The following is a 219847-nucleotide window of genomic DNA, read 5'->3' on the forward strand; positions in this document are numbered from 1 at the left end:
GTGCGAGTCCTGTCAGAGCCGGCCGCCTCGTCTCCTCTCATCTGCACGGATTAGCCTGCGCGGGGATGACAACTCCCGCGGCCCTCCTGCGGCATCACCTACCGGGGCTAAGCTGGCTCTGCCACCGCTAGAAGAGAAGGTGGAGGTGGCACGCAGTCTGGAGCTGCTGCCCTGGCGTGGCACCGTGTGACCTTGGTTCCCCCCGGCTCCCAGCACAGGCACTTGGCTAAGCCTGTGCCTGTGAGTGGCTGCAGGCCTGCTTGTGGGACTGTGTGGGAGGGTGAGTTCAGCTGTGGGGCTGTGCTGCCTCATGGCTGTCACCTGAGGCTGCTCCCATCTGTGATGCCTTCATGAGAGCTGGCAAAGGTGATGCCCTGAATGCCTTGGCCCAGCAGAGTTTTGGAGGCCCAGGAATATCCCTGGAATGGGATTGGCTAAGAGCAGGGTATGGTGGACAGGGAGCATGATCCTCTGCTTTGCAGGGCTGCAGGCTAAGAGGGCTGCCTGCATGGAAAGTTCCTGTGCAAGTGGCTTGTCCTGCTCCAGGTTTCCTGGCTGTCCCCATGGGGCTGGGGCTGGCCACAGCCCTGCCCATGAAGGGGGAGCTGCCCAGGAGAGACTGCCAACAGAGGGGAAGGCTCCTCCCTCAAAGACAGACCTCAGGACTTGGAGAGAACCCCAGGTGCTGGCTCACCCTCAGGGGTTACTATACCCTCTCCTGTCTTCCCTGAGAGTTGGGCTAGTCTTCATGTCCACAGAACACAGCTACAGTGGGTGTGATGCTGGTGGTGGGCAGGTGGGCCCATGGTGTCCCAAGACTTGTGAAAAGGGTAGCTGTGCAAAGCCTGGTCTCGGTCCTCTTCCTAGTGTGCTCCCTGTGTAGCTGCTATCCCAGACAACTGAGGGGGTCCCTTGTCATAGAAGATGTGACCCCACTGCTGCGCTGCCAGCAGCACCTCCTTCCCGTTGCCCTGAGATCACAGAGACTGGAGGTGGCGTGTCCCACTGCTGTGCCTGAATTTAGACTGCTCTCTCCTCTTGGGCTCCCATGAATACTGGCTTTGCCCTGGGGAGTGCTGAGCATAGGCTGGGCTCCACAGGGTGTGAGGGTGCAGGGTAGGGTCTGCATGGGGTCCCACAGGTCTCCAGAAGGATGACCTGCTCCCTGGCTGCTGCTGGTAACATGGTGCATCAACCAGTACTCCTGCACCTCCAGGGCTGGGGTCTTCCTGTGTCCCTTTTCTGATCTGGAATGAGTTCTGCAGGGCCGGGTCCCGCTGTGACATCTGTCCCTGGCTACCCTTGCGTAAGGTAGGATGGGGGTGACATGGTCCACCCAGATAGCAGGACCAAGCATGTGGTTGCTGCTGTTCTTGTGTGAGGTCACAGCTGGGTGTGAGAAAACACCTATGGGAGAGAGCTGTGACACAGGTGGACCAACCATCAGCAGTGATGTGGCTCCTTTGGGGACACCTGCCCCAGAAAGTATGTCCTTTTCTTTGCTGACCTGAACCTCCCACACACTGTCCCTCTGTGCCCCAGTCTCAGGCTCTGCACTCTACTCTTTTACAGCTCCCCCAAGACCAGGACATGGGCCAGCCCTGGGGCTGGCCCAGCCTGATGACAGTGGTGGCTCTGCTCTTGAAGGGCTGGGAACAGAAGATGGCAGGACACAGGGCGTTGAGCAGCTCCAGCATCTCCTTTCTGGGAGCGATTTGGAACTTGCAGCCATACACCAGGGAAGGCTGGACAGTTGCCTCCGTGGTGTCCTACCCGTGCTGGCAGGAAGCCACCCCTTTGCATTAAGGAGCTGGAAGGTCTGGCAGATCACTCAGCTGCCTGGTTCCCCCAGGCAATGGGGCTGTACCAGGACTTGTCCTGTAGCTCTGGAAATCTCACAGCACTGCCAGTTTGCTGCAGGGGTTATATTCCTCCTGTGGGGACCTGGCAGGTGTCAGAGTTGGCTTTCTAAACTGCTTCCTTCCTGGATGCTGTGGTGAGAAGGTCACTTGGCTGGACACCTACTGTTGTCAAGGCTGTATCTAGACCAATTACTGCTGTGACCCTTGTCAGGAAGCTACCACTGTCAAGGAGTCCCTGAGAGAGTAGGCAGAGTTTTAGGCAGCCCGTCCCAAGCAGAACAGCCCTCTGCCCCCTGACATGACATGCACCCAACTCAGAAGTCCCTTTCCCACTGGCCAGGAGGAGCACAACATTCTCTCTGTCGCCACTGCCAGGCCAGTGACCTCGGCTATTTGCAGCTCCTGGCTTCTGCTGCCAGGTTACTGTGCTGGAGGAGTCAGCAGTGAAACCAGGCTGGGGACAGCCCAAGCAGGGGAATCCCTCTGCCTCCCTTTAAAAAGACCAAATGCAGCAGAAGAATGAGGCCAGCCAAGATTGTTTGATAGCTTTATTGCTTCTGTGATATGACTGAACTGATGTGACATAAGCTGGCTTGGAGGAGCCTGCAAGACTCTTACCCTCCCTGCCCAGAGGGGAAATTAAAAAAAAGAATCTCTCAGAAACAAAACCTAACCTAAAAAACTCATTGAGTTCTTGCATCTCAGCTTGGTACAGTACCAGCGAGTACGCCGGCCTTTGGGGAGTCCCCATGCAGGCTGTGTGAGGAGCGGGTGCCTGGAGGGTCTGGGGAGTGGCCTGGGTCACTCACACCAAAGGACACGCCTCTAATACTGCACAGGATGTGCACCTGTACTGACAGCACACAGACCCGGTGCCAATGGAGCTCAGCATGGCAGCTGCCTCCCTGCCAGGCAGTCTGGAAGCCCTTGTCTGTCACTGGTGCTGCCCATACCCAGCCTGCCAGCCTGTTTGACACAGACCGAGAATCCTGTCCTGACATCTTCACACTCCCCCAGCAGTGCCCACAATGAGCAGTAAAGCAGCAGGGACTCCCTGTTGCTCCCTCCCCCAGGAAAAGGAGATGCTGAAAGCCCAGAGATGCTGGGTTAAGGGATGCTGGGCTGCAGAAGATCCTGCTGCTGCCTCATGCTCGCTGGCTTTGGTGCCTCCATTTGGTGTGTGTGGGCCTGAGGCCACAGCATTGCCTAATGGGGTGAGCTAGTGGAGGGAGCCAAATGCCAGGCTGGTGGGCATTGGGGAGGGCTGTATGCCACAAATGCATGAGCAGGCTGTGCTCACAGTGAGGTCAGCAGAGCAGCAGCTCCCTGGCAGCCCCTCTCCCCCAGAGCAGCACATACTGGTTGGCCTGCAGCTCCCCAGACCTGCTCTCTGCACCAGCTGGCACAAAACCCCACTGAGGGAACTGGCTCCCTGACCTGCCTGCACTCTAGGCAGGTTCCCTGCCACCTGAGTGGCCTTTCTGCACAGCAGTGTGTCAGAGGCACCAGGCAACCCGGCTCTATATTTAGGCTGTGGAGAATTCCCCTGGGCTCTCCCTTCCAAGCTGAAAAGGTGAGTCACTGTCAGGGAGAGGCCAAGACTCACATCCGTCCCACTGACCCTGCTCTGACCCGTGCACACCGCTCTGAGCTGGCAGGACTGCAGCGTTTGGGAGGGCGGAAGGTGGCTGCAGGTGCACACAGGGAGACAGCCAAAGGAACAGGCTCCAGGAGCAAAGCCCAGCACTGTGCTGCTCTCAGGACTGGGGTGTGCTCCCCCACTGCCTGGCTGTAGGGCTGTGCCGTGGGTCTGCTTGTCCCACCAATGTCAAATGTGACAGTGAGTCTTTAACCCTCAGACAACCTCCCATCCCATTTTCTTCTACTTGCAGGTGGTCCTGACCCACCACAGTCACCCTGGGACATGCATTCATATATTCAGCCTGGGCACTTACTTCTGGAGATGCCCATCAAGATGGAGCAAAGGGCTTGGAAGCACCTCCCTGGTCTGCAGGGACACCTTCCCTGCCCCTGGCCATGCTGGGGAGTTGGGATGACAGGGCGAGGAGGGCAAGGGCCATGCTCTCTTCTTGGACCTGGAAGCCAGTGAGATGGAAGGTACAGGTACCCTGTAGCTTTGTAGTGCTCAATAGAACAGACAAAATCAGACTAATACCATTACAAGCTTTCATGGGTTTGCCTTCTCTGGGAATTGGAGAGGAGCCCAGCATGGACACCAAAGACTCTTCTCCCTGAGTCCTCCTCCTCCTGCTCCTGGCTGCAGCCACCAGCTGTTTGGCATCTCGGCTCATGGCAGCATATGGATGTGGTCCATCACCCCATCACTGCTCAAGGGCTCCTGCAGCAGCTGATTAAAGACCTAGTTCAAGAACCATGGTGGAAGGTGGGTGCCTATCCCTTCCCAAGCCACAACCTCAACCAGGTCTAGCCCAGGCACCCCTACTGCCACCATGGCAGAGACTCCATGGACAATGGTCCCAGGTCCAGGCCGATATATGTGAACTGCAAAGAGAGCTGTGGAAATCCTGTCCCTTGGGGTCCTTGAGCAGGAAAAACAAACTGGGGGAGACTATTCAAATAAGTATTTGCCACAACATATACTCAAAAACCTGCTGGGAACTCCATCTCTCCATGCCAGAAACCTCACAGAGCATCCTGGAGGAAAGTGTGTAGTGGCTGGAGCAGGGACCACCTGTCTGGGAGGCCAGAGGGCAGGGGAAGGAACATGGGAAAGAGGAAGGGGAGGGAGAGCCTCCAAATATGTCTTTTGTGGCCTGGAAGAAGCAAGATCTTTGAGCTGTTCCTAGGCAGCTCCATGAGGCAAGCAGCAGCCATGACCAGAAGCTAGACAGGACTTGGCTGCAGGTGCACCACTCAGGAGAGGCTCCGAAGGTGCACATCCCATGCTGGTCTGTGAGCAGCACCCAGAACCATGTCATGAGAGCTGTCTCTGCCTGCAGTCTGGTCTCAAACTACTCCATATGGTTTGCTCCTATGCCCCATGCCTGGGTCATTGCCTGCCCCTCTTGTATGTCCCCTCTGGGGTTTAAGACCCAGAGCCACGGCCCCTTAACAAATCCACGGGAGCAGAAGCAGCCCAGGGGAACCATGAGAGCCCTGCTCTGAGCATCCCTTGCCGATGTCAGGGCCATGTTCTCCCCTCAGGTCAGAGCAGGGCTTTGGGTTGCATCATTGCAGTGCCAGCACCGTAAGCCCAGCCAGCATTACCTCTGGGATCCCCCCTCCACTCATCCCAGTCAGTCTGGCAGCACACTGGTGCCTCACCACATGGGGACCTGGCTTGCAGTAGTGCCTGTGGGAGCACTCCTGTCTGCTCTAGGCTAGGAGAGACTGGGAGCCAATTTCTACCTGTAACCATTCCTCAGCACTCCCCTTCTGCCCATGCACTCCAGGTAGATGAGACCACCCTGCTGTCCTCACACTCAGCCACTTTGCTCAGTTTATTCCAGCTCCTCTGAAATATGTATACAAATCAAATGTGCAAATACTGCAACCTGGGACCAAGACAGCAAAGGGAAGGACATGCTCCTGAGAAGAGAAGGAGCAGCAGTGCTGGAGCAGCACAGGAGGAGCTTGGAAATGAAGTGAGCAGGTGCTGAGCAGAGGATGAACATTCCCAGCAGGCCTCCACCTGTGCCAGCAGCAGGCTCCATTGTCACTGAGGTCACAAGTCGCTTAAATAGGGAACGTGATTGAGTCTGGAACACAAACCAAACATCTTTGCTGGCCTGCTCTCAAACTGTAAAGTTTCAGATCTTCGTGCAAGATCTGACCTCCTTCCAAAGAATAAATTACTCCTCTTGTCCACAAAACCCAGCATGATGCTGTCCAGAAACAGTGACACCAGTCTGCATGGACTCCACGGGGGCCCTGCACAGCAGGCACAAACCGAGAGGCTGGCTCCTCAGCGCAGGGACAGGCAGGAAGGTGGGGAGGGTCTGCTGCAAGTAGAGAAACCATCGGCTCCTCGCTCCGCACTGGGGTCAGGACAGAGGCAGAGCAGGGAAATGGCTATGGAAAACACAGCCTAATAAATGGCTGCTGCTGCTGCCTCCATGCAGGAAGCAAGGAAAAGTGCAGAAAAACAAACCCATGCTCATCTCCATCCAGCAGCTCCAAGTGGAGAGCGAAGGAAAGCCATTATTCTGCCTTCGAATTATAGCAGCACTAACAACACCAAAGGTTTGGATGGATTTGTTTTCCTGGGGGAAGGTCTCAGGCCAGTGACAATGCACATGGAGTGTGGAGAGGCTGGGCTTTTTGCAGGGCTGTGCACAAGCAGACTTGGCCTTGCACCTTGGTATCTTGAGTGTGATTCCAGCAGAGGTTCTTTTAAAAAATACTACTTTGTACATTCAGGCACTGCTGCCTCGGAGCAGCGTCACCCTCCCATTTGGCACATATTGTTTTATTCACAAACTCCTCTTCTCTCTCCTGAGTCTTTCCTGCTTAATTCAGGACACAAAAGATCCATCTGTGATGGAGAGTTCAAGAACTGACCCTTCAGCCCCTTGTCCACCTCCTGCCGGTTCCAGGACTGGAGGCGGCAGATCCTGCAACCCTTGCACAGCCTGGCAATGCGAGAGCGTCTTCCCAGAGCACCTGGGCATATCTCTGTGTCTTCAGTGAGGTGGAATTCTTGCAGGGGGCTGCCAGTGCCTGCTCCCAGAGCTGCAGTGTGTGTCTTCATCTCCTCCCTTAGAGGCAGTGGCTGCAGCCACTCAAATCCCACTGGTCAGGTCAGTGATGACTCGAGCTTTCACCAGCTTCCGCAGGAACTCCTTCTCCCGCTGGATGTTGTGCGTCCAGGACTGGAAGGAAATGGGAGAGACAGGAGGTCAGCAGCTATCCTGGCCATGTATGCTCCCATCCCCTATGTTGCAGGAAACTCTAGCTGGGGCAGGGTAGTGGCTTTGGCCAGGGAGACAGACCCCACTGCAGAAGAGCCAGAAGAGCCCTTGCAGACCAAAGGCCTTCTCTTACCCAGTGTTGATACAGCCAGCAGGGTTGGATCTGGGTCCCTGAGTTATGAGGTCTCCCCGTGGGCTGGCTGAATTTTTTCTGTCATGCTAAGATCTGGGCAACCCAGGTGTCTTGGGTCCAGCTGCACAGCATTAACAGTGATGGACACTGGAGAACAGAGCTGGCAGAGAACACAGTGGCAGGACATATTGTACCCACATACCTGCCAAGGGAGGTCTCTGGGAGATGCATAAAGGTGTATGCAGATGAAAAGCCCCAACACCAGCCCCATCTGGGCTGGCTCTTGGCTTTGCTTGCACCATCAGGACCAAATCATGTGCTGAATGTTACAGTAACACAATAGAATAGAATAGAATAGAATAGAATAGAATAGAATAGAATAGAATAGAATAGAATAGAATAAACCAGGTTGAAAAAGACCTTTGAGATCATCAAGTCCAACCTATCACCCAACACTATCTAATCAACTAAACCATGACACCAAGCACCCCATCAAGTCTCTTCCTAAACACCTCCAGGGATGGTGACTCCACCACCTCCCTGGGCAGCACATTCCAATGGGCAATCACTCTTTCTGTGAAGAACTTCTTCCTAACATCCAGCCTAAACCTCCCCTGGCACAGCTTGAGACTGTGTCCTCTTGTTCTGTTGGTGGTTGCCTGGGCGAAGAGCGCAACCCCCACCTGGCTACAACATCCCTTCAGGTAGTTGTAGACAGCAATGTGAAGGGTGAAATGGTCACATCTCCCAGCTAGGCATTTCAGAGCAATGATTGCAATAGCTGGTGTCAGCCCATCCAGATGTGTTCCCTGCAGCAGGCTTTAGGCATGATCACAGTGTCTGGCATCATCCCCCTGTGCTGGTATTATTAAAGCACCTAATGAAAGCAGGTTTGTCCCTCTGAGGAGACCAAAGCAGAGCAGAGAAAAGCAAGTGTTCCCAAAATTTACTAACAGGAGAAGAATCCCAGTAAATGACTCCAGCACAATGCTTGGGTCAGCAGATAATTTGAACTCTTAAGTATGACCTGGACCATGATAAAATTACTCTGCAGGAACCTCTCTAAAATGGCCTTGGCCAACAAAGTGCCAGCCCAAAGAGCCTTCTGAGAGCACTTTGTCATAGGTATCTAAACCCAGTTTACCCACTGAAAAGCCATGAACACCTGCCTGTAAAGCACTGGTTGTGTCCATCACACACAATGTGCAAGTCCTGGTACCTGTCCAGGACAAACAGCTCTCAGTCATGACTGCTGTGTGGCAGTGACAGCCCTGGTCATGGTGTCAAGAAGTCCAAGGGACAGCAGGTCCCTCTCTAGGTCTCCAGCACATTTTGGAAATACCTCTCTTAACTGCCACTGTGCATTTACAAGCCAATCCATTCCCCTCACTGCACAGGAATGACAACAGTTGAAGCTGCTAAGGAAAGTTCAGGCAGGTCTTGTCTTGTAACCTGTGTTCAAAAGAAGTCTTTGACTTTCTCTGATTTCAGTGACACTGTTCCCTGAATGCTGCAAAGGGTGCACCAGCACTGGGAACAACAGAGCCACGTGTGGTAAACTGTGCAGCTGCTCTTAAAATGCAGAAGACCTCGTCTCTAAACTGAGAAGGTGGTGCCCAGAAGCAGCTCAGCATTTGGCCTCTGCTAGCACAAAAGCAGAAACTGAAAACTGGCACTGGAAGAAAGCTGGCTTGTAAGAGGAAAAAAGTGTGAATTTCAGAATGCAGCAGTGGGAGTGATGGTGGTGCTGAGCAGAGGGATTTGGGAGAGCAGGGCTGTGTGTGCCTATCACTTGGAGTCAAGAGAGCCAGGACCCCGCAACGTGCTGGAAACAGTCCCACATGAGGCATGTCAGCTGGGGGGTGCCAGGTTTGGTCTCCAGCATGCAGCAGCACCTCTTTTGACAACACAGCCCCTTGCTAGGAATGCAGGGCAGTGGCAAAGGCAGCTGAGCATGCACATGTGTTCCTGCCAGCAAGCACCCAGCAGCCATCTGCTGGCACTGAGGCCACACTGGAACACCAGGTCTCACTGCATTCACTTACATCTGGCTGGGCTTGTTGTTCAAAGCCTATCTGGAGCATTAAGGAGCCTGATGTGCCTGATGCATCATAGCACAAGCTGATCCTTCATTATGGCCTCAACAAACAGTATGAGAAACCAATTGGTTTCACTCAGGACAACTTACTCACATCCCTTACAGATGGTAACTGAGGAAACAGCCACTTCTAGGCAAACTCAGCATCACCTCAGGCCACAAGCAAGTGCCTTATCTAAGGAAGAGGAAATCTGCTTTGTGAAAGGCACAAGTGGAGCAGGAATTTAAGTATATGAGAGGGACCATAAAATTTTGGGTGATAGAATTGCAGTCTCCTGCATTATGACCAGATGTGGTTCCAGCACTGACTGCAAGGCTGCTGGCAAGACCTATAAACCTCTGGCTGTTCAGCAACCAGGCTGCTCTGCACATGGGGCACTGCCACAAACCCCACTTTCCAAGCAGAAAGCCACATGTAAGAGAGTTCAACTTCCTATTTGATCCATGGATCTCAGTGGTGTCTGTGGCAGAACTCTCAAACATTTTGTGGTTGAATGTAAGGCCGCAGAGGAAGAGAATTCCCTGGTGAGGATGGGCTTTCATCCCTCCCCAAGAGCACTGGCAGGGTGCTCCGTGTGGTGCTGCTCCCTCCACGCCCGGCAGCAAGGCAAGCAGGAGGGATGAGGCATGTCTTCAACACCAGCTCCAATTACTGATTACAGGAGACTCACCACACTGACAGACAGAGTTAATCAGGTGAAGGATGCTACATTCCAGCACCAGCCACGGCACTGGGAAGAAGAGCTGAAGCAGATTTCTCCAAACTGTCAGAGAGAGGCTGGCACTTCAATCCCACAGGGGAAAGTCAATGAAATGAACCCAAGCTCCCACCAGGTTTTAGGGTGTGTGCACCCCAATTTGCACCGTGTAGCACAGCCTGGGTGGCACACATTGCTAAGAGGGCCTGCTAGGCAGGGCTCTGTGAACTGGTTGCAGTGTTTCATGAAAGGCCAGGCATTTGAAGGCTCAGTTTTGCCTTGGGGCCAGGACCACGTTATGGCTCTTGCAGTGGGAAGCTGTCTTTTGGCATCCCTCTCTGGGTAAGCCAAGGTGCTCTGTGTAATCAAGTTGTCCTGGAACTCTCTCAGCTGGCGCAGGTCTTGAGCTGCAGCAGGATGATAAGAGGCAATGCTCTGGCCACTCGGGTCCCCATGGACAGGGTTGTGCTGTCAGAGAGCTCATGCTGACACTTTTAGTCAGGGGACTGTGAGCAGGATCCATGTCTGGAGGGTGATTACATGAAGCAGCTGCAATGCTGGTGGTTTGTTCCTGCCACTACTGCAAAGAAGCCTTTTCCTGCCCTTGGATGCTGTGCTGGCAAGATGCTCCTTGTCCCTTCTCTTTGACCCTCTTTTCCCATGCATACCGAGCCATTACTGCCTCATTTCCTGTTCCTGTATGTGGGACTGTTCACGTTCACAAACCTCCTGCCCAAAGTCTTGAAGCTACATCTTAGCATCACAAGTAGAAAACTCCAGCTCTTCTCTTGTGAATTAGCACGTCCAGACAGTGACAGAACAACTCGGAACATTCACTGCCACCTCCACCTTCTTGTCCCTGCATACCATCACCACCACTGCTCCTGCAATCTGGCAGACTGGCTCTGCCCTCTCCTCCTTCCGCTACTCTCATCAAGCAAGTGTCTGATACAGTTTCCACTTATGCAAACAAATGGGCTGCTTGTTTGAGCCCATGGCTGGAGTAATGAACTTCTGGGAGTTCCAACAGGAAAGTCCCAAGAGGCTCCAGAGCCCTTCTTGTTCTTTGGCAGATCAGGCTGAGTTTTCTTTGCTTTGTACCTCACTCTGACTAGAGTATGTTTGCTCCTTTCAGCAGAGAAAGAAGCAGCAGGAGAGTTGCTCTGCAAGCACACGCACTGTTACGGCTGTCTGTCCCAGTGAAGCGGCAGTGGGTCTGATCATTTGGTCACAGTTGTTAGATCAAAATCTATCATTGGTTAAAGCCACCTTTCAGGGTTATGCAAATGTAGCAGCCCCAAGCCACCTGTCCTTTTTATCTTGTCAGCTCCATGAGGAAGCACAAAACATCCTCTGTCCCTTCAAAAGAAGCCAAGTAGAATATTTTAAGGCTAAGTAAACGTTTTTGGGAACAGCCAAGGAGGAAGGTAAGCTCCCCATCTGTAACCAGTTATAATCAGGGAATGCCTCAGCTCCAGGGCACATTAGTCTTACCAAGTGTATTCCAGTATTTTGAAACACAGGAAGATTAAATCAGAGAGAGTGAAGTCAATGAGGAATGCATTCAAGAAAACCAGCAAGTTGTAAAGCAGAAAGTTTCTCAGGTCTGTTAAATTCTCCTTTGCAAGTCAGCAGCATTTCCTCCTGACAACCTGCACAGAAACCCCAGCAGTGACAACAAGTGCTACTTCACTGGTAACAGCCAGTTTCCAGTCTCCACCAGTGCTAATTTATCTCTGTCTTTAACTTTCACTGCCTTGTACCTAGAACTGGTTAGTTTTCAACATTCTGCCTTGCCCATTCCCTTGCTGTGGTCTCAGCATGGTTACCAGGCACACTAGGTGTTTAATAGTCACTCCTGAGCCGCAGTTTCACCTCCCATGACACCAGCGTCCTGACTCGTTCAGGACCTGTCGTCCCCTCCTTAGTCCACCCACCGGGACAGAGAGCACCACAGACCACCCAGTGCCACCAGCACCCCTCATGAGTCAAAAAAGGCAGGGCTGGGCACCCTCATTTTTTAATGTTTAGAAGATGCACTCACAGCTTCTTTATGCCTAGCCCTTCTCATACCAACTTGAAAGTCTAAACAGCTGTTTGTGCTCCTGCTTATTGTTAATACATACAGAGAGAGCAAATGTGTCTCATCTCAGCTTTCCTTTTCCCAAGCCGTGTCTTCCTTCTGCCAAACAGGCTCTTCACTTCCCCAACGAAATCTGGGAAAATTCCCACAACTGCAGTAGCTCCCTGTGTTCCTGTTTACTCCAACTTTACTTCTTGTGAACCAGAAAAAGGCTCACCACTGCCTCATGAAGAGGCAATTGCTTCTCTCTACCAGAAGTCCTTTCCTCTAAACTTCAAAGTTGTGTTTGCCTTTTTTCCCCCCTTTCTTTTTCCCTTCACAGTAACAGCTGGCATCCTTAATTATCCTGTGACTTATTTGTACCTACCTAAGCACTTCCCTTGTCTGCCATTACCAAATAATGTTATACCTCAACTAGCAACACCAGTCAAAATTCCTGGTATTGCCCCAAACAGCAGGACCTCCCATTCATACTCTTAGGTTTCATGCCACCCATTTCACTCCTGTTCTCAACATGGTCTTCCTGGATGGTATTTTGATCCTCCCTTGCATTGACCACACCTGGTTTTGTCTCATCACAAATTCCACTTGCACACCATTGCCTTCTGTGCCAAAAATCATTAAAGCAAACACTAAACATGACCTCCCGTGGGGGAACTCCCAGCTGCCCATTCAGTGTTGCTCTTTGTGTTCTCCATTAAAGAGACAATTCACACACAGGTGCCGCACCAAACCGTGGCTTCTGAAGCCTAGCTAATAATATCTCACACAGCACAGTACCACGTGCTTCACTCAGCTTCTGACAGACTGAGCTGCTACACTTCCTCTGTTCCCAGAATGATTTCTTTCTTTCTTTTTTTTTTTTTTTTCCCTTTAATCAAACAAAGATAAATTAAATTAAGTTTTTGTAACCTGCCTTTGGTAAACCCATGTTGTGTTTGCTTTCAGGATTTCATTATTCTTTCATTTAAACTCTGCTCTGAAGTTCTGAATAGTACCTTTGAGGGCAGATTAAGAGGTCTGAATTTGACAAGGATTACTTTCTTTGATTCACTCCCAGCCCCCACCCCCAGAAAAAAAGAAAAAGGGAAAAAGAGGTATTACATCCACTGCCATCTAATCCTGTGGAATCATCTGTAACCTGATAGATTTATTTAGGACCTTTTCCTCTGGACTCATAGCTTAATTGGCTCAGCAGCACAGTGGCTGGGAGAGATCTCTCAAGCTCTTACACCTACTTCATTATCTCCAACAGCTTTTGCCTTTTGCAGCTGACCCAGTCCATTTCTGTGTCTATGAACTCCTCACCATAAGCCACCCTTTCTCTGACATTCATCATATCACCCTGAGGGAGGTAATGTATTCATTCATGTGGTTCCCACTTTGTCTCTTTAATCCTAATGCCTTCTGCTTCCTTCACCTCCCTGGATGCCACAGCCTTGGTAATCCTTTCCTTTGATTCCATATTATTTGTTTGGCAGTGGGACTGTCTAATGTTGGTTTATTTTTCATTGCAAGATCTAATTCAACATCACTTTTGGAAGTTTTCACTTTATCTCTGTCCCTTCCAAACATAGTGTGAAGTCTCCTGATGCTCTCCTCCACTCCTCTGTTACTTTTAACACCACTGTGAAGCAGTGGTTTATGAAGCTGCATCTACAGCCTTTGTCTGCCAGTTGTCCCCTTCCTGCAAACATGAATTAATGATGGGTTTTGCACTTGTCAAAAAATATTTCACATCTACAATGACTCCATAAGCTTTTCAGTGCATTTCCTATGGATAGCCCATTCTCCTAGGCTAGGCCTAAATTCAGAGAGGCCTGTCTGCACATATGTCCTGGTTCCACTGAGCACACTTGCAGCACTGCTGAGTGACACCTCACAGTATAATTACAGCCCTGCTTATCAAGCCCTCTCCTTTTGGAAGCAAAATCTGAGTTACAACATCTTTTCTGTTGCCTTTCCATTTAATTTAACCATAAAGGCACTTGACCAAAGGCCATTTCCTAAAATGTCCCCCTGTAAGGTCTTCATGCCTGCTAAAAACAGCTCTGGAAGACCATCAGCTCTTCTTGTTCCCTCATACAATAAGACAAGGCTGTGCTAGCTGTTGCATCTGGGAACACCTAGACTCAGACTGGCTCCTACTGTACGTCTATGACTGTGCAGTTAGTGGTGGCACCTACCACCCCTGTTGAGCTCTGTGTGTTCAATGCTGGGGTCAGCAGCTGGGCTCTAGCATGCCCTGTCTTCTTCTGTCTTTCCCTACAGAGTCCTTGTCCAAATCCTAATTCCATTTTTGTTCCATTTTTGCCTTACCTTCCCTTGCCATTGTTAGTGCACGGTGGTAGCCCAGGAGGTTTGCCATACTCCTATGCTACCAAACAAGGCAATACCTGTGCTCTGGCTGTGGTTGCTATTCCATCAATCTTTTCCACATTTCTGTTCTATGGACACACAGTCCTTATGCACAGGAACAGCATGTGAGACCTTCATTCAGCCAAAACGCTGTCACACAGGTGGCTTTTAAACAAAGAGAAAAACCGTGTAAACCTCATCAGTCATCACTGCTGGCCCCAAGAAAATGCACTGCCCTTTCAGAGGTCCCCCTGCCCCAGCCCCTAACCTTCCCCTCCAAAGCTGACCTCCATTTCAGCCTGCACCATTCCTTGTATTCCAATCGCAATTCATCAGCCGGGCTCGAATAGCTGTGTTTTCAGTCTATAAATCACCAGGCTAGACATCTGCCCAGCTTTCAAAGGAGTTTTGTTCTTCTTGTTGGCTACCACAAACTTTAAGGTACTTGGAGAGCCGAAGCAACCCAATCACCCCCCTCCCAAGCAACTTGTGTTGATTTAAAATGCAAAGTATGGCTTCACAGAGAGCGCCTGGATGATGATAAAGCACTATTGTTTGTGCCCTTATGGATCGAGACTCCAAACTTGATGTTTGTGGATTATTCTGAGAGGTATCTGCTTGATGGGGAGAGACAGAGACAAAGCTGTGTGTCGCTGCGTGCTGCAGGCCACCTCCCCTGGCCCTTGTGACAACCCTTGCACACGCTGAATAAGAAGTGTTACAAGACGGTGTTCTCCAGCATCCCACAGGGAAGCGGAGCCAATGATCAGAAAGAAGCCATCAAAGGCAGTCACACCACCTCCCCCTCGGGTCAGGCAGTGAGTCACCGAAGTGCCAGGCACAGCTGTATCAAAGGAGCTGACACCTCCAACAACATCGGCGCTGGCGCTTGATCTGCTTCTGCAGCGAAAAGAAGCCCAGGCAGCAGCTCCGCCGTGCAACACAAACGCTGCAGATGGGCTCAGGGTAGATAAGGGCAGCCTTTCACCATGCACTCTAAGTGCATGAGGCAGTCTGCAGCCAGCTGCTGAGAAGACAGCTTGGGGTGTTCCCTGCGCAGTGTTCAAGGCAACTTCTTGTTCGCATTCTCGCTCCTATGTGAAATGACTGAAGCTCACCTGTGGATCACCAGGCTGAGGAAGGCTGTGGGGCAGAGCATATGGAGCAGGGATGCCGGGAGCCAGTCTTGTGCTTCGTTCCCATGGTTTAGCACAGCCTCCTGGTCTCTCAGTTTCATCAACTCCAACATTTTTACTATTCTAAACACTGTCACTTTCCCATCTGAAATAACTTCTGCCTGAGAGACTAGCCTGTCTTGCCATTAGCAGTGAAGGTCTGCTATAATCCTTATTGGCAGGTCCATTTTTTTCCTGAAAAAGCCTTCATGCTCTTTTAAATTTATTCTTGTTTTCCTCACATCCATTCCACATTTCCTTTGCTATGTTCTCAGTGGATCTGACACTTCTACATTAATAGAAGACAGTGGCCTGTGATAAAAATGCAGGAGTGCTTGTGGAAGAAGCATTACAGGACCTGAGCAAGAAATGGAACTACAATAAACTATATCCACAGTCAGTTCTGATGGACTCATTGCCATGAAAACACAAACAAGTGAGCAGACACCTTGGCAAAGACTCAGTCATTTTCTACACAGCATTCATGGAAGCAGCCAAGGGTCACAAGTTGTTGAAAGGTTACTTGGCATGGGGAATATAGAAGGGAGATGACACACTTGGACGTTCTGCATTTTGCAAGTTAAAAGAAAGAGACAGAATCAAAGTTGGAAAATCACCTGGGAGAGTTTACACAACAGCACTGGGTCTGCTGGGCAGTGGTGTCCCAGTAACAGACCAGAAATAGCAGGCTGTCTTCATACCACCCAGGAAACCTCTGCTGAAGCCATGATGGGGAGAAGATGAGAGAAGGTGCTGGGCAGAGGAGCTGGGATGGAGGGACAGTTTTGCACTGCAAGCATTGATCTTTCCCCTCACAGCCTGAAACTGAAAGCACCACATCAGCTTCCAGCTTTCTGAAGCACACAGAAGAACGGAAAAGCTGTGGGCTTCTCCACCAAGCCTGCCTCAATGTACCCTATCTGGAGTACACTGAACTACCCAGGACAGGGGGTAAGGAAGCCATCCAGGACTAAACTGGAGAAATTGACTCTCATGAGCATTTACAGTCACAGAAGAACCCCTAAGTGTTTGGGCCCTACTACTGACCAGAGTCCCAAGACCATACAGTTCCCTTTGGTAACACTGATGAAGCTCCAGAGCATATGCCTCCTTGCAGAGCCTTTTCCTCAGGAGCAGGAAATGCCTGCCTGTCCCTCAGGAGTCAGAGATGCTGGAAGATGCAGGGGAGGCAGCTGCCTTCAGTGGTAGCAATAGCTGCACAATCTTGGACCTCGAGGGCTACCCTTGTGGGGAAAGCAAAGATTAAGCAAAAGTATACACTTGAGGCTGCGTGTTTCTCCTCTCGGAAATTCAGCTGCCTGTCCCACAGAGCAACAGGAAAAATCACATTCATTTCCACAGAGATTTTATCACCTCAGTCTTGGCATGGGAGAGGCATCTCCGCCCAGCTGTGAGCAAGCGGACGCATTTTGCTGGCTTTTTTTATATAATCAGAACAAATTCCTCAGAGATGACTCACAGGGTTTCAAGGGTGTCCAGAGAGATGTCAAGCAGGCCTCAAGTGTAACTCAGTGACACACCTTGCTGTGAAGCCTCACGCTTGCCAGCAGGCCCGTTCCCTCTGTGGACGCCAGGTAAGGGGTTTGATGGCTGTTCTTGATGGACGTTCCTAGGGAGGCTCCCACGAGCCACGCACGCATGTTGCACCTCCAGACTCAGGACGCTGCTGGTGTTTACATTTCCTTTGTAAAGACAGTGATGGTTTCAGGGTGGAGCTGGAGTGCTTCCCTGCAGCTGCTCTCCAGGCTTAAACACTGAAGATTTTGGGTCATTCAGGCTAGAGGAGCCCAGCAGACAGGGAAAAGATTTGCTTTAGTGGCTTCTTTAGAGGTTGAAATGTAGAAGACTAGGAAGACCTAGGCTCAGACACAATACCAGAGGTCCAAAGAAACACTGAGGAAAATACTGTGGATGCTCTTGGGTCTTCGAGTGTCACAACAGATGGAACAGACTAATTCTAGTGGAGCTTGGCTCTGGGTCAGTCTTATTTCACAAATGCTAAGGGCAAGGTTTGGCAGAAGGTACCAATGCAGGCCAGCCTCCCAGTTAGCAAACCACATGCAGGTTTCTCTTCAAGCAGGATGTGCTTCCAATCTAGAATGGGGAAAATCTCCATTTGTCTGTTCATTGGGGGTAACTGCAGAAGACACAAACCACCTATTATGCCCTTCACCTTTCAACTTCACCCTCAGGTGACTAACAATTACCAGCTACCATTAATATTAAATGGGAGAGAAAGAAATGCAATCCTCTTGCTGCTCTTCACATTCCACAATATCACAAACAATTTGTCATATTGGGAGGGGCAGAGGCAGGAGAAGCATTAATTATTGATACTTGGGAACAGATGGCTTTTCATGTACCAGGGCAGTGAAATGTAAGAGGAGCCCGTGGGCAAGGATGTGAGGATTAGATGGGTAGACACATATCAGATAACCAGCCTTCAAATGGAACAGGAACCTTCCTCCTAGAACCAGCTCTGCTGGCCTGCAGAGCTCTCAGCAACAGCCCTGGCTGCAGAAACAAATCCACTGACATCTGAATTAGTGAGGCTTCACCAGAGCCTTTCAACGCTCCCTCACCTCTGTACAGAACATCCTGGACATGATGACTGATATGTTCCAGACAGCAGTAGCCTGACACACTGGGCACCAATTGGTCTCTAGGAGACCCTACTGCTTGCGTTTCACGTGTTCATCCTCATCTACTGTCTTGTGCCATGCAAGGTTTATTCCTGAGACCACATACGGTGTCCAAGAGTGACCCCCGCCTTGTCTTCCACTGGCTTCTGCATCCCACTGAGGGTGCTGTCCTCTAGAATCAAAGATCCAAGTGATCTGGACTAGCAACTTCAACCAGACTCTGTCATCCAAGCCATTTTGCTGACTTTTCCCATTGATCCATGAAAGGCTCAAGAGCAGAAGACACCTCAGAGACAAAAGCTTTTCCTGAAACTGTCATGAACAGCCTCTGTACCCTCTGCTGGAGCCAGGCATCTGCATCCATTTTCACAAGCTGTGTCTGTTCTGGAAGACTAAGGAACCAGCTGTGCTGACTCAGACGTGGCCAGGGGCCTGTCTCAGGCAGTGGGTATAAGTAGATGCCCTTGGAGGACTCAGAACTGTGCAAGACAACACTACTACAAAATTATATTCCTCAGTTGTCTTCTGCTCAGGGATTTCACAAGCCAGACACCACCTCTGTACATAATGACTCAATTCACTTTTCCTCTCTGGACATAATCCTTAAATCCTGTACACGTGCACTCACTTTCCCATTCAGGGCTCATTAAATCCACAGTTATTCCATGGAACAAGGCAGACTTTCTTGCCACCTCCACAGGCCCAGAAGGTACCTCAGAATCACAATGTCCAGTCCTTTGGAAGACTGGGCACCTCCTCACAGCCTTTTTTATCAAACTCTGTCCTCTTGGCCTGTGCTGAGAGGTTGTTCCAAAGCCTCATTACTCTGATAATTAGACATGCTCTTCTCATTACACAAGCTGAGTAATCACTGATTACTAACTCCTCTCAGTCTGCCTAGGGTCATGCAGCCTGCAGCCTGTGAGAGTCCTAGGACACATACCATCTTCTGATTTGGAAAGACACAACTTCCCAGCTTCCCTCCTGCTCTGGATCAATGGCAAAGTGCGTGAGGTGAACGAATGCCAAGTGCCAGGAGACAGCTACTGTCCACAAACAATACTTTTCGCAGTGTGGAGTAGGATGGAGAAAGTTTTCCTTCCTAGGAGCTAGCAAAGAGCTGGAGGCAATCTTAGAAAGACTTGGGCCACATCTGTGCTGGGAAAGATTGAGCCCTACCAAAAAAAAGTAGCAAACCTTCCCACTATAGAAGCTTTGACCAGTGTCTGCATTTGGTCTAGTTTGGTACAGGAAATGGACAGACCCGAAAGAACATCTTTATACTACTGCATTATACCAACCTGAGAGCTTTTGTTCCTCCCAAAATGCTGTTCATCTCACTGTGATGGTACCAGAAAGCGTTTCTAATGTGGAACTGGCTGTAAGAGCAGTCTCCACTGAGCTGTGTTGTGTTTACACTAGCTAACTGCTGCTGAACAGTCAGCCTAGAGCTAACATGCACGGGCTAATCTCACCTCCCCCACATTTCACAGGGGCTGAGGAGGGGATCATCCAGCAAAAGAAGCCTATGGATCAGAACGAATTACAATGGAAAAAAAATGCAGGAGGCGGCTACATCTTTTCAATCTCAACGTGGAATTGCTCCCTCTCACCCTACCCGAGTCAACGTTTATGTGAATCCTTTCCCTGCCCCTGGAAGAAGGACTCACATTATGTACACATTCCAGCAGAATTTTCCCATCAGAAATAACCATTTTTAACACACATTGCACTTGGGAGAATGTCTAGAATTTTACAGGCAAATGCATGGGTGGAGCTGTGTTTTGACCCATACAGGGAAGATGTAAGTTGACATCACCATTCCAGTCAGGCACTTGGAGTCAGGGCAGTCGTCAGGCTTGGGATGAAGATGTGCTTGGCAGGAGCTCCCTACCTCTTTGATGGCAGACATCTTGATGTTCTCATAGTAGTGCAGCGGTGCATTGGGTGAACTCATGTCATAGCCGAACCCTGCCACTGCCACCTCATCGCAGTTGTGGAGCGCCATGGTTATTGCTACGCTTCCCAAGGTGGGGATGTTCTGAGAGGAGAGAAAGCAGGAAGGGAAACATTAGCAGGTTGCCATTTCTATAACCAAAGATTTGCTCTTATTGTCTCTGCAATAAAGGGGCACTGCTGCTAAGAATCAGAAAATGGGGAATGGGGTATTTGGCTCTATCTGCCCAATGCCAGCTCGTGTTGTCAATAGCCTCCCAACTTGAAAAGAAAATTGTTGGTTAACCAACTTCCTGCAAAGCATCTAGCACAAAAGCAGCAGCTCATGTTTGAGGCTTCAAGACATGTGTTTCCAGGACAGTTGCAGAGCAGAGGTTAATGCAAACGGTCAGAGTGCCTCAAGTTTGCTATCCTGAAAATGGGGCAACAGACAAGATGGGAGTATGAATAGAATAGAATAGAATAGAACAGAACAGAACAGAATAGGCATGGCATGGCATGGCATGGCTTGGCATGGCATGGCATGGCATGGAATGGAATGGAATAAACTAGGTTGGAAAAGACCTTTGACATCATCAAGTTCAACCTATCACCCAACACTATCTAATCAACTAAACCATGGCACTAAGTGCCTCACCCAGTCTCTTCTTAAACACCTCCAGTGATGGTGACTCCACCACCTCCCTGGGCAGCCCATTCCAATGGCCAATCACTCCTTCTGTGAAGAACCTCTTCTTAACATCCAGTCTAAACCTCCCCTGGTGCAGCCTGAGACTGTGTCCTCTTGTTCTGGTGCTGGCTGCCTGGGAGAAGAGACCAACCCCTACCTGGCTAATTACAGTGGACATATTAGTTTTCTGATATTAAAACAGACTAGATGCTGGATTGTAATTCTTGGCACATTATTGGCTTCCAAGCTAGCCTAAGGAGGAATACTTATCCCAAAAGGGCAACCATGCAGGAGCAGAAGTGAGAAACAACACAAACTATTTTATTGATGGCTAGAGCAGTTTAAAACAGCTCTGGGCAATGGAAGGCAGATCAGTTAGGCACAGTTGGCAGTGTGTGCTGAGACCCCTTCCTGTGCTAAGTGGCACTCCCACAGGCAAAGAGCATTCTGGCCTCAGTCCTTCCCATTTCATCTGGCTTGTGCCAAGGCCCTGTGAGAGCACTGGTTTATGTCTGCAGCTCCTCTTGGGTGTCCAGAGGAACATGAGTGTGGTGATAGACAGAGTGCTTTCAGCTCACAGAATCTTCTAGCTCCCCTTTAGCCAGATGAATCCAGAGGTAGCTTTACCCCAGGGGCTAGGGAGAGGCTGAGAAATACACCCACGTATCTTATCTTCATTTGCAGAGCATCCAGCACCATCCTATCAAAAGTATCACAAATTCAGAGGACATGCTCAGACAGTCACCAAGGGTGACAGCCTCTTAGCTGTGACGTAGAAACCAACTGCACTCTGGTATTTTGCATTTAAAATGGCTTACCCTGTACCAGTGAGCAATGCTATTGCCTTTCACTTGATGTCTGTACCAGACTGGGAACATGCTGTTTTGAGCTTCTGACTCTTGTTCAAAGGAACCGATTTTTGGCAGCACGCTATCTTGCTCACCTCTGCTTGCCTGACCAGTCCCAAGACCAACAGTTTCCAAGCAAAGAATGCCACCCATACCCCTAGCTGAGATGTGCAGAGCTGGGAGCACAACCCATGTGTTATGGAGAATGCCAGGGCATTGCACTGGAATTACACTAGTCTGAAGACAAATGTGCAAACACTGATTGCTAAATCAGTGAGACATTAAACTGAAATGTTTGCAGTGGCACTGTAGCAGTACACATCTGAAACCAAAATGGCCTTACTGCATCCTTCTGTGCCAGCTCTAGGTGACAGGAAGACCCGCAGAGTCATTTTGTTCTCACCGCTTAATTTCAACTGGTACTCACCACAAACAGTTATGGGTTGTTTGGCTACTTTAATTCATTGTTAATTCACTGTGAGCCATAAAATATCAAGGAGGTGTTAAAAAAAAAAAAGGGTAAAAGTTTTTTTAGGCAAGGATAAGAAAAAAAATCACCCCAATTTCAAAGTATGCAAGAACATCCTGTCTTCCCAGGCACAGCAGTTCAGATTCAGATATTCTCAGCTTTATGTTTTACATAGGAGATGACATTTGGATGTCACTGGTATTGCATCAGCTGGGAAGTAGTCTTGCCACAAAACCCTTTCCCTCAGCCGAGCTGTAGTTACAGTGTCCAAAACATAGTGAATAAATGGTTATGTCCTTGGGAATAAGATGGTGTTAACACCACCCACACTTGCACCAGGCCCATTCCCACGGTACAGCTCAAGGGAGACACAGGGTCTTTGCCTGGAGGGAATTTCACTGGCCAAGTTAACATTTAAGAGCTAACTTTCTAATGTGAGTCTTACAAACCACAAAGAATTAATCATACTACCCAACCTTACGGGAGGTCTGCCAAGACACCACAGCTTGCTTTCATGCGTACTCTTATTCCTGTTTGGAGAGTAACAGATTACAGAAATCAAAAGTGAACTTTCCTTTGGTCACCAAATATCTGCCTGACTTGTTTTTTTTTTTCTATGTATAATACTTTGAATGGCCTTTATGAAAAAAATAGGAGGTAATTTTCTCCTCTGCTTCCCTTCTTCGGTAGCTCTTGACATGTCAGTACCTCAGTGCTGCCTGCTCCTCTCAAAAATAATTGAAATGCCAAGGACTACCAAAGACTTCCTGACCTCTCAGGTTGTAGTAGATGTATCTGGTTTGACCCCCCCCCAAGTATCAGAAAATCATATGGTGTCCTCACCAAAATAGTTTTGTGTTGCCCTGAATCACATTCAGAAACTGATGATCTGATGGCAGGTTTTAATTAAACTGTGCCTCATTGATGTTAGCACCGTTCACTGCTGTGGTAGCTACAGCCTAGCATGTGAGCCCACAGCCATTCACACCTTCACTGCTGAGATGCAGCCTGACATCCCACTGCTGCACTCACAACCCTGTGGGCTAGAGAGGACCACCTAGGAAACAGTATTAAAATTATTATCCCTGCTATTCACTGAGGGCAGTCACTATTAAGGCAGCACGGAGGTGCTCGCAGAGCTTACCCTTGGTAAATGGTGTGGGTAACAGAACAAAAGGAAGATGAGTAGAATAGAATAGAATAGAACAGAACAGAACAGAATAGAATAGACCAGGTTGGAAAAGACCTTTGAGATCATCGAGTCCAACCTATCACCCAACACTACCTAATCAACCTAATCATGGCACCAAGCACCCCATCCAGTCTCTTCCTAAACACCTCCAGGGATGGTGACTCCACCACCTCCCTGGGCAGCCCATTCCAATGGCCAATCGCTCCTTCTGTGAAGAACTTCTTGCTAACATCCAGCCTAAACCTCCCGTGGTGCAGCTTGAGACTGTGTCCTCTTGTTCTGGTGCTGGCCACCCAGGAGAAGAGACCAACCCCCACCTGGCTACAACCTCCCTTCAGATAGTTGTAGACAGCAATAAGGTCTCCTCTGAGCCTCCTCTTCTCCACACTGTGCGTGCACCCAGAGGCATCTGGATCAAATACACAGAACTGGGCATTTGCTCCAAACTGTGTATGTTAAAGAAGCAACCACTGAAAAGACTGAGCAGTAACAGAAGAATTAGAGAGACTTAAAAGAAAAAAAAAAAAGGAGCCAGCTTGAACAGAAGTATGAAATGAGTACAGCTGCTGACTAACTAAATGTCATGCCTAAGTCAGTACAGGGCTTTGGTCCTGCTTTTGTTTGAACTACAGAAATCGAGCCCTTTTCTCCCGTGACAGCCTGCTGCTGAGCTCCAGCTACACTTTCTCTCTGCTGAAAATTAAGCATTGTGGCACTGGAAAGAGAAGGCCTTGTAGTATCTAGGGATGGGTCCTGAGGAGTGCTGCTGCAGAGAAGCCCACTCAGAGCGTTCTCCAGGGGAAAGGGCTCTCCTCTCAGCAGACCAGTGGCAAATGGGAGGGCATACGTATCAGAGAGAGAAAACTACTATAGCTATTCTCTGGCTGTATCTACACAGCTCTCCTGATTGTTCACAGGTATAGAAATTAATTTGCTGCTAAGCTCTAATCTGGACCTAATGAACCTTTGGGGCAAACTGGGGGACAGGTCACTCCAAAAGAAGTTAGGCATCACGGACATGGTTGTGCCAAAGCTGGCTCGCTATGCCCTGCACAATGCGTCAGTGCTATCTCACCACACACACCCTTGTGCCGTGCCCCAAAGACATACCAAAGCAACCACCACACCTCCTGCATTGAGTTATGAAAATAAAGCTCTCTCAAACACAACTGAGTGGGCTTCTTGTTAGTCTAGGCCTTTGCTAAGGAGAAAAAAAAACCCAACAAACAAAATCCCAACATCTTTCCTCAGGAATAACAACCTGGGCCGGGAATAGCTCAAAGCCTCTCTCTCTGGTTATGGCCCTCTTTGTGCCTGGGTGTTCCTGTACCAGCAAGCAATATTGCTTTCAACCAAATGGCTGATGAACAGCAGCCTGTGGCCAGTACCTAGCTGAGACTCCTGAGACACTGCCCAGTTGCACGAAGTGTGGGCTAGGCACTCACGGGGCTAAGGATGGAGGACGCCTGGGGTTGCCCAGCAGGACTGCTGTTCCAGATGTGGCCATCATGAGTTTCTGACCTGAACTGGTGCCCATCAGCTGGAGAGAATTGAGAATGGCAAGACCCTAGGAAGCACTGGCAGCCCTCTCCCCTGCCAGGTCCCCGCCAAAAGCATTGAACTTGGTCTTGCAAGCTCTCTACCTGCTGCTGTGTCTCACGCATGTCTTTTCCAGTTGAGGCCCACAGGGAGTCCCAGGTTCAGCATCCCCTCTCCAGCTCTGGTAAACAACTGTAAGGTCAACCTCCCTGGATAACTTGATCAGCTTGAACTGACAGCCCACATCTCCAAGCCTGAACTGGTTATCTAAGCCCAAACATCTGGTCCCCTTTTGCCTGGACCCATTTGAGAGAATGCAGCAGACTGACAGAGGAGCCAGAGATGACATCAAAAGGCCATCTGACAAACAGAAACAGCAAACCAAGAAGTGGTGAGTGACACATCACCTCAGCAGTGCTGGGCAAAGGCTGCCTCTGCATCCAGAGCGTGGCTCCTTCCAGGAGACCCCTGGCACATGTTCCCCCATAGGTGAGTAAATGCATGGTGGATCCTGGGTGAGAAAAGCATTAAGGACAAGAGAGGCAAAGACTCCTTGTCTTGTGCATGATCAGGGATCACTGCAAGCTCTGCATGGTGCAAACATAGCCAGTCTGTAGCACCAGGTCATGGGGCCAGAAATGCTTTTAGAAGTACAAACAGACATAGGACAGATTTTTCCTAACCCCTCCTCCACTATTTTCTGTTGCAAGGGGAAAGACAAAAGGCTTTCTCTCAAGACATTGCTGTTTCATCTTCCACTGATCCCACTGAAGAGGCTTTAAAGACTAACTTCTACTCACAGAAGAAAAGAAGCCAGTCAGCAGAAATGAACATCAGCCCTCCTTTGGACTTAATGGAGGCTGAGCATCACTTTGCAGGCTTGCACTGGAGGTCTGGCACTGGCAACTGAACCAGGGGACTGCAACTGCTCTTGGCGTGGTGCATGTGAAAAGCTCTCGTTGCTTTTCATTCCATGCCCGGGTCATTCCTGTGTCACTGCCTGCTGGACTGGAAGGAAATGACTGCTGTAAATCTGGGTTTGGGAATATTTGACTGCCTTAATATATTAAATGAATTCCAGTTATTTATGGGATTTTACTTAGTTTGGGGTAAGACCTATTGGATTGTTCAGACTACTCCAATTGTTACCCTTTTCACTAAAAGTCTTAAGAGTTGCAGGAGACTAAATTGCCTAAAACCAGCAATACAACTAGATATTCAGATTGGTTTGACTAGTATAATAATTTATTTGAGGGAAAACTTGAAAAATGGCTTGCCTTTGTTTTATCAGTTACAGACCTGATCACCTAATGGCAGTGAAGTCAAAACAGAAGAAATACAGAACAAAACTATAGTAGCCACCACTCAGAACAGTCACTGTGTTTCCTTTTTCTTTATGTTTGCACAGGAGCAACCCCAAACCTACACTTTGTTTCTCTTAGTGGGCAAGTTTGGAGATGTGCTACGAAAGGCAATTTAGCATCACCCATTGTGAGCAGACAAGTGCCTGGCATTCTGCAGAGTGGTCCCTGTCACAGGAGCTTGCAATCTTTGAGTAAGGTCCACCTGTAAGGTGCTCCCTTGGTTACCTCCATCCATGTACTGAATCAGCTGCAATATTTGGCTTCAAAAGACAAAGCAGAGCATCTCCAACAAAATTCCTTCACCTCCCCTAGTTATCCCTTGTAAGTGGGAGAGAGCCTCCAGAACTGGTGGTCTGCAGCAGCGCAAAAGGGAAGGGCCAGGGGCCTGGTGCTGGAGACATGACAAGCTGCCCAGCAGGTTTCCATTCTGCCATTTAGCTGCTGAGCTCCTATATGACTTAACCCAAATCAAATCTCTTTGATGACATCTAACTTGATGCACAAGTTCTGATTCACTGTTTGCCATCAAGCAGATTCCTGTGCAATGCAGGGAGTATTTCTTAAGGACCTAAGGATTTAATGGAGGGCAAGTGAGGGCATGACTTTACTACAAGCTAGCTGCTCTGTGAACCATGTACACACTTCATGCTAAGTGGAAGTTCATGGCCTACTCTTTCATTGAAAAGTAAACTCCCTTCAGTTACTTTGCATCTATTGTGTTGAGAAACATGCAGTTGGGCATGTATCAAGAAGTATCTGGTCTGCATTTACCTGCCAATCTATAATGGCTTGTCTTGAGTGTCCATTCCCCAGCAGTTCATGGACTGGCCACACTGCACTGCTAATGGATTTGAGTTCAACCCATGAAGCAGACATGCTGCCTTGCAAACTCAAAGCTTACAACACCCCTATGTCTTTACATTTAACCACCTGCAGCTGCAGTGGCCCTTTACCTGTCCTTCTACCTGCCTTATATGACGTTAGGAGTGCAAAAAAAGAGAGGAAGCAGGCAACTGAAGGATGGAGTAACAGACGGCCCTACTCACACATCCCCCACCTCTATTCTGTTCCATGACGACCCAACAGGTCACACAGTGACAGGCCAGCAAGAACAGCTCAGGGGACAAAGCTTGTTGGCACCAGGGCAGCACAATCCTAATGAGAGGAAGCATCATGATAATCAGCCAGGGGAGCTAAAAAGCTGCCTAAGGTGCAAAAGGTCTCCACTGGCATCCCCAGAAAGGCTGCCACAATGACATAACAGCAAAGAGAAGCCCTGGAGCAGGATGTGCTAACGGTCCAGCATCAGAGGTTAATCCCTGAGCGATGGAGGGCTGTCAGCACCCTGCAGAGGTGTTAATCCACGGCCTGCTGCCTGATAACACCTCCTGCACGTGGCTCCTCCTTCATCACATCGTTGCTGAGGCTGGATGAAGTTCAGAGGAGGATACTTTATCTCTTTAGTAAGGAATCCACAGATTCATCCATTTCCAACATACAAACAAACCAAAGGTTTTCCGTTTTGGAGAGCAGAGCTTCATCTCGTAAGAATTTACATCATAAGCAGTTTCATGGATGCACAGCACCAGCAGAGTGAAGAGACAAACATCAGTTTGCACTGAGTCCTCAGAGTCCTGACAATTTGTGCCACCTGAAATGTTCTCCTGGCCATCTCACACCATGCTCAGGGCTCCCAGAGGAGTCAGAAAGCTTCTCCTGAAATGGCTATGAGCGCTACTGGGTAGATGAGACTATTCACTACACAGCAAAAAGAATCAAGCAATAGCAATCCCCAATGTTGCACAAGCAACAGGCAATGATGCCTCTAAACTGCTTATCCCCCAGTAAAGCTGTCTGCAGCATTAGGTAGGGAACTGAATGCCCAAATTACAGTGATGACTGGTTTCAAGCCCAAAAGACCTGTACAGACAGAACTTCCACCTAAACATCAATCACATCCATACACTTTTGTCTAGTGGCCTGTGTCAACTCCTTAAGAAGATTCTTTAACTGAGAAGAGGATCTTTACTAGCTTTGATGCTAAACCATCTTCAGGCATTAATATTTAACTGTCCCCAGACATTGCTAGGTTCCTAAAATAAAGTGGTTTTCTCATCACACAAAAAGAGAAGTCCACATGTCGTAGGGAAAGGCTCTTCCTCTTTTTAAGGCTTCAGTAAATGGACTGAGGACACTCCTGAAAAGTTTGACTGGACACTATTCATTGTGGTGAGCATTTTTGCTCCTTACTCAGACTTTTGGCTGCTAATGCCACAAGTACAACCAAAATGCACATCTGAGTTGTACTCCCCTACCATCCTCCAGAACCATATGGCCCAAATTATATTATCAAAGCAGAGGATGTTACTACAGTCACCCGTTATTGAATCCTGGGAAAAACACTTTGAGATCAGCCCCAAACTATTTTGCTAGCTCTCCTCAACCTTGCTGGAAAAGCCCCCAAATTACAAAGTTAATTGGCAGCACATTGTTACCATATGTGGTGTGCAAGAGAAGCACTGAAGTTTATTTAGGCATCAGAACCAAAGAAGAGTGGAATATTACTGCTCTTTATCAGGATTTCATGTTGGCCTTGATTACTAAGGCACCCCCAGCCTTGATCCTTTTGTGTGTAGCCTGCCCAGCATATCACAGCACACTGCAGCAAGGGGGCACCAACTTGCCCTCATCCCAGCTTCCCCCAAGAAACTCAGGAAATAGACTATTCACTGTATTTCTGCTTACTAGACCTCAGCATTTTCCTTTTCCATGTTCATATACTTATTTCTGGAATAAAGTTTTCCACAGTGTCTTGCATCTCTAAAGCATGACCCTGAACCCAACTAGCCATGTTCTGTGGCTGCTGGGTCACACTGTCTCTCATGGAATAATTCTCTTTGCTCTAGCTCCTCACAGAATCACAGAATTGTCAGGGCTGGAAGGGACCTCAAGTGTCATCTAGTTCAACCCCTGTGCCACTTCACACCAGATCAGCTTCCTCAGAGCCACATCCAGCCTGGCCTTAAAAACCTCCAGGAATGTGGCTTCTACTACCTCCCTGGTCTACGTGTTCCAGTGTCTCACCACCCTCATGGTGAAGAACTTCTTCCTAACATCCAGTCTGTACCCACTCATTTCTATTTTTGCTCCATTACCCCTAGTCCTATCACTGTGTGACCTCCTAAAAAGTCCCTCACCAGCTTTCTTGCTGGATCTCTCTCAAATCTTTAGTGAGAATTGGAATCTTGGTCTAGAGGCTCTGATTTTCACCCTTCCCCCTTAAAATCTCAGTCTGTAGCAAATTCTTATGACTGGGATCCTACTCAGACTCTTCTTTCCTCTTCACACTGGCAGCAGCAGCTTCTGTTGAATCATCTGCACTGATGCAGCAGCATTCAGTAAGTGTGAAGGCCCAGCAGCTCCATGACAGCAGTCCATAGTTGATGGCTAGAAATATTCTCTCCCTATTTTTAAAACCTGACAGAATCACTCTATTAAAGAGTCCTTGCACAAAGAGCACAGGGTGTATTAATGCCCCAGCCCCACAGGTGCACCTGCAGACCTCCTGCTGCCCCATCTGAAGGAATGAACTACAATTTACACAATCTAGCTGGGGTCATGGGCAAAGACTGCTTTCCTTAAAGCTCCATAAACTATTTTTAAACGCTCAAATGAACTTTCATGAAGTGAAACATCAGGTTTCAATTAAGATGCCTTCATTTCCCAACCTGATGTGTGTTAAACAACCTATCAAAACCTCATAAACATCAGTTCGCAGCATTTTCATTTCCGGAGTCTCTCTCCTCCTCTCAGCTTAAGTAATATCTTGTGTTTTAAAATAATGTGTTTAAAAATAAAATCAAATCTAGACAAAATCAAGGCAAAAATCTTGGTCATTTCTGTCCTTCATTGGGGCAGCAGTCTTGGTTTTTTTTGGGAGACAGATCAAGACCACATTCTTCCAAGGGTAAGTTCAGAAGACTGCGGAAGGCAAAGTTACTTTTTAGCTGACACCCTCAGTGCAAAGGGTAAAAAACATCCAGAGGTTCCAGAACCTTGAGGCAGCTTCTGTACATACACATGCAGCAATGCATTTCACAAAAGCCCCATTCTGCACTGCTCAATTTGCCTACCCCTCTTTCACACTGCATTTTAAGAAGTTAATTTGTTACCTCCAGCTAGCCACCCATCTGACCTGTACAAACCAAACCTCTCTAGTATTTCTGAAGACTCCTTCATAATATAATTAAGAGCATGGAAAACAGGGCACTCTTCTGTTTAGTCCAAATTCCTGCTGCCACATAGCAAGTGTCCTGTACAACAGAGGGACAGAGTAAGAAGATCTTGTCCTGCAAAAGAGCTTCTCTCTGGGTTTGTCAGCCAGGCTAACGTGCCCAAAAATGTCACGTGTGGTCTCTATCAACAACTATAACGCATGTGAACATGAGTAAGTTCCTCACCCAAGTAATACTTTCTCTAATGGCTGATATATTAGGTAAAGCAAATATAAATAGGTTCTCACAGGGTGTTGCAGTGTGAGACAATCCAGAAAATCCAAGTCACCACCTACTTCACACTAATACTCCAAAAATCTCTGCTGGGGGTGACAGAATGACCATGGAGGTATTCTACGGCCCAAAGCTGTGCTTTACATTGCTTTCTTTTGTAATCTTTGACATCTAGAAATTGTCACTTTAAGATCAGAGTTTGTTACCCAATTCCTCATAAACAAACCTTTAAGCTCTTTTCCTGTAAACCTGGGATCCAGGATGAGATGTGCAGTGTCAGTGATCTTAGGCTGCAGTCTCCATGAGGGCAGTAAACTGTAAACCAACAGCATGACCTTCAGGGAGATCTGCACCATTATCACAGAGTCACAGTATCACTAAGGTTGGAAGAGACCTCAAAGATCATCATTGCTAGATGCACTGAGGGTACAGAGAGCAGAGCTATTTCTTTCTTTTGGGAAGCAGTCCCTTCCACCCACACAAAAAAGTGCCCTTCTGGCAGGCTGTGGATGACAGGAAACTGTCACTGATGCTGGAAGCTGCAGAACTGCCTCCACAGAAGGGTCTCTGTAACAGCTATTGCCTTGGATCAGAAAGGAAGGATTTTGCCTTGGTGTTAAGGAGGCTGAGCACAGAGCCATAGTCCCTTCCTTTCCATGTCCAGTAGTAGAGGCCCAAAGGAAAAGTAAGAAGAGCATAAGCAGCCTACTCTGCTGCTTGGTCTCTAGTCCTTCCCCTGGGTTTCACTTGTTCCACTTTATACCTACCCCTCTGCCCATCAGGCCATTGTTGAAAGGCAGCCCAATGAAGCTGAAAGCTGCCTCCTGGATGAAGTAGGGATTCAGGATACGTATCTCATGAGGTTCTCTTGGGACGCGGGTTGCCACTGACTTCCAAAAGCCATCAGAGGCACTCTGGTAACAAAAAAGGGGGGGAAAAAAGAAGAGAAAGATAAAACAACAAAACACAATTATTTACAAGAGATAGCAGGTTGCTATTATTCTTTAAAATAAAAGTTAAAATGCATTAGTGCTGGTAGCTCCTGCTCTCCCTGCTCACTGCCACAGGGTACTAGTATAAGGCTGTAGTGGAAGGGGGCATCTAGGAGGGGTGACAGCAGCACATGCAGATGCACTTAAGCTAGCCTGGATGATAAGTGTGAGGAAGATACAGATATGGAGGCTTCAACATGAATAACCCCCTCCCTGGTGCCATCTTTTCACTCTTATTGGCACTTCAGTTTGTTTGGTTAATGGCTTTTCATCTAGTTTGGTTAATGGCTTAAGCTTTCCAGCACATGCTGTGATCACTCCCACCTGCCTCCAAGGGGATGTACCTTAGATAGAAAATGCCTTTAAGAATATTCAAAAAGCAAAACATGACCACACAGCTCTGCATCTAGCAGAGCTACATGTTTCCCACTTTATCCTAGAACTTATCCTCTTCTGTTAGGTTGTATGTGAATTTGGCTGTAATCTTATAAAGGTGCCATCTTGTCTTGTGGAGTCATACACGCTCATGGGACAAAGGAGAAAACAACTGAGGGTGCCCTTTATGCTTACCTAATGGATTGTTTCTTAATGAAAGTCTTCACCCTGAAGATATGGGAGATCACTGGCCTTGAATACTGCTGCTGTTAGAAAGCCCTGCCTACAGCAGGGCTCGTGCCCCTCTGCCTCTTATATCACTGCTGGTCCAGATGCTAGCAGGTATACCGTGTTCTGCCCTCAGAGTAACCAGAGGTTCTGTGTTCACAGGACTTACAGAACAATCATGTTCTAGTGCCTCCCTTCTGTTTGGGTTAAAAATTCAGTGCAGGGCACAGGGAGGATCACAGGAATTTTAATCTGCTAACCAGCAGCTTTGGCAGGGTAATCTGATTGAGTATCTCCTTCTCACAGCATGGAGCCATCTTTCTTGTAATCTCCACGAGAAGCAGCAGAGACAGACATTGCACTACATAAAACACACCTGCTTTGGAAGCCTTCACTTACACCAGTTTTGGGTTGCTTGCAGCTTAACAGTGACTTTTGCAGCTGCTTTCAAGGCATTGCTGAAAATGTTGATGACCCCCTGCAAAACCCTCAGGAGCCTCCCCAGCCCAGTAGTGATTAGCCCTGTAATTATCGAGGGTAATTCTGCTTCAGCCTATGCCTGCTGCATTTCAACATGCTGTTTGTACTGCACATGGCTCCTCTGAACTGTCACACCACATGGTGCTTAAGACCTTACACAGGCTTCTTTATGGATCAGTCCCATGGTTATCTTTAGATGCTGAATTTCAGATCCTGAAGAATGAAAGCCTGGTAGATGGCTCTTGCCTTAGGAAAGGCTTTAACACAGGAAACTCCATGAGCATGCATGCTGTTATCCAAACCAGCAGCCTAAGACAGCCAAATGCCATTGCTATCCTGTTGCAGTCCTACAGGCCCAAACATAATACAGTTTTGCTGCCCAGGGTAAGGATCTCTTGAGTTTAAATTTGCATTCTGACAATGGCAAGTGCTTTCAGGACCCTAAATGATCTGGGTCTTAATGATCAATAGTTGGATAAAATGATCAGGGTCAGGGTCAAGACCAAGTGCAGGGTCCTGCATCTGGGTCGAGGCAATCCCAGGCTGGGGAGTGACTGGCTGGAAAGCAGCCCTGAGGAGAGAGACTTGGGGGTGCTGGTGGACGAGAAGCTCAGCATGAGCTCTCAATGTGCACTTGCAGCCCAGAAAGCCAATCAGATCCTGGGCTGCATCAAGAGAAGTGAGGCCAGCAGGTCAAGGGAGGTGATTCTCCCCCTCTACTCAGCTCTGGGGAGACCCCACCTGGAGTACTGCATCCAGTTCTGGAGCCCCTATTACAAGAGGGATATGGAGGTGCTGGAGGGTGTCTAGAGAAGGGCCACGAGGAGGAGCAGAGGGCTGGAGCTCCTCTCCTGTGAGGACAGACTGAAGGAGTTGGGGCTGTTCAGTCTGGAGAAGAGAAGGCTCCGAGGTGACCTAATTGTGGCCTTCCAGTATCTGAAGGGGGCTACAAGAAGGCTGGGGAGGGACTGCTCAGGATCTCAGGTAGTGATAGGACTAGGGGGAATGGAATGAAGCTGGAGGTGGGAAGATTCAGGCTGGATGTGAGGAGGAAGTTCTTCACCATGAGAGTGGTGAAGCCCTGGAATAGGTTGTCCAGGGAGGTGGTTGAGGCCCCATCCCTGGAGGTGTTGAAGCCCAGGCTGGATGAGGCTCTGGCCAGCCTGATCTAGTGTGGGGTGTTCCTGCCCATGGCAGGGGGGTTGGAACTAGATGATCCTTGTGGTCCCTTCCAACCCTGACTGATACTATGATACTATGATCTTAAAAGTTCTTTTCCAATGATTCTAAATGCAAAAAAACCACAAAAATACCCCTAATTAACACTCCTGTTCTTTTATCACACTTGAATTTTGAAACAATGCCTGTAGAAACAATGCCTGGTGTCAAGGCAGTCCAACACTTTCCATGAGAGTATGACATTTTCACCATTTAAAAAATGAAATAAACTTCATAGATGTTAATAAAGTCCAATGACCATTTGAACACAGGATTTGAGAGGTTTTGTATCACAGAATCACCAAGGTTGGAAGAGACCTCAAAGATCATCAAGTCCAACCTGTCACCCAAGAGCTCATGACTAGACCATGGCACCAAGTGCCACGTCCAATCCCTTCTTGAACACCTCCAGGGACGGTGACTCCACCACTTCCCTGGGCAGCACATTCCAATAGCTAACGACTCTCTCAGTGAAGAACTTTCTCCTCACCTCCAGCCTAAACTTCCCCTGGTGCAGCTTGAGATTGTGTCTTCTTGTTCTGGTGCTGGTTGCTTGAGAGAAGAGACCAACTCCCTCATGGCTACAACCACCACAGCAATGAGGTCTCCCCTGTGCCTCCTCTTCTCCAGGCTAAACAATCCCAGCTCCCTCAGCCTCTCCTCGTAAGGGCTTGTGCTCGAGGCCAGCTGAGTTTTGCCTCCTTGTGAAAATGTCACTAAAAACCTGTATAAATATTAAACCTTTGGAACTTCCTAAAGGCCCAGGCAAAGCAGAGGCCTTCCATTTCCAGGGAAGGAGGGGAAAAAAAAATAATAAATCAGAGATTCCACTTGCATTAAGCACGCTTCAGGCCTCACAGAAATGAAGATGATAAACAAAAATCTTGAGCAGCTACTCACTCAGTGAAACCATCTTATCACGGGTTTAAGCAGGCACACCCTGGAAAAAGAGTGTGTGATCCTGGAACTAAAATACATTTATAAGTTCAATTACAATTTCACGTGCAACTCTAAATATAGCCTTGCCTACATTCTGCAGACAACTCAAACCAAGGGCCTGCAAGTGGACAAAACCTGCCCTTTGTGCTGACTCATACTCCAGAGGAGACTCTGCTTAAGTTCTGGAATCTGAGTAGGTTTTACACAGCTGCTACATGACACTCAGAACGTTAAAGAGAAGAGGATAAAGAAGCAAGATGACAAACGCTTGAGACGTTCGTTCTTTGTTGCTTGAGCTGTTCAGAAAGAGGTAACTACACATATCACAGGTGTCCCCCTTCCCATTGTAGAGAGAACCACACATATCACAGTGGTTGTGAGAACTACTGGGACCATGTGAGGGCTCCTTCCATGTGGTTTTCAATGCCAGTGCAAAATAAGCATGGACCCTACCCCTAGGTGGCAATACCACCTGTCCACTTTAGTCCCTTCTGTGTAGCTGCTCCTCCAGACATTCATTCAGGCTACTTCCCTATGCATTTTCCTCAGCTATCACACTGCTCTGAAATTGGTCTGCATTCTCCCTTCTGTCTCATTTATCTTTGCTGTCTGTTTTCCCCTGTACCTTTTCTGGGCAGCTCCCCTGAGATTATTATTGAGAGACACCTGGGGAAATCTTTCATTTGGGTATGCTTTCCCTCTGTAGTTTCTAAAACAATCATAGGGAGAAACACAGAGTCTCAGCAGACCAGCTCTCATACTTCTACCTACACAGCAGGAAAAGTCTCATATAGGGCTAGAGAACAAAAAACTTTGCCTGGCTTATAATTACTGAAAATCTCAGCCTTGTGGTTTGGCTCTACAAACCCTATAGTTTTGAGCTACATCTCCAGCCTTGTGGTTTTGTTCTGCAGCTTGTCACTGGCAAGCTGCAAAACACAGCACCACCACAACTGCAAGCACCAGGAGGCTGCTCTCCTGATGCAAACCCCTCAGGAGCCCAGCTCCTTCCAAGGCTCTGAGCTACTGCTGATGCTTGGCCACTGCTATGCCTAGTGTGGGTGTCTGGTTTGATTGAACACAGATGTTCAGGAAAGCTCCCAAAACAATTACTTCCTGTTGGGAATACTCTCCCTTTTTAGGCTGGTAGGTGACAGACAGCTACCTGAGGAGCAGCAGGCACAAGGAAGGAAGGCACGATTTTCTTGACAGATTTGGGAGCTCAAACTCAGTTTGACATTGGGGGCAGTCCCTGCTCTGCACCACAGTGACAAAGTATGCGGTGCCTAAGGGCGGGCCTCTGAGGATGCAGTATCTCCCTTCTTGACTATCACAGAATGTTTTGGGCTGAAAGGGATCTTCAAATGTCACCTAGTCCCACCCTCCTTTGCAGGCTCAGGTTGCTGAGAGCCCCATCTAACCTATCCTGGAATGTTTCCAGGGATTGAGCATCTATCACCTCTCTGGGCAACCTGTGCTAATACCTCACCACCACCACTGTAAAAAACATCTTCCTCATATCTAGTCTAATTCTCCCCTCCTTAAGTTTAAAACCATCACCCCTTGTCTTGCCACAAGAGACCATGCTAAAAAGACTGTTCCCATCTTTCTTACAGGACCCCTTTTAAGTGCTGAAAGGCTGCAGTAAGGTCTCACTGGAGCCTTCTTGGGCTAAACAACCCTGAGTCCCTCAGCCTTTCTTCATAGGAGAGGTGTTCCAGCCTTCTGCTTATTTTTGTGGCTCTTCTCTGGACTTGCTCCAACAGGTCCCTGCCTTTCCTGTGCTGAGGGCTCTAGAATTGGGCAAACCAAATCCATCTCTATCCAATTTATAGAAAAGAATGTTGTAGAGGACTGTGTCAAAGGTCTTACAGAAGTCCAGATAGCTGCCATCCATCCAGAACTCTTTTGTCAGCTGATGCAGTCACTCCACCATAGATCATAGCATAATGGTAGTAAGTTGGAAAATGAGTCAAAAAACTGGATAGACAACATTCAACAGTACCTGCCACCACTAAAGGCTTTAAAGGAGACTATTTAAAAAGTAGAAAGAATTTAGCTGGGCCAGGGCTTTCAAGCCAATCTCTTGTATAGCTGTCATCCAGGGAGAGAGGGAAAAATACCCCCTGTAGAGACACCACTCCAGGAATACATGGGTATAGACCTGGGCCACAAAAATAACCAAAGGTCTCCTATGAAGGCAGGCTACAAGGAAGGGTTGGACTACATGACCTTTAAAGGTCTCTTCCAGCCCCAAACATTCTATGATAGAGATGACAGGTTATGAGGAAGGGATAAAAAAATGGCAGGGTTCACCTAATTGCTACAGGGACGAGACAATTCAGCTATAATTCCTCATTCTGTCCATTTGCAGAATACTGAAAGGTAATAGGGACAGCCAGTTGTATTTTCATCTCCATTTAGTTTTGTGACTCCTGGTCTCACATTTACCAAAGAGAATCACAAGATATGCTAAAAGAAAATGTGGAAACTTGGAGCCTTAGCCGAAAAGCACAAGCCAATAGGAGATACAAAGAGCTAGAAGCAGGCTGAGTCTCCCAGAAGATTTATAATAGATAGAATACATAGATAGAATAAACCAGGTTGGAAGAGACCTTCAAGATCACCGCGTCCAACCCATCAACCAATCCAACACCACCCAAACAACTAACCCACAGCACCAAGCACCCCATCAAGTCTTCTCCTGAAAACCTCCAGTGATGGCAACTCCACCACCTCCCCAGGCAGCCCATTCCAAGTTCTGTATAGAACTTTTTCCTAACATCTAGCCTGAACCTCCCCTGGCGCAGCCTGAGACTGTGTCCTCTTGTTCTGGTACTGGCTGCCTGGGAGAAGAGACCAACATCTGTCTGTCTACAACCTCCCTTCAGGTAGTTGTAGAGAGTAATAAGGTCACCCCTGAGTCTCCTCTTCTCCAGGCTAAGTAACCCCAGCTCCCTCAGCCTCTCCTCGTAGGGCTTATGTTCCAAACCCCTCACCAACTTTGTTGCTCTTCTCTGGACTCGTTCCAGCAAGTCAACCTCCTTCCTAAACTGAGGGGCCCAGAACTGGACACAGTACTCGAGGTGCGGCCTAATCAGTGCAGTGTACAGGGGCAGAATGACCTCCCTGCTCCTGCTGGCCACACTGTTCCTGATGCAGGCCAGGATGCCACTGGCTCTCTTAGCTGCCTGGGCACACTGCAGGCTCATGTTCAGTCTACCGTCAACCAGCATCCCCAGGTCCCTCTCAGCCTGACTGCTCTCCAGCCACTCTGACCCCAGCTTGTAGCTCTGCATGGGGTTGTTGTGGCCAATATAGGAAGCAAAATGTGAGGCAATACTATTGTGACCTCATGACATGGATGCTCCCTCTTCTGTACCTCCATGAGACTGCTGAATTTGAGAGTACAAAGCAGCACTGCCCTGGAAGGCATCTATGTCTGATGGAAAGGGGACAGGGAGATTGCCAAGGTAAGCACAACACAGAGTTGAACCAAGTCTAGGTATGCAAACTCTGCTGAAAAGCACAGGAAAGATAAAAAGACTGGAGAGAGAACCTGTGGTAAATGAAGATTACTGCTCTTTCAGACTCTGGTAACACCAAAAATGGACAAGGAAAAGGGCACGAGGAAAAGAAAAAGCCAGGAGATGACATACCAGTCACAAGACTTCACTGTGACTGGGATCACATAGTTCACTGGAATCTCTGCCCCCACCTAGGCTGGAATGTGGTTTATTCTATAGCTGTCATCCACAAGCACTCACTGTCACACAAACACAGGGTACAGCAGGACTGCTGCAATCCATCTGCAGAGGCTTTTGGAAGTTTTCTGCTCAGGCACAACCAGATTAGATGTGGAAGATGTGTTTCAGCTAGAAAATAACCACCTTATCAGACAATGCTGCCTTTCTCATTGGTCAAGTAGACATGGAGGCCTAGCAACTGCTCTTCTACGAGTGGTAACATAAATGAAGTTGCATCATTTGCACCGATTATCAAAGCAAAAAGGAGTTTTTAGCAACAAGAGAAGAGGTGCTAAGAGCCTGCAGTTTGGGTTGATGTTCAACTGCCAGCCCCCCCTTCAAATATATTTACCCAGCCTTCTCAAAGGGAGGGAGAACCCCTCACCACCCTCTGTACACAGTTCCGACGGCCAGCACTTGTTGAGTTTCTCTATCTTCACATTCTAAAGCTTAGAAATGCCCTAGAGTCTAGAGCATTTTGTTCCACTCTTACTAGCCCCACTGAAAAGCTCTTATTTTGCCTTAAGCAGGAACATTGTAAGATTGAGCTAAAGCCTCTTCCTCATCTTCTCTTTGTCCCACTGGGAGAAGAGCTGCAGCTCTTGTTCAGTCCAAAAATACGATACTTCTATGTTCCTATATTTTCTGCTTCTGCTCTCCAAACACCCTCCCACTGACCAAGTCAAAAATCAAATGGTTGTAATTTCCCAGGCCATTCCCTTGTCAGTATTCCCAATCTCTCAACAGTCTTACAGCACCCAAGAGAAATCATGACAGGTTGTAAACGCCCCAAATTTAGCTTGTACTAATGTTTCTCAGTGTGAAACCCAGACACATTTTCTACCCAGTGTTTCAGTGGCAAGGAGCAGCAAAGCATGATGGAGACCAAAGCACCTCCTTAGCACATGGTACTACTAAAGTTTTGGGTTTTTTAAAGCAAACATCCTCGTTAGCACAGATGAGCTGACATTCCACCATCCTGGCTTGCAGTGGTTTGAGGCAGATCCTCCCTTGCCTCCCACCGGGGCAGGAAAAAAACGAGACTCAAACAAACGGATTGCAGAAGTGACGGAAAGTTCAAATGGAAAAGCAGTGAAGTGGTTTACAGAAGCTACAAGCACAGTGACAAAAGAGATCCCAAAGCATACAGAGTCCCTCACAGCATACCCCAAAGCCTCCCAGCACTCCCCTTCTCCCTACCTAAGGGTACACCCAAACCCCCCAGGGCTCTTTCTTCCTCCCCTCCACTGTTAGGCTAATCTCAGCTGGCCAGATCTGAGATTGCCCTTCCCTTTTCTCCTCTTGGCATTAGGCCTAGCCAGGCCTAAGAGGCCTTGAGGTAAGTCCCCTTCCATTACCAGATAGGGAGCATCTCCCATGGGAGCAGCAAGGGAAGAAAGAGGAAGTGTGAGACCTTGCAAGATGGATTTATAGGTAGCAGGACGTTATGGGGATGAAATACGCTATTCCTGTGGCCACCCACAGGGCTGGACACCCAGGGCACCAGAGGTGTATCTTGTCTGGTAGCAGCAGAAGGCACCCAGCCTGAACTACCACATGGCTAGAGATTAGTTTCTTTAGGCTTGATAACCAGGCTGAAAACCACAAGAGAAACTTAATTCCAAGTAGGGGTTGCAGCCTTCAAACTTTCTGCTAGACATGTAAGCTTTGTGGCATCCTGGCTACACGTAAAGCTGGAAGCTGCCCCGTTCACAAACAGCATCTCAGAAAGCAGCAACCTCCATGGTGACAAAAGCCAGGCGGGATTTGAGAGTGGCACTGGTGCATCACCCACCAGGTCACTTTGCTGAAATTGATGTGCTCTTTCCCATGGTTCTCAGGAGGAAGTTTCTGCCCTGTTCACTTGCAAGCACATATTACAAATAAGGAGAAAAACACAAACAGGCCTACTGAATTTCTAACTTCTTTTGACTTATATAACTTAAAGTGCTATAGCTAACCTGTAGACAGACATGGGCCTCCTGTGCTGCTGGTCTAACACCAGCTGTTGTCTTCTGATTAACAGGCCTAGGCCAAGATCAGCTCCAAAGAGTCAGGACAGCAAATTCATTTTTATGCTATATTCTAAATGCAGCGAAATTCCTCTTTTTTTTGTTGTTGTAGCTTTAAATGTATTTCTATGGCTTTATCCATGTAACTGAGAACAAAATACAGCTCACAGTTGGAAGATAACAAAACACTGCTGAAAAAGAGATTGTCCTGTGAAAAAAATGAAACTTGGAACGTGTCAGATGAGCTGCAGAGAACCCCTGAAGAGTATTCTGACGAACACAGCGTTTCAGAAATTAAAGCACAAGCGACAGCTCACATACGGTGTGTCAGAAGAAGTGTTTGTACTATGTGCAAACAGGGTGATGGATTGACCCTACCACAGACTCTTGGGCTCAAAATCTAACCTGAACTTTCAGCCAAAGTTTGAAGAGATATTCCTGTTTTGAAATGACTTAGGAAAGATGGAAGTTGTTAGCTAAAGGGATGGATTTAGATAATTTCTGTTTCTGTTCTGGTTTTTTGACCATGAGAAGTATTAATCCTTCCATGAAAAAAGCCCACGAAACCCAACAAACTAAAGCAGTAGAGTTTCAGAAAAATCCCAAAGAAGAACAGGTCCTGCACTGAGGGTTGGATTAGATGACCTTTGGAAGTCCCTTCCTACCCAGACCATTCTATGATTCCATAATCACCATTATTTACAGGGTATTTTATTCCCATGAAGGATCAACCCCTTTATTTTGCTATTATTTTTATGACATAGCTTATAAAATGTCAAACTCTCATGATATCTATTAAACAAATACCATGATTGAAAGGCCAAATCCAGGTACTAAGTGCTGAAGTAGAACAACCTCACAGCTGCAGCTTGAGATTTCTATTGTGAACAGTTACTTTCTCTGTTGTGAGCAGTGACTTTCCAATTTTCCCACAAGATTTTTTTCTTACATTGCCATATATCTAAGTGTGTTACAGTACTTTCATATTTAGAACATTTCTGCAGTGTTTGGCATGCATTACACCATTTTATAGAGGAAAACACAAAGATGAATGCCACTGGCTCCTGATGTTCTAGTACAGACACCTTAAACTCAATTCTCAGGACATTTGTTAAGCTCACAGTCCAACTCTGTTGACTTTGCTGCTTCTGCTGAACACTCACCTCACTAGGATAGGATAGGATAGGATAGGATAGGATAGGATAGGATAGGATAGACTAGAATTAACCAGGTTGGAAGAGACCTTTGAGATCATAAAGTCCAACCTATCATCCAACACTATCTAATCAACTAAACCATGGCATCAAGCACCTCATCCAGTCTCTTCCCAAACATCTCCAGTGATGGTGACTCCACTGGAGAATTAAATGTGTTCAGGAAATTCTGACCTAATTTGTTCAAACTCACGTTGATCAGTCAAAGGCTAAACCATCTTCTCATGAGGAATCCTCAGTGTCTGAAATCAGGAGACCATTTACTCCTCTCTTTTCCTCTCTCCTATCCACAACATGTTCTGCAGCTTCTGCAACTACTTATATCGAGGCTGAACATCTTGCATTACAGAAATTAGCCTAACCCTCAGTCTCCCCACTCCACTAGATAGACAGCTGTGTTCTAAATATCCAGGATGCAATTATGTAATTAAGGATAACATCTGCACAGGAGAACTGAATTAATGTTGAAAATGCAGTGTTACTTTTTCCCCCCCTTTTCCTAATTTTTTGGTCAGTTTGATTTTTATAACTATAAAGCACTCTAAAAAGCCTTAAAGGGTAATTTAATAAGTTTTGAAGAAAATTAAAAAGCAACTTGAGAAAAACACCTTTAAGTGCAACTACAAGCTCCAGTAAGCTATTGTGGTGTGTATTAGCCATCCACAGGAGCAAAAAAATACAGCCTCTTACAGGGCTTCTGTAAGAGGCTATATTCTGTTCACACCTAACAAACCTGCTGATTGTAAACCCTTCTTTTCTCTGCTGTCCCAAGTAACCATCACCCTTCAACCTTCAATACTCCTGATCTTGCTGTGCACCAGACCAGGCTTCTGCTTCTTCATGTTGTTCAGGTAGCTGGCAGCATGCAAGTGGGCTTCTGAGAGTCCAGGAGAGATTGCCTGCTCCCAGGTGTGTTGTCCATGCACCAGCTTCTTTGTGGAGAAGTGACTGAAAGGAAAATCCTGCTTGGTTCTTGCCTCCCTGGAAACGATTCATCCTGACTAACCATACTGAGGAGCCTTGGTAAGACAGACCATGCTCAGCATCTAACAGCCTCTGTGGGGCACCAGATTGAGCCATGGAATTTCACTGAACAGCAGGAGAAACAGCAGGCTGCACGGTAACACACACTCACCAATTCCCAGCCAGGGTCCTGAGGAGCTAGAGACCCTCAGCAAAATAGGGTGGGAGATTATTTCGTTTTAATTGCTACTTTTTAAAAACAAGGATAAACCCATGTATTTTCAGTAGCCTGATCCCAAGTTATTTTAGCTTGACTTTCCAGCTGTGCTAAACAGGTGGCATGGAAAGCATCAGCTCAAAGATGACAGGGTAATAAAATGATAGAGCATTTTCCCTGTTGCTTATGACAGAAACCGTAAGGTGTTCCCCAACTATAAGCACAGCTACCTGCTCCACTTACAACAGTAAGCCTGCACAGAAAAAAAACCCCAACAAACAAACAAAAAACCCCACAAAAGAAAATAAATGAAAAGCTTTGCAGGCTTTGGTGACAAAGCATGAGGGCAGCCCAGGGCGCCTGAGGACACCCATCAGCAAAGTCTTTTTTTAGGGAGCTGAGCTGGTTCTTGAGTTTGAATACAAACAACAACTCATTAAACAACACATATTTAGACTAAACTCTTGGCACATTACAACAACAACAAAAAAGCTAAAGGATCACCACAGGAAGAATTATGGCCTAGAAACCCTCACTGCTTTCTTAAGTTATCTTAAAAGTGAGTCTCTAGGGAAATTTTTACACTGTTTTTACAGCGTGAGTACACAGAGAATCTGTCTTCTCCCCTTTTGGCGTCTCTGCTGAAGTGAGAAGCCAAATAATTTGTATGTTCACTGAATGTTCATATAGAACATATACAAATTATTCAGTATCCTTTAGAAGGAGAAAGCAGAAAGGTCAAAACAAGGAGAGGCTGGGAAAATGCCAGGCAGCTCCTGTCCTACTTTATTTTCTAAACTCGCATTAATAATAGGTGGTTTACAAAAGAGTTTTTAAGTAATGTTACTTAATAGCCTTAAAAGATGAGAATTTAAATGAACTGTAATCCAAACAGAACATTTACATTTAAGAGGGTTTTTTTCCAAATACACAAAGTGCTGCTTGCCTGGGCCAGGCTCAGTATTTCATATGTACTCATCAGCTGCGGACGAAGTGCATTCCACAGAAGATTGCCAGAACACAACTGATTTATCAGCTACGAAAAAACTTCCAGGTGGACCTACCAAAAGCCTTGCACACCCAACAGCAAGGCCATTCTCCTTCAATTTTATTTCTCTGAAGAAAAAAATAAGTAAAATATAAGATACTAACACTTCTACAAACCCCATCTTAACTAAGAGCAGAGGAAACACTCTTAGATACATCCCTTACATTTGGAACTGTAAGAATATAAATACTACCAAAAAAAGAGGTGAGGTCTTCCCCGAATCTCTCTTGCTTACTACCTTCACATGGCCTAGTTTATTTTCACTTCTATTGTCAGGACAAGTGCTTGCATTAAATAACTTTGAGGTAGGAGAGAAGCTGAATCTAGAGTGGGACGAGGTCACCCTGTGCACACAGGAGCAGCCCTCTCTCTAGCGGTTAAGAGGCTGCTGCTTGTCTTGGGAAGAACCAGAAGCACCACACGCAGCTGGAGCACTGAGGGAAGAGACAAATTTAGGAAGATAAAAGCACATGGGGAGTTTAGTTACCTTAGAATTTATTATAGCAAACTGGAGATATAGGTCAACCCCCTGTCCTGGAGCCCTGGGTGCTTCGAGGCAGAGCAAACGTTGCAAGCTGCTCAGAGAGCGCTAACTATGCGAGCAATCCACGGAGCCCGCCAAGGAACACATGTGTTCCAGGCATAAATCCTCCAATCTATTCCTTTCTGAATTAACATCTGTCATCATGACACCATTCAAAATGACTGAAGACTGGATCATATTAACAACCACACATCTTGGATAAATATTTACTGTACAGACCTTCCCCCCCCCCCCCTTTTTTTTTTTCCATTTTAAAATAAAAAATGCAGATAGCAAAATTCCTGCAGCTGTTAAAGGGGAGTCTCTTTGCAGCCACTGATAGAAAGCATGTGATTTTATTTACAAAATAAGGAAAAGCATTTACAAAATCAACCCACTGTTTTTCCCCCCCTCTGTGTGAGTCTCCACGCTGTACATGGGTGAACGCGGAGCATCCCGCGGCGTGGCAATGCTTTCTCTTCTGGGGAATTTTCTTATGCTGGAGGCTGCTCACCTCAGAGACTCCACAAAGCCTTCTCCCTTGGAATTCAGAAACAGATCTGGCTAGTTGTGCCTCAGGAAGAGAAAGCTTTGCCGTGACCTTTGCAGACAACTGGGTAAAGCAAATAACTTAATTTCATGAAAAGCTGTCAAGGCTATTACTTGCTTGCTATCCTGCTTCCAAGTGTCAATAAATGGGTCACAGAGAGTGAGGACAGGGGTTCCCAGAGTCACAGAACAGGATAGTAAGAAGGCAACAGCCCTGTCTTGGGTTCTCCCAGGAAAAAAGAATTTTCCCAGATACTGGATTAAGGCTGTATCTCAGACAAAGGTGTCAGCAGTCAGTGCTCACCTCTGCAGCTATGTAATTCGAGTATTATAAGCACAAATTTCTAGGAAATGTTATCTGTTTAGGGTGATTTTGTCTAGCTGCAGCTCCTAGCCACTATATTCTATTATTTACTATCAGCACTGCTCAAAAGGCCAAGAGAGATCCTGCTGACATCTTCTTGGACGTCTTGCATAGCAGGGAGCAGTGCTACTCCATCAGCAACTTCTCTTTCCAACCCTTTACTCTCACACTGCTTGAGCAGAGCTTTACTGAGATATGCAGTCTTGACTTTAAGACTTCAAGAGCAAATTCATCAAGCCTGTAGGGCAGATGTAGCAAAAATAATTATACTGACATAAATGTGCTGCCTTTTTTGGTCATTTGCCTAGCTTCAGATATATTTCTTCCTACTAAATTAAAAAGTCTTCTGAGAGAAAAAAATGTTCCCTCTAGGCAGATAGAGAGAGGCTACAAGTAAATCTCCCCAAAATCTCATGCATAAGCTAAATAAATTGAACTCAAATCTCTTAGACTAAAGGAGGCTTTGCAGACTCCAAATTATTCTTGTAGTTCTTTACTGAAGTGTTAACATGGAACATCTTTATTCTACTAACACTAGTATAAATAGCTGATACTCTCTGGGCAATGTCTTAGTTTCACTACTGATGATATTATCTGACTTTTTTTCATGTGCTGGATTCCCAAAACTCTGCTCCAGTGGGGAGGAACATCTGCTGCACACGTGGGCAATGCAATATCCTCAGCAGGCATGGGACTGCCATGTACATCTGGATGGAAGAGCCATTCACATCTCTGCATGTGAGGCCAGGTGGAGATGAGGCCATGGGAGCTCAGCACTTCTCTGTTCATTTGGTCTGCCAGGTGCCCAGTCATGTATGTGTGGTCCAGTGAACATGCATACCTTGGCCAGTGTGCAACCACCAGGCAGCAGTGAAAGAAAAAGGGAGCACAGAACATACTGGATATTTATGAGGTGGGAGAAATTCAAGAGGGAGGCATGAGTGAGAGGGACATAAATCCAATCAGGCAATTTTGTTAGTTCTGCTGCTTATGGAATTGTGTGGTTCAGATCTGGAATGAATTTTCTTTATATTGTCTCAGACACTCCAAGCCTATCCTTGATCAATAAAGCTAATCACCCTGTCCTGAATTTCCATGCTCTATGACCTTGAAATTTGCCTATCAGGATTTGGGTAATATTGATGTCTGAGTATTTGCTGAGATGGCAACTGCAACACGAGGACACCCCTGATGCTTTCCCAAGACAGCTACAGTAGCTCTTCAGTTGGCTCTCACTCACACTGGCTTTTCAGAGTTACAGAATGGTAGAAAAGGCCTTGAAGATCATCAAGTCCAACCATTAACCAAACACTGACGTGTCCACCACTAAACCATGTCCCTAAGCACCACATCTACATGTCTTTCAAATATCACCAGGGATGGTGACTCCACTTCTTTCCTGGGCAGCCTGTTCCAGTGCTATAAAACCCCTTCAGTGAAGAAATTTTTCCTAATATCTACACTAAACCTCCCCCTGGTGCAGCTCGAGGCCATCTTCTCTCTTCCTATCACTTGTAACTTAGGGAAGAGAGCAATCCCCACCTTGCTACAACTTCCCTTTAGGTAGTTGTAGAGGGTGATAAGGTTTCCTCTGAGCCTCCTTTTGTGCAGGCTAAACCCAAATTCTCTCAGATGTTTCTCATAAAACCTATTATTTAGATATTTCACCATGTTTGTTGCCCTTCTTTGGACATGCTCCAGCACCTCAATGTCCTTCTCATAGTGAAGACCCCAAAACTGAACCCAGTATTCAAGGTGTGGCCTCACCAGTGCTGAGTACAGGGGGACAATCATTTGCCCTAACAGCTTAGGTGAATGTAGCTACAGGCTTGTTAATATTCATGATGACCCAACCCAGGTGGACAAGTTTTATTGTTCAGTGTGCATCTATGTTTCGATACTAAATGCTCTGAAGGCACATGCTGCACACAGAATCGCAGAATGATCTGGGTTGGAAAGGACCTCTGCAGATTATCTAGTCCAACTCCCCCAGCCAAAGCAGCTTCACCTAGAGCAGACTGCACAGGATGGCATCTAGGCAAGCTTTGAATGACTCCAGAGATGGGAGATGCCACCACCTCTCTGGGCAGGCTGTTCAAGTGCTCCGTCACCCTCAAGGTAAAGAAATTCTTCCACATGTTTAGATGGAACTTCCTATGTTCAAGGTTGTGCACATTACTGAAAAGTGTCTGGCCCCATCCTCCTGACACAACCTTTAAGAATTTATAAGCATTGATAAGATCACAGAATGTTAGGGGCTGGAAGGGACTTGGAAAGATCATCCAGTCCACCCCCCCTGCCAGAGCAGGATCACCTAGAGCAGATCACACAGGAACGCATCCAGGCGGGTTTTGAATATCTCCAGAGAGGGAGACTCCACAACCCCCCTGGGCAGCCTGTTCCACTCAATCTTCTCCAAGCTAAAAATCCCCAAGTCCCTCAATCATAAGAAAGATGTTCTAGGCCCCATATCATCACTAACTCTCTGCTGTACCCTCTCAAACAGTTCCCTGTCTTTCTTGAACTGCAACGGCATCAGAGCAGCCCCTCACCAGCTGATGCTTGACAGTGTACTTAGAGACACTAAGTATACCTGGGTGGGAGCAGCTCTCAGCTATGCAGTGACCTGCCTAATCTTATTATGCTGTTGCATGCAGGTATGTATGAAGGGCAAGCTGCAGCCTGCACTTTCCATACCAACAACCTTCCTTTGGGAATCTGGCCAGGAAGTCTCCCCAAAGGCCCGTGTTGCAAACTGGGTCATTTGTCTCCTGTATGGTCCTTACCACAGTGAGACCTGAAAGCTTGTTAAAAGCTATACAATACAGAGCCAAGGTCTTCTCCCTCTTCTGGTCAGCAGGGTCAAGATTTTATATGGCATACCCATACATTTTCCAGCCTCTGTTCCGGAAAGGAACTGGCTCACCTTCTCTCAAAGGGCACCAGTGTTTACATCTGCTTATGTCTTCTGGAAACGGCTCTGATCTCCTAGGCCAGTCACATAGAAGGATTTATTTTTTCACATGCAAGTCTTCCATGGCTCTCTTGGGCCATTCCCACCAATGCACTGCACTGGGGAAGCAGGTCCTGACTAGACTTCTGCAGTCAGAGAGAGATCAAATGCTGAAAAAAGTTAGCGTTGTCCCAAGAATCATCCCAGAAAGGTAAAGTAACTCCCAGCTACCCTCTGTCAAAGCAATATGCAATGTTCTCTACAGAATGCATCACACAGACTCCCCCACCTCTTCTTTTCAGTTACAGACCTGGTAGGAGTCTGTCTGATGTTTTCACTTCATTACAAGACATTTTTTTCTGCTTCAGCATTTGGTAATGGTTGCTGCCTTGATCAAGGCACTGAACCATCCTGATGATGCACTAAGGTATTCTCTGCTATCAACTTCTCCTAAAATTCCCTCATGCTCTGTGAGTGGAAATGGCCTTTTGCACCACATGCTAGGACCCCAGGACAACCAGCACTGAAAAGGCTTTCTTACTTCTTCCCCAGTGCAAGCCTTATCATGTCCTTGAAGCATGTTGGCTGTCTTACTCACCAGCCATGCCTTTCTATATTATGGAGAAATGGCTGTTTAGGTGAACGCTCCAATTTGTGAAAGAAATGGCACAACCCTTCAACTAACTTCCCAATTCAAAAGCTTCTCTTCATTTATAATGGAGCAGCAATTCCAACTTCTGTCCTCTTCTACCTGAGGCCAAGCAGAGCAGAAAGACACAAGGCAATGCCTATCTCTAAGCAGATGGGCAAGAGCTCTCTCTCAGCTCAGTATCAGGCCTCACAAATCTGTAATCTACCTTTGCTTTCATAATGCATTAAGACAGCTGATAGTGGACTCATAGGTCCACCAAACCCAGGAGGGTTTTCCCTCCCTAGCCCAGACCTAGAGAAATCACCTGCTCAAATTCCAAACAAGCTGGAATACAAGATGAAGTTTTACTTGGGGCTGGGCAGCAAGAACAGACACACAGCCTCACTATTTTCCTAAAGTCAGAAGGAGTGTGGTAGCTTATCAAGATTTTTTTCAGGGATGCAAAACAGCCCACAGGCAAGGCTCATCCAGAATCTGAGGAATCCACAGCATACTACAAGGCTGTGACATTTGCAATCTGCCCTAGCAAACACATAGCATGACGAGGACATTAAGTAATGGAAGAGGAGAGGCTCTAAACAAAAGCTCAGCAGAAAGTGAGGGCTCAGCAGTCAGGCCTTGTCTCTAGCACAGTAATGCAGGTTGATCAAGACAAGAAGTCATGGTAACATACATTTTAGCAGGAATAAAGTAACCTGTTCACTTAAAGCAGAAGTGTAGCTCCCAAATAAAAGGTTGGGGGGAAAAAAAAACTCTCCACTGCTGCCACACTGACAATATCTCCTCCACAAGCAGCAGTCACACCTTGTGGCAAAGGAGAGGGGGTACGCTGTGTCCACTGCTGGAGTCTCAACATCTGCTGGGGGACGATTGCTTTGCAGATGGCATCATTGCCGAGTGCAAGCCGTCAGAGGCATGCCCCTGCAAGGGACGGAAACCCAAACTTGGCCTCGCTGGCAGGCAGGTGCTCACTCGCTCCTATGACTTTCACTATCAAAGAGAGCTTCAAGGTGCCGCAAGCACTTACTGCACAAGTGACTCCTCCTGGCAAAGGCTGCAGAGATTCCTGCTGGAAGCGTCTGCAGGCTCATTACCACATGAGAAGAAAGCTTGTGAGCTGCCAATTGCTAGTGAAACCTTTGCCCTCACTTGGCTGCTTTACTACCGGTTGCCAGATGTTTAGGGAAGTGAGCCCTAGCAAGGAAGACAGCTCCTTCTGATTCACTAATAACAGGTCAAAACCCACCCTGGAATCGGCATCAGGCTGTAATAGCTGCTTTGCAGATCTGGCACTTGTAAATTCCTCTATTTGTTTTAAAAAGCATCTGCTCTCCACATAATAGAGAAGCCTTCAGCTTTTGACCATTACTTTAATAGAGAAGAGCAGGACATGGCCAAACCTCCTTACCACTTACTGGTACTTTGGGTATTCAGAAAGAGCTTCTGTCACTGAGAGACCCACGGTGATGCAGGATGGTACAACAGTGGGAAGCAGGCAGGGTGGATCACAATACATATGGGTAATGTCTCTTAGCAAAAAGAACAGTCCAGGAGAGTGCAAGTGCTCTGAGTGACTGTGAGCAATCCACCTCTAGGGATGCAGTAGCAGCAGCTGTTTCATCAGAGAAGAGGTGCCTGGAAATGCCACAGCAGGCTCTTGCAGCAACGACTGCAAGTCAGAACTGCCACAGCAGTCACAGCAGACGCACAAACAACTCACATCTGTGACCCTTCAGCAATAATCATGGCTTCATGCCACTGTGGGATTCCAGCCCATTTCCTTTTCATTTGTACACTGAAATGTTAGAAGAGCATGGTGCAATACTCCCCTCTGCTAACCATGTCACCTTTCTCCACCATAGCTCTCTCCTTTCTCCCCCATTCCTTTACTTGTAACAAGTGCAATTATTTTCTCCTCCAGTTTATTCTAATCTTGTCAAATGACTGAAATCAGATTAACCAGGGTTTATGTCACTCAGATTCACCCACATTTCCCCTTCTTAAAGACAGGTCTATGCTCTCAAGAGATACAGTACTGTCCTAACTCACTGCAAGGCTTGCCATTTTGAGTGCCAGGTCACCCAGACCTGGTGATAAAGACTGTTTGTTGCTGATGCTGAGTATTTAGCTAAATCTGTCCTTTTTTCCAGATCAGTCTTTTCATTTATGTTTTCATTTGCTTCCAGATATTTCTGCTTCACTGTGAAATAAAAGGAAGCCGAGCTTTTACTTTTTCTTTGGTCCATATTCTACTGCTCCTCTTTCTGCATACTGTGCCTCCCAGGGCACTGAGGCATCCATCATGCAGATCTCCAGAAGGCTGTTGTACCAGACTGTATATAACACATCCAGTTCTCTGCCTCACTGTTCTGCTGTTGCTTCTGCACCACACTGATTATTTTTTCCTTATGATATCCCCTGAAAATCCTCCTCTCTACAAAGCACTTATCCCTTCCTCAGTATGTAAGTGCTGCCAAAAGACTAATATAACATAGAGTAAATCCTTCTCAGCTGCAGGGAGAATAAGCTTATCTGACCACTGACCCCAGCAATAAACAGCCATTTGCCTTTTATTTACTTTTCCACAGATAAACTCCTTTGGTTTCACTTACTTCAGAGAGGACTAAGTAAGGATCCTAATACCTGGGCTAGAATCTCTGGTAAAGCAGGTCCAAGAAGCTCCAGGTGGGGTGTCTGAAGGAATTCAAGAAGTCTCATTCGTCACCTGTGACTGTGCCATGGATGCATGCAGTTGCCATCAACATTCAGGGATAAAGGAAACATCAGCAGGCAGAGTTCAGCCCATTTTTTTGAGGAACGTGTCCATTTCCACAGCAATCATGTTCAGCAGGAAGCTTCCATTTCCTTTATCTCTGCCCTGAGGTCAGACTCCTGACCATAACCACTGGTATGTGGATAAAGTCTTGCAGAGGGACAGGCCTAATGTCACATAAGGAATAAGCAGCAGTGGCATAGAGAGGTCCCAGGCCAAGCAAGTGCTTCTAGATGAATCCAGGAAGGAAAGAAACTCCCTTTTCTTTGGCAAATCAGCTGAGAGACAAACACAAACTCTCCACAGAGAGCACTAGCAGGCATTTGTCATTTTGAACTTACCACACACTGATAAAATACTAACGCTCACTACCAGAACAAACAGACGCCTACATCTCGTTCCCAGAACACTGTTAGCTCTCTCTTGGGTTATTTCTTCTAGCTAAGAGACAGCACTTTTGCATTGGTTTCTACTAGCAATCAGCTGTACTAGCCACCTGCTTGCAGCTAAAGCAAATGACAGCAAGATCTCAGCCTCAAATAGAGAAAGATCAGACTAGAGAGGACAAGGTACATGTTTTCCAGTCACCTGGACTAAAACATTCAAGGAACTGGCTCAGCAGCCTCAAAACCCAGCAATGATTCCCTTTGGGAATCTGTATAGAAGAGTGTCAAAGGACTAGCCCTAGGAAGGCAAAAAAGAAGAGAGTTGGTTTATTATTGATTCTCAGATTAGCAAGATTAATTATGTGTAAGCACCTCAAAGAATAACAAAGACTAACCCAGGTGGATTTGTCAGGGAAGAATCATTGAAAAAACCCAACCCAGTATTTCCTAATAAAGGCAAAAAAAGTATCATAAGAAACTGCAATTCAGTAAGGCCTTCTGACACACCAAAAATGTTATTGATGATACTACTGTGATACAAGTTCAGAAGTGGCCAAAAAACAATCCAGGGGGAGTTCTCAGCAGGCTCACTGTAGAAACTGAAGGATGTTGTTACTTTGGGGTCTGCCTAGGACCTAACTTTGTTTGGTGTTTTCATTGTCAGCCTGGATGATGGAGTAACAAATTTGCTTATTAAACTGCAGCAGAGGACATGAATCTTGAAAGAATGGCAGGTATACTACAAAGCTCTGCCAAAGGAATTTGGCAAACTGGAGAAGTGTTCTGGAAGAGAGAATGGTAGTGACAAGCGCATGGTCCTGCACTTTGGCAGGAAGAGCCAATGGCACAAGCACAGGGTGCAGAGCTGGGGAGGCAGCTGCTTTTCAGTGCTTCCCGAGGCCTGGAGTCTCAAAGAACTGCATGCTCCCCTTCAGTCCCATGCCACTGTGGAGAAGGCAGTCAAAACAGCGGATGTATGAGAACTGCAAGGCTAGCGAGGCAGCTGTTTGCTCTTCTCTGTTTGCTGTACTTTATACAGTTTCGGGAACTGCTCTTTAACAAAAAGATGAAGCAACTGCAGGGATTCATAAGAGCAACTGGAAGTAAAAAATCTGGAAAAGGCCACCTACAAGACCTGAAAAATGTGCTGTTTATTCCAAAGAAATGAGTGATAAGGAGACATCCATTAGAGCACTGAAGTAACATACAATGCAAGAGGTTCTCTGTGCCAAGCTGGGCACTGAAGCACTCAGTTAAGATTACTTTCCCCAGGCTTCTCGCCCATTCTAACAAACTACTTGTTACATCACCAAGGGCAGGGGCTACCACGTTAGACTATAGTTATGACCACGTGACTGTTACGTAGTTAGAGCCACATTAGGTGGAAATTCAATCTGTTTTGAAACAAACCAACCCATCCTTTGAATTTCGTGCTAAACACTAGGAGTCTTTACAGCTGTGTTTAGGTTGCAGGGCACTGACGCTGCCAGGGCTTTCCCTTGCCCAGAATGAAGAACAAGAGCATGACACAGACCAAAGAAAATTACTTTTGACTCAATTATTCATGTTATGAAAGCCCCCTTGTACTTGCCCAGAGGCTGACAGGTATCTTCATCTGTCTGGTACCAGGAGAATAATTGCAAGTCTGTGCCAGTGTGAGACAAGCAAAGTATGAGCCCTTAAGGCCATCTTTGTAATATCTGTATACAACTATATTCACAGACTGCTTGATTCTCTATGTGGTGAGCTGCCAACCTCCTCTCTCTGGCTCTATATACATGATACAGCATCTCATCCTCTGAATAGTAATCTGATTGTCTGGTTATTTGTTGAAAAAGCATAAAAGAACATTTGAAAACAGACATCTAAAATTTGTAAAACAAGAACTACGAGGGCATTTATATTGGATTTCATGACAGCAGATAAAGGTAAATCATCCACTGAATGAGAAGTCATTGACTACAACCTGATTCCATTTAAGACTGGTGAATTACAGAGAACAACTCTCACTAGTGAGGGTTCTGTAGTACTTCAGAAAGGCAGTAATGCAACTGATTGGGACAAAGTATTTACATGGGGAAAGCAGTGCATTCACCATTTCAGTGCTACACTTGATATGATTCTTGTGGGCGATGTTTTAGTCAAACACAAATCACAAGTCCTAGTACAGCAATAACTAGGCAAAATATAATGACTTGTGCTATCCAGGTGGTCACATCAAGTCTGTGGATTGTAGCCTTTTTGACAAGTTGTGCTGCTGCTTTCTCTTCTCCCCCTCCTACGCCATCACATCCCTATCCTCAAATTCCCATTTCTTCCCCTTGCTATTGCTCTTTTCCTTCCTCTGCTCTTAAATCCCAAGAGTCCATAAAATCCATGCAAAATCTGGTCCTTTTGTATACTCTTTAAAATAAATAACAACTCAAGTAATTGATCACAGTACACACTAATCTAGAATAGAAAACCTCATCTGTGATGTAAGGTCAGGTTACAGAGAGAGGTCTCTGCAAAACCTTTAATTAAAGCTGAAGTCCATCAAGTAAAAAACCCTTCATTTAAATACAGCAGGACACACAAAGGAATTCTCCTCAGATCAAAACGTGGCAAATACGCCTGTGACATCATGTCTGCACACCAGTTCTAATTAGGTGACCTTCACAGTGTCAGCTGTCAGTGTTCTTACCACTTTCTCCTTGTAAACAATGTATTTCAGCCACTTGAAATCCTGCCATTTGAATCCCGCCAGAACAAACAGGGAATCCTTCTCATACTGCTCCATTTTCTGGATTGCACCTTCAGGATATGTGATCCGTAGAGTTGTCTTGCCACCCACATCTTTTTCAAAGCCCTTCACTGGAGCTGAGTTCAGCCTGCAGGGCAACCAGAGAAAACCCTGTCATGGATCCCCACTTACACTCCAGCATGTTGATGATACAGCAATCGCTCTGGGCAAGAGCTCCCTCTACACAGCTGTTACAGCAGCAAACGTTAACTCTTGCAGTTCTTCACCACAAGTATTTATGAACCTTTATACCAAGTGACAACAGTTCAACTGGAAGCTGTTCATTTCATTTAATGTAATGCAAACCATTTCTGCACACGCACTCTTAGTGATTTAAATTGTGTTGGAAGCATTGGAAAAGGAAACTGAAGAATATTGTCTATGCAAATGTAGAGTTACAGACTAAGCATTAACTATTCTAACATTCCATTGCTTCTGGGTTATCTTGGATTCTCCAAGACTGCACTGAAACAGTGCATCTCCATGGCAGTTTAAGTGAATGGAAACTGGACTCATACTCCACACCCAGTGCTCATCATACCTGCAGTGAGTTTGTTTAGGGAACACTAAAGCCAGCTAATCACAGAATCATAGAATCAATAAGGTTGGAAGAGACCTCAAAGATCATCAAGTCCAACCTGTCACCACAGACCTCATGACTACTAAACCATGGCACCAAGGGCCACATACAATCCCCTCTTGAACACCTCCAGGGATGGTGATGACTCCACCACCTCCCTGGGCAGCCCATTCCAATGGCTAACAACTCTCTCTGTGAAGAGCTTTCTTCTCACCTCGAGCCTAATCTTCCCTGGCACAGCTTGAGACTGTGTCCTCTTGTTCTGGTGCTGGTTGCCTGGGAGAAGAGACCAACCTCCACCTGGCTACAACCTCCCTTCACGTACTTGTAGACAGCAATAAGGTCTCCCCTGAGCCTCCTCTTCTCCAGGCTAAGCAACCCCAGCTCCCTCAGCCTCTCCTCGCAGGGCTTGTGCTCAAGGCCTCTCCCCAGCCTCATTGCCCTTCTCTGGACACGTTCAAGAGTCTCAGTGTCCTTCTTAAATTGAGGGGCCTGGAACTGGACACAGTACTCAAGGTGTTGCCTGACCAGTGCTGAGCACAGGGGCAGAATGACTTCCCTGCTCCTGCTGGCCACGCTATTCTTGATGCGGGCCAGGATGCCATTGGCCTTCTTGGCCATTTTCACAAAACCAAAGGAACAATCTCCAGTTGGTTCAATTCCCCAAAGAGGCCCATCCAGAAGTTGAGTTACTCTGCAATGCCAATGCAAAGGAAGAGGCTGTGCTGCACAGCTATGGCAAGGCTCAGCAACACTGCAGTCTCACCAGCCAGAAGGAGTTTTGGCCGTGGAAATGCATCCCACTCCGAAAACCCAAGCACACAGAGCTTTCCTCTTGGGCACCTTGATTTCTATAGGAATGCTACTTATTTAGCAGTGCTTTTGTTAAAACATCCCTCAGGGACAACGTTCTGCCCTTTAAGAAACAAAGTGGCATTAACAGCAGTGATGACTTTCATGACATTAATGCTATTCAGAACTTCTATTCAAAATTAGAAACACAAAGCTGAGGAAGTTTCAAGTAACTTGGAATACAAATCTTGCTGACATCAAACAGCAGCCCCCGATGGAACAGCATTGCCTACTTGAATTATTGCAGCCTCCTTGACTTGGGGTAGTTCAATATACTGGAAAGTGCTTATGGAGTGCAAAATTTTGCCATGTAGGAATGTTAATGAGGATCTGGATTTGCCTTTTTCAGCCGGGGTAAGCGTTTTAGGTGGGAAACCTTTTAGCAGAAGAAAATCCTTGAGTACAATCTGAAACTGGATTCAGAATGAAGGAGAATAAATTCCTATAATTACAGTAAAAATACTTACTTCATCATTAGGAAGAAAAAAGAAAAGGGAAAACAACTTAAGAATTGGTACCACCACAATTTATGCAGGAGATTAAGCCTATTTTTGTGGTATATAAACCCTGACTTTGAGGTATCTAAACCTAACTGCAGAAACAGTGGTCCCAGCCAGCCAGATCCCTCCCTTTTTCTTCCTCTGTTGCTGATGGCACATTCACCTTTGCTATGCATCATCCCCTTTGCTATGGTATTATTTAAACTTTGAGCATTCTGTCTCTTTGGGGCAGATGACCCTACATAATGTAACAGCATGGGGCTTTAAGGGCAACAGAGATAAATACAACAAAATATTATGTAAGGAAAAGTTAGTTATCCACATTTTTACCTGTCCTCTTGAGCTGAGGGGAAGGTTAGTGTCTGCAGTGGTTTCAAGTGTCACGTGTAGCTCTTTGGCTGGGTTTTCCCCACCTCCAGCTGCTGGGTTCACCATTTTGCAGCTTATGTTGTTAAAGCTCCCTAAACTTGGGACCTCTACTTTATATCTAGACCGGAAACAAAACAAACCATTTCCCCAAGTAAAACGAACCCAGGTCTCCAGTGAAGGGCCAGAGTGTGAGCTGCTGACAGAGTCACAGAGCTGGAGTTCTGCGCTAAGGAGCCAGCACTGTCAGCTTCATGGTCAGTGCCCCAGGGGTAGCACAAGCAACAGAGCAGAGAAAGTTCTGGCAGCCACAACCTGTGTTCATGAAAGCCTGAACTACACAGCTTGAACTCATTCTCAGGCAGCACATGCTGGTGGTTATAAACACAGCTAAAACTGAGAAAACCTGTCAGGGTGCCAGGCCTCCTCATACTGCCCATGGATAGGCAGGTTTCTCCACAATGAGATTTTTCTTTCTGTATCCACTGATGACATAGGGAGCTTAGAGACACTACCTCCTAACCATTGCACCATGAAGATCCTCTCAAATATCACTAAAGCATCATCAACAAGAGAATTCCTATCTCCTCTTAACCAGGAATTTCTGGTACACACTTGTTTTTCCCATCTGCAATCTATTTTAAGGAGGCATTTCAGAGCACCAATGACTGACTTGCTGCAAAAAGCTCCTGCCAGGTAAACAGTGTGACAGCTGGGAATAACATCTGCACTGAAATCTGCTGATCTCCAGGTAAAGAAGAACAGTAACTAGCTTCCTCCAAGCTGGTTTAGAATTGTAAAGCTGATCTAACTCTCATCACCACAAGATCAAAATTTCTTGCTGCAACAGTGATCCTCATATGGTAACAGATGAAGCATCCAAACCCTCCACATACTGCTGTGTCACTCCTTTGTCAGAAATTTACCACATTTTTTTCCCTCAACATTCAACTCTTAGGTTCCAAATCAGATCCTTCAAGCAAGCTTTGTAATGCATGAAAAAGGATGCTACAACAGAAGGGACTTACTGAGCTTCCATGGGAATAAAGGAAGCAGTTGGGTATATTTAAGAGGTCTGCTCTCCTCTCCTCAGTCCCACATCCAAGCACCTGGCTTCATTTAACCTTTACAGTTGATTTTCCTCTCCTTTATCCATCCCACAAACATCACAGGTGCTTAGTTGCCCTCTTATCCTCTCAGCTTGCAAACTCACTTAGATTTACTGATGTGGAGAGAAGAACTTGAACTTTTCATTTGGAAATTAAATAGAGGACTTTGTGACATAAATCTTAGTGGGTGGCTCAGGCCAGATGAATTGAAACTGCACTCTTGGTACTTTTTTAACAATCTGAGCCCAAGGAAAGGCTGTCACTGAATTTTAATTCAGTTCAAATAATGTCAAGTCACCAGACTATGAGGAGCAGTAAGAACTCTTTGCTAACAACTAACAGTGAGGTGAACTAGGAGAACAGCTGTAAAAGTTTCATCCTGTTCTGAACAGTTATCTCGGTGTCCAGAGCACTGCTGGGGAAATTCACAGAATCAAAGAACTGAAAGGGACCTTCTTGGTCTTTTTGTCCAGAGTTAAAGAGTATTTATTACTCTGTGTATGTTCTTTTCTTACCTCATGTGCCCATTATTTGCACATGAGAGAGAAAGGAGACCATACTAAATGATACCTTCACTGCACCTTAAATTCTTTTACTAATCCCATTCTGTCTTCCACCTTACCTAAGAATTTGCTATTTGCCACCACATCTCATGGTTGACTAAAGTTCAGAGAGATGGTATCAGTTGTATTCCCTATAATATGAAATCAGTTCTCTTACTAACAACAAAAGTTACCAACTTAGACCAAGGTAAATCAGTTTTTATAGACTTAGACTGCAGTTCATCCCACTTTTACCATTTATTATTGTAACATTTTGTTACTCATGATGCAGAACCTGCTATAAAGCTCTGCATTTTTTTTCCAAGTCAGACTAATGGTGTGTAGCTCTCTAGAGCATGTCCCCCCCTCCCTCCTACACACTCTCTGTCTTTCACTCTCCATTAGTACAGGTATTATGTTTGTTAATCTCCAGTCACCCAGACCACCCTGACTTGACAGATTTATTACAAAGAGTTATGACTAGACCTGTGACTTCAAATATCAGCATGTTTTCCAGGCATTCTGAGATGGTGATGACCTGGGTTCCCAGCAAAAGCAAGAAATCCTAACTTTGACTGTGGTCCTTTCTTTCCCCACCCCTATGACACTCTGCTTCTGCTCCCTTCAACATCATCATCTACAGTGAGACAAAGTATTCAGTTTCTAGGGTGCATCTACAGCTGTTTAATAATTACTGGGTCCTCACTCGTGGACACTTTTTGCTTCCTAAGGGTCTATGCTGCTAGGGTTCTTTCCACTAACCATGAAGTCTGTGTCCCAGGGAATGCTACACATGTATGACCAATAATAATTCTCTGAGCTACCTTGGGCAAGTGTCTGGGACAGATCTAACAGTACATTTTATTGCTTCACCAACAAAGGGCATCACAAAAGCAGCAGCTTTTAGAAAGGGGCTATAAAGGGAAGACTCAAGTAGGATCACATGAGATACCACACTCTCCCAAACAGCTATGGAAAATGGAATGCTCAAGGAGTGCCTTCACCTTTTGATGAGATCACCATTTGTAATAAACATCTACATTCTCTTGTTTTGGTGTTTTCCCCCCCCCCCCCTTCTCTACAAATGGATGGTGCCACAAGTGTAGGTTTAATGTTTGCACCCATAGCATGTAAACTGACACAGACACTGAGTATATGACAAGAAAGTTGTGATGGCAAAGACTCACCTGACAACAACATCATAGTCATCAATTTTTAACCCCAATGACTTATTTGCAAGTACTCCACCATTTCCCACAATGATACATCGCCGGCAGCTGAGACTGTGGAAGAAAGAGAGAAAAGAGGTGATTTTTGTAACATAATTTCAAACACCTTGAGCTGTGCATATTTAGTTTTGAGTACTGTGTCCAGTCCTGGGCCCCACAGTTTAGGAAGGATGTTGGCTTGCTGGAACATGTCCAGAGAAGGGCAACAAAGTTGGTGAGGGGTTTGGAACACAAGCCCTATGAGGAGAGACTGAGGGAGCTGGGGTTGCTTAGCCTGGAGAAGAGGAGGCTCAGGGGAGACCTTATTGCTCTCTACAACTACCTGAAGGGGGGTTGTAGCCAAGCGGAGGTTGGTCTCTTCTCCCAGGCAGCCAGCACCAGAACAAGAGGACACAGTCTCAGGCTGCACCAGGGGAGGTTTAGGCTGGATGTTAGGAAGAAGTTCTATACAGAGAGAGTGACTGCCCATTGGAATGGGCTGCCCGAGGAGGTGGTGGAGTCACCATCATTGGAGGTGTTCAGGAGAAGACTTGAAGGGGTGCTTGGTGTCATGGGTTAGTTGTTTAAGGTGGTGTTGGATTGGTTGATGGGTTGGACGCGATGATCTTGAAGGTCTCTTCCAACCTGGTCTATTCTATTCTATTCTACTCTACTCTATCTGGAATATTAAGAATTAAGGGGAGGACAGATATACACTTGATCCCCAGCTCACCCCATCATGCCCAAGCATTACGTGTGATAAACTGCTTTCAACACATCGTGCCACGTGGGACTTAATGAGATGATCTGTCAGGACAAGCAGCTCCTCTCCCCCCACACCCCTAGTATGATGGGCTTGAATCAAATCCATTTGTTTACTTAAATCTTCTCATTATTCATTTTGCACTGAAATAACAATAAACCAAAGGCTTAGTGAGGAAGTACTCTCTCCAAGCAATTTTCCGAGTGCAGGCAGATCTTGCCAGGTCGTTTGGGGTGTGCTCACCTTGTGAAACACAAAATTGCTGGAGCTATCATGAGACTTCGAGAGACAGAAAAACAACCAATGCATAGAAAAAGGATCCTACTCCTACCTAGTAGGAACATAGGAGGAGACACAGTGGGTGAAGAAGGGGAAAGAAAATAAACTTAATTAACAAAAGATCAGGAAAAAGAAGGAAGAGGACAACTTCTTGTGGAACTGCAAGTCACAAGAACTCTCTGCAGCAGATGTTAAAAAGTGATTTTTGTCTTGAAGACAGAAAGAGGACTTCTTTCCAGCCATCTAATCCCAAATGCAGCTGGCTCTTCTGGCAATATGCCTTCATCTCTGGTAGTTCACTGAAGGGATACGTGTCTGCAGAGTCTTTTTTCGGAAAGAGTCCAAGGCAATTGGTTGTTTGAAGCAGATCTCTGGGCTAGATGGCTTTCCAAGTTCCAGGCACAGTTGACTGGTCTCTTCTAGGCTGTCCTTGCTGTGATTAATCTAAAAAGCCATTGTGAGGAAAGCTCTGCTTATGTGAGGTCTTTTTGCAGAGTGAGGCTGGAGTACACTTAAAGACTCGGTTAAACCACTGAGGGTTACCCTGCTGACAGAGCCATAAGCTAGAGATACACATAGAAGAAACAGCACCAAGAGATGCTCCGGAACACCTTCCCCAGCCTAGACAGTTTCACTGAAGGATCCAAGCTTTTCCAAAAGGAAAAACTTCCTCAAGAAGATGGACATATTAGCCCAGTGCTTGTGTCTGTAGAAGTGTAGATATTTGCAATAATCACATCACAATAGAGAACTAACTTTATAGACAATGGCACAGAAAAAAACAACCACCAAAAACCAGTTCTGGTGACAAGGAGAAAGCAGAGACAAGATGTGGTTCAGGCAGTGTACTTTGTCACACAGAGAACAGAGTCAGCCCCAAGCACATGCAACTGAGTGACAAGGAGAGTAGCAGCTTTGTCAAAATCTTTAAGGAAAAGGTGTTGTGGGAGGGGAAAAAATATATACTGCAGTTCTGGCCAGTTAACATTTCAGATGAAAATAAATTCCATAAGGAAATTTGGTCCCCTACACAACAGACTGCTAGATAAAACATGGTCATGTGTCTATTCAGTTGTCTCTGAGCCATGACTCTTCTCAGTTTAACATTTTGAAGAATACTATACTGAAATCTGAAGGCTGTAAGCTTACAGACATTCCCCTCTATACCTTTCCAGCTTACTGTTAGGCTGCTAACTCTTAGCAGTTTTGAATACAAATGTGTGTTTGTTTCAGCCTCAAACCACTTAATTGCATTCTTCCCTTTTCTGTTAAATTAAAGCACCATCTACTGTCAGCAATCCCTTCCACATCTGCATGTGATCCACCTACTGACAAACCACTGCCTGTAAACATCTGCTTCTATGTGGATAATCAGTCACAGGTCAGACTGGTGAGCATGAGGCGCAAGACACGAGACAAGAGAACCAGTTCCACCAGCCAAAGCTGTTCCAGCAGCCTCTCTTCATGGCCCCGTTCCCACACAGCACTTGCAGACTCAAAGCCCATTCTTAATTTTCTCTTGACCATACAAACTGTAGCAGGCTCATCACATCTCTTACGGCCTAACAGCTCTCGTAGATCTTGAGTCACATCTGCAGTTCTTCTCTGAACCATTTTCAACCTCTCCCCAGACCTCTGAAGCACTGACTCTGGAAGGCCAGCATGAGGAGCTAATGCTGCTTAAAGCAGGGTACCTTTTACACAGTGATGTCTTTCTAATATACAATTCCAATGCTCTTTTTATTTGTTCGCAGAATATAATTCTCATCACAATCTGTGCTGTCGCCTCTGAGATGCCTGACTTGATTTGGCTCCTGTGGAAAGGCCTAGACTGACCTGGATCTCTGACTCCTTACTTCCCCAGGCTTTTGCCCTAGCAAATTTTCCTGGTGCAATCCTGCACCTCCTTCAGACTGGTTTTCACCACTATGAACACCTGCCAGTAGAATTATTGTGTTTAGGCTAGATGTTAAGAAGAAATTCCTCACAGAATGAGTGACTGGCCATTGGAATGGGCTGCCCAGGGAGGTGGTGGAGTCAGTCACCATCACTAGAAGTGTGTGTGACATAGCTAGAAGCTGTGTGACATAGTCCAATTCTGAAAAGAATGTCTGCTAAGGCATTGTGTTAAATCAGAATATAATGGACTGAAGCAAAAACCCAATGCTTATATTTAAAGGGTTATCTTAATCAACCATGCTTCCAGTTCACCTAAAAAATATATCCTCTACTTGACAAGATTTCATTTTGACAAAACCCAAGATAACATATATTGATCATGCTGCCTTCTTAGCTCTGTACCAGATTTAACTTTCCAGGATTTTTCCTGCAAAATTGAGCTAAGCAACTTACAGCTCTCTCTTTGTCTTCTCCCTTATTCCTCTAGGAATGGCACAACATTTGTTGTTCTAGCCAACTTTCCAAGAGTGATTACAAAGCAAACAGTAATAACAAAAAGAATTATTTAACACTTCAAATACTGTTCAGTGCTTACTGATTTTAAAAGACATATAATGAGCAATTAACATCCTCACAGTTACTAATAGAAATATACAAAGTATTTTGTTGTTACTGTAACGTGGGACAACATCATTCTATCTTTACTCCAAAAAATGGAACGAATACTTAACTGAATGGTTCTGCCTTTACTCCTCACAAGTGACAGGTTAATCACCTTTGCCTAGCTTCAGGTCTGGATCACTCTTATGCCCCTGTGGTCTTCACATATTTAAATGCATCCTCCATCTTCTAATCTGATCTTCTAGTAGCTTTTCCTCAACTTCTTTCAAAACTTTTCTGCCCACTCTCCTCACAAAGATGGAAGCTTCTGTTGAAAACTCAGAAGTCAGTACTCATGTGCAGATTGCTTTCTTCATAGAGTTGTTTTGTTTGGTAGTGACCTTTAAGATGGTCAGGTCTAATTGTTTAACCCATGACTGCCAGGTCACCACTAAACCATGTCCCTCAGTACCACATCTACATGTCTTTTAAATACCTCCAGGGATGGCAACTCCACCACTTCCCTGGGCAGCCTATTCTGATGCATTACAATCCTTTCTGTGAAGAGATTTTTACTAATATCCAACCTAGACTGGTGCAACTTGAGGCCATTTCCTCTTCACGTGCATGATGAAGATATGGTGATTCCTGGACTTTGCCTGGACTCTTCCCATCAGGTGTGTACATCAAACCTGGGCAGTGAGGACTGTTTTGATCAAGACAGGCAGAAAGTTCAGCTGTCTTGGTTTCACCATCTTTGTCAATCACACTGTGGGACAGTGAGTGGATTGCAGGGCCACCCTGATGGCATTGTGAAAGGGAAGCATTCAGCAGGGATGTCAGGCACTTGACCTCACATCCTGACCACAAGTTTGGACAGTAGGCATCAGTGTAGGTGGGCTCCTTCACAACCAGCATTGACTGATGATGCCTGAGTATGGGAAACCTGTGAAGTCACTGCTGGCTCCAGGCAAGTTTCTGGCTGAAGAAACATATCATGCAAGCAGTGTCAGTTACAGCTCAATTGTTTCTCCACAAAGAAGTGTGCAAATATCTTTTTGTTTGTTTACATAGTATGTCAAAGCTGTATTTCTTTTCCAGAAGAGTTCAAGGTCTGAACATATAGGACACAGCCCAGGTTCCAGTTTGCTACCAGGGTGGTATGGGGAAGGGTCATGGACTTTCCACACCACATAGACTCTCCCTAAAGCCCTAAGCTGGAAACTGCAGCCAGATGTACAGTCTCTTGACACAGATTCTCAGAAGTTGAGAACCAGGATTCACAGAGATCCTCTTGAACAATATAGTACTGTAAACACATGCATGCATTGTAGCAATGACTACTTTCTCTTCCTGTCTTATAAAAGTGTTTTAGGGATTTGTCAGGGGAGAAAAACCACAAAGCCTTCCTTTGCGCAACATTGGAACTAGAGGCTTTGAGGAAAGATATAAAAGAAATGATTAAAAAATACATCTTTATGGTAAGTGGTGCTTAGGGAGGCTTAGCACATTCTGATTTGATGTTTGCTGCTGTTTAAACTGGTGCTATCAGCTTGAGCCAGAGGAACACGCACATACCCTTTCCTGCTCTATCAAATTCCTTTCTCACCTGTTAGTTTACATGCTGCATTACTTAGGACTGTGTTTGTTACAAGCTCACTCAGTTTTACTTCATTATCACCTGGAGGCAATACCAAAGGGTCAGTCAGGTTTGCATGTTTATGTTTTTTCATAGGAAATTTACAGGTCATTATCACAGAGATTTAACCCCAAATCCACTGAAGTCAGCAGAAGAGCCACAGAACTAGAAACTAAGCCCTGATCAATTTGCAGAATGAGGGGCAGGCCACTGGAGGAGCCACTGAAAATGTAAGTGACATAAATGGGCCTGGAAAAGCCAAGAGAGTGCAAGAGAACTCAGAATTGTCAAAGACAAGGCTCACTGACTCCTGTGTTAGGGAGAAAGCCATGCCAGCTCTGACAGAAGAGGACACTGATTCTAGAGCAAGTGCCCTGGATCTCTAATCTGTTCCAGAAAAGCTCAGAGCTGAACTGCAACTACCCTCACAAACACAAATGCAGCTTTACCTACCTCCTGCCCTGGAGCAGGTTACTTTAAGCAGTTCAACACAAAGGTGCCATAGTGAGGAGTCATGAAGAAAACTAAGAAAGCTCAGCATCACTTACGCTATGTTACAGGCATCAAGCATAGCATTTGTTCACATGCCCTCCAGCTCCTGCTAGGTATTAACACAACTCTGCTCACAATAGAGGGATTAGTTGGAGTGAGTTGGCAAAGCTCCTTTGGGATGATGAAAAGCGTATGCAGACCCGGAAGGATCGAGTTTGCCTCATTTCAGCCCATTGTGTCAGGAAAGGTGCATCAGGATGCCCTTCTGGCACAGGGCTAATCAAACAAACATGTTTAAGGCTTATGGGAGGCAAGTGAAGGTAACATCTCAAGGAACAGTTTTGTGAAGGAGGGCAGAGATGGAGAAACTTGGGTGGGGACAAGACCAAAGACTCGTTGTAGATCCCCCACCATAAAACTCTAATCCCCTCTTTCCTTCCTGTGCTCTCACGCACTGCTCTGACCTCACTTCAGCCTCTCCCACCCTTCTCCTGGGAAAACTGCATTCAGCATATGGTTGCATGAACACTTGCCTCAATAGGCTCAGCAGTGCTCACCTTCCCCACCCATCCCCAGCCCTCTGCCTTTCGTGCTGCCGTTGCAGCGCTGTGCCAACACAACACTTCCGTAGGAGGGGAGCTCTGCAAAGGAGGTCACTGGAACAACCCAGGTTAAGAGAAAAAACTTTTAAACTGGAATTGTTTGGGTAACCCACTTTAAAGTCTCTCTTCAAATAACAGCAGCAGCACAAGGAGAAGGTAGGGAGCTACGATCTGAGAGCAGGCATTAGCACCAAATACAGCTTCTTAGACTGGCTTTGTCAACAGAGAAAATGTTGATGTAATTCAACCCTGGAGGGAAGGTGAACCTGGCACCTTTTCTCTACTGCTATAATCAACCCACTGGACTTCTGAGAGCCTACAAGTGGAAGAGATCACAAGATCTCCTAAGTCTGACCCCTTGTACCTCACAGCTCTTTCACAATAAAGCATTTTTTCAGCCCTCAATCACAGAGTAGTTTGGAAGGGACCTTTAAAGGTCCCTTAAGTCAGGCCCTCTCCAGTTACTCCAAGGTGGTAAGCAGATGAGAGAGGTCTGGACTTTCTCCTTGAGCAGTAAGGGAGCAAAACAAACCTCAAGGCCCTGCTCCCAGCACACTGGATCTGCCACAGAGAGGAAGTGCTGGGCTCTGCTTTGAGCTTGAGACAGTAGCTAACCTTCCTTCATCAGTCTGCTCCATCAACTCTTTTGGAAACCAAAATGATACATACCAATTACTGCCAGCACTGTACTGCATTGACAATCACAGCATACCCAAGCCTTCATCTAACCTACTCATTAAGTAGGTTTTCAAGAGCAGCACTGCAGTAGCCCTAACACCTCCTACAGTACCCAAGTTCTCATAACTACCCCTCTGTTGCAACTCCATCTACCAACTGCTTTAGGATCCCACTTTGTGGCTTCTTATCCTAAGCCTTTCTTATCCCCTTCTCCCACATTAGCTTCAATTTTTATCTTTTCTAAGACCTGCTCACTGGGGAGGGCTCTGGGAGCTACTTGACTGTAAGGCATAGACACTACACAACCAGCATCCACCGCTTCGCATTTAGCACAAAAACTCCCAAGGAAACAGCGCTTCCTCAGGACAGCTGTGTGTTTACCAGCACATATATCACCCAACCTTCTTACTGCAATACTACAGAAATCTATTTGTAGCCTGTTCCTTAGGTGTCATTCAGACTTGACATCTCAGGGACTCTGCATATATTTCAGGAAGGCTGAGTGTCAGGTCTTTCCTATTTCTGCACCAAATGCATTATAAAGAACAAAAGCTCAAAGGGAGCAGCTTATGCTAGAGTAGCTGTTTCACAGCCTCCTGAGAAACTACTTTTAAAACCCCTCCTCAAAAAACCAGTTGACCCACAAGGGTCACAATTACATTAACATTCACTGCAAGAATCTTCCACCTGCCCTCTGTCATTAACACTAATTTCCCACGAGCAATCTTCTGAAGGAGTCTATATGTGGATTTTTCAACAGATTTAAATCTTAAGTCTCCAATCAGAGCTGAGATAAACCCCAGATGGGTGCGACTCAGTTGTGTGCAAAATCTCTAAGAAGTCATTTGTAAAATGATTTTGCCTTCTGGACGTCATTGCTGAAATTAATCCAGACTCTGAAGGCTAACCCTATCCAGCATTGCTGGGAGGCAAGGCAAACTTCAAAGCAACCTAAATTAGCACACAGACTGCAAAATGCTAAGAATAAACATTCATACAGAGAGTAACTCCTAACTGTAAGTACAGCAGGCAAGCTCCACAATCAACACAGTACTGTGTTCAGCTCTGGGCCCCTCAATTTAAGAAGGATATTGAGACACTTGAATGTGTCCAGAGAAGGGCAACGAGGCTGGGGAGAGGTCTCAAGCACAAGCCCTATGAGGAGAGGCTGAGGGAGCTGGGGTGGTTTAGCCTGGAGAAGAGGAGGCTCAGGGGAGACCTTATTGCTCTCTATAGCTACCTGAAGGGAGGCTGTAGCCAGGAAGGGGTTGGTCTCTTCTCCCATGAAATCAGCTCCAGAACAAGAGGACACAGTCTCAAGCTGCACCAGGGGAAGTTTAGGCTCACGATGAGGAGAAAGTTCTTCACTGAGAGAGTTGTTAGCCGTTGGAATGTGCTGCCCAGGAAGGTGGTGGAGTCATCATCATCCCTGGAGGTGTTCAAGAGGGGACTGGATGTGGCCCTTGGTGCCATGGTTTAGTAGTCATGAGGTCTTGGGTGACAGGTTGGACTTGATGATCTTTGAGGTCTTTTCCAACCTTATTGATTCTATGACTCTGATTCCATGAACATGAGAGATGCAGGGAGGCACAGAAAGGCTGGAAAAGCTTATGAACTTTGCCATGGAAAAGTGGGCAGGAGAACTGGGCCAGGAAATTAATCTAGTGTGTTTGGAAAGTAGGAACGGTGTTGTGAGCCTGGATTCAAGTGCCACTGCTTGGAAAGAAGTAGTACCAGGACTTTGAAAAGAGATCATGTCCAAGTGAAAACCTCTAAAAGCTTCTGAAAGAAACTACCTCTAATCCAAGAGGTGGCATTAAACCAACACTGCAAAACAAATGACAGAAAAGCAAGGATAGGAAAGACTAAAAGACTATCATTGGGAAGCTGATAGCAAACACGCCAGTGAGTTTCAGAAACGACCTCTACAACAGGATTGAAGAATAAAAGGAGCTTCTTCTAAAGCTATTAATTCAAATACCACAGGATCCAAAAGACTGCTATCACAGCAGGCTTGGCCATCAAATCACACATTCCTGCTTTAAGAGGAAGGTTATTAGAAAACATTGCTAAAAGAAGCCAGTCCCTTCTTTCCCTTGAAGAGTTTCTTGTGACCCTGTTGCTTTGACAGAAAGGTTGAAAAAGAGTAATGTACTTATTGAAACCCCACTACTCACATATTTGGAAAAGGGGCATGAGGGTGTATCCTAACAGCATATGAAACAAAAGATTAGGAAATAGTCAAAAGGTAAGTGCTTTTTTCTGCTCATGTTTAACTTAATAGAGGTCTTAACCAGAGTTTAAAGGTTTACTGGAAAGAGGACTCGGTCTCTGGCTCCTACTCTACCTCCAGAGCAGAGCCAAATGTGCTGGCAATAATTTCTGTCAAAAACATGTAGCAAAATTTGTTCAGGAAATGTGGAAAACAATCACTTCTCTTCTAAAAGGTCTCTTCTTACCTGTCAAGAGCTGGAGTTAGACGGTAATCTTTGGTTGCTGACAGGATGGCTTTGATCAGATTATCTGAGGAGAAAGGAAGAAGAAATTAAGAACAAGTTCTCACTTCTAAAGGAAATGAAAGACAAAGTGATGTAAAGTATCTGAAGCAGTTACTTCGAGGAATTGAAATAAGGTTCACATTAGGAACAAACACTTTAACTTGTATGCTCCTATTTTCTCTGGGCAATGAACTTCACACACTGGCTGCAGAGGCATGTGCCAAATTCTGATGCAGTCTGCAAATGCCTTGCAAAGAAAGAGTGACAGGGAACACACACACAGTAGTTGAAGGCAGTGGTTTCATAGTCACTTCTCTGAGATTGCAGTTTCACAAACACTTCAGACATGACAAAGCCAGTTATCACTGTCAATGCTTGCTTTCAGACAAGCTTGTATGCAACTGAGTGGTGAACTGGATGTAGGAACAGAACCAGGTCAAAACTGATGCTTTTTATTTTCCTGGGCTACTTTTAGGTTAGGTTCATTTCCTCCATCTGGCTTGCTTTATGGCAGAATCCAGTTAAACCATAATAGTTGCTTAAAGAAATGCCCATGGAACCACAACTTACACTGACACCCAGTGAATGCTAGAACAGCCAGATGGTATAAGTTCTGCAAGCATAGACACACACACATATTAAATGTATTAAATTGTAGAAGCATGTTGATTACACATAAACAATTCTATCAGCTTTGGAAATGTTTGAAGCTGCTTCCTTCTGAATTTTGTCCTTTGTTGCTAATTTTCCCTCCTCCCTCCCCCATAAATGTTCAAAATTCTTTTTACCATCATCTGTCCAGGGCCAAGAATACATAGAATAAACCAGACTGGAAGAGACCTTCAAGATCATCGCATCCAACCCATCAACCAATCCAACACCACCTAAACAACTAACCCATGGCACCAAGCACCCAAAGAAGCAGCAATGCTTTGGCTAGTCTGGCTTTGCAAATGTACCAGTAACTTCAGAAAGGCTGTACTGGGTCCAACAAAAAGTCCACCTGTTTCTAAATCCTGATTCTAAGTGTAACTGTAAGCAGGTGCCAAAGAGGAGCATAAGAGCAAAGGAAACAGATACAGTATTTCCCTGAAATTCCCTCCTACCATTTAATTATGTTCAAATCAGGGATTTCCTGTGTCCAGGTACAGCTTCTGTGTATCTGGCAGCCTCCAGTGATTTTCCCTTCCATAAGCCTGGAATTCTCCTTGATGCATATGGACTTTCAATCCTTTCCTGACTGTGCATATGGCTTCTCTGAGCTTCATTTTAAACTTGAAAGGATTATGGACAATTACCCACCCTTCCCTTTTCCTTGGGAGACTGCAAATATCTGTTATGTCTTTCCCTGAAATATATATTAGTCAATCAGTTCAAAAGTTTTCAGGCAACAACCAGTCAAAAGACATAAAGGAGTCTCATTTCTTTACCACAGATTAACAGTTACACAGGAACATTAAGGTGAGTGACATCAAGTGACTGTTTACAGTGAACTTATTTTCCTGATAAACACTACTTATTGCAATAAGCACAGTTATGGAAGCCCCGTTCTAATAAAGAGTTCTGTTCTTATTTACTATATCCTTCTGCAGAAACTACAGGACAAGGGTGTGGGACAAGCTCAAGGTAGCCCACATGCCAAATGGCTTTCAACCTGACAACACACTGGTGAGAACCACAAGGCAGACAAACAAGGGTGACAAATAGAAAACTCTGATGGTCACTTTTAGATCTGGGGAAGGTTTTAACCAGCTACTACTGATGATCCCTGCTAACCCTTACATGATGGGAACTGTGATTACTTTCAGAAGATCTTATTTTGGAGTGGAGTAAGGAAAGAGGCAATTTGTAGGGTAAAAGTAACTTACTTTGCTTAATGAAATAGTTGTTTTGCTTAATTTTCCTTCATCTGAAGAATTTCTTTTGATGCCTTGGCAGCAGGCTCCCTCTCCAACAGGAATGCTATTTCACTACGTCTGCTGCAACAGCAGTAGGTTGTTGTGACCTCTAATGGCACCATGCCATAGTCCTCTCCTTGGCCTCTCTCATACACTGACATTTACTGGACAGTGTATGTTACTGTGATTTTTTTTCCTACACTCTCAGAAAACAGATCAAAGGATTGCATGTCAAGGGCTGCAACCTCCCATCTACCAAGCTTTTCTGATGCCAGGTTTGCTCTACCACCCAGAAATTAACACTCTGCACTACTTGGGAGGCCATCCTATATACTATAGTAAAAAGCACATTAAATAGAGTTGACTAATGCACTCAAATGTAATTTTGGTTTTCTCATCTTGCCAGTCCTCCATAGTGAATGCTCAGGAATGAAATGTGAGTACTTCAGGACTGGATATGGCAGCCTTTAGGATGGAGATGCTTCCCTTTCCTGTCAGAGAGAAAACACAGGGGAAAACAAACAGCAGTGTAGGACATTTAGTACAAAGGGCCAAATGGGAGATACCTCTTCAGCAGCTCCCACAGTCAAGCACACAGCATTCAAGATTGGATGGTGCACAAATCATGGTGTTATCATTCAAAAGTGCTGAACAAAGCTCAATAAAAGACAAAACACTTCACTGCCAAGTGTTGACTCACAGTAGGAATGAAGGTGGCACAGATGCCCTCTATGCCAGTTTGTTTAGTCTGGCATCCTCACTGGAAGCCCAGAGCAGGAGCTACAAGCGCTAACAGGAAAAGCGGGTGAGAGGCACTAGATCTTTTTGATTGAGCTCTACTAGATGACGGCCACTATGCTGCTGCTCAGGTGGGCACTTGCATTTGGCACTTGCTCACTGTCATCAGGATGGAAGGACAAGATCTCCTTCTCAGGACAAGGTTGCAGATGCTGCTGTGGCTGGTCTGCAGCCTTCCACAAGCCAATGACGATACCTACCATAGAGAAGCAGTGGCAGGATCTTTCACTACAGCTGAGTGATGGTAGAGGGTCATTTGAAATCACCACTGCTAAGACTACTATCACAGATAGTAGGCTACAGAAAGTTAGGCACCAGGACATCATGTGTCTTATATAAAATTAATTGATGGAGCATGCTTTCTTCAGGGTAAGTGAGAAACTGCAAGGGGGATGACTGTGGTCTGCCTTATACACCTATGTACTGAGTGGTAATAATAGATGCAAACACATGTTAGAAAAGCTACAAAGAAAAAGTCTTTCATGTTTCAAGTAACAGGTCTTGTGCACAGCAACTGGCTGAATACTGGTCTGTTGAGGACTGACAGTTTTTGCAAGGACAAAAGAGTGGCCAAATCTTCAAGACTTAAGCCAGTGTACACACAGCATGATCGGTATTCCCATGATCTATGCAATAACCAACATGTTCTATCTTCATGCGGTGGCTTCTGGGCAGATTAAAAAGACCTATTCTACACAACAGCGGCATCTTTACTGATGATCTGGAGGAGGGGATTGAGTCCATCATCAGTAAGTTTGCAGATGACACCAAGTTGGGGGCAGCTGTTGATCTGTTAGAGGGTAGGAGAGCTCTGCAGAGGGACCTTGACAGGCTGGACAGATGGGCAGAGTCCAAGGGCATGAGACTGAACACATCTAAGTGCTGGGTTCTACACATTGGCCACAGCAACCCCATGCAGTATTACAGGCTGGGGTCAGAGTGGCTGGAGCGTGGCCAGGCAGAAAGGGACCAGGGGATACTGGTTGATAGTAGGCTGAATATGAGCCAGCAGTGTGCCCAGGTGGCCAAGAAGGCCAATGGCATCCTGGCCTGCATCAGGAATAGCAGGAGCAGGGAAGTCATTCTGCCCCTGTACTCAGCACTGGTCAGGCAACACCTTGAGTCCAACTTGTCCAGTTCTGGACCCCTCATTTTATGAAAGATATTAAGCTGGGAACATGTCCAGAGAAAGGCAACAAAGCTGTAGAGGGGTTTGGAGCACAGCCCTGTGAGGAGAGGCTGAGGGAGCTGGGGTTGCTTAGCTTAGAGAAGAGGAGGCTCAGAGGAGACCTCATTGCTGTCTACAACTACCTGAAGGGAGGTTGTAGCTAGGTGGGGGTTGGTCTCTTCTCCCAGGCAACCAGCACCAGAACAAGAGGACACAGTCTCAAGCAGTGCCAGGGGAGGTTTAGGCTGGATGTTGAGAAGAACTTCACAGAAAGAGTGACTGGCCATTGGAATGGGCTGCCCAGAGCGGTGGTTGGATCACCATCACTGGAGGTGTTTAAGAAGAGAATGGATGTGGCACTTGGTGCCATGGTTTAGTTTATTAGATGGTGTTGGGTGATGGGGTGGACTTGATGATTTCAAAGGTCTTTTCCAATCTATTCTATTCTATTCACTACCAAACTAGTTCTGATGTTGGATACATTGGTGTTAAACTTCTAATAATTTATACTAAATCCTTACCTAATTTAGTAACAAATGTGATTAGCAGCAGACTTGGATATGCTGCACCTCAGACAGAACTCCACCACTGGGGTGGGACAGCAGTGTGAACAGCTGGCACACAGAACAGCAGGTTTCTCTGGGGTAGATAGGCATATTCTTAAAGGAGAGGGACAGAGCTCATGATTGGTACCTACTTGTATCAAACACAGCAAAGAACAAAGAACAGAGCAAGCCAAGAACAGTGTTTCAGGGAAGCATATTGTGTTCTTGGTAACTGTCAGCTTTTCTCTATTCATCCATTGATTTCATTTTCTGATTTTTATTTTTTTCAAAGGACCCAGTGGCACACAATCCTTGCTTTAACAGGGACCCATGCTTAAAAGAAAGATTGTTTTACTCAACAATTTGTTTTGATTTTTACTTTTTTTTTTCCAGATGGTTTACCCAGTGTGGATGCAGACACAATGCTAGCCCAGGCACACCTTCCCTCTTGCCTGGCATGTGAGAACAGACATAGTGGTGGGTGTGCTCTGCCTTGTATACCTGTGCAGCAAGGAGAGGCCAAGAGGGGCTTGAGTATACATGTTCTGAGCACTACAAAGGAAAAAAAAGTCCTTCCTGTTATAAGCAACAGGTATGTGTGCACTCCCCTCATTTCCAGGGCCAAGGCACACAGCCAGCTCAGGTGTGACAGAATTCATCCTATTCAAACAGGTCTCTAATTCTTTTGAGGGCCTTTTCCTAAATTAAAATGTTTCAGGTACTTTTGTTCAATGCAGAACCCCAGCAAATCAGCCCAGCTGGTATGTCTCAGCACCATATGCCCAGAAACATGAATCATGGAGAGTGTAGCACAGACACCTGCAGGCCTCCATGGATGGTCAGCTCACAGCAAGCAGAACTTATTGCCTGTCATTCATTGCTGGCACAGAATTTACTCCTGCAGATCCAGCAGGTTTACATCATGTTTAGCCCAGATAAGGTGAGTTAGCATGTCTGCACTGTGGCTACCTTGCACTCTCCATGGAATCCTTCAGACATACTGAGCAGGCAGGAACAGAACAGCTCGGGCCAACCCATGCATTTCTTCCCCGTTACTCTCCTCCCCTAACCAGTATGGATAAATGGTGAATTCATCTTTGAAAAGCATTTAATCTTTGGCCTCCTCCCAGTTGCCAAACCAGCACAGCAGGTGCTAATTAACTGTGAAATACAAACTTCCCACTGGAAACTGAATTCCATCACCGACCTCATTTCACGCAGATCATCCAACGGCCATGCAGCGGCCACAGTTTTGGTAACTGCTTGAAGGCTGAGTAAACCCAACGGCAGTATCACTTCCTCTGCACTGTTCCTCCCAGTCATCCTCACAAGATTCAAGGCAGATGTTATCAATACTGAGTCCTTCCTCCAGTCTGTAGAGAAACCTGATGTTTCAATGGCAATGGCAGTGCCACCATTCTTAGGGCGTTTAGCTGTCCTGGGAGTGGCACGCATCTCAGCAGCATCTCACTGGCAGCCCACTTTGTGTTAGCCCCAACAGTTCACATCAGAAAGAGCAAGTAATGCAGTGGTTCTCATTACCTGAAACCATCCAAATGGTAGGCATAAGAACATGGTGTACATAAATATGTTCTATAAAGGGAGGAATGTTTGTGCTGTTTAACTCCAGTTGCAGTATTATGAAAGTAAACTTACTCCAAACACATGTGGCTTCCATACAGCTCCTTCAAGTCAAAGGCTCTAAGGTGATACATACACAGAGGTTCCTCAATTCACTCTCTCAGGTCCTTCACCTATTCTCATTTCTAAAAGCAGTAAATGTCTTCATACTCTGAGAGAAGTAAATATATTGAAGATCACAAAGCAAGGTAGTGACATAACTAGGAACAGAATAAGGCCTTTGACTCCTAGATAAGAAGTCCTCTGCAAAAGCTTTCATCTTCAGATAGCCCTCTGGCTTATATATTCTTCACATGGGTCCACTACCATCCTTTAATGATAAATTAATGGAAATTAACACCAATATTCTGCATTTTCACCCTCACTTTCCACCCTTATTAAATAACAAACACATTACCACGGCAAGCAGCCTTCTGCAGCCATACCTTATTGTATTTTATTCCTGTCATGGAGAATTTAGATTACTGGGGAGAGCTGGGGATTATTTAACCCATTCATCTATCAACCACTATGCACGCACTATTACTATACAAACAAAGCAAGAAGTCTGCACATTTTCCTCCCATCTAGAGAAGCAGTTGACTGCATTTATCCTGAGTTATCATGACATATTCTATCAGCTTTGCCTTGTAACATCAGATGATTCAAAGGCTGCTCAGGACGGCAGGATTTCTCTGAACGCAACGACGTCTTGACTTCAGGTTGACCCTGAAATTTTCAGACACTGGGAAAAACTAAAAGTAAATAGAAATTAGGCAGGCAGTGACCACACAGTGAGACCTATTCTAAGTCTCAATGCTAGCCTTTTTCTCTGTTATTTATGTGGAGTGGAGACCTTCACCGTGAATGTCAACAACACTTAACATTCTCGTTTCTAATGCATAAGCTTCTCGCTTGTATCACTCAAAAAAGGATGTGAGACCATCCCACTCCACAGGGCTTACTGCAGGCATCTCACAGGGTCTACCTTCTGCCTGCCTTAAAAGTAGGCAAACTGGGCTGCTCATGCACTTTCAAGTGGCCAAGAGAAGAGGCTGCAATTTTTGCGGTTGTCCACACCAGCCATCTTCCCCTAAAATCAGAAAGTCTACAGATCCTTACTGCCAGCAGTAAATATTTGAATACCATGCACTAGGGTGAGGGAACAGTGTGCTGCTGCGGTTCTTTGTGTTTGCCCAGAGAGCTGTGGTCAGCTTCCATTTTCACAACTGCTCTCCCAGCTGTAACACCTTTAGCCAGCAATTCTGCAAGGCACTGGGCACCAGCTTCAGCTTTTGAGAGTACATTTACTAGAGTGAGATTAATAGACATCCCTGAAGTATGCCAGCCTCCTCTGCATATGGATCCCTGTCCCTCAACAACAAAATGCTATGTGTGTGTCAGCTTAGTGGGGAGAGTAAGCCAAACTCAATGCTATGGATTAAAGAAATCACAATATTTACAAACAAACTGCAAGTACCAACCCAGTGCATGAGCTTTCTTTCTTTTTTCTTTTTTTTAAACTACCCAAAAGTTGAGCTTTGTATAAAGGTCCTTTTTCATAAGTGTTTTCCTTATGATCTCACTCCATACAGGAGCTGAGGAGTCATCATTTGTAGAAGGATTTGACACCATAGTGCCAAGCACAAGGCCACGGACCCAAGTCCCACCACTTACTCTGTCCTCCAGTTCTCTCCTAGAACCACAATGTGCAGCTGTAGACACATATTATTATTTGTGTTACACTGAAGCTGTGAATTCAGTAAGTACAATGGTATTAAAATGAATCTGAAATTCCCTGCATGAGGGTTTTTCAAGACAAAGCATCACAGAATCACCAAGGTTGGAAGAGACCTCAAAGATCATCGAGTCCAACCTGTCTCCACAGACCTCACCACTAGACCATGGCACCAAGTGCCACATCCAATCCCCTCTTGAACACCTCCAGGGATGGTGACTCCACCACCTACCTGGGCAGCACATTCCAACGGCTAACAACTCTCTCAGTGAAGAACTTTCTCCTCACCTCGAGCCCAAACTTCCCCTGGCACAGCTTGAGACTGTGTCTTCTTGTTCTGTTGATGGTTGCCTGGGAGAAGAGACCAACCCCTTCCTGGCTACAACCTCCCTTCAGGTAGTTGTAGACAGCAATAAGGTCTCCTCTGAGTCTCCTCTTCTCCAGGCTAAACAATCCCAGCTCCCTCAGCCTCTCCTCATAGGGCTTGTGCTCGAGGCCTCTCCCCAGCCTTGTTGCCCTTCTCTGGACATGCTGAAGTGTCTCAATGTCCTTCTTAAACTGAGGGGCCCAGAGCTGGACACGGTACTCAAGGTGTGGCCTAACCAGTAGCTACACAGACTTCCAGAACATAGAAGCAAATTGCAAACGTGAACTGGCTTTCAGACACTGAAATACAAACTGCAAGAATCCATCCCCAAATCATACCTTGTGTTTAGATACAACAGAATTATTTCTTGAGGTTATTAGATGTACCAGAAACTTGATTTTCTTGAGATACACCTTACCAACTTACCACTGGCACTATTTCCAACACCTCCAGTGCTTCCACTGATGATTTTTAGTGGTATTAAGACAAAAGGCATGTGGTGTGGCACAGATACAAAACACAAAAGAAAAGGAAAGAAAAGGAGACTGAATATGGATAGTACCTCCCTAACAATGTTAGGAAAACCTAGCATGTATTAAATGAAAGCTTCAGAAAGCCCTTAAGGTCTGTTTTTATACCAAGATATAAATAAAAGACATAACATTTGGACTCTTCATTTACTTCGTAGTTTTGGAGCCTTCAGGGATTATTTTTTTTTCGAGCAAGAGTTTCTTCACAAACAACAGTTTGTTTTTGCACACACAAGCTTAGTTCCCAACATAATCCCAGATCCTGGAATGTTGGAACATTAAGTTTAAAAACAATTATGCCAAGAAATGGGCAACATTTTGCAACAACCGTGCATTAACCATTTTGATCCGAACTCAAAGCTTGATACACAGGAAGCAATAAAGCACGTAGAAACAGGCCAATTCACGTCCAATGAAAAGTGTCCTTGGAAAGGTTCACAATGTACTGCTCACAAAGAATCAGGAAAATAAAAACAGTTACTAGAGAGGGCTGTTCTTCCCTTTGTTGCTTCATTTTGATGCCCCTTCACAGATGGCCAGGCAATGAATGTCTTCAAGGTACAAAAATCAGTAACCACTAGAGTGACTTGTAATACTCCTGACCCTTGTGGGTGTGTTAAGACGTGGTACTTCAAAACACAAAAGCCAGAGAAGACCTGCTCTTCCCCCTAGGAGGTCAAAGACAGGAATAACATCCATGTCTCCAATTGCATTCAAAACTTCTGTGAAGAATTCCAATATGGAGTCACACAATTAACTGCAAACTTGGGAGTTTGAGGTCTTTCTGGGGCACCTTTTCCTTCTCAGTGGGTTGGGAGAAAGACTGTTCGTTGAGCACATTCATTCAGTTTTGATTGAAATGAGGAACTGTACCGGAGGGCTGTACTTTCATCCAGAGAGCTCAAGAGTGAGAGAGTGGATTTAACTTGAAAATTCACAATATAACCTCCCTTTAAAGGCTTTATTCAGAAATGAAAAGCTGATCCCCTACCTCTTCTGAAACTTTTTTCTTCTCGTCAAACCTCTTACTTAATTTCTCGAGGCTCGATTCCCTGGGGAAACACCGACGTTTTTATAGCTATATTCCCACGTGATACTGGCAACTATTGCCAATTCTGGTCAAATGCAAAATTCTAGCATAAGCTAGCTCAGAAATCTCCCTCAAACTCAAGATGAAACAACAATCTTGTGTTGATATCTACTCTGAACAGAACTAACAGCTCTACGTGCTTGTGCTTCTTGCTTATTTGTTAAAGTAAGAACCCATGAAGATCAACAGCCACAACAAATGCTCACAGCAGGAAAATCATCAGTTCAACAGAGTACAGCTAACAAAATAAGGACAAGGCTGGAGAATTAAAGCAAAAAACAGAGAAAGCAGAAATGCAGACCCAGTCAGATGTAGGGAAGGTGTCTGCACGTGGTACTCCAGCCTCTATAAAGAGCTGAAAGAAGGTTGGAGAAGACTTCCTTTTCTGATAGTTTTTCTTTGGGTCAGCTGCAAATGTCCATTGTGATATCCAAGGGAGTATGTTTTCTCAGAGATAAAGAACTGCTCGTGCCAAGAAACTTGATGTGGAAGAAAAAACTATGCAAGAAAAGAGCAGGCATGAAAAGAGAAGAGATTCTTCTGCCCTGATAACATTTTGATATGCCAACGTTTGCATGCCTGAAAACTCAACATTTTCACTGAAGATGAATGACCTCTGCCCCATGAGACTAATAAAATCACTGCTGAAGCACTGTTCTTCCCAAAAGCACAAACACAAAAGAAAACATCCAAGTAAAACCAAGCCCAAGAACAATGATCCATTGCACAACACATCTATTAAGTGGTGGTGCTCTGGGCAGAGATGGGAGTTCTTCAGCACCGATTCCAGATGCCCCTCTGGTATCAGATGAAAATATGAGGTCTCCTAGCCAGTAGTCCACACTGCATTTGATAAAACTGTAGTATTCCAAACATGTTCTCTGTGTTCTCCTGTCACCATGGGGGAGAAATGGCTTCCTAGATTCCTGGTGGGAGGCAATTTCTGAGATAGTCACAAGACAGTAACTCCCTCAGAAATAACAATCACCTTCAAACACAAACTGATTCAGGGCAAACAAAGCAGTCACCCTGCTTAAAACAACCTTGCAGGAACAAAGGTAGAAGGCCTATAATTACAGCTAAGCAATGACACAATTACTGACTAAATGCACGGAGGAGATACTAGACGGATCACGTCTGTTTATTTTTTCAGTGTATGCCGTGCCATATGTTTTCACTTAAGCCAAGAAAAAAATCTGCAGCAGCTCTCCCATCCTCATTAGACAGAGGAGATGCCAGATACTAGCTACTCTTTCTTATGAAAGCCCTTTATATTCTTTTAAGCCACATGCACCAAGAAATACTATTAATAGTCAGGTATTTCTCCAGTCTTGTTTGTTGCCCTTCTCCAAATAATTCTTTCCTTTTGCCATAGCTACAGAGGTAAATTTGGGGAGGAGCCCTCTGGGAATAATAATCTCACTAACACTATAAACAGTTTTTCCATTGCTTTTTCATTGACGAGTTTAACCCTGAAAGGAGTGCACATGCTAGAGGGTCTCTGCACTGGTTAGACCACACCTTGAGTACTGTGTCCAGTTCTGGGCCCCTCAGTTTAAGAAAGATGTTGAATAGCTGGAACGTGTCCAGAGAAGGGCAACAAAGCTGGTGAGGGGTTTGGAACATAAGCCCTATGAGGAGAGGCTGAGGGAGCTGGGGTTGTTTAGCCTGGAGAAGAGAAGGCTCAGGGGAGACCTTATTGCTGTCTACAGCTACCTGAAGTGTGGTTGTAGCCAGGTGGGGGTTGATCTCTTCCCTCAGCAACCAGCACCAGAACAAGAGGACACAGTCTCAAGCTGCACCAGGGGAGGTTTAGGCTGGATGTTAGGAAAAAATTCCTCACAGAAGGAGTGACTGGCCATTGGAAAGGGCTGCCCAGGGAGGTGGTGGAGTCACCATCACTGGAAGTGTTTAAAAACAGACTGGATGAGACACTTAATACCATGGTTTAGTTGATTAGATGATGTTGGGTGATAGGTTGGACTCGATGATCTCAAAGGTCTTTTCCAACCTGGTTGATTCTGTATTCTGTAACAATATGGACAGCATGTACATACTCAATCTCCCTAAGTCACACTGATGAAAGCACTGCTAGAAAAGGGTGTGAACACTAAAGAAGAAATTTCAATTTCAAAGATATCTCCATTAAACTCACTTAAGAGCCTGTGATTGCTGGAGTCCCTTTCCTCTTCACTGAAAAAGCTGCAAGAGCAGATCTGGTGAGTTGTGGGAAAGAAGAATTTCTACAAGTAAATTAGATCCTCACTAATAGTGAAATATGGGAGGCACTCCAACACCCTGGTCAATGCTGAAACAATAGCCTAGGACACCAGAGGGTACTTGGCTGCCTATGATGTTCCCCACAGGACATCTTGACATTTGTAGCTTTTAGAGTTCCAACTTCTTGTTAGGCTTTGGTCTCGACAACTCTTAAAGTGACTAATTCCATTGTGTTCCTGAATGACATCCGTTGCTTTGGCTATATACACACTAATAAACAAACCATAGCAAAGGCACAGACCCACACTGTCCCACACAAGTCCACGCTAAATGCTAGCACAGTTCCTGACGGTTTTCGCCAGGGCTAACACATATCCTTCTCAAGGATTCTCACGCACTCCGAGGGTCACAGGCTAATACAGGTAAGTGACCTTTCTTGACAGGAAGCCTGGACAGAGTCACCGTCCTTGGGTGGCAGGGAGGGCCAGGAAATTAACCTGTTTGAACAATGAGCTCAACTGCCTTCAGGACCAGAGGACAACCGCTTTATATATTAATAGAGATGGAGTCATCATTTCCAAGCACTCACAGTGGCACATACCATTTCTAGATTCTGTGGAGTCACACAGCAGGAGACAACAAGCTCTCATTTTTTTAATGTGCAGTCAAATATGGCACCGGCCTGTTTAACAGCATGGTCACTCTTCATCACTCACTAAAATCTTGGTTCAGATTCTGGAAGACAGCCTCATATGTTCACAGCCAGTTGTAGAAGCTACTGGGTGAAACCTAGAGCCACTGTTACACAAAAGGCTCAATTACATACTTGTAGTAACCCTCTGTGGTGTCAAAACCTGATACACTCATGCCTCTTTAGGAACATGACAAATCTAGTAGTTTTCCCATTCTCTGCATACAGAGGAAGCAAGGGCTCCCACAAGGGGCCACACACATCTGCGAGGAGTGCAACTGCACCTTCAATCTGCTGTATCAGCTCCAAAATTCCTGACAGTTTGCAGCTCTGTTTTTGTCCCAGGTCACTGTGGATTGGGATCAAGTGATTAGGATCAATCCTCGGCCCAGATCTTTGGTGATCAGAAGCAGAGTCAATAGGCACAGCATGTTCTAAAACTCTCTGTGCATTTACAGGACACAGTCTCAGGCTGCACCAGGAGAGGTTTAGGCTGGATGTTAGGAAGAAGTTCTTCATAGAAAGAGTGATTGGCCATTGGGAATGGGCTGCCCAGGGAGGTGGTGGAGTCACCATCACTGAAGGTAGAATCATTCCAGTTGGAAAAGACCTTTAAGATCATTGAGACCAACCATTATCTAACTTTACAAGTCTGGTGATAAACCATGTCCCTTAGCACCGTATGTTCAAAAACATCCTGGGAAGGGAATTCAAACACCTCCCAGGAGAGCCCACTCCAGGGTTTAATAACCCTTTCAGTGAAGATATTTCTTCTATTATCCAATGTGAATCTTCCCAGGTGCCACTTGAGGCCACTTCCTCAAGATGGGAATTTCCTAATAGATGGGTCTTTAAAGACAGATCTATTAGGGCTGTTCCCAGTCAGACTAAGCCATTTGGATCTCAGAATACTATTACTTCTGTTATCAAAAGTCAACATCTGCATTTCAATGCAACTTGTAAATAATATGAAATTCAGATTATCATGTCTTGTAGCCTCTACAGCCCTGTCAGACAAGATGCATCTGTTTCTCCCTTGATTCCCTGGTATACTCTCACTTGATGGGGTGCTTGGTGCCATGGTTTAGTTGATTAGACAGTGTTGGAGGATAGGTTGGACTCGATGATCTCAAAGGTCTTTTCCAACCTGGTCTATTCTTTTCTTTTCTGTTCTATTCTATTCAAGACTGATTAAGAAAAATGCAAACCCATTCTTTATAAAATCCTCTTCATCTAGTCCTTTTATCTTGTAGAGGACACTCATAGGCCACTGCTCAAAAAGAGTTTTCACAACACTTCTTACTGCATGCCTCATCTCAGAAAGTCCTGTTCATACATATTAGTAGGGTCATCATCTGCTTATTCCTGTGCTTCCTTCATTCAGCAGACAAGTAACTACCAAGGTGGTTAACTAAAAATAGCAGTTTCCAATCTGATATGAGATGTGCATTATTCCCACTGCAACAGCCTGTTTCAGGAGCAGCATAATTCAGGGCAATGTCTGAAAAACTTTCATATTCAGAACCATATTCACCTTGAGAGCTTCTACACACAAAAGCTCTTGGAGAGAGTAGAGCATGCAACTTGCATGGGCTAATGGTCAAATCAGAAAATGACCAAGTGAGAGAAGGGAACAAGCATTCTTTCACAGAGAACCATTGTTAAGCTTTCTGTGTTGTACTGAGTACTTCTCAGGATCTGGAGATGGAAGAATTGTCTTTCCAATCAGATTCTTTCTAAAGAAGATGAAGATCCCTGATGAACAGTGTCAAAACAATTGGCACACTGCTGCCTTCTTTATACGATCGCCTTCGAAGAGCAGCAGCCCTGCTATGAAAACTTCCAAGCTATTTCTACTCTTTGCATGTAATTCATACAGATGTGTTACTCAAAATTAGCACAGCTCAGTAGACAATGCTCCTCAAAAGCTGTTTTCCCCTGAAGATTGCAAGATTTGTTCTTGCAATCTTGGAATTGTTCTTTCTTGGACCAGTAAGCACCAAGCAATGGATAAAAAAAGAGATTTCTTGCTTTCTTTTTTTTTTTTTTCTAAGAGTGAAAGCAACTAAAAACTGAGCTAAAAGTCTGAGGAATAGAGAAAAACTTTAACAAGATAAAGCAGAAATGGTAGATTAGCCTCCAAAGTGCTAAGAATCTCTTGATTTCAAAACTTTAGTACTTTCAAGCTACCACAAATCAGAGTCAAAAAGTTTCTTGGAATCATGCAGCATTACTGAAACTGATCTCATTCTGTAGCTGTATTTCACAGCAAAAAAAGGCCAGTTTGCACTTGGACTAAGACCACAGTGACTTGAAAACACTGGCTGATATTCACCAAAGCCCTCAGCAAAATCTTCCCGTTATCAACCGATCTACAGTCAGTGTCTATAAACACTGACTGCCTTTCCCAGCGTGATGCATGTCAGCAGTCCCAGCTGACAGTGTCGGAGGGCTTCCTAACGCACAGAGCAAAAGTCCTGCCCCATCTGTTTCAACACAAGCACATCACTCTGCACTTTCTCAGCCACCCTGACTACTCTCTTTCCCATGCACATCCCAGCTTTGATAGTCTTCATCTTGCACCAGCACATGACTGAGCTCCACGCTGCTCGCTTGGGTAAGTTGTTTGGATATCATTAGACTGTCCTGACTGAAAGCTCTAATGAGGTGCTGATCCCATCATCCAATCACTCAGCTGGGGCAGAATGCATCCCAGGGGACAGCCAGAAAAGACTGATGCAAGATTTCCAAGTGATGTGTAACATGAAAGAGCGCCATTCGCATCACTAGGACTCACAGCCTGTCAGCACAGCCATTAGGAACCTTGGGCTACGGAGATTTATAATTCAACCCTCCCACACACAGAACTTGCTCCAGACTGAATCTTGGCACAAAATTCAGTCCCAGGAGGGCATTAAAAAAATAACCCATTCAACGGTTTCTGTCCCATGGCTTGAGCTCACAGCCATTTAAATAATGGCAATTTCTCATTTCTCTTTTCAAATGAGGAAATCCAACACAAAACACCAGATTTACATAACATTGCAGTGGTGACACAAGCTGGCAACAAACCTAGGGAGAAAGCTGCCAGAGCCATTCCGTCATCCCCTTTTGGTGAATTTCTCCATTTGGATGCAGTTTAACGGAATGATTTTTATTAGGTCTAGCTGACATCATGTGTAATCTACAACTCCCACCTCCACGTTGGTCAGGCAGCTTGCCCTAGCTTTGTACACCTTGTATGCCTGTTAGAAGGGGACAAGCAGCCTTCTACTTGTGCTGCCACTGTTATTTCTTTGCTGCAAACTCTGCTGGCTGATTTAGAGAACAGTAATTAGTTGCCTATTGAGCTGCAAAAAGATCGACTGGACAAGTAATAGCCATATACAAAACAAAGAAGGGAATTGATGCAAGCCAAAAGAAATTTGTCAGTAGAGCCTTTGATTTGATCAGAGATTGTTCTGACAACTACCACACCTGCTTCCAGGGAGAGAGACAGGCCCAAGCTTATTGTGGCTGCAGTCCTTTCTCCACCAGGTATATCAATTCCTGCAGGGGCCATCTGCAATCTTGAGTTTGCCAGTGGGGAAAAAAAAAATATCTTAGAAGTTGATGCAATGCCACAAACACTTCTTAACAGGTACATCAGGCTTCAGGAAGTATGCAGCAAATCACTGTGATGAGCATCAGCCGCCTGCTCCACTACCACTCACCCAGAGGGGCCTTTGGTGGCACATGTCTGGTAGCAAGCACCTTATGCCACTTGCAAAATGTGTCATCTGCTGGGGGGGCTACTGGCTTCCATCTGATCTCCACCAGTACGACTCCTGCTCTCCCATAGCATACCTGAGAGGCAGCCCCTGCTGCAACACTCCAGCTGGAGGACCGGGCATATTACAAACCATCAGCAAAGCATCCAAGGAGATTTGTTCTGTTTGCTATATAAGTGGAACAACTATAAAATAATTTTATCACCAAATGCTACAAGAAGAAAATGGAAGATTTGTATCAGTGGTCAACCCCGAGGCTCCAAAACTTGAAAAGAGGAATCTTTCCTGTTCTTTAGCGAATTCCTGACTTGAAGGTTCTTAGAAATCAGTTTGGACTCTGTTGCTGTCAGCAAAGATGCTACAAGATGCTATGGGTCAATGACAAAATTCTTCTTCCAGAATGTGGTGGTAGGTCTTAATTGCCATTGTTGAACTGACTCTCCCTGTGTACTTAACCATCCTCCCTATGACCTGCTTCTGAGGTCCATGTTCCAGTTGTGAACACCCTTCTGGGACTCTGAGAGCTACGCATACAGTATTTTTCTTGAACAGGGGAAAAACAGGCCCAAGGAACCACCTCAGTTCTCAAAATGGAAAGCCAAGATGGGGCAAGCATCTGCAGAACCACCTTCTTCTCCAACAGCTGCACAGGTTACTCATACCTTGTCCTTTAATTCCAAAGGGGGGTACAAAGTCCCTGATACGTGCCCACTTCCTGAAGGAATCATCCAAGAACATTGGTGCCGGCTTCGAGAACCTGAGAAAATCAAAATGAGAGAGCAATTAACCTTGGAACTAGGAAGAACAAATTTATGTATAGTTTCTCCCAGCTTCCCTACAGAAGTTCTGACTCTACATTCTTACTGCCAATAGACTAATCTGGAAGATTTTGCTTTTACCCAAAGCTGCCTGCAGTGGAATAAATCTGTCAGAATTTGCACCATGAGCCTGACAATTGCTTCCACTCAACAATACAGAACTTCTCCCCTATTGTTTGGCAATTAATTTAGCTACAATAAGTTGCCAATTACAACCAGACAATTTTGCTTCCAGTTTCGTAAGCACAGGTCAATTCATGTGCTGCCTTCAAGAGCGTGTGAGGAATGGGTGTAAGGAATGGCCATGGAGCTGCCTTCATGTTTACTAGATCGTTATTACTAGATGTGTGCTGCTCTGTGCAGGTGTGAACACACTGGGCAAATCACAGTATCACTAAGGTTGGAAGAAACCCCAAGTATCATCGAGTCCAACCTGTCTCCACAGACCTCATGACTAGACCATGGCACCAAGTGCCACGTCCAATCTCCTCTTGAACACCTCCAGGGATGGTGACTCCACCACCTCCCTGGGCAGCACATTCCAATGATGAACGACTCGCTCAGTGAAGAACTTTCTCCTCACCTCAAGTCTAAACCTCCCCTGGCACAGCTTGAGACTGTGTCCCCTTGTTCTGGTGCTGCTTGCCTGGGAGAAGAGACCAACCCCTTCCTGGCCACAACCACCTTTCAGGTAGTTGTAGAGGGCAATGAGGTCACCCCTGAGCCTTCTCTTCTCCAGGCTAAACAATCCCAGCTCCCTCAGCCTCTCCTCATAGGGCTTGTGCTCAAGGCCTCTCCCCAGCCTTGTTGCCCTTCTCTGGACACATTCGAGTGTTTCGATGTCCTTCTTAAACGTGTGTGAAGAGCAAAGCTGGGGTTATCTGCTCTCATGGGTGCCTCTGCCTCCTCACTCATATGCACATACACAGCAGCTATTGTGACACAGGCAAGAAAGGAAATGGTTCAGGCGCTCACAAGCAGTACTCAGTTTACAGAGAAAGGAAATTCAGCATAGATGTAGGTGTTTTCTGCTGCATTTATCAACACAAATGATTCCAGAGGGGTCCTTGCCAAACCAAACAGCTGTGATCTATCCAAAACCACTTACAAAAGAGAGAACTAGTCCTTGTTAACCATGTCACTATGAGAACACATTGTACTAATTACACCCTCAAACACAGCATCTACTAAAAACGTGTCTCTTCCAGAAACAGTTAGTACAGTGGCCAGATAGAGGGAAACATTTAGCAAAAGAAATGACAGAAATACTAACTTTCATATGGGACCATTTCTGAGTGTGTAAAGATAGCTGCTAGAAAACATGCTAATGCTACTAGAAATCTGTTCATTCGGTCATATCAAAACAGTAGCAGAGATGTTGTGCTACTGTTAAATTACACTGTACTGCAGAACTGAAGAATGGAGCATGCTGTGTGTTCAGTCAGAGAGCACATCTCCACTACAGCCATACTGCAAGGGTCATGTATGTGTATCTGAAATAGAGAGTCTGGCTAACCCAGGTACTGGTAGCAGGATAGACCTAATGCACCAGTTCTGCACTCAGCATGCACCTCCATGTTACTGCAAACAGGTAACTCTTGGACTTGAGCTACCTCATTTAAGATACTACACTATGCCAGACAGATGCAGAGTAACAATTTCAGAGGGCAGCACAGTGAGGAAAGGATGGACAGAATTCCACATTCCAAACTGCTCCAAGTACACTCCTACCACAAATGCCCAGTGAAACAGAGCTTTCAGACATCTCTGGGGAGGGAGAAGAGAGACCAAGAGCAAGACTCAGACTCACCCATGCATACTGCTTCACATCTACTCATGTAAACTTTAATAAGATCATCTGCAATCATAAAAAGCTGGATTCACTGATTACATGGCTGATCTAAAAGGAAAGGAATGTTTTCTAGAGCTGAGGATACAGGAGGATCTATATAGCTACCTGGGAAAAGGTAGGAAAGGTCTGTTAGATGTATCAGAGCTTCTGAAGATCTTAAGTAAGAAACCCCAAACCATAAGCCTATTTAAAACTAAATAAAAAGAACAGGATAAAAGAGGAAATAGCCTCAAATTGCACCAGCAGAGCAGGACAGTAGGAAAAATGTCTTCACTGAAAAGTCTGTCAGGTAGTGGAACAGGCTGCCCAGGGAAGTGGTAGACTCGCACTGGAAATATTTAAAAGACATGTAGATGTGGTGCTTAGGGACACACTTTAGTGGTGGACTTGGCAGTGCTGGGTTAATGGTTGAACTTGATGATGTTAAAGGTATTTTCCCATTAAAATGATTCTATGCAAATACCCTAAAAACTTCAATCATCTGACAAATTACTTATATTTTTTTAAGCATCTTGGTGCATTGTGTTACACTGGTGAGTCTCCAAGGAGTTAGTTTACCTCCTTCTACCACCAATAGAAGGGATCTTTACAAGATTCTTCTACAACACAAGAGCTTCTATAATGCATATGGCTACAGCACAGATGTTCACAGGCCCTCCTTTGCAGCTACCACTTCAAATAATAGCAGAAGCCAAGTCTCACAGAATGGTCCCCTCTTCCCCAAGCAGTAGTTGCAGTGAAGGGTGATGGCACTGCCTGGAGCTCAACAGTATCTCTGGGCTGATCTCTTATGTCATTGAGCTATTCTGGATGCTGTTGGGACAAGCATTCTTCAGGAAAAACCTGGATGGCCTATTTTCAAGTCATACACCAGGAAAAGACAGTTTACTCCAGTCTGACACAGAGTGTGGAGTCTCTCTCTTTTAATTTAGATTCCCCCTTAGAAGGTATCTGGTAAACCAGGAGGGAGATCAGATCCTCCTGAGACCCCCTGGGTTCTGAGGGGAGTCCTCAAAGTCAGCTGTAGCACTAGCAGGATTGATCTGATGCTCTGTGGTGTCCCCTCTGCATGTGATGAAAAGGGCACCCAAGAGTGAGGTGAGGTGACCACTGGCCTTTCTTTGATGTTCTCTACAAGCAAACTTGGGGATTTTTTCCAGCAAGGAACACAATAGCCTTAGACCACCTACTATAACTTGCCAAAATTCAACAGTCCTGTACACAGAGCTGGAGAGAGTGACTTTTAATTCATGTATGACTTTTAATTCATACTTCTGCTTCATTTAAGAGGGGGGAAGAGCAGTTTTGGAGGAAATATTATATTCCTATGGGGAAAAAAATGGAGTAAATTAGAGGATATTAGCTCCCATAAATCTTGAAGGTAATTCTGTTTTGGAAGTATTAAGAAATTGTGAATGCTGTAAGCTCATGATCTATGAAAAGCACTTTGCCACCTCAATAAATCAGAGCAGGCCAGAACCGGTGTCCAGCAGTGATGGGGAAATGCTGTCTGCCAGCCCTCTCCAGGAGCATGGCTGTTCTGTCTCTGCTCTGAAGCTCATCTGGCATAATCCAGGACCCTTCAGGAAATATCAGGATATGCCTCAAACAGGCCATGGGAATGATCTCTGAGGAGCACCTAAAATACATTCCAAGGAATGTGTGGGAGTCTGTCAAAGAGAAAAAGGAAAATGTTTCCAAGCGATGTTAAACTGTCTCTGCTGAGCAGCTTGTGTAGGGGATGCTGCTTTTTACCCAAGTCATCTCTCACAGCTACCTAAAGGCAGGTTAGCTTCACCACCACAGCTCCAGAACTGACACAGGCTTGTGCTCTATGGGCAAGAAGTATGGAAAGGAAGCTTCCATTGTTCACAATGAAATTCTAACCACTTACTCTGCACCTCACCCCAAATTCCAGATATAAGGCAACCTCACCACTCATGACAGACAGGAAAAGATGAGAAGTTTGGATGCTTGTGGCACACACTTATGACCTGCATGATTTGAGAGAGAAATGCCAAGCATCTAAATCTCTATTTTGAATGGCCTACCCCAATAAAATAGGAAGTGACATCCAAGCACACTAAATGCTGGATATGGTAATTATGCAGTAGAGTTCAAATCCCATCCAGCTCTCAAGTTTTCTTTCCTTATACAAAGGCATTTGTAAAATCTCTAACACAATTTGTCACTGCATGCAGTGAAAGGAAGTGTGCTGACAGTAAACTATTCTTAAAGGGGAATTTATAAGCAGAAGAAAATGTGATATATATTTGTGACTAGAATAGTCCAGCTGATGTAACAAAAAAAATTCTAGTTACTTTCTTCCTGACAAGTAACAAGAGTTATAACACCGAAATGTTTCTACCTGGAAGGCTGTACTAACTTGCTAGAAGCTCCCCAGCCAAGTTTTCTGTCCATTTCCATTCTGACCTCCACACACAGATCCATTCACAGCTACTTCTGTTGGATGTGTGCTGAGATAGTCAACATCAGCAGCACTAACTTCCCAAAGTATCTCTCAAATCCTGAACTAGCACAGCTGCTACTCAAGGTAGATATTGAACAATTTCAGACATCTAACTTGCACTGCAATCTGCTGCTTACTGCTACCTGCTGCCCTCAATGAGTGAATATGCAGAAGAGAATAAGTTACACCAAAGAGAAAGTAAAATAAATAAACTGATTTATAGTCTCTGGCTCTAACAAGGCCAAGTCCCTGAAAGAATGGAGGAGAAGATGGCATCATGCTTCCATAAATCATGACACTGAGGAAAGGCTGATTGGCAGTCACCAAGTGCCACTGTGGGCTTCTCTCTCAGACATTTCTTTCCATATTTCCCCCCCCTCCTCCTTTAAGTTGCACTGCCCTTTTAGTTTCCTCTTTAGTTTGGGAGAACCAGCAGCAAAGGAAAACTGGAAGCTGAAGGGGAAAAAAAAGTGGCACAAGAACCTAATGTTGCACATAACCTGAACGGTGCATTTGTGAAAAGGCTTGAACAGCCTTTTGTTTTTAAACACAAAAGAATTACTTACTTGCTTTGGCATGACTTCTATGATTTGTTTGCTCAAAACACACACAAAAAAGCTCAAAAACCATCCCCTGTTAGACAAAGGCACAAAATACACTGATTTTATTAATAAAATGGTCATAATATAATCCAAAGCACTCTCAGTACTTACTAATTATCTCTGATAGTTGCACTTAGAGAAGGATGGAGAGAAAATCTAAACCAACCTTTCTTTTCCCTAGTGAGACCTAGACGGATGTTCTTCCCTTTGCCCCCCTTCATTGTGGAGAGGCATGGTGTAGTAGCATAGGGAATGAGGAGGCTTGTGACGTCCTGATTTCACACTTCTTATTGACATTAATCCTCTGTCAAAAGTCCAAGCAGCTCAAAGATTCCTCAAGCAGTTGAAAAATTTAAGAAACTGCACTAATAAGGATTAACCCCATCCTTCAACCAACACACTTCTTTGCCTAACTCAGCAAATGAGCCATAAATCAGATGGCTGCAAGTAGAAAACCTTTAACAGTACGGAACAGGCCCAAAAATAAGTTGATCTTAGCAAATTGCAGAGATGGACTAAAATGAAATCACACAATACAGTAAAGACAACTTTGCACTGAAGAATAGTTGGTCAGTGCACTTTACCACTAGGAGCCACTGACCCCTTCTTCCATGCTATGTGTGTCTACAGACCCTGAGTACACCTACAGGTGGCCCTTTCAGGCTGAAAAGTCCTCAACTGTTTGGCCCTTCTCTGTACAGCTGCCATTGAATTATGCAGCAGTACAACATTGCTTTGCTTTGTACTCAGCCCTTACCAAGTACTGCCCATTACTGAGCTGCTGTAATCACTCATTCCTTCAAAGCTCTGCTAGAAGGACCATGAGGTGTGAAACATAGTCCTTGGTTCTGACAGGTAGTAAATGCTGATGAGCTTTGTAGCATCGGCAGCTTCCTTTGTTCTTCATCACCTGTAGCAGGTTATTTAAACTCACTGCTCTTTTTAGAGCCAAATTAGCTGCTCTAACATATCTTAAAGGGCCTTCATACTCTGCACTGTGGTTCATGCAAAGAACATTGCCATACTATTGCAGAGAAGATAAACATCCTATCATGACTGAAAAATGCAACTATCATAGTTGTAAAACTTGGTAAGTACATTACTTTATTCAAGATCAGAAAGCATCAGCTCAAGGACCATGCCCAGGTCTGGGCCTTCTGTAAGAAAAGATGAACAAATTGGTGTAGGAGAGCTGTGAAAAAAAATATCTAAGGTCTAGAAAATATGATCTCTGAGGAAAGCTAGAAAGAAATTAGTTTGTTTAGTCTGGAAAAGAAAAGAATTGAAATAGGATGTGATAAGCTGTTAAATATTACAAGGCTGCTGCAAAACAGATAGTATCTCTATATCCCTAGTGAATAAAAGTATTAGCCCTGGACCTAAAATGCAGCAAAGGCAACTGAAATGAAAAAGGGATGTTATGCTTGGGATTACTGCACATTAAAATCTGTTTCCTGGACCTGGGTTACCGAACTTGCATCAGCTGCTTTGGTTTCTGATCTTATTGCATTGTTTTAAAGAATAAATTTACATTAAGCATGGGTTAGACATAGCTGTGCCTATGGAAAACTAAATAGGTCATACTTGAAGCTCTGCATAGGTCTATTTCTTTTAAAACTATTTTCACACTGGGCTGACATTTCTAGGAGGTGACCAGTTTGCTGTCATTGGGTATCAAGAGCTACCCTTCAGGCTCCTTGTGCTTCTTAAGTATTTACCTTCATATATGGTAATCACATTTCAGTACAAACACAACTGTAGATAAGCAGCACATGGATTTTGCAAGTCTGTTGCCTGCCAAGAGTGCTTTCTGTTTGTACCCTGTACCTTTGTGATAAACAGGAAGACACGTGAAGTTTAACCTTTCTGCAGTCATTAATATCTTGGGCTTATGCACCACCAAAGCACAAAAATCAAAGACTAAATTAATATCAGCTCAGTCCCTTCTGCTAACTGACTGCATTCTGACATGCATGAAGCCCCAAAAGTGCCCTGAACAGCTTACAGATATAATGCAAGTAATCATTATGGTGGCCGGAAAGCTCGGAAAGAAACTGTAAATAATTAAGGCAAAAAGAAACCAGTTTGCCTGCTCTAGACAAGTCCTCAGAATTCCCTAGCAATTCTCCAAACATTCTAGACACAAAACACACGTGTGCACACACAAAAAAATAACCAGAAGCTTGGTTTAAAGGTTGCCTTCCTTTAGGGGAAGTCAAAAAACAACCACCAAAAGGTATAAAATTCAGAGAAGGCAGAAACTTTGTCCTGACCTGCCTCGCGGTGCAGCATGCAAGACAACATGCAAAATTTGTTCACTGAACCCTCTAATATCAACACACAACTATGCAAGGGTGAAAAAGAAAAGCTGACTTCTAGGCAGTGCAGAGCAATGTCAGCTTTAAAAGCACTCTCCTAACAGAACCTCGGTACCATAGTTCGTTTTTCGTGTGTTATTGTCAAAGATGCAATATTGAATTACAGGTAGTTTTTCCTACCAAAGCCAGCTGGGGTGTTCAAGGCCTCTGAGGGAGCACTGAGCCAAGCAGATGAGATTACTTGGTATTTGGAAACATGATGAAGGTGAGCAAAAGCAGACTGTAATTACTGCATGAGTTTTCAAAGTCTGCTGTGCAAATAAAAAAAGGAGATGAAGAGGGAAGGAGAAAAGGTCCAATGCTTCTCCACAGCAAAAAGAGTTAGCTCACATGGCAGATGCCAGCCAGCCACTGCCAGTTGGACAGAGTTTAGCACAATTATGTTCCTGCTCCCATTTCTGTGGGAGAGGAAGGAGATTGTTGCTCCTAATGAAAAAGAACAGGAGAGCAGCTATCTAGGCTAATTGCTACTTTGCAACATTGCATTCCCCAAAGGAAGGGCATATGATTTTTTCTGGTGAAGATCTAACACACATTCCAGAAGACTGCAGATGATAGGCATAGATCCTATCACTGACCTGTTGTCTTTCATCATAAATACTAATTAACCAGTGTGTCTAAATGCAGTGACAGCACTTTGCTTTTGTTAAGCTACCTTACTGGTCTTTTTCTTCTACTTGCAGACAAAAGTTAATCCATAGCCATGCCACTGCCAGCAACTCTCCCCCTGCCACTGCTCATTCCTGCCTCCACTGGCACGTTTGAGTCCCCAGCTGCCAGCAGTCTTATAGCAGAGGCACATCAAACTGTATTTCACTGTTTCAAAAGGCTCTTGTTTTCTCCTACCACATTATTTAATCTATATATCTATCTTGAGATTATCCTATGTAGATCATTTTTCAGATTTCAAAGCACGTAAGGGAACAGTAAAATTCTTAGTGGCCTTCATAACAAGTAATAACACCACTGGAGAAGGAGTCTGCAATACTGAATTCCTCCATCAAGAACAAAGAGCACATCCAATTTTTGTGCATGTATGTCAAGACAGATGAAACTAAATTGGTACATATATGGGGAAGAGGACAATGATATCAGAAAAAAAATCTTTTCACCATCAGCTAGACCAAAAATGCCTGTATTGTTTGGGACAGCCTAATGTAAGCACAGGACAGATGGGACTGCTCTGTGGACATACAGCACAGGAGAGCCAGCATGTAAGGGAAAGGGCTATTGAAGCTAGTGAACAAAAAGGTAAAAAAGACAAATGAGTGTGACCTTATCAGGGTACAGCCAGCTGAAGATGAAACTAAGGTCACTGACATTTAAAATGGTTTAAGCTCCACAACAGCCCTGCTATAGAAGACAGGGAAGAGAGGAAAGCACGAAATGAATGACTTGAGGTGAATGTTGGTCAGTTTATGAAAGGGGTTTTGGAGTCTCCCTCTCCCCTGCCCAAGGGGGTTGTGGAGTCTCCCTTTCTGGAGACCTTCAAGACCCGCCTGGATGCGTTCCTGTGTGAGCTAGTATAGGTGATCCTGCTTTGGCAAGGGGGTTGGACTAGATATCTCTTGAGGTCCCTTCCAGCCCCTGACATTCTGTGATTCAGTGTTTGTATAAGAAGGGCATTTGACGGCATAATTCATTCATTTCCTGAGTGCCTGATGTGCCTTCACCGCTAGCATATTGCTCTTATTCGGACCAAAAATCTGCTTGCAGCCAAAACTTTCTGCATCAGTCTCACTGGAGTGAGGATGCTGGCACAAGAGATGTCAATGTTTCAAGTACTGTTACTGAAACAGGTCAGTTGTTCTGAGAGAAAATAGTCTGAAGTTTGTCAAGGCTCATGCACTTCCAGAATGATCAATGCATTTTCCCACCCTAAACAAAACAAAACAAAACAAGTCCTTGTAAGATGATATGCAAAGCACACACCATGGCCTGGAGAGAGGTATTATCAGCTCTTCTGATTTTCTTACTTGTAGTGCAATACTCTAAAAGGTTCTACAGGACATAGTTCCACATATCACACTCCTGGGAGAATCTCATGTTAAAAAAAACACCCAAAGTAAATGAAAAATGTTTTGCCAGCCTTATAGTTGGAAATGAACTCTCAATAACCAATAAAGGCTCAGAAACCTCAAGAAAAAAGAGAAAGAAACCATTCTTTTCAAACTGCATGCACCTTCTGACTGATTCATTGTTAGTGAATACCTGCAGGTTGCAACTCTCGGGACTGCAGCTCCCTAGAGTGATTTTCAGGTGTTCCAGAGAAAGCCTCCCCAGTGAAAAGGCAGGCAAAGCCAAGCTGCTTTCAGACACAAACAGGAAATGAAAGTAAAACTGTAGTCTGGAGAAGCTATTGCACCAATGGTTGCCTACAGCAGACAAGACAGGCAGATAACTGAATGCAAAGAAACAAAGACAAGTAAATTGTTCAGCTTCTTTCTATACTATATGAATTGATGCACATAGATGATCATACAGACAGTCCATTGTGGTGTCTCCTAGAAATTTTTGTTATTTTCAAAAGATTGTTTTAAGTAATCACAATCTGGGTTTGACATAAAGACAGGCATAGCAATGACAATATCAAATCAAGCCTGAAGTTTTGTCTAGGAAACAGGAAAATATGAGCTAGAAATGAGAATGCAATCTGCAGCAAAAACAAGAAAGGAAGGGGCTGAAAGCATGGGAGATGCTGGGCAAGCACAGTTCTCTCCAGACATTTTAGAATAGAATAGAATAGAATAGAATAGAATAGAATAGAATAGAATAGAATAGAATAGACCAGACCAGACCAGACCAGACCAGACCAGACCAGGTTGGAAGAGACCTTCAAGATCATCGTGTCCAACCTACAATCCAACACCACCTAATCAACTAAACCATGCAACCAAGCACCCTAACCCAATGCAGTGTACTCCCATCCAAGCCATGGGCTGACAGCTTGGCCAGGAGTTTGCTGTGGGGGACAGTGTCAAAGGCCTTGCTGAGGTCCAGGTAGACTACATCCACAGGCCTCCCCACATCCACCAGGCGGGTCACCTGATCATAGAAGATCAGGTTGGCCAGGCAAGACCTGCCATTCCTAAATCCATGCTGGCTGGGCCTGATCCCTTGGCCATCCTGATGCTGTGTGACTGCACTCAAGATGACCTGTTCCATAATCTTGCCTGGCACTGAGGTCAGGCTGACAGGTCTGTAATTCCCTGACTCTTCCAACCAGCCCTTCCTGTAGATGGGTACCACACTGGCCAGCTTCTAGTCTTCTGGGACCTGTCCAGTGAGCCAGGACTGCTGTAAAATTTTAGAACTGGACGTGACTTTTTGCTTGGAATCCACACTAATAATTTGCCCTCTTCAGAAGATGGACATCCAAACTGAAAAACTACCAAAAAAAGTGAGGGTGGAAATATTCTCCATTGTACAAATTCCTAATGCCTAAAAAATTTACCTTGGCATGCTCCTTCTTGTAGGAAGCTGTTCAAGAAACAGTTGTATGATTTTCAAGCCTGCCTTGTAGTCAAAGCAGTGGAATTCACCAGACCAGAGAACAAGTTTTTTCTTCTATGAAGTGAAACAGGATAATGAAGCTTTAGGTGCCATCCCCCAGGTACAGCCATCTGATGCACATTTGTACAATGTATACAGAAAAAAATAATCCTATCACTTATCACTTAATTAATATCACTCACTGAAAAACTTTTACAGACAGATTACAAAGTTTCTATTAATTATATCCATAGCAATCTCAATAGGAAAAAAAAATCAGATGTGTTTTTTCACTCTGCTGCACAATAGACTTCACATTGTGGTGCAGGATGAACTGGAGGCAGCCAGTTGTTACTAGTTAAGGCTCAGACAGAGGCTTTTTCTTCCTTTAACAGATGCAAAAATGCAGCTCACAGGTTTTGGCTGGGAACCTAGATAAAATACCAGCCCAAACATGTACCCCAAGAGGAGTGTTTGCAGAAGGGTCTATTTCCCCCCAGTGCCAATAGGTCCTTCTGTAACTGAAGAGAATATATGATATTCTCTCACATGGAACCCATACAGTGCTACAGGTTGGGGACAGAGTGGCTGGAGAGCAGCCAGGCAGAAAGGGACCTGGGGGTACTGGTTGACAGCTGTCTGAATATGAGCCAGCAGTGTGCACAGGTGGCAAGAAGGCCAATGGCATCCTGGCCTGTATCAGAAATAGTGCGGCCTGCAGGAACAGGGAGGTCATTCTGTCCCTGTATTCAGCACTGGTTAGGCCACACCTCGAGTCCTGTGCCCAGTTCTGGGCCCCTCAGTTTAAAAAGGATATTGAGACACTTGAACGTGTCCAGAGAAGGGCAACGAGGTTGGGGGGAGGTATCAAGCACAAACCCTATGAGGAGAGGCTGAGGGAGCTGGGATTGTTTAGCCTGGAGAAGAGGAGACTCAGAGGAGACCTTATTGCTCTCTACAACTACATGAAGGGAGGTTGTAGCCAGAAGGGGGTTGGTCTCTTCTCCCAGGCAAGCAGCACCAGAACAAGAGGACACAGTCTCAAGCTGTGCCAGGGGAAGTTTAGGCTTGAGGTGAGGAGAAAGTTCTTCACAGAGAGAGTTGTTAGCTGTTGGAATGTGCTGCCCAGGGAGGTGGTGGAGTCACCATCCCTGGAGGTGTTCAGGAAGAGATTGGATGGGGCACTTGGTGCCATGGTTTAGTTGATTTGATAGTGTTGGATGATAGGTTGGACTTGACGATCTCTGAGGTATTTTCCAACCTTATTGATTCTAGGATTCTATGATAAAGGAGACATGGATTCTGTACCCAGTTTCATGTAATTCTCTGTCTCCTTTATCACCTCAATTCCGGCCCTTAGTCTAAGAGCAATCTGTAAAGCAACACACATTAAAATCTTCCAGATAGCATCAGCACTGTTTAATATAAACCTCTCTCCTTTGGTCCCATGGTTTTAAAAATAAACAAGTATCTTAACAAAAGAGGGGTAAGACACTGAGCTTGTAAAACCTCTTTCTCATTACTGCTTCCAGAGATACGGCGTACAGACTGGACACTCAAGAAAGTTTCCATTTAAGAGGTCACTTGAGAAAAGCAAAAGGATTTACAGGCTCAAGGAACAAATAATTGCAGTGAAGAGAACCACAAACAGTATGACAGGACAGACAGCTATATCCTTTCTTCATCATCCCACAAAGAAAGTGTCTGGTTTGAGTTAGAGATTAGGCAGGGAAGAAGAGGTGTGACTTGATTACTCTGACAAAGAAAAGATCCATGAACCACGATGACCTCTCTTGTCCTACTTGTAAAACAGGTGCAAAAAATAAGGCCTGTGTTTCCAGTCAGCATTTACTGGCCTCCTCTGACCAGGGTCCTATATTCTATTGTGTCCCCAAGTCAAAGTTCAACATACATCTGGGTAAGAGACTGTGCAGCAATAACAGCACAAAGAGGCTCTGAGGCTTGATGGATACCTGAAGCACAAGGTAAGTTCTTAAAAGCCTGCTCTCCATAACCCTATAAATCTTCTGGAGGAAATCATATCCTCCCTGATTTACTAAGCAAAGCAGAGAGACTCTCCCAATTATTGCTTTTGCACCACCTGAAGAATGCTACAGCAGTCCTCCTCACTCCAGGAATGGAGCTTTTCAATGAGATAGTTCATTTCAACAAGTTCCCACAAGAAAAGCCAGTAGAAAAAAAGGATGCTGCTGGCTTATGCATTTGAGATTTATGTAAGTCACTGAAATAAACACTGAATATAATTAGCTACTAAAGCAAATGGTTATGGTGAGGATGAGTGGAATAAACCCCCCACAACAACCCACAAACATGCCTTGGCTTTCAGTAGCCTTGATAAAGAAAGCCCTTTTCCTACAGCTGTGGGAAAGAAAACAAGGCATAACGGTGAAAGTTAAAATGACACATCTTTTGGCTGTTATCAAAGGGAGCTATAGCACATGGGCAAAGTGCAGTTTGAGTGGTCCCAATTTCCAAACCAAAGAAGTGCTGCAGGCATATTCATCATCGGCATTTGTATTTGCTCCTGAACATTACAAAGAGCAGAGAACACTGCTGATCCACTACTTTTGTCCCAGTAGCAACGCTTGATTGCATGAACTGCCTTCAGTCTTTATAGAAAGCATCAATAAGTTGACTCCTACCACTGACATTCTCCCAGTGACCCCCTCAGGCAACCCAATATTAAGTAGTTTCAGTGACTAGCACTGCTAGTTGACGCAGAAATCCTGCCACACCCGGGAGTTTTCCATACCCTCCGTGTGTGGGTGGAACAAAGCACAGAGTGACCTTGTAACCCAGCATCTTCACGGCCCCATCAGGGAGCCACAAAAGAAGTAACTTACTCTCCACCTCAGCCTGGAATTCAGTCTATTCACTGGATTTTCTTTGCATCATCCGGTTTGGGTTTATTTTCTCATTCTTTTGTTTGCCCACCTATGTTTGTCTAACCACTTAGATGGCCTACGCAACCTATACAGCATTCAAGCGCTCCACAAACAATTACTTGCAGTTTCCATCTGTCATTGAAACAGTCTTTGTGTTTTCACTTAACATCTTGAAAGTTTTAACACTTATTCCATAAAGGTATTAAAACTTTTCACTCCAGACACTCTGGAAGTAGGCATGCTTGGTGCGACAGTGCAAGAAACCTCTCCGCTACAAGGACAAATTGCAGTCACTTATTTCTTGTTTAATCTTACTTCTAACAAAACAAATCACCTGGGTAAAATAAACTGGAATGTGATGAAAGCACACAGCCTAAAAAGTGAAAGCTTTGGAATGCACTGGCAAAAAACCCTGAATCACAGATTCACCAAGGTTGGAAGAGACCTCAAAGATCATCAAGTCCAACCTGTCACCACAGACCTCACGACTAAACCATGGCACCAAGTGCCACATCCAATCCCCTCTTGAACACCTCCAGGGATGGTGACTCCACCACCTCCCTGGGCAGCACATTCCAGTGGCTAACAACTCTCTCAGTGAAGAACTTTCTCCTCACCTCCAGCCTAAACTTCCCCTGTCACAGCTTGAGACCACAATATAATGAGTAATCTTCATCAACAGCTATTTCTAGTATCTTAAAACCTTTACTAATTCCCTCCAATAAATCAGCAAATATAAAGTCAATTCTTTGAACCTGCTGAACTATGATAGAAGAAACAGGAGGATATGGTTGAAGCTACCAAATGAAGTTTCATTATTTGGTAGAAGAAATAGGAGGATATGGTTGAAGTACTGGGCCCCATCCTCTTTAACATCTTCATTGATGATCTGGATGAGGGGATTGAGTCAGTCATCAGCAAATTTGCAGATGACACCAAGTTAGGAGCAGATGTTGGTCAGTTAGAGGGTAGAAAGGCTCTGCAGAGGGACTTCGACCAACTGGACAGATGGGCAGAGTCCAATGGGATGGCATTCAACAAGTCCAAGTGCCAGGTGCTGCACTTTGGCCACAGCAACCCCATGCAGAGCTACAGGCTGGAGTCGGAGTGGCTGGAGAGCTCCCAAACAGAGAGGGACCTGAGGGTGCTGATTGACAGCTGCCTAAACATGAGCCAGCAGTGTGCCCAGGTGGCCAAGAAGGCCAATGGCATCCTGGCCTGCATTAGGATGTGGCCAGCAGGAGCAGGGAGGTCATTGTGCCCCTGTACTCTGCATTGGTTAGGCCACACCTTGAGTACTGTGTCCAGTTCTGGGCCCCTCAGTTTAAGAAGGACATTGAGACACTTGAATGTGTCCAGAGAAGGGCAATGAGGCTGGGGAGAGGCCTTGAGCACAAGCCCTATGAGGAGAGGCTGAGGGAGCTGGGATTGTTTAGCCTGGAGAAGAGAAGGATCAGAGGTGACCTCATTGCCCTCTACAACTACCTGAAAGGTGGTTGCAGCCAGGAAGGGGTTGGTCTCTTCTCCCAGGCAAGCAGCACCAGAACAAGGGGACACAGTCTCAAGCTGTGCCAGGGGAAGTTTAGGCTCGAGGTGAGGAGAAAGTTCTTCACTGAGCGAGTCATTCCTCATTGGAATGGGCTGCCCAGGGAGGTGGTGGAGTCATCATCATCCCTGGAGGTGTTCAGGAAGAGATTGGATGTGGCACTTGGTGCCATGGTCTAGTCATGAGGTCTGTGGTGACAGGTTGGACTCGATGATCCTCGAGGTCTCTTCCAACCTTAGTGATACTGTGATGCTACCAAATAAAGTTTCATTATTTGGTAGAAGAAATAGGAGGATATGGTTGAAGCTACCAAATAAAGTTTCTTTTAAAAAATAATTTAAAAAAAAATATTATTCAAAGCTGTGCTAAAATCTCAGAAAACATGTTAACTACCCTTCCAAATTTTCCCCAAATAATTATTTTTCTAAACCAAATTTCCTGGTTCAAGCTTAGGGTAGTTTAAAAAAAAACCTTAAACCCCACAATCCCATCTAATTCAGGATCCTCTTACATTTTCTTGTCTAAATAGAAAAGCTGAAGGGCTACTTAAGTTGAGTATCCCTTGATCCCAAAGACAAGAGAAGAAGCAGATTTTCATTATCCAACAAAAAAATAGCAATGCTGTTAGCCAAAAGGAGAACTTCCCACATGTATTTATGGGTGCTCTTTGGGCAAGCATTCAAACAGACTCCAGACAACCAGAGAGTGAGAAAACAGCACAATATCATCCCATGCTATCCCAACTCTGTAATGCTCGTGGATCAGCCCTCCTGAATCATACCTTTCCTTCCTGTTGGACATTTTTCTTGTCCTGAGTTGCAGACTAAGTGCACTTGGCAATGAAGCTCACAAGCAATGCAACTGCAAAACCTGCACATTCTCACATCAATGCTGTGTAAACATCACTGTCTAGACTTAAGCCTCTGAACAAGTGAAGAAAAGATTTTCAAAGATAGTACAGTTAGAATACATAGAATATATAGAATAAACCAGGCTGGAAGAGACCTTCAAGATCATCGCGTCCAACCCATCAACCAATCAAACACCGCCCAAACAACTAACCCACGGCACCAAGCACCCCATCAAGTCTCCTCCTGAAAACCTCCAGTGATGGCGACTCCACCACCTCCCCAGGCAGCCCATTCCAATGTGCAATCACTCTTTCTGTATAGAACTTTTTCCTAACATCTAGCCTGAACCTCCCCTGGTGCAGCCTGAGACTGTGTCCTCTTGTTCTGGAACTGGCTGCCTGGGAGAAGAGACCAACATCCGTCTGTCTACAACCTCCCTTCAGGTAGTTGTAGAGAGTAATAAGGTCACCCCTGAGTCTCCTCTTCTCCAGGCTAAGCAACCCCAGCTCCCTCAGCCTCTCCTCGTAGGGCTTGTGTTCCAAACCCCTCACCAACTTTGTTGCTCTTCTCTGGACTCGTTCCAGCAAGTCAACCTCCTTCCTAAACTGAGGGGCCCAGAACTGGACACAGTACTCGAGGTGCGGCCTAACCAGTGCAGTGTACAGGGGCAGAATGACCTCCCTGCTCCTGCTGGCCACACTGTTCCTGATGCAGGCCAGGATGCCATTGGCCCTCTTAGCTGCCTGGGCACACTGCAGGCTCATGTTCAGTCTACCGTCAACCAGCACCCCTAGGTCCCTCTCAGCCTGACTGCTCTCCAGCCACTCTGACCCCAGCTTGTAACTCTGCATGGGGTTGTTGTGGCCAATGTGCAGAACCCGGCACTTGGATGTGTTAAATCTCATGCCGTTGGACTCTGCCCATCTGCCCAGCCTGTCGAGGCACAGCACACTGATCATCAGCACACTGCTGAATTCAACAGAAACTGTATAGTAACCCATCTTAGGAACAAATCAGGTCACCCATGTTACCATACTTACTTTCCAGAAATTACTTCTGAACATTCTCAACGCACATTTCCCCACAGCAACAGCCTGATACGTGCCCTGCAGCAGTGGGTTTCATTCTAGCACCTTGGCCAGTCGTGAAGTGAATCCAGTTGACAGCCCCTTTGATGATACCAAGCTTTAGAGGCAACAAACAAGGTCTACTCCCATCAACTTTTATTAGCTAATCTTTGAAAAATGGCATCCCTAGGGATGCCCTATAGGGATCAGAAACTTCCATACCAAGGATAGGAATTAAGGAGTAAAAATACAAGAGCAGCTCTAGTAGAAACACAAAGACTGATACGCAGCAATATTAACAAACCTGCCTGTGGCCAGCTCAGCTTTGGAGAATCTATTGGTTAGTGTGAGCTTTCATCACATGGCTACTTACTACTTCTTTTGATATCAACAGTGTGCTTAATGATGCAAAGCACAGATCAGAGCAAATTTTGCCTGCTTTGCTTACTGTTATCACCCCCCACCAAGCTATCATGGGCGTTTCTTGAAAGGCACGTGAAGAGCCCGGACTCTGAGGGAGTGGTCCAAGGTGTTGAGCTGTGCAAATATTAACCATCAACATTAAACCCAGAACAGAGTCATGGGGATCAGAGATGCATCAGTATTTGTTGTCTCTGAGGGAGGAGAAGAAAGTGTTGCTTGAAATTTTAGCTTGGGATTATGTTTTTTTTTAAAGAATTCATTGGCTTGTCTGCCCAGCAGTAAGGGAAATCCTACCTAAGGATATGAGTGAGACTCTGCTGGGACACATCAGAGCTCAAACCCTCTTTGCCAAAAATGGCAATAAATGGATGCCTAAGGTAAAGCAAGAACAGGGCAAAGAGATTAAATATTCCTCCCTAACATTCACACAGCTTTCAAACACTTTCAGCTGCGTGGATTTCCTGAGCTTGACAGGGTTTGTCTAATCAGCAATCCCCCTTTCCTTCCCAGCAATGGATCTCTCCTCCAAATACTTGTCCAGACTGCCCTGGAATTCACACATTCTGCAGCCATCACATGCTTTGGCAAGAAGCTGCCCAGGTACACGGCCTTATGGATAAGAACTGAATCTGTTTTTTTGTAATGTTGCATGGAAGTAGAAACACACTGTGAAGAAAGACTCTATCAGTGTTTTTCCCCCCCTCTACTTCTCTTCCCTGTAGTAGAAGCCAAAGCAAAGTTCAATGCAGCTCAGCCAGAAGACCAGATCTCTTTCTGCTCTCTTGCTTCCGTCTAATCAGACATTAGCAAGGACACATGCTTTTATCCCATGGTACATAGCCAGCTGCCTCAGCAATCACATTGCCTCCTACCTCTCAATCCTCCTTTGCCCTCAAGGTCTTCCCTTACTCTGTCTTTGGGATTTGATTGTTACCAAGCTTCAAGAAGTTTTGGTTCATGGATCTCTCATCTGGGAAGCACTCTCTTCTCTTTGTGCAGTGGAAGCCTTTAAAACCATTTCTTATGTTCTTTATGTGTTCCTGGGACTGTACCTTCCAAAGCTCTCAAGTGGCTGCTGTCTACCTCAAGCCTCCTGTTCTCACCTTCTAGGTGAGTAACTACCCCTTTACTGCCTGGTTAACCAGTTAGAAACTTTTAAGATCAGTCTCCTCCCATGTTCACAGAAATGTTTGGTAGCTTTAGTTGTCTGGGAAGTTTCAGATTTATTAGATATGACTGAAAAATATCTCTCTTACGATGTAGTTCCCAACAGGAGCATGAGGAAAGAAGCATCTGTAAAGGACTGAAGGACAATACACATACAAGCCCCAGATGATTTCTGGGAAACTGCATGGGCACACAAAATGTGGCATGCTTGGGAAGCAGAGTGGGCTTACAGTTGATGAAGAACATCCACAGACTGCACTGAACAAGAAGCAGCAGTTATCAGATGCTTCAAAGAGATCCCCTCTTGCTGTTTTGAGCTGGCCAATGTTCTTCATCAGCTGCACACAAGGAGTAAAACACTAGCTTTCAAAACTACATATTTCATAAGGACATGAAGTTTGTCAAGACACAAATGACAAACAGCTACATTACTCCTCTTTACCCACTAGATAGCGTGGGAAAAAAGCTCAGACACAGGACAACTGCCTCTGTAGCAATGTCCTGCAGCTGTCAAAGAGTTGGCATGTGAACAACTCAGTCAGAGGAAGAAGAAAAGTGCTGCTGCAACCCTGGCCAACTGAGTAATGTCAGAGTCTCAGCGTGACAGCACAGAAGTAGGTGTCCACAGAGACATTCTGCCATTCCACTTTCTGTGCAGCTTTATTAGGACATTCACGTGTTGTCTCTACCAACCTGCAGGGAGTAGCTAATATGTACACTTTGATCCAGCAATATTGACTCTAGACCCAGGCTTGTGTGGGAAGTGTTGACAAATTACCTCTGGTAGAAAGGGAAATAATTCAACCAATTAACTGAGATTAGATTAGGTTTGGGAAAATGCTGTGAGGAAGTTGTGTGCAACCACACATGTTTTTACTCAGTTACATGGCAGTAGGACATGTGTTACTTCAAGCATGAAGGCTACACCAAATCAGATAAGCAATCCCACCTAAAACAAAAGCCAGTAACATACTTCCCACAAAAGTGAAGTAACTTTGTACCAAGCCACAGTGGAATAAACTGACTGATCAGCTTCAAAATTAATACCTTAAAGAGCAAGAATTCACCAACTTACTTAAAAAAACACACTCTACTGTTCTGTTTTTACTAAGTGTATTGGTAGATGACAATGTGCCTCTTATTCAGATGCTGTCTCAGTAATGTCTGTAAAGTTAGACCCCTGGTCTATTGTCATTAAATTCAGAGCCAAGAAGGGCTAACAGTAATGCAATTTACAACTTTACTGTCACTCACTGAGTTGCACACATCCATGGTATCTTTTTCTGCAAATTAACTGCATCACATTTTTGCTCATACAGAGCCCACCCTTTCTGGAGAGACAGGCTACAGTATTTTGGAGTAGGTCTGAAGTAGGTGTGCAGGCACGCAGTCCTTCACTACCACTACCTCTTCTTAGCAAGGGGCAAAAGTAGGAGCAGCAGGGGACCAAGGCCTGAGCTCTGTGGGTCTCCTTCTAGAGGAAGCTTGATAGAGCTAATTGTGAAAGAGCTTCTGAAGGACCTGTGAAGGAGTGCTGCAGCGAGAGCAAGAGAAGACACACATAAGTAACAGAAAACCAGTTCTTTGAGAAGAGCCAGCCTGCAGGTGGTGAAGGCTGGTGGCTGGAACAACCTAGAAGACTACCAGTTTCAAGCAATCATTTGATACATGTTGTCTTCTGCCTCCTCCTGTAAAGTTACACACAAATATCTCCCAATGTCATTGAAGTATTTATGTATTTCAATGGCATCCTGACCTGCATCAGGAATAGCGTGGCCAGCAAGGAGCAGGGAAGTCATTCTGCCCTGTACTCAGCACTGGTTAGGCCACACCTTGAGTCCTGTGACCAGTTCTGGGTCTCTCAATTTAAGGACAACATTGAGACACTTGAACGTGTCCAGAGAAGGGCAACAACGCTGGGAAGGGGTTTGGAGCACAAACCCTGTGAGGAGAGGCTGAGGGAGCTGGGGTTGCTTAGCCTGGAGAAGAGGAGGCTCAGGGGAGACCTTGTTCTCCACAACTTCCTGAAGGGAGGTTGTAGCCAGGTGGGGGTTGGTCTCTTCTCCCAGGCAACCAGCACCAGAACAAGAAGACAGAGTCTGAAGTTGCACCAGGGGAAGTTTAGGCTGGAGGTGAGGAGAAAGTTCTTCCCAGAAAGAGAGATTGGCCATTGGAATGTGCTGTCCAGGGAGGCGGTGGAGTCACTGTCCCTGGAGGTGTTCAAGGGGGCCTTGCATGTGGCACTTGGTGCCATGGTTTAGTAGTCATGAGGTGTTGGGTGGCAGGTTGGACTTGATGATCTTTCAGGTCTTTTCCAACCTTATTGAGTCTATGAGTCTCATCACACAAGCTCACGTCCAGGAACTCCCTACACACTGCATATTCACCAGATTTCTACTGCATCAAGGCATTTCCTGACGTCCCACACCCCAGCAGCACTGAACATCATGACAGAATTTGCTCTGGCAGGTACCAAAAAGGCAAGAGAAGTCTAGGATATGGGGAATGAGGGCTACAGCTGGTAAAAGTGGAAAGTGCAATTAGGAAAATGTGCTGATGATGTTAAAGGATGTGGGATTAGGATGCAGGTTTGTGCAGGTCATGGTATACAATGGGGGAGAAGACAGAGTTGTCAGAGTATGGTATAGTGATGAGGGAGGGTGGACAATGGTTTGTGATTTGAAGAACTAAGAAGATAAAACAAGGCAAGTGTTAAATGCACATATATCACAGGACAGTTTCTCTGGTGACTAGGAGAATTTCCTTCAGAGCAGCAACTCTAAATTCTACTTGGAACTCATCTGAGACCAGCCTTGGCAGCTTACTAGTGAAGAATGCAAGGATTCTGCCTATAAAGAAGCCACCAGAACCTCTGTCCAGAATTTTCCAGGGGCCTTCAAAATGTGTAAGGTGTACTGGAATAAATTTAGAATGGAATGTTGTCCTTAAGCATAGTGATGAAGGGTCGAGGGCAGTCTCCAGTGCAATGATAAAAAGACGAGTATTCTCTAAGGTGGAGAGGTAAACTCCTCAGATCCTAAAGGGAACAAGCAAACAAGAAGAACAGAAATTTCAGGAAGAGACTTGATAAGGAATGAAAAAAAAATGCAAAGGGGAAAAGAAAGCAAGCTAGGAAAAAAGGCAAATATCTGTGCAGGGTATTAGGATTCTCTCATTTGATTGGAGCACGGAGCAGTGAGACTACAGCAACAAATACTGAAGAGAGCTTGAGGGCAAGTCATAAACAAGAGTTCATCTCTGTGGTCACAGCAAGTTGTTAGAATAGTTTCACTAGAAAGAGTACAAAATAGAAGGAAGGGAAAATCCATTTGTAACACAGAAGAGGTCAGACTGGTCCCAGATTTCTGGCAGGGTGAGAACAGCAGCACCCTGGGGGAGCCAGGGTATACCTGGTGGAAGACAAGAGAGGTGAAGGAGTAAGCAAGAAGTAAAAAGAGGACAAGGAGAACAAAACCACTGTCGATGGAAGCAAAGAAGCAGATATAAGGTAATATAAGCAAAGCACATTAGTTGTCATAAATGATGCAAGAGGTCACAGGAAACTACAATGGCACTGTACTGTAAGATTTGAGCCACCATGTACAGAGTAAAGCTTCAAATAGTTCCACACTACATGATATTCAAATAGAGGAGTTATGCTGGTGTGTGTCATACCATGGTTATCTAAATGTTTACAAGTCTATTTTTAATACTCCTTTCAAAGAGCTTTCCTGGTAAGCAAGTTTATTGTGTTGTGGTTTCTCAAGTGCCCTTGCATGTTTAGGTAATATATTTCCTCCTTCCATTCCTGCAGCTGAAAGTCTTGAGTTTAACAAAAGATTGCACATTTTGGTTAGCAGCTCAACTGCTACATTCCTAAGCCTCTTTAAAATTCCTAGATGTATACAGGCCAGGAAGGGTGATTTAGCACTCATTAATTTAGTAGTGAGAGAGACCAGAGACATTGCTTCAGAGAGATTTTACTGCTCTGAAGTTTGTTCCTAAGTGTATGGAGCTTGAAAGCAAAAAGATAGGAGGGCAGATTTACAAACCCACAACATATAGGAAATCTGATGCTTGAATCAGAGTCTGTGCTCCATCTCCTTCCTGTCTGCACAAAGGAAAACAAAATGCCTCTATTAACGTTCAAAAAATACTTACTGCTAGTATGGGCAGAAGCATGAAGAAGAACAAGCCTTCCAACTAGTTTTAGTGACAGCTTCCATGGTGCTCTACCTCTTGATCAGTGAGGTGCTTTTAAAATCATTAGCAAAGGTCTAATTAAGGAAACTGAAGGAAGAAAGATAAATAAAAAAAATGAATAAGGTCTTTACTCAAGGTATCTCTGGGTAGGAGCAGAGACTGTAAGACATGCAAGGATGAGGGTCCTGATGGACAAGCTGAACACAAGCCATCATTGTGCACTTGCAGCAAAGGCAGCCAATAGCACTCCAGGATCCTCTTCTCTGCTCACCACTGGTGAGGCACTGCTGAAGGGCTGGGCCCAGTGTTGGGCTCCGCACTACAAGTGAGACATGGACATGATGGAGCAAGTCCAACAAGCTTGTACTCAGCACTGGTTAGGCCACACCTGGAGTCCTGTGTCCAGTTCTGGGCCCCTCAGTTTAGGAAAGATGTTGAGCTGCTGGAATCTGTTCAGTGAAGGGCAGCAAAGCTGGGGAGGGTTTGGGAGCACAAGCCCTATGAGGAGAGGCTGAGGGAGATGGGGTTGCTTAGCCTGGAGAAGAGCAGGCTCAGAGGAGATCTTATTGCTGTCTACAACTACCTGAAGGGAGGTTGTAGCCAGGTGGGGGTTGGTCTCTTCTCCCAGGCAACCAGCACCAGAACAAGAGGACACAGTCTCAAGCTGTGCCAGGGGAAGGTTAGGCTGGATGTTAGGAAGAAGTTCTTCACAGAGGGAGTGATTGGCCATTGGAATGGGCTGCCTGGGGACGGGGTAGAGTCACCTTCACTGGAGGTGTTTAAGATGAGATTGGATGGGGCGCTTGGTGCCATGGTTTAATTCATTGGATAGTGTTGGGTGATAGGTTGGACTCGATGATCTTGGAGGTCTTTTCCAACCTGGTCTATTCTATTCTATTCTATTCTTAGCACATTTTTGCCACAGCAGTACAAAGCATCACACACACAGTAACAAATTCCTGAGTTATGGCCTCATTGGGCAGATTTTTCTCTCGCTCGCGGTTAGAAACTGATGTTAATATTACACTGCAATGGTGGATCCATGCCCACAAATGTCCCCTTTCTGAAGCATAATCCACAATGGATGCACTTTTAATAAGCTCCTTAGACACTGTGGAAATGTCACCAAAGAACTAATGGACTATTAAATGTCTACTATGAAACATACTGACTGCTTCCACACAGCTGTGCTAATGCTTCTTTTCATGCGTACCTCCTAGTGCCTGCAGGAGTGTGACACACTTTGAATATTGCTCTGGTACCTCAGCTGGCTCTCTTCCTTCTATAACTACTTTTTACAGCACTTGCAGGAGGTGTGCTCCTTTAGAAAGAAATTAAAAGGCATTATGCTTTCCCGTGGCACAGGTTTTAGCAGGCAGTGCTTTTATGTTGCAACTGAATTCTTCTATCTTCTCCTTCAGTCTTCCAGATACCAAGCTACAGACATAACCACTGGGCTTTTTTGTCATGGTTCTTTTTGATTACTCCATCACTGTAAGAAAACCAAGACAGTAACCTCAGAGTTGCTTCAACTAAACTCAAATGGTACCAACAAGCACTGCTGAAAACACTGACAAACCACACTAAGTTAGCACCTTACAAGAATTCCCGTTATTAGTCTTTTCATTTTCTGCCTAGTTTTAAACTAGATAACTAAATCACTATGCTTAATCAACACAGGCAAGAAGGAAACTTCTTTCCTTTCTGTGTCCAAAGTGCTTTGTCAGTTGTCTGCAAATTGAAACTCAACAAAGAGCGAGCTTCTCTTCCCTCCTCATCAGCATAATTCAGAGATTCTGTAAATGAAAACTATAAGAAGAAATGGCAAAGGCAGTAATGTATTCAACATTTAAACATTTCCAATGAGGTTGATCCTTAACATTTATAGCCTCTGTTATATTAGCAACATGGTCACTTTTCATCATTGTTGTGCATGTCTATTATTTGTGAGTAAAATGTGGACCTACTCTTCTGTAATGCACGGAGTTGTCTTTCAAGGTGGTCACAATTGCATTAGACAGACTCCACCTCCCACCCATTAATGAACACTACTGAGAAATACAACATAAAAAATGATGAATGCTCTAATCCACCTTAAGGTCAGAGACCTTACAGAACATCCACATTATGTAACACAATGTTGTGCAAGGACCTCAAGCTTGCTGCTGAGACAACCTGGCACCCACGCACAGCAGCATGTCACGTTGAGGTAAGAGCTTGGTCCCAAAAGCAGTGGTGCCATGTCAGAGAGAATAAAGCTACCCACAAGGCCTACAAGCTCACACACAAGAGCCACAGATGAGCTCTCCCTCCTTCCAAAGGCAGGTTCACCTCCACTGTTTCATGTCTACTGTAGGCACTACATAACATGGTGCTCAAACTTAACCACATTCACACTCGCAGGGTAGTTGGTGGCAACATTTGACAGACAAAGTATGCAATTCAAATAGAGTTTCTTTTCCTTCTGCCAGACAGATGAGCTCTCTTATGTCTCATCTTGCTTTTCTCCTTAGTCTGAAGCACCCAGATGCAAGGGCTAAATAATTCTGGTTATTTCACAGGAAAGTATAATGTAATAATTTGTCTTTGCAATTAAACCTACTATAGGCCTGCAAACAGCTTGGGTGAGCTGTCAGAATGTTCCCAGATTTGCTTGGATTCTACATTTGACTCAGCTAACAGTTAAGTGGTTGGCCACAGTAACTGTCCACAGAGTCCTGCAGAGGCCAGTAAGGCTAAATTTAATAGAGTGGAAAACAGAGAGCTAGTGAAAGGAGGCAGATCTTGTCACTGAAAGTATGATAAATGAGGAGGATGAACTTAACAGCAGTTTTACAAGAGACTAAAAGGAGCATCACAAGTGTAAACAAGAGGAGAAAGAAACACATTACTGTAACAACGCTAAAAGGAGAAAGTCCCAGCTCAGGGCTCAGCTATGTGAAGAGAAGGCAGTTTGATGTTTTTTGTAGATCAGTTTTGGAGCAGAATCCCATGGGTTATGCCTCTACATGGGTATACTATTTGGGTTACATTTAGCAATCAGGTTTTGTTATTTAGCAACACAGATGCAGGACTTGCTGATTCACATAAGCCAAGCCAGAATACGAACTGTTTGGGTTCTCTTTTCCTGTTAAAGTCTTTGTTATTTACTGCCTACAAGATTGCACTGAAGCTCCGGCCAAAGCTCATTTCTGCTGTTTTCAATGTGCATTCCAAACACAAAAAACATGGCAACACATCAGATGTTAAAGTAAGATCACTATCATCCAGCTGCTAAAAAGCTCCTACAGGTTCAGAGGCAGACAGTAACAAAAATAATGAACAGTCATTCACCAGGATGAGCTGACAAGTGTTTTCACACTTGTAGTATCATACTTGCTATCACAGCACGGCCAGAGACATGGTGGTCTACAGGACAAATAGAAGATTTTACCATGAAAGGAAAAGGACAGATAAGGCAGTGGCTCGTAACCCCAGCACTGCCCAGAGAGAAGAGCATGCAGAACTGCGAAACAGGCAGAAAGGCCCTGCACAGAAAGAGTAAAATAATCTTTTGCAGCAGAATAATCCAGTAGCCTCCAGAAATGTTACTCACAATGCTAATCAGGGCAGATCACAAGGACTAAAGCTGAGGTCCTATTGTGCTATGCAGTATAAAACCACTGACCTGCCCATACAAAAACATCTGTCATTCATTTAGACAGATAAGGGAAAGGCAATGCAAATATCACAAACAGGGGGAACTACACAATGGCAGCAGTTATTTTAGCTTCAGAATTTGAGAAGCTGGTTTAGGCCAGAATGACAGGACACAGTATGAAGAAACTAAGGCAATACTACAAGGATATGGAATGCTGTAATTTAAGAAAACCTGGAAAGTTCTAGGGCAGCTGCAGGCAATGAAGCCAGGAAGGCCTTAGAATACAGATGTAAATGAGTCAGTTCAGTCATTTGGCAAATTTAAGGAAGTTCAGACTGAAAAGCTGAAAAGAATTCCACAGACTAACCACCTTCAGGATTTGTTTGAATTTCTTGTATCTATTTAGCTATTGCAGCTCTTTAAACTTTCCTAAACCCAAGGTGACCTTTAAAAAAACCACCCCAACAACAACAGCAACAAAAAAACCCTCCAACCTTGAAAAATTTGCCAGCACATACAAACATATTCTAAAACATGCTGTCCGGAACAAACAGTCTTCAGAACAGGGCACCAAATAGTCTCTATAATAAACCATGAGCAATTAGTCTGCTGGGAAATAAATTAGCTCATTTCATCTCAGCAGAGTAAAGGTAGCTGTCATGCACCAGGGGTGACAAGAACTGTGGGGTCTTTTCCTGAGCAATCTTATTCGAAGCCCACAGGTTTGTACCTGCAAGAGTTTCCAGGGCCTGGAAGATAAAGCTTTGCACTGGCCTGCTACAAATCAAAGTGCTCCCTCCCTATTCCTCGTGCTCACTTAAAATACAGCAGAGAACCAGAACCCCCTGGTCCACCAGCTTTTAGTCTTACCTGCTGCCTCTGAGTCTGCCTGTTCCATTCTGGATATTCATGTTTAACAAAACCAGAGCATTTGTAAAGTGAACATAATTAACAAATGTGAAAGGCAGCTCTGATTTACCTCTCACAACATAATCCTCTCCTGGCTCTTTTCACCACCACTCCTCTAAAATGCCTATACTCAAATTTAAAAGTGAAAGCCATATATCCACAATTCAGTTACTTCACCTTCTAAGACACTTAGTCCTGTCATTTCTGTGTGAGTTCAAGACTGGAAGTAACTTTCATCTTTTTAAGAGCTCTGGCACTGTTTTTGAGGTTTGGGTAGGCACATGCTATCTAGAACCACCTGATTCAAAGTGGGATAGTTGGAGATCCAAACTCCCCAATAAAGTTGAGAAGAGAGACCTATCTCAGGCTCTCAGCTGTATCAAAAGCCCTGTGAGGAGCAGCTGAGGGAGATGGGGTTGTTTAGCCTGAAGAAGAGGCTCAGAGAAGACCTTATTGACATCTACAACTACCTGAAGGCTGGTTGTAGCCAGGTGGAGGTTGGTCTCTTCTCCCAGGCAACCTGTGACAGAATGAGAGGACACAGTCTCAAGCAGTGCCAGTGGAGGTTTAGGTTGTATGTTAGGAAGAAGTTCTTCACAGAAAGAGAGATTGGCCATTGGAATGGGCTGCCCAGGGAGGTGGTGAAGTCACCATCACTGGAAGTGTTTAAAAAGGGACTGGATGAGGCACTAAGCACCATGGTTTAGTTGAGTAGATGGTGTTGGGTGATAGGTTGGACTCAATGATCTCGAAAGTCTTTTCCAACCTGGTTAATTCTGTAATAATATCATTACTACAGACAGTTAAGCTCAGCTAGGAAGCAGTATGACTAAGACACATGCACAATAAACATGTTTCCCAATACAGGATTTATGAAGTGCTGTAGAAGACTTAAAATGCTGTGAGTAACAAAGGTGTGGTGGTTTTAGGCTATGCCTTTAAAAACTCAGTTACAGATTTTGAGCAGAAAAGTGGAAGAATGTAAATAGGCTACTATTTTATTTATAAAGAAAAAAGTAAACAGAGATGTAGCCCAAGAGGGATAAAGGGATACATCCTACACAATCTCTGTGCTGCATCCACATGAAAAGGTAGACAGAGCCAAGAGGAGAGCTCTAAGGACAAACAGGGGTGAGCGAGGGAAGTGATTGTCTTGCATAAGAGAGAAACCAGCCCAGGGCTGCAGCATGTTGCAGATCCTAGGAGGTGGAGACAGAGGACAAGCATCTTCCTAGAACTGCTGTGAAAAGCAGTATTATGGAGCCAGAGGATTGTAGAGTTGACATTTGGCTTCCACAGTCAAGACAAACCTCCAAAGTCTTATAGCAGCTTATGAAATGAAGACGTCAATGCCAAGTATTGCACTTGGCTAATTTTATGCTTTTGTTTGGTAGCTATTTCCCAGTTACTGATCAAGAATTTAAACTGTCATTTTCTAGAGAAATCAAGTCATTTGTTGTTTCTGATTGGGTTTTTAATGTTGTGCAAAGGTCTGACGAGCACAAGGGGCATTGTAATCTACAAAAAAACCCCACCCAAACAAAACCCAACCAACAAAACCACACACACCACCAAATTGACATAAACACCACCAAATTGAAATAAAATGTAACAGATCCTTCTCAACACCTGCAGACTGGGACAGCTTTGGAAATCTCTGCTCTTGCATGTCATTTTAGATGAGCTGAAATGCCTGCTCTTAGGAAAAACCTCAGAATCAGCTGAAAGTCAGTGACATGCTGAAAAAATAACTTACAGAAGCAAGACATTCCCATCTAGACAAACCTTAAATGCCCTGGTACTTAATAATGATTCTCCCACTTGATTTTTTCCACTCCTTAACAGCCATAGAGTCATCATTGCAAACAAGCTGTTGAGGGCTCTTCCTAGGCCAGATGTCTTGGATACTTTAAAGGCCACCTCCCCTACCCAGGCAGGAGGTCTCATGAGCAATGGCTGCTTCACACTCTCTGGATGTGGGCAACTTGGATCACTACTCAGTTTGTCAACTGCAGGCAGCAATGTCTTGTGCACTTCTAGATATGCCAGAGAACGTGTTTAACTAAAGTTAGATCTAGTAATAAATTATTTTGTTTGTAGGAAGCTTTTCCTCTTTGGTTTCCTCTCATGCTTCCTGCCTCTCTGCTTTTTATTGGGGTTCTTGCCTCTTCAGAGAGCACAATTTCTTTAGATTATCTGAAGATGGGATTATGTCAAAATAAACTCTCTCCTGGTATCACTTCACTGGAATTAGTGGATCTTCTAGCTGTTTATCATAAACCAACATTTAAATATTTTGAGATTTTTAACTGAATAAAGACAGTTCTGTCAGTGAAAATATTTATGGTAGTCTCACTAACTGAGACTGATTGCAGATTCCTGAATCTCATTTTGACGAGCTGGGCACTGCTGCAAAAGGAAAACAAATAGGAGCTGAATGAAAACAAACATCTAGAAACACAAACAACTGATGAGAGTGACATTAATCATTACAAAACAGTGTCAAAAACATCCCTCTGACTGGCATTTGTCAAAACATCTCAGTAGTTCATCATCACACAGCCACTGCTCAGATGAAGACAGAACGTGCAACAGCCAGCACTGCACATCTCAAAGTAGCTCTGAATTTCTAAGTGAATTCTTCTGTATCTTAGAGCTTGTTCCACAGAATTTCTCTCCTGTTCCTCCTGGGCAGCCTGAAACTGTCACTGTTCCCTCCTCCTCGAGGGTGTAATGTCTGGCAGCTAATTATGCAGAATGAGGCGCTGCTTCCCCTTTTTATTTTCTGTCCAGTAACCCACAAGAGATGATAAACCACTGGAAATCAAATCCTATTAATATGAAAAGAAAAACCTCACCCAAACTATTAGCCTTATTTCCTCTCTCTCCCTGCCTAGGCATGGTTTAGGAGCTACCCAGCTATAGAAAATTCTAATAGTGCAGTACTGAAGAACGAAGAATCTGCAGAAGCACCACAGGTGGCAGACCTGAGAGGAGTGAAGCAGAACAGTTCTTCCTTTCCTCTTAGAAAATATGAGATGACTACTTTCATGCTAAAATACCATTCTTACTGTGCACAGGTGGAAAATGTTGTGGGCTGAGCAGGACAGATCTTTTTGCCCAGACACCATGGCAAGGCAATGCCAATGACTTCTTTACAGATGTGTCTACTCAGCCAAGTTTCTTTACCCTTGACAGATGAGGAAACCCCATATGTGCAATGAGCAGCCACAGAGCAGAAGTAAACAAGTCTAGCATTTATAAACTGTTCAGTATCCTGTTGTTCCATAAATAGTTCTTATTACCCAGGAAATCAGATCTGTCTAGAGGAGAAGAAATGCCTGGTACATGTGCTGACTAAAATCCCCAACAAGAGTGCGAGAGAGAGTTTGTGGTTTTCTTATTTTAGCTTTTTTTTTTTCTGCTTAGATCAGGACCTATAAGCATACTTTGCCTCCTTCAAATTCTGGACATCCTTTCTCAACCATTCCAAGAGCAGCAGAAACAAGTCCAGCATCAAGGGACTGCATGCTGGACTGTTTAATCAGAGCCTTGAGACCAGCGCCTTCCCCTGCAAATGCCTGAACTCCACAGACGCTGTTTAAGAACCAAACCAAAAGCAAAGAGAGCTGGCTATCACTGGCTCTAAGGAGTGGCCTGTTTTGCCACAGGTTACATTAAGACTGCCTAGAGCTGCAAGCTCTAGCTTTAAATACCTACCCACCCATCAGGTTACACATTTGCAAACAAACTTATAATATAAACAAAACTTGCAGAGCAGATCTCTGCTGTGCTACTTATCGCTGACTCACTGCCTGGTGAAGCATCTGGTGTGGCTTTGGACATCTCTGAGATCATTGCAGAGTCGGTGTTTTCCCTCCAAAGTGGAGCTGGAAGCTCTTCCACCATAACAGCTGCTGTCCTATGAACTTGCTTATGCTCCAGGTTCAGGGTCAGCAGTGCCCAGCCAGCCCAGGACAGCACACCAGAGCCCAGTGGTGGCTGCAGGGACAGGGAAAACCATCACGTCCCAAATAGCTTTCCATTTGTAGGTGACTTAACATTATTCCACCTTTCCTGAAGCATTCATGCAAAGTGTTTCAATTTGGAACAGCTCATCCATGGGAGTCTCTGCTCCCAGAATAAACCTTCTGCAGTAAAAAGATCCAAGCCCAAAACCAAACACTTCTGGTAGCTCATATGACATTAAAACCAGCAGAGATTCCATAACAGAGGCAGGCCCAAAGTAAAAGCAGATGCACACACTGTGATTTAGGAGGCCAATAGATAAAGCACTGTGGTTTTGTCCACTGTCTTATTTACATACTCTTATGGCTTCAAGGCTTTCTGATGCCCCACAGAAGGTCACAGATAATTCAGTCTGTTTCATTCCCAGATAACTGATTTCTCAGGAATCTCTTTACCACACTGACATCACTATGAACAGTGCAATTCTACATCAAGTCCTAGGTATGCCCTGGTGTAAATGTAAACCTAGGCTGGCACAGCTGATAAACAGATTAAAAAGCTGCTTAAAATTGGTGTGGTACAAATATCAATTTAGAAAGGGAAGACCATACAAACCTCTACATCTTTTTTCCTTTATCTTCCCCCCACAAGAACAGTGCCAGATGTGCTACTTGAAATGTACACAATTCTGAAGCTTATGTGAGCTGTTTAAGATTAGGAGCATAACATTAGCATGGCAGATGGAATGATTTTCAGGAAAAATATCAATTTAACACTTCTCTTAAGGGCAATGGACATAGTTCTTCTGGGTCACAAGCTGGAAACTGGAGTAAGCTGCAGCCCTGACTTGCACACAAAGCTCCCTTGCAGGTAAATCAGTGACTCAAAGGAGACAACCACAGAACCACAGAATGTTAAAGGCTTGAAGTGACCTCGAAAGATCATCTAGACCAACCCCCCAAAGAAGATGTGAACATTCTTAAAGGTATGGCAGATTACACAAAAAGGAAAATACTTTTTCTCTGAGTGCAGAAATCTTCAGAATGCAGCAAATTTGAAGCAGAATTAAGAAACACAGTAAGTAATGCTCAGGAAGCATGCCATCCCATTGCAGGCAGCTTCACTATGTGGTAATGCTCCTGCCTTGCTTTCCAGCATTACAAGTGATTTGGGTTGGATCACAGAGCAAGAATCCTTGGGAAACTACAGAAACTCACCAAGCTACTGTGATCCCTGACACTGTCACAACTTTTACAGTACTGCTTCTGTAGGATTTAGCAAGTAATGTATGGATTTTATTTTGCTGCACAGTTAGCTCAGAATTACACTAAAAGGTAACAAGAAAGTAATTGACAAAGGAGCTTACACTGTTCACGCTGCAGTGAAGTCAGTGTGTCCACAGTGTTATCTGAACAACACTCTTCAGTGACTTTTCATGTTGCTATAAAGAGAGTTTTTAATCTTTCCAGTTTTCACCTTCATTTGCCTAATGGTGGAAGATTCCCCAGACTGCTGCTAATTTGCCTTAGTAATCTTGCATAAGTTATCAGACTTGCTATTCATTCACATTCTCAGCCAAGGCACACCGGCTCAGGGACAGCGCTTGCACGCACTGACATTCCAGGAATGTTTCAATCCTAGAACAAAGTGGGATGGTAAGAGAGGAGGAAGGAAAGGTAGAGGAGGAAAATAAATGGTCTTGAAATGTACCCAGAGACAGGATACCCTGTCCTGTTCCCACTCTGACATAAGATGCAGTGTACTGATATTCAAGCAAGAGCACTACGTGCTGCACCGTTTTTTGAGGCCGGAAAGGCACATGCTCAGCAAGGACCATGTGCCCATATTCCAGCTTCCATCTAACAGTTTCACTTAATTCAGAAGGTGGTGGGGATTGGTCTCTTCTCCAAGGCAACCACCAACAGAACAGGAGGACACAATCTCAAGATGTGCCAGGGGAGGTTTAGAATGGATGTTAGGAAGAAATTCTTCACAGAAAGAGAGGTTGGCCATTGGAATGGGCTGCCCAGGGAGGTGGTGAAGTCACATCACTGGAAGTGTTTAAAAAGAGACTGGATGAGGCACTAAGTACCATGGTTTAGTTTATCAGATGGTGTTGGGTGATAGGTTGGACTCAATGATCTTAAAGGTCTTTTCTGACCTGGTTAATTCTGTAAGGGATTTGAAAATAAACCTCTCAGGCTCAAAGCCTGTACATCACACCGATTCACATGCTTTTTCTTTTCAAACTCAGGAGAGGTTAAGCATGAAAGATTTCGGCTCTGATGTAGAATCTACTGTCATGATCTGCATGTACTATTTTGCCCATTTTTTAAAAAGGTTAAAAAGTCAACATGGGATGGAAAGAACAACTTGCATGAACTGAAGGTGAAAGCAGATCCCTCTCTCCTGAGCTCGCCATACCTCTGTCCTGGTGCTCAGGCTGGCTTCACACAGCTTTTGCAGTCCCAGCACCACAGCTATTCATTCCCAAGCTGTACCTTCGGTGGGGTTTGTATAATGATTTGGTAATTCCATAAACTGGATCAGTGAACTGATCTGGATTAAAAATAATCTTGCACAAAATGAGTAGAGGGATGGGGGAGGGAACGCTCGTGTTCAGACAAAGGGATTATCTCGCTTTACCCAGTGTATTCACTGCCCACAGGCATCTGTGGAGCTCAGGCAATGGAGCAGCACTGAACCCAAGCCTTGTTTTTTGATTATTTGTTTTTAAATCTACTCTTACATTATGCCATATCTACTTCAGTCTGACTGCAGCAGTATGCACATCTTCAGAGGCTGTCAGAAGTGAAGAAATGCACTGCTGTAAATTGAAGTTTGCTTTGAAGTATGACCTCCAGCTGGTTAATCAGCGCTCTAATGAACGAGCTAGCCGTGAAGTTCTGCATGCAGTTTCATCTGCTCATCTTGGAAATGACATTGCCAGTCACTGCTCTACACACACACACACACAAAAGGAACAACACAGAGCATCTGTTGTGGAGAAATTAGTTCTCTGACCGTGCTCAGATGGTATTTAAACAGCGTTTTGGTTACCATCACTTTGGTACCAGAGGTTTGCAACACTCCAAACATGAGTTATCGAACGTTGCCGTTTAATCTCAGCTTCCTCCTGCAGACAATGTAGGTGGAAGGGACTGAAGCAGTCAGGGTGCTGTGAAGGGCAATCCAATTGCACCAGTTATAAATAGCAACAACAGCTCAGCAACAAGCCTAGTCTGAGCATTAAAAGCAAACATTTCCTAATGGACTGTGCTGTATGTTCACTGAAGTACAGCCAGGTATGGCAAAATATTTTGTGAGATAACATACTTTGCACTTGTACCCAGAAGTGTGAGAGATTTAAGTCTCTCAAATGAGCACATGACAATAAAACAAACACAGGAATTATACCTGTTGGATACTCTTAACCCAATTCTGCCACTCAAAATCTACATTAATGCATATGTTTTAAAAGTTGTCCTTTCCATGCCTCCAAATTGTCTATAATCCCCAACACACTAACTGCAGAGGAGGAAAAGCAAGAAAAATCTTCACTCCAGAATTACCATACAAGGGACAAAAAAAAGTCACTACACTTCATACAAATCACAAGGAAAGAAAGGTAGAGCAGTGCAAAATGCTCCCTTTGCCAGCAGTGACAGCGAGCCAGTAGCTGACTGCATGGAAAGATGTATGACTGGACAAGCCACCAAACTCTGGGTGGGGAGATGCTGCTCAGATATCAGAAGTGATTTGAGGAGTGTTACAGTGTGCATGTTTTGGCTTGCATGTTTATTTAGCCTGCATTTCACAAAACAGTGTAAGGAGGTACAGGGAGGTAAACGTGAGCAGCAGCATGCCCTCGTGGCTCTGGCACACACCAGGCACTGAACAGCTTGGATGCTGGAGAAGCAGGAAACACACACGGACACCCATCAATTCCTCTTTCATCCCTCCTTTCCCCTCCTGCTAGCCCTGAACTTCTTTAGCCAGAGTTAACCAAGGAACTGAGGGAAGCCAAGGACCTTCAGCACTGCCCAGGAGAAAATACACCTGCATCAGTTTGTCCCTGCAAATTCAAATCTCAGTAATGCCACAACAACGTGGTGAGAACAACACACAACAACGTGAGGAGAAAGTTCTTCCCAGAAAAAGAGATTGGCCATTGGGATGTGCTGCCCAGGGAGGTGGTGGAGTCTCCATCCCTGGGGGTGTTCAAGAGGGGATTGGATGTGGCACTTGGAGCCATTTTAGTCATGAGGTGTTGGGTGATAGGTTGGACTTGATGACCTCTGAAGTCTTTTCCAACCTTAGTGATTCTATGAGTCTTCTATGAGTCTTTTTGGATAAGCAAGATACAGGATCTGGGGACAGTTGTGCTAAAGACTCCAGGTCAATGTTCTGGTATCCCCAAACACCCTTTTGAGCACTGGCACACACAAATTTCCTTACAGAGCTGTGGTTACAGCAGTTACTGGGACCCCAAATGTAACTTTGCGCTCTGGAACGATCTTTGCTATGGTCATCATACACTGTTCAATCCACTGAGCAAGAGACTTGAAGAAGGGACAGCGGGTTGTGTACTCCCTGTTCCTAGAACAAGAATGATCTCATTTTGAAGGAAAGCAGGAAGTCTTTCTCACAGTAGTACCTGGGACACAGGAACCCTGACTTCAGTGGAAGCCTCAAGAAGTGTCCATTCTTGCATTGGATACAAGCCACTTTCACAGTTCAAATTAACACAATTAACTACCTTAGTGTATTTTAAAATGAAGTGTACATTATACATATATTTAGAAGACAATAAAACCCTACTGTGAATAACTCATTTAACTAATACATACTATTTTATGTATTTTTTTTTAACCTGAGATACTACCTATTGCACCTGAAGACACCACAAAATACACAGCAGATGGATCACACTACAGGCAGGGAGTAGATTCAAATTCTCATAGCAATCCTCAGTGGCAAACTAACTATCCAGCCTGCTGCTTCAGTGGGCTTTCATGAACCACATGAGACTACCATCCTTTGGCTTTCTCTGCTCTCCTTAAATAGTTAATCACAAAGGAAGCAGCCGTCACCAGCCATGAGAGTCTCTAAGCACTGAGCTCATGCCCTGTCACTTCAGTACAAGCCCATGCTGGGTATAAGCAGTAATTCATGAGGCACCATGACAGCCAAACATGAATAAAGTCAGTTCTAAGCAGAGGGTTAAAAATTCTCTTTTAAAAACACTTTTTATGAATATCTAAGTAACAAAGAGTGGAATGGAAGGATGCCCTTGTGTGATTATTATCCCCTGGAACCGGGGATATGGAATGGGATGCACCTGAGTGAGGGGACCACATGTTAAAATATCCTCAGCACTGCTAAAGCCCTTGCTAAAGCTCCACTTCCACCTGAAGCCTCTATCACCCATTTACAGATAAGAATGTCTTTTTTTCCCCTAAAGCTGCATGAACTATAGAAAGCCCAAACCAGAAATTGTTGCCAAGCTCTGGTATCAAGGAGACATGAGTCTACCCTGTACTCTTTAGAGAAAGGCCATCTGGAGCTGTCCCAGTTATACACAACTGACCTGTGGAAGGGGAGAGACACACAGAAGTCTGTGACAGGCAATATTGAGGGGGAATTAAAGATCCAGAAAAATCCACAAAATTACTTGAGAGAAAGCCATGGAAATTTCTATGGCTGGCATAAATCCCTGCCATGCATTCTCTGCTGATATGAAAGCTTTAAAAATTGTGAACTTTATGTACAAAGAAACAATTCAGCATGAAAATATAAACCCATAAGAGTTTACAGGAAAGCTATTTCTCCTCAGGGTGGAGAGCAAGCTGTAGGATTGAAAAGTAAGGGGGGGAAAAATAAAGACTGTGAATAAAGTGCCAGTTGCAAACTGACAGAAAGTTTGCACCAGAATAATTAAACAAACCAAACTGACTTTGTTTCTGAAATGACTTTAAGAGGTTTGTGATTCATGTAAGATTATTTTGTAGCACCAACTGACTAGAAAGAGCTGTTTATAGTCATGTCCTTCCTGCCAGTAGTCTTATGCATCCAAGTCACAAATGCTTAATTCACTATTTTGGTCCCAACGCCTATAGATCTGTTGATACTGAACTTTCCCTCTCCCCTTTATTCTGAAATCTTTTTGGATACTCAAATACTTCTTATCCATGCTCTCTTACCAAACAAAGATACACAATTCTGCAGCCTGCAGGCATTCCCTCTCTATTTACCACCTCCTCTAATTTCTAGTATTAGCTGCCAACTTACATGAGCTTGTGGTTGGAAAACTGTCAGTAGCTGAACTGTTTTGGGCTGGCATGTCAGCTGCAAACCATGGGCAGAGGTCTCCTTTCTCATTTGATAAAGAATAGGGCTGTAGAGATGTAGAACAGAAAGAACTGTACGCATGCAGCATGATTTCCACAGTAAAGCCAGACATGCAGGAGACTGCAGTGCTACCACTCCAAACACAAGTTAGTGCCTTCTACAAAAAGGTCAAAGCATCAGCTCCAGACTTGTAGGTGACCTCAGACCTACTAAAAATAGTCTAATTCACTGAACATAGTACTGCAATTCACTGACCTACTGATGCCCTTTTACCAAAGATGCTTACCACTTTCTTTGTATCATTCCAAAAACAGTAACTTCTCTCCCTTTGAGGTCTCTTCCAACCTTATTGATTCTATGATTCTATGAACACTTTGAGTCTTTATCTGGGAGATTCACAAGAGGAAAAGTGGATTTGTTCTGAGAAGTGAAAAATTAGGTAACTCCTTTATTTACAGTGAGCTGCAGATGCAGCCCAGCTAGCCAGCTTCTACTTGGAGAAGCAGCACTGAGATCAAGCATCTATTTCTCTTGGTGGGGAGCTACAGTCATGATTTAGATGACAGCATGTTCTTCTGAAGCTATGCCAGTCTGCCTTCAAGGCATAACAATTAGAAAACCCAGAACTGAACAAAACAAAACCAGAGGCAGGGGCACAATGGATTACTCCAAATATCCATTTTTTTCCAGTAATTGGTGTCTGGGTCCACTTGCCAATACTTCAGTAACTTAGATATTTCTGTGCCTGTTTGAATCCTTACAATCAACAGAACCTGACTGTCAATCTCTGTAATTTTTTGTTGTCAATCTTTTGCCCACAGTAGAACTCATTTTCCGAAGCATGTAACTGGAAATAGCATGAAATAGCACTTCCCTCTGTTTATTTTAAACCTGGTGCACAATATTTACATTTAATAGCTCCAAATCTTGTACTGAGGGAAGCAATCACATACATCATCTTCGCCGTGACATTCACTATATTACACATACTTGTGAACATTCTCTGTTTGCTCTATGTCAAACTGGAAAGTCTAAGTCAATTTGATCTTTTGTGGTCTTGTCTTCATTACCACTATGTATATCTAATTCTTCTAGATCTGATTCAAAATTAATTGCAGAGAATCAGATGTGTTATTGAAGACACAAGGGGCACATGGGGTATTTATGCAGTGTCGTAACAAATGGGTTTTCTCCATTTATCTCCTAAGACATCTGCAGTCTTTTAACCATCACTGGTAAGTCACAGAACAATCCATAGTAATTCCAAGACCTCTTTCCTGATTTTCAAGGCATACCTTGGCCCATCATTAGGTATATGCTGCCAGGTCAGCCTTTTCAACAAACACTACCTTACAACTGAATTTGGAGTGCTATTTTGTTGACTCAGTGCTGTGAGATCCCTCTGACATTCCTCACAGTCAGTTTTTGGTCTTGCTACCTGGAAAAATGTGTCAGTGCTTCTATTTATCCTCCATTCCAGACAGTTTATGAACACTGGGACAGCAGAGATCCTAGCAAACACTCCCCAGAGGACTCCAGGGGTAACACCCAGATCTTTTATTTCCATACAGTTTCTTTACCTAGTCACGAGTCAGCACTAGAATCATAGAATCAAAAAGGTTGGAAGAGACCTCAAAGATCACCAAGTCCAACCTGAAGACTACACCAGTTAAATTTCCCAAAAGTCTTGGAAACAAAGTGCTACATTGCTTGTTTGTTTTTAAAGCTATCCAGAGAGAGTGTTAGTTAAATCATATTAATCAAATGCTCATCCAGTCACCCAGCAGATCACAGTATCACCAAGGTTGGAAGACGCCACAAAGATCACCAAGTCCAACCTGTCACCACAGACCTCATGACTAGACCATGGCATCAAGTGCTATGTCCAGGGACAGACTTCCTGCTGGAGAAGACAACTTGACTCCTCTTCATCATCACCTTTATTCCTGTGAACAAACACTAATTCTATTCGTTTTATAGTTTCTACCAAGTTGTCTATTACAGAAACCAGGCTCACTATTAGTTTCCAGTTCCCCAAGTGCTCCACAAGGCCCCTCTTGAAAAGCCTGACACCTTTACTGCTTTTCATTCTTCCACTCTAAGGCCAATTTAAGCATTGATTATACACAACTGTGTGTAACTCGGACACTTCACCACCGAGTTCGTCACAAAGTGAGAACTTTTCCTAGCAATTCGTTGTGCCAGTTCACTCCAAAACATCAACCCTTTGTCAGCTTCCCCCAGCCTGTACCCCAGAAAGGAAAGCTCCATGTGGGAACTGTTCTGCAGAGAGTAACAATGCAAATAATTCCTCTGCTATGCCTTTACCTTCCCTTAACTCACACGTAATACCACGATCATCTATCAGCACATCAGGATCTCTGGCAAGAGTTCTGCTTTTGACAGTTAGACAAAAAGCTTTTTTTATTTTTATTTTTTTTTAAAAAATACCTTTATAAACTTGCTCCTCAACATTTTTTTGGCCTACCTCATTAAGGTTTATATTTAACTTGCCAAAGGTAATGCTCTTTCCTAGTCTCCTCATTTGGATACAACTCCCGCTTCAGAAAGATGACTTATTTCTGGGAGTCTTGTTTACTTTAGTGTTGAAGCCAGTCCTTGTTCCTTTTTGTGGCTTTCCTTCAATGTCTTATTTCCCCTCCCTTCTTGGACTGTCACCATCAAAACTGGACATAGTATTCTGAAAGCCTTGGCTTGTGAGATTTTGGGGGGAGTTGGGCTTTACAGTTTTAAAACAGTGCTGCACACAAAATTCCCCAACCTATCTGTGCACTTATGAACCCCAAACAGCATTTCAGCTGATTATTTTGCTGAGATTACATGAAGCTTTCTCTGTATCTGTTTCCAAGACAGTTTTCCTATCTTGAAGGTATAATTTGCATTTGTTCCACCCAGATGTCTTATTTCATATTAGATGTATTAACAGATCTTCTGTTGGACTGGGGCCATTTAAATCAGGCAATCCAAATTGTTCTCTGAATGTAACTAATCCTTTATTTAGTACTCTCCAATAAGCGTACCATCTGCACACTCACACTTAACCTAGGATTTTCCCCAGCTAGGATTATTGATGAAGACATCAAGCATTGCTAGAATGAGAACTGATTTGAGTGAGGAGCTTGTGGAAAAAAAAAAAAGGGGGGGAAAAAAAGTTCAAACAAAATTTAGTCTTTCTTTACCAGCAACCATATTTTGAGGGCACTGCTCTTTGATTCATCTAGCCTGGTAAAGTCTGAACTCACATTGTTACCATCAGAGAAGCACTAACTAAGAAGAGTTACATTCTCAGGAAAGTATGTATTCTATCCCAACTATTTCCATCGTATTTTGACTATTTACATTTACAATTGCACTAAAAAGTCATGAACCTTTAGAAGGAGAAAACATTTATTCATTTTATTCCTGTCTGAAAACAGCCAAACCAACTTTATCCAAATAATTTTACAATAACCAACCAAACCACAAGTTTTATGGCAAAGACCAAGCCTGAAAACTGTCAGCAACAGAGATGATGTTTTCCTAATGATACAAGCAACTGAAAAATGAAAGCTAGAACATAAGAAATCATGCAGCTCAAATTGTTAAATCAGCAGGGAAACTAATTTGGTTTTCAGAGTTCCAAATACTAAATTATGATACTTGTCCTGCTAATATTAACTTTGCATAACCTTTCAGTACAAGAGAAGTTGTAGGAAATAAAGAATCTTAAGTGTAGCAAGGAATTCTTTGCAGCCATCCTTACATGAGTCCTAGGTAAAACAATGAAATGTTCAACACTGAATTAAATTAATAAAGAATTAAAGGATATCCTGGGGAAAAAAAAATATCAAGCTTAGTGAGGTTTAGGGTTCCTGTTAGAGAAGCAACTGAAAATAAATTCCCAGTGATGGTGTCTTTAGAATTATGAATATGATTTTTCAGTATCTGAACATGACAACAGCCACCTGGATAGACTAGAGACAAGTGACTGCCTCTCTGCATGGTTTTAGTTCAAGAAGGTGACTGAAAACTGCAAATGGTTACTGAGAGAGAAAAAAAAAGTAACATTTTGGATTCTAGCAGAAAATGTCCTTCTGGAAGCCAAAGTCTTAAATAAACTTTAAATAAAAAAAAAAAGAGAGAGAGACTAATGTCTTTGCAACAATGAGTTCATCCATGGGAATAATGTAGCACACATGATCAAATTCTCCATCAGCTGATATCTTTAAATCACACTAACTAATCTGTGAACAAGAGGACACAGTCTCAAGCTGCACCAGGGGAAGTTTAGGCTGGAGGTGAGGAGAAAGTTCTTCACTGAGAGAGTTGTTAGCTATTGGAATGGGCTGCCCAGGGAGGTGGTGGAGTCACCATCCCTGGAGGTGTTCAAGAGGGGATTGGACGTGGCACTTGGTGCCATGGTTTAGTCATGAGGTCTGTGGTGACAGGTTGGACTTGTTGATCTTTGAGGTCTCTTCCAACATTGGTGATTCTGTGATATGGCTCAGAATAAGGGACTATTAATGGCATTTTTCTGGCCTTACCAACTGTGCTAAGCAGTCTTCCTTCTTTAGTGTATATCATTTTATCTCTGCAGAACCAGTATGTAACAACAGCCATGCCATGGAAAGGGCAATTAGGTTTCAGTTGTATAAAGAAAAGAAGGCTTCAGCTTCAGACATCTCACCACAGTTAAAATACCTTCTATGCCTCTTCTATGGTATTTACATTGAATATGTACACAAACACAGATCTGAAAGCACTCAGAAAGTTCTTACAAGATGATGATGATAATGTATCTTCCTTCCCTTCCAGCATTTATTTATGTTCTAACCAGAGTTGCAAAATTCACACAGAAGATCATACTGATAATTGTTTGGTTTATGCTGGTGTCTCAACAGCACAGTCTCAGCACTCAGTGTTTTGGTTTGGGTTTAAGGTCTGGCTGCAGCATGTGCTGCTTACAAGGCAACATCAAATTTTTTGCCTTTAAGAATTTGAAGTTTGCAGATACCATGTTTGCCAACAAAACCAGATGGAATATACCACCAGTTTTCAGGCTTGGTCTGAAGGCCATGCTCACACATCTTAATCTCTCCATGTGCAAGTCATGGAATACCTCCTCAAAGGAAAGAAAACATCTTTTAGAAGAGTACTACTTGTGTTAAAAAGTCTATGATCAGTTTGCCATCTTTCCCACATGCATTAGAAGCTTGTACAAAGGTCAAATAACCACTCAAATCTTCCATTTGATGAAGCAAACTGAGATACTTGAGCCTCAACAGCATAATGTTCCTGCTAATCTATCTTCTGAACTGCCTGAACTGTCTTCCAGCAATTCTACAAACTCCCTGAAATGCAGAAGCCACCTGGTGCATAAGAGAAAGCCAGAAGCTAAATTTAAAAGCAAGTATTGGTCACTGTGTTATGATTACATTCTTTACTTCTGTGAGCTGTTGAACAGTACTGCAACTTCCCACTTGTGCAGAGGGAAACTAATTCTGAAGAAGCCAGTAACACTTAAGCTAACAATACCTACTCAACACAGTAAGATGCAGAACTTGCTACTAACATGTCTTACACTCTTTAGAATATGCTACTGCAAAGTCTGCTGGTACGTGAGGGATGCTTTACCCTGTTCTTCAAAGTGAAAAGACCAACCAACCAAAGACCACACTTTACTACTTGAGACAACTTAAGCTGTCACTTCATGGCTGATGCTTCCTAAGGATTTATCATCCGGTACCAGCAGTGAGCTCGACCACATCCTGCGCTGAGGATGTAATTTGCTTCATTATTAAAGACACAGAATTCTCTACTCTTCGAGCAAGCAAGTCAGACTGAAATCAACTCAGTGCTACTGATCACTCAAATAGCCCAGAATTTCAACATTGGTCTCCCTTGAACCAACCAAATGAGAGAGCAATGACACTTTTCAAGACACTTTGCAGATCACTTACCTTGAAGGATGAGAAGTCATCAAAGGAAGAGGGAAAACAACAACCAGGAATTACTTACTTAGGGAAGATGACAGTCATGAGCGCTGATGCATAACCAGGCTTGCACACTCCCTCAGAGAAATTTGCATACTTTGATGCCAGTTCTGGAGGCCTGTGAAAAAAACAGAGAGAATCAGGTCTCCCCTAGCTATGACTTTCACATTTATCCAAGTTGTATTTTTCCTCACAGCTTGTCTGAAAAACAGCTGTGAGGAACAACAGCAAACACAGATGAGTATTTATTTCTTGCAGTATAGCATCACAGGATAACAACAAAAAAAGGACAGGGTTAAAGTGAAAGACCACTAAACCCACTAGTTTTGCTACAAGCTTTTCATATTTAGGAAGTAAAGCTTATGGAAGTAAAAACAAAAAAAAAATCAAAGTAGCATTTTTAGACTTCAACCTTTCAAGAGGAAGAAAACACAAGCATAATTTTGGCTGTTTTTCTACAGAATGAACAAAGTTGAAATTATAGAATATTAATTTGAAGATACCTTTAGAGCATTTGAAACAAACTGCTGAGCAGTTCTGACAGGCTACCATCAAGGGATGCATGCTTCCTGTATTTGGAACAGATAACATGGTTGCCATACTGTCGAGATGTGTCTTAATCCATCTTGCCCAGTGATTTTTAAGGCCAAATTAAGATTATTTAGGGCATTTTCCTATTTTTTTTACAGAAACAAGATCAAGAAGAAAAGATATTGAAATCCTGTAAATACTTTTACCACAGATCTACTGAATGACCTGGAAAAAGCATTTTATTTGTGTCCCTGCTCACCACAAATGAAATTTTTACATTCATCCTTTCCCTGAAAACATTATAAGGGTTGACTCATTTGTGCTTTCATAGTAAGATTAAGATACCTTAGTGTCAGTTACAGTATGAGAATTATTAACATTCCTTCAACAACAACAACAAAAGAGTTTACATGCTCAAAATTCAGTGGAAGTTGTAAGTATTAACTACTGCAAAGAGTTGACTGATGATATTGTGTTTGTTCTACCATTTCATTTAGCAGTAGGCAAGCAGTGAAAGTTTTTTTTCCTGCAGGTCAATCAACAGTAGGAGTCAAATGAAGAAACAATGCACATCTATACTGCAGATCCACAAAAATAGTTCTGAAGACTCCATTATTATCACAATCATGATTTCTTTTGCACATGTCACCAACATGTACATCACCAGTGTCCAGTTACTGCTAAATGCAACGAGCATGGATTCAAAGAATTTCAAGTGAGTGGACCCTTGAGCTGAAGACAAAGGCCTGGAGGAACTGTGAGCAGTGATGCAAACAGAATCCTGGCAGGCAAAATTATGTATCTGAATCATAGAATCAATAAGATTGGAAAAGACCTCAGAGATCATCAAGTCCAACCTGTCACCCAAGACCTCATAACTACTAAACCATGGCACCAAGTGCCACGTCCAATCCCCTCTTGAACACCTCCAGGGACAGTGACTCCACCACCTCCCTGGGCACCCCATTCCAATGGCTAACAACTCTCTCTGTGAAGAACTTTCTCCTCACCTTGTGCCTAAACTTCCCCTGGTGCAGCTTGAGACTGTATCCTCTTGTTCTGGTGCTGGTTGCCTGGGAGAAGAGACCAACCCCTACCTGGTTACAACCTCCCTTCAGGTAGTTGTAGACAACAATAAGGTCTCCCCTGAGTCTCCTCTTCTCCAGGCTAAATGACCCCAGCTCCCCCAGCCTCTCCTCATAGGGATTGTGCTCCAGACCTCTCACCAGCTTTGTTGCCCTTCTCTGGACATGTTCCAGCAACCCAACATCTTTCCTAAACTGAGGGGCCCAGACCTGGACACAGTGCTGAGCACGGGGGCAGAATGACCTCCCTGCTCTTGCTGGCCACACTATTCCTGACACAGGCCAGGATGCCATTGGCCTTCTTGGCCACCTGGGCACACTGCTGGCTCATGTTCAGCCTACTATCAACCAGTACCCCCAGGTCACTTTCTGCCTGGCCGCTCTCCAGCCACTCTGACCCCAGCCTGTAGCACCGCCTGGCGTTGTTGTGGCCATCGTGTAGAACCCAGCACAGAGATATGTTAAATCTCATGATACATACATACAGGTGTAACAACCCAAATCCACAAGTTTGGTTTCTGTAGGTGATATTATATTACACATCCCTAAATGACAGAGATGAAAAAGCATCTAAAGATGTGAGAATCCACAAGTTGGAATCCTGAAGACTTGTACTGAATGATTTGTGTTCTGACTCTGGTCAGGATCTCTTTAAAAATAGGCAGAGGAAGGATAGGGCACTGCTGATGGAACAGAAGGCTTTAATAGTGCTAAAATATATCCCCTCCTGATACAGTCAAGAGGGACAGCAAACTGTACAGATCACAGCTCATTGCAGCATTTTAGAGATGAAGACATGTGGGAAATCACAGTCTTTATCAAGCAAGCCTAAGTGTTGCCAGACTTTTACTGTTCAAGCAATACACAGAAATGTCTAATACCAAATCTTGAAAAGTAAGTACAAAGCAACTGGAATTTATCTGCAGCCACCATGGCAGTGAGTCATTGCTGGCAAACTTTGCCAGCTATTTCAACAGGAGGCCTTTCTCCAAAGACCTCAGTGGTCAGAAAATATCTTGTGCCACAAACACAGACATTTTTCTCTTTCCTGATTTAATGGCTCTCTCATTATCAAATTTAAATGTCACTCAAGATACCCACCATGGTATTTCTGCAACAGAATAGCAGGCTGAAACCTCTGTGCATTTGAGTGGCACAGAATGACAATCAGAGCCATATACTGATGGTGGAGCTGTCAATTACAAAACCACAATGATAGTCAGAGCTGCTACAGCCTCAGGCCCTGAGCTGTTAAGATTTCTTGGATGTGATGAAGTTCATGATCCAGAGTGCCAGAGGCAGAACAATTCTCATAAACCAGTTGTTGCTGACATCTCCTATCATTCACCACTTGCTCATCCCCTTTCTTCCAGCCACACTGAGTCAGCAGGCTACATCAAACTAAAAATGGGCACCTTACATTTTAAATCTACCTAAGGACACATTTCACTTGTTTGGTTTCTTCAGATTACACAGGACACACTGTCACAGCCAGCATGCTCACCACCACATGCCTGTATTAGGTGTAACTCAAAGCAAAATACTTAAGAGTAAGGCTGGATACAGCCTTGCTGTTCACTAATCTGTTATCACATGAAGACATGCAAACTAACATAGCTTGAGAGATCTACATTTGCTTTGTGTTTTTCTTTCCCTGCTAGAGTCACAGATCTCACAGAGAATGCTTTCCCATAAATCAGATGGCAAAACACCCTGCATGAAGTGTCCCATAGAGAACTTCCCATTTTTCAAATTCAGCTGTGTAAAACCATGCTAGTTGGTAGTACAGCAGGCACACAGTTGTGTAATAAAGGCACCAAACAAAAGCATATGGGTAAGCATCACCATACTTGATGACAACATACCTACTACACTGCTGCATATATTACAGCTTCTTTGATTGTGCTTCTTCTTTCCAAATGGAAGAAGCAGTATTACTGAAAATACATCCTACCTGACAAATAGAAGCTGCCTGACAAACCAGCAAAACATGGTGCACAGCATCATAAGAGCTTTTATTTGGTTTTTGCTCTACAATCCTGAACATTACTTACAACAGATGAGTAAAGAACTATGCACCAAACCAAGCAATACTGCTTTCTTAGCTCTTGACTAGTACATAGCTAGCTCACTAGCTGCATTACTGAGCCTAGGAATAGAATAGAATAGACCAGACCAGACCAGACCAGAAAAGACCTCCGAGATCATCAAGTCCAACCTGCCATCCAACGCTATCTAATCAACTAAACCATGGCACCAAGCACCCCATCCAATGGCCAATCACTCTTTCTATGAAGAACTTCTTCCTATCATCCAGCCTAAACCTCCCCTGGCACAGCTTGAGACTGTGTCCTCTTGTTCTGGTGCTGGTTGCCTGGGAGAAGAGACCAACCCCCACCTAGCTACAACTTCCCTTCAAGTAGTTGGAGACAGCAATAAGATCTCCTTTGCGCCTCCTCCTCTCCAAGCTAAGTAACCCCAGCTCCCTCAGCCTCTCCTCACAGGGCTTGTGCTCCAAACCCCTCCCCAGCTTTGTTGCCCTTCTCTGGACACTTTCCAGCACCTCAATATCTTTCCTAAAATGAGGGGCCCAGAACTGGACACAGAACTCAAGGTGTGGCCTAACCAGTGCTGAGTACAGGGCAGAATGACCTCCCTGCTCCTGCTGGCCACACTGTTCCTGATGCAGGCCAGGATGCCATTGGGCTTCTTGGCCACCTGGGCACACTGCGGTCTCATGTTCAGCCTACTATCAACCAGTACCCCCAGGTCCCTCTCTGCCTGCCTGCTCTCCAGCCACTCTGACCCCAGCCTGTAGCACTGCATGGGGTTGTTGTGGCCAATGTGTAGAACCCGGCACTTGGATGTGTTAAATCTTATGCCGTTGGACTCGGCCCATCAGTCACACACTGATGACACAGAAAACTCTTGCAGTAAGCCAGTAAGGGCTATAGTAGCTGTTCTGGCATGAAAGTGCAAATCTCCTCTATATCTTCTGGTTCCAAACTTTATTACAGCTCCTGATTCTTATGTGCCTTAGTTACAGCGAAAGCATTAGCTGGGTGGAGGTAAAGAGCTAGCAGAGACAGCAGAAAGGATATCACAGAATGTCAGGGGCTGGAAGGGACTTGAAAGGTCATGCAGTCCAACCCCGCTGCCAGAGCAGGATCACCTAGAGCAGGCCACACAGGAACGCATCCAGAGAGGTCTTGGATATCTCCAGAGAGGGAGACTCCACAACCCTCTGGGGCAGCCTGTTCCAGTGTTCCACCACCCTCACAATGTCACACTGCCCCTTGTCCTGTCATTGGGTGTCACCAAGAAGAGCCTGACTCCATCCTCTTGGCACTCACCCTCTATCTATTTATAATTAATGAGGTCACCTCTCAGTCTCCACTTCTCCAAACTAAAGAGCCCCAGCTCCCTCAGTCTCTCATTGCTCTCTACAACTACCTGAAAGGTGGTTGTAGAGAGCAATGAGACCAACCCCAGGAAGGGGTTGGTCTCTTCTCCCAGGCAACCAGCACCAGAACAAGAGGACACAGTCTCAAGCTGTACCAGGGGAAGTTTAGGCTCGAGGTGAGGAGAAAGTTCTTCACAGGGAGAGTCATTCACCATTGGAATGTGCTGCCCAGGGAGGTGGTGGAGTCACCATCCCTGGAGGTGTTCAAGAGGGAATTGGACATGGCACTTGGTGCCATGGTCTAGTCATGAGGTCTGTGGTGACAGGTTGGCCTCGATGATCTTTGAGGTCTCTTCCAACCTTGGTGATACTGTGATCCTGTCTCTCCTCGTAAGGAAGATGTTCCACTCCCTTAATCATTTTTGTGGCTCTGTGCTGGACTCTGTCAAGCAGTTCCCTGTCCTTGAACTGAGTGGCCCAGAACTGGCCACAATATTCCAGACGCAGCCTCACCTGGGCAGAGTAGAGGGGGAGAAGAACCTCTCTTGACCTACTGACCACACCCCTTCTAATCCAACCCAGAACGAGATTGGCCTTCCTGGCCACAAGAGCACACTGCTCTTAGACAACTCTCTGAACCCTTAAATTTTGCTCAGATTTTGTGCAGGAAAAAACCCCCAGTGAGATAATAACTTTATCCAGATTAAATAAGAGAAGCAATTCATAGTCAGTAACCGTAAACACATGCAGTTTTTAAACAAGTGCCTGCATGAGTGGGAAGCTGAAGGGAAGCAATTATCTTATTCCACTGAAACTAAAATCTGGCTATTTTCTTATGAGACTGGCACACATCCTGAATTCTTAAGAAATTCTGTGCCTCCCTACCCTGTTGTGTAGATAACAATCTGAACAAAATTTCACAGTTTGGATAAGTTAAAAATCCAGCTGCTTTCAGAGGATTTACAAAAAGTAACAAGATGCTTTTTTCCCCCCCTCCTGCTTGCACTTGGCAGAGCTGTGCCTTCTTTGACTCTCAACTATGAAAACGTCACTGGGGTTAATTCCTTCATCATGTCATCCTCACAGGACTGGAATCTAAAATCCATTAAAAAACAAACCCCACCACCCTAAATTAGCAACACAAACTTGGTGTTTGGACCTCTGAGGAAAAAAAAAAAGTAGTAATAAACTGCCTGCAACTAAGCTCATGTAATTGAATATTACAAAACATACTTCCAGAGACAGATTTTGCTGCTTCACCTTCCACGTGGAATTTAAATTGGGGGCTCCAAAAACTCAAAAAACTTCACCTGCCTGAGGTCATCTTATTTGATGACAGATTTCTCTTGCTGTTACTTTTGCACACAAAATATAAGTGTTTTTACATTCTGAAAACAAGGAAAAGGAGTCCTTTAACAACGTGCTCCCTAGGTTGACCCTTCACCTTAGAACACAGAATAAACCAGGTTGGAAGAGACCTTCAAGATCATCGCGTCCAACCTATCAACCAATCCAACCCACCTAAACAACTAACCCATGGCACCAAGCACCCCATCAAGTCTCCCCCTGAACACCTCCAATGATGGTGACTCCACCACCTCCCTGGGCAGCCCATTCCAAAGGGCAATCAATCTCTCTGTATGGAACTTCTTCCTAACCTCCAGCCTAAACCTCCCCTGGCGCAGCCTGAGGCTTCTTTTCCTCTGGTCCAAAATAACCCAAGTTAAATATCTGCAGAGCATCTCTATAAAGTGTATGTCATCGTACCTGAAGGATGAACAGAAGATGTGATGAGAATATGAAATCAGAGGCACATAAAGCATTGTTATTTTATAATAGTAGTATCATAGTACCAGTCAGGGTTGGAAGGGACCACAAGGATCATCTAGTTCCAACCCCCCTGCCACGGGCAGGGACACCCCACACTAGATCAGGCTGGCCAGAGCCTCATCCAGCCTGGGCTTAAACACCTCCAGGGACGCCACCCCAACCACCTCCCTGGACAACCCGTTCCAGGGCTTCACCACTCTCATGGTGAAGAACTGCCTCCTCACATCCAGCCTGAATGTCCCCACCTCCAGCTTCATTCCATTCCCCCTAGTCCTATCACTACCTGATACCCTGATAATAAGTGCTATGAAATAATATTAGCAAGTTATTAGGCAGATCAAAAAAGGGCAGGTGACTAAATCAAAGATGTTAGTGCTGAGACCCCTTATTCACAGTACATGAGATTCTGGGCATTTTGTTTTAGATAAAGCTCCAGTCAGATTCCTTGGACCAGATGTATTCATTACATAAATTCATGCACTCAGTGTTGACCAAAAGGCCAAGATTTAGTTTGGAAACTTATGTGCCCTAGTAAATATTGCTGCATTTCATAGACCCCAGGAATAAAGCTTTCAGTTTATTTTCCCCCCAAATACACCCAGGGTAACATTTCGATTAGCACACAGTTGAAAAGATTGCTTCAAAAGTGCAGGACTGCTCTAAGACAGACACTAATGAAGGCACAACCAGAGTGGCTGGGGTGTACAATATCTGATTTATATTTCAATTAATATCAAAGGGTCACAGATCTTTGAATCTTGTTTTATACATCACTTATGGCCTAACACTGCTTCCAGTCCTCAATATGCTTTTTTGTAATATATCATAAGCTTGCAAAGAAAAAAACCCACCTTCATTACAGACTGTTATACTCACAGCAAACATGGGAAGACACCTTTAGCAGGCCTTTAGCAGGCCTGGTGATGCAGCTCTTTTAGTCTTTTAGTTACTGCTCTTCAGCCAGAGCAAGAGAAGTCCAGGCCAGGCAGAGAGGGACCTGGGGGCGCTGGTTGATGGTAGGCTGAACATGAGCCTGCAGTGTGCCCAGGAAGCCAAGAGGGCCAAGGGCATCCTGGCCTGCATCAGGAACAGTGTGGCCAGCAGGAGCAGGGAGGTCATTCTGCCCCTGTACACTGCACAGGTTAGGATGCACCTCAAGTACTGTGTCCAGGTCTGGGCCCCTCAGTTTAGGAAGGATGTTGACTTGCTGGAGAGTGTCCAGAGAAGGGCAACAAAGTTGGTGAGGGGCTTGGACACAAGCCCTATGAGGAGAGGCTGAGGGAGCTGGGGTTGCTTAGCCTGGAGAAGAGGAGACTCAGGGCAGACCTTATTGCTCTCTACAACTACCTGAAGGGAGGTTGTAGACAGGCAGAGGTTGGTCTCTTCTCCGAGGCAACCAGCACCAGAACAAGAGGACACAGTCTCAAGCTGCACCAGGGGAGGTTTAGGCTGGAGGTTAGGAGGAAGCTTCACAGAGAGAGAGTGATTGCCCATTGGAATGGGCTGCCCAAAGAGGTGGTGGAGTCACCATCATTGGAGGTGTTCAGGAGGAGACTTGATAGGGTGCTTGGTTGCATGGTTTAGTTGATTAGGTGGTGTTGGATGATAGGTTGGACACGATGATCTTGAAGGTCTCTTCCAACCTGGTTTGTTCTATACAATTCTATTAACAGCAGCAGCAGGCTTCACACGTATGGTAGTCATTTCCCAAGAAGGGACTGAAAAACTTATTTGCACATCTCATTTTGTAAGGAGAGTCATAATTATCACATCATTTTGACAGCTGGAATCTTCTTGAGTGCAAGACACCATGGAAACAAGATGAACTGATGAACCCTCCTCTTGATACGTGGCTGGAGCTTCACGTTCAGCAGAAGCACTGAGAAGTTTCAGGAACTGTGATTACAGCTCTGTCAGAAGTGTACAAAGGTGGGTTCAAAGAATTGCACGGCCTGATCACCTGATACTTGCTAGTTTTCTAGTTCCAACTGAGGGGAAAAAATCCCAAACAAAATAAAGAGAGGAGATAGAAAGGAGAAGAAAAGCAGAGTGCTTACACTGAAGGAGACAGGAAGTGCATCTATCACACTATATCCAGCTAAACAGATGTAAATATTTTCAAATGTTACTTCACTATGTAAGCAGATTTCTCAAGGAGGTCGGATGACTGAATAGGAGAGATGGCCCAAATCCCTCTTCCTAAGAATGCTAAATGCATGTTAAAAAAAAGAAGTCCTGTTCTGCTTCTCCACTAAGAATTATGGCTTCTTAGGAAATGAATTTCTTAGCAGCAAAGACAATCAACACATTTTTATTTATTTATTTGGACTCCTGAAGAACACCAGCTGAAGAAGATTAAGTTGCATTCAAGTGGCTCAGGAAAACAAAGTTTTAAAGAGATCCACTGAAACCCATGACTCACTTTCACAGCCCTGAATGAAGACTTAACCCAAAGCTTCTTTAAGAAGTACATGCTGAGCAGAGGGGTGCTGAGAGCCATGAGCACTGGCAATGCCATTCACCCTTGGTGAAAGGGTAGCTTTGCACAAGCACACTGAAGAGGTTTCCATCCACAGAAAAGGCAGAAAACCCTCTTCCTTACTAAATTCTGCTGGAGTACTGTGTTCAGTTCTGGAGCCCCTATTACAAGAGGGATATGGAGATGCTGGAAGGTGTCCAGAGAAGGGCCACGAGGAGGAGCAGAGGGCTGGAGCACCTCTCCTATGAGGACAGACTGAAGGAGTTGGGGCTGTTCAGTTTGGAGAAGAGAAGGCTCTGAGGTGACCTAATTGTGGCCTTCCAGTATCTGAAGGGGGCTGACAAGAAGGCTGGGGAGGGAATTCTCAGGATATCAGGTAGTGATAGGACTAGGGGGAATGGAATGAAGCTGGAGGTGAGGAGATTCAGGCTGGATGTGTGGAGGAAGTTCTTCACCATGAGAGTGGTGAAGCCCTGGAATGGGTTGTCCAGGGAGGTGGTTGGGGCCCCATCCCTGGAGGTGTTTAAGCCCAGGCTGGATGAGGCTCTGGCCAGCCTGATCTAGTGTGGGGTGTCCCTGCCCATGGCAGGAGGGTTGGAACTAGATGATCCTTGTGGTCCCTTCCAACCCTGACTGATACTATGATACTAAGAATCAGATCACTAGGCAAAAGTAGTAACTTCAGATTAGCCTCTGCAGTGCTAAATACATAAACATCTTAAGAAATACAGCTGTAAGTGATTTCTCTATCAGAAAGGACTATAGCATTGTACCATCTCTTGGAGTTTACAGAATTGAACAATTCTGCCTGGAGCTGCTCGATTAATAACCTTTTATCAGATCCTAAGACATTCCCAGGCTCCTCGAGAACAAAAGAATCAGGATGTTTTCAAGCTAGAAAGTTCTTCTCTGCTTGCTTTAAATAAACAAATAAAGAAACCCAATGAGGAGTTTATAAAACTAGATTCAAGGGATGCAGATGAAAAAAAAACAACCACAAATCCACGAGAATTCCATGGCACATTTTGTACGTGACCTCATGCTGCGTGCTCCTCCAAGCATTGAGTAACATCCCTCATCTCCTGATCTCCTTTAGCTTTTATAAACTTTCCCCTTCTAAAAAAAACATAAAATCAAAAAATAAAAAATTCTGCTGCTGTTACATCTTACCTCTTAAGACTAGCAGCACAGAGAAAAAGCAGAGCTGTGTTCGAGTGGAGGCAGATAAGGAGTAAAGAAAACACTTCAGCTGAAGGTTAGTTTGTGTTTCTAAAGACACGTGGAAAGGAGAACACGACCGGCTGAAACACCAATTGTTAGACTAAACAAAAAAAAAAAGACACAAAAGAGAGACCTTTTGTTTTCACAGAAGGCAGCAGTTTACCAAAGAAAGAAAGAAAAAGGTTAAAAAAAAAATAAAATCAAAGATGACTGCTCCCTTAGTTTGAGTATTCATTAATCTTTGGATTCATAACCTTTGGACAAAGAAACTTATGATGATAAAGTAACTTGTTGATAATCAACATAATTCCTGAATGGATATTATTGATTTCTTTAAACATTTATTCTTGTTTCCACAGATCAGTTATTATGTGTTCCCATCCTCAGTAATACCTATCAACATTCTGGGTTTACAGATAAGCAACAAGGGTGATGCAATGAAGGACAGTTGCCATTTGGGAGGCTGGATGTGTTAGGACTCATCAGGCAATGAAAACTCCCTTAGCAGTCAATTGGGATTCCTACCTGAACTGCTTGCTGAAAGAAATGTCTAAAGTATGTCTAAATAAACTCCATTTCCCCACAGTCACAAGTGCTGATGCTCCCTACTATTTGAACACATAAATCTCAAAACCTGCTAAATGTACACGCTGCAGTTCTCTATTTAAATACCTCTTGAGCCCCACTGCCAGTACAGTGGCCATAAAAAGTGAAGCAATTAAAAGCCTGGAGGGAAATAAAACGCTCACCTACCACATCCATTTTCAGCCAAATGAAGGAATGCAAAAAGATAAATTGAAATGTCATAATTTTGTTGCTGTAACCCCTAAGTCTTCACCACCAGCCCTCATCTGTTACATCTACAAATGGACAATGCTTTCTTTGGATCAGGAACAGTGTTTTTCTACTTGTAGTGCAATGAATCCAGCAGTGTAGGTCCAGGAGAGAGAATCAAGTTCTGAAGAGATGAGAATAAGTAATTCAACCCAATGAGAATCCAGGAATCCCCTGTTCAGACTAGTAGGAATTGGTATATCTGAAAGCAAAACCACTCCCTCAGAGTCTGTACTGGGAGGGGGGAGGGAAGATCAGCTATGAATTCATGAAACATCATGGCCAAAATCAGTTTTACATCTATGGATACTACAGTTTGGCAGATTTGAATGCCAAAATCCAGTGCTTGGCAGTTTTAAATGCCAAATGAGATAATCAGGTTTTAACCACCACATCTTCTTCTGAAAAAAAAAATGCTGTTCATTTCATTGCAGAACACAGCCAGGCCACAGAACACATCATTTCAGAGGCATGCACAGTGTTTAGCTCGCTGTAAGAGCATACCAGCACAGCACAATGCTATGGAAAATAATCAGCAGCAATTTATTGTTCGCTATTTCCCACATCACTGGAACATCAACCAAAACTATCTTAAAGACAATAGAACAGCTTTCAGGTAATGTGCAGTTAATCAGTAGACTTCTTTCCATCAGCATGTTACAGAAGCCAGGTGTATAGGTGGGATCAAAAGCTATTAAGATGTCTAACAGCATCTCAAACTTTGGAACACCAAAGCTTCCTCTCTTTGGAAGCTGGAGAGCAACACTGGAGCAAGGATTGCCTCACGTTGGTGTATATTTCTCTTTCCCTAAACAATTCTAGAGAGCACTTTGAAACAAGACATTAAGGCAGGTGACTCTTTGGTCTGACAATTTTTGTTTTCCCACAAAGGAAGCTCAACCCTTTCTGTGCAGTAGCAGAGATACTGCAAAAGCAACTGAGATTGTGGTGACAGGTTGGACTTGATGATCTTTGAGGTCTCTTCCAACCTTGGTGATTCGGTGATTCTGTGAGAGAGACCAATCCTCAGGGGAATAAAACCTACTTGGAAAAATCTCTCAGAGCTGGCTGATAGCAAATCTTCAACAAGCACAGTTCACACCACCTTCATTTTTCAGTTTCTTTGGTCACTTTGCAGGGATAAGGATGATAAACATTGCCCTCAAAGTTTTCTTTGGAGGATCTGGACAGCTTGGGAGGGAATAACAACTTAACTCCTCCTAGCCAAAGGAAAAGAAGACTCTGGCAAGGGCTTTGAATATTTTCTTTTTTCCTTTTTCCACCCCCCTGGGCTAGACTGAAATTGAGACAAAACATCCACTGGTCAGTGAAGAAATTGCTTTAGATGCTATGTAGAGGTGACCTCACAGCTGGGAAATGTGGTTTAACAGTGGTTTTAGCAAACATTGTATATAGTCAAGAGGCTTTTAAATTCTCTCACTCTTATTTCCAAAGTATTAAGTCCAAAAAAAGCTGTCTTCACCAGCTTGTATTAGAGGCAGATGTCATGAATTCAAACTTACATCAATTAATCCACTAAGTATCACGGTGAAGTCTTAAGACGAGGAAGAGTACATGTTGGGTGGAAAATGTTTCCTCCAGAAACTTTGCTGTAAATGCAGAACATAACCTTGCAGGAACCCTTGCAGATACTGTGACTATATGTACCCTTAAAAAACCTAACAAAAACCCAGTAACAGTGAAGAATAGCCAGAAGCCTTAACAGTAACAACAGCTACAGAGCCACCCAGATCAAAAAAGCTCTCCTGTTGACTTCATACATTGTTCCAGTGAATGCTCTCCTGCTAAAATAACTTTTCTTTTTTCCACTTCAAAGAGCAGCTGCTTGTCGGAAAAGGCCATCTAACCAACATCCAAACTGCCATATGCAGCCACTGTGAGTCAGAGAATGGAATGAAGTTTGTCTCAAAGAACCACGAACAGCCCAATTAATCAGCCCTCTCTTCATCTTCTGTCACCCCTGACTTCACTGAACACCAGCCCTACATCAGAAGGAAGTTATTGCGGCTCTCCAAAATGAGAATGGAGTGGCTTTCTAAGATGTTTGGCATACTAGCTAAAGGAGAGTTCCAAGCTGAGAACTGAAACAGGTTTCACTCTTCAACAGGACAAATCCTACGCTCTCCTTGTTAATTCATCAAAATAGCAACACTTCACAAAATTCCTTGAGCCTGAGTTCCATGATGATAAAATACAGCTTTGAATTCTTTACAGATCAGAGTCTCTATCTCTAACAGGCAACTGACACAACCACCTTTGGGGATTTCTGCCTCCAGTGATGTGAAAAAGGGTCACGAAGAGAGAATGAAAAAGAGCAGGAGGAGGACACTGGAGACATTGCAGCTGTATAGGACATTGTTTACATTTTCCAGGTCTTCAAGATTAATTCTTTTAAAGAACCAGGGGGAAGATACTTCTAAGTAGGAATTAAAAGGTCTGAAATCAGACACAGGTATCCAAACACATTCAATATGCAAATCAAAACATCAAAACCAATTTTTTTTTGTTGCCTTTTGTTTTGCTTATCCTTAAAGAGCTGGCAGACTGCATGGCAGAAACAGCATGTTCATGCTCTGTCAGTTTTCTGTCCCTCCCTTTGCGGTCCTGATTCTCACTGCTGAAAGCTGAACTGGGGCTGCAGCTAGCATAGGATCACAGAATTGTTAGGGTTGGAAGGGACCTCAAGGATCAGGGACCCCTGCATCTGGAGTAGCACTTCTGTGCGCAGTAGGATTTTACTCAAAATGGAATTAAAGATATGATCAAACAGTTTCCACTAAAATCTGAGGAGGACACCCATTAACATGAAAACAGCTCATTGAATATGGTAACATGTTGATAATCTGAACTGTGAATAATGTTAACAAAGTGGATATGTTACTATCAGACTGAAATGTGTTAGCTTGAGTTAATAATTCCCAGATAGCACCCAACAGGATCGAGGATGCAAATCTTTGCAGTAGTAATAATTCATAAACAAATAATGTCATCCGTGTGTTAAATGTGTGGTTCTTACCAGGAAGATAAGAACTGCTTAAGCTCGAGGTGAGGAGAAAGTTCCTCACTGAGAGAGTCATTCGCCATTGGAATGTGCTGCCCAGGGAGGTGGTGGAGTCACCATCCCTGGAGGGGTTCAAGAGGGGATTGGATGTGGCACTTGGTGCCATGGTTTAGTCATGAGGTCTGTGGTGACAGGTTGGACTTGATGATCTTTGAGGTCTCTTCCAACCTTGGTGATTCTGTGATTCTGTCTTGTGAGAAGGAAGGAGAGCACAGCCCCTCAACCATCCTCATCTCTTCTCCGTTCAGTCTTTGCTGGTTTATTTGTTGCAGTTCTCTTTTTCCTGCATTCTGCTCTATCTCTATTTTCTATGTGATGTTTGCAGTCTTTTATGTTTTATTTCTTGCACATCTGTTTGGCATGACTTAAGGATTGAGTAGCATGGGGGTGTAAAATTTGACATTTGTTTTGCAGTTAATTAGGCAAAGGTCTTTACTCAGACACTACAGCCTGCAAAATCTATTTTGAAAGTTTGTTGCTTCACCAACTTATTTTTTCATAAATTGTTGTAAACTATTAACAATGTCTAACTAATATAACCATGAATACAACTGTTGTAAACTATTGACAGTGTCTAACTAGTATAACTGACGCAACCATCTTGAACATAGATGCTGATCAAACTCCATGATCCTACAGAACATCTTGTCCTTGCAGCAAACTGTATAACCAATTACAGTGAGACTAATTCAGTTAATAGAATAAACCAGGTGGGAAGAGACCTTCAAGATCATCGCATCCAACCCATCAACCAATCCAACCCACCTAAACAACTAAACCAAGGCACCAAGCACCCTATCAAGTCTCCTCTTGAACACCTCCAATGATGATGACTCCACCATCTCCCCGGGCAGCCCATTCCAATGGGCAATCACTCTCTCTGTATAGAACTTCTTCCTAACATCCATTCTAAACCTCCCCTGGTGCAGCCTGAGACTGTGTCCTCTTGTTCTGGTACTGGCCGCCTGGGAGAAGAGACCAACATCCGCCTGTCTACAATCTCCCTTCAGGTAGTTGTAGAGAGCAATAAGGTCACCCCTGAGTCTCCTCTTCTCCAGGCTAAGCAACCCCAGCTCCCTCAGTCTCTCCTCATAGGGATTGTGTTCCAAGCCCCTCACCAACTTTGTTGCCCTTCTCTGGACACATTCCAGCAAGTCAACAGCCTTCCTAAACTGAGGAGCCCAGAACTGGACACAGTACTCAAGGTGCGGCCTAACCAGTGCAGTGTACAGGGGCAGAATGACCTCCCTGCTCCTGCTGGCTACACTGTTCTTGATGCAGGCCAGGATGCCCTTGGCCCTCTTGGCTTCCTGGGCACACTGCAGGCTACCATCGACCAGTACCCCCAGGTCCCTCTCTACCTGGCCACTCTCCAGCCACTCTAACCCCAGCCTGTAACTCTGCATGGGGTTGTTGTGGCCAATGTGTAGAACCTGGCACTTGGATGTGTTCAGTCTCATGCCGTTGGACTCTGCCCATCTGTCCAGCCTGTTGAGGTCCCTCTGCAGATCAGCAGATCAACTCCTGCCCCCAGCTTGGTGTCGTCAGCAAATTTACTGATGATGGACTCAATGCCTTCATCCAGATCATCAATAAAGATGTTAAAGAGCACAGGGCCCAGCACTGATCCCTGGGGCACACCACTAGTGACTGGCCGCCAGCTGGATGTGGCACCATTCACCACCACTCTCTGGGCTCGGCCCTCCAGCCAGTTCCTAACCCAACGCAGTGTGCCCATCCAAGCCATGGGCTGATAGCTTGGCCAGGAGTTTGCTGTGGGGGACATGATCTTGATGCAGTATTTCTAACCTCTTTAACTGAAGTTTTTGGAATGATCAATGTTTGGATAGTCTAACTTATTCCATTTTCATAAGTTACGTGTAGAGCAAGAAGGTTTTTATGGGAGGACACTCAGTTCACTACAAACTTAACAAGGTTAAGTCTGCAGAAGCTGGCCAAAACAAAAATGATTTATCTCTGCATTTTAGAACAGTTTTTTGAAGAAAGAACATGAAGCGTGGCTTTTTATATGCTCTTCTCCCAAGAGGTTAAAGCAACAGGAGGGCCCCATGTCATTTATGAGCTTATAGATAATCCCTGAATTGGATTTTACAACTAAAGCAAATTTAGCCTTCTGTGAATGCAACAACTGTGAAAATTCTTGCTCAAACAATGGCTAATAGACACTTGTAAAGTTAACTAGCTGTTACTATATCCACCCCAGGAAAACAGACAAACACACACACACTTTTAATGAGGTTAATGCTGCTGTGGTTAAGAACTACAAACAAAGTAAGTGTTTCATCACACAGATACAGAGGGGAGAAAAAGAACCGAGCCCTCTCTTTATAGTCTCCTCACTTTTTATCTAACTAGTCTGGTTGATTAAAAGGACACAAATGTGCAAATTCAGTCCTATGAGGAACATAAGAAAGAAATCTCACTTGAATTAGGAGCCTTCGTGGACATTCACTTGAAAAACAAATCCATCTAACAAAAACCATTTCCTATTTAATAGGCACACTAATTGGAACTATGTGTATTAGATTTTTTTTCTCTGTGAACCCTTATTGGCTATTGTGTTACTGTGCTTAGAATGAAAAACAGGTTGAAAAGCTTATGAGTCACTCCTTTTTGCCTTTAAAATACTTGTACATCAACTTTCTGCCAAGAGTATGAAGAACTTGTAGCATCTAAAGATTTATGAACAATGTCCTGCAGTCCCAAAAGTCCTCAGCTACTTCTATAGAAATTCTTGCAAGAATGTTGTCCAGACATACCAGTTCTAAAGCACATAAACCTTGCTTGAATTTTTGTTGTTGATATCAAGGAAGACACTTTCCCATTCCCTCATCATCCAAACAGAACAAACCTCATTGTATCTACTGCAAACTCCTTTCTTTTCTATAAATACATTATCAGTGGTTTCCTTCATACTCTCAGTGAAACTGTTTTTCCATGCACAATTCTCTTTCATACAACTGAACTTGTTGGGGCAAACATATAAAACTGCTCTAAACAATGCCCAAGCATTCATAATTTTTACTTTACATTCTTTCCCCACATGATTTAGTTCATAATTACTTCCAGCTTCAGGAAACTGGCCCTTTTAAAAGTACCAAACATAAGTTTTTCCACTTTGTTTACACTTAAATCAAATAATGAATCCCCTCTAAGCAGCCAGGGATTCTGAGTTATCTTCTTCATCAACTGAGGCTGTGTCTAACACGGGAATCCCAAAGTCAGATAACAGAGACTCATCTTTATGGGAATTCCAAAGGATCAAAACTGGAAAAAGAATAAAAATATGAAATGTCCTAAAAAGAGTAAAACAAACAAAAAAAAGGAGATGGCAGTTACTCAAACTGGGAGGTTTGGTGGATGAAGCACTGTGAATCACTAAGGTTCTTTTTCTTAAATATTTGCAGTGCACAAACAATTGCTACAGACTGGAAGAGATTCAGTAGAAGGTGATTAATTAAGTCAAGGAAAAATCTGAAATGAAAGAGAAATAAATAACCAACTGCCAGGAAAGTACCAGTGTCATAGGGCATGCTAAGCCCTGAAATAGTCTTTCAGAAGCATCATCAGGATGCTTTTGCTTGCCATGGTCAGACTCTCTCCATTTAGCCTGTGAGACACTCTCTTTCCTCTGCCCAGGCAGGGCAAGAGACCACTAAGACTTCTCACTTCTTTCTTCCCACTCAGGATTACGGGAATGCAAACAGACAAATGGGAAGGAAAATAGGGCAGAAAGAAATCCCATAGCAGCAGGCATGGGGAAAGTCCAGCATTCCAACACATTTATTGCTTATTTTTACAGTGCTTAATGGCGAAGTACCACACATAGACACAAACTGTTTCAAAGCAACCTCCCGCCCGAGAAACACAATGAGTGGAAAGGGCTCTGTTTCAGTTCTTCACTACTGAAGTTCTGAAGTAAAGAAACTTCAACAAACAGAAGTAACTCAATCTGTGTGTTTCCCTAGCCCAAACTCCCTCCATTTTTACAGTCTTTTTAAAGTCTAGATCAAGTTACGTTTGCGTTTGCAGGGCGAGGGTTATTATTTCTGGCTCCTTTTTTCTTCCACCCCACAGACTCAGTTTCTTCACCTTCTCTTTTGTAAAGCAAAGTGTGAAATTATCATGGATATTTAAAAACAAAAGAATTGTTGCACCTCCCAAATCTACCCTGTAACACCAGTCAAGCGTGTAGACACACAGTAACACAAAATGTCTAGCAAAGCACAGACCCCGCCAGAAACAAATATTCCCCCTTTTAACTAAGTACTACTTCAAAATTCCCAGAGTACATAATATAAAATATAAACCATATAGATTGTATAAATGCACTAAACTAACTGTATTAGTATTATTATCTTACTTATTATTATCTTACTGTGCTGACCTCACTGTAATTTTTCTGAGAAGGGTACCAATTTTAAGGCATTATACCAACTACTATATTTTTAAGTGAAGAATGTTTCCAGTAAGCTCAAACTCGTCTTCTAACTCTTGCAAAACTTTCAGGGAGTGGTTCTTCCCCAAAGTCAAATCCTGTGATGCTTCCCTCATCATTTACTACCTGACTGTGGCTGCAGCTGAATAGACCCACCATCACCCAAAGGGAACTGTTTGCTGGCTGCTGTTTAAAAGCATCAAATCACCAACCTGGCTGCTGAAGTACCTTTGAAAATAGCTTTTGAAGGACGAGTTTGAAACAAGGACAGAAGTAGCAGTCAATAGCTTCCTCCTCACCAGGCAAATGGCATGCCTGCAGAATAACCAAAGCTGGTATAGAAGCATGAGGCCAGCAAGGCAAGGGAAAAGCCTCAAATCACATTTTATTACAAATTATTACCAAAAAGGGAGCTTTTCACGTGTGCAAGACAGGTGAGTCTACAGTCATAACATGCCAAGGCATACTCAGAGTAATTGTTAACGGTTCCTAAATGAAGCATTCAAACACTAAGTGGCAGAATAAAGAATGCCTGTGCAACCTTCAGCTGGGCCCACTAAATACACATTAAGATACAGCCTATAATTAACTGTATGATCATATGCTGATCCCCCTACAGAAACCTCGTGTAAGTCAATGCAAACATGCCTTCTGCTCGGAGAATGATTCAGAATTTGTAGTGAATGAGACTTTTGTTTCCAGGACCTGGCCAGCCTCAAAGAACTACTACAATATAAACAGTCAACGATAATAAAAGCATGCAACCCTTTGCCAAGAACAGATGTTACAAAGCAACTGCAGATCTTGGCATTTCGTGACACCTGGTAATCTACTGAGTCACTGATGTGATCAATGGCCTTAAGTTGTTCAGGAACTATTGGCCCCTCCCTTAAAAAAAGCCTTTAAGAAATGAAGACCTGGAAACTGTATCAATTTTTTCTGTAAGTATTTTTCTCTAGGCACCCAATACGAACTAGATTTAATTCCTAAAGGTTTTTAAATGATATGTGGCTCTGCTGCTTGAGAAACCTCTTTACCTGGGAGAAACTGACACAAATGGCCTCTTTCTGTGCTGTGTGCATATTTGGTTTTGGTATTCTAATTTTGGCAGTGATGTTATGGTTGGTACAAGGTCTTGTACCAACGCTTCAGGTCTTGTTTTGACTAAGAAAACAACTGATTCATAACTATGTTGCCCTCAGCTTTCCTGTATTTTCTCATCCTGTATTTCATGAAAAATGCCCACCTGGATGTCATCCTGCTTTTTAAAAGCTAATAGACTTTCCAAGGAAGAGTTAGCCCAAATACAGGCAGTATCCTCCTTTTTGATGAGCTCAAGGCAATGAGACTTAATGTCAGAACCTGACATTTCCATGAAGCATCTGTACACTATCTTTAAAACTGGCCATCCCCTTCCAGGTGAGTTTCTTGGCCATATCAGCCCCCCTAATGTTATAAGCAAGACATTCCTCAGACATGCAGTTCCCACAGAAAACACTTCTCCCATACCTCTGACAGATTTTTCTTCTCACAGTGAACAAATCTGGTTTCCTTTCCATTTCCATGAACTCAAAGAGAAAGAGTGAACAGAATCACCTACACTGCTGTAACCACAACAGAATGATTCATACCTAAATAACCTGCCCTGAATATCTACAGGGCAGAGGACACTGAAATACTAGTACATGAACAAATTAAAGATGGACATATCACTATTTATTCATGGCAAACACTCTTCTCTGTGTAATTTGAAATGCAAGTCAGGGCATTCAAGCTTTAATGCAGATCTACCTTTGTAGAAAATGTTGGTCCTCCAGGTCATTAGTTTAAACAAAGTCAACTAACAGCCAGAAAGAGATTTTGAACAAATAAAAGATTAAGGGGGGGGGGGAGGGGGAAGAAAAAGATAACTATTTGTGGCCCCATGTGCTTCAAGTCACATAACACTCACATGCTGTCAATTAAGTGAATCCTATAAAGTTATGATCTACGGCAAAATTCCACCAGAATGATTGGATCACAACAGACATAATTACATTATTTCTGCCAATAAAGTCACCAGTGCAGAACATATTATCCCCTTCAACTCTAATTTTTTTTTTTTTTAACCAGAAAGTGCTTGTACAATGGTATGATCTTCACTGAAAGCCTTTTTAATCACTAAGTTCCACTGAATCCAGCATGGACTTTAAAAAATGCATTTGGTACCCCAACCACATATGGTATCACAGTATCACCAAGGTTGGAAGAGACCTCAAAGATCATCGAGGCCAACCTGTCACCACAGACCTCATGACTAGACCATGGAACCAAGTGCCACATCCAATCCCTGCTTGAACCCCTCCAGGGACGGTGACTCCACCACCTCCCTGGGCAGCACATTCCAATGACAAACGACTCTCTCCATAAAGAACTTTCTCCTCACCTTGAGCCTAAACTTCCCCTGGCACAGCTTGAGACTGTGTCCTCTTGTTCTGGTGCTGGTTGCTTGAGAGAAGAGACCAACCCCTTCCTGGCTACTACCCCCCTTCAGGTAGTTGTAGAGAGCAACTCCTCCAGGCTAAACAATCCCAGCTTCCTCAGCCTCTCCCCGTAGGGCTTGTGCTCAAGGCCTCTCCCCAGCTTCATTGCCCTTCTCTGGACACACTCAACTGTCTCGATGTCCTTTTTAAACTGAGGGGCCCAGAACTAGATACAGAACTCCAGGTGTGGCCTAACCAGTGCTGAGTACAGGGCAGAATGACTTCCCTGCTCCTGCTGGCCACAGTGCTCCAGATACAGGCCAGGATGCCATTGGCCTTCTTGGCCACCTCGGCGCACTGCTGGCTCAAACTGGTGAACTATGCAACAGCAGCAATTTCCTCTAGGCTGTCCACCACTTCTCTTTCAAATTTTATTTATTGTTTTATGATATTTTCAAGTTTTCTTTTGGCTCCCTTGCTATTGAAAAAAAAAGGAAATGCTCAAAACCAAGTTGGATGGGGCCTTGACCAACCTGGTCTAACAGCAGGTGTCCCTGCCCGTGGCAGGGGGGTTGGAACTAGATGACTTTTAAGGTCCCTTCCAACCCAAACCATTCTATGATCATAAAATATTTCAGGTTGGAAATGAACTCTTCAGGTTATCATGTCCATTCTCAAAGCAGGGACAACTTTACTTCCACAGAAGAAACAAACACACAACAAAAAACAAGGAAAAAAAACCCCACCCAACCTAAACCCAACAAAGGACAATTATAGCTGGGGGGGGAGGGGAGTTATTTCATTTAGGACACTAAATAAGTACTTTTTGTTTAAAGTTGTCAACAGTTCTTTTCTTTAAGAAAAAATACTGGAGAGTTTTCATCATGGGGAGGTTAAAAAAAAATAAATTACAGGGTTTTAGAAGCACTCCAACAGGTAGAAACTTCACTTGGCCTCATCCTAAGGTATAAGAAGGAGTGGCCATGCCTCAGAGAGCTGCAATTGAAGTAGATAAGTCAGCAAGCATGAGACAAAGTAGGATGTAACAGAGGTTTGAAGAGAAGGAAGACTCAGTGGGACTTGCTAAAAGTATTGGAGTAAAGGACAGTGAACACAAAAGGAGGAACAGGAAGAGCAAGACTGAAACAGTGGTTTGGACATAGCACAGGCTGATGTCCAAAGCCAGTAAGACAAAAGTGTTTGGACAGTCAATGGGTGTGTTCAAGAAATCAGACATTACAAAACATATAATGCAGTCTGGGAAAAAAAACCAACAACAAAACCCCCCAAATCAGACTGCTTAGAAACTATTTGCTCTTTACAAACACCAAGACATTAATTCAAAGGTTACTTCACAATTCTGGACTACTCTCTCTGCTTTGACATCTAGATGTATGAATTGAAGATAATGTATCATCTCATCCCACTGTTCTCTCTAAATCACAAGGATGACCCAACACAGACAATTTGATAAACAAAATTGGTAACTGTGCAACCAGGATGGGTTCCAGACAGTATGAACCAAAAATCACACAGAACATGACATTAAATGAGTCCAGAAAGAAATCTCGACCAGCTACTCATACAGCAAAGGCTTCCTGCACACTGAATGAGACAGAGCCTTCAGAAAAGAAAGAAACAAACAAGCAAACAAATAAAGAAACATTCCTTCTTTCTTAAATGTGTTCCTCCATAGCACCTTTTGGCAAGTTAGGTTACCATAGTTGAGTTTATGTACCCAGCTGCTTCTGTAAAAGAAGCTCCTGCCCAGAGATCTCATTTCCTGCAAACAGCCTTTCCAAGGTACTTAATGAGGTTTTTATTTCGTTATGGAAGCTCCCAAGCTGCTCATCAAGACTGAACCCAAAACTTTACAGATACACCTTGTAAGTATAATGAAAGTTTCTAAACACTATGAACACAGTATTAACACAACGCATTGTACAGGAGATGCATCCTCGAGGCGTTCAAAGCCGCTAGATTGCTTCAGTGCCATTTTAGGTAAAAGAGCCAGGTGGGTTTTAGCAGTCCTCTTGTGCCCCACGCCAGAATTTCTGCAAGGCTGTTGACCTCAGAAACACAGTCGGTAGTGACCCCTAGTGTTAAGAAGTTCAGCCTCAGTTTAATTGATTTATGAGCATCATCCTTTGGTGCTTTGCTTCTGGCATGGCAAACGGTCACTGCCTTGCACTGCGGTTTTATCCGCCCCAGTTGACAAACAAAAATAGCAGTATCCATTTTTAAAGAAACAATGGGAAAGGAAATATAAACTTCTCAGCCTCCCAGTAAAATGCAGACTGACACTACCCCTGCTTTCAAATGCTTAATACATTTTTCCCCCTCATCTGGAAGATTAACAATAGGTATCTAGAGCAGACAGACAGTCATGTCAACAGGTAGACATTTTTAGCCTCTTGGTCAGTCATGAAGGAATTAATGACAGTGAACCACAATCCAAGACAGGCAGCAAAGCCTAGTATAAGGAAAGAAGTTGTAATTGCCAAGTTGCTTCAGCACTTGGCTGTTCCAGGTAGAAGTAAAACCAATGAGTCAACTGTCCAGGTGAGACAGAAGATGCATACAACAAAAATCTGTAACTACAAAGAAGAGTCCTACTGTTCTACTTACAATTTGGAGTCCAGGTTCAGGAGAAAGCCCAGTTTGTCATATTCTGAAAAACAAAAGCAAGGGACACAGTATCATGAAAACTGCAAGTGTCTCCTCTGCTAAAGGCACCAAAACCACAAATCAGTAAGTCCTCATGGAAAGGAAACAGTATCTGTATCATAATTTCCAGTTGCTAGCAGCTGTTACCACAGATCATTGTCACTTCAAGGAACTCCCAAATTCACATTTCTGAATCTCCAGGAAATACTAATGCAAGATACTGTGTGGGTAATAATTAATATAGAAATCACTAGAATTAACCAAGATATCTGGAGTCATAAAAACAAAGCATTACTGAAACCACACGTGCAGTCATATACAAAGCTTTCCTGCTTGCAGTAGAAATCACTTGGCCAGTAATTTGTATGACAAACACTCCTCCAAGGTCCTGGCATGGTAGAGCTTTGAAATTTTTCTTCATTCCTCATCTATTCCAGTGCATAATTTCTTAATCAAGCAGCCCTCCAGCCCTCCTTCAAGAGAAAGCTATGCCAAAATACTTCAAATTCAGGTGCTGGTGCCATGGTTCAGTTGATTAGATGGTGTTGGGTGATAGGTTGGACTTGATGATCTCGAAGGTCTTTTCCAACATGGTCAATTCTATTCTATTAGGAAAGCCCCCATTTATGCCACAAACAGGGAACAGCTACAGAAAGTTACCACTCAGAACATCTGTAACCCCTGTATAAAGTAAGCTTTGCACTCAGCACGTTTGAATACGTTGTGATCTCGTAAATCAAACATTTCATACCAAAGTTATAACTATCAGAATTCATATGAGATACATAAGAAAAGCTAAAAAGTATAATGCCCTTCTTCTGTTGGGTTAAGCTCAGGGGCCTCCCCACACTGAGAACCACTGGGTCTCACTAGCATGTAATAAGGAAAAAAATAAATCAATAGAGAGAAGTAAAAGATAATCCCTCCAGAGCATAACAATCAGGAAGTATCAAATGAAACAAGAAAAAAAAAATAAATTCAAAGAACACAACTCATAACCTTTTGGAGCTTAGTAGGAGCAGAGAAGTTTGCTTTCCTTATGAAACACCACCAGAATTTCTACTGCAGTAGTTTAACCTAGTAAGATCACAAACTCTTCAGGCTGTTACTTGCCGGCAGAGCAGGAAAGTCTAAACATGTACCCAAAACAGAATGATTGCACCAGATAGGACAGTGTAAACTGTGTCATTGACTTCAGTCCCATTAAGATTTAATTCCTGAGCCAAGGGAAGAGTTATGTTTGACATAACTTAAGCAACAGAAGTTGCAGACCATGCATGCACTTGGCATTGGCACACAGTATCCATTCTCTGCCAGCATCCCCATGCGTACCACCCACCATCCTTGTTGTACTTGATAACAGAAATGCACCTCTGCATCTCTTCTCCACCTGATAGCTGTTTCCCCATGTGCTGCTTTCCTTATAACTTCCTCCTGCAATAAATTATTTCCTGTCCAACATTACCTCCTCTGCACATAGGATCATGCGTAGGAAGATACCCATTCCAGGAACACAAAAACAAAACAAAACTTAACTTTCAGTTTTTGTTAACCCTTTCTTCCTTCCAAAACCAACATCCATACTGAGTAAGCAGCATACATATATATATATGTGTGTGTGGGTGTATTTATATATATTTAATTATTTAAAACAAACAAAAAAACCATCTCCAGCCACTGACCAAAATGTCACCAGTCTTATTCCACTGAAGCTAAAATTCCATTCTTCCCAAAAGGAAATGCAAGGAAAGCAGTAAGAGATATATCACCTCATAACTGCAACATCTTGGGCTTTCCACTAACTCAGCACTTCATGAGTTTTGCAAGCAAAGCACCAGAAAACACACACATCTTAAAACACTAAGTGCCACAGCTGACATACCTCCGGTGCAGTGTTTTGTATCACTTACCTCCTGTTTGTCACACGCATTTCACCTCCCCTAGGTTTAAAGTGGTACTTTTGATGTTTCTTGCTTTGATGATTACTAACAGAGGTATAAAGTGATCTTACAAAGCTATATATGTCAACTCTCTTTCCAACAGGCACTTTGCAAAAAAATAAATAGATGCATGAACCACAAAAAATCCATTGCTAGTTTCAAACCAGGAACTCAGGTGAGGTCTTGATTTTCAGTAGGGTGTAAATTACCCTTTCAGGCTGCAACACCAAACTTGGTGAAATGTGTAAACTACTGCAGGCAGAGAAATTTTGCCCTCACCATGGGCTGTATCACACTTGCTGGAACTTTGGGAAATCACAGTGTTACTATTGGCTTGGAAATGAATCTCTCTCACGTGCTGCTCCCTCCAGAAGGACACTAGGAGCCTCTAAATTACAGACTAAAGATCACCTTCCTTTTTAGCAAAAATCAGAGTCCTGTTACAGACTTCCAATGTCATTTTAACTGTATCATAACTGGGACTGTTTAGTCTAGGGAAGAGAAGGCTGAGAGGGGATCTTATCAATGTCTATAAATACCTGATGGGTGAGTGTCAAGAGGAAGGGGTTAGGCTCTTTTCAGTGGCACCCATTAATAGGACAAGGAATAATGGATGTAAGTTAGAACACAGAGTTCCACTTCAACACGAGGAGAAGCCTCTTTACTGTGAAGGTGATGGAGCACTGGAAGAGGTTGCCCAGAGAGGTTGTGGAGTCTCCTTCTCTGGACACTTTCAAAGCCAACCTGGACATGTTTCTTTGTGGCCTGCCCTAGATGACTCTGCTTTGTCAGGGGCGTGGGACCCAATGTTCTCTTGAGGTCCCTCCCAACCCCTAACATTGTGTGATTAGTGATTACAGAGGGCAAAAAGTAACTGTGACACACAGCTAAGCAGGCCACATGCTGGCTGGATTCACAAAAGATGGATAAAAGCCCAAATACCTGGAGGACTCCAAAGACACATAACCCAGCTTCAGGAAAAGGCAATCTTGGTCTGGAGTTATGTATTAAAATTAAAATAACATAAACTACAGAGCCACTAAATCAATGACAAGTGCAACTGGATCTGAAAACCAGAGTGGTCAGGGTGTGACAATTACAGGAGATGGACTGAGCTGATCACAGAGCTCACTGCTAGAAAAAGAAGCAATCCCACTCCTACCTTAAAAATACTGGCTGCAAGATCCTGCCTTGGTACCTATGTAACCTCTCTGTGTCCTAGTCAAGTTTGCTTTCATAGAATCAATAAGTTTGGAAAAGACCTCAAGGATCATCAAGTCCAACCTGTCACCCAACACCTCATGACTACTAAACCATGGCACCAAGTGCCATGTCAAATCCCCTCTTGAACACCTCCAAGGATGGTGACTCCACCACCTCCCTGGGCAGCACATTCCAACGGCTAACAACTCTTTCTGTGAAGAACTTTCTCCTCACCTCCACCCTAAACCTTCCCTGGTGCAGTTTGAGACTGTGTCCTCTTCTCCTGGTGCTGAGTGCCATCACCTTAGGTTAGAGCCTTACCAAGACAACCAGCTGATAGAGGAGAAATGCTTTTTGTGTTTTTCATGCAGTGGAGTGCAGAAGCGCTAGAATATCAGACAAAACAGATCAGAATAGCTAGAGAACTATTTCATTTCTACCAATAACTAGGCTTGGACCAGCTGGATGTGTTAACTGTGGTTTGATAACCTCTGCCAACGTCATTTTGACCCCTCCCCCCCCTTAGGGGGTCTCTGCACTAAAGCACAATGCAGAGCTATCAATGGGTGTGGTTCTGGAGAACTCCCTTCAGACCCAACCAAGTTGGTAGGTCTGATCCAGCTCAGGTCATGTCCTATCCACCAGCTTCCATACAAAACATTTATATGGCTGTGTGAAATACTTTTGTTTGTTTCTGTGTTTTTAACCCCCCAAACCAGCAAAAGGTAATGAAGAACTTATTTTGTATCCAATAGAAGAACATCATGCAAGAATCTGAATAAAGCTTTGTCTTCTCAGCCCAGAAGAGACTGAAAGTCCCAGAGAGATTAAAAAAAAAACAAACACAAACCAGTATTACATAGAATACATAGAATACATAGAATAAACCAGGTTGGAAGAGACCTTCAAGATCATCGCGTCCAACCCATCAACCAATCCAACACCGCCCAAGCAACTAACCCACGGCACCAAAAAGAAAGCAAGAAAGCTAAGGACTACACTCACTTGTGCTAGGAAGTCAGGAGATCTCAGCTAAGAATGTGGCACAGTAGCACTGAAATGAACCAATACACTAAATCAAGTTTCATCATGCCCTATAAGAACAAGAGGTCTTCTTAGGCCAGAAGTAAAACACATTCTTACATTTCCAGGAAGATCAGAATTGAGTAAGGACCTAATAACTGACAACAATTTCATAATAAAGCATGTAATTGGGATTACATGAACAGAAGTACAGCCAAGCATAGCATTTTCTATAAATGATGCAAACCCTGTGCCAAATTCAATGCTGGCACTAGAATGGAAATGTCTCACAAGTATCCAACAAAAATCCAGCTACCAGGCAGCAGGCGAGAAATGCATTGTCTGGTGCCTGCAAACTCCATACAGACCCCCCCAAAAAGCCATAAAGCACAGTCTACAACAGCTATCAAGTCTTCAAACTGCATTTTGGTTTATTCTATTCTATTTCTATTTTGCATTTGTAGCAAATATAGCTAAATACAGGCAAAAGGGACAACATTTTCCCTGTATGCTACTAATCTGAAACCAACAATCCAGGAATTACCTTGGCTCACTGGTTTTATCCTTCCAAACTGCCCATAACCAATTTCACTCACAACCTGAGCACTATTCCTTTAGCAGCTAGCTCCCTGGAAGCACTGTACAACTAAAACTTTGCCCACAGGGATAGAAACTGAATGTAAACCTTTTTTAACAGTTGGGCTATATGCAATTCTAGTTCTCTCTCTGTTTAACTGCTAACAGCAAGTAGAGAAAGGAAGGCAGAAGGTTCAATTTTAGCCACTTTATTAAAAATATTTGTGCTGGTCAGAGAAATCAGTATGACACTCAAGAGACACAAGTCCTATCAAGAACAGCACAGACAACCCTGATACATTTCATTCTATGCAGTGCGCTTTGTCCTCTGTGGAACTGAGGCTCCAGCTGAGCTAAGCCTCACTGTCCCCATGCACACCCTACACGTGTGGCAAAGGCCAGGCAAAATGACTTATCCTACAATAAAAAAGCTCAAATGTCTCACATTCACCTTGGACAAAGAAAACACAGATGGACAGTGATAAACGTTTAGATGTTGTAAAACAATTCTGCTACAACACATGAGACAATAAAGATCTAGTGAAAAACAAATCATAATGCTATGGATCAAGTGAAAAGGACAACACAAAGGCTTTCTACCAGGGTTAAAAAACTACCACTCAGAATTACTGAGCAACAATGAAGATGCTGGACAAACATTGTCCAGTTGTATTCTTTCCTTAGGATTCTCACTTTAACCTTTTCTGTGACAAAACTTGCTGCTGAAAGCATTCTTTTCTGAAGCTGTTTCAATAACTGGGGTGGGAGGGGTGGGGGGAGGAAATTGCAAAGCTAGGTTCAGAAAGTGTGGAGTTGAGGCTGCCTGGGCTCCTTGGCACTGTACTGCATAGACTGCATTCAACAAGCAATGCAGCAACAAGTGGCAAGTGTAGAACACAGGAGGTTTCACTTGAACTTAAGGAGAAAATTCCTTACTTTGAGGAACAGGCTGCCCATAGAGAGAGAAGTTGTGGAGTCTCCCACTCCAGAGATTTTCAAAACACACCTGGAAATGTTTCTCTGCAACCTGATCTAGGTGAATCTTCATTACCAGGGAAGTTGGATAGAGTAGAGTAGAGTAGAGTAGAGTAGAGTAGAGTAGAGTAGAGTAGAGTAGAGTAGAGTAGAGTAGAGTAGAATAAACCAGGCTGGAAAAGACCTTTGAGATCATCATGTCCAACCTATCCTCCAACACTATCTAATCAACTAAACCATGGCACCAAGCACCCCATCCAGTCTCTTCCTAAACACCTCCAGTGATGGTGACTCCACCCCCTCCCTAGGCAGCCCATTCCAATGGCCAACCACTCTTTCTATGAAGAACTTCTTTCTAACATCCAGCCTAAGATGATCTCCAGAGGTCCCTTCCAACCCTGGCAATCTATGGTTCTACCCATATCTATGTCCCAGTTTCCTTCTCCCCTCCCATTTACCATTTTGCACACAAGTTTATCAGCTTTTTCTCCAGGTTGTCCAAATGGTATCAGGGAGACCCCCAACTACACTGGTAAGACAAAGCCCAGGTGCCTTTTCCTGCCCTATAAAATACACAAGAGGTAGCAGAACTGTGAGGAAAACTGCTTAGCCCTTTCAGCCCAAGACTAGAAGTATGCCTCACCAAGCTACATCTGCACAGAACTATCTCTCATTTGACATTTCTACCATGCCTGTAAAAGAAAGATTCCTCAATAGCTTTTAATATAGCTTCACTTAGGCTCCTTTATTTCCTGAGGAGCAAAAGAACATCCTTAACAATACTACTTGTCCAGCAAAACTTGGAATTTCACATCTAATAAAAATGTTCAGAGGCTCTGCAACTGATCTAAAGCCCTGCTGCACCAGGCTCAGCATTCATTTTCCAGACACTGTACCTGATGAAAACAGTTGTATTTGAATGAAATGGATACACCAAGTGCTATCAGCACAGCTGAAATACAAACCTGGGAGTTTAAAGTGCAGAAAGAAGAAATCCATCCCCAGTCACAAAACCCTGCAACCCCTGGTGACACCTAAAATCATGAGGATACTACTTATTGTTTCAGATTTAGCAGCAACAGGAAGCAATTTCCAGCTCTATACCTTCAGGGTGGGGTTTTTTGTTCCTGACTAGGGCCTCAAAGACATCTGGCCCAGCTTTACAGCCTGAGGAAAGCAATACACCAGAGGGGTCTCCTTCATTAGACACTCCAACTACATTATTCATCCCTCAGGCAGAGAAAGAACAAATAAGCAATCACTTGCTGATAGTGCTGCATGGGCCATCCATCAGAAGGTCTTTTGCCTCCCTGTCTTACCTCCAAAAACAGATCTAGTAAGACCGAAAAAAAAGAGGTCATTTGAGCATATCACATTTTAAAAGACTGTAGTTACCTTGACACGGACTACAAAGCTCTGTACTTTTTCCCTAATAAAATTATAGCAACCTCCAAAGGCAGAAAAGCTGCCAACTGCTTTAAGCTGGCTTTATCAGAGACTTCAATAGGGAGATGAAAAATGCCCTCTTATGAACTGCATATGCCCTTTTTCTTTTCCCAGAGTCTCATCTGTTTAAAGCCAAGACTGCAAACTTTGCTAAATAAACAGTTGTTTCATTTACTACCGTGTATCCACTTGGCTAATGGGAGTTAATGCTGCCCTACTGTATCTTCTGACATATTCTTTATTTTAGAAATTGTATCAGATTTCCTAATAAAAGTCAAGAACAGTATTAACAAGACAGGGATCTCTTACTGGCTTTCAGTGACTTAAAAGATGTACTGACTAGATGTAGAGAGATGCCACGTAGACAGATAGAGAAAAAGCCCATTAACATATTTTATTCCAAGGTATTCTTTAAGCCACTTCTAGGCATTTGCACTTCAACTCATTCACAACTGTATTTTCAGTTGCAGGAACAGAACATTACTAAGAAGACAGATGATGATACAGAACATGCAGCCAGAGTCACGTAAGGACTATGCAACCGATACGTGACAGTCGTTGGCAATGGTTCAAGCAGCTCCCACAGTCTACAGCTCAAAGAAAAGAAGAATGAAGTAGAACTTCATTAATCAAAAATGAAAAGGAAAAAGCATTTTTTTGTAGAATAAAGCCACTAAAAGCAGCAGGAAAAAAAAAACCACCTAAAATTTAATCTTTCCCATTTATTTTCCACTTTACAGGAATGCAGGAAAATGCTGCACAGGAAGTTCACCTCTCCTTTCCCATAACCACCATGCATCCAGAGAAGGGCAACAAAGCTGGGGAGGGCTTTGGAGCACAAGCCCTGTGAGGAGAGGCTGAGGGAGCTGGGGTTGTTTAGCCTAGAGAAGACTCAGAGGAGACCTTATTGCTCTCTACAACTACCTGAAGGGAGGTTGTAGCCAGGTGGGGGTTGGTCTCTTCTCCCAGGCAAGCAGCACCAGAACAAGAGGACACAGTCTCAAGCTGCACCAGGGGAGGTTTAAGCTGGATGTTAGGAAGAAGTTTTTCATAGAAAGAGTGATTGGCCATTGGAATGGGCTGCCCAGGGAGGTGGTGGAATCACCATCACTGGAGGTGTTTAGGAAGAGACTGGATGGGGTGCTTGGTGCCATGGCTTAGTTGATTAGATAGTGTTGGATGATAGGTTGGACTCGGTGATCTCAAAGGTCTTTTCCAACCTGGTTAATTCTATTCTGTTCTGCTCTATTCTATTCATGCAGTGTGTTAAGAGAGATAAAAATGCAGCCTGAAGGGGTGAAGAAAACACCAAAACAAAAAACCCCCAACACACTAGAACCACAGTAGCTCCAAATGTAAAGTATATTTGTTTTCCTCAAACCAAGAACATCTGCAGAATTCTCACAAATTCTATTAACATAATATCTACATTAATTATCACTAACCTAGAGATCTGGGAAAGATAATTTGTAATCATAGAAAACTATACTACCATATTGTCATTGAGAGAGCCAAAGAACAGCAAGGAATCTTCTGCCAAGTCACCAATGTTTTTATTTTGGGCTAGGAATCTGCCACTACTCTACCAATTTGATACCTGCTGATTTTAGTTGTATTCCTATTCCTGGCCTCCATCCAAAACATAGGAAAGTAGTCATCAAATTCACTCTAGATTTGTTTTTAGGACAGAGGGATATTGTAGTTCATCACAAAATGGTTATCTGAGCATCTTCAGCAGCTGAAGAAATCAGAGAAAGTTTCCTTCATCGTTCTCACAGCTCCTCTTTGGCATAGGGAATCACTAGCAGCAAACTTCTAAATAATCACAGATGCAAAATCTCAGATCACAGAATCACCAAGGTTGGAAGAGACCTCAAAGATCATCAAGTGCAACCTGTCACCACAGACCTCATGACTAAACCATGGCACCAAGTGCCACGTCCAGTCCCCTCTTGAACACCTCCAGGGATGACTGCTCCACTATCACCATGAACTCAGGATCTGGAAGCATGGTGGGCATTCTTTCACAAGCATGAGCTGCAGCAGATACTCAACCATAAAGCTCTGTCATATTTGCATAGATCAAGCCAAACTTTGGGTCAGTGTTAAAAATTAAACTGAAAAGAAAAAAGCAACAACAAAAAAAAGTTAAAATGCACATACAGTGTGAGCAAGATCTAGGTAACACATGGTTGCTTGAAATATTAGAACAATTGTTTCAAGTCTGCAGAGAGAACAACTGGTGGCCTGTGCTGCAGTGAAACACATCTCACAGCGTAAGCCTACAGCCATGAGGTACTCAGAACTTCAAAAACTCCAGCAAGCACATTAAACACACTCATATCCTAACAAGACTTGAAGAAGACAAATATAACTTGCTTGCTCTCAGACAGAGGAGGTAGAAAAAGTCCTGAACAAAAATAGCAGGGGTATAAATCTGACTTTCAAGGTCCAGTGTTTGATTTGCTAGCAACGAAGTAAAACAAAGCAACTAGAGAGGGAGGAGAGGGGGGAAAAAAGAGAAAAGGAATATTGGCTGTCTAGTGCAAGCAAACGAAATCTAGGTCTCCTCAAACACCCAGTGTCCTGCTTAACATTTCCCAAGTTCAGAGCATGACAGTCTCCTTTCTGGAATGGTTTCAGCTGAAACACTGGCCTAGACATCACATCAAACATTTATCTTTGCTGCTCAAACTTTATCTTTCAAAAGGAAGAGGCAGTCATGGAAAGAATCACAAAAACATCTGGACTCATGAAAGCTAAACCACAGTGTGAACCTCACACAGTTCAGTCTCACTCCAAGCATATTGGAATCTCATGGCCTCTAGGCTAATATCTTCCGTGAGGCAATGCTTCAAGGCTCCACAGTCAGAAGTCTGTTCAGAAAGTTTATCCAGAATAACCTAGAGAGTGCCACTAATATGAGATGCATAAAGGTAGGTTTCCAGCCTCTCTGAAAAGAGATTTGCAGGTTGGACAGAGTTAATGGGAAAACCAAGACAAGGACAAACAATCAGTTCAAACAAAACACAAATCTGCAGAAAGACATTGCCCTTCACGCTGTATGATTAACAATTACCAAAGAGCAGTTTTAAGAAGCTGTTTAATATGCAGATATAAGTCCATGAGTACTGATTTTAAGCACCATGAAATCTTCACAGGGTGACTACTATTCATAGCTGTTTAATTCTGACTTAGAAAGAAAAAGGTATATGTATTTTTATGTTTCAAAGCATGTAACTTCAGTCCCTTCTTACCCCAACCTGAAACATCACCTACTAGGAATGGCTGGGCCTGGAGCTGCCATTGTTTCTTTGGATTCTTTCTGGGCTCTCTCTTTTCCTGGGTCTGCAGCAAGGTGAGATGTGATGGGCAGTGGAAGCACAATAGCCACAGTTTTTCTCTCTCTCCTTCCTGTTCAACAAGGAAAGCTGTCCCTCAGTTGGGTGCACATCACATCTTGACATCTTATTACACATATCAGTTCACAGCAAGTTAAAGTTTGCAGTACAGTGAATGCAAAGTACTAGATGTGAAAGCAACAAACATACAGGTCTCCTGGACATTTCTGAGCCTCCTTTCCCAAATAAGAGTTTTCTTCATATTTCTTCAATAAAGAAATTCAGGCTTATTGTAGTAAAATTGTTTACAGAAGGTCAAATTTTATTGTCTTACTCCTAGCCGATCCAAGCTTGAGTTGCAATATACAAGCAGAGAACAAAGACCAGTGCTTTAAAATCAGGCTTACATCAGCTTGTCTTCAACCCTCCACATTAACAGAACTCCAGAAGCCATGGAGTAGTTGAACTGCTTTTCATAACTCAGTTTACCACCCTCTTGGCAGTATCGTAACACAACATTTATGATTAACTCCACAAATACCCTGCACTGGAAGCTATCCACATGGTTAACTATTTTCACAGCACCTTGATGCCAAAACAGTATTAGAAAAACAAAATAAAAAAAAATAAAGTTTATGTGTATACATATATATAAAAAAGTTACTTCAGGACAAATTCTGCTCTTAGCTGTACCAACATTAATCCAGCATAACTCCACTGTAGGTATCCTGATTCGGACATACTCAGCTGTAAGCAAAATATTGCACTGAGTTTTACTCACAAATTTCATCATCTCAGATCTCTGTAACTTCCCTCCTACTTCTGCAAACTAAAACCATCCCGCAGTACAGGAGGCAGGCAGCAACACACCTGAGTTTTGACTGATACTAATTAGTAGAAAGTAGTGAAAACAAGGTCTCTTCCTCCCATAAACACAACAATATATCCACTCTGCATTCAGTACCCTAAAGATACTTCCACATCAGACCATGCACCTACAAGAGATCCATCTCCAGATACAAGCTTTACAGAAGATGCAGGGAGAGCAGAAAGCATTTAGAGCATTATAAACACAGCAAGTTACTACCACTTGCTTAGGGGTTAGTAAATCAGAAATCTGTGTTCAAGCTTTGCTGTTAGATTCAGGCAGCAAGCTCTCTTTCAGACTGTGCAGGCAGAGGACAAGTGCTATGTTGGAAGGCAGCATGTTCCCCCTGTCAGCCTAAGAGGAAATGCTAGTAAACAAGACAAAATACAAAACCTTCACTGGGGTTGTTTTTTCTGTTCTGCAAAACAGTAAGTAACCCTATCTGCTAAGTATTAAGGGGTTTTAAGAGTAATTCTTAGCCTTTCCCTTACACTTCATACATATACTGTAAACTGAATTTCACCAAGCACTGTGCTCACTATGGTGAACTTTGCCTACAGCTCAGGTATTCCACAGAGCCAAATGGATAGTGACTGGTTTCATGAAGTGATCCCAGCACAAAAGAATTTTTGATTTCTGGTTCAGTTTAATTGAAGGTCATGCTCAGGTTCCAAAAGAAATTAGGTTGGACAGAATTTGCTCTGGGGTTTGGTAATACTGGTCAATCTCCACCCAAAAAACCCCAAGTTTCCAGCCCTATTTGTTTAGCTACAGCTCTTTTGCCTTCTCCTTCCTGGAAGCATTCCTGATGTCTTTCCCCAAATAATTCAACTGTTTATTTAGCTGAGAAACCCTCCTAGTAGCATGGAACAGTTTTTCCTCAGCTGGTGGCTGACATCATCTCAATGCCTTTCACATGAGAAAAGAAGTACAAACCGCATCACTAACGCATGCAATGTGTCCAGGTCATCTGCCTTGCTGGGTAATGTCAGTCCTCACATCACACTAAGACAACTTCCACTCCACTTAAGAAAGGACCTTTTTACCCACTTTGGCTAGATGGTTGGTTCCCTGCAAGTCTGATTCAGTGATCTGCCTCCCAACATGGCTACCATGTCCAATTAAGTAGAAGCCTTGTCATGAGGTGGGAGATAGAGAAGAAGGCAATGTTGTACCTGAGCCTATCGTATGTCCAACGGAGTCAAAGGAAAGAACCACTGAATCTGTAACACAAGAGTACAAGTTCATTTTCCCCTTTTTCTTGGCACCATTACTTTACTTTGCTCAGATAACTCCTTATGCTCCCTTCTGCCAGGAAGCAGAATGTCCTCTTCACCAGTCAGACAAGACAGCAGGCATCCAGCAAAGGCAGAACACTAGAATATGCAATCATGATGTCGTCATTACCCAACAAGGTAGCCACAATTTATTGACAGCAATTTCATTTTATATCCAATAGCCTTGGTTGTTACAAAAAATTAATCATAATATGCTTTTGACTGCTAGACTGAAGAGCTTTCTCTTATCAAATGTATTATCGATATTTAGGCTCCAATTAAGGGACTTGCTTGTTACAAACAGCTCTCCCCTGACACTGTTTGCTACGCCAAGCATTTGTGCTCCTTGCATTTCTCACCATGTTTTCCACATCTTTAGTCGCTAGTGGCTTCCTAGTTCAATGAGTTCCCATTTATCAATATCCTTCACCTTTGTACTGTAAGCAGCACACATGACAAGTATCAAGAAAATCTGACCTGTTTGATACTCTCTCACTTTGCAACCCAGGATCACAGCAGGTATTTTTATCCATCACTGCAGTGACAGCTCCTGCTCACCTGTTAATGCCTGATACCTTCAATCACTTTCATACACTGGGGCACACTTCATTTTGATTGTGATTTACACTTCCTATTTTTACACATACAACTTTACTTTTGGCCCTTCCTGCCTGCCTGCATTAGCTCACCCCACAATCCAGACCTCTTTATTAGCCATTAATTTCCACATATACCACTCTCCCAATCTATAAAGTGTTTGCAAAATTCATTAGCAATAATTCAATAATCTGTTCCAAGTAGAGCTGCAATGTGGTGCCAGGGTAGAGGGTTTTCCCCAGCTTTAATCTTACTTGAAAGAAACCAACATTTATTTTAGAAGTAAACGTCATAGTTTGCCATCCATTTTGATGCCAATCCCAACTAAAGCAGAGAGTCTACTCAGTTTTACCAATGGTGGAGCAGAATTTGGCCCACAACTCACAGGCAGCTTGTCAAGGGGTGAAACTCAGCAAAGAACAAACCACCAGGATAGGATGAATAATTTTATGGAACAAGAAGCTTTATGCTGACACAGCAATAGCAGAACCATCTTTCAACTTCAGCTAAATGAACAGATTGAAACCCTTAAAGTTTCTCTTTGTAACTTTAAACTTCTCTTTGTTGGCCTCAGATGTGATCAGCTGATATGCATCTTTCGTATCATCACAGCAGCTGCCTCGGTGCAAGTCCACAGCAGGAGGCAAAAAGCCCAAGCACAACTGGATTTAGCGTGTTGAAAAGAAGTTAAGATCCTGCTGCATCACCTTACATTTGGGCAGGCTGCAGCCACAGACACTGACAGTTACCATGACTGGTGGTGAATGGTGCCACATCCAGCTGGCGGCCAGTCACTAGTGGTGTGCCCCAAGGATCAGTGCTGGGCTCCTTGCTCTTTAACATCTTTATTGATGATCTGGATGAGGGCATTGAGTCCATCATCAGTAAATTTGCAGATGACACCAAGCTGGGGGCAGGAGTTGATCTACTGGAGGGTAGAGAGGCTCTGCAGAGGGACCTCGACAGGCTGGACAGATGGGCAGAGTCCAACGGCATGAGATTGAACACATCCAAGTGCCGGGTTCTGCACATTGGCCACAGCAACCCCATGCAGAGCTACAGGCTGGGGTCAGAGTGGCTGGAGAGCGGCCAGGCAGAGAGGAACCTGGGGGTACTGCTTGATGGTAGGCTGAACATGAGTCTGCAGTGTGCCCAGGCAGCCAAGAAGGCCAGAGGCATCCTGGCCTGCATCAAGAACAGTGTGGCCAGCAGGAGCAGGGAGGTCATTCTGCCCCTCTACACTGCACTGGTTAGGCTGCACCTCGAGTACTGTGTCCAGGTCTGGGCTCCTCAGTTTAGGAAGGATGTTGACTTGCTGGAATGTGTCCAGAGAAGGGCAACAAAGCTGGGGAGGGGCTTGGAACACAAGCCCTATGAGGAGAGGCTGAGGGAGCTGGGGTTGCTTAGCCTGGAGAAGAGGAGACTCAGGGCAGACCTTATTGCTCTCTGCAACTACCTGAAGGGAGGTTGTAGACAGGCGGAGGTTGGTCTCTTCTCCCAGGCAACCAGCACCAGAACAAGAGGACACAGTCTCAAGCTGCACCAGGGGAGGTTTAGGCTGGATGTTAGGAAGAAGTTCTACACGGAGATAGTGATTGCCCATTGGAATGGGCTGCCCGGGGAGGTGGTGGAGTCACCATCATTGGAGGTGTTCAGGAGGAGACTTGATGGGGTGCTTGGTGCCATGGGTTAGTTGTTTGGGTGGGTTGGATTGGTTGATAGGTTGGACACGATGATCTTGAAGGTCTCTTCCACCCTGGTTTATTCTATTCTATTCTAATAACTTGACATGGGATCGAGCCCTTGGCTTTTCTTTACTGTACCTCATCCTTATGCTTATTTTCCAGTTCTTACAAATTCACTAAGAAAATGCTCATTTTTGAAACAAACACAGCAAAACTGCTCATCTAACTGGATTTAAAGCAGGTCTATGCTGTAGCAGATGCAACACCATGGTGGTAACATAAAAAAACAAACAAACAAACAAAAACCCACCAAAAAAAAACCAAAACACCAAAAATAACCATACTAGACTCAAAATTTATTCCAATAAAAACAAAAATCCATCTGGACTTCACAACTTTGTTTCCTCTCTGGGGAATAAAATTCAGACATCTCTGTGTTATTCTAAAGAGTAAGGGGTTTAATTCATTTTAACTGTGTTAAATTCACCTGCCAGCAATTAATTCTGGGGCATCTCTGGGGGGGTTCTACTTTTAAAGACCTGTTGAGATTTTTATCAACATAAAGTATTGCTTTCCAGCTAATGCCAAATTCAAATGTTGTTTGTTTTTCCTGCACTATATTTTGCATTTAAACACCACCCATGAAATGGCTGAAACGTATTGTAAGCAACAAATTAGCACCACTATTGCAGCCCACAAAAATAGTGTAATGTTTCATTCCCTTAAATGAGAACATTATCTTCCTCCTATAAATAAAAGGATAACAAGCAGAGTAAGCATGTGAGCTCCCTTTTTCAATCCAGTCCTCCATGTGGCTGTAAGTCTCACAGTTTCCACATCAAATTAACTGTGAATAACCTGTATCACAGCCAGTTCCCCTTCTGCTCCTACAAGTAATTTCTCAAACCATGGATTTTATTAAAACACTGTGTTCATTCCTGGCATTAACACTTCAAAAGGGACAAAGCTATGAACTTGGGAATTGCTGAGAAAGATAATAATGTGTGACCTTTTTTCCACCTAGGCAGCTATTTGCATTCAGCCAAACTCTGAGGTACAGGGTTGTTTTGTCAGAAGTTGATGGAGATAAGCATTTCTTTGAGGCAAGTCACAAACTCAGCAGTACACCAAGTCCTGCTTCCATGAATGTCACAACAAAATTTTCTTTGCTTCTAGCTTTAAATCTCTTCCAGCCATCATCACTCAGTTCAGAATCTTCCCAGCTCTCTAGACTGTTTTCTCCAGAGACAAAGTGGCTGCTCAGTCTGTGTCCAGTGCCTAAGCCCAAGCCCTCGAGCCTGCTCTGTCTTTCAGATGCAATCTTCAAAGGCTCCATCTTTCAAAACTTAATAGAACACAATGTAAAACATACCCACTTACAGGCACCCTTGCTTTAGGGGCCAAGAAGTGTTTATGTCTGAAGAAGCAGTCCCTAACCTTTTAGCTGTGTACTTCCACAAAGTAGCTTAAATGGTTTTGTTTTTTTTCTCCTGCCTTCTTAGCTGAAGAGCAAGACTTATGCTCAAATCATGAAATCTGACACCAAATAACTTGCCAATATGCACAGTGTAAGGCTGCCCACACCACAACGCCAGCCTTTTACATCTGTTTTCATGTTGGGTACAATTGCTTCTTCAGTGGCTACAGCAGTTTGGAGGGGAAAAAAAAAATAAAAGAAAAAAAGAAACAAACCCAAGATAGAGCAAAATTCAAATGCTGTTCTGGTCTGATCCAATTGATCAGCAGAAGCAAAGGCTGGAGAAACACTCACCTGCTCAGCAAGGCACTCAGTGACAGGAATAACAAGGGATGAGATGACAGCAGCCAGACTACAAAATTGCTTGTGGTCATTTTGTATTAATTCTGGATTAAAATTGCATTGAGACCTATGCTCTGGGCCCTTTTCCTCTCACCCACCACCCAGCTACAGCATCAAACATTGGATCATTACCCCAAAAGCAGCGCTGTGCAGGGCTATCTGAATGTATTCCTCCACAGTCCTTTTTAGAGTGTGGTGTGTCTTCCAGACCTGCCTGCCAGGAGAGCTCATCACCACAGAACACACACATGGATGCTGTTGATTCAGGAACCAGGAGCTGCCAGACAAACTGTGCAGAAAGACTCAACACTGCTCTGGGAACAAACCCAAACTCTGTTCCAACAATGCTCCAAACTGGACGTGGAGCTGGACTTGCCTTTGAAGGAACACAACTGAACTTTCACAGTTCTGTCCTGAAGTTAAAACAATCCAGCAAATCTGAGGTGGCTATGTTTGTTGTTGCACTTACAGACACAGTTACTATGCAGTGCACATAAATCACCTGGGCAAGGATTATATGAGACACACTTCAAAAGTAATTGACCTCTCATCACACACCCCTCTCCCCTTTCCACTCCACTGTCCCACATCTTAGTCTCCTGCAAATCCTCTCTCTTGCTTGTTTTGCTAAGCACAAGCTTTTTCATGGCCTGGATAACTCTATACCACACTCCCTTATTCCCAACTCAAGCAAACCAAGTTACTCATCTCACTGCACCTTAGGTCTAGGAATTTCTGGACAACAACCAACCATTTAACTGTTATTTCTTACAGGTTGCTGTATCTTTTCCACTACTCCAGGCTCTGAATAGGAAAATAAATGAAGATTTGGGTCTTCATAAAGGAATGATGATGCTGGCCAACAAAATGCAAATTGGTAGAAGACAGAGAGCAACAAGGCCATGTTGGTATGTACCTTACATTTCACGCTCCAATGAGGAATAGAATAAACCATGTTGGAAGAGACCTTCAAGATCATTGTGTCCAACCTATCATCCAATACCACCTAATCAACTAAACCATGCAACCAAGCACCCCATTAAGTCTCCTCCTGAACACCTCCAGTGATGGTGTCTCCACCACCTCCCCGGGCAGCCCATTCCAATGGGCAATCACTATCTCCGTGTAGAACTTCTTCCTAACATCCAGCCTAAACCTCCCCTGGTGCAGCTTGAGACTGTGTCCTCTTGTTCTGGTGCTGGTTGCCTGGGAGAAGAGACCAACCTCCGCCTGTCTACAACCTCCCTTCAGGTAGTTGTAGAGAGCAGTAAGATCACCCCTGAGTCTCCTCCTCTCCAGGGGGAGATACGGACCCCACAGGATAAATATCATGCAAAGGTGCTGCACTTGAGACATGTGTGGAAACAGCTCTTAAAGCCCAGCTGCATCAAGTTCCTCAGATTACAGAAGGGAAAATACAAAGATCAACTTCCAATGCAAATACTGCCCTTGCTTTGATGTCATCATTGGTGAAAATGTAATATACAAACTGAGAACAAGCAGAGGCACCACAGAATGAGAACAGCAAACATAATCCCCATTTAATCAAGAGCTGTGTATTACCTGCATGCTTACTTAAGTTCTATTTCAGAACTTCAGTTAAGACTTCTACAGTAAGTCCCTCTGGGAAGCCACTAACTTTTTTACTTTTCACAGATTCTCCCTGCAAGAATTTGTAGGTATTTGTCTCATCCCACTGGAACCAAGGAAGTTGAATCAGTAACTTCTCTTTAAAAAAAACCCCAACAAACAACCAAAAACCCCAAACCAACACAAGAAAACCCAACCAGCCAACCGACATAAACCAAACCAAACAGAGCTACCAGGATGCACCAGGATGATTAAGGGACTGGAGCACATGCCCTGTGAGGAGGGGCAGAAAGACCTGGGGCTTTTTAGACTGGAGAAGAGAAGACTGAGAGGGGATTTAATAAAGGTTTATAAATGTCTTAGGGCTGGGAGTCAAGAGGGAAGGGACAGGCTCTTCTCTGTTGCACTCTGTGATAGGACAAGGGGTAATGAGTATAAACTACACCACAGAAGTTCCACCTCAACATGAGGAAGAAATTCACTGTGAGGGTCACAGAGCCCTGGTACAGGCTCCCCAGGGGGGTTGTGGAGTCTCCTTCTCTGGAGGCTTTCAAGATCCATCAATATGGATTCCCGTGTGACCTGTGTTAGATTCTATTCTAGATTCTCTGGCAGGGGGATTGGACTCCATCTCCAGAGGTCCCTTCCAGCCCCTAACATCCTGTGATGCTGTAATACCAACAAAACAAAACAACCAACCAACCAAAATACCCAACCAAAGCAAAAAAACCCCAAACCAACCAACCAAAAAACAAAAACAAAAAAACCCCACCACCCACCAAAAATCCCCAAACCAGACTTCAGCTATAAACCAACTTCCCTGGGAGGGGGGGGGAAAAGAGTAATAATAGAGAGAGTAAAAATATCAGCAAAAACCCTCTGTGTTTGGAAGTGGTCCTGAGAAACCACAAACCATCAGTCCCACAGGAGTTATAAGAGTTTAATAATAAAGGCTTAACTACCACATACCATTCCAGCAATACGCTCCACAGACCAAGCCAAGCAGGGAATACAACAATATATCACAACATAAGGCTGCAATTTGGCACACCCTCGTACACAGACTCAGGCTCTCGGGTCTGCATTGCTTTCTCGTATGCCTGATCGCCGTTAAGTTTCTTGGTCCATAACTCCTCTCTCCAGATACCCAGATGGACTCCCACAGAATTGCAAACCTATATTTAATAACATTTCATGCAAGGTCTCCAGAGCTTGAGCAGAAACCAGATATCCTGCAGAGCTCCATCAACTGGACTGGGGATGGCAACTGCAGTAACAACATAAAAGAATGAAGGTTTGCTTCAGAGTCAGAAGGGAAAGAAATATTTTGGATGCGGTTATTTTATCATGGAGTTAGCACACCATCCACACAGAAATTGCCTGCCATTCAGCTGGCTCCATTTTTCAGCTGAGTACTGAAAAGGACAGGATGGAACATCCTCTTAGCCACCAAAATTTACTTTCTATTTGAGGGTATTTCATGAATTATTTTCTTGTTGTTACATTACTGCAGTATTCCCTGCCTGCACTTACAGGTTACATGATCAGGTATCCTTTATTTTGTAATGCTTTTTTTAACTTGCTGATGACATATTTGTTCAGTGTCAAGATAAATGACAAATGCCATCTTACTAATTCATTAAGTATCCTCCTGAATTATCCTTGTGTTCCCTACCACTGCTTGGTTTATTCTGCTTTAACAAGACCTTTCTTCTATAGCATGAAGCCTTTCTACCTTTATCTGAACACAGTAAGATGGCTCAGTGTTAAGACCACTAGTGACTACAAATCATCTTCTGTAACATGGCCTCAAGGATGCTCCAAGTTACTCATGTTCTTTATTCAAAACTCAAGGCACTCATTATGCCATCCTTGATGCATCACTTCACACAGCATCAGTGCAAGTCAAAGGAAACACATGTAAGAGCACTTTTACCAGTAAGCTCAGCTCCTTGTGAAAAACAACCAATAGTACATGGCTTAGTTAGTCCTGAGGTGTTGGGTGACAGGTTGGACTTGATGATCCCTGAGGTCTTTTCCAACCTTATTGATTCTATGATTCTACAGGAGTTACAATCTCAAGTGTACTGTTTGAGCAGCATTATTCCTGAGTTTCCAGTATCTAAGATGAGGAATACATAAAGACACACACAGAGAGCACAGGCACACTCCCTAACCACAGATGTGCAAGCTAACAGCAGTAAACAGAGGGACTGCAATTTTTGGCAAGTATGAAGAGTTTCAGTCCACTGCTGCCTTCAAGTGACAGAGGTTCCAGGTTCAAAGTTCAAACTTATTCCCTCCATGGGAAGGGAAACAAGCAACAGGAGGTATCTTCAGCAGCAGGAAACATCTGATTGTAAAGAACACTTGCAATGAATTCTGAATTTTCTACTTTAGTAAACTGCCTCAAAAGCTGTACTGCTGTGTTTCTGTTGCACTAAACTTGAATGTCTGTCCTTTTTTTTCACTTGTATCATTTCACTTGTATCAGTTCAGAGATGTGGGAATGGACTAAGGCTTGATTCACATGACATACCTGTGGGGCAAGATTCACCCTCATCTGAGAACGCGGACCAGGTGTGAAATATAATTGAAATGAAAACATTTCATTCTGATCTAAATATTGACCTGTGCAGAGCACAAAGTTGAAAAGTTTCTGCATTGCTGCTCTAGTCAGCACCTCTTTAACTGCTACCCTAGTTAACTACTACCCTCATTCCTACAGTACTACCTTTTAAAGTATACAGTACTGAAGTCAGCCACAAAGATTCTCTCTCCATATCTGTGTCTGACCCAACAACATCCCCTTTTTACTGACAGATGACTTTGTGGCCAAGCTTAGAGGTTTAACCCAAATTCCTTGGCTGTCCACTCTGCCCATACATCAGGTCCTTTTTTTGTCTCAGCCTGGAGCCAGAGAGTTTCTACACAGAGAAACTCAGCACAGAGCAAGGAGATTCATGCACAAGCTCAGTCCCAGCGAATGCAGACACAGCTGGTTCAGAGCTATTCACTGCAAACTCACAGCCAAACTATGGCCCAGCCAATATGGGCAATCTTGCTGTAATGTGCAAGCCTGAACAAGTTCTTTGATGAAATTACTTCACATCTGCAAAAATAAACAATCTGCTTTTTGTTTTTCCAAAGAGCTAAGAATGAATATAGTGAAGCATTGTCACTTGCCAGAATAGAATAGAATAGAATAAACCAGGTTGGAAAAGACCTTTGAGATCATTTAGTCCAACCTATCAACTAAACCATGGCACCAAGTGCCCCATCCAGTCTCTTCCTAAACACCTGCAGTGATGGCGATTCCACCACCTCCTTGGGCAGCCTATTCCAGTGGCCAATCACTCTTTCTATGAAGAGCTTCTTCCTCACCTCGAGCCTAAACTTCCCCTGGCACAGCTTGAGACTGTGTCCTCTTGTTCTGGTGCTGGTTGCCTGGGAGAAGAGACCAACCCCCATCTGGCTACAACCTCCATTCAGGTAGTTGTAGAGAGCAACAAGGTCTGCCCTGAGCCTCCTCTTCTCCAGGCTAAGCAACCCCAGCTCCCTCAGCCTCTCCTCGTAGGGCTTGTGCTCCAAACCCCTCCCCAGCTTTGTTGCCCTCCTCTGGACACGTCAACATCCTTCCTAAACTGAGGGCCCCAGAACTGGACACAGTAATTTTATGTGGCACCAAGACCAGCTGGTTACATTGTAAACCACAAAAGCAATTCTCTATCAGCTCCCACTTTCCTGTCATTTAAATTGAAATGACGACCCTCTGAGCAATGCAGAACCTGGAAGATGCAGTAATATTTCTTTAATGAATGTTTATGTGTTTGATGGAGCCTAACCAACTTTCACACTCGCTGTTGTGCACATTGCTGCTTCTTTTCCATGAGGACACTCGTAATGAAGTGGCAAACTAAGCAAGACTTGACGCCCATCTTCTGAACAGATGTATTTTGGAAACGTTCTGAGCACGCCAGTTTTCTTTATTCTGCAATGAATGAACTGAATGAAGAGATGTGTCCTTGTGCCAGCTGGCAAACACTTCAGAAGGATATTACATTGCTATTGTCTTGCACAGTGCCCAAATAACTGTTTGGTAGCAGGAAGGGATGGTATGTTTCGCTCACAAGATCGGTATTTATTTGGATCTGCTGCATAGCTTTGCAGTGCTGTGATCAACGGAGCTCTGGGTACAAGCACAACATGAGTCTTCACAGAATCACCAAGATTGGAAGAGACCTCAAAGATCATCAAGTCCAACCTGTCACCACAGACCTCATGACTAAACCATGGCTCAAAGTGCCACGTCCAATCCCCTCTTGAACACCTCCAGGGACGGTGACTCCACCACCTCCCTGGGCAGCACATTCCAATGGCGAACGACTCTCTCAGTGAAGAACTTTCTCCTCACCTCAAGCCCAAACTTCCCCTGGCACAGCTTGAGACTGTGTCCTCTTGTTCTGGTGCTGGCTGCCTGGGAGAAGAGACCAATCCTCTCCTGGCTGCAACCACCCTTCAGGTAGCTGTAGATAGCAGTATCCATATACATGTAGCTCCTTGGTGTCTGCCCCAGCTCCCTATTCCAGATGAGGGGCTTTTAGGCTGTTCTTTCCACAAGAGATGAAGAGAGTTCCCCATATGCAAAGGAGAAGGGGAGACCAAGACACTGCAGAAGTTCAATGAAAATGTATTTGGCTTTGAGGAACACAACTGTAGAGAAGGTATAGATCTGCTGGTATTGGAGTGTTTTTTCTCTTGAGCGGGAGGAATCCTTTAATTAAACCCAAGCAGATTCTCAGTATTTTAAGAAGCTCATGTCCTCCTAAGCCAAGTCCCATTTTTCAGTTTATAAAATTATTGTAGCACTAAGTCAGTCACACACCCAAATTCCATAGCAAAAGACAGAATAAATTATGAGACAGTAAAAGGTCTCTTGTTTAAGCTTACAGTCCATGTAGCAAACCAGAAGATTAATATTGGCAGTTGGGAAATTACATAGGAAGAAACATGAAAGTGTGGGTCAGCAGGGTAGTAGCAGCTCAGCTCAAGAATATTTTCAGCAGCAGTACCAGTCTTTAACCAAAGCAATACAAAGAGAAACCTCCTTCTGTTTCTGAATAAAACACTCACTCTTTTCATCAATACAACATCAGAGCACTCACGTGTAAAGCACTTGCTTTAGGGTCACAATACATATCTTCTGAACGTGTATCTCCAGCTAACGCTTCAAAATAGAGAATTAACACATTTATTTTGTAAAGGTCACTACTAATGTTCCCTAGATAACCTCAGTTACAAAGCAACACTGCAGCTGCCTTCATAAATAAATTTAACTTAGCAAACTTTTGCATTGAACATACCAGGGGGCCAAGGGGAAAATGTATTTTGCCTTACCTGTGTAGGACTGTTGGATCTAACTATTAGGACTACAGAGAACACAGACCAGTTTAACTACTCACAGAAAAGAACTGAATCAACAGTAAATCATCTTATTCTGTGCAGAATGGGTCTAACAATCATCAGTATAGCCATTATTTAGTTCAAACAAAAATACTGGACAGGAGGTTTACAGATCACAACTGTTCTTTAAATTATTTTAATTAAGGCATCTAAAACACCACTTACTTGGACATGAACCCTTGAAAATACTCCAATACATCATTTACAGAGTAAGGGACAGACTCCACTTAATTTTAGTGATACAAAACACATGTAGAATAGAATAGACCAGGTTGGAAAAGACCTTTGAGATCACCAAGTCCAACCTATCATCCAACACCATCTAATCAGCTAAACCATGGCACCAAGCACCCCATCCAGTCTCTTCCTAAACACCTCCAGTGACAGTGACTCCACCACCACCCTGGGTAGCCCATTCCAATAGGCAATCACTCTTTCTGTGAAGAACTTCTTCCCAACCTCCAGCCTAAACCTCCCCTGGCACAGCTTGAGACTGTGTCTTCTTGTTCTGGTGCTGGTTGCCTGGGAGAAGAGACCAACCCCCTCCTGGCTACAACCTCCCTTTGGGTAGCTGTAGAGAGCAGTAAGGTCTGCCCTGAGCCTCCTCTTCTCCAGGCTAAGCAGCCCCAGCTCCCTCAGGCCCTCCTTGTAGGGCTGTGCTCCAAACCCCTCCCCAGCTTTGTTGCCCTTCTCTGGACACGCTCCAGCAACTCAACATCTTGCACACAAAAACGAACTGGCCAATGCTCTCTGTTTGCTTTCAGTCACACTTCAAAAGGTGCAAACTGCTCTTAAGTATTACTAGGTTAAAATTACTTTATTTCAATCATTAGAAAAATATAAATAGCATACTCACTTTCCTTGGTACTGCTCAGGCTTGTCACTTTTACCCAACTTTTGGAAAACCAAACAGCTTTCATATCAGCCTCCCCCTCCTCAAAACACTATTACTCTCTACTACATACTAGCAGCTTGAAGTTACAGAGAAAGCAAATTACCCTTGAAAGTTGTCCTTAAAGAGAGTTCAGTTTCAAACTGGAAGACAGATGTGTTAAAATTTCTTAATTAGGTTATTGCACTGCACAGGGACAAGGATAAAACATAATTCTGTATTTTGATAGTGCAAACAAAATAGATATTGTTATGTCAGGTATTACAAAATACAATACATTCATAACTAGATTGCCTTATTCCTGCAGTACTTTCATTAAATATGGACATGAGCCTTACAGCACAATCTAAGAACTGTATTAGTGACGGCATCTTAAACTTACATATACCCACACAACTCAAAGTGCTCTGGAAGGCTGATACACATTATCTCTGTTTTACATAAGTAAAGATAGAATAAACCAGGTTGGAAGAGACCTTCAAGATCGTGTCCAACCTATCATCCAACACCACCCAACCAACTGAACCATGCAACCAAGCACCCCATCAAGTCTCCTCCTGAACACCTCCAGTGATGGTGACTCCACCACCTCCCCGGGCAGCCCATTCCAATGGGCAATCTCTCTCCCTGTGTAAAACTTCCTCCTAACCTCCAGCCTAAACCTCCCCTGGCACAGCCTAAGACTGTGTCCTCTTGTTCTGGTACTGGCTGCCTGGGAGAAGAGACCAACCTCTGCCTGTCTACAACCTCCCTTCAGGTAGTTGCAGAGAGCAATAAGGTCACCCCTGAGTCTCCTCTTCTCCAGGCTAAGCAACCCCAGCTCCCTCAGCCTCTCCTCATAGGGCTTGTGTTCCAAGCCCCTCCCCAGCTTTGTTGCCCTTCTCTGGACGTGCTCTAGCAAGTCAACATCCTTCCTAAACTGAGGAGCCCAGACCTGGACACAGTACTCAAGGTGCGGCCTAACCAGTGCAGTGTACAAGGGCAGAATGACCTCCCTGCTCCTGCTGGCCACACTGTTCCTGATGCAGGCCAGGATGCTATTGGCCCTCCTGGCTGCCTGGGCACACTGCAGGCTCATGTTCAGCCTACCATCAACCAGCACCCCCAGGTCCCTCTCTGCCTGGCCGCTCTCCAGCCACTCTGACCCCAGCCTGTAGCACTGCATGGGGTTGTTGTGGCCGATGTGCAGAACCCGGCACTTAGATGTGTTAAATCTTATGCCGTTGGACTCTGCCCATCTGTCCAGTCTGATACCCAGACACAATTAATGGCAATTAGGACAATAACTATTTTAATAGCCTGGTCTTGTTTTTATGCCTACTGAAGCCATTCAAATATTTTTCTTCCTATCTCTTTCTGGTAAGGAAGAGAACCCAATTTTGTGTGTTGGCTTTTCCAAGCTAGCTGTCAGAAACCTCTCCTTCATCAAAAGGAGAAATACATTAAAAAAAAATAAATTCCATCAGGGAACTCAAATTCTTAAGTTTCTTGAAAATGATCTACAACTTATGATATCAAGCCAGTGGTCAAAAGATTCCCAAAACCTTAGAACACATAACATCTGGCCTAGCTGCCAGAACAACTGCCAGCAAGTTCATACATTCAGTTTTATAGTCACACTTATCACCTCTCCTATGTTCTGGGTAGACACAAGCAAGTGACAGGAGGAGTAGGGTACAAGAAAAGTGCAGAAGCATAAAACATCTCCTGAACACAAGTGTATTTGCATTACAAGGACCCAGACTGTTTACCAACATGAAGGGTGATACTGAACAGAAAGCCTGCAGGATCCATTTTTCACTCATGGTTTTGGCAGTTTGGGGCCAGGGAGAAGTTTGGGATTTTTCTGTTTAGTTTTTAAGAACATCACCACAACTGATTCAAAAATCTGAAGAAGTTTCTGGCCCATTAAATCCTAGAACTCACTGCTTCCAAAACACGGACTGAAATTCAGATTGGAGAGGTCCTAACACAGTACATGAATTTATAGGCAGTAGGTATATACAAAAAGATAAGAATCATAGAATTGTTAGGGTTGGAAGGGACCTCAAGCATCATGCAGTTCCAACTCCCCTGCCATGGGCAGGAACACCTCACACTTGATCAGGTTGCCCAAAGCCACATCCAGCCCAGCCTTAAAAACCTCCAGGGATGAAGCTTCCACCACCTCCCTGGGCAACCCGGTCCAGCGTCTTGCCGCCCTCATGGTGAAGAACTTCTTCCTAACATGCAAGAAGCATATGCTCTTTCAAAGCCAAATGTCTTGAAGAGTGGCCTGTATGCCTTTGGCTTGTCTTAATCTTCTAGTCACAGCGACTGGTCTACAGAGGGCATCATGTCCATGCAAAAGCCTTGCTGCCTCCTCCTCAACCAACCAAATACTGACATATGCAAATCTGAAACAAAGAAGTTGCATCTGTGAATCCTAAAAGGATGCCAAAACCTATTCTGTTCCCTAAGTATCTGCTTGACTATGAATGCTCCCACATTTGGAGGAAACAAAGGGAAATAAAACAAAAAGGAGGGTGGGAGGAAAGCCCCCAAGCAACAGACCAAACCAACCACTTTGAACTGTGCCTATATAGACTCTAATTTCCTATTATTTTCTTTTACGGAAGTGTTTAATTTGAAGCGGGGGGGGGGGGGGGGGGGGGGGGGGGGGGGGGGGGAAGGTTCATTAACACACAAGAAAAATAACTTGGAGACAGACTAAATACTGTCAGTAGTGCCTCATTTCCATGTGCAGAAATTTCAAGACAATGGAAAACTTATTTAAACAGCAGCAGCAGAAGTCGGAAGTTCATTACTACACCGCCCAGCCCCTTGGCAAATGCAGCTGGAGATGATCTACAGAAAAAGTGTCCCCTCCTACCACACCACACACACAAAAATACAATGAATTAATTTAAATTAGTACTTGGCAAAGAAGTAAGTCAGTCAGTTCAGAAGAACACACATCAGTGCACTCAGAAGGTTAAACACTGGTTCCAGACTAGGATCAACGGAAATGAACTGCTGAGCACCTAACTAAATTGTTTCATAAAACAGACAGCAAGCAAGCTTTCGTAAAAAAACAAACCACCACAACCAAACAACCCCCCCAAAAAAAACCCAGAAGCCCCCAAAAACCCAAACACACACAAAAACCCCAACCAAACAAAATAGAATAGAATAAACCAGGTTGGAAGAGACCTTCAAGATCATCGCATCCAACCTATCACCCAACACCACCTAATCAACTAAACCATGCAACCAAGCACCCTATCAAGTCTCCTCCTGAACACCTCCAGTGACAGCGACTTCACCACCTTCCTGGGCAGCTCATTCCAATGGACAATCACTCTCTCTGTATAGAACTTCTTCCTAACCTCCAGCCTAAACCTCCCCTGGCACAGCTTGAGACTGTGTCCTCTTGTTCTGGTGCTGGTTGCCTGTGAGAAGAGACCAACCTCTGCCTGTCTACAACCCCCCTTCAGGTAGTTGCAGAGAGCAATAAGGTCACCCCTGAGTCTCCTCTTCTCCAGGCTAAGCAACCCCAGCTCCCTCAGCCTCTCCCTCACTAACTTTGTTGCCCTTCTCTGGACATGCTCCAGCATGTCAACATCCTTCCTAAACTGAGCAGCCCAGAACTGGACACAGTACTCGAGGTGCAGCCTAACCAGTGCAGTGTACGGGGGCAGAATGACCTCCCTGCTCCTGCTGGCCACACTGTTCCTGATGCAGGCCAGGATGCCATTGGCCCTCCTGGCTGCCTGGCCATACTGCAGTCCAGTTACACCTCTGAAACACCCATATTAGCTTTGCCCTTCTGAATAGCCTCTGGGAAACAAAACTAAACAAAACAAACCACCCCAAAACCAGAAAACAAAACCCATACCAATGGACTACATAAATCACAATATCAAGACAAGACAATAGCTCACTCAAGAACAATCTAGCAGTAGCAGCATCCCTGAAAGATCAAATGCTTTTGATGAGGATCACGTGAAACAGCCAGCTCTATTTCACCAAAAGCTAGAATTTCACTAACAGAGAGCTGCCAAGAACAACTCCCATTCTCAAATTAAGTCAATCTCCACAAAGAAAACCCACAGCAATCTCAGAAAGAAACCTTCCCTAGTGCTCCACAACAGATCCCACTCCTTATTAGCATTTCCAGCCACCTGCTGAAGCCTGTTCCCAGCCAGGATTTCACAGGCGCACTGGGATTCACAAATGGTAGAGGTTTGCCATTTCTGGTTCACTCCGCTAGCAGAACTCCTTGTAAGAGGCAACAATCAGTCTATTAACCTTGTTCTAAAACAGCTGCCTCATCTAACACAAATTCATTTGACTGGCAAAGAAACCCAACAGCTTGATGTTGGCAGGTCTGGGATTGATTCAGAAGTAGGAAATGGCCTCTTAGCTTGTGACAAGCCATCAAGATAGGCAACTTTTTGGCCGTAAGTTTGACTGTGAAATTGCCTGCACAACTGAACAGACGATAGGGAGAGGGGAGGATTAAGTGAAGGGAGACAGTGACAAGTAAGGCATTCTATGAATAAAGAATGTTGCAGAAGTCCAAGACAACCAGTTCACAAAACAACACCAGACTGTTGGTCCTTCAGAGAAAGCAATCCGTACATGTGGAAGTGGCTTAAGCTGTTGGTTTTGCAAGTCGGGGTCTGGCTGTGGGGGAAGGGGTTCTTCTGGCTTTAGGAGGTTTTTAAGCTTTAATAAGAGAGTATCTTTCTCAAGACTGGATAACCTTGACATTCTTTCTAAACCACACTAAAACAAACATGCCCACTAATTCCCCCAAACGAAATCAAGTAATGGCAACACTAGCCATAATAGAGGCTATTCAACGCGGCACACAGACCTGAGCATCTGAAGGCCAAGGACTCCATCTGGAGAAATGTGAGCCAAGACCTGGATTTGGGGCCAACTTCAAAACTGCACATATGGAAGAGAACTGCAACCACCTTAAGATCTTCACTGCATCCGTGCAGGCAGCTCTCACCAGCTCCAGACCCACAGCCACTTGAGAGAAGGAAATGAGATCTATCAGTTGCAGTGGCCACGCTCCCACAGCTGGTTTTAATTAAGCTCATTTGGTGGCAGCGACTAACAGCCAGCAGCACCTTCCTCAGTCAGTTGGCAAGGATTTTTGCCAGCCTTTCACCATCTGTGCTGACCAGTCCTACTGAAATACTGCCTTGGGTATTTATTACTCTGCAGTTCTGTCTGAGGTACAGCATTTAAGAGTGGTGTATCCACGCCCCTTAAGTATAAGCTGTTATAGGCAGCTGTGTACAGCCATCGCTTACAGGTAACCAGATGCAGAACTTGTAGAAAGATACCAAATTCCACTGGGAAAACTGCTCCTGAGAAGGCAGCTGGATCACCAGTCAGAATCCCACTATACCTTGGCCATACCCATGCTACATGAAATTTATTAATGACCCTGTGGATACTGAACCAGTTTTGGAGCTGTAAGAAACGATACAGTCTATATAACTCCCAGGCTAGTCAGTGGATACATGCAGGATAGGATAGCTTTAACAGAAGAAAATGTTTTTACACCATGATCTCAGAACAATCAAGGGCATGGCTAGACTGTGCAAATGTAAGCCCTGTTTCCAGGGATAGAAATGGATCTGGCAAGGGAGCAACTTTAATCACATCTATCAAGATGCTGTGTCCAGCAATCGGAATCAGAGAATCCAAAGTCATCAGTACCAGCATTGATACACAAGATTAACATAATGAACAGATGTATGAGTAAAGGCAAATAAAGAACATGCCAAAAGGAAGTACAGCCACCTGCAGGGACATGCAGCACTTACCCAGACCTGATCTGTCTGGTTCACTCAATGTATGAATTTCAGATACAAAAATCTCTAGTTCAGATTAAAACCTGCAACTGAGCCAGCTCATCACAAACACAGGCCAACATGTTAATGCTACTGATACTCAAAGCCAGGGAAGTCACAGAACCCAGACTGAAGCTACAACAGCAGCAAAGGAAATGAGGTGAATTGCAGGATCATAAGTCTGGGCTTCAGGACAGCAGAATTCAGCCTATTCAGGGACCTCCTTCAGAGAAATCCATAGGATATGGGCCTGAAGAGAAGACAGGTTGAGTTTGAAGGATAATCTTCTCCAAGCTCAAGAATCATCCAGCCCAACATGCTGGAAATCAAGCAAAGGCCCCAGGAGGCTTGCATGGATGAATAAGGAGCTTCAGATAGAATTCAAATACAAAAATAATGCATTCAAGATGTGGGAGCAGGAACAGGTGAGATAGGTCAAATATAAAGCCCTAGTGTGCACAGACAGGCTTAGGAAAGTCAAAGTCTGCCTGAACTTGAAGAGAGTGAGGAAAATTAAAGGCATCAAGAAGTGCTTCTGCAGATGATTTATCAGCAAAAGGAAGAACAGGGAAAATGTGGGCCTCCTGATGACAAAAAGTATGGATAAGGGCTGAAGAAATGGGCAGAGAGGTCTCATGAGGTTCAGCAAAAGGAATGCAAATTCCTACTGCTGGAGAGGAATAGCTCTATGCCATTGCAGGCTGTGTGCCAACCTCCTGGAAAACATTTTTTCAGGGAATCCTGAGGGGCAGCTGAAATAGCAATCAGTATGCCCATGTAGCAGAGGCAGCCTACAGCACCCTACGCTGCATTAGGCATGGAGTGAGTGAGGGGATTCTTCTCTCTGCTCACCACTGGTGAGGCACTGCTGGAGGGCTGGGTCCAGTGCTGAGCTCCCCACTACAGGAGAGACATCAGACCAAGTCCAGTGAACTAAGGTGATTAAAGGATTGGGAGCATCTGCTGCATGAGAGGCTGAAAGAGCTGGGATTGTTTAGCCTTGAGCAGAGAAGGCTCAGGAGGATCTTAATAATGTAACCTGATGGGAGGGGAATAAAAAAAAGCAGAGATGGACTTCTCAGAGGTGCTCAGTGAATGGAGAAGAGGCAATGGGGGCAAACTGAAAAGCAGGAAATTCCATATAAACATAGTAAAAAGACGACCCCAATTTTACTGTGAGGATGAAGATCTCCAGAAATGCCTTCTAGTCTCAACTGTTTTGTGATTCTGTGAAACACCCTTGTTCCAGATCAGCATACTCAGGATTTTTGTGCAAGTACTTTCCCTCACATTAGACTGATCAGAAGAAAGTAAATGCTGAGGAGTCAGCTACAAAAAAAGACAAACCTTGCAGGCTGTAATGCTACGCCAGGCGAGAAGTCTTAACAACACGTTCCAAAGTGAGACATGAATTTACTCTGAGTTGAGCTCATGATTAATCTAATAACTATAAGGTTAGTAAGGAAATTCTTTATAAATGAAAACTAAGATAATGAAGTGTGTTGTTAGGGCTACTATTTTGAGTCCAGGAGTGAAAATCCTGTTGAGGTCACGACTATTATCCATAATAAAATGTCCTTTACTACTGGCTCTCACAAAAGAAGCAGCTGCTTAAATACAGCAGTGTGCAAGCTGGAGTGCTGGGGGCAGGAATTACCTAAGTTAGGCCACAGGATCCAGCCAGCTTCTCTGCAGTTCTTCAATACACTCAACGTGACTGAAGCGTCCTGGACTGACAACTTCAACCATCAAATTTCACCCATTCCAAAGATTTCAAGCAGAGTATTCATGCCCCACATTCTGCTAGTTCAAATCTAAACAGTGATGCCACAGAAGGCACAGCTTCACAACACAGGCCCAAAGAGCCCCTTAATTCATTCCTCTCTGTTCTTTCCTTTGAGCCATCACAAGGACTCCCCTGGTTAAAGGGTCAAACTGGCAAAATGCCTTTGTCTTTTGGTCTTCTATCATTTTAAAGTAGTCTGGCTTTGTTTTCCATACACAGGGTTGAACAGAAATAGTGGCTCAAGGTAAGCAGTAGAAACAAAGGTTAGGGTTGAAACTACAAGTATGACAACACACATTTATAACCAGTGCTAGCAGCATTTCCTTTAGTCAAAAGCATACTAATGCCTTTCCATCCCCTCCTTCTCAGATCAACCCCTACCAGCTATATTTCTTCTGTTTTCTGCCGCTTGACTGCATCACTAAAAGCTACCCTACCATCCCTGAAACACACAGAAGCATGAAGACAAACAGTTACAGAATATAGAATTAACCAGGTTGAAAAAGACCTTTGAGATCATCAAGTCCAACCTATCACCCAACACCACCTAATCACCTAAACCATGGCACTAAGTGCTTCATCCAATCTTATTTTAAACACTTCCAGCTACTGGGCAGCCTATGAAAAAATTCCCTTTCAAGCTTGTCTCCATAAGGTCTTCTCCCTATGAAATCATTCTGTAGTACCAGAAAAATTATCCATGTGGCCAAATCATAACGAAAGGTAGACTCAGCAACTAACAAACTTAGGGCTTCAGTGAGTTTGCTATTGTTGTATCTTGCAGACACAAGGGATCTTTTCTGACATTATGGCTTACATTAATTTGCCAAGGGGGAAACTTCACTCACAAAGTAGCACTTTTGGCCAGCATATCAAATAAACCCACACCAGAATTTCCAACAGCCTAAGTACATAACAGTACAGTCTTTTCTCCCAGGCAACCAGCACCAGAACAAGAGCACACAGTCTCAAGCTGCACAAGGGGAAGTTTAGGCTCAAGGTGAGGAGAAAGTTCTTCACAGAGAGAGTCGTTAGCCATTGGAATGTGCTGCCCAGGGAGGTGGTGGAGTCACCATCCCTGGAGGTGTTCAAGAGGGGATTGGATGTGGCACTTGGTGCCATGGTTTAGTCGTGAGGTCTGTGGTGATAGGTTGGACTTAACGATCTTTGAGGTCTCTTCCAACCTTGGTGATTCTGTGATATGGCAGAGATCAAGCTGAAGGTGTCTCACTCCCATCAAGATTACCAGTTCCAGCCCCACATTAACACCAGTCTCAAGGTGCACTTACACAGTACTTGAGCAGCACAGAAAATTTCGCATTGTGTGGCCCTGCACATCACTGCAACTCCCCTCCACACACAGCTCTGTCAAGAAAGTGCTCACAGGGTGGCGGGGAAGGGGATAAACCACATCACCAGAAAAAGTACAGGACAAAACCCACCAAAACCACTCCTTAAAAATGCTACTACACAGCTACTCAGAGCAGCTTTTCCACCAAAAAATCAAGAAACTGTGAAACTGTACCCTCAAAAACCTGGATTTGGAAAGCTCAGGTGCTTTCCACAGAAATGAAATGATCCCTGGCCAAAGCAGTAACATTCCGTAACAGCAGGTCTTAAATAACTGCACACCTGTTGACATTCAAATAAAACACAACTCCTCGGTGAACAGCAGCCAGAGCCCATGCAAGAATGCGGTAAATAGAGGAGGAGGAGGAGAGAGTGTTGCAAGACTGTCCAACAAAAGAGAAGGAATAATTGCAGCTTTGTTCCCAAACTGTTTGTACTCTTTTTTTATACTTCAGTTCCAGAAGAAAAACCTCTGGAAACCTGACCAGCATAATCAGCACCTAAATGTGGAACAAAGAAGGCACAGCCATTTCCACAACTCTGAAGGAAATAAACAAGCTGTATCAGAAGACCTATCTTTGAAGTACTATTTTTGTGTGACAGCAAAAAAAAAAACCACAATGAGACAACATTCCTATTTAATTAAGGGATTGTCCACAGGACTACTTAGCTAATCCATAAATGGATGAAATAAAGACGAGGTGGCAACCCGAAGATGCCTATGCAATAACATTTCAGCAGTTCTAATAACCAACCTATTAGGAGCAAAAAGAACCAATAAATCCAAGCTCCATGTGAAAAAAAAAATAACCCAAGCACATTTTTTATCTTACACCAACAGTACCCTCTAGTGATACAAAGCAGCATAACGTAAGACGAAGCCCAGCTCAGACCATCAGGAACAACCAATGCATCAAGAACACTTACCTAGCTTTATTCATTGACTTACTAGTTTCAAGTTTGTTTTGGCTTGGTTATGATATTAACACTATTTCTTTTCCCCAGGCCTTTTTCTGTGATTGCAGAATGACAGATTTAATAAATAAATCACAGCATCACAGAATCACCAAGGTTGGAAGAGACCTCAAAGATCATCGAGTCCAACCTGTCACCACAGGCCCCATGACTAAACCATGGCACCAAGTGCCCCATCCAGTCTCTTCCGAAACACCTCCAGGGATGGTGACTCCACCACCTCCCTGGGCAGCCCATTCCAATGGCAAATGACTCTCTCAGTGAAGAACTTTCTTCCCACCTCCAGCCTAAACTTCCCCTGGTGCAGCTTGAGACTGTGTGCTCTTGTTCTGGTGCTGGCTGCTTGAGAGAAGAGACCAACACCCTCCTGGCTACAGCCACCCTTCAGGTAGTTGTAGAGAGCAATGAGGTCTCCCCTGAGCCTCCTCTTCTCCATGCTAAACAATCCCAGCTCCCTCAGCCTCTCCTCTTAGGGCTTGTGCTCAAGGCCTCTCCCCAGCCTTGTTGCCCTTCTCTGGACACGTTCAAGTGTCTCGATGTCCTTCTTAAACGGAGGGTCCCAGAACTAGACACAAACTAACCAAACATTGAAGACTGTCCTCCTCTAAGGAAAATCAGAGACAATCATTACCACAGTAATTTTTTTTTTGGACAATTTCTCTAAAGCCAAATGTAAATTTGGGATTTTAAAAATCGGTGCATCCTCCAACAGCCACCCATCATAGAGACATTCAAATATTCCATCAGAAGAGTCTTCAAAAAGCAACTTGAAGGCTACATCCCATCTACTAATGGTCCCATGGCTATCAACACAGGCAGACTCCTCTATTTCTGATATCCTAAGATCACTCTCTATATCCCCATGTTGGAAGGACCATCACAGCAAGAAAAGAAACAGGGAGGTCAGGCAGAGTCCCTTAGGAATGAAGTTTCCAGACCCACTCACAGAAGGTCACTGCAGAGCTTCAGCTAAAGCCACGACCTCCAGGAAACATCACCCTCACAGTGTCCACCTGATGATCTCTACTGGTAGTTAATTTAGGAAACCTGATGTACACACAGTTCTTACTTTAGAATTAGAATGATCTCTGAGGTCCCTTCCAATCTGAGCCACTCTATGATCTCCATTTCCTCTAGAATTAGAATTAACCAGGTTGGAAGAGACCTTTGACATCATCAAGTTCAACCTATCAACCAACACTATCTAGTCAACTAAACCATGGCATTGAGCACCCCATCCAATCTCTTCCTAAACACCTCCAGTGATGGTGACTCCACCACCTCCCTGGGCAGCCCATTCCAATGGCCAATCACTCGTTGCCCTTCTCTGAACACGTTCAAGTGTCTCTATGTCTTTCTTAAACTGAGGGGCCCAGAACTGGACACAGGACTCAAGGTGTGGCCTAACCAGTGCTGAGTACAGGGGCAGAATGGCCTCCCTGCTCCTGCTGGCCACACTGTTCCTGATACAGGCCAGGATGCCATTGGCCTTCTTGGCCATCTGGGCACACTGCTGGCTCATGTTCAGCCTACTATCAACCAGCACCCCAGGTCCCTTTCTGCCTGGCTGCTCTCCATCATCACATAGCAGGCAAGGGGAGGGAGGATAAGCACGGACTATAATAGCACTGTAGGGCAAAAAATGCTCCAGAAGCCTCTATGAGCAAGTGGCAAGGAGGAAGAGATACACAAGAGCAAGGAATGCTCTAACTAGATTATGTGGTTAATACTGCTGTCCCAAAATTGAACCATGAATGTAACACACTGAAGAACAATCCAGAAATACACATCACCTGTCTTCAGAAAAAACTGAAAACAACAACAAGCAAAAACCACCAAACAAAACAGGGAAGAGGGAAGAGGGAAGAGGGAAGAGGGAAGAGGGAAGAGGGAAGAGGGAAGAGGGAAGAGGGAAGAGGGAAGAGGGAAGAGGGAAGAGGGAAGAGGGAAGAGGGAAGAGGGAAGAGGGAAGAGGGAAGATGGAAGAGGGAAGAGGGAAGAGGGAAGAGGGAAGAGGGAAGAGGGAAGAGGGAAGAGGGAAGAGGGAAGAGGGAAGAGGGAAGAGGGAAGAGGGAAGAGGGAAGAGGGAGAGGGAAGAGGGAAGAGGGAAGAGGGAAGAGGGAAGAGGGAAGAGGGAAGAGGGAAGAGGGAAGAGGGAAGAGGGAAGAGGGAAGAGGGAAGAGGGAAGAGGGAAGAGGGAAGAGGGAAGAGGGAAGAGGGAAGAGGGAAGAGGGAAGAGGGAAGAGGGAAGAGGGAAGAGGGAAGAGGGAAGAGGGAAGAGGGAAGAGGGAAGAGGGAAGAGGGAAGAGGGAAGAGGGAAGAGGGAAGAGGGAAGAGGGAAGAGGGAAGAGGGAAGAGGACCAAAGTTGTACAATTTGCATTAGCAAAGAGCCCTGTATTGCTTTATCTAGAAAGCATATCAGGGCAGGGATACAGGACAAAAAAGGTCTACAGAGCTTGAAACTGAAAGAAACCCAACAGAATGTGTTGGGTCCGTAATGAAATTGCCAACCAGACACTGCCACCCAGTTCAGTGTGTTTCTCTGAAGAGATGGGAGAGAGCAGCCTTTAGCCAAGGGACACAACTTTAAAGCTTTAAAGATGTTTGCATGTCTTTCCATCAGAGCAGACTCAGATACACATTTTTATAGATGCCATAGCAACAGAAACCAGACATCTGAGTACGCAGCAAGTATACAAATATTTGAATCTTGGCAAGGGAACACAGCACTTCCAAGTGGGCATAACGGTGTTAAGAGTTATAGTCAATGGCAAGCTGATCTGAATCAGCACCACGACACTGAAACCTCAACATTTCTGCTCGGAAAAGCGTGAACCAAAGCGTGACTGCACGCCACATTTTTCCACCCCATTCACACAGAGACCCAAAAGAAATATTTCTGGAGGATCACACTCCAAGAAACATGTGCACAAGCTGTAGAATCTCTAGAAGTAAGAATGATCAGTTTCCAAAGAAACTTTCTCCACTAAAGATGAAAGAACAGGAGAAAAAAAAGACTGAAAAAAGCCTCCCAACGAACCTAAAGTACACAAACACAGGAGAGCCAGAAAAACTCACTATTGACTTGATTGTGGCCAAAGGGATTTAGAGCAGACCTCAAGAAAAATGTCTCCACAGGGAACAATTATCAAGCACTGAGACAGATTGCCCAAGTTTCCAGCATTAGATTTGATAGAGTATTCCTGACATATGTTGGCATAAAATGACATTAAAAACTCTGAGGGCCCAGAGAAAGACCTCCTACAGTTCTTTCCAAGGCTATTTTCTACAATTTCCAATGAAGGAAAACATTTGGAGTGGCCACTATTAAAAAGTATAGCCTCTAAAATAAGTAGCAATGTTTAATATCATAGAATCAACCAGGTTGAAAGAGACCTCCAAGAGAAAAAACAAACACAGGTGGGACAGAAGTGAAAAGAGTCCTGTTTTAAACAACAGAAGAGAGACAGAGATTCTGCTCCAGAAAAACACTGCCTTCTTCATTTGCTGCAAAAGCAAAGCAGGAGGAGATTGATTGATTGTTTGATCACTCCAAATTAACTTTAATTTACATCTCAGAATCAACCTCAGCCACAAGACAGAGTTTTATTATTTTTTTCTGAGTTCTGAAACAATGATATATAAAAAAGGAACAGAGAAGAGACCAGCACGAACCACAGACTAACTCTGAATAATCCCAAATTTGCCCCTGCCTTGCTAGAATAAATCTATTTGCATAGAATCATAGAATCAGCTAGGCTGGAAGAGACCTCCAAGATCATCCAGTCCAACCTATCACCCAGCCCTATCCAATCAACCAGACCATGGCACTAAGTGCCTCATCCAGCCTTCTCTTGAAGATCTCCAGGGACAGCGACTCCACCATCTCCCTGGGCAGCCCATTCCAATGGTAAACCACTCTCTCTGTGAAGAACTTCTTCCCAATATCCAGCCTCAACCTCCCCTGGCACAACTTGAGACTGGGTCCCCTCGTTCTGGTGCTGGTTGCCTGGGAGAACAGACTGACCCCCACCTGGATACAACCTCCCTTTGGGTAGTTGTAGACAGCAATGAGGTCTCCCCTGAGCCTCCTCTTCTCCAGGCTAAACCACCCCAGTTTCCTCAGCCTCTCCTCACAGGGCTGTGCTCCAAGCCCCTCACCAGTTTCACTGCCCTTCTCCAGTACCTCAACATGTCTTTTGAATTGAGGGGCCCAGAACTGGACACAGTACTCAAGGTGTGGCCTGACCAGCGCTGAATACAGGGGAAGAATAACCTCCCTTGTCCTGATGGCCACACTACATCAAACAGCCAGGAAAATAAACAGTACCCAAACCAAAGTATATCGATCTACACTTAAAAATATAGGACAATCAGGTTACAAATTATGTATTTACTTAAGTATCTCAGAAAGTAACTAAATAGTTATACACCAGGAACTGCCTTGAAGTTCCTGCTCACTCCCAGCCAGTGAAGTTACCAGGCTAAAAGACAAGAGTACCAAGAGTGAACAACAGAAGATAATGGCACTGAGATAGATAACGTAAATATGAAAGCAAGTGAAATTTTAGCAGTTAAAAATGAATACTACTTACTCTTCAAGAACTTAAATACCTATTTTGCAACTTAACACCACCCTCTCCTTACCTACTGAACTGACTGTTCAGGACTCCTCACACCTTCCTGATGTTAGTTAATTAAGATTCACCTAATTTTAGCATCAGGACACAACAAGGAGAAAAAATAATTATCTTTCAATACAACCCAAGTTCCAAGATGGTTACAATCACAGGAACATAACTTCTTTCTCAATACAGTCTCACAGCATTCATCTAGAAATCTGAGACACTTTCAAGCCTTTAAGAGAAGCCTAAGGCATTTGCCTTGATGGAGACAACAACATGGAAGAAGAGAGAAATTACAAATTATTAACTTGGATTTGCTCCTATCTTCAAGATGAAACTTCTAATACAGAAGTGCCTCCATGTGTTTATAATCCTGAGAGTACAGCAATATGCAATTGCAGTGGATTTATACCCCACATGATAGCAAGTAACTGTACTTCCCCAAACATTTTATGGCACCAGACAGACATTCCAGAGCTGAGGCTTCACCCTGTACAGGATGTAGGAAGGGAACTGCTCAGCAATCAAGGCAAAATTAAGCCTTCTGGAAACATTCATCCCAATAGCTCCCATGGACAACAGCAATACCATAAATAATGGGATTTAATTAAAATGGTTTATAAAGTGTACACTGGCACATGCAAAGAGAACTGATAAAAGTTACTTCAAGAGAAAATGGCTTGGGAGAGGAATAGAGCAGCTTCTCAACTCTTACTGAAAGAAAAGACATTATGGTATTTGTCATTGTTTATTAACTTGCATGCTTTGGAAACCTCACCTCACAAGAACAAGAAGAGCTCTTACGAAAAAAGAGACAACCACTACTCTCAGTGCAGTTAACTGCAGACAAAGGTGGACAATGGCATGCAATGGACTCAAAAGGTAGATGAACTGGCAAGGTACTGGACACATCTTATTGCACAACTAAGGGAATACTTCAGGTGTTCCTCTACCACAGAGTTCTGAATCAATGAAGCAATTAATGTAAGAGATTCAAACAGCTTAATGTGGATGCATGAACGAAAACAATAAACCACCTCAAAAATAGTCTGGAAAACAACATCTGCACTATACCAGAAGCTGCAGAACTACAAGGAGTAGAAGAAAGAAGATCAGAAAGTTAAAAGACAGGATAAGCAATACAAACGCTCAGAAGGATTAGAGAAACCAAGCACAAGTACAGAAGGGAGACATAATGGGCACTCTTTTTGGATGCAACACATCGTAGTCATTCATCTCATGTGGAAATTGGTCACAAATCCAAATTTGTGTCAGTTCAGTGAAGATCAAACCTGTACTCCACACTGCAAATATCTCCACAGTTTTAGTCACAACCCAGACATTAATAGCTGGCAGCAGCAGTCGGTTCAAAAGCAGCAGTGTTCACACCCAATCCAGCTAGTTTCAGCCTCACTGCCTTCTCCAGAGGAAGCCAATTACTATGTGCAAGGCCTCCCTTGCAATCATCATCTTCACACCAGTCCTTGATGTCTGATTACACAGCAGTCTGTAACAGCATCCTCTTCCAAACCATTCCTTTCTGTCCTGAGCTTACTGAATAGCTGAGTGTTGAGTACTCACAGCCTCGATCCCTAGTATTGCACAAACAGCCACTGCCTTTCCTCACTGGCTCTCTCATGTGCTGATCTCTGGAATTTTAAGAGTGAACTCTGATTTATCTTGGGATACCTCACACTGCTTTCAGGATTCCACTTTCTACCTACAATTACATTCACAGAAAAAAACCAAACCACAAACCCAACCAAACAATTGAAAAAAAAGAAGAGTTAGTTATATGGAAAACATGGTCAATGCTCACACTGAGTCCTTCAAGGGTAGGAAGGGACAATGGCAGTAAGTTACAGTTTAGGAAGTTCACACTGGACATCAGGAAATACTTAACTAGAGTGCCATGGACCAGGTTGCCTAGAGTGGGTGTTTGTTGGCTGAGGGCTGTTTTTCTACTCATCCCTCTTGTTCCGGACTCTCTTTAACAGTGTCTGCTTTTGCACTGAGCCTCTTCAGAAGCAAAAAGCCTCTGTGGTAGCAAAGCAAGAGCATTACCTATATGGTTACTGTATACTCAGTACATTCAGTATCATACATTCAATGTTAAATGCCCCTCGAATAACCTGGCATTTCTTCCACAAGCTCCAGTACAGGTACCAGGTACCTCCAGTGCCACAACTGCACAATAAAGAAACAGAAGGTGAAATACCAGAAAGCACATGGAATTATTTAACTGACATGGAGCAGCTTAGAGAAAAACAACCCAAAACAAACCAAAAAGCAAACACACAAACACCTGCAAATGACAATGAGCCCTCTGTCTTAATCCATCATGCCTGGTCTCTAGGGAGGGCTACAGACAAACAAGGGATTGTGCAGATGTTCAAATACCAGGATGCTAACACAAGACTTATGAGGGGAGACTAAAGGAACTGAGGCTTGTTTACCCTGAAGAAGACAAAGCTTCGAGGAGACAAAATGGCAGCACTCTAGCACCTGCAGAAGGATTACCAAGAAGTCAAAGCCTGCTCCCTGAAACGCTGTGTGGCGGGACAGTAAAAGGCAGTAGGCATAAACTGAAATGAAAGGAGCTTGACCTGAATGTAAAGAAATGGTTATCATGAAGACAGTGAAGTGTTGGAAAAGGACAAAAAGGTCGTGCAGCCTCTGGTCTTGGAAGTTTTCAAAACCTGACTTGATAAAGACTTAGTCTCACCTAATGACTTAGGCTGCTTCGACTAGCACATTGCATTAGAGCCCTCCTTATGTTCTGACTGATATTATCCTCTAATTTTGCAGAGTCTTGCTCTGTCCTTAAATACACTGGGTATTTTTGAAACACAGTTTAAATCAGAAAGAACTGAACAATTAGAGGCATATTAAGACTAATAAATGTAGGTCTGTTTCCTTGTAGATTTCTATATTTGGACACAACACAAAATGAAATCTGGGGGAAGTGTTCTCCACTTGTTGCATGCTACATGCGTGTGTACACACATGTGAGGAGTACACTGCAGTTATATTTAGTAAAACAGCTCTTTTAACTACTGACCCTACAATGATAATGTCTAAATGGACACAGGGGGGCGGGGGGAAAGAAAGATAAAAAACAAACACAGGTGGGACAGAAGTGAAAAGAGTCCTGTTTTAAACAACAGAAGAGAGATGCAGATTCTGCTCCAGAAAAACACTGCCTTCTTCATTTGCTGCAAAAGCAAAGCAGGAGGAGATTGATTGATTGTTTGATCACTCCAAATTAGCTTTAATTTACGTCTCAGAATCAACCTCAGCCACAAGACAGAGTTTTACTGTTTTTTTCTGAGTTCTGAAACAATGATATATAAAAAAGGAACAGAGAAGAGACCAGCACGAACCACAGACTAATTCTGAATAATCCCAAATTTGCCCCTGCCTTGCTAGAATAAATCTATTTGCATAGAATCATAGAATCAGCTAGGCTGGAAGAGACCTCCAAGATCATCCAGTCCAACCTATCACCCAGCCCTATCCAATCAACCAGACCATGGCACCAAGTGCCTCATCCAGGCTCCTCTTGAAGATCTCCAGGGACAGCGACTCCACCATCTCCCTGGGCAGCCCATTCCAATGGCAAACCACTCTCTCTGTGAAGAACTTCTTCCCAATATCCAGCCTGAACCTCACAGACAACACATCTGCCTCAGGAATCAAGGGTCACACATCAGAAAGATAGGAAAGTGAGATGAAAGAAACAACAGTAAATGCTAAGCCCACTGACAGTTTTCCAAGGCACCACACTATTTGAACCCCTGATCTGACCACACACAGTCACCCCCACATGAAAACTGTTATCAGTGACAGAGAGGGAGAACTTACTCACACAGATTTTGCTATGAAACATGAAAGAGATGTACAGAAGATATGCTTCTCAACACAAATTTGTGTCCCCAGAATTTTATTTTGCTTCTTTCTTTAAAGCAAGTGAAGGAACTGAAATTAACAGCATCACTTGCTTTTAAAATTACAGACATGTCAACATCACTTGGGAGAGGCCTTGAGCATTTTTCCCATACAAATTCCTAGTGTAAAGCAATTTGAGTTATCAAATGTCTCTTTCACTTTCCTCTGCTTCAGCTCCTGCAAAAAGGATCCCTGGATTCACAGCATCCAGATATTCACCAGAGCACAAAACCACAAGATTAGATTATCTAGTTAAAACTTTTCTTTCCTCTCCTCAACTAGCAAAAGTCTTTTAAATAAAGTGAGCTGTTCTGGGAATATCTGGTGTAAAATAGCCTGGCTTCCTAAGAATTGCAGATTTGTCTAGATTGTCTTCCATCCACAAGACTAGAATAGAATAGAACAGACCAGACCAGACCAGGTTGGAAGAGACCTTTGAGGTCATTAAGCCCAACCTGTCATCCAACACCACCTAATCAACTAAACCATGGCAATAATAATAATAAAACAAATAATAATAAGACAAGGATGGTACTCAAAACCTTACAGCCCTGTGTAATGTCCCCCACTCTCCCCAGATTCTTTGCACATATGCATAATTTTAACTGAATTTTAACTAACTAAATCCAGCTACTAGGATAAGGCACTCAAAGATCTTCTGAAAAAGGCTGTCAGGATGCAAAACCCAAAACCTGTCACAAAATGGGACTTGACCAGATTATGAAAATAACTGCTGGCAAAAGTAGTGGCCTGGATATGAAGAGCAAGGCTCCTCCAAACTAAGTTAACCCTGTAGAAGGTGTTTTTAATGAAGTATTGACGTAAAATCCGTGCAGGGAGTGGCAGGTGCTGCTTTATAACCACTTGAAGACCAATGAGCTTTTCAGTTCGTTTTGAGGTTTTGTTTGGGACGGGTTTATAATAATAGTATTTGTTCAGCTTGCAGTAGGTTTTGACGTGGCAAGGGGGTGCTGTGGAGGGGTGTCGCAGCAGGCAGCTGCTGCCCTCAGCCGGTACCAGGAATAACCGCACGCCGCAGCAAGGCGCAGCAAGGCGCAGCCTGCCGAGCCTGACCCCCTCACTGCTGAGGCTCCAAGAATGCTTTAGCAAAAACGCTGGTTTAAACGCGTCAGCCTGCCTAGCATGGATTAAAAATAACATCTCCTAAAGAGCTGGAGGGAGAGGGAAGAGAAGGCCTCTGTACTTTCACACCATATCAGTTTCCTGGTCCAATTCACTATCCAAACAAGTTTTCCAGCGCATCTGAACGCGAGCCAGAGGAGCAGAAGCTGCTCAGCCATGGGCTCAGCACAGCAAGTCCAGAATTCATTTCACACAACCTACTCTATTATGTTTTTCAGTCTTTACAAAGACTAAAATATTTAGGAAATGAAAAATAATTTAAAAAATAATAAATCAGAAAACCCAGCAAAAAGCTTAATTCCTCTGAAAAAATAATCACAGTATCCCATGCAACTTCCACTTCTTCAAGCATGAGACGCGAAGTGTGTTTTAATAAAGAAATAGGCAAGCACAAAACAAAAATAATATACAGGCAGGAAGAGTCATAGAATCACAGAATCAGTCAGGGTTGGAAGGGACCACAAGGATCATCCAGTTCCAACTCCCCTCCCCTGGGCAGGGACATCCCACACTAGATCAGGCTGGCCAGAGCCTCATCCAGCCTGGTCTTCAACACCTCCAGGGACGAGGCCTCAACCACCTCCCTGGACAACCCATTCCAGGGTTTCACCACTCTCATGGTGAAAAACTTCTTCCTCACCAGTCTGAATCTCCCCACCTCCAGCTTCATTCCACTCCCCCAAGTCCTATCACTACCTGATATCCTAAGAAGTCCCTCTCCAGCCTTCTTGTAGGCCCCCTTCAGATACTGGAAGGCCACAATAAGGCCACCTCGGAGCCTTCTTTTCTCCAGACTGAACAGCCCCAGCTCTTTCAGTCTGTCCTCATAGGAGAGGTGCTCCAGCCAAAAGGCAACCCATAACTGACAGCACCAGGTACATTATAGAGAGCTCTCAGGGAGAGAGATTTAGCAGCAAATATCACATCTACTAAACACTTCCACCCAAGTGTGAAAAACTCTTCAAATCCAGCTGATTCACAACACGAGCAGCAAAGCTGGCTGTGGAGGTTGGACTCAGTCTCACTCAGCCTCTTCCAACCTGGTTAATTCTATTCCATTTGTCCAGCTCCTCAAGGAAAGCAATGGAAAAATTAAAAGTTAATCATAGAGATATATTGAACAGTTTCATAATCAGGCCCTTGAAGAAACAAACTCTCACAAGATTAGTTAACACCACACCAGGGCCAAGCTGCTTATGGGGTAATGCCATTCCTGCAAAGGCACAAATAAACAGGCAAGTGCTGAGGAAGGTATACTCACACCAGCACACATTATAGAATATATAGAATAGACCAGGTTGGAAGAGACCTTCAAGATCATCGCGTCCAACCAAAACAACCCACCTAAACAACTAACCCATGGCACCAAGCACCCCATCAAGTCTCCTCCTGAACACCTTCAATGATGGCGACTCCACCACCTCCCCCAGCAGCCCATTCCAATGGGCAATCACTCCCTCTGTATAGAACTTCTTCCTAACATCCAACCTAAACCTCCCTGAGTGCAGCCTGAGACTGTGTCCTCTTGTTCTGGTCAAAGCCAGCAACTAACACACAACTGTTAAGTGCATTCCCAACCCTTTTGGCTACGCTGTTACATAAAATCAAAGCAGCCCTAGCTTCCTGAAATTGCATTGCAGAAAAATGTCTGTATCTTAGTTCTTTCTTACTCTATGAAGTTTGCTAGAAATGAGAGAAGTTCCCAATAACAAGCTTTTTGTTCTCCACCTAATGGCTCCTCTCACTTCTCAACGGCCATCTTTTGGAGCCATCCTTACCGTCAATCACAAGAAAGAATTCTGCATCAAGGCTGCATCATAAAAGCAGCAAATCACTAGACAGCAGCTTTCTCTAGTCCTTTATCCATTCATCCTTTGAAGCAGGAAGTGCAGTTTTCATGGCAGAATAAATAATACAGAGTACTTAGCCCTAGTTTCTGAGCAAAAAAAAAAGAAGTTAAAATTTAGTAATTGCATCAGGAAACTTAAAACATTCACAGGTTAAATGCAGTCTCTCCATGTAACAGCATGGCCTTTATTCATGAAAGCACCAACTCTTTCTCAAATAACACAATTTGTTGTAATTATAAAAACTAACTTTTGTAGGGCACAAAATCCACAGCAAGCAGAAGACAGACTTTTATTATACAGCAACGAAGCCTTCGTGGTTTTGTGATGCAAATGAGGCTGATTTCTCAATGTGTAGGCTTATCTTTCAAAAGCTTAGAGACATTCAAACTGCATTTGAAGCATCCTTCAGTATGAGGCAAATTTAGAAAGGGGAAAAAAAAAATATCCATCAGAATTAACACATTTTCCCCACTCAGCTTCAATTTGCAGTCTTCATATATTTGATTAACCCAGGCTTCTGCTTCTAACGAACTACAGGACCCAAACACAAAAGCTCTGAGCTCCAATATAAGGAAATTAATGACATAATGGATATATTTTAAAATAATAAAAGTCTTTCCAATATCCAGATAAGGCACTTTTAAACAGAGATTATGGCAATAGTGCTTTAGAGGAAAAAAAAAAAGGCAGCATTTGCTAATTTCCTAGCAGTATAATGGAGAACTGCCAGTGTGCTACTTGGAACCTGACAGAATTGTGTGGGGCAAGTCTCAAAAGGCAGAAAAGTCTCAGCAACTAAATTCAAAGTAATTAGATTTCTAATTATACCTAAAGCATTAGCAGTTTCTGTGGTTGAAACGGCCTGAATTGTGCCATTATTCCCTTCTTTTCAAGAGCTCAGATTTTCATGCTTTGAGCAGAAATTCTAGTTTAGGCTCTGCCTGAACATTTCAACTTTCTCTTTTTTTTTTTTTTTTTTTAAAAAGAAGTTTCCAAAGAAGGGAGTTCTGTGTTTGGGTATGGAGAGCAAGAATTTAAACTTTAGAAAGAAAAAGGTGGTTGTGGTACTAATGTAGCTGGAAAACAAGTACAGTGCCTTTGATCATTCTGCCCCTGCACTCAGCACTGGCCAGGCCACACCTTGAGTCCTGTGTCCAGTTCCGGGCCCCTCAGTTTAGGAAAGATGTTGAGTTGAAGGAATGTGTCCAGAGAAGGGCAACAAAGCTGGGGAGGGGGTTGGAGCACAAGTTCTATGAGGAGAGGCTGAGGGAGCTGGGGTTGTTTAGCCTAGAGAAGACTCAGAGGAGACCTTATTGCTCTCTACAACTACCTGAAGGGAGGTTGTAGCCAGGTGGGGGTTGGTCTCTTCTCCCAGGCAAGCAGCACCAGAACAAGAGGACACAGTCTCAAGCTGCACCAGGGGAGGTTTAAGCTGGATGTTAGGAAGAAGTTTTTCATAGAAAGAGTGATTGGCCATTGGAATGGGCTGCCCAGGGAGGTGGTGGAGTCACCATCACTGGAGGTGTTTAGGAAGAGACTGGATGGGGTGCTTGGTGCCATGGTTTAGTTGATTAGATAGTGTTGGATGATAGGTTGGACTCAATGATCTCAAAGGTCTCTTCCAACCTGGTTAATTCTATTCTATATAATGAATCTGAATACTGAAAAACCTGAAACCAGCACTCACAACTGTTCAGGATGTACACTTAGTTCTTAAGGCACTTCAACAGATGTATCTTAGGCAACTCCTAGCAGCAGCTTTGACTGGCCATTTCACACCCTAATTACAGTACCTACATTGAGCCACCAGCACTGGCCACGCAGACCACCACCAGTGCTGTTACTACCAACACAGGACTTTGAAATATTGTTGTGTTTTCATAAATATCAGGAGATAATCTCTGTCCCAAGCAAGCAGCTTCAGCATATTACCACTCTCCTGAACTACAGCCATGTAGAATTCATAATTATAGGAGAGTGAGCCTCATTTGGCCAGCTGGACACCAGATCAAAAACCCTGAGACCTTCATTCTATTCATAGCTCTGCCCTTGAGCTGCTGTGTGACATGGAATAATTTCACTTTCCTGTGTCTCAGCTTCCTCTGCCTTCCTGAGCCTATTTGAGTTATTATCCTTTATCCTAAGAAATGTGTCTCAGGACATTGTTTCGTTTAGGGTCTCCAGACACAATCTCAGCTAAAACAACAACACTTTATATAATATTAAAGCTATTCTGAGATCAACTCACTCCTGACAAAGATGAAAAGATGCAGTTGCACTTACAAATTATTAACCTTGTGAACATTTATTTAGAGTTAGCCCTCACACCCAGGAAGCCATTGGCTACTTACCTGTTGGGAAAGTCCAGCTTCTACTGATTCCTGTGCCATCTCATTTTCACTACTTCTTTTAAAGCATAAATGCATCTGTACCTAATGTTTTGGACAAAGACACCGCTCAGAACACGCCAACTCACTGCAGCCACGAAAGATACAAGTTAAACTTTCCTCTTGTTACACAGTGCCAACTCTTTTTGTTCAAGGAGCTATTAAGGGGCACACATCCTGCACTGTTTCAGCTCGGATGGACCTCACACTTAATCAGAGTTCCTAACACTGAAACCCTCAAGATAATAGCTGTGAAAAAATGACATGCTGTAACAGGGACCAAGTTACAGCAGTAGGGATCCTAGCATCATCTGTAAGAGAAAAAAAGTGAAGTATAAACAAGCAACATATGTTTAAGAGCTCTTAAAACCAGAAATAGCTAATTTTATCATATTCTGGTTTTTCTTTTTTGGAACAGAGCAAGAAATGGTATATTCTGACTCTCAGAGATGCAAGTAACTTGGACTGTCTAGACATTTGGTTAGCCAAAATACCAAAGCCTAGCTAAAAAACAACCTTTAGTTTCTGAACCTGCCTGGGATTCTGGCACTACCCTCACATGCTGTTATTTCCTCAAGAAAGCAATGCATACAAGAGCAATATAATCATGTGATGCCATGAAGGAGCAACCACTTGAAATCAGGGTCAAACATCTATTCAGGATATGCACATGCAGTACAGATTATTTTTTGCTTGATGGCTGGGTGCACAATCACATTCCTTCTGAAGTGCCGAGGGGATACATAATTCATACAGAGCTACACCTCGTGACCCAATTGTACTTGTCCTTGCAAGTCATACCCAGGATTGGCTGGTTTATTGCCTCAGCCTGACACTGTGATGTAAACCAAGACAGCACCAAAAAGGTTGGCAGATAATAACAATTTAGGAATAATCTCCTCTACAAAACAACCCAAAGTACAACAGACATGGTCAGAACCAGTACTAAGGCCACAGTCAGAAGATGACAGCAACAACAGCTGTCCACCTTGAGCCAAATCACATATTTCTTCCTTTGTGCCAGAAGTTATTGCCCCAACAACTTCAGAACTGACTTGAAGCAGTGGTTATGAAAGGTGCTCAAAGGCAGCCTGCCTATATTAAAGCCTGGAGAAAATCTGTGTGATCTATTCTGTCAAACAAGTGATAGGGTGGAGCTTCTATTAAGGCTGATAATACCTTAAGGCACAACAGCCATTGCTGCAATGGCTACAGGTCAGAGGCACATGCTTTACCCACAAAAAGATGTAGAGTGACAAGATGGGGAAAGACAGAGAACCACTTACCAATGCAGATGAAACAGTCCTCACAGGGAGGTATTGTTCCCAGCTGAACTCATTGCCATGGGGTTCACAGCCATCTGCGATGAATAAGTCCTTTCACCCCTGAAAGCACTCAGCTGCAGAGCAATTGCTAAGTGAGGTAAAGTGCTTTCACTGCACTGTACCTTCCAGAATATGGAAAGCTGCTGACTTTGACCTCTGAAAAACGGGTTTGGAGGACACAGCTTTGGCTGCATGTAAGACACGGAGTGCTGCCCCTTACAACCACTATCTCAAACCTCCTGTCAAAAATCACAGGAACACAGCCTTCCCAGGCCTGGGACGGAACAGGAGAAAACGCACAAGAGCAGAGCAGTGAAGCAAGTGAAACACCAAGTCGAGTTAAGGTCAACTGAGTGAAACAAACAAAATCACACTGTTTTGAACTGGGCAAGTTGCTCAACTGCACGCACCCAACTAACCATGCAATTGGAGAGAGCAGGAAATACAAAGGCTTGAGCAGGCACTCAAACAGCAACAAGACTGCTGCTGTCAAGAGAAGCAAGAGCATGTTACTATTTCAGGATGCAAAACTAAGGCCCAGCAGTGTGTTGGGGGACAGAGAAGTTCTTTTGCACCTTGCTTTTCTAGCTTGCTAAAAAACTAATGCTAGTTCACAGCAACCCAGGAATAAAGATGAGTACCAGCAGAGCACTACAGCCACTCTCTGATCCACAAAGTGCTTGACTGCTCTGCTTTCAATGCCCCTACAGGTGCCTAAAGCCTGAAGTCTGTTCAGGGAGTTTTCCTCCTCTGGAGAAACTTCTCAGACAAGGCAACATTATGTTTGCTCCCTCCCTCCACTGCTCTGTCATGCATGATTTCTCATTGCCCCAGCACAGTTCTGTCCTGCACTGTTAACATTGCAGCAGCACTAGCAATTCCTGGAGACAGCAGAGTCCCCACAACAGTAAGGTTGTAGAGCAGCTTTGGGTGTTTGACTAAACGTGTAGTAACAGGTCAAAAAAAGATGAAGCACTTTCATTCCCCTGTTTCTTTGGCTACTTTGTGTAGTGCTGCCTCCTAAAAGACAGAGTCACTACTGCTTTTTATTTATTTAGTTGGGCTTTATCTCTTTCACAGACCTTAAAAGTTCTGATTCATATTTGCTGAGTAGACTGTTTCTTCTGTCCTGATGGCAGAACAGCTGGCTCTGTTGGAAAGGACAGGCAGTTCTGTACATCTGCATCAAACAGCCAGACCAAGCGGAATCAGGAACACACACATCTGCCTCCAGCCAAGGGAAAAGCAACACATTTAGAGATGTAGAAGATACCACAACTGAACATCCTGAGTTGCAGGATTTTAAGATTAGCCATGCTCCTTATGCAGGCAAGTGAACAGCAGTAACTTGAACACCATGAATGATTTCTGGGCACCAAATCCATTTTGCTGTGTTCTGCGCAGATAAGAGAAACACTCTCCATAGTACACTGAAGTTTTCGGTTTCAAGCTGAACCCAAGTGGAACATTTCAGCCCAAGAGGAGGATTCTTAGAAGAGTTAAGCTGCTTTACCAGACAACTGTTGATGTAACTCCTGTTTTTACATCTTTGTTTCTAATACTCACTGCTGCCTCAGTCACATCACTTCCTATTTTTAACATTCCAAAAAGCACGGTTGCGATCCTCAAATCCCTAAAGCATCTGAAAGGTAGCAAAGAGATTCCTTAAATCTGTAGCTGGATCCATGTTATGAGAAATTTTTAAACATTTGTTCTCAGGCTTGGTGCAGGAAGTACAGCACTAAGACTACAGAATAGCTGAGTAGATGAAACAAACCTTTTAGTTACTAGTTACTCAAACATCAGTGAATTCACAATAATCCCCCTCAGTGCTGTTTCCAGTCTCTTCCTCCAAAGTGAAAAAGCAACTCTTTTAGGAGGTTTACATGGCTGCACAATACTGTCCAAAACAGGTTTCTGAAAAAAAACCTAATGCCCACAAGGTTAAAGTCTCTTAGGATATTCAGCCTGGAGAGCAACAGTAATGGAGTCTGCCATGAAGAACACACACCCCCTAAAGCTAAGGCCATCGATAGGCACAGAGCAACCGAAATAGTTCTCATCACTGTTCGCCTGCCATCCCTTACCACAGGGGCATGTAATTCTCCAGAACAAGAGGATATGCCCCTTCATCCACCTAACCATAAATTCAGCCAGCTTAGCTCAACCCACTTATAGAGATTTATGCTCCCAGTGCCACGCTGGCCCAGAGATGTCATTTTTTATAGGAGCACTCTTGCATTTCCTTCTGACAAAGGCAAGTAGGACAGTAACTCCCAGAGATGAGGGTCTGAAACTGAAACTGTTACGTGCCTCTCCACAAAGGGGACAAGTTTGTCTCTGTGGCCTAGTTGCTTACACACCAAGTGAACATCTTTTCATGTTTTGTATGAAACAACTGAATGGGAAAAAGTCAGATGGCAGTGTATGCAAGTGTATCCACTCCTTTAATCAGGAACAATGATGTCCCTAGTAACTCAAAAGCCAACAGCTGTGCCCACACTACATACCATCACACATACCATGAGGCCTTAGCCACATGACAGGGAGCACTGCACGTTCCAAACCCATGGAAAAAAGATTGATTTCTTTCGGTCCACATTTAGTCCCTAGTACGAGAACTGACAAAAATACCGTTCCACTTTGAAAGAGAGAAACCAGTGTTTATATTAAAGGTATAGGTTTGAATGCTTTTGATTAATTTAGCATTTTTTGCTTAGAGACTGGTTTCCATGGAAATGCAAGCAGACTAAAAACCTGCAACCAGAAGTGAGTCAGTTTTGCCTGTTTATGTCTCCTCAGTTCCCATAGAAACAGACATTAAAAAAAAAGAAAAAGAAAAAAGAATAAGGGTCTTGAAATACCTTCCAAAAAAAAAATAAATCCCTTCCCAGGGCTTTATTCTTTGGCTGCCTTTCCAGAATTAAGAGTTGAAAATAGCAAGGAGCAACAGACGACAGAGTAGTGATTTGATTTCTTTATGGAGACATCCGCGGAATATACGTGGAGATGTTTCAAAAGCCACATTCAAACTGACAAGCTCAAAATCCATAGCTACAAATTGCATTAACTTAGGTTTTGGCAAAAGTACCTACAGTAGAGTATATGTTTCTTTAAATTAATTCAATGCTAATGTAGAGAGAAACACAATAGAGAAGAGGAAAAGAGTGTCACACTGTCCTTGTCCCAAGTACATTTCAATACTTTGAGAAGAAGGGGGGGAAAAAAAAAAACAGAAAGGCAAGCTGCCTTGGAGGAATGAGTCCAATATTTCCCCAGCCAGGACATTTTGAAATGGAATTGTTCCTTCCTTACAAACACATTAATTTTTAAGTTGCAAAATCAGCTATACATGTACCAGGTTAAGTAATAAACATCATTATTAAATTTTAACATATTCAATCCTTCAGTTACGGGTAAAAATGCATTCCTCCAAGCTGAGAAAGCAAATCTAAGCAGCACTGTCAGCAAGATGCCATCTTTCATCTTACTCTTCAAAGAAAACTGGGCACCATCCCTTTTTATACTCATACAGGTAACATCTTCCGTCCTCCTCAAAGCCAAACGCATCAGGGAAGGTGGAAGGGATAGGACATGGAGTTGTTAGGAAAGAAGCTGCAGTCATGTTTCAGACCTTCAAACCCCATTTCTATTACTGCTGTGTAAGAATTCCCTAAGAACTCTGTGTCCTGAAACACAATGAGCAGTTATGATTATTTCTTTGGCTGCGTGTCCAGAATTAGAGCTGAAAATAACTTGCTGCTGCAAGGTCTTTCTAGGATGCATAGAACACTAAACCTGATATCAAAATTTCCATGCTTGTCTCCCACGTCACATTATCAGTTCGACATGCTTAGCACACCTCCATGCAACTCAACACTCAGAGGGCTGCAGCATCTGTCACTATTGCCTGTCTGGAAAGAACATGAAGGGATGGTGTGCATCTTGCCACTGTCAGAGACCGAGGCTTCATTACAGAAAGCTGGAAAGCTTACCTCTGTCCTAAGCACTGCTCATCTATTCCCACACATCACCATAACTCAAAGGCCCTCCTGCATTCACAGTGTGTTACCACGTTTTTGCACTTTGCTGCCGCTCTGAGAACTAACAATATATTGCCATCAACATGAAATAAGACTCGGGGAAGAGTAGCCAGCCGTAATGTTCACTAAAAAGATGAGAAGGGTAGCAGTCGCTAGGGGTTTGTCTTGAACGGAAGAGGCACTTGAACTTAATTCAACCTTAATGAGTTCACATTAGCGGAATTCAATCTATTCTTATCACAAAAAAGATAAACCCTAGGGAATTAATTCTCTCCTACTCTCCTTTGTATTTTGGCAAGGTGTAGAGTCACGCAGCAAGAACAATCCCTCGGAACTCATTAAGGCATCACAATTAGAGTTAAATGGAGATGGTAAGAGAAACATTGATGTTTATCTGTCACAGTCTGTTCAGAAGTTCAGCCTCCTTTCTTGGAGGTGTCCAAGGTACAAATAAAACAAATCAGTTTAGCTGTTTGTCTTCTTTAGCAGCTAAATACACAAGCATTGAAATCTCAGCAACTAGATTCCTTACAGTTACCACTCAAATTCATCAACAAACATATACAGGCATTTTCAAACACATCAAGTGAACAAACTACACAAGCATCAAGCAGATCAAGTATTTTTCACTATACTCTACGGCATTTTTTTGGGTGTCTGATATGAAATACACATTACCAGTCTCTGAAGAGACTGCAAGGGTGTTGGATGTCAGGCCCATCTTAGTTTCATGCCTCCTCTATCACAAGGAGCAGAACAGAGTCAAGATGAACATGATTATTGAAGCTAAGGAGCCGCTCTCACACAAAATAAAGACACTGGTCACAAGAAGAGAGAAAAATAATTTAATAGGAAGGTAACTTACATAGAAAAATCAATAATCTTAGATTATTAAGTACCCCAAAACTAGCACGTCTAACTAACTTTTGCCTCTGGGGACGTCAGCATTATCATATCAATCTTAAAGGAATCGGCAAGGTCACACACTGAATTGCACTTCAGGAAATAAAACCACAAGCAGCTATCAAGCACCATGTCTTGTGCACTGAAGTAAGCAAAGCTCCCCTTCAGAAAACAGAAAGTGTAATTGCATCATTATGCACTGTATCATATTACACATGCTCAAGGAATCCTAATCGTGGTTAAATGAGCAACTCCTATTCTGTCATTTGTTAACTTCCAAACACTTATTTATAGAAGCTTAACATTAACTCTTCAGATCAAGTTTCCCAATAGGGGCTTATGTTTGGATTTAAAATTTGCATAAGTTCCTCACAGGTAAGATGACATGATAAAAAAACATACAAAACTCTGAAGACCAATTAAACCTGGTACCACTTTAAACTGGTTTTCAAAAGTAATGCCCTCCCACACTAGACTGCTATTTACACTAACAATCCAAGCAGCTTCCTCTGCTATTCAAGACACAATCCGTAAATGTGTCTGGACAAAAAAGAACAACAGTACAGCCTGTATCAACTGTGACAGCTGATAAAGATCAATAAGCTAAATCTTCACACTAGCATCATTGCATTGCACATGCTGAAGAAGCTTAATGCCAGCACTGCAACCTCCAAGAACAAGAAAGGGCACGTTTTACAGACAAGGTCAGACTACAAGAAAGGCACACCTAACAAAAAGGCTGTGACATTACCTCACAGCGCTCCTGTCAGAGCATCCTGGGGTACCAGTATACTCAGCAGAAATTTCTCTAACTAGGCTGCAACTTGAAGTCATCTTTCCAGGTAAAAGTGTTCCATTTACAAAAATGTGCAATGTTGGCTTAAAAATTTGCAACACTGCATTGCAAGGAACAGTTGCCACAAAAACTCCCGGGGACTGACACGGAGTAAAGTAACAAATGGAGCACAAAGTCCAAGAGAGATGGAGAAATTTAGGACCCACACCAACACCTTGGTATATGGCACATACACACAAAGCTTCTCCTCCACATTTAGCAAAGTTCACATAGTAGTTGTGGCCTGAAGGGTTTTTTTTCCCCAGGCCTTGGAAAGTCCCAGAGCAATTTCTGGTGGTATGAAGGAAGGAAGGGATGGCAGGGGGTATCATTTCATAACTGATCATCATGTGGTAGTACATATGGCAAAACTGTGAACTCCATTCAGTACTTGTTTTCACACACAAAGGATTTCCTCTGTCTCAGTGACCAAAGTGCTATCTTTCAGAAGGTCACGATCAAGATTTTTGACTACCTCTCTGAAGCACAAACCTGAAGAAACAGTCCCTGCTCAGAAAGAACACTGGGCAACTCCTGCTACAAACTCAGTCTTAAAATACCTGTTCTAGAAGCACCTTAGCAGTCCTCCTGTCTAAGTCACACATCAGTCCAAATGTCATATCCAAGTCACCATCCATTACTATGCAAAACTTCTCAGAAGATACAACAATAACTGCAGAGCACAGGGAAGTAGAAAACTATTTAGTAAGGGCTTCAGTAGAAACTTTCAACAGCATGCAGAGAAATGCAATACAGCAAAGATGGAATTTGACCGACAGCTTTCTGTTGGACAGAAGAACAATCCTTCTGGATCAGTGTTTCTTAGTCACTGATCCAAGGAGCAATGGTCACTGTGAGACATCTAAAACAGCCCGTGGAACATCTGTACAGAAGGCTGGCTTGCATTTTGGGAGGGAGGGGGAGAGAAGGGAATTGTTTTCCTGTTTTTGTATTTCAGCTAACAATTCTCATGTGCAAGCAAGCAATCAATCAACACAAGCAAAAAAAAAGAGCAGTAACTGAGTAATCAAATCTCAGCATAATTTGTATTTCATTGCAACTAAAACCTCCCATAGCATTACTGCACAGTACAATCCTCAGGCTGTATCCAGTGAGGTCAGGATGTCTCTTTGGATGTCAAAAGGTTGAGAAACGTCCTTTCAGGTGAGAGACAGTTGGCAGGGAAAAACATAGAAGATAAATGGAAGATGAGGATTTCTGAAGGGCAAAGTAAGATGATGAGATAACCAGCATATGATTATAGAAAGAAATTAAAATCCACCAGAGAAAGAAAAAAATCCAATTGGTCTTAGATAGTTAAAAACATACAGAAAGATTCAGAGAGCTGAAGTCTCAGCACACAAACTCTTTGACAATTAAGAATCTCACACTAACACAGAATAGTCTAAGAATTGAAGTCTCTAATGTTAAATTTCTAGAGTGTGAATCTACTTTTGTACCCAGTAATAAAAGTAAAGCCATAAAGAGCATTAGGTAATCACGAATTCAACCCCTTAAGCTTTTGCTCCAGCATTTGATTTGGCTTAATCACATCCCTCTAATACTGCTAAGTCAGAGCCACCTCAGTACTACTGCAACTACTTGAGCCCAGAAACAGTTACACGGTGCTGCTACTTACTTGAGTCCTCCCATCTGAGAAGGTGCAACTTCCAAGCAGAATAGTACAGAAATCCCAGTACCAGAAAGAGGCAGAGTGCTAGCAGCAGGTTACGCATAAACACCAACAGTCCCATCTTCACATTAAATCTGCTCTTCTACATGACCTGAGGATGAGAAACAGACTGAGGTTGGAGCCACCTTCTCTGATAGTCATCCTTCCTCATCATGCACTCTCATACCCACACTAACACACAGTAACCCCTGCTCACCACATGGTAAAGCACTCCGGTTACCCATCAGTGAAATAAGAACTACGACCCTCGGCAGCTGTCTGGTTTTGTCGCCAGGATCAGTGCCACTCCAGAAGAGGCAGGACAGCACTGCCACGCTGTAACAGGCAGCAACCCAACTCTCCGTTTGCACTTACGCCTCAGCTCATTTCAGATAATCAGCCCCAGAGCCGCCACTGTCGGCGAGGCCCGGCGAGCACCACGGTCCTCCCGAGCACAGGCAAGCCCAGACGCGCCGCAGAGCAAACCCATAACGCCATGGGGCTCCCGGGGGGTGGCGTCCCACGGACAGCGGGCATGCCGCGCCAAGGGGATGAGATGCCTTGAAGGCGGGTACGGCGCCGGAACAGCGCGGCCCGAGCAGGACGACAGCTTGCCGCTGGCTGACAGCTGGCAACGGCCGCCTGAAATCTGAGTTCTAACGGGCACCGCCACGGCCTCGCCACCGCCGGGCTGGCTGCCGGTCGCGGGCCAGGCACCCCGCCGCCTACCCCCGCCTTGCTGGGTTTCACTCCCCTCCCTCAGCCCGGCGCCTCCCAGACCGCGCTCGTCGAAACGGTAGCGACCACCGGGGCCAAGACGGCCCTATCGCACCCGTTTCCCCTCCCCGTCCTCTCCGCTCATTCTCACCCGGCCGCCGCCCGCCCAGGGCGTTCGGCCGCCGGCTGCGGCCCCCGGGCGCGGGGCTGCGGGCGCCGCCATGCCGGGCGCGGCGCAGCGGGACCGGCCGCCGCGGAGCTGAGGGGCACCGCGGCTGCCAATGGAGCGCCGGGGCGGGTCACCGCGCCGCCGACCCGCCCGCATAGCGGCCGCCACCGGCCAATGGGGCGGTGCTGGGGGCCGCGCCCGCAGCCTATCGCGGGAGGCGCCCACAGCCAATGGAAGGCGGGCGGCAGGGGGTCGCCGCCGGAGGGGCGCTGCGGCAAGGGCGGCAGCGCGCATGCGTGGAGCCCTCTCACCGCCCCAAATCACTGCAAGGCGCTGCTCCCATCCCTGTAGTGCCCTGTGCGGCTCCCAGTGCTGCACCGTTCAAGTGATGCACTGCAATGGGCTGCGCGGCTCCCAGCACTACACTGCTCTCATCGTTGCACCATGCCGCTGCCTTCCCTTACTACACCGCACTGCCCTCTTCCATCACTGCACCACACACAAGCACACCAACTGCCAGTGGCTGCAGGGCACTTCTCTGCACTTCCCCAGTCACTTCCCGGCATTGCTTTACCATCAAATCACTGCACCACTTCCAAGTCACTCAGCAACACCAGCAAATCATTGCAGTGCCTTCAAGCATTCCACTACACTATTCCTTCCTCCAGGCATGGCACTGCAGGAGCCTGCCGAGTACTACACCACCTGTCAAAACTCCACGTTGTATCTGTTCTGGTTCTAAATGTTCTACATTTAGCCCTTATTTGGAGCTATGCTACAGCAGTTGCTCTGTCATCCAGTGACCCAGCAAGGAAGGAGAATCAGGAAAAAGAAAGAAGAGATTGAATGAAAACAGATTTAATGAAATAGCCAAACTAATACCAATGGCCAATATAAAGTATACAAAGTTATACTCAGCCCAACAAATGTACAGTGGTCACAGTAAGTGGGAAAGAGGTCAGCAGAAGAAGAAAGAGGAGTAGGGTCAAGAAGAGCCTGAGCAGAAGGCTCCCCATTCTCAGCAAACTCCCCCCTTTATAATGAGTGTGACGTTTCTGGGCTGGTGCTGTTCTGGCTAGCTTGAAACTGCTAAGGGCCAGCAGGCCATGGCTGGCCTGTGGTTCTGCCAACAAAAACAGAACATCCAATCACTGTATTGCACAACACTGCACCTTTCTCCAGCTGAGACACCTCCAAATTGTGCAGCCAGTGCAGCCACACTACTTTCTTCCTACCCAGTTACTGCATCCCAACAGCAACGCTGCATTGCCTAGCCTCTAGTCACTGCATTGCAGTGGTACTGCATCTCCCTTTGAGTGCTGCACCTGCTCAACTCTTCCAGTCAGTGCACAAGGCCATGTCATACAGACCAGTTTTGCACCCAGACACTGCCCCAGGTCACTACCTTCACTCTATCCTCCAACTTCTTCAGATTTTTACACCATTGTATACCCAACAAGGTGATGTCAAGCCACTGCACAACTTCCCTGGGATGTCCAGTGTTGCACAGCCTCTACCACTGGGCCACACAACGCTGCAAGGACCACACTGGGCTGCACAGACTCCATTGGCTACACTCCCACTGCACAGTACAGCTCACACCACACAGCCAGTGCTGCAGTTGGCTTTGCTTCCATGCAGTTCCTACTACATCACAATCTCCACCTCACTGCATGGCTACCCCATGAACACTGCAGTGGTGGGGCCAGGGTGCACCTCACCCTTTACACAGCATTGCCTCCTTGCCACTGGCCCCACAGACTTGCTAGGCGTCCTAATGCTCATCAGGCACAGGGCAAGTGAGAAATACAAATACAAGGAGGGAATTATAAAGAAGGAAACTATTAGGCAAAGGGAGGAAATGTCATTTGAAAGGAAAGAGTGTGAGGAATAAACCTGTGTCTTCAGGACAGCAATGCAGCCCAATGATTTCCTGTTTCCACCCTCCATGAATCACTGATAACACAAGGAAAACAAAAAGCCACGTGAGTTTAAGGCAAATGAATGGTGGCAGCTCCCACAGCAGGCAAACCCAGGTGCTGATGTTGACTGGCAGACACCGCCTCAGATGGCACAGGGCTGGCTGAGCACTGCCCAAGCCAGTTCCCTGGTATTTGTTGGGACACAGAGCCCACACAGGTTGCAGAGAGAGCTGGCAAGTGCTCACACAGCCCCAGTTTCACAGCCAGAAACCCCACTGTGTGTTCAGCATGAGTGAAGTCAGTACTGCAAGTGTGGCACCCAGACAGCAGGGCTGACAGAGTTACGGCACTCCTCTGCAGTGACACAAGGGAGGCACATGCCACACTAACATCCCACTAGGCTTTCTGGATGCCAACAACTTCCAGATGAGGCACAGAAGACAGATTTGTACCAGCACTCAGGTATCACCGGCACCAATATCCCCGCAAGGAGATGCATGAAAAGGAGCCACAACCTCATCCACACAACCTCATTCTTCTGTAGGTCTGCCCTCCCACCACTACCCATTCTGCCCACCAGCTCCCATGGGGCTGACCCACTTAGAATGCTGGCTGCTTTCACGCAGCTAAAGCAGTTCCCTTCCCTCTAGCTTCACAGCAGCTAGCTAGACAGCCTCCACTGCCCCAGTTCAGCTGCTGAGCTCATTTCCTCCAATAACCTCAGACTCCTGTACCGGATAGCATCCGGACCAGTTTTGCTTTACCAACACTTGCTTTATGTCTGCTCCTCTCTCTGCATCTTCATCCTTCCACTATGTAAGCCAGGTCATTCCTCCCTGCTTCAATCCCCCCTCACACTTCGGTGACAGAGTTGCCTGTGACTCCTGCTGCCACCATGCTGCGTCTGCTCTGAGCATCCTCCAACCTCACCTGAGCCGCCCCGACTCTAATGCTTGCGTACTCAGAGTTTAAACCTGGTGGTCTGCAGGCACAGCAGCTGATCTGATTTTGATGATGAGATAAGCAGGGACCTACAGCAGGAAGCCAAATAGCGACAAGGCTGGGGTTTGCTCCTGAGTCCACATTAGTCACTCAGGAAACTCTATCTGCTATTATCAGGTGTCAGTGCACTGGAAAGCGCCCACGATGAAGTCACACTTCTTGCCAGATTAAAAAAAAGGAAGAAAAAAAAAAATAGGAAGGAAAAGAAAAAAATCAGGAGGCAAGTGCTGTATATCTATGGAAATCAGTGACCAGCTCCCAACAGCTGTCTAACAGCCAGGAGATGAATTAAGGCAATGATTAGGGGCATGATTCGGTTTGAGTAGCAAGACTTCAGTCTGAACATGTTCCTCCTTAGCTTACACATTTCATTTGAAGACAGATGTCAAGCTGGATGTTGCTAGGAGATCAACAGCAGGGGAATAATTAAGTCTGATTAAATCCTATCATATTGACATGCTGCTTTCCAGAATGCTCTGGAGCTTTTCAGAGCCAAACTGACCAAATGAAAGGCAAAGAGCTGTAGCCCATCTTGCTCAACAAAACCCACCTGCAGCCAACCTGCCCAGCCTATCACTGCCTACATTTGTGCAGAACATTTCCCACAGCAATGCTAGCCACAAGCTGGGAGAAAAAGGCTCTCGTGGAGGGCACAGTTAACACAGCAGACATTAGGACTAGAACAGGCACTGAGGAATCCTATGCCCTGTGTGCCTGCATCAACCTTGCATGGAACTTGGGATGCTCATGTTCGACTAGACATAACTCAGTGCCCTCGGTACACACAGCATGCCTGGGGCAAAGCTGTGCATAGAGCTAAGAACTGGTTCAGCTGCTCACATCCCCCATGGGCCTTGGGTACATAGGGGTGACTGTCAGCAAAGCATCCTCCTTCTCTTCCTCTGGAAAGAGCCTGGCTGGGGCTTGCCAGAATTGCTCTGGCAATGCACTTCATGCGTGGTGCTGAGCACCATGGGACGTTCCCACTGAAACGATGCCTGCTTGCCTTTTTTTTTCATGAGAGCCGAGCCACACGTTATCTGGGGTGACAGGGAAAGCAAGTAACAGCTACAGGTTTTTTCCCCCCATGAATAAATAAAATTGTGCTGCAACTATTTGCATCAGTTGCCAAATGTCAGCCTCTGGGCTCCCTTTGTAGCAAGGCTGCTAATCTCATTTTGACTCTCTGCCCTATAACAATCCTCATTCTAATACTCATAGTGTAATCCCTGCACCAAAATTACATGTCATCAAATCAGACCTGATACTAATTAATGTAGTGTTTTATTATTAATTAAATGCCACTAAATACCACAGGAAAGATCTCTTTCCAGTAATGGCTAGATAGAGATTATCTCTGCTGATGCACAGGCTTGGGAAATGCAGTCTGTGCTGTGACATGCTTGTATTTTGGCTTTATCTCTGGCCAAACTTGTTCTATCTCACGTGCTCATTACATATGACTCTTAAACACAGGCTCTGAGCTCGATCAGTCCATGGATGACATTTTTCATTTCTGGTGCTCTGGCTGCTCTAAGAACAGAAATGTTAAACAGTATCAGCAGCAGACCCACCCAAAACAAGCTAAAAAACAGCTGCGCTAGGCTGAAAAATTCTGCCACCCTACAGAGGTTTCCAAGACCAAAGAGCCACACTTACCACTACAGGTGCAGGTAAACCCTGGAAGCCTGCCTGAAGGGCTCCCTGTGCACTCTGCCCAACCAGACTGGGTTTCCCAGGGTCTTTCTCAGATGAAATGCTCCAGTGGTTGCACCTGACATGCAGCTGAGTGAGTGCGAGCAGCTGGCCAGCCTGCCACGCCGCAGGTCATCTCCTTGCATTAATTCTTATACACTGTGTTTAGTTCAGGCATATTTTCCAAGGCAGGAGGTAGGCTTGATTTGCAGACAAGCTTTGGAGACTCCTGTCTCCCCAGATCTCTTTGAGGAGTTCCTCACTCTCGTATTCAGAAGAGCGTCCCACATCCCTGTGTCTGGCTTCAGCTTGCAGACTGCCTTCTGCTTGATTAAAGAGCCTTTCAGAGCCTGGCATTTCTCTTAGTGACACTATGCATATGCTGTAAGCAAACCCCCTCTCATCCATCTTTCTGATAAGCTAAATATACAGAGCTGCTTAATTCTCTTACTGCCAGGCTTTTCCTCCCACCCTCAAGCCATTTTTTGCATTTTCTGCTCTATACAGCCTCTGATTTTCCTGAATCCTTTCTGAGATGTAGAATCCTACAATGACTCTCTGGTGCTTTGACACAAGGATTAAATCTGCCTTTTTCTATTCTCTCTCTCAAAGAGCTGCCTTGGTCCTTGCTGCTACAGCATCACAATAATCATTCAGGCAGGATTATCCCAGATCTCTTCCAGACCCAACACTGACCACCTGGGCTGGTCAGCACATATTTCAGCTGTACATCCAGGATAGTCATACGTGAGACTGGGTTGTAGGGGACTCTTCTGCTCCCACACATCTTCATCATTTGTTCTCTGTCCCAGGGTCATGAATGTGAATGGCTGATTCTCAGTAGCATCCCAGAGCAGTCTGCAAGGTAGGCTTACACCCACAGCAAGCAAGACAAAGGATGCCATGCCTGAAGGTCCTTGGGCAGCCAAGAGACTGTCTGCATGCAGAGTTCAGTGGGATTTGCCTCCAGTCAGCAATTGTTTTACCTGGGCAGACAGTGCCTCCTCTTCACAGCACACTGCTCCATGTGCACGTCACCCATCCAGTGCCAGATGCAGGCCCCATCAAAGGGGAGAGAGATGCTCAAGCTGGTGGCAGGGAGCAAGGTTTGCTGAGCCCTGGCAAGCGCTGCAGGAGCAGATGTCTCAACTCTCGGTAGGTTACTCCTCTGTGAAATAGAAAGCACAGAACCAAGTGGTGCCTGCTGGCATCCCAGCTGGTTTGAGTGGGAGATCAGGGAAGTATTTCACAATGCCTCTTAACATTTTACCCAACCTGCTCCTTGAGACAGCAGTCACTAAGGAATCTAGTGCCACTGCCTAGGTACTGGGCTGCACACTGTGAAAACAGCCTCTCAAAAATAACAAACTGAGTGAAGTCTCCATCTTTAATTCTGCCCCTTAAAGAACCAAGCTTAAACAGCCTTTGTGTATTCAAAGGGTTTTCCTTCTCCCCAGCAGCCCCCTTGGTGAAGCCTACCTGAGAGAGAAAAGAATCTTTCCTATCCCATGCACCACCATTGGATATCACAGTGTACTTCCTTGTGCCCGTGCTGCAGAAACCTGGAATGAGTCCAGCTCTGGCTCTGCCCATGCTGCCTCCCCAGAGCCAGGAGCACACAACCAGTTTGCTGCTCCTCAGTGTCTGAGATGATTGCTGAGTAAACCTGAATTTCAGAGATGGTTAGAGCCGCGATGGCCATGAACCCCAACAGACTCATCCTGAGCTCTCCAGCCAGGCATTGCCTCATGCTTTTTATGCCACAGAAACAGCTGAAAGAGACAGGCAGGTACTATCCAGCTGCTGCCTCCTTTCAAATGCAAACACCAGGAGTGTCCCCATCTCATGTACTGTCAGAGAGGAGGGAATTTGGCACAGAAGCAGCAGAAGGAGAGGCTGCAGCCTTCCAAACCAGCAACATTCAGACAGGCCCAGGTAATTTGCAAACAACATTTTGATGACATAATCGTGGGCTCTCCTAAATACATGTGTTAATGTTTAACACTTAATCAACTGGTTTGAGACCAGTGCAATCCAAAGTGACAAAGCAATGGGCAGAGAAAGGGCAGAGGGACCCAGCCTGCTGCTGGGGACATGAAGCACAGCTAAGGGCATCCCCATTGCTGTGTTACCCAGCATGGATTCCACATGGACAGAAGGAAGGCCTGGCTGGTAGGAGCATCTACAGAGCACACTTGGCCTCCTCCGCTGCCATCAACAATGAATCATAGAATCGTTAGGGGTGGAAGGGACCTCAAGGATCATCTGGTTCCAACCCTGTGCCATGGGCAGGGA

The 219847-nt window shown here is 44.3% G+C and overlaps 1 protein-coding gene across 9 annotated transcripts; it reads right to left on the minus strand.

The window, feature by feature from the left end:
- Positions 1-6057: 6057 nt before the first annotated feature.
- Positions 6058-218971, minus strand: ST3GAL3 (ST3 beta-galactoside alpha-2,3-sialyltransferase 3). 9 transcript variants are annotated; one of them, XM_054165700.1, is made up of 13 exons: positions 218539-218971; positions 212015-212159; positions 167202-167249; positions 165097-165231; positions 154616-154658; positions 130627-130719; positions 86627-86721; positions 69491-69554; positions 60059-60154; positions 54824-55010; positions 31276-31422; positions 19857-20003; positions 6058-6715 (listed from the first exon to the last, which is right to left on the minus strand). In XM_054165700.1, the coding sequence occupies exons 2-13, from the start codon at positions 212127-212129 to the stop codon at positions 6626-6628; spliced, it is 1260 nt and encodes a 419-aa protein (XP_054021675.1). In that variant the 5' UTR covers positions 212130-212159; positions 218539-218971; the 3' UTR covers positions 6058-6625. The 9 variants fall into 9 exon arrangements, with proteins under 9 accessions (XP_054021675.1, XP_054021674.1, XP_054021676.1 ...); XM_054165699.1 differs by lacking the exon at positions 218539-218971 and adding an exon at positions 212916-213042; XM_054165701.1 differs by lacking the exon at positions 218539-218971 and adding an exon at positions 212880-212992.
- Positions 218972-219847: the final 876 nt, after the last annotated feature.

This window comes from Dryobates pubescens, chromosome 11 (genome assembly GCF_014839835.1).
Source record: "Dryobates pubescens isolate bDryPub1 chromosome 11, bDryPub1.pri, whole genome shotgun sequence".
Taxonomy (NCBI): Eukaryota; Metazoa; Chordata; class Aves; order Piciformes; family Picidae; genus Dryobates; species Dryobates pubescens.

Coding starts and splice junctions, on each gene's coding strand:
- ST3GAL3 (XM_054165700.1), bottom strand. CDS start 212,129: ATGGGACTGTTGGTGTTTATGCGTAACCTGCTGCTAGCACTCTGCCTC. Junction 167,250..212,014: donor TCTCAGATGGGAGGACTCAA/GTAAGTAGCAGC, acceptor CTTGTGTTACAG/ATTCAGTGGTTCTTTCCTTT. Junction 6,716..19,856: donor AGATGTCTGCCATCAAAGAG/GTAGGGAGCTCC, acceptor ATTTCCTTCCAG/TCCTGGACGCACAACATCCA.